This window comes from Pezoporus flaviventris, unplaced genomic scaffold (genome assembly GCF_033815535.1).
Source record: "Pezoporus flaviventris isolate CSIRO_AGI_PZ_B2104156 unplaced genomic scaffold, CSIRO_AGI_Pfla_v1 ptg000068l, whole genome shotgun sequence".
In the NCBI taxonomy this organism is placed as follows: domain Eukaryota; kingdom Metazoa; phylum Chordata; class Aves; order Psittaciformes; family Psittacidae; genus Pezoporus; species Pezoporus flaviventris.
This window is the reverse complement of record NW_026892616.1, coordinates 3389396-3677753: the sequence shown is the minus strand read 5'-3', so window position 1 is coordinate 3677753 and position 288358 is coordinate 3389396.

The following is a 288358-nucleotide window of genomic DNA, read 5'->3' as shown; positions in this document are numbered from 1 at the left end:
GAGAGCCTGAAGCTATGCAAAGACAGTAGCAGGGAAATATGCCTGATTTATCAGTTCCAAAGGTCAATATGACTATTTGTTTATTTTGAAATAGTTTGGAGTCACAAATGAATCTGAAAACAGATTGTTCTGTTAAATTAAGTACAGCAATGAGCCTTTTCATAGCTTGAAAATGAAGAGTGCTGAGAATAACAGTGTGCAGCAATTACATAAGACAGTACTTCAAAGCATGTTATAAACATTTCATCTACTTCTAGAACTGCTTCTACATTCTCTACCAACATTAAAAAAAAAACCACAACAAAAACAACTGTATCTGTAAAATTATATATTTTCAATTTGCTCATCTATTAAATGTTGCTGAAACAACAATACCTAATACAAAAGAAAAAATAAATTATTCAAAAAAAGTAAAATAAAACCCACTTCCTTAGTCAGCTACATTGAACATTTTATTATTTTATTTTATTTTATTTTATTTTATTTTATGGTCAAGAAACTCAGATTTTACTGGCCAGCTATGTAAGTGCATTGTAAAATTAAGGATCTGCTATTTAGGAAAGGTGAACTGTAAAATACTAAATGCACTAAAGCACACAGTAATATTCTTTGGGTAATTGATCCAGGGCCATTATTCTTATGTAATCAACTTCACAATTATAAGGCAACCAGATATAAGCTAAGAATAAATCTGGAGAAGCTATATAATGAGCAAACAATTTGCCTTTAAATTTTACTTGTGGTAATATTTTAAAATGTTTCAAAAGAAAAAAGAGGACCTGGAAAATTGAAAGCATAAGTACTATGTTAGAAAAAAACCAAAGGTATGCAGTTAACTTACAGGTAACTATTTAGTTTTCTCTAAGTAAAAAAAATTGATCGATGCTGGAGATTAGACCTGTGCTTTTGTACTAGTTGTAAATTTAAATTTTTAACTTAATATTTGTAATTATATTCCTTTCTAAATATATTCAAGGCTACATGCACAAGTGATATGAAACTGTATGACTACAGTTTAGTGGAGCAATACAAGCTTGGTACTCAGCATCTTGCACAAAATTCTGAATTGACTGTCATTGTCGGAATTAAATATGAGGTTTAGTTTTTAACCATCCTTTACTTGGATTTCATAAACAAACTTTTTAGGTTGTGTTTTTTTTTTTTTTTATATAGGTTTCTGTTTGCTTCTAACCATAATTCATTTTCCTGATTGCTTTCCATAGCTGTTGTTTTTTTAATTAAATACCTAGCTAAGTAATCATGATGATCTAGTTAAGATGTTCTAGTTAATCTCTATAGTAGTAGTTTTCTTTATAAAGATATTTTATGTAAGAAAACTTTAGTCATTTGTAGGGTCTTGTGGATCCTGATCTCTACTTCTTCCAATTTAATCTTCCTCACAGGCTATTTTTGCTTTTGGGCATCTCAAACTACTGAAGTAATTTACAGTTTCTGTTTTCTTGTCTTCAAAGACCAGCAATTGTATTCTCACAGCAAAATGCCCTTTCTGTTACAACAGTAGTTTCCTGGGCTTTTGCAACTCTAGCTTTGGTAAAAAAATTAACAAGGATTCAGTGTTTAGTTTTATTTTTATATCCATCAAGCTTCAAAATTTCTTAGATCTGAAACGAGCTTTAAATTACAGTAATAAGTTAAAAAATATTGCATTTAAAATGAACATTAATATAATTTAATGACTTTTTTGATGCAGTATAATACAAGAATGGTTGACAACTGTCCAAACATGCTTCTATTTCCACACAGAAAACCCACAGAATAAAGGAAGTGAATAGCATTCCATAGAAGAATTCTGGAGAATTTCAAGTCTGTATTATGGGTTAGTTCATAGAACAGAGCACTTCTTCTGCCAAAAAATCTAATGTTCCTGCAGTGTGATTGAGTGGGTGTCCAGGACTGGGACAAGCACAGCATTATGTAAACATTAATTAGCTCTTGGGTTGCCTTTTGGTCTGAACTGGCTTGTCCAACAAGACCCAATGTAATTCTAGAGATGTATCACTGCAAGCATAACTTTCAAATGGCAACGCTAGTGAAACTACACTTGATGTTGGATTCTTCATGTTACAAAATCTTTAAAACTGTCTTCCAATAATATCACAACAGTTATGTCCTTAGGGTCTTAACCTAATCCAAAATTCATTTGCCACATACCAGGAGATAAAGGCAATTCCATTTTTCAGGATTTTAGCCAAATAAACTGAGTCCTGAAACACTCGTAGACACAAAGTAAGTATGCTTGAACTGTTGTGTAATAAGTGTATTAGGGCCTGGAAGTCTCCCTTATAAATGTTATGTATTACAAATTTTGACAACTGTAATAAGTATATTAGGGCTTGGGAGTCCTCTTTGTAAATATTATGTATTACAAATTTAGGTAACCTGCTTTAAAGTGGTCTGTTTTAACCCCAAATGGCAACTAAGCACTGGCAAGTAAGTACTAGCAACTAAGGACAGAGCAAGATAGCAATATGGATCTAGACTCATTAATGCATTCTCCTATGAGAACTACTTTTATATCATTCTTTGACATAAGAAAAATGTTTACATTTTAAGGATAGAAACTCTGTAACAAAAATGCTGAAAAACACAGAGAATTAGAAAGGATAACTGTTTCTTGAAGCAAAATGTATTCACTTAAAATTATCAGAAGCATTCCCACATTATTCTTCCTTTTTTTTCTGACAGCAGAGGTATCTAGCCATACTTAAAGAAAAAAAAAAAAAAGAATTAAAGGCTTTCATTGTATCAGGTACTTCTCTGTGTCATACACATCATTCTGCATGTGTACAGATGGTTTCCCTGTAGTAAAAAAATAAAAAGTATATGAAAAGCAGCATAACTTCTGAAATACATCATTCATTACCCCATTATTTCCCATCCCATTATTTCCCATCCCACTAATCCATCATTATTTCCCCCCATTGATTATGAAAATTAAATATTGGTATAAAATTCTGTTTCCCTAAGTTGCACTTACATGAACTCTCCTACTGACATTATTTGGTCTTAAACTAGAAACAACATGGAATATGAACATATATGTGATCACATCTTTAGGCTAAAATTCTCAGTTTATTAGTTTCTACACACTATTTAAATCCTCTAGTTTTCTGATAAATAAAGAAATAGAATCATAGAGTTATAGAATGGTTTGGGTTGGAAGGGACCTGAAAGACCATCTAGTGCCTTCATTCATGTTTTTTATTTCATATTAAAGGTTTGGGGGGGGGTTCAGGACAGTGCACAAAATAATTAAAATCCATTAGATATTATTCCATTTTCCTTGCAGTAGTGCAGTGTAGAGTGTTACATAATATGAAGACTTTATACAAAGCATTAAAGGAAGCTGATATGGATAATAGTTTCAAAATGTCAATTAACAGTAGTAGCACAGTTATCGTAAACTTAGAAGAAATTACATCGCAATGTACATGTATGTAAAGCTGTGAACCTATGATTGCATTTCTATGGAAAACCTTGTACTTAACCTAGAAGGGACCTAAAGATATAAAAATTCAGAAGCAGTAATACTCAGATCAGAATGGCACAGTATCCTATGGTGTTTTCTTCACTGTGTAGACCAGATTGGCTTCACATTCAGCTAGTGTGATTCTGATGAGACTTCTAATCTGAAACCGCATGAAGTGGGGCAAGATTTACTAATCATCTTAGTTTTCAGAATGTTTTACAGACAATTTCTGTATTACTAAAATACATTGTCTCTTCCATAGACTTTCATATGAAAATCACTCTGGCTTCAGATATTAACAATTCAATGAGAGCATGATTTTCATCTGCATAAAATTATTCACAGTATTCATTTTTACTTCATCTTAAATAGCTGTTATTTAGAAAGGAAATTATCTGAAATTCCAAAAGTATGTCTTGAATTTAATATTCTAGACTTACAAAGATGAATTATGAAAAAAACGAAACATGAGAGAGCATTAATTTAACATATATATTATCAAATTACAGAGTTGTTTCCATAAATCTCTTCTGCTTGAGCCAAAAAATGGAAAAAAAAAAAAAAATTAGAACTTTTTGATATATGTTACTATCATTTTAATTATGTTAGTGTCAGCTTTCATAAGATGTTAATAAACGCTTGTATTTATATAGTACCTTTATAAGAATCCATTTATTCACAATGTTTAAGATTTAAATCCAATGTAAAAAACTCTCTGTTGTGTAGAACAGATAATATGCAGAGTAATAGAAGAAAATTACTGGCTGAAATTACTGCAGGGATTTTACATTTGTGTGCAATTACCTCATTATTTATGCCACAAATTTCAAAAAAATTCCAGATGCTCCCTAGCTGGACTTCAACTCATTGGGATATCAGGCTAGCACACTGAAAGAAATCAGATCAAAAGCATCCCAGATGTTGTAAGGTGTGAAATATTCCTTTAGCTGGGGTCAGCAACTCCAGCTGTATCCTCTCCCAAATTCTTGTGCTCTCCTAGCCTACTTGCATAAGGCCCAGAGTGAGACAAAGAGAAATTTGTCCAGCAATAGCCAAAACACTGGTTTGTTATCAACACTGGTGTAGCCACAAGGCCAAAACACAGCACCATACATTGCTCTGAAGAAAGTCAACCCCATCCCAGGCAGACCCAGTACAGTCAAGTTGAGCTAAAATGAGATGAAAATGCAAGCATGAATCACACAGAGCCAAGAGAGTTTGCTCTGTATACTGGTTTTGGCTGGAATAGACCCAATTTTCTTCACAGTAGCTGGTATGAGACTGTTTTGGATTTGTGCTGAAAACACTGCTGATAACACAGGGATGTTTTAGTTATTGCTGAGTGGTGCTCAGATAGAGTCAAGGCCTTTTCTGCTCCTCACCCCACCTACCAGCGAGTAGGTTGGGAGTATACAAGGAGCTGTGAGGGGACACATCATGGACAGCTGACCCCAACTGACCCAAGGGAAACCCAGACTATATGGTGTCATTCTCAGCCTGTAAATATGTGGGAAGAAGAAGGGAGGGGATGTTTGGAGTAATGACTTTTGTCTTCCCAAGTAACTGTTACATGTGGTGGAGCCCTCCTTGCCTGGAGGTGGCTGAACACCTGTCTGATGATGGCAAGTGGTGAATTAATTCTGTATTTTACTTTGCTTGTGTGTGTGGCTTTCACTTTACCTATTAAACTGTCTTTATCTCAACTCATGTTTTCTCCCATTTACTCTTCCTAGTCAATCCCCTATCCTGCTGAGGAGGGAGTGAGGTTTGGCTGTGTGGTGCTTCCTCACCAGCTGGGGTTAATCCACAACACTATGACAAGCGTTTTAGTTGCATGTATAGACTAAAGTAGTTTTGTAGAGTTTTCTTATTACTCTAGGGAGAGGCAACACCAAGGGAAGAGCCATCATAGCCTTGTCACGAAAGTGAGTGATTTGGGGTGGCTCAAAGAATGACTATCAAAGTTATTAGCAAGAGCAATTTTAATATGAATATATAAAAATGGGACTTAACAGAATTCAGTGTCAAAGTTCACTTTATTATTATGTGGATGAAACATATAAAGCACATCGAGGTAAAATTGAGCTGAAATGTTTGATGCAGAGATGGAAGGCACAAAGGGTAAGTAGAAACCCTTCCACTGAGTCACAAGGTTCATAATAGAACTCTGCTTTCTAAACTCCTGAAGGAGTCTAGGTGCAGCCAGGTCTAGTCTTAGTCTCAGACATGGTCAACGGTATATATTTAAAGGGTTACAAGTGTGCCAATTCACCACAGAGGGGATTTTTACATGGCTTTTATGTAGCAGCAGTCTATAGTTTTAACATGGATCTTAACTCTTAAAAAATGAGTCAACAAGATTTACTACACTTGTTATAACAATTTATACACAAACACACTTGCACACATAACAGACAGAAAGATGTATAAATAAAAACATATAAAGACCTATGTCCTGGGTTCAGCAGTAGCAGTCATGTTTCTCCTCCTTGGTAGCTGGTGCAGTGCAGTGTTTTGACTTTCAGCTCTGGAACAGAGCTGATAGCGATGTTTTGGTTTGGCCAAGGACTTTGTGAGCCTCATGCTCTGCCAGGGAGGAGGGGGAGCTGTGAGGAAGCAGGGACAGGGCGCCTGACCCGGGCTAGCCGGGGAGGTATTCCATACCACAGCACGTCATGCCTGGGGTGAGGGGTAACTGGGAGTTACCCGGAAGGACACGGGCTTCCGGGTGGAACTCGTTTTCTTGGCCGGTGGTATCGTATTCTCTTCCCTTGTTATTTTCCCTTATCATTGTTGTAGTTGATAGTAGCGGTGGTGATTTGTGTACATTGGTTGCTGGACTGTTCTTGTCTCAACCCGTGGGAGTTGCATTTTTTCGATCCTCCTCCCCGTTCCTCCGGGAGTGGGGGAGAACCCCGGTGGGGGGGGGGACACGGACCTCGATTGTTGTCAGCTCGGCACCACTCACTGGGAGTGAGTGAACAAGTTACCTGACTGGGTTTAAACCACGACAACCTATTAAAAATTCTGCTGTAGTTCAGTGAAATATTCATGTCAAATGTCTCTGAATTTCTGTATGATCATGGGTTGAGCCTCGAGAAGTGGGGGGACTTCAGCCCAGGTTCCATCTTTTGATGACAGTCCTCTTGATTATGGCAGACTTGAAAGTTTGTGATCTCTGAGATGTGTCCCACTCAGAGGGAGATGCTGGTCACCACCCTCTGTGGTCCAGGAGGGCTCAAAGGGCCCTGCTCAGGATCACTATTTATAGGGTTGGAAAATCATTTGCTTTAGACATTAGTAAATTTCCATCCTAGTCACAACCCAAGCCAGTAATTACTAGAAATTTTTCAAAACTCCAGTAACAATGGTACCATTCCACTTGGGCTATGATCAAGGGAAGGAATGTTCTGAGACTGAGTCATCATGGGATGACTGATTATCCCTGTTCTCACTTTCCACCTTAGCCAGGTGATGGGAGTCCCTAGTATGATCAGTGCCTCCCTCCTTAGCCATGCAAGCGTTCCTGGTATACTCATTACACAACTCATCAGACAAGTCCCAAGGCCTGACAGGAATTTCTTGATTTGTAAAGTAGTCCAGAGGATGAGGGGGAGGTGAGGTGCACCATCACAAGCCCACATATAACTAATGTTATGGCTTATCTTCTGAAGTTGAGTATCTTTCTTCTTTTATTATACAGGTAATCTAATAGAAGAATTCATCTCAGCTGACACAGTCAGCTAAGCTCCTTATGCTTTCTTTAAAGTCAGTGGGAAAAAAAAATAAAACACTGCCACAAAGAGAGAACCCTGTTTGTCTTAGATGCTATTTAAAGAAGAGATGATCACGTCCTGGAATAATTTGTTTAACTGCTATATAATATTTAACTATGAGAATTTAAACTTACACAATTACTTTGTATACATTTGAAATTAGAAGAAATTATTCCCACTCTAGGTAATTACTATAGACTTTATTTAAATTTCAGATAGTTATGAAGCCCCAGTGTTCCTGCTTGTTCAGAATAATAACTCAGTCTAAATAACTGATGAATTCACAGAAGAAAATCCCAGGTTGGTAGTATTATATTTGAAATATAATGACTTGACTTTACAGTAACTGAAGCCCCTGTTTAAGTGTGAAGGATCATCCATAAATTCTGAAAACACATGCATGCATTTTCACAAGATTTTTTTGTCATAGCCAACTTCCCTATAAAAAATTAATGTTGCTTTCCATATAAGGTATTTTTCAAACTTTTTATGAACGTATACATGGATAAAACCTTGACCATGTCAAACCAATGGGATTTGTGCCTCTGACTTCTGAAAATCTGTATAATCTGCATAAATGTGAGAAAATCAATCAATACAAAAGAGATCTACTGGGGGGGGGGAGGAGGGGAGAGAAATACTTATAAAGTATAAATCATATCTGATCATCTTGACTCTCTGTTTTAACAAGGCTTTTGACACCATCTCCCACGGCATGCTTGTGTCAGCGGTGGTACATTATGGACCGAGTGGGTGAGCACTCAGATAAGAAATGGTTGGATGATCCGGCTCAGAAGGTTGTGGTTAATGGATTATTCTTCATACCTGGAGTCACTCAGAGGAGTAGTGGGTCTGCACACACGGGTCTGTACTGATAGGCTGGAGGAATGATGTGATATTCAACTACTGAAAGTCAAAAAGGACAAATGCTTAGTCCTCTGGGAAATTAGACCACGGAATTTTTACAGGTTGGAGGACTGGGGGACAGGTGCGAGGTCAGAAGAAAACTGCTGTGGCCCTGGGGGCAGTAAGCTGAAAATGATCTGAAATGATCTGAAAGCAGGGATAGCCAACAGCATCTGAGACTGTCTTAACCAGATAACAGCCAGATCAAGGGAAGTGATGATCATCCTCTACTCAGCGCTCACTAAACTGCATCTATAATAAAGCACACAACTTTGGGCCTGCTGAGTACAGAAAGGTCATATATAAACTGGAGCAAATTCAGCAGAGGGCTATCAGGATGGTCAGGGCTGGTGCATTTGTCAAGAAGTTCACAGACAGTGGCTCATTCAGCCTGAAAAACAGACAGCTTCAAGAAGCAGCTCCCCAGTAACTACAGAGAGATGATAGAGGGGATTAATCCAGGTTTTTCACAGCCGTGTGTAGAGGAGACAGGAATAAGTTGAAACAAGAGACAGACTGGGTATAAGAAGAAGGTTTTTTTTTCCCTAAGAGGAAAGGCAGCAGATCATGTAGCTCACAGAGATTGTGCTGTCTCCAACTTTGGAGGTTTTCTAGACCTGACTGGTTAAAGCCCTGACTAAGTCAGTTTAATCTAAGAGCTGAACCTGCTTTGAGCAAGAGTTTAGCCTAGATCTCTTCTAACCCAAATTATCTTATTATCCTGCAAAATACTTTTATTTGCTCCTTTAGGCACAGCTCTTAATAGAGTTTCTCTGGAGATCTTTTTAACAGCAGCCAGAGGAAATATTTATGTATGCTTAATTACTAGAATTTTCTACTTCTCCTTAGAGAGAGACTATAAAATATTGAGAGACAGAAGCTGTTATATCTCTGTATTGTGTAAAAGTTGTTACAACGAACATCATTATTTCTCTTCAACTGAATTACTTGCTAAATAGGTTACCCTTGAGAATATCTGATTTTATTTTTTTTTTTTTACAATGTTTGATGGAGGTTTTTTTGTATATTTTTGCTTATAATAGTCCAAAACCAACCAAAGCTATCAATGAAGTTAAAACTTGCCCAGACTATGGTTTTATACCATTACTTTTCTGTAAATTTCAGTATTATGTTTTGAGAATTCAAATTTGAGAATTTTTGAATTGGAGAATTCAACTCCTTTCAATGTGAAATAGATTACTACTTAGTACCCATGTTTTAGGTAACTCACCTTATAAGTTACCAGCTTAGTATGAGTAGTTGTAATCTTGCTACATATATTGCAGTTGCCTAAAATTAGCCGAGATGATTGCAATTTCAATACTGTTCTGTTCTGGAAATTTTAGCAACTTTGCAACTTTGCAAAACACACAGCTCAGTGTCAAAATTAGGAAATACTTTAAGATGAATTTCAGAGAGTTTCTAGTTCTATTGAAAGATGGATCTGATCTTGGGAAAAAAAGGGAATTGAGGAGTTTGAGTAACCTTACAAAGTACTGTAGGTAGAAAAGTTTGAAAAAGATAATGTGAAAGATAACATTTACTCAAGAATCTCCTCTGTCACAAATAATCTAATTTCCCTCGTGAGAGTTATTTTGTGTGAGGCATTTGCAGCACTCCTGAAATTAAAACTAAGCGAGGACAATTATTTCTTATAATATGCAGCATCCAGTACAATGATGCGCTGTTTGAAAGTTCATTCTGTTTGTAGCACATGACAAATAATAATAATTATAAATTAGTAGCTTTATCATAAGATATTCTGCAAGCAGTTTTGTTGTTGTTTTAATAAAATACACGATATACCTTTATGAAGACTAGGAGCTTGCACAGGATTTCTTAGGAAAATTTTAACATATTTTACTAATATTGAACTGGTATCTAAGGAAAATTAGGAAACAAGTAAACAATAACACAAATTTGAAAAGTCTACCCATTTTCTAAACATAAGTGCATCTTTCATCTTTCACACTAAATTCGGAACTTCTTTTTTCTGACTAAAAGTCTTGCAAGCCATTAGTCTGCTTCGTACAATAATTATGTTAGATATATATCAGATGAAAACTAAAAAGCTGAAAATATGTTTTGTCTCCACTTTTGCTATTTATATTCACATTATTATAATTAAAGTATAAAAGCCAGACTTAGATTTTATTGCTTTTGCTAGTATGTGTTAAAATTTTAAAATGTGGTTTTGCCAATCCTAATATGCAACCTACATCACAGCAATGTAATAACTGCACTTCTTGAGCTTAACATCATTAATGAGGGTAATAAAAACATTTCATGCGTATCTTTTGATTTTAATGACACAAGCCTAACCAATCAGCATTGTGAAAACATCAGCATTAAATATCATGTAATTAGATAAACTATTTATATTTTCTTACAGCTTTGAACTGTTATCAGGCAGTTAAATTGTATTTTCATGTAAATTTATACAGCTTCAATAGTTTTAGTATGTTAACTTGTTTAAGGCTTGTGAAAAAAATTAGCGAAGACTGGGAAACTGGATATTGTGAAACCTGGCTGTTTTTTTTGTGAGGAGCTGAGGTAAAACAGCTTCCCGTTTATTTATATCAACTCTCATTTAGCTATAATACATACCAACCTTAAGAAAAACTGAGATAATTGCTAAGGTATCTTAAACAAAAGATATATTGTATTTTTGCTCAAAAAGTGTTACTGAAGGGTATTCCACCCACAACTCCTTATACATAAACCATTTGAAAAATATAAATAGTGCACAGGATTTTAGATTAGCTACAGAAAAAAAGATAGTTCAACATTCTTACATGGATTCCATAGATTACTATTAGGTTATTCTAATTCTGAGACTAATTTCCCTAAGACATGTACAAATAATGAAATAAGGATTCTTATTCATGCAACTGTCCAATATATTACTCTATTATTTAAAAGAGAATTAATTTTTAGAATAAATCTATGGTTGTACAAGAAAAAGAGCTTTGAAGCAGAAATATCTGACAGATGAATCCCACTAAAAATATTTAAGAAAGTTATTATGAAATCACTTAGAATCACAGTTGGCAGACTTAACAACTATGGAAAGCTGAATAAGTTTTAAACTCATAAGTCTGAGTAAGAAGCAATGAGAAGTGGATGGTATAACATGGAATAAAAAGAACTTAATTGAAAATCTTTTAAAATATTACTTTTATTACCTAAGTCCCTTGGCTTTGGCTCTTAAATGCGACATCAATTTGATTGTTTGTCATTCCAATGTATATGAAAAATTTCTAATATATTAATTCCTTGCTTGTGTTTAAGTTCCTTGTTCTTTGAGAATTTTTTTTTCCCCAAAGGTGAAAAGTCATGATTATATGCATATAGTCAGAGCTGCATATTATCATTATTACTTCTAGTGTATATATCAGACCTTTCACCCCTAGCTACAGGCTGAATATTTGAACACAACATTAGTGCATGTTGTAAATATAAAACAAAACAAACTTGTGGTTGAAGACTGTCCTTTTATGAAGGGTTTTGTGTGCATCTTGGTTAGCTTTTTATTTTGCTATCTAGCTTGCTTATACTTCCCTTCCTTATAATGCATCTGTTAGTGGAGTTATCCTTTCATATCTAGTGGGAAAGTTAGCAAAAGTAAAGCTAGTGTTTTAAAAAAACCAAATTCCTAAAGAAATAGAGGGGATTTTGTTTGCTTGTTTTCGATTTTTTTTTCCCTTTCCTCAAATAGTTGTCTGGTCAGACTCTTGAGACCTTCTTACAGCCATCACCATACCCTTCATATTAATGAGTTGACCTGACAATTGTAACAATATATACTACAAAATGCTCTTTTATTTACAGTGACTGTTGATAATTAACTGAACAATTGATTCTTTTGGCCAAATAGTTATTATTATGCACAGGGTTCTCATTGAATTATTTATGGTAGCTCATTTTGTTAATACAAAAAATATTAATGATCCTTTCATACACTGAAAAAAAAGACAAAACTATATAATAAGTGATGGACTCTCAAGTAATTTTTTCTGTCCTAATTACAGTTCTAAGGCTATATGTAATAAACTACAAAGGTCCTAAGAGGATTAGAACAAAGCTGAAATGTCAAAAAAAAATAATTAAAAACTTTCCCATATGAAAACCTGAAAATTTTTAGAAGGTGATTTAATCTGTTGGGGCATAATTCACAAAATCTTCTTTAATGTCAGAACTGGACAGATATAGTGTTCTATCTATGACTAGATCTCCTAAGGGTCTTTACAATTAAAAATGCACACAGGCAGACATAGGCATATGTAATCATCCTCTAGCTCTTGGTTAGTGACATCTTAGCATCTGACATAACCGATAGCAAGTATCAAACTTATTTACTTAAATTTATTGTACATCTGTATTTTCCATTGTCCAATAATAATATATGATATTGAAAATGTGATTGTTCCCACAAGATAAGCTACATAAAAATTTTAAACATTAAATATACAGTTTGATTACTACCACCTATCATTTTGACCGATAACATATGTTAAATCAGGTTTGAACTTGTAATAGTAATTGGTAACTGATTTTGATGATAGGAATATACAAAAGAAAACAACGACTTTGTATCCCCTATTAGCACTACCATCCACTTTATTTTTAGAAATAACATAATACTTTCTTGTTAAACACGAAAAAAATGAATTAAGTAAGAGAGTTTGGGACTTCATGTTCTTTTTTTCTTCTTTAAAAATTATTATTACCAAATCAGAATAGAAGTGTATTTTAAACACTTTGCACAGCCATCATATTTCCTTATCCTTGAAGCACCACTGGTATGATATCTGTAAGTAATTCTGAGGCAGGTGCAGTGTTAGTTTTTATAGCTAGTGATTATAAAAGTAAATGGATCTAACCTCGTAACTGATTTCATGGAATTGAAGACAGTGGTGGCTGCTGAATATAAATCCTGCTGACACAACTACCGAATTTTAAAGGATTGAGCTCAGAAAACTTAATATTCACAAAGAGAAGTCTCAGCATGTGACTGTTTCTTTACAAATGGTGAAACTCATCCAAGCAAGCTGCATTAGTTATGAAGAGTAGTTTTACAAATGACTGTGCCATGTTACTTCCAATATACTCCCTAGGGGAAACAACCAACATGACTTGTAGTTTAAATAGAATCAAGTAAAGACTGAGGCTAAGTGAGTCTGATTTAATCATACTTATCTCTCAAAAATAATAAAACTGTATTAAATGTTCCTTTCTTTACCCTTGCATTTGTACATTGATTCATCTGAATATTTCACAATGCAAAAAAGTCAAGCAAAGGACAGTACTACATCATCTTTGGCCTGTGTTTCAAAGAATGAAAGAACTGAAAGGCTGTAACTTACCATCAAGACCTGTACTTTTCTCCATTCATGTTCCCTACCAAAGTCAAAGGCCAAAGAGTGAAAATACATTTTTAATTTAATTTTAAAACTATACAGCCTAATAAAGTCAGTGAAGTGCATACAAATCACATTACCCAATGCTTCTAGAAGCTTTAACTCATTTTGCCTTACAGTTAAAGAAAAATGCATGCTTATCATAGGAGTAATAAACATAGGTAATTATGCATAATTATAGAGATTAAGTTCAATTTATATAATAATCATATTCAAAAGTCTTTTGAGGTTTTTGGTGGCACTAATAAAGACCAAGGTAACTCAAGGTAGCAAGGATTCTTATGATTATAGGCAAAAATGTGATTTTAGATCTGGGTGGTTTGAATGTTTTGATGTGCTTCAACAGTATTAAGTTTTAAAGCAAATATTTCTTTTTGATGTAGAACTTTTAATATTTCCCTATAGCATCACCTTAGGTCAGAAGAGTATTTTTTCATATCATACAGAAACACTCTGCTAGGCATATTGAAAGAGGGTTTGGTTTTAGTTTTGCATGTCTGCATCTCAGTAATTTGTACTTTTGTTAGTTCTGCTATGCTAAAAACAAAATTTAGAATCTTGTTCCACCTAAATTCCCTTATGTTGTTGCATATACCTTATTTCAATTAACTTAAAATATTTCACATCTTATTTTATTAATAAAAAAAGCTTAAATTACAAAAATACAAATCAATACAATGAATATTTTCATGTGATATTCTGCAGAAATTGGTCAAGAGTTATAAAAATCTATGGAGAATATAAATATCACTCAACTTTCAGTTATGTAATTTCACATACATCCAAAATTGTCTAATTTTATTTGTTAAGCAAGAACTTTATTATAGCAATATATGCAATGTTTTAAATGAATAGACTTGTGCTAGAATAAGTGAAATCCTATGCTAACATTTATTTTCAGAATCCCTAAAGACAGTATCTCACCTACAGAAGACTCGGGCTTCAAGGGTAGCTTGGAAGGTAGGCAGGGTCAAATTAAATTATATGACTGCAACTGATGTCGACAAATAAATATGCATTCAGGGCAGCTGGAGGCAGTAGTTCTGCAGTTTATTAAAATAAAGAACCAGATTTAACATGCATTAGCAAAAAATACAAAAATGAGATTAAAAAATAAATGGAAAAAGTATACATTATTATGCTTGACTGGAAGAAGTTTTGATGTTCATGTAATTATGACTCACTTGATGGATAGATTGTGCTCCTTAAGGCTGCTTGACAGGAAGAAGTTTTGATGTTCATGTAATTATGACTCACTTGATGGATAGATTGTGCTCCTTAAGGCTGCATACCTATAAACTGAAAGGAAACTTGAAGTTCTACTAAAGGAGAATTCACTCACCACTACCAACACCAACAAAAGAGTAGGGAACCCTTTATTCACTAAGACAAAATATTTATTTGCTAATCTGGTCAGAACTGTATCCCATGGCTACACATTTAGAATCCAAATGGCTTGGTCCATTGAACTTTCTGAAGTTTGCTCTTTCGCAAAGCAACTTTAATTGACAGTTCAGAGGTAGTTTTGATACTACCCTTGATTGAAAGTTTAAACTTTTGCAATCACAAGGCCTTACAACTTTTTCAGTAAAGAGAAAACTATTCTATTACTGTTGCAATACAGAAGATGTAGCACTAGCCATGAGCCTATTCTTCCCATTGCTTAGTCAAATTCTAGAGATCTCAAAATACAAGTTGTAGCGAAATTTACTTTGTTATCTAGCTGGTTAGGAAACTGAAGTGTTGGCATTTATCAGGTATTAGAAAGAAAAGAGGAAAAAAAGATTATGTCATTGTTTTCAACTACCTATATGCATAAATATTTCCATTTTAAGTTAAAAATGAAACATGAATTTTCATAGAAACTGCAAATTTCAGGGAAAAAGAAATTCTTCAGCATAAATCAAAATATGCTCAAGTTTAGATGATTAACTGTATTTAATTTTATATTTATGCATACATAAGTACATATCTATGTACAACTTTATAAAGTTTTTGTGTATATTTGCACATATGTAATTTGATACATGTCTTAAAGTATCTTATCTGTAATTGTATATGGATGTGTCAGGGATCTCTGTTTATATATATAATTTTTAATTACATAAGACCTGATATATTCTTGTGAGATATTTAGATTGGACCAAGAGGAAAAAAAAAACAAACTATGAAGCTTTTATTTATCTGTCTTCTCTGTATCAAATTTGTCTAAGAGTGTTAGCATTTCTTACAGTTATATGACAATGATACAGTTAGTATCATACAGGCTCATATGATACAGGTGAGATTAAAATGTTTTACACATTTAGCTACAGTTATAAGAAGGTATTTGATTTGGCATCTTTGTGTATTTATCTATATTTAGAAGTACAATGTGACACTGCCCTGTTGTTTTTGAAGCTAAACCCAAAAATAATTCCAGACATGAACACATTTGCCACTACAGAACATCAAGGCCATAATATATATGTTAGTATAAACAAAGGCATTATTGATACCAATATTTACAATGGCACATAATTAAAAAGAGTCCTAGAATCAGTATGTTCACATCTGAATTTACTTAATCTTGGTCACTAGAGAACTGAACTACAAAACTTTGAGACTGACTTCTTCTAGTACAAGTATGCATAATTTATCTTTTACTAATATGATCACTAATATAATGAAGAGTTAAAAAACAAACAAACAAAAAAAAACAACCAACCAACCAAAAATAAAATACAACAAACAAAAACAACACCACCCCCCACCCCCCACCCCAAACCAAAAACACTGCTTACTTATTTGCCAGTAACATTGGGGTTGATTGCTAGAAAAATATTTCCCTCTGCATTCATTCCCTTATGGATTTCTCTTGATGCCACACCTATTTCAGAAGACCATCACCAGGAGATTACAGCTTCTCCCTAACCACTGAAAAAGCATAATTCAGAAAGGGTCCCAGGTGGGATGTTAGTGATCATCCTGAGTACAATTCAGCCATTGTATGTTTCAGCAGATGGTTATGTCAGTGTGCAGTGAGTCATGAAATTTCCACTGTGAGTTTTTTGCTGCTCCTTCTTCAGAAACAGGTCAAACTATCAGATACAGCAGTCAAACGTTCTAGTTACTTACAGTAAGAAGAATAATGATTATGATTGCTTGAAACAAATTCCTCTCATTGAAATCATTTATTGCTTGACCTTGACCTTCAGGATTATTTTTCTATCTATTGTCATAACTGTGTTAATATTTTCAGGTGTTTACTTGTAAATGTGTAACATACAACATCTTGGAAGTTATTATAAAATTATTATAAAATTTACTTAACTATATTCTGAATGTTAGCCAAGTCTAATTACCATCAGATGTACCATTTTTCATTTTGGAAGTAGCTATGCAAATTACATAAGGAAATAGTCATAAAGGTAAGAAGAATATTCGATTAGACGAACATTGCTTTGCACTAGCAATAGAAAATAATGTCATGGTTTGAGGTTTTTCATTTAGCCAAGATGTGGTTAGAAGCAGTGGTTTTATACCATGTGAAAATGAACCTGTGTACCCAGTTTCGTTTTTCTTACTTAATTTAGAGATAATTGGGATACTTACTACCTTGCCTTTTTCCAGGTTTAATAATGTCATTGTTTGAAATTAAGGAACAAATTTAAGAATGAGAAAAAGCTTCTGCCACATTGCTATTGTAAAACTGAAACTAAAACCCCTACATAGCAGCTGAACACCATACATAATAGGTCTTGAAAGACAGAAACATGTAGAAGTCATTTATCAGGCAGAAAGATGCAAACTAAATTGAGTGTAAATTCACTGCTGATATTGAGGTATGATATTGAATTTGTATATTTCTTTTATCCACTAATTCATAGTGTACTGATACAAAGAAAAAATAGAAATTAAGTGAAGATAAATACCACAAATGAGGGAAAAGCAAGAAACAGTATTAAGAGTACATTAATTTATTTGTACTCAGTGATGTTATGCATTGAATAAATCTGTTAAGAGCCAATGTTTTGTTAAGTGAAAATTTTATTTTCTTCTTCATACAGGTAATAAACATTTTTTATACATATGACAGAAAGCTTTGCCACCATTATGATCCCCTCATGACAGAAAAAGACTGTGCCATAGTGACACAGTGATAAAGTGTGAAAAGGATTGTAAAAGTCTGACTGCATTCAGCAATTTTTTATGAAATATTAAGTAGTCATATGCAGAAAATTGCCTGGTCTGGTGCTACTGTTGCTAGTGTGTTGTCTTGCATATTTTTCAGTAAAAGCCAAGGGGCATTCTGTTTCTGCTCCTAAAATTTTTTATCACTTGGTATGCCATTGCTGCCTGTTTTCAGGTAAGAGCTCAAAAGAGTTGACTGGTAAATTAGACTCAATCATGCATGCCTTTAGGGTAGGGTGCCCTTGAAGCACTTTCTTGGGTCATCATGGCTCTTAAAGAACTCCAGTTAAAAAGTACAGGACCTTTTTTTTTTTTTTTTTTAGAGTGTGTGTTCTTCATCCATCCAAACCGTCATTTCTATCAGTCGAAATGTTAAAGAGTCTTGAGGGATGATGAGTATAAAAAATGCTTGCATTGCATCCTGAAATATAGCAATACAGCTATTTTAGATGAGTAACAGACTCAAGATCCCCAGGCTAGAGTTCTGTGTGGGTTTTCATGGGCTACTAAAAGCCAGGTGTTAATGATAGCAATGTACAATTTAGAACAAGCTGCGATAGTACTAAACAGGAACTAAAAAGCTGAGTGAAGATGTAGGAAAACTTTACCTTTCCAGCCTGTAATACGGAGACTACTGGTGAAATCAGGCTGTAAAGCAGTAAAAATGAGATTATAATGACTACAGATATTTTTTAGAATTTATTTACCTTTTCTGGTAAATGTATTATGACTCAGTGACTCAGTTGTACATTTGAGATATGTTGGTTATTTCAGCTTTTTCCCCAGTTGCAGAATAGCGGCTGTTTTAAATATATCTAGTATCTTTGCGGGTTCATTACAAGGTTATTGTAACTGAGTCAAATTAGTATATTTTAGTTCAACAATGTGAAATGTCTGTAATACCTTATTAGCTCTGTGCATCAGTGGCTGTTAACAGCTCACTCACTATTGTGAAAGACAAATGGATAAATTATGCTCTAGCTTGATGTACAATGACTTTTAATTGTGCTCGAAGAAAACTAGCCTGGTTGGGCTATTAGACACAAACAGCTATTTCTCTACAATTGTAAAAAGTAGCTATAAAATATTGTGAGTAGAAGAAGAGACAAACTGATGAATATTGCATTACTAAATCCAGCATGAATATTGTTTCCTGCAGTATCTCTTGTAGAAGATTAGTCTGTGAGATTTGAAAGATTCCCCGGAATATTAATCTTTCAAACTTGACGATGTTGGAGACAGTGCTTGGAAATTATCAGACTGCAAATTCTTATGCCTTGAAAGTGATCCAAATATAATCACTGTCTTTCAATAGAAAATGCACTGAAAAACAGGGTTAGATCTCTTTCATGTTTGATTACTAAAGTAATCTTTCTGATTAGCATGTCGTAGAGGTGCTATTCTGATATTCTGAGCAGAACTGTACATTAAACTGCAGTGGTTTATTCCCACAGAGGAAAGCATGTATTAAGAACTTTGGGGGATATTCCTTTCTTCTACATTTATTTCACAGTTATGCTCTCAGTTAACTTATAATAAACTTAAAAGCTACCTGATTATTGTTCATAAGACCTTAGCCATCTTCAGGCCAGGTAAGTTTAGACAGAAAGACAGATTAATCTTTTCTTTTTTGACAGATCTCCATTCTTTAGTCTCTGTGGGTCATGGGGCAAGCTCAAGAATTGTAATTCTGATGTTCATCAGTACAGATCGATAACCTTAGCTCTGTTTCAGACCACTCCAACTTGCTGTCTTGAAGAGAAATATCTTCTAGAAAGAGTAAATGTAATCAATGTGAATGAAAGCCAGCTGATATAAAGTGGTCTCAAGGCCAGGGTTCGGTCCAAGGCAATATTTATCAAGAAGTATAGAAGTAGCCTATATATTCCAGTAAAAAATGTTGATGCAGGGAGACTGTCATGACCTAAACAATTACATGGCCTACAGCTGTATAGAGATTGAAACTGTGAGCTCTAAGGATTCTGTAATATACAGGATATAGTGGCTTTATCCCCTAAATTTCTCTATTTTATTACAGATTACCACAAACAGAACACAAATCACCAATAGCAAATATAATACCACAAAAATCACCACTAACAAGTATACATAGGACTAATAAAGAGAATCTTTCTTTCAAGTTATTACAAATTACTATCAGCAATCAATAATACAGCATCAATCATTATTATAGTATCAAACAATATTATAGCAGCAACCAATAACAGCAACAACCAAATAAGTATATACTTTTACAAGCTACTACAAGGTTATTGTTAATGAAGCATATTTAACTATATAACAGCAGATACATTTCAGATAGGTTACTATTCTGGTTTCAACTGTAGCAGTTATTTTTCTTCCTAGTAGCTGTTACAGTGCTGTGTTTTGGCTTTAATCTGAGAGCAGTGCTGATAACACACTGATATTTTAGCTGTTCCTCAGCAGCATTTACCCTGATCAATGACTTTTCAGTCTCTCCTGATCTGCCAGCGAGTAGGGGCAAAAAGAAGCCAAGACAAAGCAGAGACTGGACACCTGACCCAAACTAGCCAAAGGGGTATTCCATACCACAGCACGTTATGTCCCCTATATAAACTAGAGTTACCTGGAATGGACTGCTTGGGTTGGAGTGGGTATCAGTCGGCGGGTGGTGAGCAGTTTTATTGTGCGTCACTTGTGTTTATTGGTTTATTGTGGATTTTTTTTTTGTTTTCAGTTTTATATCTCTCTTCTTGTTATTCCCCATATTAATATTATATTTTACTTCATTTTAATTATAAACTGTTTCTATCTAAACCCATAGGTTTTACATTCTTTTGATTCTTCTCCCCATTCTTCCTGGGGTGGGTGTAAGGAGGAGTGCGAGTGATTGGCTGTGAGTGCTTTGTTGCCAGCTGGGTTTAAACCACAACAATTACTTATATGAATGTACAATACCAGTGTCAAGCCTCTGCAAGGCTTCTTGTCACTCAAAAGAGTCAACACTTCCCAGTTTGGTGTCATCAGTAAACTTGATAGCATAGCATTCAACTCTTTCATCCAGATCATCAATAAATGTCTTGAACAGACTGGCCCTAGAATTGAACCTTGAGGAACACTACTGGTGACAGGTTTCTAGCCAGATGTAGCCCCATTCATTACAACCCTCCGAGCTCTGCTGTTTAGCCAGTTCTTCAGGAAGTGCACTGTGACCAGGTCTTCCCACAGTTAGACTTGTCCAGAAGGATGCTGTGTGGGATGGTATCAAAAGCCTTACTAAAATCTGGAAAAACTACATCCACTGCCTTCCATTCATCCATTAAGCAGGTGGTCTTGTCATAGAAGGATATCAGATTAGTTAAACAAGACTTTCCTTTTGTGAACCCATGTTATGGGAATGGACTACATCATAGGCCACATATGAGGTGCATTTCTTTCTGGAATGCTAACTAAGGAAAGCAGGATACTCCATGGAGCTTAAAATAATATAAGATTCATATACTTAAGCACCAAATCTCATAACAAAAAAGATTGGGTTGTATTTTTAGATTAAAAACCTTGAGGCAATGTCTACAAGGAGATGCATACATGTGAGCTAGATTTCTACGCCTCTTTTACATTTAAATCAGTTCTAGGTCTTGATTGGACTATACAGTAGTATTTATTTAGTGTAATTTCACATGCCAAAGTGTAATCAGAACATATGTTGAAGACTGATATATATATCTGGACTTAGAGTTCTGAGAGCCAATAGGCATTAGAGGCTCCATGGTGACTAATATGATGGTAAGCACAAACAGTTAGGAAACTGTATCTTGCCTTTTATGTCTTTTAGTCTCAGCTGAAGAGATCTCCAAGCTTTTCTGGTTACCCCTCTCTTTGAGATCCTTCTTCTGAACCTTCCTGTAACTCATCTGATAACTATTAGGTTAGGGTTATAGTTCAAAACAGCAATTAGAGCAAGATCATAGCCCAAACTTATCCCTAGCTAGATGTCTGTGTTATCATCTAATGTAAGATTAATGCCTTATCTACTTCAAAAATACTATTGTCCTTTCAAAACGTTTTCAAAAGGCACTTTGAATGAGATATTGTATTATGTCTATGGCAGCGGGGTTGGAGCTACTTGATCTTTAAGCTCCCTTCCAATCCAAACCATTCTATGATTCTATTCAGTTTAGTGACTTATTTATGGACCTCAAATAGTTGATAGACTGCTACGTTTGACAATTGGTTGGGGACACTGAATAGCCAGTTGACTACTTGTTATGGATCTGCAAAATACAGCTAGGAAGGCCGAGCTGAATTTACATTGACATAGAGGGAGTCTGATTCCTCTAAAAAGTTGAAATCTCTTGTAGTTAAAATTAATTATATTTATATTCAAAAATTATTTTGACATCACAAGACTGGGAAAAACAGAGTGTGACAATTCTTCAGTGACCTAACAATTAAATTCTCAAAAGCAGAAAGTTAATAGACTTTAAAATTACTTCTAATTAGAGTTTTCATAAACCCTAGGAAACATAATACAGATAGAGAAACTGAAAAACATAGAAACATCAAAGAAAAACATGCAAATTTCAAACAGAGTTTGTTTTTTTTTCACAGAAGTTGTATTATTCTTTATAAAACTGTTCTACAGAGACATGTCAATGAAAATAAGACTTTGTCCTAGAGCTAAATCAACAAGTTCCTTTAAAACTATACAAATCAAGTGGTTATTTTTGGATTAAAAAAAATCCCATTTACTTTACAAGTAAATTTATTTATGAAATACAATCAGAATTTTAAATACTTACTTATACTTTAGAAAGAAACAGAGTTGTTGTGCAGCTTTTCTGATAGTAGTTATTTATGTTTCAGCTGCAGCTCTCTCTATTTTGAAGTTGATTGACTACTACTAATTTGATGTGAGAGTATATTAATAAACAAAAATTATTTTTAAAATCTACTGTTATTAATAGACCATCATTATCTATAGGCAGGCATCTAGTAGTTTTGGACAAAGTAATAGAGAAAACTTTATGTGCTTTCCTTTTTTTATTTTTTTCCCCTTTTAATATTTAATGCAAGTCATCATGGATTAAAAGTCATATAATGCTGGCTAAATGACCAGCCAACACACTCAAAAAAAAGCATGAGGTTTTGCAGTGTCAGAGAATCAAATTTCCTCACTTTCTTTCTAGTGTTCTCTGCAATGAATTACAATTACTAGTTACATTAAAAACTTCATAGAATGTCCTAGGATGAAACACTCAGACAAGATTTTTAAATAGTGCATTATTCTACCAACCACGTGATACTAGGTAAATACGCACACCCAAACTATGTTTAATTTATTCATTAAATCTGTGTCAAAGATGCTGCAGATTTAAGACCAAACCAAAATCAACCCAAAACTATTGAATTCCACCAAATTCTATTTCGGTGCTTGCTTCTCCTGACTGAATTATCAGCACAGCAACACCAAATTAAGCCAAAATTACAAATATAATATGAAATGGATAGCTTTAAATACTAATAAAAAACTATTACATCTGAATATTCATGGGTATAATTACATCTGTGAACTATGAAGTATCATCAAGCTAACTGTACTATAAAAAAAAACATAATGATTCCCTCATGAGTTACACATTCAGCCATCTAGTTCCAGGTCCTTCCATCCTTCATCATTAAGCTATCAGTTATCTGCCACTGCATGTCTATGAACATCAGATTCTAAATTATTATTTAACTTCTATCAAAGGAAACAAATAACTGAAAATACATTTTTAACTCCTAGTATCCTCTACAGATATAAAGAGCAGACTGGAAAAGACATCATTAGGAATTGACAATTTCTCATTAAGATTAATAAAACCACAAAACTGTTTGTCTCCTTTTCCTTGTCTTGCTCATTTTTTGGTTTCAATTACAAAGTCCCAAATATTGATTAATCTGACTGAGAAAATGAGATTACAGTTACTATTCTTGCATCATGCAAATTAATGCACTTGAAAATCTTGATGAAATGAAGATTTAGCCACAACTAGGATTATAATGAGCCTAGACAAAGACAGTACTGAGTTTGACTTTCTTTCATACTGTTATTTCAATTTAAGTAAAATTAATAGAACTACATGCAAGGTACACTCAGATACATATAAAATAATTCTTTTTTTACATATTTTTTTCCATAAAAAAAGCAGCTCTGAAACTAGTCCAAACACAGATCATTAATACTATTAATGGAGTTAAAAACTCACAGGCATGAATTCCTGAAAACCTTAACAATCTTTTAAAGTAGATCTGGCTTTAAAGGTATTTTCTGGGGATGTATGCATAATATGTTTAATTTTGTCATATTACTTACACAAGAAGAGCAAAATGCTCAAGCCTATAATTGTGTTGTACTTTCATAATGGCACTACTAGTGATGCTATTCTGATTTATGCATGTTAAGAATCTAGTCTTTGAGTTTCAATTTTTCTTCTAGCTCATAATAGGCAAAAATAATCAATATTTACACTTAATATTGAAACTACTTCAGATGTTGCTTTTACAAATAAAAGATTTCAACCCAGTAATTTTGTATGTTATAATTTGTCATCAAATTTCGTCATCATTAAAGATCTAAAAAGTGAAAGGAGTAGATGGGATCTGTCAGGGTTCGACTGGATAAAACCCAGTGTTGGAAATATTTTTGATCGTGATTCCCAAAATCCAAAACAACTACCACTTGTAAACTAATATTAAAGATAGCTTTGACTACAAATGCCAGTATTATCTGACTTGAGAATTTTGTACATGTCTGCAAAATAGCCAGTATTTCTACAAAATCACAGAATCATAGAATGTTTTGAGTTGGAAGGGACCTTAAAGATCATTTATTTCCAATCCCTTTGCCATAAGGAGTTGGATACCTTCCACCAGGCCAGGTTGCTCAAAGTCTTATCCAGTCTTGCAGTAAAGAAATTCCTCCTTTTATCTATCTAAACCTTCCATCTTTCAGTTTAAAGCCACTACCCCTTGCCCTGTCACTACATAGCCTTGTAAAAAGTCCTCTCCAGATTTCTTGCCCTTGTTAGGGGGGAGGTTGCTCTAAGGTCTCCCTTGAGCCTTCTCCAGGCTGAACAACCGTCTCAGCCTGTCGTCACAGGAGAGGTGCTCCAGCCCCCGATCATCTTCGTGGCACTTCTCTGGACTCACTCAAACAGGTCCATGTCCTTCTTATGTTGGGGGCCCCAGAGCTGGATGCAGTACTCCAGGTAGGGTCCAATGAGGGCAGACCTGCTAGTCATGCAGCCCAAATGTACCATAACAGTTCATGGAATACATTGACTATTTTTAGAGAAGTCTGACCCTTGGGCATCAAAATTGGTACTTTGTATACTGTGAAACTGCTAGTTCAGCTGCAGTATAATGTTTCTCCTCACTGACTTCAAGATCTCTTCTATGTCACTGGATTGAGAAATTTGAAGCGTTATTTTCTCACTCCAGCTCTTGAGCTACATGGTCAACCAAAAAAACATGCTCATGACAGCATGAGAGGACCGTCTCAGAGGCATCTTCAGAATAAGATAGTGTCCTGGGTTCAGCAGTAGCAGTCATTTTTCTCCTTCTTGGTAGCTGGTGCAGTGAAGTGTTTTGACTTTTGGCTTGGGAACAGAGCTGATAACAATGATGTTTTGGTTTGGCCAAGAACTTTGTGAGCCTCATGCTCTACCTCCCTCTGCCAGGGAGGAGGTGAAGCCAGGACGAAGCAGAGACAGGACACCTGACCCAAGCTATCTAAAGAGGTATTCCATACCACAGCACGTCATGCCCAGGAGGTAATGGAGAGTTACCCGGAAGGGCTAGGACTGCAGGGTTGGGCTGGGCGGAGCAAGTTATCAGTCAGCTGGTGGTGAGGTGTTGTATTCTCTTCCCTTGTTATTTCCTTTATCATTATTATTATTGGTGGTAGCAGTAGTGATTTGTGTTATACCTTAATTACTAAACTGTTCTTATCTCAACCTGTGGGAGTTGCATTCTTTTGATTCTCCTCTCCGTCCCTCCGGAAGTAGGGGGAGGGAAAGAAGGGGGGGAAGTGAGTGAACGAGTTACCTGACTGGGTTTAAACCATGACAGATAGGAATGATGCAACTATATTAAAATAGGCAAGAGTCATCCTTAATAAACAATGTGCAAAATGGAACTGAAGAAAGTTTGATAAATATGTACAAAATATGCTTCATAGAACTTTGCAACTATGTAAATAAAGCTGTATATGTAATTGTGTGATTGTTTGTGATTGTGGAGTCTTCATCTGTAAAAATATTCAGAATACATCATATTACAGTCCTGAGCAACCTGGTCTAGTTGACCTTGCTTGAACTTCCAGGGTCAAGCATTCTGTAACAAAGCTATACAAAATATAAAAATTACTTACTGTTTTAGATAAAGTGGCCCTATACTTTTTAATATGTTTATGCTTATACACTTACTCTTTGATAATAGATTTCCCTGGACAAGCAAAAAAATTTTAGTTGCAACTTGAAGACTGTTTTTTGTTGTAAAGTTAAATCACTGCTAAAAACACAAAATCAGATTGAAAGACTGAAAGACTGAGGTAGAATAGGTTAACACCCGATTTTCATAACTATTTTAACCTTTTCTCATAGCACTATTCTTGAACTTAGCAGAAGGCTACATAACAAGACACTTCCTATTTTTTTTTTTTTTAATTTTTGAAATAAAACACACTAATACATCACCCATACAAAAAAATCTTGTACATCTTTCACTTTCCTTTAAAAGTATGGACGTAACAATATATAGTCTTTATCAATTAAGAAAATAAATGCCGACAAGATTCATGGATAGATAAAATGTAAACTTTCTGTCAGGACTAAATTTTGCCCTCTGTTTGACCAGGGCATATTCTATTGAACTGGTTCCAAAGAAACAGTGAGACATTTGTATCTTTATTACTCTTGCTATTATTACTTATTATTACTATTTTTAACACAATTGTTATTATTAGTTTCAGTGTTAAAGAACTAGAAATGCATAAAAATATGATTTGAATCTCAAGAATATATATATTATGTAGCCTAAATCGCTTTCAAAATATTACAGAATTTGCACTGTTTTTTCATAGAATAGAAGCAGATGTTTTCATAGGATATAGTGAATACTCCTCTGTAAGAAGTCTTGTTTCAATCTCTCTGTTTTTGTTCTACACTTTCTTCCTGTTTCCTGTCAACATTAGCAGTCTTGTTTTCAAACCGTATCTCCTCCTACCAAGATCTAGAGGCTCATGCAGAGCTTACATCTGAGAATTAAAATTCTGTAATGATTAATCCATTATGCTTTGCTGTAGTTTTGCTTTGATTCAAAATTTATCAGAAAACAGTGCTCTTGGTGTTAGTCTAAAGTGTTAAGTCATAAGAGACACATTTTCCTTCTGAATTGCATTTTATGAGTATGTATATGATAAATTCTTCCACATTTTTCATCTTCACAAGTGCCAAGCCTAGTATCCCTCTAGCAAACAGAATATATCAGTTTCTCAATTGTATCAAAATCTGGAATGTTCTCATGTCAAAATTTTATTACTAAAAAAACATAAGCTTCATGGTCATGTTATGCTTTCCAATAACTGAATTCCTGTTTAGCATTGCTACTTTTCTAAACAATGTTAAAGTATAAATTAAACTTCCCTTCATACTTTTATCCAATAGACTTTCAAAGGTGTCTGCTTAGAAATAATTCTAAATACTCATGGTGCCTTTAATTAAGAAAGTGTGACTTGTAATTTTAAAGTAAATTATTCAAAAATGTTAAGAGAAGTAGTCTTCTCAAATCTTCTGTAACAATATACATTGATTACAATCCTTCATCTTGCTTCAGGAATGCTCTCTGTGAATTAAAAATATAACACACCTGTGTTGAAGAAAGGTGAACATCTCCTCTCTTCCCTCCCCAACTCCAAGCTATCTTCACTTGAATTACTCTTTAAATTCCATTTATTTTAGCAAACTTTCTTTTTTTTCTTCTTCTTCTTCTTTTTGCTTATTACATTTCTTGAGGATACATGAGGTACATGTGGGATTTATTTCTAAACAGAACCTGAAAGTGAATTAACTGTGTTTAAAATACTTGTACTAGCTCAAATGCATATGTCTTGCATGGCTGATCTGCATGTATGTAGGAAAGTACGCTGTGTTGTACTTAAAGCATATGCATATATATGAAGGACTCAGCATTGCATGTAATATAAAGTGTCCAGTCCATGAGCCCGTGAAGTTTCCAGTACCATCTTGGACCTTAAAATTGCCCTGTTTTGTTTTGTTATTTTTTTTTCCCTCAACCCATTGTTTCTCAGCTTAATAAGCTCAGTTATCTAAAATTATGTCTTATCTAAAATTATCTCTTGTTATCAGCCCATAGGACTGAATGTTAGGGATGAACAATTCTGAAAAAGAAAAAGGTTAACTTATTGTTCATAATTAAATGGACCATTTGTATCAATACTTTTTACAAGTTAGTCTTCCACCTTTTGATTTTTGTCCTTTTTTAAGGCAAGGACATCATGGTGTTTTCCCTCAGTTTCATTTGTTCAGAATTACTTTATAGTGATCATTGCTTTATTCCCCACCAGCCATTCTTTGTAATGTTTTATACTGGTTTTTTTAGTTGTTTTTCTTTTTTTTTTTAAATCTGGTTTGAAGTAACTTATAATTTGTATTCTCTGATGAACAGAATTTGAAGTATTCCTACCAATATTAATTGCACATGAAATAGAATTTAATTTCTCTGATAGTTTGTATATGTAAGACTCAATTACTATGAACATCTATGGAAAAGAAAAACAGGAGAGGCAGAAAGCTAGCCAAGGCAAATGCATTTAGAAAAAAGAGTCATAAAAAGAATTATGTATTCACATTTTTTAACATTATTCTCTCACTGCAGCTTCCCAAGAAGCCAATACACTACTAGTCTTTCCACTGATTCCAAGTAACATTTTTCAAAGTCATTTCTACTTTGCTATGCAACCCAGTTCAGTCTATTGAGCCAATAAAAATAATGTGTTGGTATGAATAAGAGTAAAACCATTTTCCCATTTTGTGATTGTGACTAGAAATTCAGCAAAAAGACACAAGCACATCTGTCAGAAAAACCTCTTATTTATTTTTGGAACTATCATTATTTTGAATATTTCATTTGAAAGTGCCAGTGTAGAAAAGGAGTAGCAGATTCTTTGTCATTTAAATTTAATGAGGTTTAGAATTCTATGGAATTAAACTTTTTTGTTAGTTTTGTTATCTTGTTTCCTGGGTGTGAACTATGCAGCTGGGTAGGATTTTCTTTGGTTTTTTCTAGTAGATATTGTTCAATTAAGTATGGCAGCATGATACTAGGTATTACAATGACCTCTTATTTTATTAGTGTCATAATTGTTGTTACAGAAAAAAAAATGGATTAATGGTAGCCCAGTTCCATGTGTACTCTTGTAAACACAGTGTAGAAACCTAACAGTACAATATTTGGAGTGCCCCTCCAACAATATTAAAATTCTCTACAGACAGTAAAATTCCATAATCTTTCCCCATTATTATTGTAAATTCCTAATATTCTTAGGTTTTTGGCCATACCACTTCACTCATCTTTATTATTATATTGAATAACTGAACTTGAGGAACATTCTCAATGGCTACAGAATATTCTAAATGTTACATTATTTCATAATGTCAGATTATTTCATGTGAAACATGCTGAAACTGCTGTCAAACTGACTTTATCTTCTAGAAAATTAAGCTTCATTATCTCACACAATGCAGACTTCTTATAAAAGCAGCAAAGCAAATCTAGTTGGTAGTTGTCAGGAGATAATCACCCCCTTGGGAATTATAGATAGAATTTAGACTCTGCTAAATCTCATGGTTTCTAAAGCCGTAGGGATATGATTATATTATGATAAAAATACCACATTACTTTTTTTTTTTTTCAATGACAGACTACCTGAAGTCATCTGGTTGAAATACCTCAAAAGTACATGTCTTTATGCTGTTAAATCTGAAGTTTCAAAAAACCACATGAGAGAATATCCACTATTCATCTACAGAATTCTAAAACTTTGTAAACTGTTACGAGAAAGTATCAAAGTACGAGGTTTTTGTAAGAATATATTATGTTAAGATTATACAAAGAAATTAAACAAGACCAATACATTGCAATAATCATAAGAATGCAAACAGTACTGATAACAACAATAACATCTAAATAAAACTGTCGGAATCAGAAGCAACATTATTTATTTTGCTTGTTTCTTTGTTTTTAAAGCCCTAAACATACATTAACTAATTCCAAGATCAGTGTTAGTTTTGACTCTGAGCTGAGCAGAATACAGTAACAAGAAAACTGAAATGTGACATTCTGCTAGTATCTTTCTGACTGTGTCTCTGTAAACAATACTCCTCATTGTATTACATTGAAATTTAAACTTCAAAAATACCCAGCTATAGATTTGGTTTAACATTTGATGAATATACTGAAGAAAATCCTGAGATAATTTAGTGATTGCTCACTTTAGCAGAAGATGGAGTACTCAGGGAAGAAGAAAGAAACTTTTCTCCCTCTTTGTGGAAATGAAACCCTGGGTTTTTCATTTTATTTAATTGCAATAATATTTGAAATGTACGAATAATGTTTCTTTTGAGCATCTGTTAAACAACACATGAAAGGTCTTCAAAATGAAAGTTACCAGTAGAGGAATAGACAGGGTTTTTTAACAGCCTGTGGGGCAAAACAGTGAGCCTTCAGGGCCTGAAACCACATTCTCTTTTTTCCAAGAAACTTGAACCTTAAGACTACAAATTATTGTGGCCTTATTGCACAGTAGCTGTATGTCTTAACTGTAACAACTGAACACCAGTTAAAAATATCTAAACTAGCTTTTAACTCTGTTTTCTATCAGAAGTACATAGTAGTGTAGTGCTACAGCCAAAGCAATTTGTCTGCTGATAGAAATCTTTGAGGTAAATTAGGAGTAAAGACAGAATATTAAGCCAAAGACATTAAGCTAAACATTCTTAGTCTATTGTTAGTTTCATTGTAGTGATGAATTCTAGTTGTTATAGACAAACCTTTAGTACAAATAAAGTTAACTTGTATTTGTATGTAGTGGAGAGATTCCAACAGAAAGAAAATGAGTTTACCCTATAGCTTTGAGATCAGAACAGTCTTTCTGTTTTGAAAGTCCAGGTCAAATTTAGGTGAGGGTAAGCTAAACATTATAGACATCTAAACAAATTTGTTGAAAAATAAATGCATTATCATGAAAACTAGATTCCTAGGATCCCTTTATATGTTTACTAGAAAAACAGTGGGGAAGTAATGTTTCATTCACTTATTACTCATTCCTTATGCTTTACTTGAGATTTGGCACCTTTCTTTTCAGAGAGGTCAATCTGTGTCCTTCCCATCATGGGAGAATTACCTCACCTGAAGGGACCTGAGTGTGCTAATGGGCTGTAACGGCTGGGCCCTCCCTCTCCTCCGTCCTCCCTACCCATGGCCCAGGATTCTATTTTAGTTCCTCAGACTGTCAGGTATCTTCCCCACAGTTGCTGCAGCACAGCCAGCCTCCAGCTTCCCACAGGCCTCGATGTAACTCCGCCAAGCCAGGCCTGCCTGCTTCCCAGCCCAGCCTCTGCTCATATCCATAGGCCTGCCTGGCCAGCCCAGGGATGTGCCTGTGACAATGCTTCCCCTCCCCAGTCCTGACCCTGATCCCCATCTGTGGGCTGCTGTCTTCACCTCTCCTGGGCCTGGGCAGATCCCAGCAGATTTGCCTGTTACCCTGGGCTGGGAGATGTCTAAGCAGGGACAGTTACAGCAGGTTGCTCAGGACCATATCCCAAACATGGTTTGAATACCTCCAAGTATGGAGACTTCACAGCCACTTTGGGCAACCTGTTCCAGTGTTAGATCCTCATAGTAAAAAGTTTTTTACTATTACAGAAGAATTTTGTGTTTTGTTATTTTTTTTCATTGTGCTCCAATTGCCTTTAGTCCTGTCAGTGAGCAGCAGTGAAAAGAGTCTGGCTGGGTCTTTTTGTGAACATTGAGAAGGTCCCATAGAGACTTCCCTCTTCCAGTCTGAATAATCACATCTTTTTCAGCCTCTGCTGCTATATATGTTGCTCCCGTTATTTAATCATCACAATGATACTGAAGTCTGGTCTTAAGGAAAGTGTTTATGGGGTTGTAATGGGTTTCTGAATATTTTCTGAAGTTTTAAGTCCAAATTCTGCTATGAAGACTACAGGTTTCTGGATTATGTCTGTTTTGACAGGCAAGTTTAATTCAGCATTAAGATACAAAACTGCTTAAAAACCAAGAAATCCAAGTGGTATAGCATCCTTTTCTCTCTCTCTTTTTTTTTTTTCTTTTTTCCTAACAATATTATAAACAGGATCGAAACTTCTTAAGGAACCTACAAAGTGAACTGCTGTTAAAGTTTATAAATTGATGAGTTTCCCTATATCTGATTGTCGTGGTTTAAAACCCAGTCGGGTAACTCGTTCACTCACTCCCCCCCTTCTTTCCCTCCCCCTACTCCCGGAGGGATGGAGAGGAGAATCAAAAGAATGCAACTCCCACGGGTTGAGATAAAAATAGTTTAGTAACTAAGGTATAACACAAATCACTACTGCTACTACCAATGATAATAATGATAAAGGAAATAACAAGGGAAGAGAATACAACACCTCACCACCAGCCCCCCCAGCACAACCAAGCACCGACCGATACCTCCTCCAACCCTGCAGTCCCCCAGCCCTTCCGGCTAACTCCCAGTTACCTCCTGGGCATGACGTGCTGTGGTATGGAATACCTCTTTGGTCAGTTTGGGTCAGGTGTCCTGTCTCTGCTTCCTCCTGGCTTCCCCTCCTCCCTGGCAGAGCATGAGGCTCACAAAGTCGTTGGCCAAACAAAAACATCCTTGTTATCAGCTCTGTTCCCGAGCCAAAAGTCAAAACACTGCACTGCATCAGCTACCAAGGAGAAAAATGACTGCTACTGCTGAACCCAGGACACTGATAAAGTGCTAAATACTAGATCAGCAGTGTTTTCTGGTGAAAGATGAATCTTGAGTCTTCATAACAAGAGGTGGGGAGCAGGAGAATGAAGTAGCATCAGATGAAACAATGAGACTTTAAAAGTGCAGTCATGTGACTCAAGCAATAACATGATAAATGAAAAAATCTAATAAAGAACTAGAAACTCTACCAGACAGGCTATGTGAAGTTAGCCTCTTAAGAAGTTTTTTTATGCTAAATGAAATTTGGCAAGACATGCAATAAATGCTGATGTTTTCAACACTGAAGACATTTCAGTAATGGTTTTATTAAAAGAAAATCCAAAAGAAAAGAAATCTAGTCAAAAGTCTAGAAAGCTATTCAGCTAACGAAGTATAGAGGTCTAAATTGTTATTTCAGCTTGTCTACCTGCATCTTCTATAGAAATACTGAAGGCTTAATAACTTTCTTTAGGAACCCTAAAGCTTAAATGAAGTTGGGGAAAAAAATCACAGTAACAGTGCTACAGATATAGCGTGTACATGATTTAATGTAATATATACATTGTAGGACATTCTACCTGAAACATTAAGAAAATAATTTGGCTTTGACATTGCAAAATTTATCTAGATAAACTGATTGACAGGAATATGAAGTGTCTATGGAAGGCTCTGGAACAGTCAGGGTACCAGTCTATTCATGGGAGGTGGTAAGTGATTTGCATCACTTGTTGTGATTTATTTTCTGTCGATGTGGGAGTCGTGGACAACGCAGAGACGATCAATGTGATCAAGCGATTGCCATTTATTGAGCATCAGACATGATCTTTTATACAAAAATCTACACATTGGTTACACGCTGAGTGGTTAACATGCCTTGCCAACAAGCTTCTGATTGGGTTTTACACAAAGTTGCTTAATACAAGTTACAACAGTTATCTATGTTTAGCACTAACCTCAACATCTATACACTGCAGTTTTACATCCTGTTTTTTGTTCTCAACATCTGTTCTTAACATCCCTAACATTGCAATTTCATCGCTAACGCTGCAATTTCATTTCCTCCACTGCTATCTCTGGCTAACCTCCCCTCTGGCCTAGTATTTTTCCACTTACAAAGAAGCTCTTCTTATGCTGAGAAGCCCGACTCATGCTAACTAAATCCATACAACAATTCCCCCTTTTTGTTTTTGGTCCGGGCGCGTTAGTCAGTATCTTCATATAGCGCAGTGATCTCTTTATATTTGGTGCCAAGTCCCAATTCAATGTGTGACTGTTGAACAAACCAAGCCTTCAGAATGAACCTCATATGCAAAGCTTTCCCACATGCAAAAATTCCACAGCCAATAAGCAGTAACACCAACAACGTGATTAACAATTGTGCTAAGCTATACAGTAAAGGTCGCGGCCAGCTGCTAAATCCCAACTGAGCTAGCCAGTCGTCTAAACCTTGTTCGACTTTAATCGTAGTTACATATTCTTGTATTCGCTGCAACCACTTCTGAATAGATTGTGAATGATCAGTTATATTAAAACAACACATGCCTTCAAAATCATTACAGCCGTGCCCATGAGCTAATAATAAGAAATCAATAGCCGCGCAATTCTGCAATATAGCCTTACGACTACTATCTATATCATTCATAAGGTCTGTTAAAACTGAAGATGTAAGATTGGCTTGTTTCCCAACCCAACAAGCAAGCTTTTGCATATTAGCATTAGCAATAGTTGCTGCACACCGGGGACAAAAAATACTTGTTAAGAGATTTTCAACTCTACCCAAAAGCTTTACAGAGTCCTGACAGGTGCTCTCCAGCTTAGTAAGAAATCTAGAAGATCGCACCAAAGAGATACCGGTGGAGCTACAAGACTAAGGCGTCCCAGATAACATGGTCCACCAAGAGGATGTTTTGGGATACCTTGCCAGGCACGATCCCCACAAATCAAAAAAACTCCCTTAGGCAAAGCTAACGACATGCTTGGAAAAAGTTTATACTGGCCAAACTCCTCTAGACCTACAGCTCCCCCACATCAGGTTTGAGCCTCAGAAGCATCCTGTATCCATCCTGTATCCCATAAATACCTGATCCAGATACATTTGTCCACACATCAAGTGGATAACACAGTATGCCGATATGAGAACTTACACACCTTGTTTTAGTTGGGGTATCAATTATATTAGCGCTAAAGCCAAAGCACAAACCATCTTAGTTCTGTTTATGGATCCTTCCTGTGGATCCCACAGTAAAGTTTTATTCAAATGCTGAATCAAAATAATGGACATCCAAGCTAGTGTCTGGTTTGCAATATTACCAGGGATATAACCTCACACCAAATCTGTTTGTTGGCCTGGCAGGCTGTCTGATTTCTGTGACACCAGCTATCAGACGCACTAGCCTTGTCTCCTTCCTGCTGCAATATGGTTCGGTTAGCTAATGGAATGTTACTTATATATCCCACAAATCTTTCTGGCTCCAAAAAAGGTATTCCAATTAAACAGGTGCGAAACAGATCAGATCAGACACGGCTGTTAAAGACACACAAAAACTAGAAGTGCTGGTTCTGTTCGCCCATGTTACCCATATGTTGTCTTGAGGCAATGCCATGCTTAAGAGTGGGTCTTCCAGACCTGTTGCTACAGCACTCATCCAAGCAATTAAAGTGAGCAGCCTCGCCGATCTGGCTTGACCCATCGGCTGGGTACCCATAGTGGTCCGGAATCTGTGGAAACACAAACATAGCCCCTTCTAGTCATTATGACTTCAACTGGGCCCTTCCATTCCCCTGTCCGCAGATCTCTATAAACCACTCGAGCACCATTCACCTTAACACATCCTGCGGCTAAGGCATTGCTATGTACCACGATAGGTGGCTCTGTCCTATCCCCTGTCAACCGCAAAAAATTTAAGACATAGACAACTTTTGCAATTCATTCAGCTGGTGGGAGAGGTGCTCCCCCTTTTTGTTTTTGCAAAAGCTCCTTAAGAGTTTCATGAGCATGCTCCACGATAGCCTGACCAGTTGGAGAGTGAGGGATTCCTGTGACATGATGAATACCCCATTGATTACAAAAAGTCTGAAACTTACAGGAGACATATATAGGCCCATTATCCATTTTAATTTGAAGAGGGACCCCTAAGGCTGCAATGGCAGAGTGCATGTGTCGAATGATGTGACGAGCTGCTTCACCCATTTGGATGGTAGCCCAAAGTGCTAGTGAAAAGGTATCAATAGAGACATGGACATATTTGAGTCTACCAAATTCAGGGACATGTGTAACATCCATTTGCCATAACTGAAGGGCCATAAGGCCTCGAGGGTTTACCCTTAGGCCTATACCGAGACCACTATGTTGACAAGCTGGACAAGACTGGACTATGCCCTGCGCATCCGTTACAGAAATGCCAAATTGTTGAACAAGCATTTTTGCAGATTGATGGAAAAAATCATGGGGAAAACGTGCTTGCTCAAATAAATTAGGTGTGGGACCTGTCCATACAGGAGCAGTGACAAGTTTGTCTGCATGGTTATTCCCTATGCTAAGACCACCACAACTCTGGTGACTACGGATGTGTGTGATGAAATACGACTGGGTTCGCTGATTAATGACCTGTAACAATTGTAACAAGGTTTTTTGTAATATTGACTGCTCAAGACGTTGAACAACTCCCACAACATAAAGAGAATCTGATGCAACATTAAGAGGTTCTGTTTGCCACTTTAAAAAGACCCAAGCCACAGCCTTCAGTTCTAAAGTCTGAAGGGAATCGCCAGGTTCTCCTTCAATGAATTGTTTTTTCCAACCATTGTTAGTGTGCCAGGTTGCAACAGCAGTTTTAGACTTCTTGCCTGCATCGGTAAAAACAGTACACCCTTGTCCGGGTCCTCAGACCTTTTAGGACATTCTTCCCAGTGTTGTCCTGATAATAGTGGCAAGATATTTTCTTTCGGGAAGACACTGGTCACCTTTCCTGCAAAATCTGTCATAGCAATTTGATATTCTGTTGAAAAATGTTCAAGCCACTGCAAATAACTAGAAACAACAGGTAAAATTATCTCATAGGGGTCATGACCTGAGATATCAATTATTCTATTTCTCCCTTTCATGATCGAGCAAATAACTCTGGTCTGGTAATTACTGTCTTGTGAGGCTGGTATGACAAAAAGATCCACTCAAGGATTCTCAGTGACTCAGCTTGAAATTGAACTACTAAAGCTGAAGGGTGCTGTCTATCCCCTCCAGAATTTATGATCATCAAAGCGACTGGCTGGTCTGCTAAACACCTGGAGGCATAACCAGCAGCAATTTTTTGGGATATACAATCCAAGGCCTGACTTTGCTCACTGGTTAGCTGTTGCTTGGCTTCTGCCTTGTGTTCTTGGCCTAATAGAGGCATCAATGGTGCAAGATTATCATTTGTGATACCACAGACATGTCGAACCCACTGAATATCTCCCATGAGTTTCTGCACATCAGTGAGTGTGTTAATTTTTGAAGAGATTGTTACCTTTCGGGGTCAAATACAGCCACCTGAAATGACCCAACCCAAATAGCTCCATGGAGCAATTTGTTGGATCATTTCTGGGGGAATACATAACCCTTTGACAGATAAGGTGGTTTGCAGGTCATCCAATAAGTCACCAGGAATACTCTTTCCTGCTATTAAGATATCATCCATATAATGATAACGATCAACTCTCGATATCTTCGTCTGACTGGCTCCAATGTCCATGCAACATATACCTGACAAATGGTAGGGGAATTTTTCATCCCTTGGGGTAACACTGTCCAATGATAGCATTTTGCAGGAGCCTGCTTGTTCACGCTAGGTACTGTGAAAGCAAATTTTTCACAATCCTCTGGATGCAGACGGATGGTGAAAAAACAATCCTTCAAGTCAATAATTAACAATTCCCAATTCTCAGGGAGCATCGCAGGTGATGGTAGCCCTGGCTGCAATGCTCCCATTTCCTGCATGACAGCATTTATGGCTCGGAGATGCAAAAGTCTCCATTTCCCTGACTTCTTTGGGATAGTGAAAATTGGAGTGTTCCATGGGCGTGTAGACGGCACGATATGTCCTGCCTGAAGCTGTTCCTGTACTAATTCTTCTATTATTTGCGGCCTTTCTAGTTTAAGCGGCCACTGATCTACCCAAACTGGTTTTTCAGTCAACCAAGTTAGTTTCAGTATATGTGGTTGATCTTCAGTGACCGCCCCTAAAAAGGTGACGTAATCAATTTTGTATGGAGCTGACTCAAGACATCTCTCCCTATCAGTGCTACAGGAAGGTGCAAAACATAAGGTTTGACTGTGGCAAGGGTTCCATCTGCAAAAGCACAATTGACTACTTCTTGACTAATGAAAGTCTGTTGACAGCCTCCCACTCCCATGACTCCAGTAGGAGCCTGTACCAATGGCCAAGAGGGAGGCCAAAGATGCATTGGAACAACAGTGACATCCGCTCTGGTATCTAAAATCGCTGTGATCTTAATAGTCTGCCCATTTTTGTGTGATAAGATCACAACCTCAGTTGGTTTCCCTCTGGTAATATCCATAACAAATAAAACATTTGGTTGCCCTGTTGATCCAAAGCCTCCATGGCCTCTGTCCTGTGTCCCCCTCCTGGGTATCTTTGCTTCAAATGGAATTAGCTGAGCTATTTTTTCCCCTGCTGGTATTGAAATTGGTGGTGTTAATGTATAAACCATTATTTTAATATTACCTTGGAAATCCACATCAATTAATCCTGGGACTACAGAGATACCCTGATGGGAGACAGAGGATCGCCCAATCAATAAGGCACTAAATCCATACCTCAATGGTCCCCATAATTGTGACTCTATCAAATGCACTTGAGAGTCACTCAGTGTAACAGTTGCTGCGGTTGCCACATCCACTCCAGCACTGCCGATGGTTGCTGAGGCAATGCGGTCCAGGCACCCTTCATTTGTGTCGGAGCGCGAGGGCAAGCGCTCGCTCTGCCGTTTCCTGTCCCTTTACACTCCTGCATGTTGTGAGTTAGTTTATTACAGCGCACACACCATTTTGTACTACACTGATTAACTGGCTGATTCCTATTCTGTGCCCTACATTGAGAACGAAGATGCCCTGACTTCTCATAGTTATAGCATTTTCATTGTCTCTTTCCTTTCCCTTTTCCTTGTACAAGTGGATGAACCACAGCCACTACAGCCTCCGCCATATAGGCTGCCTTTTGTTTATGACCCATTTGCTCAACAGCTTCCAGCATCTGAGCTACTGAAGTACCTCTAGGCAATGTATTCAAAAGTTGTTTCACCTGATCCTTAGCCCCATCAAATGCAATCATATCCAGTAATTTTGCCTTCATATCATCACTTATATCTGGGCTGCCTTGCAATGCAGCAAATAACCAGTCAATAAATTGTGGATAAGATTCTTCAGGTCCCTGTTTTAGAGACCAAAAACCAGGAGTTGCCTTGTCATTTGGAAGAGAAAGCCAGGCTCTCAGACCCAATTCTTGGGAGTGGGTCAAGACCCGACCAGGAAGCTGTGCTTGATTTTGTGGATTGGTATATTGGCCTCGACCCAAGTAAGCATCTGCTGGTACCCCAAACAGTGGGTCTCCTTGTTGACGGGATTGATTCGCTTCTCCCATACAAGCCAGCTCCCATTTATTCAAAAACAAAAGTTGCAAGTTAGGGGGAAGCAATGTTTGAACTATCATTTTGACATCATACGGGGTTAAGATACATGGAGAGAAAATATGAGCAAGAATCGATTGAGTATACGGCACTTTTAACCCATAGGTTGTTACTGCATGACAGGCCTCCTTTACAATTTTTAAATCAAACGCTTCCCAGTCCTTTCTCCCCTGCACATTATCAAAAACAGGGAAAAGAGAAGGACCTTCAGAAAACTCCCCAGTTACCACCGCGTTCTCAATCACCCCTCACCACTTTCAGGCTGGATTAACACCCCCCGTGCTCCCATCACCCCCCTGTGAAGGTGGCGCAGTTGGTGCAGCAGTCTCTTGGATCTCAAGAGCGTTGAGTTTTTTCAAAAGCTGCTGCAACTGGGCGTCTCTCAGACCCACAGACACCTGTCGATGGAGTGAACAAATGGATTCATCCTCTGAGCCGTCATCGGAATAGGGAAGAGGAGGATACAGGTCTGGCTCTGCCTCAGGTGAGTCTGGATCTGATTCCAACTCAGACTCTGGGTTGTCCTCGTTTCCTGCACCAGCAACGTTCTGCATATCTTTGGCATTCTGCACGCTCGCATCGAGTTTTTGGGGTTTTCGGGCTCGTTCGTCCTTTTTAGAAAAGTCAGTCACAGTCCTTTTCGGGACACTCTGCAGTACTACAGGAGGTGCAAAGGCCATTGCAGAGGCACCCTCTGGGGCCGTAGCCATCAGCATGGACGCAACTGCAGTCCTTTCTGATTTTACATCTCTTAGAGTGTCTATGACTAACCTCCACAATGTGGAGTTCTTCTGAGCCTCTTTGGACCCTTTACTAATTTCGTCCCACAGCACTTGACCAATCCGGTCCCATTCTGGAGCCTCAAATGCATCTTGTACCGAGGGCAAAAAGCCACGATCACAGGACCATTTTAACAGCCTCTGGAGGGCGGCACTATCATATTGCAAGCCTCTCTTAAAGAGAATGTGTTGAAGGAGCTTCACCACCGCCTGTTCCTCTTTGGATAGCGAGTGCCCCATCTCCTCCCCGGCCACTCACCTGATCAGGGCGAGATTCCCAAAGTTCTGCAGATATCTGACTTCCAGCGCCGGGGCAGCGCTGCTCTTGGCCGGCTCACCATCCCCTCTTGTCCCGTCAGTCCTTCCACCTCAGCTCTGCAAGGTACCGATCTGAGGGTCCCTGTTCGGGCACCACTTGTCGACGCAGGAGTCATGGACAACACAGAGACGATCAATGTGATCAAGCGATTGCCATTTATTGAGCATCAGACATGACCTTTTATACAAAAATCCACACATTGATTACACGCTGAGTGGTTAACATGCCTTGCCAACAAGCTTCTGATTGGGTTTTACACAAAGTTGCTTAATACAAGTTACAACAGTTACCTATGTTTAGCACTAGCTTCAACATCTATACACTGCAGTTTTACATCCTGTTTTTTGTTCTCAACATCTGTTCTTAACATCCCTAACATTGCAATTTTGTCGCTAACGTTGCAATTTCATTTCCTCCACTGCTATCTCTGGCTAACCTCCCCACTGGCCTAGTATTTTTCCACTTACAGAGAAGCTCTACTTCTACTAACTGAAGCTCTACTTAGGCTAACTGAGAAGCCCCACTCATGCTAACTAAATCCATACAACAATTTTCTTCTATCTTCTACCACTTCTCTCACTAACTTTTTTTTTTTTAATCTTGATCTGCAGATTTTCTTGCTTTTATTCTTTCTTCTTCACCCATCCTACTCGGGGTGATGGGGGAAAGTTAATAAGCAGCTTTGTGGTGCCTAGCTGCACTTTGGGGTTAGCCCACAACAGCTGTGAACCTGGATGAGATTCATTTATTGCACAAAGACTTAGCAATCTTTAATTTCTTGAAAGTTGTGGAAGTGGCAAGAAATTCAACTTTATAGTCTGCAATCAGGCCTCTGTCACACTCTTTCTCTACCTGTGCTATTTTAGTCTGCTGTTTGGCCTCGTGTTGTAGCAAGATATGCTCTGCAGATTATAAAACCTTAAGGAGGCAGTGATTTAAGCAAAACACAGGAATTCTTTGAATTAAACTGATTATGAACTACAATAGCTCTTCAAGGAAAGCACACATTTTAGTGGCAAATTCTTCACCATAGCTTGCAAGTGCAGCACAATATTGCCATAACAATTAAAGTTATATTCCTTATTTCTAATATAAATGAGTCTATTTTTAGCTTTCAGTCACTGACCTTATTATACATCAGCCAATTACTCTTAAATGACAGGATACTTGTTACAGAAAGTCCTATTCCAAGTCAGCGTGGGTCAAGCAGAGCTTCAGGTTTAAAAATAACAGTACAATCAGTTATCATTTTAATTTCCTTACTTTTACTTGCTCTTCTCTGTTTCCAAATTTTTGAAGTATATTAGAATATTTGCCACAGTACTCATCAAAATTTATTATCAGTCTGAATGTGTGACTTAATATTTGGCCTCATTAATTGGTATTGATCACTGGTTTAACAATTGGTATCTCTAATATTATCAAACATTCCCATTTGTTATTTACCACACTTTCATTTTTGATTCCACTTTTTCGATTTTGTTTGTCAAAAATTGTATGATTTCTTGCATATCTTCTATACTCTGCTCTCATGAGACCTCATCTGGAGTATTGTGTACAGTTCTGGTGTCCTCAACATAAAAAGGACATGGAACTGTTGGAACAAGTCCAGAGAAGGGCCACGAGGATGATCAAGGGGCTAGGGCACCTCCCATATGAAGATAGGCTGAGAAAGCTGGGGCTTTTCAGCCTCGAGAAAAGAAGGCTGCATGGAGACCTCATAGCAGCCTTCCAGCATCTGAAAGGGGGCCTATAAGGATGCTGGTGGGGGATCCTTCATTAGGGACTGAAGTGATAGGACAAGGGGTAACGGGTTAAAACTTAAACAAAGGAAGTTTAGGTTGCATATAAGGAGGAAGTTCTTTACTGTAAGGGTGGTGAGGCAGTGGAATGGGTTGTCCAGGGAGGTTGTGAATGCTCCATCCCTGGCAGTGTTCAAGGCAAGGTTGGACAGAACCTTGGGTGACATAGTTTAGTGTGATGTGTCCCTGCCCAAGGCAGGGGGGTTGGAACTAGATGATCTTCAGGTCCTCTCCAACCCTAACTATTCTATCTTTCTATATTGCTGATACTAGCATAAGAGCAGAATCAGGTCAAGCATCAGTCCCTATTATGCACATGCTGTTATCTATGGATTATCCTAGTTTTGACACCAATGGTGAGTCAGTTTTCACTCCATTTAATATTTACCATACTCATACTATTCTAGTCTCTTTATTCAAGTGTTCCAAAACACTAAATCATATTCATGCCTCACAGCATCTACTTATAGTGCATCTTCACTATTATTTATAGGAAATTCTCATAATATCTCATTTAAAAAGCAAATAAATTTATTTTCCTTACATGTATCTGAGCTGTATTTTCTTTTTAAGTCATTCTGATTCCATATTTTAAATTGTTATTAAATTCCTCTCTAATGTTGCCCTATAGAATATTGATTTTGCTCTGGTTATGACCAGAGAGGAATCCCAACTGCTTACACTTAACTTGTTAATATCAAACTATTTTTAGCTTTCTCATAAGCATAATATTAGGCCTATAAGCAAGTTCAGGATGAAAGCAAAGGTACCTTTAGCTGTCATTGTCTTATTTTGAGGTACTTCAATGAAAACCTTGAGGTTTGATTTATATTTAAGAAACTAAAAAAGGTGTTACTCATCTGAGTCCTCCATAAATTTTTCTTGCTCTGTCATCTCTTACGGTAGTCATATCATGAGCAAAACATAATATGCATGCTTACAGGAAAAGTATTGTGCATAGTTTTAAAAGAATTAGAATAAGCATAGCACCTTTGATTTTTATCATTCTACTGAGATTTACATGGCATGCTTAAATTGTCATAGGACATGGGTCAGGCTGTAATGAGTAGTTTTTTTGCTCCATAGCCACCTTTAAGTCATGTATATGTACAATGGAATTTTCTTAGTAGTAACAACATGATTGAAAACAAGCTCAGGCTTAACTGTATATGCAGAATTCAATGCACTATATTTTAAAAGAGTAGTACAACCCTTCAGATAGAAGATCAGGATAATTGTAAAAGTTCTTATGTAGCTTTATATTCAGAATTAGTTTGGAAAGTAAACGCAGTAACTAAGTTTCATGTGCGTTAGATTTATACTCTTTATGTAATTTAACTATTATTTCAACACTCTGTGTATTGAGGAAGGTTGTCTATCTCCAGACAAACCTTAGTCCAATTTTGCAGTATTATTAATTTATAAAAGTCTGTCGCTGTTAACACCACATATAATTTCATTCAGTTGCTATAGAGATCTCTACAGGGACACAAAAAAATAGAGAGGCAAAATTAATCTGCCTTATAGTCTAGTTGCCTAGAGTGCACCCCCTATAGGGAGAGTGCAATAATTAAGTCTTGTTTACTGCTGGTTCCAATAAACCTTTGTTGTTACTGATTATATCATTGTTTGATTGATTTGTCAGGTGTGGAAAACAACAAAATTAATTGCCTTAATCTTTATGAGCAAATAACGTGCATTATGAGCTGCAACAGAGAATTCTTCTTGAATGGCTGGAGCTTTTCTATTTGTTCCTCATTTTATTTCCCATTGTATCAGTGAACTCATTTTGAGATAGGAGAAATTGCTTCTAACCACAAATTTGGATTTTTTATATGATCACTGCAATAGAGAGAACAAAAGGATTTGTTCTTAATGTAACACTTCCTTGTTACAAAATAACAGCAGGAAAGAAAATGCTTTTCATCACCAAGAAAGGCGTTTAAGAAAAAGGGTGGGATACATTTTACACTGTATTAAATTCCAACTGGTGGTAATAAATGAATCAAGGAAGATAACATGATTTTCACAATCTATTTTATTGCTTCATTAGAAGTATTTTACTTGCATATTTAATAGAAGAAAGGATATAGATTATGTACCTCAGGAAGCTTTTTTTTTTTATGCTCAACTATTATTTGTAATATGAACTTTATTACCATATAAATATTTGATTCAGACAATATGGGTGGATATATTATTAGTTTATTTATTTAAGGCATACATACTTTTCAGGGATTTGTACAAGGTGTGACGATTAAAAGTACCTGGAATGCACATTAAACAAAAAGACAATACTGTTTTCTGAGATGTAATTATAGTTGGGTTATTAGATAGCAACAATGGGTAATGTTATGTTTAACCAAGTAAAATCTGTTATGTTGTGTACAATATATTCTGTAGATAATACATTGAGTTTTTTACTCTTCGGTAAACACAATTATGCCTTTCCACTACATAATAGTCAGGAAAAGCAGTATATGTGTGGCTGTGGGTGAATCAGTTTATTAGATTTTGCTCACCTTGACATGCTTGATCACAAACACATTTGTATCCTATATTGTCTGCTGTTGCTGTTGCAGCACTTTAGGGTCAAAGATATGTTCTGGATTTTCACAAGAAGCTCTCAAAGGTGACAAAAATAAATTCCAGCATTTATAAACACAAAATTGTAACTGGTCACTTGGTCACAAAAAACACATCAACAAGTGGTGGTAAGTTAAAAGGAAAATTATATGATAAGGTACCTCCTGTTAGGATACTTCAAAAGCTAGAATTGTGAATTTAAACAGGAGTAGAGATTATGCTTTTGTTATACAGGATCTCAATTTAGAAAAAACAGTATGCTACACTAATACTCCCACAAAGAACTCTATTTCATAAGTTGCTTTCAGCATCAGTTCAAAATATGCAAGCTACTATGAAGAAAATTAACTCAATCCCAGCTAAACCCAGTACACTAGAAAACCAGAAAAAAAGTTGATTTTACCATAGAGTTATTTTATCAGTTGCTGTATCTCAACAGATACCCCCCACTTCCAGTAAAGTATAAAAGAAGCAGAAGGTAAGCCTTATTTTGTACTGTTTAATAGCTAGCTTAAGTAAAATGTGTTTGGCAATGGACATTTAGCTTGGCTAAAAAATGAGAAAAGATTTCTGGCCTATGGATTCCAAATATTGACTTCACTGGTTACTTCAGGCTCTCTTCAATTATATTCTTGTGCCCTTTTAATATGAAACTACAGCACAGCTCTAGTCAGATCAGTATGCATAATACAGATCTCAGTGAAACCAGACTGAAATACTAGATAAAACTAGAGGTAAGAGATTTTGGAATCCAGAAGAACAGAAAAATATTGCTCTTTTGACAGAATGACAAATTTAGTTTTCCAAGGATCAGTAACTGTTAACATCACTTTCTATCAGTAAAAGACTATGTTTATGCCAGTGGTAGAACTAATAGATGTGGTTTTTGTTAAAGACTAGAAAATAAATTAAAAAAATATGTTTAGGCCAATCCAAAAGATTCTATTTTGTATTTTCCAAAAGTGCCAGCTGAAAACAAAAGTGGATAACACAGCATGTTGGGTTTACTGTTCCCTTTTATATACCATGGGAGCACTAGTCCATTCAGGAGACCAAGTTTTAAGTAATCTGTTCCTTGAAGGGGTCTAAATCCATACTTGCTAGAGAATCTTCAGTACACAGGGTTCCAGGATATCTTGTGCTTGATGTTTCCTGTCAACTGTTCTACTGTTTATAAATACTATGTTATCCTTTGTAACATAATCTATGGGATATAAAAATCAATGCAAGATGACAGAAGCAGAATGGTTGAGGTTGGAAGGGACCACTGCAGGTCATCTAGTCCAATCTCTCTGCTTAGGTAGAGTCACCTAGAACATGCTACTCAGCATTATGTCCAAACAGCTCTTGAATATTTCCAGGGAAGGAGACTCTACAACTTCTCTGGCAAACCAATTCCAAAGATCAGTCACCCTCACAGTAAAGTTCTTCCTCATTTTCAGGTACAGCTCTCTGGATCTTATGCCCATTGCCTCTCATTTGATAAGTTCAGAGAAGGCCTTCTATGATGAGGCTACAGAACTGATGGACAGGAGTAGAGCAGTTGATGTCATCTACCTGGACTTGTGCAAAACATTCAACACTGTCCCACACAACATCCTTGTCTCTAAATTGCAGAGACATCAATTTGATGGATGGACCACTCGGTGGATAAAGAACTGGCTGGATGTCCGCGCACAAAGAGTTGTGGTCAGTGGCTGAGTGTCCAGCTGGAGACCAGTAACGAGTGGTGTCCCTCAGGGATCGGTGTTGGGACCTGTCTTGTTTAACATCTTCATCGCTGATATAGACAGTGGGATTGAGTGCACCCTCAGCAAGTTTGCCGATGACACCAAGCTGTGTGGTTTGCTTGATACCCTGGAGGGAAGAAATGTCATCCAGAGGGACCTTGACACACTTGTGAGGTGGGTTGATGCCAACCTCATGAAGTTTAACCATGCCAAGTGCAAGGTCCTACACATGGGTTGGGGCAATCCCAGGCACAGCTACAGGTTGGGCAGAGAAGAGATTCAAAGCAACCTTGAGGAGGAGGACTTGGGGGTGCTGTTTGATGAGAAAATGAACATGAGCCGGCAGTGTGCACTTGCAGCCCAGAAAGCCAACCATATCCTGAGCTGCATCAAAAGGAGCGTGACCAGAAGGTCGAAGGAAGTAATCCTGCCCCTCTGCTCTTGTGAGACCTCACTTGGAGTATTGTGTGCAGTTCTGGTGTCCTCAACATAAAAGGGACATGGAACTGTTGGAACAAGTGCAGAGAAGGGCCACGAGGATGATCAGGGGACTGGAGCACCTCCCATATGAAGATAGGTTGAGAAAGTTGGGGCTGTTCAGCCTGGAGAAGAGAAGGCTGTGTGGAGACCTCATAGCAGCCTTCCAGTATCTGAAGGTGGCCTATAGGGATGCTGGGGAAGGACTCTTCATTAGCGACTGTAGTGATAGGACAAGGAGTAACCTTCAACAGGGGAAGTTTAGATTGAATAGAAGGAGGAAATTCTTTCCTGTTAGGGTGGTGAGGCACTGGAATAGATTGCCCAGGGAGGTTGTGAATGCTCCATCCCTGACGGTGTTCAAGTCCAGGTTGGACAAAGCCTTGGGTGATATGATTTAGTGTGAGGTGTCCCTGCCCACGGCAGGGGGGTTGGAACGTGATGATCTTAAGATCCTTTCCAACCCTGACATATTCTATGATTCTATGATTCTATTTCTGTAACTGAACGAGGTCTTGTTCTGTCTCCTCAATTCTTTGACACTTAGGAGTTTTTTTCAAGGTGGGTGTGGATTTACTTACTGTCCTGGGTTCAAACCATGACACTTACAAATTTTAAAACCTTATACAATTAATTTTTTTTGTTGTTGTTGTTGTTTTGTTCTCTTTATCTTATTTTATGGAAAATTGATTATTTTTATGTCTATACAAAAAACATATTTGTCATAAGGAATGACACCATATTTACAGACTACATACGATACTGAATAGTAGTAATAATGATGATAACAGTAATGGCTAAAAGCAAAGTCTGTCAAAAGTGAATCTGACACAACTCAGTATATTTTCATTCATAACTGTAACTTACTGTATGGAATAAAATCACATTTCTCATTAGCAATAAAATGCAAGGATTTTTTGCTTAAAGGCTGTTTTGTTCTGTGTTATTTTCTGCTCTGCAAACACTTTTTTTTGCATAACACAAGTTCTATTCTTGAAATTTCCATTGCTTAAAAGAGAGCTTTAGCTTTGTGAGGAATGACCAGCATCCCTCCACTATTCTAACCAAGCTTCAGTATTTTGTTGTACTGCTACTCTACTGATTTGAAGTGCCCTCAAATTGGAGTTGTGTGCCAAGTTCACTGAAACACATTTTGGAAATATCTTCTGGGTTTTGAAAACTATGATTTCAAATATGCATCCCACAATATAGCTGAAAACATTGTCATTAGACTTTTATTATACTTTTTATGCGAGCCAACTCATAACACAGTGCTCTTCAGTGTTAATTTTGGGTTTTTTCCCCTCTAAATATACATCCCACAAAAGGCACTAGAATAAATTACACACAAACTTTCTACAGTTTGCTTAGACTGATTTTAAAACCATAAGAAAATACGAAAATGCTAATGAAATAAGCTGCTGGGCTCTGATAAGTGACTCAGAGCAACTTCAAACATTTCTATTAACGTAAATCTCTGTACTTCTCACTGTTAATGTGTGCTATCTATTCAGACATTGCAATATGGTGCCCTTTTGTCCCATGGCATGTAGTACTACCCTTTATATTTTCTTTTTCTGGTAGTAACAATAGAAACTAGGAGCTAAAAGTTGCATTAGCAAGCAATTATGTTATCTTCTGACGATGCAGAAGTGGTATATATATGTATATAGATATACTCATTGTGTCAATGAGTATTTGGTGGTTTAAAGCACCAAATGCTATTTGCATCAGATTATTTTATAATTACTAATTAGAGATTAGTGTCTAAAAAATGACCAACACAAACCTAGAGGGACAAAAACAACAGAGAGAAGTAGTAAATTAATGGTATAAACTGAAACAGCTGACTCTAAAAACAAATGATGAAAATTTAAACACTTTTCAGTCTATTCAACTGAAATGAAACAAACAAATAAATAAAAATTTACCCTATATCTCCTTTGTAAAAAATCATTGCATTATACTGAATACTGCAGTAACATCTGTTCTGCTGTATAATTCAAATCCACTGACAGATAAGAGAAATGAGCATTATGAATATGGAAGTCCTGCAGAATCCTTGTGGAGTATTGCTGGAAAGTCATCTTATTGAAGATCTCTTTCTGCAAAGCTCAGCTCTTACATTCATGGGGGTTCCTCTGTCTGGTTTTCTATGTTTGCTGTCACTTACCTGACAGTTACAGTGGCCAGCACATGATTATTGTGATGTTGAGCTTGGGTATATATACATAATATATAAACTCTTAATGAGCCACTGGATCCATGCTTTGTTAGGCTTGTACTTACAAAAATGTAAATTTAATACCTACTTATTTTAAAGGTTTCCTGGTTTATATGGAAATGTATTAATCAGCTTCCAAGCTAAACTACTTGCATTATACACTGAAGATTAGAATGGTAATTTGACTATTTAAAGACAGCAATTCTGTTACAGGAAATTACAATAGATTTGTTAGGAGAATAGGCAAAGTGATTACAGCAGCCAAAACCAGTAAACGCTGAACAGGAATATTTACAGGAGGGGTTTGTTTGGTCTTTGTTAAATGACTAGTGGTGAGTTTATTCTCTCCTTCGTACAGGAGCAGTTAACTCCAAATTCTTCAAATGGAGAATCAGAATCAGTCCTACTCTTCTAAAGGAAAATTGATTCTTATGTGGAAATAACATTTTGAATTGTGACTAGACTGGCTACAATTATTTTCAAACTGATCTGCTTTTGCTCGTTGTTTTCATACTTATAAGGAAAGCCATCTAGCTGTTCTTATACAGAGGGTAATTGTCAGACTTCTTTTATTTTTCTTTTTTTTTTTTTGACATATAACTACCCTCCTCTTTCCCAAATTTCTTTTTCTTGGATAATCTTAGATTTTCTCTCAAATGGTCAAATGGTTAAATGGAGATAAGTGTATGTATTAGTTAAATGTACTTAATCTCCATCTGGACTTGTTATTTTTGTGTTCAAACTCACTTCCCTTTTGCAGCTTCCTTTTAGGTCAACAGCAAGCTGGCAAAATCTTATTTTGATCTCAACAATCCATATTAAATCTTAATATTAGTTCTTAATTTTCTTTTAAGGCAATTTTTTTTAAATTTGTGCATGATGTGACTCAACCCCCTTGTTGATGTTATAAACTGTCATTAAATGACTCCATTATATTTGAAAAGTCATGGCAGTGAGGCAAAGTCCCCAGCAAGTGGGATAAGGGAAATACCACACCAATTTATAAAAAGGAGGACCCTGGGAACTACTGACCAGCATCACCTTGTGTCCGGAAAGATCATGGAACAGATTGTGCTGAAAGATATTGGTAGATCAGTCAATTTAAATCTCCATGTCTCTGATCACTTTTCCTGTCCGTCTCTTCACATACGCCATGTTTCTCCTCTGCTCAGAATTTCAAATGAACTCTCATCTTTCTTTGTATACTGGCATTAATATTTCTCTAGCCCTACTGGAACAGATAATTTGATATAATCCTAAGAGTATGTTTCTGTCTGGTGATTTCCCTTATGTTTCTTGGTGGTTTACCATTATCTGTGATTGCCTGCTACACCTAGAAAAGAAATCACAACTTCAGTAATATTGCCAGTGCGATTCACCTAACCAACATCAGATGTTCATATTCGTGAGAATAAGTTAGTGTTCCTAGTAAAATCTTCAAAGCATGATTCATCTCATTTTGAACTGACATGAACTTGTCCCTGAAAATGTCTATTTTCAGGGGCAGTACAGAAAGAGTACCAAAAAAATTTAAACTAGACTCCTGTAGTTGTCTGGATTGCAGATATCTGAAGTAAGATGAGCTGAAACTCACCTTTTGATGCTATATATTCTGTTGCTTAATTAGGTGGTTTGTCCTTTCAATATTGCACTTTTAATTTGGTGAGATGTTGTCCTAGAGTTATATTGCAAATGGAAAAATACAGAAGTTTGCAGTGTGCACTTTCATTGTAACTTTTCTGTAGCACATTGTTGAAGGTAACCAAGCTATTTGATCTTTCTTTCCAATAGTCATATGAATACAGCAGATATAAAATTACTTCAAATGCCACCAACATCTACAGCTTAACCTGCTCTGTTTTGATTCTGTCCAGTTAAGATCCAGGAAATGCCAAAGCCTAACATTTCTGACAGCTCTTTAACACAGTGTATATTCTTTATGATCAAACATGAATTCTGTGCAAATAGATAGGAAATTGTGCAGTACTAGCTGTTAGCTGCTTTGGCTATGCATTTGCAATTCAACTAGAAAATAAAAGAAATATATGACTTGTAGCTCAAGAAATGTTAACATTGTCAGACCTGATTTTATTTTACAGAACAACTCACTGCAATTCCCACTATAAACAGTGATAGGCAGACTTCTACCTAAAAGAAGTTTAACAGTATGGATTTCTTAAATTACTAACTTTGAGGTACTTAACTTTATTACTGTAGTTATACATTTAACAGAGATATGTTTTCAGGTGTAATGTCCCAAATGTATTCTATACCTTATCAACAGATGTGCCCATAAAATGTTGCCCTGGGTTCAGCTGTAGCAGTCATTTTTCTCCTTAGTAGCTGGTTCAGTGCTGAGCTTTCAACTTTAGTCTGAGAACAAACATGTAATCTCTGTTCTATCCATACTTAGAAGTTGGATTCTGAGAATAGGACAAGGCTGCTTTGCCTTAGGTCTTTTCTGTGAGTTTTGTATCTTTCTGTTATTTTGGAGAGCACTACCTTCTTCCTAGAAAAGGGTTTAAAAATATTCCATGGTGTTCTCTGGACTGGTATCCTAGGCTTGGTATATGAACCATGTCTACCAAGAAATATGTCCAATCACCTGTAATTCCAAAGTAGACTGCCTATGTATAATGCATGACTTAGTTCATCAGGCAACCTTTGAATACCTACAATGAAATCATTGGAAGATGGTTGTGTCTCGTTAATGGCAATAAGTCATTAAAGTGGGAGAGAAGGACACAATATAGAGAGACCAATCGGGTGAGTCAGCGGTTTTGGAACGCTGATAAAAGACTTGGATACAAACTGACCACTGCTTTTTTTTTTTTTTTTAGCAGTCAGTTCATTGCATTGCACTTCATATGCTAGTTGTTCATAGTTGTTGCTATAGTTTCAAGTTTTCTCCATAGGCAATTTGGCATTTAACTGTGAAATTTATTTCTAGATAGACATGGCATCTGAAAAGTAGGTAGTTTGCTCCCAACAGGTAAAAAGTTAGATCCTGTTTTGGATTTATTCCTTAGGTTTTTATTTGACTTCAACAAAAATCAAACAGGAAGTTCAAGGTCAAACAACTTAGTCCCAGAAATATTTTTCTCACTCTCACCATCTAAATTGAGCTGGAGTCTGTGAGATAAATCACTTTCACAGCTAACTGGGAGAAGTTTATTCTCTATCTAGTTTACCAAAACTAGAAAGCTTCTGAAACAAAAGAGTTTGTTATTACACTCCCAAATGAGATTTGCTTATTTTGCATCACTGTCACACTACTGGCATTTTGTGTGTGATACATGGTTGCTCCTAGAACTCCTCTTTGCTGTATTGAATCCTACCTACATACTTCTGCATCTTACTACTTAAAGTCTTTTCTTTCTCCACTGATTTTTCCTGCATGCATTATTGGTATGAAAATACAGCTAAAACAAAAAATAAAAAGTACACCTCCCACTTAACCTTGCTTTGCAGCCTGAGGTAGAAAATAAAACCAATTGATGCTACGTCACTAAGGATATGTCCCATGGGGTAGAATGTTGGCTTTAATCACTAAATAGTAAACAATGGAAAAATGTTATGCTTCTCCAAGAATTCAGAGGAGCTTCATCAAGATTTATTCTTCATAATAAGTTTAATTTTACTTGATATTTGACTAATTCATTCCTTCTAGTTAATTAGGAAGTGTGTAAAATACTTTGAAGATCAATATCACTACAGATCTTTGCAGCTCAAGCTATCATTTGATTTCAAATTATTCAATCAGTTGATTTATTTATCTTTTTCTTTACTCTGTTAAATGCACACACAACCCACTACCACTGAATGGCTCTCCATATATTTTTTTACTGTGTAATTAGCTGGAACACTGAAACATTATAATCCTGATTTTTAGAAGCCTGACTTGGTTAAAGGAATTGCTTTTGTTTAGAAGTTAAAAATATATCTCTGTTCCAGATTATGAGAAAGAGTGTGTTGTAGATTTTGCTTGGAAATTTTGCTATGTTTTGTGGGTATTTTGGCTTTGGGTTTTGGTTGTGTTTTTTTTTCGTGGTAATCTGATGTATTTTTAAAATATTCAGCAAAAACAAAGAAACTTCAACTATGAAATATATTCTGTTTAAATTATTAAAAAAAAACCTTAATCACTATGTAGCTTAGTCTCCTGGGAATAAAAATAATGCCAGTTCTGCTCATTACTGTTTGTCACAGACTAATATATTCATTACATTTCAAAAAGAGGTTGCAAAAAAATGCTATCTATATAGTGTTTTTCCATGGATTATGTGGATGCTGCCCTACAGGTTCTGTGTTTTGTACAAGAGTAGGAAGTAGAGTGAAGAAGGAAAGTATGAGATTTTTAGTAGGAACAAGAGAAGCTAAAGAGAAAAAAAAAGTTATTGTAGTGTAAAACAGAAGAAAGTGGAACCGTGATGTTTTTTATAATAATATTTCACATTTTATTCACACTAGCATGTGCCATGTCCTGTGCACAGACACAAACCACAGATCTCCTGGTATTTAGTTCATTATGCTTGTGCTATTAATTTTTGTTTAGCATAAATGTTGTTCAATGTAAGCTGACTTACAAGCTGATGAGAAGCAAAAAGACCCAACAACCATGAATATAGAAAATTCTCTTGTTTAATCCCCCATGACCGTATAGCCAAAGGACAGCAGGATTTTAATCTATTTGTTATTCTCATTATTTTTTTGCATTTTATACATGGGTTTATAATTAGAAGAAAACTGACAGGATAAGATGAGACCTATTGCATATATTTAGCACAATTTCATAATTCTGTGCACATCTGACAGAAGAAGGAACAGTGGCATCAATAGCAGCAACAAGATGAAAAAATACAAAATGAAAAAAAGGGTTTGATCCTTAAGGTCCCTTCCAGCCTGCTTTCTATGACCATCTTTCACCAGGGGCTGATGATTAGTCAATAGCCCAAAGATAAATTTGGTCCACTGATACTTTGCTAAATGGAAGTGTAGTACAGAAGAATTCAGTTCTGTACTGAATGTGCACAGTGTCCTGTGTCTATGAGCATCGAATTCCCCTGCCATGGTTTCTAATCTGTCCTGTGACTTTCAGTGTCTGGTGATTCTTATTCATGAAAGAATATAATAGAACAGTCTCTGTAACAAGGAACCAGCTTTTCTAGGCTCTTAGAAACAAACCTTCTGGTGTTGCAAACTCTAAACATACACTTTTATTATAAATAAAGAGTATGAGGTATTGTACTGCTCCAAAAGACATGGGATTTCTTTTTGTGTTACCTTGCTTGTTTTGGTTTGGGACTTTGTTTGTTTGTTTTTTTAAAAATACTGCATGTATATCCATACCAAAGAATCTCCCTAGATATATATTGTGGTGGAAGGACATTCATAAAAATCTAAAACTACTTGAGCAAGATAGGTTTCAAATAATTTTTACAATTTCTATTAATACTTCTGTTAATGGACCTGAAAAAATCCTCAAGGGATATATTAGCAAATTTTTCTGATGACATAATATTAAAGTAATTTAAAATACAAAGGACAGTAAAAGTATTATGGAGAAAGAATTACTTGACTTTGTAGTAACTTAAGTTATAGAAATGCCATCTAAGACAGTACTAAAAAGATTAAGATCATGTGGGAATGGATTAAGAATAAAAGTTTTTTCCTGTTTATTGAGGAGGACAAGGAGATATTTGAAAATTCTGAAAGGCAAGATTATACATTATCATAATGTATGCTCTTTTGCATGTGGGCATGAGGAAACTTTGCACATAGTTCAATACATCCAAGTACAGGCTCCTAGTAATTCCTAATACGAGCCAGTCATAACTGCTTTTTCTCAGCCCAAACTGAAGCATGGAATAATGTGTTTCTCCTCACTGCAAGGATTATTAGCTCAGGAAGTATGTCTTACCAAATATAGATATATTTTTTTTGTTATTGTTTAGAACTAGCTTGTATCTAGTAGGAGACAGTGATGCATGGTGGTTTATTTACATCTTCTTTCAGAAGGTTATATTTTGTTGGTCTTTTATGGATACCTATAAATCATCAATTTAATGTGGTAATAAACATATCTATGTAGTTTGTGGTGCAGCAGTCAGCATTTTCAATAGGTATAAGAAAATATAAATGACAGTACAGAAAGCATTAAAATACTGCATATAATTTTGATCAACTGCATTAAAGAAAGAGGAATTGTTCAAACTGGAACAAGGCTTAGATGATTATTATGCAAATGGAGAAACTATGCTGAAGCCGGTCAGCAGATTTTAGAGGTTCTTCACTTCTCACTATGACTTATAGCATACTAAAGTCATAGGAGTGCATGATTTCAGGTACTATTGTAATTTCAAGTAGTATCAGGTTTGTGTGCCTTATTTAAAACTGACTCTCACAGAGATATGCAATCATATCAACAGTGCTCAATATCCATAAAATGAAAATGGTGGGTGTTTAGAGGCCAAGTTAGAATATTCAAATAAGTAGAAATGGATCCATGTAGAAATGTTTTCCATGGGAAAATTTCAAAAGATGTTATAAATAAAAAGAAATGTGAAAAATGTTGGTTTTTTTTTAAACAAAAAGATGTCTTCCATGTTCAGTTAACATTTTTCTTCAGTTACAGAAGTTTCATCAAATAAAACTTCTGAGATTTGAAATGAATAATAATTTCTCTGCCATAAGCATCTACAACAAGCAAAAATGCAGCCTGTCTGTTGCAGACCAAGAACACTGGGGAACTGTTTTTTTCAGTGGAAGATAAAGCTGAAGCAGAGCATCAATTGATTCAAAAAGCAGAAAATTCATCTTCTCTTTTAGAAGGGAAGAGGTGCAGTAGCAAAGGATGCAAACACTGGTGTTTGTGCTTGCCTGTAGATACAGACAGCAGGAGAATTCTCTCTGCTGAAGTAATGAATAATTAAAACATGCTTAGAACCTAGGATAAAAAGTGGCAGGGTGCTATCAGAAGAGCTGTTGGAGGCAACAAAAATGGCATCCTGTTGGCTATTAATGTGGAGGCATGAGTAATGCTGTCTCTTAAAACAAGAAAACTGAGAGCACCTAAGTGGAAGACTTTATCTTCTGACAGTTATTACAAGAGAGTAATAAAGTAACATGATGTTAGTTAGCAAGTTGTTACCTTCCCATTGCCACAGTGATTCAGAATAACTGATGCTCCATTGAGATAGAATAGATGATCTATTGCTGTTTCATAACCTTTTTATTACAATCTTATAATTTGTGATTTTTTTCCCAGTGAGAATTAAAAAAATATAAAAGAGATTTTTTTTTCTACCTTTATATTGATTGTGATGCATGAGGCAGATATTTTTAACACATAAGGAGTTGTAGCTATTAAGCAGAATCAATAGGCAAACATCAGCTAAGTCAGATAGTTGACTTACTTCTCTGACGAATCAGCTGCCTATCCTGAAATACTTGTCTTCTATATGTTGTAACTCATAGTTCTATGAAGATTCCAAAGTTGAGCCAAATTTCAGTTCCTGTAGCTGTTTGTCCGCCCCATACTTCCCCAGCTTCTACAAGACTGATGCAAGGAATGGTCTCAAAAGCCTTCTTGAAGTTGAGATTGGCCTTCTGCTGTCTCTTTCTCTACATAGACCATCATTTAACAGTAGAAGGCATTCAGTTTGGTCAAGAAGGGTCAGCCTTGGTAAATATGACCATCATTCATTTGAGAGGACTCTGAGAGGACATGCTTCATGCCCTAAGGACTGAGGTGAGGTTGAATGGTTCTTGAGTTCCTCATTTAAAATTGATTCAGCATGATTAATTTTCTGAGCTGTTGGTGACAACTCCTGAATAGTGATTTTTCATAAATGAATGACAGCAGTAGTCCAATTCCATCAGCCAGTTCTTTCAACACCCTGAGGTGAATTAAATGATCAAATACTCATCAAAATTAAACTTCTTAGAGATGATGTACAAACCTTTTAAATTCCATATCTGCTGTCTATTAGTTTCTTTTTTTTCATTTTATTTCACAAAAAAATCTGTATTTCCTATTAGCAGGCAATGTCCAGACACTTCCTGGGAAGTAGGGCCTTAGTACATGTAGCAGTTGCTTCAGAAGACAAACACTTTAATAATGACTGTCCCGTCCCCCCCTCTCCTCTTTTCTCCTCTGTTTTAGCATGATGTCATATGATATTAGTAGACTTGGCAGTGTCAGGTTTATTGTTGGTATCAACCATATCAATTGTTCCAGTTATATTCTCTCCCAACATCTTGCCCACTCCCAGACTACTTGCCTTGGTGAGGACTGGGGAGGAGGTGAGCTGGGTATACACTGTACAGGCACTGCTCAGTAATAGCCAGAACACCGGTGTGTTGCCAACATCATTCTAGCTACCAATACAAAGCACAGAACCATATGGGCTGCTATGGGAAAATTTAATTCCAGTAGCCAGATCCAATATGGATGGAATTATAGAATCGTGGTATGGTTTGGGTTGGAGGGGACCTGAAAGAGTCTTCAATCCTTACCTGCTGCTTTTCATTAGATCCTTGGTCACAAGAATCCAACTCTTGTTAGAAACACAACCTTCAGATTTTTAGCTCTCTAGACACCCCAGGGTTGACGCAATTTCTTTAGTGATCTTAGAGCCAAAGGTAATCTGTTGAGATATGTCCGGCAGTTTAGACTGCCCAGTTAATGAACTTTCAAGTTCAGGTGAGAAATATGTCACGCCTCAAGTCTGAGCAAGGTCAACATTAGTTTAAGGAAAGCTTCATAGAGAATCTGCACAGGTTTTGGTGAAAAATATTTTTTGAGAAAAAAATATTCTAGTTTTAGCAGAATCCAGTATAGCTCCTGGACACTGTTTCCACCAGTTTTTTGCTTTTACCATCATAGGTGGATTTTTATAGTATTATTCCTTTTGTATATTATTTGAATGTGTACCTCAAAGTATAGAACTTGTAAATTCTGTCTGTGAAGTAGATAATGAGTGTTTCTTAGCTCATAAAATCTTCTTTAGTGTTTATTTTCCTTTCCTTTTTTTTTTTTTTTTTTTGCCTTATTGATTATCATTAACATATGAGAGGGAAAGTTTTCAGGTCATCACATTCCAGGCAACCTCAAATTTAAAAGTTTTCCATACTGTAGTCTGGAGAAAAAATAAACGGTATAGGTGTATCTTTTAGTGCTAATCCAGAGAAGTAACTTCTCTATTAAAGTAATTTTTCAAAAAGGTTAGCTCTCGGGATGTGGAAACAGCAATTATTATTATTACCCAGGACTATTTTTCAGCTAAATAAGTATGGTAGGGAAATGTTCAAAGAAAGGAAGCTATACGCATTAAAAAAGAATTTTTTAAGTGTCTATCTCTTTGAATACTTCCCTGTGGACAGCTCTTGAAAGATTGTAATTATGAGAGTGGATTTAATTTTGAAATGCACAAAGTGTCTGTCGTGGTTTAAACCCAGTCAGGTAACATGTTCACTCACTCCCAGTGAGGGCTGCCGAGCTGACAACAATCGAGGTCCGTGTCCGTCTCACCCCCCCCCCCCCCCCCCCCCCGCACTGGGGCTCTCCCCTTCCCCGCTCCCGGAGGAACGGGGAGGAGGATCGAGAGAGTGCAACTCCTACGGGTTGAGACAAGAACAGTCCAGCAACAAATCACCACCACTACTATCAACTACAACAATGATAAGGGAAAATAACAAGGGAAGAGAATACGATACCACCGGCCAAGAAAGCGAGTTCCACCCGGAAGCCCCTGTCCTTCCGGGTAACTCCCAGTTACCCCCCCACCACGGCCATGATGTGCTGTGGTATGAAATACCTCCCCGGCTAGCCCGGGTCAGGCGCCCCGTCTCTGCTTCCTCACAGCTTCCCCTCCTCCCTGGCAGAGCAGGAGCCTCACAGAGTCCTTGGTCAGGGTAAACATCACTTAGCAACAATCGAAAACATCGGCTTCACCAACACTGTTCTCAAGCTAGAAGTCAAAACACAGCACTGCACCAGTTAACACAAAGGAAAAACATGACTGCTACTGCTGAACCCAGGACATTATCCACCCCTTATTCCATACCATTCACGTCGTGCTCAGATCCCACATTTTCAATACACCATCGCTCTCCCACATATATACATCCATATACATACAGACCAAGAGGAGAAAATCATTTTCTTAGTGCATGGACCAATCCCTATAATGCTGCCGAGTCCATTCGGTCCATGATGTTCAAAGTTCATTCTCTGTTGGGATGATGGCTGGAGGGAAGTCAGGGCCAGTCGCTGGTGACCTGGAGACATCTAGTTGATGGGCTATAAAAGCATTACACAGCAGGCAACAGCATACAATTGAGTTCACTGGCTGTTTTCCCCTAAAATCAAATCCCCTTGAGGTATACATCGGACTTCCCCATCTTCCCGCATTACCCACCAAGTATATCCAGGTCCCTGAGCAAAAGCAATCCCACGAGTGGGTTTGCCTTTACCTGAAGCAGGAATAACCCAGACTGTCTTCCCCAGCAAATTCTTCATATGCACCACGGGAACTTTGTCCCCCTCTACAATATGTAAAAGTTCTGACTGGGCTGGGCCAGCCCTGTTGGCAGATCCTCTGGTGTTGACCAACCAGGTGGCCTTTGGTAAATGTGTATCCCAATGCTTGAAAGTTCCCCCACCCATCGCTCTCAGTGTAGTTTTTAACAGCCCATTGTACCGTTCGATTTTCCCAGAGGCTGGTGCATGGTAGGGGATGTGATATACCCACTCAATGCCATGCTCTTTGGCCCAAATATCTATAAGGTTATTCTGGAAATGAGTCCCATTGTCTGACTCAATTCTCTCTGGGGTGCCGTGTCGCCACAAAATCTGTTTCTCAAGGCCCAGGATGGTGTTCCGGGCAGTGGCATGGGGCACAGCGTATGTTTCCAGCCACCCGGTGGTTGCTTCCACCATGGTAAGCACACGGTGCTTGCCTTGGCGGGTTGGTGGCAGTGTGATATAGTCAATCTGCCAGGCCTCCCCATATTTATACTTCAACCATCGTCCTCCATACCAAAGAGGCTTTAACCGCTTGGCTTGTTTAATTGCAGCACATGTTTCACACTCATGAATAACCTGGGCAATAGTGTCCATTGTTAAGTCCACCCCTCGGTCACGGGCCCATCTATATGCTGCATCTCTGCCCTGATGGCCTGAAGTGTCATGGGCCCACCGGGCTGTCCTGGGTTCAGCAGTAGCAGTCATGTTTCTCCTCCTTGGTAGCTGGTGCAGTGCAGTGTTTTGACTTTCGGCTCGGGAACAGAGCTGATAGAGATGTTTTGGTTTGGCCAAGGACTTTGTGAGCCTCATGCTCTGCCAGGGAGGAGAGGAAGCTGGGAGGAAGCAGAGACAGGACACCTGACCCAAACTGACCAAAGAGCTATTCCATACCACAGCACGTCATGCCCAGGATGCAACTGGGAGTTACCCGGAAGGGCGGGGAGACTGCTGGGTTGGAGGAGGTATCGGTCGGAGCTTGGTCGGGCTTGGGGGGCGAGTTATCGATCAGCGGGTGGTGAGGTGTTGTATTCTGTTCCCTTGTTATTTCCTTTATCATTATTATCATTGGTGGTAGCAGTAGTGATTTGTGTTATACCTTAGTTACTAAACTGTTCTTATCTCAACCCGTGGGAGTTGCATTCTTTTGATTCTCCTCTCCGTCCCTCCGAGAGCAGGGGGAGGGCAAGAAAGGGGGGGAAGTGAGCAAACGAATTACCTGACTGGGTTTAAACCGTGACAGTTCTTTTTTGGCGCCCAACGTGGGGCACGAAGGGTTGAGATAACGACAGATTTGACTGGATTAATAGTCATTCGTCACAATGCTGATTTATTGGCTCTCAGAGTTGTTCTTCTTGATCTCACAGCTTCAGACCATTGTAACTTACGTAGAGCCGGTATTTGCTGTGATAGTGTTTATCAAGTGTGGGGCCTGGGCTAAGGTTCTTGTCTCACTGTGCTTTATGGCAATGGCTTGTAATACGGGTGGGCTCCAGCAGCAGGGCGGGACGGACGTGGCGGTGGACTTGTACCTGGCCGTCCGGCTGCTCTTCACCGTCCTGGCCCTCGCCCTACTCTCCATCTTCGTGAGGCTGCGGGGAGCCGAGGGGGAGCGGCCCCGGGAGCCGGCGGCTGCTGAAGCGGCTCAGGAGAGCGGCCCCGGGGACCAAGCGGCGGCGGGAGCGGGGCCGGAGGCCGCCAGGGGACGGCTGCCGGTGGAGGAGGTCGGGGCGGTCGAGGAGCAGAAGGAAGCGGCTGCCGAGCAGCGGGATAAGGCGGCGGAGGAGCCGAGCCCCGCGGAGGAGCCCAGCCCCGCGACGGCCGAGAGCATTCCCCGGCAGCCACCCGCCGAGCCCCAGGAGGATGCAGGAGACCACGCAGCATTTCCCAGCAAGGCAGAGGAGGAAGAGCTGGACTCAGGAAAAGAGAAGCCGGTGGTGGGAGAGCCGGCAAGCACAGCAGCTACACCAGCCCCAGTGACAAGTACAGCAGCATCGTTTGAGAGTTCTGAAGGCTCTGAATGGCCTTTGGGTATCCTTGGGACCTGCCTGCTGATTGTGATGGGGATTCAGCATGTTGGCACACATACAGAGTGTGTTCTACCCACCACCATTTTGTCTGATCTCAAAAGTTAAGCAGAGTCAGGTTTGGGTCTTGTCTGGGGTTAGACAACAATATAGGGGGACCAAGAGATTTTCCCCAAGGCTGGACAGTCATGAGTGGCAGGGTGTGTGGGACAGTATGGGCAAGTATCTAGTCCACTGGGCCCCTCCAGTGCTTTGGAAGCGTCGGAGATGGAAGGCAGCTGTATGGAGTCCCCAGCAACAAGCTGCAGAAACTGCTTAAGGGGACAGTGAATTATTTTGACCCTGGTGGGCCCATGGCACTTCAGGCCATCAGAGCAGAGATGCAACATAGAGATGGACTCATGATCGAGGGGTGGACATAGCAATGGACACTATTGCCCAGATTATTCACGAGTGTGAACACTGCACACAGTCTCTCCTGCTCTGGAAGGCTGTTACAAGAGATGGATCCTGACATGGACCAGATGGACGCAGCAGCTTTATAGGGACTGGTCCATGCACTAAGATAAGAGTGCACCGAGATAAGAGTGATGGTATATTGAAAATGTGGGATCTGAGCATGACGTGAATGGTATGGAATAAGGGGTGGATAATGTCCTGGGTTCAGCAGTAGCAGTCATGTTTCTCCTCCTTGGTAGCTGGTGCAGTGCAGTGTTTTGACTTTCGGCTCGGGAACAGAGCTGATAGAGATGTTTTGGTTTGGCCAAGGACTTTGTGAGCCTCATGCTCTGCCAGGGAGGAGGGGAAGCTGGGAGGAAGCAGAGACAGGACACCTGACCCAAACTGACCAAAGAGCTATTCCATACCACAGCACGTCATGCCCAGGATGTAACTGGGAGTTACCCGGAAGGGCGGGGAGACTGCTGGGTTGGAGGAGGTATCGGTCGGAGCTTGGTCAGGCTTGAGGGGCGAGTTATCGATCAGCGGGTGGTGAGGTGTTGTATTCTGTTCCCTTGTTATTTCCTTTATCATTATTATCATTGGTGGTAGCAGTAGTGATTTGTGTTATACCTTAGTTACTAAACTGTTCTTATCTCAACCCGTGGGAGTTGCATTCTTTTGATTCTCCTCTCCATCCCTCCGAGAGCAGGGGGAGGGCAAGAAAGGGGGGGAAGTGAGCGAACGAATTACCTGACTGGGTTTAAACCACGACACAGGCCAAAAATAATTCACCTTTATGTTGCCAATCTAAGTCCATCTGAGCCACTTCAGTCTTAGCCACTTTATCCACCTGTTGGTTGTTCTGGTGTTCCTCAGTGGCCCGACTCTTGGGTACATGGGCATCTACATGACGTACCTTCACCACCAGGTTCTGCACCCTGGCAGCAATATCTTTCCACAGTGCAGCAGCCCAGATGGGTTTACCTCTGCGTTGCCAGTTGCTCTGCTTCCATTGCTTCAACCACCCCCACAGGGCATTTGTCACCATCCATGAGTCAGTATAGAGATAAAGTACTGGCCACTTTTCTCGTTCAGCAATGTCCAGGGCCAGCTGGATGGCTTTCACCTCAGCAAATTGACTCGATTCACCCTCTCCTTCAGCAGTTTCTGCAACTTGTCGTCCAGGACTCCATACAGCTGCCTTCCATCTCCAATGCTTTCCCACAATATGGCAAGAGCCATCAGTAAACAAGGCATACTGCTTTTCACTTTCTGATAGTTTATTATATGGTGGGGCCTCTTCAGCGCGCATCACCTCCTCCTCTGGTGACATTCCGAAATCTTTGCCCTCTGGCCCGTCCATGATGACTTCTAGAATGCCTGGACGACTGGGATTTCCTGTTCGAGTTCGTTGTGTAATTAGTCCAGCCCATTTACTCCATGTAGCATCAGTTGCACGATGTGTAGAGGAGACCCTGCCTTTGAACATCCAGCCCAGCACGGGCAGCCGGGGTGCCAGGAGGAGCTGTGCTTCAGTGCCAATCACTTCCGAAGCAGCTCGAACCCCTTCATAGGCTGCCGGTATCTCTTTCTCAGTTGGGGTATAGCTGGCCTCAGATCCTTTATATCCCCGACTCCAAAAGCCGAGGGGTCGACCTCAAGTCTCCCCTGGAGCTTTCTGCCAGAGGCTCCAGGTAGGACCGTTCTCCCCAGCTGCAGTGTACAGCACATTTTTTACATCTGGTCCGGTCCGGACTGGTCCAAGGGCTACTGCATGAACTATCTCGCGTTTAATGTGCTCAAAGGCTTGTTGCTGCTCAGGGCCCCATTTAAAATCATTCTTCTTCCGGGTCACATGATAGAGAGGGCTTACAATCGAACTGTAATTTGGGATGTGCATTCTCCAGAACCCCACAGCACCCAAGAAAGCTTGCGTTTCTTTCTTATTAGTTGGTGGAGACATTGCTGTTATCTTGTTGATCACATCTGTGGGGATCTGTCTACGTCCATCTTGCCATTTTATTCCCAAAAATTGAATCTCCTGTGCAGGTCCCTTGACCTTACTCCGTTTTATGGCAAAACCGGCTTTCAGCAGGATTTGGATTATTTTCCTCCCTTTCTCAAAGACTTCTTCCGCTGTATCGCCCCACACAGTAATGTCATCAATGTATTGCAGGTGTTCTGGAGCTTGCCCCTGTTCCAGTGCAGTCTGGATCAGTCCATGGCAAATGGTAGGGCTGTGTTTCCACCCCTGGGGCAGTCGGTTCCAAGTGAACTGGACACCCCTCCAAGTAGAAGCAAACTGTGGCCTGCACTCTGCTGCCAAAGGAATTGAGAAAAATGCATTGGCAATATCAATCGTGGCATACCACTTGGCTGCCTTTGACTCTAGTTCATACTGAAGTTCTAGCATGTCCGGTACGGCAGCACTCAATGGTGGTGTGACTTCATTCAGGCCATGACAGTCTACTGTTAGTCTCCATTCTCCATTAGACTTTCGCACTGGCCATATGGGGCTATTGAAGGGTGAGCGGGTCCTGCTGATCACCCCCTGACTCTCCAGTCTACGGATCAGCTGATGGATAGGAATCAGGGAGTCTCGGTTGGTGTGATATTGCCGCCGGTGCACTGTTGTGGTCGCAATTGGCACTTGTTGTTCTTCAACTTTCAGTAACCCCACAGCAGAGGGATCTTCTGAAAGACCAGGCAAGGTGGACAGCTGCTCAATTTCCTCAGTCTCCAAAGCAGCAATACCAAAAGCCCACATCGTCCCTCAATTGTTCGAGGTCCTGGGACAGTTTTTTCACAGCTGAGATGATGGAAGGGGTGAGATTGTCTTCAAACTCTTGGAGTTTATGAACCAGTTCATCCACTGTTAGTGGTACTATGTCATTCCAGGTCACTGTTGCCAATGAATGGGCATATGATGACGGTGCATTCCGTGTAAGTTTTCGCCACATGGGTCGTGTACATTCAACTTCATCTGGATCTATAGGTGTATCCCCGTTATTCGGCTTGATGTGATAGATCATCTCTACGATGGCCGATTCCCTCAGAGACTGGATGCCTTTGTCTATAGTAGTCCACTTGGCCGAACGACTCGTAACATCGTCCTTGTACGGAAACCTTTCTTTCACAGCTGCCAAGAGCCTCCTCCAAAGGCTGAGAGACTTTTTCGCTCTTGCAATTGCTTTGTCAATTCCCCCTTCTCTAGCAAGTGATCCCAGCTGCTTGGCTTCTGTACCTTCTAGTTCGTGACCATCGGCCCCATTGTCCCAGCATCGGAGTAACCAGGTGATGACGTGCTCCCCTGGTTGACGGGTAAAATCTTTTCGCATATTCTGCAGCTCGGTTGAGGTCCGAGGTCGAGAAGTTACCTCTTCTTCTTCTTCTTCGTCATGGGATGATGACTCCTGATCAGATTCTGGACCGGGTGGTGAATTCATTGGTTCTTCATCTCGCTTCACCCTTTTTGCCTCCTTTTTGCTTGTTCTCTTGCGTACAGGGGCAACTGATATTGGTACGAATTGGTCCTCTGGTTTGGCTGCAGTAATTATCACTGTGGTTTGAGTAGCAACTGTACTTGTTGCTGGGGGTGGTGCAGCTGCTGTGCTTGGAGCTGGGGTAACCGCGCTGTCTGTTGCAGTTGAAGTTTGAGCAGCTGCTGTACTTGCCACTGGGGTAGCTGCGCAGTTCATTGCAGCCAAAGTTTGAGTAGCGACTGTCGCTTTGCCCTCAAATCCGCTGACATTCTTTTCCTTTTGAAGGTGCTGGATAGTGTTGAACAAGGCCCTGTAAGCATAGGCCAAGCCCCAGCACGTTGCCGTGATTTGTCCATCTCTGGTATGGCCAGAATGACCACACACCTCATTTAAGTGTTTTACTAATTCTTCTGGATTTTGCAGTTGTTCGGTAGTGAAATTCCAAAGTACTGGAGGGGCCCACTGACCTAGATACTTGCCCATACTATCCCACACACCCTGCCACTCATGGCTGTCCAGCCTCAGGGAAAATCTCTCGGTCCTCCTACATCGTCGTTTGACCCCAGACAAGACCCAAACCTGAATCTGCTTAACTCTTGAAATCAGTAGTGGGCAAAACACACTCTGTATGCGTGTTAGCATGGTGATTCCCATCACCATCAGCAAACAAGTCTCAACAGCATTAAAAGGCCATTCAAAAAATTCAAAACTCTCAAATGTAAATGGTCTGGGGGGACAACTAGGAGGGTAAAAGGATGTCTCCTTCACAGGTTGAGCACCTGAGAAGGAGAAAAAAGATGTGTAATTGCTAAGCACCTCCATCATATACCTCCCAAAGTATAAAGGTGGTGACCACACTGGGAACATAAGCCAGATCAGTTTCATGATCAATGATTCTATTGTATTACAAGTCATTACCATAAAGTACAATGGGACAAAAACCTTAGCCCAAGCCCCACACTTGAAAAACACTAATACAGCAAATACCGGATGGACGTAAGATATGATATACTGAAACTGTGAGATCAAGAGGAAAAACCTTGAGAGCCAATAAATCAGCATTGTGACGAGTGACTATCAATCCAGTCAGATCTGTTCTTATCTCAACCCCTCGTGCCCCACGTTGGGCGCCAAAAAGAACTGTCGTGGTTTAAACCCAGTCAGGTAACTTGTTCACTCACTCCCAGTGAGTGCTGCCGAGCTGACAACAATCAAGGTCCGTGTCCGTCTCACCCCCCCCCCCCCCCCCCCGCACCGGGGCTCTCCCCTTCCCCGCTCTTGGGGGAACGGGGAGGAGGATCGAGAGAGTGCAACTCCTACGGGTTGAGGCAAGAACAGTCCAGCAACAAATCACCACCGCTACTATCAGCTAAAACAATGATAAGGGAAAATAACAAGGGAAGAGAATACGATACCACTGGCCAAGAAAGTGAGTTCCACCCGGAAGCCCCTGTCCTTCCGGGTAACTCCCAGTTACCCCCCCACCACGGCCATGACGTGCTGTGGTATGAAATACCTCCCCAGCTAGCCCGGGTCAGGCGCCCCGTCTCTGCTTCCTCACAGCTTCCCCTCCTCCCTGGCAGAGCATGAGCCTCACAGAGTCCTTGGTCAGGGTAAACATCACTTAGCAACAACCGAAAACGTCGGCTTCACCAACACTGTTCTCAAGCTAGAAGTCAAAACACAGCACTGCACCAGTTAACACAAAGGAAAAACATGACTGCTACTGCTGAACCCAGGACAGTGTCTTAATATTATTATCACTTAGAATCATAGAATCGTTAGGGTTGGAAAGGACCTTAAGATCATATAGTTCCAACCCCCCTGCTGTGGGCAGGGACACCTTACGCTAAATCATATCACCCAAGGCCTCGTCCAGCCTGGCCTTAAACACTGCCAGGGATGGATCATTCACAACCTCCCTGGGCAACCTATTCCAGTGCCTCACCACCCTAACAGGAAAGAATTTCCTCCTTATCTCCAACCTAAACTTCCCTTGTTTAAGTTTGAACCCGTTACCCCTTGTCCTGTCACTACAGTCTCTAATGAAGAGTCCCTCTCCAGCATCCCTAGAGGCCCCCTTCAGATACTGGAAGGCTGCTATGAGGTCTCCCGGCAGCCTTCTCTTCTCCAGGCTGAACAGCCCCAACTTCCTCAGCCTGTCTTCATACGGGAAGTGCTCCAGTCCCCTGATCATCCTCGTGGCCCTTCTCTGCACTTGTTCCAACAGTTCCATGTCCTTTTTATGTTGAGGACACCAGAACTGCACACAATACTCCAGGTGAGGTCTCACATGAGCAGAGTAGAGGGGCAGGATCACCTCCTTTGTCCTGCTGGTCACGCTCCTTTTCATGCAGCCCAGGATATGGTTGACACCCCCAAGTCCTTCTCCACATGGCTGCTCTGAATCTTTTCTCTGCCCAACCTGTAACTGTGCCTGGGATTGCTCCGACCCAGGTGTAGGACCTTGCACTTGGCATGGTTGCCAACTTCATAAGGTTGGCATCAGCCCACCTCACAAGTGTGTCAAGGTCCCTCTGGATGGCATTCCTTCCCTCCAGTGTATCAACCGAACCACACAGCTTGGTGTCATCGGCAAACTTGCTGAGGGCGCACTCAATACCACCGTCCATGTCAGCCACAAAGATGTTAAGACCGGTCCCAACATCGATCCCTGAGGGACTCCACTCGTTACTGGTCTCTAGTAACTTGTTATTACTTCATGTTACCATCAATAATGCGCTTCAGTATTTCACTTTCATAATCAAAACATCATTATTTTTTACAGATGTGTTCTTGTAAAATAAGTATCTTGAAAGTTTATATGGTTGAGCTATGTCAGCGTATGGCAAAATGTGTCTTGTTCTTTGAGAACACGTGTCTGTTCATTGTCTAGCTCTTGATCAAATGGTCCTATCTTTGCAAACTGTCATTTGCAGTAGATTTACAACTTACATTTAAATATTTCTTTTAGATGTTTATTACAAAGGAAACAGAAATTCTTACAGACTGTTGGAAAATCTCATATGTACTCTCTGAACTTCATCTTACAATGAAAAGAATACCAGAAATTAAAGTCTGATAGGGGATTATTTCTGCCAAATCTGTATAAAAGCACAGGGAAATGTTGCTGTCTAGACTTGCTTTAAGATGCAGAAACCTGTAAGTGCTGGAATAGTCACCTGGACTTAATTAATTACAGAAAGAAATATATACAAGTCTTACTTCTATAACTAAAGTTTCGAACAACTTGCACTATAAAAATTATTTATACGTTTTTTACAAATAACTGTTTTTCCCATGGATAATAGAATCGTAGAATGGATAATGAAGAGCCTACCTTGTGTGTTTTACCTTTCGTGTTCTTATAATAACCCAGAAAAAAGAAAGACCTAATCAGGTCAATGTGAGGCTACTGAAGAAACAATTTTTCCTTCTGGATAGGGTCATTAGTGTGTTCTGTGTATTATTCTCACATATTATTAAATTAATAAATCTGCATTAAAAAGTCACAAAAATATTCATGTTAATGTGTTCTGAAAAAAAAACACTTTCCCCTTAAATGATAGAAAGCCGAAATAATTTTACAGAACCTCTGCCTTATGCTTTTCTTAGAAGTGCTGCTTTTATAAGTGTTGAGGTCATGAAAACTCAGCAGATTTTTCAGCTTCTTATTGTAAATATATGTTTTATATAAACTGTGGGGCATGGGGGGGATAGGAGGGAAGTCAAAAAATCTAACCTCTTAAAGAGTGTAGACAATTTAGAAGACATCTTGATTTAAAAACATAGAATCTCTGTTCCAAAGAGAAAATGAAAGCTTACGTACCCTTCCTCTCTCTCTAAGTGATACTAGCCTTTTTCAGTTTCTGGCCCTGACATTTAAAACAAATTGTAAATCTAAACTGTACATGTATCAAAATGAATCCTAGAAATATTGTAGATAATAGAAAGTAACATGACTATGTCTCATTTGCGAGTTTTTCACCAAGAAACAAAATATAAAAAGGAAGAATAGTTACAGGGGAAAAAAACACAGTGTCCTGGGTTCAGCAGTACCAGTCATGTTTCTCCTCCTTGGTAGCTGGTGCAGTGCAGTGTTTTGACTTTCAGCTCGGGAACAGAGCTGGTAGCTATGTTTTTGGTTTGGCCAAGGACTTTGTGAGCCTCATGCTCTGCCAGGGAGGAGGGGAAGCCAGGAGGAAGCAGAGACAGGACACCTGACCCAAACTGACCAAAGAGGTATTCCATACCACAGCACGTCATGCCCAGGATGTAATTGGGAGTTAGCCGGAAAGGCTGGGAGACTGCAGGGTTGGAGGAGGTATCGGTCGGAGCTTGGTCGGGCTTGGGGGGCAAGTTATCGGTCAGCTGGTGCTGAGGTGTTGCATTCTCTTCCCTTGTTATTTCCTTTATCTTTGTTATTATTGGTGGTAGCAGTAGTGATCTGTGTTATACCTTAGTTACTAAACTGTTCTTATTTCAACCGGTGGGAGTTGCATTCTTTTCGATTCTCCTCTCCGTCCCTCCGGGAGTAGGGGGAGGGCAAGAAAGGGGGGGAAGTGAGCGAACGAATTACCTGACTGGGTTTAAACCACGACACACAGTTTCTAGATATTATCATATATTTATATATATATATATAACACTTTCTTTAAACTGCAGTTCAGTTTTTGTGTAGTTAATAAATCTAAAAACCTATTAGGCAATCTCTGAAACATCAACTGTACTACATTTAAATTATCATTGATGAAACTTGTTATTATGAATAAATAATATGGGTATGTCATGATTTAAGCCCAGTCAGCTACGCAGTTCACTCACTCACTCCCCCTCCCATGCTTTCTGATTTTATTCAATATATTGAAATAAAATAAGTGATACTACTTGTATTCCACGAATTATGAAAGAAGTTTCTTTGTTCCTTGCTCAGCCAAAACCCAGTGACTTATCAGAGGCTTTGTGAATATTCATAAAGGTGTCTTAAAAATTAGCAGATAATCCATATCTGGATAAAGAATTCAGTGATTCAAAGTCGTCCAGAATAAAAGTATCTTAACATTTTTTTATTGTACTCAAATCATGAACTGAATCCAGACTTAGTACTAAGTGAAAAATCTGGTCAAGGAAATTTGACTAAGTCAATATGAAATATTTTTACATATTACTCAAGAAATTGTAGTCAACAGGGAATATAATTATAGAACCACAGGACCATAGAATCGTAGAATTACAGAGTGTTAGATTCATTGAATCATGGAATTATTCCAGTTGAAAGGAAATTTTAAAATTATCCAGTCTAACCCCCCTGGTATGGGCAGGGAAATACAGCAACAGATCAGGTTGCTCAAAGCCCTGTCCAACCTGACCTTGTCCAACTTCCAGTGATGGTGCTTTCACAACTTCTCTGGGGAGCCTGGCCCAGTGTCTCCCAAGTCAACCACTATCAAGATTCACAGGATTACAAGAGTATCAGAGATCTTCAAAGCTTTGAACTAGGTTGCTGTCCTGGGTTCAGCAGTAGCAGTCATTTTTCTGCTTCTTAGTAGCTGGTGCAGTGCTGTGGTTTTGACTTTTGGCCTGGGAGCAACGCTGATAACACCAATGTTTTTAGTTGCTGCTCAGTAATGTTTACTCTGACCAAGGACTTTCTGAGTCTCAGTCTCTGCCAGGGAGGAGGGGAACTGGGAGGAAGCAGAGACAGGACACCTGACCCAAACAAACCAAAGAGATATTCCATACCACAGCACATCATGCCCAGTATATAAACTGGGGGCAGTTACCCGGAAGGGCTAGATCACTGCTCGGTCAGGCTGGGTATCGGTCGGCAGGCGGTGAGCAGTTGTATTCTCTTCCCTTGTTATTTCCCTTATCATTATTATTATTGGTGGTAGCAGTAGTGATTTGTGTTATACCTTAGTTACTGTTCTGCTCTTATCTCAATCTGTGGGAGTTACATTCTTTTGATTTGCTTTCCCATCCTTCTGGGAGCAGGGGGGGAGTGAGCGAGCAAGCTGCGTGGCTGACTCGGCTTAAACCATGACAATTTCTCATGAGCTAAATCTATCAGAGCTTCCACCTGAGGAAAAAAGTAGATGGAATTCAGGAATTCAAAAGTTCTTAAAGACCTTTTTTCGTATTTCATCAGTTTTCTCTGTTTTAACCAAAGATAAAAAAATTGTCATTGGAAACCCATACTCTATGGATTCCTCCTTTCCCTTGTTTTATTTTTTGTATTTTGTTTGTTGTATTACACTTTGGTCACTGACTAAACTCTAATTGTTTTAATATCATTTGGAAGTGCAGAGAAGCGATAACTGAGTGCCAAGGTTTTGATCCTTAAGGGGTCTGCAGGGCCATCTCTGTGAGGAGAGGACAGGGCTGCTTCATGCCAGACACTGTCAGTTCCATCAGGCTCCAACCGACCCACAGGGCACAGCTGAGCCCCCCGGACAAGGGGGTGGCAGCTTCAGGAACTGCATTTAAGTAACAGAAAAATGACAGAGAAGCAGTGAGAATTAGAGGATAAAAAGTGTAAGAACAACCCTGTGAACACCAAGGTCAGTGAACCAAAGAGTTGGAGGAGATGCTCTAAGCACTGAAGCAGAGATTCCTCTGCAGCTGATAAAGATGACCACACTAAAGCAGATTTCCACATTTCAGACAGTGGAGGAACCCACAACAGAGCAGGTGGATGTTTCTTGAAGGTATCGAGCTCATGCTGGCGCAGGTTCTCCATGCTGGGTAGAGGAACTGAACATGAAGGATTAAAGTTGAACCTGGGAGAAAGGTAATAAGAAGGTGTTATATTATTTTGTCTGTTTGCCACTATGCAAATCTATTTTTCTGTTGAAAAAAAAAAAAAAGGAAACTAGCTTTCCCTAAAGCAAGTCCAGTTTACCTATGGTGGTAATTGGTAAGTGATCTCCCTATCTTCATTGCTACGTACAAGTTTTTTGTTTTGGTTTGGGTTGGGGTTTTTATCTTATTTACTCCTCCTGTCCTTTTGAGGGTGAGGAATGAGAGAGTGGCTGGGTGGGTGTTTGGTAGCTGGCCAAAGTCAGCCCACTGCACATGTTTAAACATTTTTCAGTTAGTACCCATTGCCTTTTACTTTTCCACTGACCACCACTGATAAAAACTTGCCACTGATGAAGTATTATTATACACCCAAGCCCTCTCTTCCTCAATCTGAACAGGCCCAGCTCATTCATATATGGAATGTTCCAGTCCCTTAGCCATGACAGGACTCTCCAGTGTGTACATATCTCTGTAAAAGGGAGCCCCCAGCCGGACCCATCACTCCAGATGGGGCCTCACCAGTGCTGAGTAGAGAGGAAGGATCACATCTGTCAACCTGTTGGGAATACCCTTTTTAATGCAAGGGCATATTGCTGGCTTAAAGTGGTTTAGCTCTTTCTGCAGACCACTTTTGCAGCCTGCTGCCTTGCAGGCTATACTGGTGCTCATGGTTATTACTCCCCAGGTGCAAGATTTTACGTTTCCCTCTATTGAATTTGCTGACATGCCAGTCAGACCATCTCCCCAGACTATCAAGATAGAGCCACACTCTGGTTTATCATCAGTTTCTTCCTCTCTTTTATCATCTACAAGCTTGCTAAGGGTGCACTCTTTTCCATTAGGTAGGTCAAAATTGTTCCATCCCATGTTAAATTGTAAAGGCAAGCTGAATCTGGAGTTGCTCTTTCCACCAATAGGTCCAGATAGGAGCAAGGCTTTATGCATTATTCTAAAGATGGAGACATAAATGGGACCGATTATGTTCCTCCTCTCCAGCAGACCTAATTGGAATTCACTAGTGAACATGAACTTATCCTCTCGCTTGTGATTCACGAGTTCATGCACATCCATGTGTCTCTTAAATACTTGACCAGACCTAGGCTCCGTTACCTAGTCTTCTGCTTCAGCCTTGGATCTTTCCAGATTCTGGTCTCCTCTTCACTGCCTAATCCAATTTGAGTTTGCTAATGAATTATATTTCTCCCTCTTCCTGTCCTCTACCTCTGTAATAGAGAGTAAGGTTACAGAAGAAATAGGCAAGACTAGATTTAGTAAGATACAGTAGGATGTGATAAATGGGATGAGGGCTGGCCAGACTGGTGTCCTGACCATCAGCTTGTTTATACATGACCAGCCTCTTATATCCCTTCTTCTTCACTTCCTACTTTTATTCCCCAATCTACTTTGATCCCTCATTTTCCCACCTTTCTGTACTTCCCATAAACTTTCCATAGTAGCTTTCCCACATGCTAATCGCCCCAGAAGGCATCCATTACATGTTTGACACAACCCCACAAGATCTCTCAAATATCTTATAAGAAGTCTGTTCCTGCTTATGAGATCCATGATGATGAACCAGTGTCTAACAGATGTTAATCTGTTATGTCCTCTTTTTACCAGTTACAAAGGAATTCCTTCAGTGGCTCATCAGTGAGTGTGGCCTGAGACCTGTGGTCCTTGTTATTGTCTCTATGACTTGTCCAGTTCATTAGACTTTGTGTATTTATGTATTTAACTTATTACTTTATTTACTACCTCTAATTATTTCTTATGTTAACCTTTAATTAGATTTCCTCCCAAACCAACTATGCTTTACATTCCAGGTATCTACCTATTATTTACATTCCACATACTTCTATGTACACAGTCAGCTCAAAACACCATCTTGAGTTATGTGCTGAAGTTGTCAATATATTAGATGGTCTAATAAAGACTGAAAGGCAGTCAGCATATCAGGCATCTTTGTGTAAATACTGAAAACACTTTTCAGATTAGTTTCACATCTCATACTCTCTAACACAATTTTATTGAGTGAAGACTTCTAGTTTTGGAGGTAGGTTTCCTTTGCTTATTATATTTCCCTAGAAAATAGATCCTTATAGATCAGCTTTGCAGAGGACCAAAAGATGTATCCATCAGACAGATCCCACCACCTCCCTGCCATCTGGAAGAAAGGATTTAAAATACCTCCTTGCATTTGTATCTTCCTCATTCTTTTATTGCCATGTTAAAAAATATCAATTTACTTCCATGCTTATCCTCCTGTGACATCTCAAGATGGAATAGAAAAAAGTAATGGAAAGTAATAGACACTGATACTGATAGGATGATCTCTTTTCATACGAAGTCATATCTGTATTGATCATCTGCTAACAGGAATTTGTCATCACCGACATACTATTGTTGCTGTTTTGTAGCTTGTATCAAATAAAGGTAAAAAAAAAAAAACACATAAAGAAAGAATATAGGGGAATTACAGAAAGATGCAGAAAAGTAGAATGAAACAAAAAAACAGCATAAGATTTAGCTGAATGGTAACAGACATGAGCTCAGGCTCAGCTGACACTTTAAGTGATACAACTGGTGACAGCAAATAGTAAAAATAGAAGTCTCTTGTTTGATGTCATGATCAGGGTTTTTGAACTGATGACAACCTTAACACTGTCAGAATAAAGCTTACAGTTCAGTAATAATCCAAGACAGCTGACAGATCTTGTCTAAGAAAATAAAAAAATCTTTCCTGTACTCATTACTTTTTTTTACTTCTATCCATATTGTTTTCCATTCATTACTGTTCTCTTTTTTTCTTTCATTTGCCAAGCTATGAATGACATCCATCTGCCTTTTAGGCAGCACATGAATAAGCTCACAATGTGTTCAAGTTTATAAAGTCTACATATTTCTGTCTCTATTATTTGTAGGATAAACATAAGTCTTAGGACAATAGCTTCTGAGTTGGGGTGGAAGATATTATTTATTTAGAAATATAAAATTGTGATATAATCTGAGTTAAATATATATCAAACATTCCTACTTTTAATTTATGATTGTGAAAAACAATGATGAAAGTAAAGTACACGTTCAAAAATGTGCTTTCCACATGTTTCTCTTCCAAATGTATAAATAAAAATAGGGAAAATGACAAAGGCTGTCAGACCAAAAAAAAACCACAACCAAACAAGAACACCCCCCCCCCCCAAAAAAAAAGTAACATAACTGCTTACAGAAATTATTTTTTTACTAGACTGGTATCAACTTTTTAGAGACAAATTATTTTATAAAGGTTTATTTCTTTATGATTTAAAAAAGATGATCATATGATGCCTATTAAAGCATGTAATTCTTCCAGCAGTGACTCCTACAATTCCCATTATTACTAACAGCACTTACACACATAAATCTCTTCTGATCTGAAGGGAGAAAAGGTCTCTACTTTTTGAACATGTGTATTGCTTAACCACTAGACTATAGTAAGTCTTCAGGATTCAGAACAGTTCATGAAGTAAATTCCTATTTGAGTGTTTCATGGTGGTGATTTTTTAATGTATCAAGCAAAACCCTTCTTTTCAGTCTGTAGTTTTAATTTCCATTTCTCTTCTGTACCATTACAATCATTACTAAACTGATTCAGTTACATGATCACATAGTTCTCAAGCTAAAACTTTGAATGTAGTTTTTTTTATAGTAAGGGTAGGTTGTACAGACTCTTGGCAATATTATTACCTTTCAATTTACAGAAATTCACTAAAGTAAAAAAATGCTAGGAACAAGACTAATATCTTTTCATCATTTACACCTCACAGAAAACCTTATTTAACACAGAAATGTACAGTATTTCTTCAAAGTTTTTCCCTTGGTGTCTGATTTTGCATATCAGGGGGTAAAAAAAGCAGAGAAAGATTTTGTGCTAAGAAAATTACATTGTTGGGCATGTTTTTTTGTGGTTTTTTTTTTATTTTACTAAACAATTTATGGGTCACATATTTCAGGTAGCATCTTTTTAGACTTGTCAGAAAGCTTGAAGAAAATATACTGTCAAGATTAAGTTGTTCTTTCTTACTAATTTCCTTTGGTATTGAGTTTGCATGGCAACGTTTTGGTAGCTGCTGAGCTACAAGGGTGGCTTCTGTGAGAAGCTCTCATAAGTTTCCCCCTTGTTCAATAAAGCCAATGCCAGCAGGCTCCAAGACAGACTTGCTGCTGGCCAAGGCCAAGGCCAAGGCCAAGGCCAAGCCCATCAGCAGTGGCGGTAAAGCCTCTGGGATAATGTAGTTAAGGGGGGGGGGGGGGGGGAATGCTGCATGACAGCAGCCAGAAGAGAGAAGTAAGGATAATATGAGAGCAAACAACTTTGCAAACACCAAGGTCAGAGAGGAAGTTGAGGGAGGAGGTGCTCCAGGTGTTAGAGCAGATTTCCCTGCAGACAATAGTGCAGACCATACTGAGGCAGGCTGTTCCCCTGCAGCCCATGCAGGTCCATGGTGGAGCAGATACCTACCTGCAGCTCATGGAGAAGATGAGTGCCCAAAGGAGTCTTTGACCTCCTTCCCTATGGGAAGCCCATGCTGAAGCAGGTTTGTGAAAACTGCAGCCCACAGGAAGGACTGAGGAAGGACTGTTTTCCATGTGACGGACTCCATGCTGGAGCAGAGGAAGAATGTGAGGAGGTAGAGTGGCAGAAACAACATGGGATGAAATAGCTGCAGCCCCCATTCCCTGCCCCCCTGTGTGATGTGAGGGGAGGAAGGAGAGAAATTGGGAGTGAAGTTGGGCCTGGGAAGAAGGAGGGGGGGAAGGTGTTTTAAGATTCAGTTTCATTTCTCATTAACCTACTCTGCTTCAACTGTTAATTAATTAAACCAATTCCCCCAAGTTAAGTCTGTTTTGCTCGTGGCAGTAATTGATGAATGACCTCTCCTTGTCCTTACCTCAACCTACCATCATTTTGTTCTATTTTCTCCTCCTTGTTCAGATGAGGGGAGGAAGTCATATAGCAGCTTGGTGGGCACCTGGCATCCAGACAACTTCAACCCACCACACCCTCTCTTCCAGAATTACTGCAACAGCTGCCAAAAGCATAATTTATATGTACAGTTATACAAAACCTTTGTAAAACATACCTTTCCTGTACGGATGCTTCCTGTTCAAATAAGAGCTTCCATTTCTTAATCGGTTTATGCTAGCATGTCTCTGATGAGATTAGAAAGCTCCTTACATATTGTTCTCCACGAAATCACTACATGAAAACCACATTAACAAGCAAAACCTCAGATTCATCTTTTTGGCTTGGTAGAAATTGACATAATCTAAATGCAGAACACCAATTTTGGAATATAGTATTTTGATTCCTTTCTACATCTATTTCTCTATTACAAAAGCACCCTATCTGGAATGGACACAATAAGGGTCTACAATCCTTTCTTCATGAGTGATGTCTTTTCTATCTCTTCCACCTGGGAGCAGAAAAGGCTTACAAAGATTGCAGCTGAGGAAATTCTGAATTAGGATTGTTCTCCCATGGAAAAAGGCCGTAGATTTGGATGCCTGAAAATAGAACTCCTATTCCTACGTTTGTTACTTCCAGGTGTTTCAAAGATTTCAATAACCCATTAGGGCTCAAGAAAATATATAAGCCATTCAAAGCTCAGGACCTTGAGGTGCAGATCTGAGACTGAGTTGATCCAACTGAAGACAAGACTATAACAGTTGACAGCGCTACCACATCTCTCTCCTCCAGAGGGCACACAATATCCATTTCACACTAAAGGGAGTAAGGGGACATTTTAGTGATGGAAAGTATAATGGTGCCATGACAGCTGCATCCAGAATTAACAACCATTTCTCAGAGGCAGATAACAAGACTAACAAAATACAACCAATGAAACCTTAAATCAGATACAAAGAAACAATTCTCTTCAATGACAATAAGACAGTATTTTGATATTTGGCAGAGCATTGTAGGATACCAGAGCAATGAGTACTGTACACCTGATTCTGAATGAGTGGCTACTGTGCAGCTGGTCATTTTTGTGCTAGTGTTACACACATTTTAAAGACAGCTCCACTATGCTGTCAGTTAATGTAACTTCATTAGGCTTTTTACACAACTGTAACAGCCAGTGTAGTTCTGTGCTCTCTGTTATTACCTTGGTCTGGTAACATCAAGGCTGTGCCAGTCTCGCACTCCTAGGAACATATGCTATAGTCTTGTGACTGTTCAGTTACATGTTTTTATATAGCTCATATATAGTTCAGTTATATAGTTCAGTATGAAATACAAAAGTATTTGTAAGCAGATAGACTGAGCGTACATACAATAATTTCTCAGCAACTTGTCAGTATCTAACTACAGAAATATTATTAGTATGGGTTACATTTCTTCTTTTTTTTTATACTACTTTTTGTCAAGGTCAAAAAATTTGTCACAAACTGCTGCTATTTAATGATGTAACTGATACTGACTTGCATAACATGAACTTAAATGAATTATAAGATTTAGACGAATTATTTGCAAACAACCATAATTAGTACGGGAGCATTTACCAGGTAAATCTTCTACTGTAAATTAATGTGACTTAATAGTTAAAATGTTCTACCTTTTGCATTATTTATCCCCTTAGGAAAGATTTGAGAGGAAAAATTAGAACATTGAAGACCATTTTTATGGAGATATTATGTCTGACACAAACACCATTTACATCACATAAGACAAAGCTTTGCTGAATTAGAATAGGGATGCTGGGGATGGACTATTCATTAGGGACTGTAGTGATAGGACAAGGGTTAACAGGTTAAAACTTAAACACGGGAAGTTTAGATTGGATATAAGGAAGAAATTCTTTACTGTTAGGGTGGTGAAGCACTGGAATGGGTTGCCCAGGGAAGTTGTGAATGCTCAAGGCCATTTCGGACAGAGCCTTAGGTGGCATGATTTAGTGGGAGGTGTCCCTGCCCATGGCAGGGGGGTTGGAACTAGATGACCTTAAGGTCCTTTCCAACCCGAACTCTTCTATGATTCTATGAATTAATTTATTGAAGGTGTTTTACAATGGCAGAACTTAAAATCGTTCACTCCAAACAATCTATAACTGTGTCTTCATGAGGTAGTCTCTACACATGTATATGTTAAATTCTAAGCCACATTGTTCTTCCAAAAATACCAACCAAAACCTTGCTTCCAAAAACCCCCAATGTTTTTAAAAGCCTTACCACAGTTTTTCCTGACAAGTCATTCTTTGGTTCTTTTTGTTATCTGAGCTGCATGGATAAAGCTTTTTGATTTATCATTTGTACCATGCTGTTGATTGACATGTGACAGTCATAATTTTGGTTACTGATGCCTTAATTGACTTCTTCAGAAGAAAGCTATGGATGCTAAATTTTCTAAATTATTCCTTTACATTATTTGACTTACTTTTGATTCTTTGCTGTGATTGGCTCTGTTCCACTTTCTTGCTCTAGATATCACTCTATTCTTTATAGTTGTACTAGTAACAATAGCCTAAACAGAACTTCACAAAATCAGAGAGATTCATCCTCATCTGAATGAAGGTTCTTCTTCCAGCCACCTAGCCATGATTTTCTATTATCCCAAACAAGTGATGTCTAAATCATGACACTGGCTGAAGTGTGCTTTTCAATTTTTTCCCATCTTGAATAAGCAAATATATCAGTAATCTGCTCATTAGCAGAAAAATGCTGGCGTTGCTGTGGAACACCAACATTTAATATCAAAGTATTTATCAAATTGTGTTATATTTGAAAAAGGAGAATGTATAATAGATTTGTTATTATGAATCAGTAGCTGGAAGACACACATTTTTACTACAAAAAAACACCATCATAATTATCACAGATATTGGCAGTTCTAGCAGAAAGGCTAATAACTGAAAGATTGTAGGATTCCAGCTATTTGAGACAAAGCTTGCAGAATTAAAAATTGCAGCCTGTTGGAACAATAGTGTGAAAGAGATTGTATATCTTCTCTGTCAGCTGAATTTACTTGAAACCACTGGTTTTAATGGGCAGGATTTTAACTGATTTCTATATTTCTAGTGCCTGACCAAAGATCTCTTCTTTAGTATTTAAAAGAACATAATTATATTATTTTTAATGCCAATTCTAATGTAAAAAAAAAAAAAACATATTCTATCAATAGGAATAAAAAGCAGGGAGTTGTTGTGCTATCTTTGTTCAATCAAAAATGTTGTTTTCATAATGTTGAATTAATACTAGTGAATTTGGGAATGTTTTCAAAATCTGATATGCTTTTATGTGCTTCCAAGGTTCGTGTCTGCATTATGATCCACGTGGAGAACTGCAGACTCTTTTTGAATGCATATTTATGATTATAGAGTACTTCGTTGGCAGCCCAGACACTGTAATATCTTTCTTGACATACAATATTCACTAACTCTGAAAGCATTTGAAATGTCTCTGTTAATGGATAAACACTGAGTCTGAAGATTGAAAATGTGCTTCCTTCAGAAAGTGATGTGCGCACAAATAAGCACAAGCTGTAGCTATGAAAACAATCCACTTCCAAAGCAATCAAGAGGAAAAAGCCTCAGACTATATGACCCTCCACTGAAAACAAAATATTAGTTTTATTCAGTATTTGTCAGTCTTTCCAGAGATGTACCAGTTTCAATCAACAAAGGATAACACCTATGAAAAAAAAAACAACAAAAAAAACCCTCTTGGGTTATTAGTAGCATAGAATAGAGTGTTAAAACCAGTACTGAAAATACCAAATTCCACTTTAAGACTGAGCAAGATACAGTTCTGATGCAGATGAAGGTCCCTTGTAGTTAATAATAAGACATATGGAGATTGTAGGCCAGTAAAACAATACACATGCCATTGCTTTTATAATGTTTTATAACAGTTATATTGTGATTATAATAACTTAAAAGTTATTGGTTATGAGGACCAGTTTCAAAAATTATATACAACTGTATGTGATGTACATGCTGGTTTCAGGTATTTAATAGCTGTTTCCATTTTTTTTTTATTTCAATTGGGAAATAGACACATCATAATTTCAGCTTATCCTTTCCATTTTAGTCCATTATGTGTTTACTCTAAACATTCTTTTCAGCAATGCTTCCCTTATTTCAGAATTTATGCCAATTGAAGTTTGCACTACATAATGACATTCACTGTGGTCACAAACAAATGCCTCTGTAAAGAGACAATAACACATCTAAAATATATCTAACAATAACATATCTAACATGTTGCTAACATAGCTAACACTGTAGATGCAATAATAGGAGAATTTCATTTTATAGACGCGCTCACCGTGTGCCAGATATCCAAGTCAGGAGTGGGCTCTCTTACCAAAAAAGATAAAGCAAGCTGTTTGACTTATATGTTTGCATGTATTGGTCAGTTATTATAACAATCTTAATATACCAAGTCTTGGGAAACGGGAGAGGTGCCTGAGGACTGGAGGAAAGCAAATGTCACTCCAGTCTTCAAAAAGGGCAAGAAGGAGGACCCGGGTAACTACAGACCGGTCAGCCTCACCTCCATCCCTGGGAAAGTGATGGAACACCTTATCCTTGGTACCATCTTAAGGCATATCAAGGATAAGAAGGTTATGAGGGGCAGTCAACATGGCTTCACCAGGGGGAAATCATGTTTGACCAATCTCTTAGCCTTTTATGAGGAAATAACACGGTGGATGGATGATGGCAGAGCGGTGGATGTGGTCTACCTTGACCTCAGCAAAGCATTTGACACAGTCTCCCACAGCATCCTCACGGCTAAAATGAGGAAGTGTGGTCTGGATGATCAGGTAGTGAGGTGGACTGCGAACTGGCTGAAGGAGAGAAGCCAGAGAGTTGTAGTCTATGGGGCTGAGTCTAGTTGGAGGCCTGTAACTAGTGGAGTGCCTCAAGGGTCAGTACTGGGACCGGTATTATTTAATATATTCATCAATGATTTGGATGAGGGAATTGAGTGTACTATCAGCAAGTTTGCTGATGACACTAAGCTGGGAGGAGTGGCTGATACGCCAGAAGGCTGTGCTGCCATCCAGCGAGACCTGGATAGGCTGGAGAGTTGGGCAGGGAGTAACTTGATGAAATATAACAAGGGAAAGTGTAGAGTCCTGCATCTGGGCAGGAACAACCCCAGGTTCCAGTATAGGTTGGGGAACGACCTGTTAGAGAGCAGTGTAGGGGAGAGGGACCTGGGGGTCCTAGTGGACGACAGGATGACCATGAGCCAACACTGTGCCCTTGTGGCTAAGAAGGCCAATGGCATCCTGGGGTGTATTAGAAGGGCGGTGGTTAGTAGGTCGAGAGAGGTCCTCCTTCCCCTCTACTCTGCCCTGGTGAGACCGCATCTGGAGTACTGTGTCCAGTTCTGGGCCCCTCAGTTCAAGAAGGACAGGGAGCTGCTGGAGAGAGTCCAGCGCAGGGCAACGAAGATGATTAAGGGAGTGGAACATCTCCCTTATGAGGAAAGACTGAGGGAGCTGGGTCTCTATAGTTTGGAGAAGAGGAGACTGAGGGGTGACCTTATCAGTGTCTATAAATATATAAAGGGGGAGTGTCACGAGGACGGAGCCAGGCTCTACTCAGTGACAAACAATGATAGCACAAGGGGTAATGGGTACAAACTGGAACACAAGAGGTTCCACTTAAACTTGAGAAGAAACTTCTTTTCAGTGAGGGTGACGGAACACTGGAACAGGCTGCCCAGGGAGGTTGTGGAGTCTCCTTCCCTGGAGACATTCAAAACCCGCCTGGACGCGTTCCTGTGTAACATTATCTAGGTGTTCCTGCTCCGGCAGGGGGATTGGACTAGATGATCTTTCGAGGTCCCTTCCAATCTCTAACATACTGTGATACTGTGATACCCTTTCCATCTAATGATCACAGTGAATGCTCAGCATATTACAAAGACCTGAAGAGAAGGAAAACAGTGAAATATTTATATTTATGTTATAGGAGTGTCCTGGGTTCAGCAGTAGCAGTCATTTTTTCTCCTTCTTGGTAGCTGGTGCAGTGCAGTGTTTTGACTTTCAGCTCGGGAACAGAGCTGATAAAAGGATGTTTTGGTTTGGCCAAGGACTTTGTGAGCCTCATGCTCTGCCAGGGAGGAGGGGAAGTCATTCGTCACAATGCTGATTTATTGGGTATCAGAGTTGTTTCTCTTGATCTCACAGCTTCAGAATGTTGTAACTTACGTAGAGCCGGTATTTGCTGTGTTAGTGTTTATCAAGTGTGGGGCCTGGGCTAAGGTTCTTGTCTCACTGTGCTTTATGGCAATGGCTTGTAATACGGGCGGGCTCCAGCAGCAGGGCGGGACGGACGTGGCGGTGGACTTGTACCTGGCCGTCCGGCTGCTCTTCACCGTCCTGGCCCTCGCCCTACTCTCCATCTTCGTGAGGCTGCGGGGAACTGAAGGGGAGCGGTCCCGGGAGCCGGCGGCTGCTGAAGCGGCCCGGGAGAGCGGCCCCGGGGACCAGGCGGCGGCGGGAGCGGGGCCGGAGGCCGCCAGGGGACGGCTGCCGGTGGAGGAGGTCGGGGCGGTCGAGGAGCAGAAGGAAGCGGCTGCCGAGCAGCGGGATAAGGCGGCGGAGGAGCCGAGCCCCGCGGAGGAGCCGAGCCCCGCGGAGGAGCCCAGCCCCGCGACGGCCGAGAGCATTCCCCGGAAGCCGCCCGCCGAGCCCCAGGAGGATGCAGGAGACCACGCAGCATTTCCCAGCAAGGCAGAGGAGGAAGAGCTGGACTCAGGAAAAGAGAAGCCGGTGGTGGGAGAGCCGGCAAGCACAGCAGCTACACCAGCCCCAGTGACAAGTACAGCAGCATCGTTTGAGAGTTCTGAAGGCTCTGAATGGCCTTTGGGTATCCTTGGGACCTGCCTGCTGATTGTGATGGGGATCAGCATGTTGGCACACATACAGAGTGTGTTCTACCCACCACCATTTTGTCTGATCTCAAAAGTTAAGCACAGTCAGGTTTGGGTCTTGTCTGGGGTTAGACAACAATATAGGGGGACCAAGAGATTTTCCCCAAGGCTGGACAGTCATGAGTGGCAGGGTGTGTGGGACAGTATGGGCAAGTATCTAGTCCACTGGGCCCCTCCAGTGCTTTGGAAGCATCGGAGATGGAAGGCAGCTGTATGGAGTCCTGGACGACAAGTTGCAGAAACTGCTGAAGGAGAGGGTGAATCGAGTCAATTTGCCGAGGTGAAAGCCATCCAGCTGGCCCTGGACATTGCTGAACGAGAAAAGTGGCCAGTACTTTATCTCTATACTGACTCATGGATGGTGGCAAATGCCCTGTGGGGGTGGTTGAAGCAATGGAAGCAGAACAACTGGCAACGCAGAGGTAAACCCATCTGGGCTGCTGCACTGTGGAAAGATATTGCTGCCCGGGTGCAGAACCTGGTGGTGAAGGTACGTCATGTAGATGCCCATGTACCCAAGAGTCGGGCCACTGAGGAACACCAGAACAACCAACAGGTGGATAAAGTGGCTAAGACTGAAGTGGCTCAGATGGACTTAGATTGGCAACATAAAGGTGAATTATTTCTGGCCCGGTGGGCCCATGACACTTCAGGCCATCAGGGCAGAGATGCAACATACAGATGGGCCCGTGACCGAGGGGTGGACTTAGCAATGGACACTATTGCCCAGGTTATTCACAAGTGTGAACACTGCACACAGTCTCTCCTGCTCTGGAAGACTGTTACAAGAGGTGGAGCCTGACATCATGGACCAGATGGACTCAGCAGCTTTATAGGGACTGGTCCATGCACTAAGATAAGAGTGATGGTATATTGAAAAATGTGGGAACTGAGCATGACGTGAATGGTATGGAATAAGGGGTGGATAATGTCCTGGGTTCAGCAGTAGCAGTCATTTTTTCTCCTTCTTGGTAGCTGGTGCAGTGCAGTGTTTTGACTTTCAGCTCGGGAACAGAGCTGATAAAAGGATGTTTTGGTTTGGCCAAGGACTTTGTGAGCCTCATGCTCTGCCAGGGAGGAGGGGAAGCCAGGAGGAAGCAGAGACAGGACACCTGACCCAAACTGACCAAAGAGCTATTCCATACCACAGCACGTCATGCCCAGGATGTAACTGGGAGTTAGCCGGAAGGGCTGGGAGACTGCAGGGTTGGAGGAGGTATCGGTCAGAGCTTGGTCGGGCTTGGGGGGCGAGTTATCGGTCAGCTGGTGCTGAGGTGTTGTATTCTCTTTCCTTGTTATTTCCTTTATCATTATTATCATTGGTGGTAGCAGTAGTGATTTGTGTTATACCTTAGTTACTAAACTGTTCTTATCTCAACCCGTGGGAGTTGCATTCTTTTGATTCTCCTCTCCGTCCCTCCGAGAGCAGGGGGAGGGCAAGAAAGGGGGGGAAGTGAGCGAACGAATTACCTGACTGGGTTTAAACCACGACAAGGAGAAATATACATGTTAGGAGTTATTCACCATTCTGCAAGATACTACTTGATAGTGAGGCAACACCATGAATGCCCTTTATTTTATTTGCTTTTCGCTTTCCTCTGTTAACACAGGGAAAAGACATTTCAAGGACTGAAGAAAAGATGAAACTCTAGAATATGTCGCAATATAATAACATCTTCCTTAAACCTCTCAGAATAGAGTATCTGCATATCTGCACTGGTTGATTCACTTCTTCCCCTTTCTAGATTGTTTCACCAGAACTCTTCTTTCTTACACTACTAATAAAAAAAGAATAAAGTAATTGTACCTGGGACCTTCCCTTCCCTTTAAAGTTCTTCCTTTTCTACAGAAATAAATTACACTCAGTTCTTTAAGTTAAACACACATTTAAAAATAAAATTCCATACTTTATTTACAAGCTAAAATTTATCCAAAAATCATGATTTTGTCTAACATGCTTTTCTCAAAGGATTTCAGGCCTGCTTATTCATTTAGAGCTCTAAAATGCATTCTTTTTAATGCAAAACTAATGAGATATACTGTTTACAGCACTGCTTGTATTCTATGTTGTCATGATAAGTAGGAATAACAACCATATGTTATCTTTTTCATTGGCAGCTGCATAACTAGTGTGGTATCAAGAGCATTTTATCTGTTTCTAGGTTTGAAAATTGAACAGGAATAGCTTTGGCAAGGAGCTTGCAGAGTACTGTGAAGACTTTATTTCCATAAGGTTTGCTGTTTCAATACTTTGGAACACAGTACATAATTCAGACTTCACAGGATTATTTTCTGTATAGATGGTTAATGTTTAATGTTGAGGTAAAGCAATTTTCTTGCTCTGACTCCTTCCAGTTCAGTCAAATCTCAGTATCTAGACAAAGCTCTCTGTCTGGCAAATTTATTTTTTTTTTTTTTTTTTGAGAGAGAGAGTTTTCAAATGTCTGTTTGACAGATCAAGACTAAAACATAGCATAAGGAGATTGGCTGAAAATTGATCTTTACAGGACTGAAAATGATAAAAATAGATGTAAGAGAGCTCTGAAAAAAAGTAAATGCTCCCATGCACTATTTTGTTCTGTTGGACATGGGGAGTAGAGCCTATTTCTCTGTGTATTCAGACTTCTAGAATAGAAAAAAATGCTATTTGTATGTGAAAGATAATAGTGTTCCACGCAAGATTTACTGTGATAAATTCATCTTCAAAATAAGAAATGTGAACAGAATCAGCTAGGTTGGGAAAGACCTATAAGATCATTTTAAACATTCTTGATATTCTATTTTTTTTTGATATTTTGTTTGTAATCAAGATTCATCAGCATCCTTGACACTGACATGGAATGGAACATAGGTTATTCCAAACTGCAATCAGAATTTTTCTTTTTTCAGGAGTAAAAGGGTTACTGTTGAAATGCATGCTAATGACAAATTATTTCTAACAGTCTTATAGATTTTCTCAGTGTTTATACGAATCAGAAAAGACATTTTCTCTAAAAACCTAAGAATGTATTACTCCACTGAGTCCAGATTGTTTACAATTGGACAATTCAGAAATACATTAAGGTGCTTTCTTTAGCTTTTATTACTGGTATGGACTCTGTAAAACCAGTTATTGGTAAACTTCACCTCTCTTTTTTTACTTATTTTATCTACCTGGAGAATCCATGCTGCAAACCAGACTTTCACATGGATTCATCCTACTGACTTTAAGCACATGTTTAAGACTGCCCTTCACTGTTTGCACTATTTTTAAAAACAAATGTGAATCAAGGCAGATGCAGATTACCTAAAACATACAGCCACCTGAAGAAATCTAGGGTGCTTATTCTCTAAAATGAGGTGTCATGAATAGATGCTCATAATTGTACTGGATGAGTCTGAGTCATATCTTACAGTAACAGCTGGACTTGACAAATTTCACTGACATCTGACATGCTGCATAGGAGTATAAAGTATTTATAACTTCAGGTACAACCTGAATATGCATCCTGAGGCATTCCTATCTATGTAGCTGAATGCCTTTAATATTGCAAAGAATTGGACAAACTGCGGATGGAAAGAGGAAGTCAAGGGCACATCAGAAAGTGAAAGTACTAAGGGTGGCAGACTGTAATCACATGAGAACAGAAATTACTTTCTAAGGAAGATGTCAGAGTACTAATGATACATAGCAAATTAAATTGGCGAGTTATTTGAAATGATGTGACTTATCACAACAGTAAACTACAGCAATGCAAGAGTATTTCTAAAATTAGGACTTCACAGAAAGTCTATCTAATAGTAACTTATGTCCTTACAACAATAGAAAACAAAGTGTTAGTGGGACTATTTGAAGAAAAAGAATTAAATTACTTTTCAGTAGGCTACAGCTCTTGACTCATCAGTGTCCATCATTTCACATATTCTAGAACTATCATAAACAAGGTGACACTGACAAGAACTTTTAAACAGTTAAGCACTAAAATGTATTTTATAGATTAGGAATAGTTCTCATCAAATAAAACATTGTATTTTCAATCTCAATCTTCTAATCTATCTTAAAGAATTCGTAATCTTAGGTGAATGACCTAATATTTTCTTTTTGTAGAGAAAATTTTAATGAGATAAGCAAATGATGTGTGTTGCACAGTACAACTGAAGCATTAAAAAAAAAAATAGTAATAATGATCACTTGTACTATATATATTGAAAATTAAGCTTGGCTAAGTTTTTAATAAAGTCATAATTTCCCATATCATTGATCACTAAAGCTTATTTTTTCCCAGTCAATATAAGGCAGTCAAGGGCAACTGTTTTAAATTCTGTTTTAAACTTGTCCTTGCTTGTAACTTACTGCATAAGAAGTTTCTCATAATTTTTTGTTGACTAATATAGAACAGTACTACATTTTGTATTATTAGAAAATATTTAGTAAGATTAATATAATTTTCACTCTAAAACCAGCTTGCGAAATACTAGCAATCACGCTGTCATATATTAGTAAGGATGAGTTTAAAGTACCAGTATGGTAAGATACAACCAAACATTTCATATCCTTGAAAATGCCCTATTAAAAAAAAGCATAGTTAGTCTATCTACCTGGGCTAATGACAAAAATTTCACTGCACTGCAAGAGTTTAATATTGTTAGGGGGACCATTGAAGCTTTCTCTAGAGATTTTGGTTACAAAATTGAAACATTTGTATCAATTGATGTTGTCTAAACCAGTAAGTCTTCACATTTTTTATACCCATGGCTTGCCACAAATACATGGCATCTACGTACAGCGCACAACCATATAAATACACACACTCGTTATCTCAGGTTTACAGCAAGTATAATTGTTGTCTCTCTTAATCATAATACATTTGATTTTTGACTGTTTATGAGAATTTAAAATGCTGCTATTTTTAAAGTCCAGGGATAAGTAGCTTAGTTTTTAGCTTCTTATTGAATAACATAGTAATAAGTTAAAGTCTTAATGCAAAAGTGGTGAATTGCAATTATGAGGACTTAAAATAGAGTTCATAACTTTTTTGAGTATCTTTTTAACACTTAAATGCCATTGTTCTGCATGACTTCAGATACATTTCAAAAAAGTCTGAAGTATTGAAATGCGTAACCATTGCGCGTTATTACCATAGTTTTTTTTTAATAATAAGTTTCCTGTATAATTTTCATAGTTCTGTTTCTGAAAAGTGAGAATCTATGAGTAATCCATGTATTTTTCTAAGGAGGTAAGCAAAGCTTTATCAATAAGAAACTGAAGTTTCTCATATGATGCAAATGAGGTTGGTTTTGTGAAGTTGATTTCTTTTCCACCGTTTTCCCTTCCATTTCTTTCTATTCTTTAATCTTCTATTAAAATTTCTGCTGTTACAGGGTGTCTTAAAAACTGAGGTAAATGAGATGAATTCTGTACTTTTTTTTTTTTCTCTGATTGCAATATGATGTTTTACTTCATCTTCCTCATATAACTATTGCGCATTAATTTTTATCTCTGACTTCAAAATTCAGAAGAATAACTACAGTTTTTGCATTTTAGTAGTTCTGTTTACTTCTTAAGGGAATAAAATTCCTGTTTGAACTTCTGTTTGTTTCTGCTTTTTCCAAAACACTGCATGATTGCTGGAGAACTTGATATATATTCTTACTAGATGTTTTTCTTCCATTTCATTTTTTAGGTTAAACCTTCAGTTTCTGTATCTTTCTCCTGATGCTACGATCTGTTTTCTGGTGTTTATTAATAAGAATTTTGAATAACAGCATAGTTTTGTCAGTAATTTTTAATAAAAGAAAATAAAAAGAAAAAAATGTTAGGTTAACATTTAGTAGGAAACAACCTTGAAAACTCTCTGTGCTTGTATCATTAATGCTGACTAATGCTAATAAGCCATTCTTTGTCACAGTAACCAACAGGTTCTAGAAACTTCAAGATCTGATATATTTTTGCCTATGCACATTAAGACACATATTGACCTAATGGTGACATCACAATTATAATCAGCCTTCTCTGTTAATTTACCAATTAAATCCCAAAATAGACATCTAAACTTGAGAAGGCAGATCCATTTTCATCTTTTGCTTAGTTTTGTTTTCCCAAAGGGCCGTGTGATTTCCCCCAGACTGCTCTCGCTTCAAAAAATTGCACTGAAAATAATTTTTATTCATATTCTTTGACCATCTCTGTTGTTGGAGCTTAAATACACAAATCAGCCTTAAGCACACTTCTTTCTGTAATTTTTTTTTTTTGATTTTACTCTTTCTCACTAGAACTGTGACTGAGGTACTGAACATCACCACCATCATGCTCTATCTCAATATATAAAGCAACTACTGAAAAGATACAAAAACATTACAACATGTGAAAAAAAACACACATGCATAAAAAAAAAAGCAATATTTATTTAGAAACCACTGTTCCCATGTTTGAAATACTAGTAAGGATTGTAGAAACTTTGCAGGAGATAAAATATACCAAACAAAACCCAGCTGTTTCCAGAGCTGAGTCTACTGGCATGAATGGTTAGAGTGAATGTGTCACATAACAGCAAGAATGAGCCACAAAACAAATTATTAATAGTTGCTTGAACAAAGAGAGAAAAAAATGTTCTCTCTCTAAGGCAGTGAAGCATATGACATCACTCTTCTTTTTACACATTCAATAATAAAAAAGGGGAGGAAGTTAAAATTTGCACTGAGAAAAAACCCTGCATAGTATTTATCCTTGAAACATGGTTCTACAGAGACATATTATATATATACACAAACATATATATAGTTTATACAAATATAAGTTACATAAAAAGCTACATATTGTTTCCATACTTTTCCATATATAAAAAAGTATAATAATTACACATAATTAAATATTCTAAATGAAAAAAATATAAATTAAATATAATTAAATATTCTAATTACAATAATTATATAGAAAGATATAATTTCCATATAGTTATATATAAATCTATCTATCCATCCAAATATAATTTACATAGATAAAAGAAAGTTAACCCCAGATGGTCACGTGTATCACTTAGGAGTTTGATTATGCTCTCTGCATAATCTCCACAGACTTTTTATCAGTAGAAGCTGAAGATCATAGAATCATAGAATAGTTAGGGTTTGATTCATAGAAAATTCCAGGAACAAGCTTGCCAACAAAGTTTTCAAGCTGACAAGCAGGTATTCTTTATTGCAGCACTGGGAGACACAAGGGATAGCTCCTCCTAACATGTCTCTGTATTGCTACACAAGCTGTCCTTATATAGTCACTGGGCATACATACATATTCATGAGGTTACATATGGGTTACGTCATTTTCCTGAAAGTTCCCCATGTGCGTACAAAATTGTGGTGGTGGTCTCTGAGGGTTGTTTACTTCTTCCAACAATCTTCATCACTTCTGGCAGCCTGTGAAGCACGCGCAGTAGATGCTTATACCAGCTTAATTGGTTTGTTAGCACTGCAGACATAATAATCCTCCTGTCCTCCTACTTATGAGTTAGGTTAACCATCGGCCATTCGCAGATACTCCTTATCCTTTTATCCTGCTCTTCTAGAATGTTTTTCTTAAAACTACATCAACTACAATGATTTATCTTGTACAAGAATTCTCAGTATGTTCTCTAGCTGTACTCTATGTTTTTTTTCTATGTGTAATGCACCTCAGTAATTTTCCATTGCTACTGTTACAAAGCCATCAAACTTTACATTACTTAAAAATGATTCTAAAGGTTTATATATTCCATTTTGTAATTTTGTGCCCCCCCCCCCCCCCCCCTTGTCTCAGGTTGGAAAGGACCTTAAGATCATCCAGTTACAACCCCCCTGCCATGGGCAGGAACACCTTGCATGAAACCATGTCACCCAATGCTTTGTCCAACTTGGCCTTGAACGCTGCCAGGGATGGAGCATTCACAGCTTCCCTGGGCAACCCATTCTAGTGCCTCACCACCCTAACAGGAAAGAATTTCCTCCTTATATCCAACCTAAACTTCCTCTGTTTAAGTTTTAACCCGTTACCCCTTATCCTGTCACTACAGTCCCTAATGAAGAGTCCCTCCCCAGCATCCCTATAGGCCCCGTTCAGGTGCTGGAAGGCTGCTATTAGGTCTCCACGCAGCCTTCTCTTCTCCAGGCTGAACAGCCCCAACTTCCTCAGCCTGTCTTCATACAGGAGGTGCTCCAGTCCCCTGATCATCCTCCTGGCCCTTCTCTGCACTTCTTCCGACAGTTCCATGTCCTTTTTATGTTGAGGACACCAGAACTGCACGCGATACTCCAGGTGAGGTCTCACAAGAGCAGAGTAGAGGGGCAGGATCGCCTCCTTTGACCTTCTGGTCTTGTTCCTTTTGATGCAGCCCAGGATACCATTGGCTGTCTGGGCTGCAAATGCACGCTGCCGGCTCATGTTCATTTTCTCATCAACCAGCACCCTCAAGTCCTTCTCTGCAGGGCTGCTCTGAATCTCTTCTTTGCCCAACCTGTAGCTGTGCCTGGGATTGCCCCAAACCAGGTGTAGGACCTTGCACTTGGCATGGTTGCCAACTTCATAAGGTTGGCATCAGCCCACCTCACAAGTCTGTCACACAGTATCACAGTATGCTAGAGATTGGAAGGGACCTCGAAAGATCATCTAGTCCAATTCCCATTCCAGAGCAGGAACACCTAGATAATGTTACACAGGAATGTGTCCAGGCGGGTGTCAAGGTCCCTCTGGATGGCATTTCTTTCCTCCAGTGCATCAACTGAATCACACAGCTTGGCATCATCGGCAAACATGCTGAGGGCATGCTCAATCCCACTGTCCATGTCACCAACAAAGATGTTGAACAAGACTAGTCCCAGCACCGGTCCCGCTCATTACTGGTCTCCAGCTGAACAATGAGCCATTTACCACAACTCTTTGCGTGCAGCCATCCCATCTTGTATGCAAGATGCCTAGTGTTTGTATGAAGGTATTTTTGCCCCAAACTACTAGACTGTTACTACGACAGCACTTTCTTATGTGAAGGGTGGTTTTTCCCCCCCCTAAGATAAATAGAATCATAGAATGGTTTGGGTTGGACTGAACCTTCAAAGGTCACATAGTACAACCTCCTCTGTAATAAGTATGCACATCTTCAACTAGATTAGGCAGCCCAGAGCCCTGTACAACCTGACCTTAATATTTCCAGGGATGGGACATCCACAGCTTCTCTGGGCAACCTGTTCTAGTGCCTCACCACTCTCATAGTTAAGAATTTTTCCCTAATATCTAATCTAAATCTACCCTCTCCCAGGTTAAAGTCATTTCTCCTTATCCTATCTTTACATGGCCTTGTGAAAAGTCCTTCTCCAGAGTTCTTGTAGGCCCCCTTAAGGTACTGAAAGGCCACAATAAAGTCTCCTGGGAGCCTTCTCTTCTCCGGACTGAATAAACCCAACTCGCTCAGCCTGTCTCATAGAGAAGGTGATCCAGCTCTCTAAATATCTTCATGGCCATCCTCTAGGCTTGATACAACAGCTCCATGTCTTTCTTGCATTGGAAGCCTCATTTTAAATCAGTCATTCATTTGTTCATTACATTTGGTAAGTTCCTGTAAAAGAGAAACGTAGACATGGAAGCAGATTAAAATACAGGGTGGTTTTTTGTTTTTTTTTTAATAGGAGTACATTATCACCTTCATTTACTGAAAACATTCCTATAAAATACCTGTTGAATAAGCAAACAAACAACCCTAGAAAGAAAAAATATAATTTATCAAAATCCTGCTGTAGTCTCACATCTTCTGAACTGTATCAGCTTCCTGTCCATGCATAAAACAAGATTTAAAGAAAAAAAAAAAAAAAGCAGAAACAATTGTTACCTGCAAGATGGTGTACACTTAAGTCAGGAGAGAAGAATGCAAATTGTATCTCGAAGAATGGATTTTGTTGTTCCTATTGGGATTTTGAAGTTAGTTATTGCTGGTGTTGCCATCAGTCACACAAACTGATGTACCTCATACTTGAGCTATTCCTCTAGTAGCACTCATCCCAGTTATTAGCTTAGTTTTCCTGCTGCTCTAAGCAACTACTTTGCATGTCTTCCTTTTTGCAAATTAAATTGACTCTTTGGATAGAAAATGTGAATAAATTATTTGTTGGCTTATATAGTGTAACTTATGAACTGTGAGACTGCTACCACATCTTCCCGGAGTACTAAATTTTTTAGATTTCTAGATGAGGTTCCCAGGACTGCCTATTCATGAATTTGTAAGTTGAGAGGGTATTGCCTTAGTGAACTTGAGAACCATCAGAACTGTTGCCCGTGTTTCTCTTTACATGGAGGAACAAAGTACAGTTTTGGGATGGGTGGGCACATTCTTCAATACAATTCTAGGCCCCTGATAAAGTGAGCTGCAACATGCTAAAATCAATGATATACGGTTTTCTATTTTTACATAACATTTTGACAGTTAAAACCGTAATTCAGGAAGGGAGAACATTGGAAACCCTCTTATATTCCATTCAGGCCAAGATGATGTGAGTTCATGTATATAGTACCCCAAATGTCAAAATGAAGAGCTTGTAGAGAAGCTGGAATATGTTCTGTGCTTATCTATGGTACCTGAGCTGGAGTTTAGATAGCAATTAGGGTCTTCTGTTTTGTGAAGCATTTGGCTGCATTTTGTCATAAGAAGGTCTCAGCTCTGGGGGAGATTCTTCCTCCTGGTTCTGGGCCAGCAAACTTCATTTTAGGTTTGCTTTTTGTTTTATTTTTTCTCCATGTGAAAAGGATGTATTGGGAAAACAATGTAGTGATAGTCAAACATAAAATGCTTTTATATCTCAGAAGCATTGCTAAAAATCTGTGGTTGCATGTATGATTTGTGATCACTAGACCTGCCTAACTGCTTTGATCATTTAGTATCGTTAATAGGAAAGCTTCTAGATACATAGGAAACATGGATTGAGTTTGCTTCTAAGTAGAGTTTAGATTGCCCTGTTGCTTCTTTCCCTGGAAACTATTCAGATAATTTGCCTTTATTGTAATGTTAATGTCAGCAAAGAGCTGAGGAAAGTAAATGGAAACACTCACTATCTCCAATGGCTTTCTGTAGTCTTAGAAGGACATGTTATTTAATGAGATTTAACTGTCCCCAACTGTTTTCTGTTACTTTAAAAAAAAGGGGTGTGGGTGGCAAGTAATATGGTTTTCCTAGGTGTGCTGAGTTGTTCTCAGAAATACTTAACTAAAATTCTGGTGAGGCAGTACACAATTTGAGAAGACTAAGTTCCCCTTGCATAACTAAGGCTCTGTTAGAGTTGCTTTTTTATCATCCAAATCACTGCTATTAAGCTTGAAATCAGTTAGATTCAATCTCCAGATCTTTTTCTGCTTATCTACCTAATCTCCATTGTATGTGTGCAGGAACTCATGCCTGATTCACACCTTTGATGTTGTCTGACAGATGGAGACTGCTGCCACTTCCCAGTTAGGCTGGCTGATAAAAAGAACGCCTCCAGTTTCCATTCACCACGTGACTCTCAGTAAGAGAAGGGAATGTGTGCAGTGAGGGCAAGTATAGATTCCCGTGCAATCTGACACCTATAAGCAAATAGATTAGCCAGTCATGTAAGGGGCATTTTAGAATATACTAGATTTACTTTTCAGACACTGCAAATAAGCAAAACTATGGTAAAATAAGATTTTATCAGGTCTAGGGGCTTGTGTTGTTTCTCAGACGTTTGTGGGTTTTGGTGTTATTAGGTCAGTGTCCTGGGTTCAGCACTAGCAGCCTTTTTTCTCCTTCTTAGTAGCTGGTGCAGTGCTGTCGTTTTGACTTTCAGCCAGGGAACAGCACTGATAACACTGATGTTTTTTGTTACTGCTCAGTAATGTTTAGTCTAACCAAGGACTTCATGAGTCTCATCCTCTGCCAGGGAGGAGGGGAGTCCAAGAGGAAGCAGAGACAGGACACCTGACCCAAACTAGCCAAAGAGGTATTCCATACCACAGCACATCATGCTCACTATATAAAGTGGGGGCAGTTACCCAGAAGGGCTAGATCTCTGCTCGGTCAGGCTGGGTATCAGTTGGCAGGTGGTGAGCGGTTGTATTCTCTTCCTTTGTTATTTCCCTTTTCCTTATTATTATTGGTGGCAGCAGCAGTGATTTGTGTTATACCTTAGTTACTGTACTGCTCTTATATCAACCCGTGGGAGTTACATTCTTTCAATTCTCCTCCCCATCCCTCCAGGAGCAGGGGGGAGAAAGGCGGGGGGGGGGGGAGTGAGCAAGCGTCTGCATTGTTCTGAGTTGCGACTGGGCTTAAACCACGACAGTCAGAAAATTTTTTATTTTTTTTTCCTCTGCTATACCCATCAGTCACTCTTTATAAGCTTTTAAGTGTTATGTGGAATTGATTTCCTCCATCCAGTCAGTCTTTATTATGTTTGCCACAGGCAGCTGACCTTTGCTTTGCATTCCCTTCTGCATGTCTTCAAACTGCCTCACTCTAGTTTATGAGTTAGGTTAAATGCCAGTGGCATATTTTTCTATTACAAGGTCAGCTTTTCTCATTTTTGCTTTAGTTTATCTGATTAGGTAGTTTGGGGGTCTACAAACCTCTCTGAATAGCAATTCCTACTATGGATTATATACAGTTAATTCAGAACCTTATAATATGCCTCAAAAATCTATTTTATACTGAGTTTCTTTACTCCACTTGTTTGAAATTTACCTATTCTTCTTGATACCTTTAAACTTTCAGCTTTCACCTTGGGAGATGACAAAATTTTAGAATTGTACAAATCATCCATGTTTTTGGTGAGAGCACCTACTTTAAAACCGTGCTTGAAATACCATTTCAGTTTCATGGGGAATTGCTAGCAATGATATTTTGAAGGTTGATGCTTTGGAGGGTTGGTGGTGGTGTGGGGGGGGGAAGGGGTGTGTTTGTTTGGGTTTTTTTCAATCGGCTCTGATTTTGTCTTAGCCATTTACTCTGAATTTCCTGGATTTATGAGGAATCATGATAGAAATATTCTAAAGTTTAATCAAGTTATGTTACATGAACACTGCCTTTTTTTCACAAGACAAATTGTATTAATTTCATGTGATATCTGTTTCTTATGAACTCTTGATTGTTTTACTTACACAAAAGTCAAGTGACCTAAATGAAGCCATAATTTTGCTAGTTCTGTTTTTAACCTGTCGTGGTTTAAACCCAGTCAGCCATAAATCATGCAGTTGCTCTCTCACTCCCCCAATTTTCTTCCCCCTGCTCCTAGAGGGATGGGGAGGAGAATCAAAAGAATGCAACTCCCACAGGTTGAGATAAGAACAGTCCAGTAACTAAGGTATAATACAAATCACTGCTGCTGCCACCAATAGTAATAATGATAAAAAAAATAACAAAGGAAGAGAATACAACCGCTCACCACCTGCCAACTGATAACTCACCCCACCCCTGCCCGAGCAAGCACCAACCGATACCTCGTCCAACCCTGGCAGTGAACTAGCCCTTCTGGGTAACTCTCAGTTACATCCTGGCATGACGTGCCGTGGTACGGAATACCTCTTTGGTCAGTTTGGGTCAGGTGTCATGTCTCTGCTTCCTCCCGGCCTCCCCTCCTCCCTGGCAGAGGATGAGGCTCAGGAAGTCCTTGGTCAGATTAAACATTTGAGCAGTAACTAAAAACATTGGTGTTATCAGCCCTGTTCCCAGGCTAAAAGCCAAAGCCACAGCACTGCACCAGCTCCTAAGAAGGAGGAAAATGACTGCTACTGCTGAACCCAGGACAGAACCAAATCAAAACAGCTCCCCTTATTTGATATAAGCTCCTATTCAGTATAAAAGAAAACTACAGAGTCTAGATAGAAAAATTACTTCTTAATTGGTAAATTCAAGGTAGCCTTTGTAACTCAGACTCTCAGAAAACATTTAAAAAACAAAACTGACAAAAACCAAAGACACCCTCACGAAAGATCTGAACCTGTCATTGCAGCTGTTTCATTCATAGCTGATGTAATGCTGTGAGAAACACAATTAGAGAGTTTAAATTACTTGAAAGAAAAAAAAATTAAAAAAAAAAAAAATCCTAAAGTAGGAACCACGCTCACTAACTGCAAATTAAGCCACTCTGATAAAACAAGAAATGAGGATTTATATGATCCTTGTACATAACCTTTTTTATTTCTTGCTACGTTTTATTCTGTCACTGATCAACTAACCATTGCTGTTAGCTGTTAGCACCCTGTTAGCTGTTCTGTGTCATCAGAGCACTGACGCACTGGTAGTTTCCAACTTGCTGAGACAGAAATCAGAAAGAAATTTAATTTTTTTTCCTCTTACCCAGATAATTAATTATCCTGAATTTTCCTGAATTATGCTGAATTTTCTCATTTAAAATACATGAGGAAAATGTAGCTAGAGTCTTTTTCCAGTTTCAGTGATGTACCTGCTAAAAGAAAATCAAAAGCAAGAAAAAATAATAAGTAGATGTAATTAATATTAAAATAATTGAAGTTTTACAAGTTGCTATAAAGTTAATTAAATATTTAGTTGAACATGCTTCAGGCTGGGGGTTAACTACTCACTTCTGTATTTTTTCCTGTTATGCTGAGTAACTAATAGTGAAAAATCTTCCCAAGGAAACATACAAAGTAATTATAAAATAAACAGAAAATTGAAAGTTTTATAGTAAAGCAGTAGCTATTTTCTGCTTCTGTAAATCACAAATATTGAGGAAAGTTCTTTTCCTTAAGACTGCATTTGTATCATTAAAAATGTTTTACAGATTAGTAGGTTAGTGTTGAATGGTTTGACTTTGAATACAATCTTTATCACAAAAACTGATATCAGGAGTTTCATCAAAATAAGATGTCTTACTCTTGAAATCATTGTCCTGGGGTTCAACATTTTTGTTGATGGATACATCTGTCTTGCTATGTTATGGTAAAGTCGCCCTTTCGTATGTAGTGAACTTCTAAGTGGATTTTGTTTTGGAAAGCAATTTAATCTTTGCCAATAATGTCGATTAGTACTTTGTCAGTGTTAGCTTTTAAGCTTCTGTTCTGGTCTGCTTAATTTTTTTAAATAACTTATTTGTTTAAGTGATGCTTTACCACCAGCAGTTCAGCTGGTTTTCTGCTGATAGTTAGGTTTTCTCATTTCTGTGTTATTTTTCACTTGCTGAGTCTTTTTATCACCAGAATATTCATCAGTCTAAAGATTTCAAGTATAACATTATGGCAGCAAAGAGGTATTTTTTTAATGAAACATATACAATGTTTATATTGTCAAACACTTATTAAAGGTGAAGGTTGGATATCAGGAATTAAGTTTATTAAGAACTCTGTTTAACATAATATCACTGAAGTATTCAAAGGTATATCAATATAATTCCCTGAAGCAGGGATTGTAGAATGTGTATCTGCTGTGAAACACAGTCCAGGAAACATCCTGGAAATTTTACAAGAAAGTTCTACTTCTCTCAGCAAGATAACAATTTTTCAGCCAAAGTGAAAACCAAATTCTGCTCAGATAGCAAAACATGCCCACAGGGAAAATAGTTAAAAGTTATTTGGCAATAAAATGCATTTATAAAAGGCTGTTACAATAGAAGGTACGCTCAACGTTTCAGAAATAGTTATCACAAATGAGCACACAGGTCTTCTACAAATACCAGCTTTTCAACCACTGACCCTTTCAAATGTAATGGCTTAAAATTGTAGTCACTAGAACAACTAACATTTCATGATTATGTACCATGAAAAAATGTCAGAAAATATTGATCATAGCTTTGAACCTGCTAAAAGACAAATTTGGAAACTTGGTCTTTCAGGCATGTGATTTGTCTGAAAATAAGTGCCCAATCCTGTTCTATTTACTTCTGAACAGCCCAAGACTAGTAATAAAAGAAGTCTGGAAATGATGAGAGATATTTTTTTCTGATTCATAGAAGTATATCATAACCTGTCTCTGATTAGCTGTGGTTGAACAGTTTGGAATTAGTAATTTTAGTTGAACAGAAGAGGCTAACACAGCAATTTCTCAGTGAACTGCAGTGGAAGGGTGATAAGTTTGTTTTACTCTGTTAAGCAGTCCCCCTGAAATTACTGTGTCAACAGTGAACCATTTTTCAAGATCTACGAGAGATGTCCAGTGTTATGCACAGGTCAGCATTCATCTCTCTGTTTTAAAAGCTTTGTCTCCTTAAAATCTCAGTACAAATAAAGACAGAAAAATATACCACGAATATGTAATTTAGCCCATGAGCTATGATGTTTCTAAAAGCAGTTACGGACTTTGTAGATAAAATCAGTTGATATGAAGCTAAGTCCTGTCCATAGTGCTTTTAAGCCATTGAGCTCTTTGTTATTCATGGCAAGTATGAAATCACACAAGCAGAGGTTGTGTTTTTTTTCTCCCATGCTCTTTTTAAAAAGCTTGCACCTTTCCTCTCATTTAATCTCTTCAATTATTTTAAAACAGTTTCAGGATTACTTCCAGCACTAATCCTTTGAGAAAATTATAATAAATTTTTAAAATATATTTATTTAAAAAAAATTTCATTACTGATGTTTTGTGTGTTTTATTCAGTAATAAGAATACTATATACCAGCAATAATAACACTATATAATATATGGTATACAACTGTGTACTATAAATTGTAATATAGGTTTGGTCAAACAGCAGCGCACATATACTTATCATACTCATATAGGCTGTATTCTACTGAAGATGTCATAAAATCATTTCCGAGTCAGAAAAAAAATCTAATTGACCTGTCTCGTAATTGTGTTTCTGTACAATATTGTAAAGTGATTTTGGATCACTGAAACAAGTTATAAAAATCTTTCAGATCAAATGCAGCTCACTTTAGTAAAATGGTGTGAAATACCTGTACTGTCTAAGATGAACAAAGCTTATTCTGTTGTCAGAGTGAGCCTGTCATGTTAACTTCTGTTTGGAAAGGTACATGTCTTTTTTCTCTCGATAGGAAAAATTTCCATATCTTTCCTACCAAAAAACTCTTTGTAGTTGTGACAATTATACATTTATTGAAAAATTGAATAAAAATACATCTAAGTGATCCATTTTGTATAGACTTAATATTATTCATGAGTGTATCACAGCCCAAAAACATCTGTAAAAAGAACTTTTCAAACTATCACCAAGTTTAATTGGGCTCTTAAGTATACAAGGCTGTTCTGATTTTCCTCTAAATTATTGGAGAACATAGATAATGATTCAAAAGCAGTACGCACCCTGCAGTTCACTAATTAAGATTTTTCTTTTCTGTGAAGATTTTAATTCTGTTTTTTGTAGAACCATCATATCACCTGGTCTGTTTTAACTTCAATTTTACTCTCTGCTGGGCCAGAGTGGTAATTTTAGCAAGTTTAATCTTAACCAAGATTAATGGTTTTCTTTTCTTTCTCCCCAGAGGACATTTGCCAAGAGCTTATACTAATACAGGTCAAATTTTGAGCTAAAATAACTTAATAATATCCTTTTAAGGAAGGATGGTAGTCTTTCTTTTGTTTTGCTAATGACATGACATAATAGTGCATTACTGAAAGGTAGGAAAATCTGTAGAGATTAGAAGTATTACTCATATTCACATTTCACTATAAAATCAGGTGTTCTATTTAAGCACAAATCTACATACCAGTCTGCTCTACTCCAATGCTTGGGGAAAAATCTCAGTCTGCCAAATAGGCTCCTAACACAGCTTAAATAAAATGTCAGGATAAAATTTGTACTTGTTCTCTTTACAGACATTTTTTTATGAGTGTGCTTAATACTCAGAGGAGATTTACAGATAAATAGTTAAAAGACAATTCTAGCTATTTTTCTCAGCCAGCAGTATGAAACTCAGAAAGTCCTCTTCAGTGTGAATAAAATGTATTTGAATATAAAATTTTACTTTGTAATTGGGATATCTGAGGCTTCTGTTTCTGGCAACCATCTTGCTGACAAAATACTGGAGGAATGATGCCCTGTGTCACATGCAATTGAAAAAAGAGCTGTTTTTAATATTGCACTTGGCATATCAGTAGATGTTGGGTTTGAATTTCCTTCTCTGCATACCTAACTGGGGAAAGGACACATTTTAATTGTGATAACTAAATGATATCTATGAATAATGGGAGGACCAGTTAAAAAAAGATCAATTTTTGTAAATAATGTCATTTTGACTCTTGTACATGGAAAAACAAAAATAAAATCTTGGTGTAATTATGGGTGTTCCAACTGTCTTTCTTATTTTATTGTAGAGGGCATGTTTACATAGTATATTTAAAAAAAAAAAAATGTCTGCAATCTCTGACCTTCCTAGCATAACACAGACCCCAAACAAATGAATGCTAATTCTCAGCAGTCTTTACTAACTTGGTCCTGGCACCGTATTATTGTTGTCAGGTAGATTTTAGATGATTTTTGAAGTTGAGGCAGAGCAAACACACATGCATCTGAAATACTCTATTATCATACTTCATCCAGGTAAGCTTTGATCCTCCTCTTCTGATTTAAAATGTATGCTGGTGTATAGTGTGAGAATGTCTCCTGTTAGAATAATTCTACTGAATTTCTTCTAGAGGTCTGTGTGTGTCAGGTAGCTTATAACTCTGGCTATCTAGGTCTTTGTGATGATAAGTGAAGTCTTAAGGCTAACATTAGCACTATAAATCAGTGTTTATTTCTCCTACTTCAGCTTTAGAAGATGGCAGATTTGGGTAGTTATGTTTTGCTTAGGCTGGTATTTCATAAAAGGTTCTTAGGATAGATGCCTCAGAAGACAACGTGGGTCCCACAAAGAGGAGTCAAAAAAACTTGTTAAAAGTTGCACAATATGCCCTTTGTTATAGATACCTATGACTAGTTAGGTTCAATATGCCTCAACATTATTGGACTTCTTATAATCATTGTCATAGAAATAAAGGTGTTCAGAACTGTCTATTGCTATGATATTTTGAGGGATTGTAGTACATTAAGTACCAGCTACTGGGAAGAAACATAACTGTCCCAGCTGAAACCAAGACAGCTATTTTGCTCTCCCTCTTTCCAGCCTTGCCTGATGGATTGTAGCTACCTGTCCACCTAGTTCTGCTAGAAAAAGACTAAATAAATAAAGCCACAGTGAGTACTATATTGACTTCGTTTTAAGCAATTAACTCTTATCTAAAGAATTAGGCTTAAGGCTTTGCAAGCTAAAGGACTTGAAGGAAGTCTAATAATATGTTGAATTCCTTCAGTCTGGTGATCAGTGCAGTCTGTCTGTGTAGGATGGACATAACCTGAGGGAGCTAACAGTCTCAAGTAAGAACACAGCCAGGAAAAGATGATTCTTTGTTAGGAGAAATATTTGCATCATTAAAGTGATTTGGACTGCTACAGGCCTGAAATTTTTTAGTTATCTGAAGACATCTTGAATCCCTGTAGCATCTCATCTTCCATAGCTCTCAAATAACCTTTAGGATGCCAAGTACTTTAATCATGGCAGTCAGGTGAAGTTCCCGATGACTGGAAAAAGGGAAATATAACCCTCATTTTCAAGAAGGGGAAAATGGATGACCCGGGGAACTACAGACCAGTCAGTCTCACCTCTGTGCCTGGCAAAATCTTGGAGCAGATTCTCCTGGAAGGCATGCTAAGGCAGATGAAAAACAACGAGGTTGTTGGTGACAGCCAGCATGGCTTCATGAAGTGGGAAATCCTGCCTAACCAATTTGGTGGATTTCTATGATGGGGCTACAAAACTGATGGACGGAGTAGAGTAGTTGATGTCACCTACCTGGACTTGTGTAAAGCCTTCGACACTGTCCCACATGACATCCTTGTCTCTAAATTGGAGAGACAGCAATTTGATGGATGGACCACTCGGTGGATAAAGAACTGGCTGGATGGCTGCACACAAAGAGTTGTGGTCAATGGCTCAATGTTCGGCTGGAGACCAGTAACGAGTGGTGCCCCTCAGGGATCGGTGTTGGGACCGGTCTTGTTTAACATCTTCGTCGCTGACATGGACAGTGGTATTGAGTGCACCCTCAGCAAGTTTGCCGATGACACCAAGCTGTGTGGTTCGGTTGATACACTGGAGGGAAGGAATGCCATCCAGAGGTACCTTGACAAGCTTGTGAGGTGGGTTGATGCCAGCCTCATGAAGTTTAACCATGCCAAGTGCAAGGTCCTGCACCTGGGTTGAAGCAATCCCAGGCACAGCTACAGGTTGGGCAGAGAAGAGATTCAAAGCAGCCCTGCAGAGAAGGACTTGGGGGTGTTGCCTGATGAGAAAATGAACATGAGGCGGCAGTGTGCGCTTGCAGCTCAGAAAGCCAATGGTATCCTGGGCTGCATCAAAAGGAGCGTGACCAGCAGGTCGAAGGAGGTGATCCTGCCCCTCTACTCTGCTCTTGTGAGACCTCACTTGGAGTATTGTGTGCAGCTCTGGTGTCCTCAACATAAAAAGGACATGGAACTGTTGGAAAAAGTCCAGAAAAGGGCCACGAGGATGATCAGGGGACTGGAGCACCTCCCATATGAAGACAGGCTGAGGAAGTTGGGGCTGTTCAGCCTGGAGAAGAGAAGGCTGAGTGGAGACCTCCTAGCAGCCTTCCAGTACCTGAATGGGGCCTATAGGGATGTTGGGGAGGGACTCTTCATTAGGGACTGTAGTGACAGGAGAAGGGGTAACGGGTTAAAACTTAAACAGGGGAAGTTTAGGTTGGATATAAGGAGGAAATTCTTTCCTGTTAGGGTGGTGAGGCACTGGAATAGGTTGCCCAGGGAGGTTGTGAATGCTCCATCCCTGGCAGTGTTCAAGACCAGTTTAGACGAGGCCTTGGGTGATATGATTTAGCGTAAGGTGTCCCTGCCCACGGCAGGGGGGTTGGAACTAGATGATCTTAAGGTCCTTTCCAACCCTAATTATTCTATGATTCTATGATTCTACTTTGCAAGAAAAAGAAATAAAAGTAAGGCATTGAGGTCTTTAACTGTTTCTCTAGTAATTGTATAATTTTTATTCTTTGTGGTGGTAAGCATATTTTTCCACGCTCAATATTGTCCATTAACAGAACATTAATATTGTATCAGAATGGCTGTTGCCAAAACCAAAGTAATTCCATGGCTTGAACAAGCATATACTTGTGAAGGGGTGGTTTTGTATCACTGGAGGTTTAGACTGTGCAGCAGATACATATATTTGTGACTAGTAAAAATAACTCATTTGACTGCTTATATAAAAAAAAAAATACAAAAATGCTTGTCACAGGCTCATCCTCAAAGTATTGCAAAGATACTTGTTTATACATTCATAAAGGCAAATAAACAGAAAACAGACACATGGACCATCAGTAGCATGATGTTTCCTGTTTGTTTTTTTTTCTTTTAATACTTTCAAATAAAGCTGCGAGTATTTATGCTGTTATGAGTAGTTAGATCTGACTCTGCAATGAGAGTATGTAGAAATATGTGTACCTTCTGCTGAAGGCTTAGAACATGGCCCTCTGGACCCCACTCATCCTAACTTCAGCTACCCGGAAGGGAGATGGCCATATCTGAGTTAATCATCCTAGGCTTCCTCTGTCACAAAGGAAGAAATTAAGCACTTCCTGAACATGCTTTGTCTAATAAGTTTTAGTCTTTAGAATGAAATTAATAATGTCCTATGAGAGCTAATTTGTCTTCATTTATTACAAATGGCATTAAGACAGGTAGCTCAAACTATCTGTAACACAGCTATTTACATTCGGTCAAAGTAATCTCACTCTAGATTTCCAGAATAATACTTGTTGACGCGGGAGTCACGGACAACGCAGAGACGATCAATGTGATCAAGCGGTTGCCAAATTTATTACAAAGCCTTAACTCCTTATATGCTATTTCTTACATGCACTTACAGTGATTTGGCATATTATGATTGGATGCATGTCTTGAAGACCCTTAGGAGCTGACATATAATTGGTTAAGCACAGGTGTGAGAACTTGACCTCGAAAGCTTGCCAACAGTCCACAGTTCTCATTAACTCAGTGAATTCCAGCTTCTTCTTATCTTGCTTGCTTAAGCTTCTTCGGGCCTCTCATGGCCTTGCTGTATCTTTCAGGATTATTCAGAGTTTATGTACCAATATTATGCATTCTCCCATGAGAACACTGTCTCCACATCTCCCCCTTTTTGTTTTATATATGTTTTGGGTGACCCTACTTGAGCAGGGGATTTGGGATAGATTATATCTCCAACATATGCCAACTACAGGCTGCTGGGCCTGCTCCTTTTTTATGCTGTATGGCTCTCTGATTAACAGGGGAGGCCATCCTTCACATCAAGGTCTGACATGGCGTGTGTCCCCACTGCTCCACGCCTGCCGGGTTGCAGCCAACAGTGGAGCTAAAGGTTCTTCTTGGTGGCAAACACAGAGGCCAACCTAGTCTTGCCCTTGACTGTGGTAGCAGGCATTTTGTCAGCCTCAGCCCTTGCACTTTGTTGTCAATGCAGAGTTTCACCTGCTTCATCCAGTAACAAGTCGCTACTACAGCAAGGCACGCACAAATTTACATTAGCAGAGTAGCTATTACAGGGTGCAGCAGCATGTTGAAGATGCTGACGGCAGCGAGGGACTAGCCAAAGAAATTTCTTACCAGTGGAATTCTCCCATCCTCTTAATTTGTTCCATTACCTGCTTTATAACGCTACCATTGTATTAAAATCTTTCTAGCTTTTGCCTTAGCATTTTCTAGCAGCTACTGCAAATTTCCATACTGTAACATCTCTTTTACAAGTGACAAATCTATACAATACAAGGTGTAGTTTCTTATTAGCAACTGGCTAGTAAATACAGGTGGTTTTATACACAAAATCACAGCCTCTAATAATAGCTACTTTACAAGCACACATATTCAGGATGTTACTTTTCAGTTGTCCCCAAGTGATGCTTTACAATCATTAGTTTTTCTCTTCCTCTATCTCATTCTGCTTGGGGTGTTCACAGTCAGCTCCTGTAGCTGAGGCATCAGGTTTTTCCATTCGTCTGTCCAGCTCATGGTGTTGGAAACGGGCAAAGCCTTTATGATAAAACAATTATATAAAATAGTAGAAATTATTAAGTTTGAGAAATTTATAAATCAATAGTGGGGTTTTGTATATTAGAAAACGTTGTAACTTTGCAATTTTGTATCTCAGCTGTTCTATAACCATTGTTGCAATGATAGTCTTAGTAGCGAAAACCTGTGCATATGGGTGGATTTAGAAAGGTATGAACTGGAGACTATGCCCAAGTAGGACCTATGCGTATGGCTGGATTAGAAAGGTATGTACTGGAGACTATACCCAAGTAGAACCTATGAATAAAGTAGCCAGAAGAGCGTACCAAAAGCTGATAAGAAAATGCTAGCGTCCACACAAGGGTTGGGATATATCCAAGTAAGGAAAAGGTGAAGAGGACAACCTGAGGAAGACTTCTTACTTCCTCTGAGGAAGACTCCTTACCTTATCGGAACGACCACCAGACGACCACCAGAGGGGGCTGCGCAAGCGTAGAAGAGGCTGATGTCGTAACATTCCTGATGTGGCAATCCTTAATGCATATGCATTAGCTAATGTGTAATCCTTGCTAAACATGTATAAATTGCAAACGTGATGTAACGAGGTTGGAACCAGATTTGGGTGCGTACCCCTGGTTTCCCAGAGCTGCAATAAAGCACCTCATATAACCATTCCGGTAGTTATGTGTTTGTTCCCACGCTAACAATGGCAAGGCTTGACAAAATTTGCAGGCAGTCGTCATGGACCTGTAGGCAGGAGGACACAAATATACCCCCTCCCCCAGGTTATCAGTTCTTGAGAAGCAGACAGGTTAAACTGCACATTGATAATAGTTGAGGAGCTTGCTGCATCATTGCCTCTTTTATTTTTTTTTTTTCTGCCACCCTGATGCTGCTTAGGTGACGGCTCATAAAGCTTGTGGTTGCACTACCCCTCTAGCTTTTTCAGTTAGCAGTTCTTATTTCAGCAGATCTATCTACTCCTCCAAGTCTTGGATTCACCCCCAGGTTACCTTAGACATACTAAGCAAGGCTCCTACCATGCACCCCACTATGTTGCGGGTGCTCTTTAGGCTTAGTCTGTGGCGTCTCTACAAACTGCCTCAATACCTCAATAGATTGACAGGTTGGGTTTTGGTTTTGTTTTGTTTTTTTTTTGTTTGTTTGTGTTTTTTTTTTGTTGTTGTTGTTTGTTTTGTTGGGGTTTTTTTGTTTTTCTTTTGTTTTTTTTTTCGTTTTTCCTTCACTCCTCAACTCTGGCGTCCATCCTGGCTGTTCCGCCGGTGGAGCATCGGGAGCTGAATCGGAGGTCAGCTTTTCTTTTTTTTTTGTTTTTGTTTTTTGCTTGGTTTTTTTTTTGTTGTTGTTGTTGTTTTTTTGTTTTTGTTTTGTTTTTGTTTTTTTCTTCCAAAAGTCTCTCACCCTGCTTTGCACAGCTACAAACGCCGGCCTGCTCAGCAGCAGCTACAGCTGCCTGCCTGCTTCAGCAGCAACCATAAATACCTGCCAGCAACCGCACTTTTGCATTAACCCTTTCTTGCCCGAAATGTTAAACTGCTACCGGTTAAAAACTTTTACATGAACCCAACAACAAAAAATACACAGAACACCATCTGCCCTCAATACACACACATGTATGGGATCCCACAAGCACACGCCACACAACTACAATATTTGAAGCACAAAATCCAGACAATCATTACTCCCACTACAGTCCCACGTACAGAACGTGGCACAAGGACCCTGTGGAGACTAACAAGAAACCAGCTCTGAGAAGCATCATTGCAGTGCGAGGTGTCAGGCTCATCCTTAGCGGGTGTCCCCGCAGAGGCTCTGCCTCCCCCACATCGTATGAGGCTTGGGCTTTTATACTGACCAAAATGCACACTCATTCTGACATAGGTGGCCAGCCTATGTTGGAAGAAGTGGCCAGCAATACCTATAAAGGTCTCCAAAGGTCAACAGAAACCTGGACATACTTATATTTACCAACTTCTAGTACATGAGTATCACAGAGAGACTGTATCAAATGAGTTGTATAAGGGATCCCAAGTCCAAGGTCCGCCACAGTATGCCCAATACCCCTGATAAGAGCATAAGAGAGACCTTCCCACCACCAGAAAATCACACAATACATCTGTATCCTGCACTGATCTCTCTTCCCTGGAGGTTTGGGGGGGGGGTGGGGGTGCGGGGGTTCTGTTGTGTTTTTTTTGTTTGTTTGTTTGTTTTTTTTACTTTAAAGTAAAAAAAAAGGTTGCTCGCTTCACTTTAAGAAAGGCTGAAAACACCCATAAAACGGATGTCCTGAGCTCAAATTTCAATTCATTCAATCACTGACAATGGGGGTGCCCTGGAGCGGTGCTGACTCTTTCCAGTGTTTCACCCATCGAGCTGGCACCCACCACAAACCGGAATCTGTAATTTACACACATATAACCTCAATCTGTTAGTTTTACTTCCACAGGACCTTTCCAAATGCCGGTTTCCAAATCCTTGTACTGGACCAGAATACCCGGAGTTTTAGTCATATAACCTGAACCTAATGCCTGACCATGTATTATAGCAGGGGAGTCATTAAAGTCTCCTGTCAATCACAAAAAAAATCATAACATATACAGCTTGAGTATAAGAGGATTTTAACCCATATGTCGTCACTGCTTGTCAGGCCTCCTTAACTATTTTGAGGTCAAAAGCTTCCCACTCTTTACCCCCCTGCTGTGTAGTAAACACAGGATATGCAGAGAGGCCGATTGCAGAAAATTCACCTGTAATAATCGCATCTTTGATTAACCCACGCCAACAGCGCACAGGATTTGTGCCCCCCGATACGTCTCCCACCCTCTCCCCCTGTTTGCCTTCCTTAAGGAAGGGGTTTTACGGAGGATAAGGTGGTGGCACCAATAGAGATGTGTCAATCCCAGTCTTGAGGGCTTCAAGCTTTTTCATCAGTTGTTGCAGCTGAGCGTCTCCAAGGCCAGTGGGTAGTTGCTGATGAGCTGAGCAGACCGACCCGGGAGACGAAGAGTCAGAGTCTGGAAGAGGAGGATATTAATCTGGCTTGGATTCAGGGGATTCGAAGTCTGATCCTGGGTCGAACTCCAGGTCTCCGTTGCTCCAGTTACCACAGGAGGAGCAAAAGTCATAGCCGCAACACTATGATGGGGGTTAGGGGAGACAGCCCCTTCTGGAGTTGTGGCAGCGAATACAGAAGCTACCGCAGCCCTTTCCAATTTCATCTCTTTCAAAGTCTCAAATACCAGTCTCCAAAGTGTAGAGTGTTTCTGTGCACCTTTGGTCCCTTTACTAACCTCGCGATCACGGGACCACTTTAACAGCCTCTGTAAGGCAGCACTATCATATTGCAGTCGTCTCTTAGAGAAAATATGTTGGAGGAGCTTCACCATCACCTGTTCCTCTTTGGATAGCAAGTGCCCCATCTCCTCCTTGGCTGCTCACCTGATCAGGGCAAGATTCCCGAAGCTTTGCAGACGTCTGACTTCTCAGCGCCAGGGCAGCACTGAATTTCGGCCGGTTCTCCACCCCCTCCTTTTCATCAGACCTTCAAACTCGTCTTCGTCGAGTTACCGATCGGAGGGTCCCTGTTCAGGCGCCACTTGTTGACGCGGGAGTCACAGACAACGCAGAGACGATCAATGTGATCAAGCGGTTGCCAAATTTATTACAAAGCCTTAACTCCTTATATACTATTTCTTACATGCACTGATTGGATGCATGTCTTGAAGACCCTTAGGAGCTGACATATAATTGGTTAAGCACAGGTGTGAGAACTTGACCTCAAAAGCTTGCCAACAGTCCACAGTTCTCATTAACTCAGTGAATTCCAGCTTCTTCTTATCTTGCTTGCTTAAGCTTCTTCGGGCCTCTCATGGCCTTGCTGTATCTTTCAGGATTATTCAGAGTTTATGTACTAATTATGCATTCTCCCATGAGAACACTGTCTCCACAAATACTTGCATTTGAAGCTTGGGATGCTGTACTACCAAGAAAAGATGGTTTCAAATTGTGTATTCAATCTCACCATTGACATATTTTGACTTTTTCAATAATTTTTTTGACAGTTTTAATTAGTGTGTATATAATTCCTGATCTTTAAAGTAAGCAGGCTCTAAATAATTAGTGAGATATAAATAATTCAGGTAGAAGAGACACTGGGGGCCATAATCTATCAATAATTACAAACATTAACATTAGGCATTCCAGCCATCTTTCTAATAAGAGTATTGAATATGCAGCCAGGTCAAAAGATGAAAGTAGAGATCTGACCTCCATTCAGCAACATAAATAATAAATCCATCTGTCTATCTACCCATCGTCAATCTATTCCACTCAGTCCTACAGCTTGTTCTTTAAGTTTTGTAGGAAGAAAGATGTCTGTAATTAGAACCATGGAACTTGAAAAAAATCTTCCTTAATTGAATTTGATCTTTCAGGAGAGGCATAAATTATTTTTTCCTTGTACTTCTGTTGATTTCCACTCTTAACTTTAGGCTGAGGGTTGAAAATATAGTTCACCACCATGATTATTTTGTTTGCTCTAGTGTTATATACAAATGCTTTGGTTTGGTTCTGCTGTCTCAATGTTAGAAATAACATTCAGCAAGAACAGTGCGTTTTGTGTAAGGAGCCGCACAGTCACTCACAAACAAGGTTCGTTTAAAAAAAAATAATTGAGCTTATTGGCATCTCTGAATAGGGTATGAGGAATAAAATCAGTTGAACAGGATAGCTGGTTGGTATTTGGATTGTGATGGGAGTCCCTGTTGCAAGGGCCCTTTCAACAGTATCTTCACAAATAGCACCTACTAACTGGTCTGCGCATAGCCTGTGTGAATGTTTGGGAGTGTCCAGGACTCCCACTTTCTGCACTAGTTAATCAAATGCTTTGTTTGACAGTGGCTAGAAGTTCAGTCAATCATCTTGTCTCTAGTCAGTCTGCTGTTTCAAATTAGTGCACTGTCTCATCTATGCAGAGACTAGCTGGGGAGTTTCTAGACAACATAGGAAACTGATGCCTAAGAGCACTGTGGGTGCATGCAGGACCATCCCCCATACATAGCTAAACAACAGTTATAACTAGATTGAACTGGGATGTCATCCGTTTATCTCAATGGCAGCTTAATTCCATGACAACAGAAGTATACAAATTACTTGGGCAGGTGAGTGTGTAAAAGGCAGAGGAGCTAAAACTAATATTCAGGGCTACTTTTTGGAAGGGGAGTATTTCAGTACTTTGCAAACCTCTTTCTGGTTTCTGTATTAGACAAAATAGATGAAAATCTTAAAGCTGGAAAATGCTATCCAAACACAGGCATTTATCACAATGCCAGTCCACTTCAGGAATTTATTTATATTTGTGTTTAAAAATGTGAAGAGCAATTTTGTGGGTATTTTTACATGTCTAAGGGTTGTATATACTTTGCAGCTAAGGTCCGGTTCAGATTACAGATTGCAGCAGTACTTCTATTATTATGGCCAAATTTGTCTAAATGTGAATAATTAAAAAAAAATAAAAACAAAAACCCAAAAACCAACAGGCAGCTTTATGTCATTTGTATTAATTATATTCTGTATTAAATTTGCTTTATGTGTAATTAAATACATTTGGGAAAAGAATAATTCTTATTGTTCCTACATGTTTTTTCATGGTAATTGTTTCTACTGCAGAGCTAATTAAATACAATTCTAAAGTTCACTCCTTTAAGCATAATTGCATTTTAGTGAGATGTATACATATTTCTCAGTATTACTGGTTAACATTTAGCTACTTTTTCTACTTCTTTCTCTTCCACTTACTGCTACAATTACACTTTGCACTTACGTAATGCTATTAACACAGAAACCTTGATAGAGGCAAAAAAAGTGTGCCTTATTTTATAGAGACTGGATAATCACAGGGTACTAGATCACAGGTTTCAAGAACTAGGTCTCTTGTTTCCCATGAACTGACCAGTGTAGTAAAAGATCAGATCCACCCTCACCCACCGTGTAGGACTGGATAGCGTGGAAAAAACATATATATATGTCTGGCAGCACAGCAGGTCACTAAACCATGATGAGTTTACTCTTGTGTGTTTGTTTCAGAATAAATCTGATCATAGTTGTGTTCAATTGTCTGTACCAATTTGGTATTACATCACATCTTTTATAAGAAATGAATTTAAATTTGCTCCAGCTCACTGGTCTAAGGGTTTGGTTTCTATTACTTTCTGAATAATAAATGGGTGCAAATATGTGAGTGAATGTCCTGGGTTCAGCAGTAGCAGTCAATTTTTCTCCTTCGTAGTAGCTGGTGCAGTGCTGTGGCTTTGACTTTCAGCCTGGGAACAGTGCTGATAATACCAATGTTTTTAGCTGTTGCTAAGTAATGTTTACTCCCACCAAGGACTTTGTGAGGCTCATGCTCTGCCAGGGAGGAGGGGAGGCCGGGAGGAAGCAGAGACAGGACACCTGACCCAAACTAGCCAAAGAGGTATTCCATACCACAGCACGTCATGCCCAGGATGCAATTGAGAGTTACCCGGAAGGGCTAGTTCACTGCGCGGTTGGACGAGGTATCAGTTGGTGCTCAGTCGGGTGGGGTTGGGCGAGTTATCGGTCAGCTGGTGTTGCGTTCTCTTCCGTTGTTATTTCCTTTATCATTATTATTATTATTGGTGGCAGCAGCAGGGATTTGTGTTATATCTTAGTTACTAAACTGTTCTTATCTCAACCTGTGGGAGTTGCATTCTTTTTGATTCTCCTCTCCATCCCCCCAGGAGTAGGGGGAGGGCAAGAAGGGGGGGAGTGAGTGAACAATCTGCATGGATGGGTTTAAACCAGCAACAGTGAAACAGCAGTCCAATGTAATAGGATTTTATGTCCATTTTACAGTCCCTTTGTGCAGATACAATTAGAAAACTATAGAAGAGTTTACTGAAGTTCCTTCATGTGGATGTTGGATTATTGGATTGATACAGTTTACCATATAGTATGCACAAATACTATTCCTTATGGAAAAAGTGTGCAAATGGGTTGAAGAGTGAGTGACAGCTCATGTATGCAGTTTGTGAGGTGAATTAGCAATATTAAAATTATGTATGGCTGATTACTGTGCATAGGTGCTTTATTATTAATGTGGAAGATGTGCTTGGAAATAGTCTTTGTCATCTACACATCACAAGTTGGCGCTATACATTCAACTGAAAAGATTCCCTAATTTCTGCAGTAGCATTTTGTTACTGGAGTTGGCTCCTGCACCTTCTTTTCAAAGACCTTATCTGAAAATGAGATGCTTGAGTGCTTTTGGTAACCAGACAGACTTACCTGTCAAATAGTAGTTTCTGAACAGAGATTTCTCGGTGCTTCTGAATAGAGATTTTGGTGTTTGAAAGGGTGTGGGAAGCATGAACTACCTCATTTAATATGAAGATCATAATAATTATTTAATTAATCTATTAAGATAATGGTGTAGATTCATGATTACTTTTATATGCACGGCTGGAAAGAATGGTGTTTTTGAAAAGCAGTGTGATGGCAAAAGGAATCAGTATTTCTTCACACGTGGAGGTACTTGACATAATATAACTGTGTAGTTCACCACTCGAAACAAACCTCATGTTTCTAATTTGTCCAAATAAAACTGAGGAAGGAAAAATCTCAGTTTTTTACAGCTGTGATGTTAATTCTTTATATCTCATACTGTCAGACTGTTTAAAATTTAATAATCAGAAATGTAGATGAGCAGTTGAAGACTATTAGTCCTGGACAGCAGTACTGAACATCCAGTAAAATACATTCTAAAGTTCCAAAGAGAGTATTTTCTGTCTGCTTATGAAAAAAGTAATTGTTATTTCCCAGTCTGTACTGAAACCAGTTCAGATCAGTAAAACACAATCAGAAAAATCTCTAACTGGATTCCTTTTTTGCCAGGCCATATGTCAAGTCAAAACCAAACTACTTAAGTCTATTATTTTGAAAATGTTATGCAGAGTGAAAGACTATCATATATAGAATGCAAAAACAAAGTTTAAAATTGCAAACATTATTTCAAGCTAGTGTTGTTAACGTTTTAAATTAGATTATTCTAAGAATTCATCATCTCTTTTAAGCATGTAAAACAGTAGAGGTATCAGTGGACTAACAGTTGCCAAGATCTGGAATAATGCCGTAGCCAGTTTTCTCTTTTGACAAGTACATTAAATGCACATAGAAGGTTTATAAAACTCATTCGGGGATACTCCTCATGACAATTTTAGTGTGTACTGAGGACATGGTGTGTTACCTTGGCAGAAGTAAGGTGTGTCACCCGGCTGTCTATTTGCACAAATTGTGCACACACTACATCATCTAAACTAGGGTTGACAGCTAGAGTTTGCTACTCAGGGACAGCATGCTAAATTAAGGTGTTTGTGTCTATACACAGCGTGAATGAGTTTAGCAATTAATTAATTAATTAAGTTATACAACAAGTTATGTATTACCTTTTATTTTACTATGAGCTGCAGTGTGTACACTTAACAAAAAGAGAGTTCCCAGCATTTGATGAACAGTATTTTGTACAAAGTTTCTTCCTCTTCAAAAGCTCCTCAACAAAAAGAGATACTGGTAATTTACTTTTATTTAAGCAAATCTCACTTGAAAGTAAACATGAGAATGATGAGAGAAGACAGATATGGCAAATTTCCTCTTTGTGCCTCCCTTTTTTAAATGCAGAGAAAATGTCATTGGTGCAACTTTTCATGCTGTGCCTTTCTAATTTGTACAGTTAGATACACTTAAGGTATATACATTGGTACATTCAGAGAGCTTGCTCTAAACAGTAAAAGATTCTGCACCTGTATTGGGCTGTACCACATCATGCAGACTAGTATGTGTTGGGACATCTACCATGAACATATCCTTTGCAAAGAAATCCAGGTGATAAGTGAAAAGATCTGGAGAAAAGGCAACTATGATGTGCATGGAGAACATTGCCATGCTTAGTGTTGTTACAGTGTTGCTGTGTAATCCCAGCTCACTCATATTTTACCAAAATTTATTTCAACATGTCTTGCAATCTTTCCTGTTTCAGTGCTCACCATGCCCTGATGAATCATAGAATGGTTAGGATTGGAAGGGACTTTAAAGATCACGTAGTTCCTACCTCCTGCCGTGGGCAGGGACACCTCCCACTAGAACAGGTTGCTCAAAGGCCCATTCAACCTGGTCTTCAACACTTCCAGGGATGGGGCACCCTCAGCTTCTCTGGACAATATGGTCCAGCATCTGACCAACCTCACAGTAAAGAATTTCTTCTGAATATCTAATCTAAATCTAACCTCTTTCAGTTTAAAGCCATTTCCTTTTCTCCTGCTCATACCTACTCTTCTAAGAAGTCCCTTTCCAGCTTTCTTGTAGACCCCCGTTATGTACTGGAAGGCTGCTATGAGGTCTCCCCAGACCCTTCTCTTCTCCAGGCTGAACAATTCTAACTTTCAGCCTCCCTTCACAGGAGAGGTGCTCCAGCCTTCTGATCATCTTTGTGGCCCTACTCTGGACTCGCTTGATCAGGTCCACATCCTTGTCATGTTGGGATCCCAGAACTTGGGCAGGACCTTGCACTTGGCCTTGTTGAACTCACTGAGTGGGCATTGGCCCACCTCTCAAGCCTTTCAAGGTCCCTCCGGGTGGCATCCCTTCCCTCCAGCATGTCAACTCCACCACGCAACTTGGTGTTATCAGCAAACCTGCTGAGGGTGCACTTGATCCCACAGTCCATGTTGCCAACAAAGATGTTAAACAGTGCCAGTTGTGACACCACCCCCTGAGGAGCACCACTTGAATGCAACTATGCAGGATAAAAACATGTAAAGTGATCTTAATATTTCTCATGTTATAACACCTGGCACAAAGAAAATATCACTGCTACTGAAAGCAATGCCATTTTTAAAGTCAAAAAACTTCAGCCAGCATAGAAGCAGAATAATAATAATCTCCATTACACATCACAGAAGCCTGAGAGTCTATCATGCCTGGCATCCCCCCTTGGGCAAATATTCTTTTTTACACTTCCACTAAGGTCCAGGATTAACAAAATACATGTCACATTCTTCACACTGGTTTAGCCCTAGGAAATACCATTCTTCAGTCTTAACCTTACTTTGACAGCAGAAGAGCGGGTCAACAGCATAGTACTTCACCAGTAATCACAATGAATAGCCAACTTTCTAAAGGCCGGAAAGTTCAACAGTTCACTTCCAAAGTAACATCCACCACAGCTCCAATAGAAGCTTTTCAGATTTCAGTTCCATACTAGCTTTTTGATTAAAAGTTGTAAACCCTTTCAGGTCAGAGTTTATGTAAAGACTTCTATGCATCAGAAACTCTTTTGTTGTAGTTTAGAGGATTATGATGACACCTGAACCCAGGTTTTGCTAGCAGCTTGCCAGATGCTGCTGAACCTTATATTGCTGTGCTGGTCTGGAAAGCCCCCCCTGCCCCTCCTCAAGAATCTATGCTGTCAATTTCCCTCTAAGAGTAATCTGTCATAACATGGCATGCTTATTGTGTTTCCCCAAATGCCCCAGAGGAGTTATTTTATTAATATATTTATATAATTATTCTTGCAATAACTTTGAATACAACATACAATTTTTCTACAGTGAATTTATCTGTGAAGGAGCCAAGGTTATGTGTTACATATTTAATTTCTTTACATATACAGCCTTTTTTCACCAGAATCACTCCAATATTACAAAAAAAGGTAATGTCTTACAAACAGCTGTATTCACTCCCGGCTTTAAGGTAAAATAATAACTTACATATTGTTTATTAGATACCTGACTAGGATTATGTTGACATGTGGAAGTTCATTGTGCTTGTGAGCACAAATAACTTTTTAATTTTTATTAAGTAGAAGAGTTATATTTACACAGTGTGTTAGCCCAAGGCCAAATTCTACCTTTTGTTCATTAACTTAGAATGTCAAGACTTCTCATTCAGACCTGAAAAACTTTTTCTACCTCTAGTGTCAGTGTAGTATTTTAAATTTTACTCTAGGCTTTTATGTAATATATGTGCAACTGTCATGTAATGACTAGTTTATTTAATGCAGTTTTTTTCTCAGTGACAATAATTTATTTTCAATTTGCTCACATTCCTACTGCCATTTACACACATTCTCATGGACTGTTATTCTCAGCTTCATTAGCACTTTGCTTCCATTTCACAACCTTTGAAATGGCTACTCAGGCAGAAAAAAAAAAGTTCTTCATGCAGTATGGGATCTAGTGGCTTATTAAATAGTTTTAATTTCTACTTGACTTACTCCTAATAATAAGTATAAAAATAGTATTAAGAAGAATTTCCTGTGTTTTTTTTTTTTTAAGGACAGATTGAATACACGTAAGTAGGAACATTCAGCTATATTTAACCTTCCTTATGAGTGGTTTGACTAGACGATCTGACCTCTTAATCAAGGATTTTAAGATTCTGATGAGTTGATGTCTGTTTCTTAAATATTAATGACAATTTATAGAACTGAAGGATTTCTTCCACTGATGTCTTAAAATGATAATTCTGATGCTCCAATGAAATTTCTATAAGGATATTGATATGGAAGCAAAATTGCCTTACTAACCCACACTAAATTTAAAATTTCTTTTTAGTAAACAAAATGATGTCATATATCAACTCCATTTGAAAAAAGTGGAAGCAAACCAGTGAATTGGTGTTCAGCTAGAAACAACTCTGTTTAGGGTTAGGTATCAATAGAAATCTTTTGTGATACAACACATGCACTTTGTCCAACCCTTGCTTTCTAACAGTAGTTGCCATAACTACTAAAATGTTTTTCCTATATGTTTCTTGCGTCAGAGTTGCTGAGGTGAGTAGCTCGAGAAAGGACGCCTTCAACACCGGAGCGGAGGGGGAGATCAGCATCCAGGAGCCTCAACTCAGAGCTGCGAGAGCCACCGAGGGAGCCTCAAGTCCTCGACAGGACCTTCCCAGGAGCCGGCAGCTCAGCTGACGAGAGCGAGCAGCTGACTCACAGGGGGCGGAGCCAGGAGCAGCGGCACCAGCCCTGACTGGGTAAAAACCTGACCCAGGGAGCGCGAGCGACCAGGAGCGCGTCAGGCAGTTTGCGCTGGCAGGCGAGGGGGATGGTGAGCACTCGTCCTATGACCAGGGCCCGGTCCGGGAGCTCTGCTCTGTCTGCCCCGGCTGTGGCCAGCGTAGGCACCCAGGCAGAGCCGATGAGAGGGGAGGCTGCAGTGCAGAGCTCGGGGTGTAGAGACTGTCTGCACTGGTCTGGTGAGGGGAGGGTGCACAAAGGGCAGGGCTGCACTCGGTGCTCCCTGGTGGAGGTCCTCCTGCAGCAGGTGGCTGAGCTGCGGGATGCTGTTAATAGGCTGCGAGGTGTTAGGGAAGCTGAGAGTAAGCAGGACTGCTTGCTTCTGGCCCAAACTGTGCAGGGGCCTCGAGCTTCACCTCTACCTCATGAAGGAAAGAAGGAGGCCATTAACCTGGGAAGCTGGGAATTAGTGACAAAAGAAAAAACGACTAAAAAAAAAAGAAGGAAAAGGACACCCAAAAGCAAGGGGCTTCCCCCTAAATCCCCTATCCCCACGAAGAACCACTTTGCTCTCCTGCAGAGCGCTAATGAGGAAACGCATTCGAGCCAGAAACAGCCAGCTGATGCCTTGGTAAAGAAGATCTCTACTGGTGCCGCTAGGAAAAAGCGGCGGGTCGTAGTAGTAGGGGACTCTACACTGAAAGGGACAGAAGCACTTGTCTGCCATCCAGACCCCGTCTCAAGGGAGGTGTGTTGCCTACCGGGGGCATGGATGAGGGCTGCCTGCTCTAGTAAGTCCCACGGACCATTAACCCACTCCTGGTGATACATGTGGGTGCTAGGGATATAGATAGTAGTAGCCTCAGGAGCATAAAGAAGGACAACAGAGCCCTGGGGGAGGTGGTTAGGGGCTCTGGAGCTCAGGTGCTCTTTTCATCAATTCTCCAGGGTACAGGGGAGGACCTAAAAAAAGCTAGGAGGATTAGCCAGGTTAATAAATGGTTAAAGGGTGGTGTCATGGTCAGGGGTTTGGGTGTCTTGAACATGGGACCCAAGCTTGTTGGTCAGGTCTAGTGGGGGCTGGTGGAGCTGGTCCAGTGATAAAGAAGGGAAAGAGCAGTATTGGTAGGAGGCTTGCCAGATTAGTCAAGGAGGCTTTAAAGTAGATGTGTTGGGGGAGGGGGACATCATTCCATTCTAACACACTCAGTCAGTTGCCAGAACCTATAATAAATGCTTGGAGCAATGTAGAGATATCCCAGCTGCTCCAGCCAATGAGCCGGCTTCAGCTGGAGCTCAGCTCAGATGCCTCTATACAAATGCCCATAGCACGGGCAACAAACAAGAGGAATTAGAGATGTGTGCACATCTACGGGCATATGATACAATAGGCGTCACAGAAACATGATGGGATGGCTCCTATGACTGGAGTGCTGCAATGGAAGGTTACAGGCTCTTTAGAAAAGACAGGCCTGGCAGGCAGGGAGGGCGAGTTGCCCTTTATGTTAGGGATAGGCTGGAGAGTATGGAACTCTGTCTGGGGACAGGTGAGCAGTCCACAGAGAGCTTGTGGATCAGGGTTAACGGGAAAACAGCGATGGGAGGCATTACTGTGGGGATCTGTTACAGACCACCTGATCAAGGAGAACCTGTAGATGAAGCACTCCATAGACAGATAGGAAAAGCCTCACGCTCACAGGCCCTTGTTCTCATGGGTGACTTCAACCACCCTGACATCTGTTGGAAGGATGGTACAACCCAGCACAAGCAATCCAGGAGGTTCCTCGATTGTGCAGAAGACAACTTCCTTCTGCAAGTAATAGAGGAGCTGACAAGGAGATGTGCCATGTTTGACCTTGTGCTCACCAACAGGGAAGGGCTCATTGAATTGTGACGCTCCAGGGCAGCCTTGGATGCAGTGATCATGAGATGCTCGAATTTGAGATCCTCAGGACAGTGAGAAGAGCGTGCAGCAAGCTCAGTGCCCTGGACTTCAAGAGAGCAGACTTTGGCCTCTTCAGGAACCTGCTTTGGAAGGTTCCATGGGATACAGCCCTAGAGGGCAGAGGGGCCCAAGACTGTTGGTTGATATTCAAATATCACCTGCTGCAAGCTCAGGAGTATGGCGTCCCAACCAGAAGGAAGTGCAGCAGGAGGGCAAAGAGACCTCCTTGGATGGATAAGGAGCTGCTGAGGAAAATTCAATTGAAAAAAGAGGCTTATACTAAGTGGAAGCAAGGACAGGTGGCATGGGAAGAGTACAGGAATGTTGTCCGAGAAGCTAGGGACCAGGTTAGGAAAGCTAAGGCCCAGTTAGAATTAAACTTAGCTAGAGGTATTAAAGATAACAGGAAGGGATTCTACAGGTACATAGCAAATAAAAAACAGACTAGGGAGAATGTAGGGCCCCTCGGGAAGCTCTCGGGAGAACTGGCTACACAGGATTTGGAGAAGGCTGAGGTTCTGAATGACTTCTTTGCTTCAGTCTTCACTGGCAAAGGCTCTGACAAACCACCCAAGTCTTAGAAGGCAGATGCAGGGGCTGTGAGAACGAAGACCTTGTGCCCACTGTAGGAGAGGAACTGGTTGGAGACCATTTAAAAATCTGAACATGCAGAAGTCCACAGGTGATGATGAGATCCATCCGCGGGTCCTGAAGGAGCTGGCAAATGAAGTTGCTAAGCCGCTGTCCATCATATTTGAGAAATCAAGGCAGTCAGGTGGAGTTCCCGATGACTGGAAAAAGGGAAATATAACCCCCATTTTCAAGAAGGGGAAAATGGATGACCCGGGGAACTACAGACCAGTCAGTGTCACCTCTGTGCCTGGCAAAATCTTGGAGCAGAGTCTCCTGGATGGCATGCTAAGGCACATGAAAATCAACAAGGTGCTTGGTGACAGCCAGCATGGCTTCACTAAGGGGAAATCCTGCCTGACCAATTTGGTGGCCTTCTCTGATGGGGCTACGGAACTGATGGACAGGGGTAGAGCAGCTGATGTCATCTACCTGGACTTGTGCAAAGCATTCGATGCTGTCCCGCATGGCATCCTTGTCTCTAAATTGGAGAGACATCAATTTGATGGATGGACCACTCGGTGGATAAAGAACTGGCTGGATGGCTGCACACAAAGAGTTGTGGTCAATGGCTCAATGTCCGGCTGGAGACCAGTAACGAGTGGTGTCCCTCAGGGATCGGTGTTGGGACCGGTCTTGCTTAACATCTTCGTCGCTGACATGGACAGTGGTATTGAGTGCGCCCTCAGCAAGTTTGCCAATGACACCAAGCTGTGTGGTTCGGTTGATACACTGGAGGGAAGGAATGCCATCCAGAGGGACCTTGACAAGCTTGTGAGGTAGGCTGATGCCAACCTCATGAAGTTTAACCATGCCAAGTGCAAGGTCCTGCACCTGGGTCGGAGCAATCCCAGGCAAAGCTACAGGTTGGGCAGAGAAGAGATTCAAAGCAGCCCTGCGAAGAAGGCCTTGGGGTGTTGGTTGATGAGAAAATGAACATGGGCAGGCAGTGTGTGCTTGCAGCTCAGAAAGCCAATGGTATCCTGGGCTGCATCAAAAGGAGCGTGACCAGCAGGTCAAAGGAGGTGATCCTGCCCCTCTACTCTGCTCTTGTGAGACCTCACCTGGAGTATCGTGTGCAGTTCTGGTGTCCTCAGCATAAAAAGGACATGGAACTTTTGGAACAAGTCCAGAGAAGGGCCACGAGGATGATGAAGGGACTGGAGCATCTCCCATGTGAAGACAGGCTGAGGAAGTTGGGGCTGTTCAGCCTAGAGAAGAGAAGGCTGTGTGGACACTTCATAGCAGCCTTCCAGTATCTGAAGGGGGCCTATAGGGGTGCTGGAGAGGGACTCTTCATTAGAGACTGTAGTGACAGGAGAAGGGGTAATGGGTTAAAACTTAAGCAGGGTAAGTTTACGTTGGATATAAGAAGGAAATTCTTTCCTGTTAGGGTGGTGAGGCACTAGAATAGGTTGCCCAGGGAGATTGTGAATGCTCCATCCCTGGCAGTGTTCAAGGCCAGGTTGGGCGAGGCCTTGGGTGATATGATTTAGCGTAAGGTGTCCCTGCCCACGGAAGGTGGTTGGAACTAGATGATCTTAAGGTCCTTTCCAACCGTAACGATTCTGTGATTCTATGATTCTGTGGTTCTATTTACACACGCAGAACTCAGAAATACTTGAAATATGTGAAAATGGATGAGGTGCTACAAATCCTATAAAGAGCTACATGATGTAATATTTTGCTCTACCACGTGGTGAAGGACGGACAAGGATTGGTGAGGGAATACCATCAATTACTTAGGCTACAGAGTGGTTTATGTAAGTGTTGGTGCCTCTTCCAGTCAATTCATTTTAATAGTCCATCAGATCTACTGTTTATCCTGAGGGCAACATTTTTCCCCAAAACTACTGGTCTGTCTGTTCCTGCGTCAGTCTGTATGTGGCTGATGGCTTTATGAGCTGACCACTTCAGCTCTTTCTACAATCGTTCCCATCAACACTGTAGACTTCTCATTGTGCAGTAATCTTTGAAATAACTGAACACAAGATATCACCAATAAGTTCTAAAATAAAAAAGTAGGCATCACTTAGTGTTCTGTCTTCAGCTGGGACTGGGAAACATAACTAACCTACATTTAAAACTCCAAAATAGTTATGAAGGATGTTGTTCTAATTTAGAGATGGAAATCCAACTACAATATAAAGTAAGATGACTTGGAAAAGTGGAGCTCCAGGTTTATTCTTCCCCAACATTTTGCCGTTAGTATAATTTTTGGTGCCTCTTATCCAGGATGTTAGATTGAGTAGACGCCCTGATGAGTATTTAGTTATACTGACTACATAAGGAAGGCAGGATTCTGCTTAGGACTCCAAATCTTATTAGGTACCTAGATGCGTAGGAATGACATGCCACAATATTTTGAGGGTTTTTTTATCTTTTAGTAGATATTGTCTTGGTTACCTTACCTCTTCAACATTCTTCTGGCTTTGTTCATCCAGAACAAAGAAAGTATAAGGCAAGATCCTGCAGGGAAGAAAACCTGTCCATTATATTATTAATAAGTACATATGTAAGAGAGGTGGAACCGACTGCCCCAGGGGTGGAAACACAGCCCTACCATTTGCCACGGACTGATCCAGACTGCACTGGAACAGGGGCAAGCTCCAGAACACGTGCAATACATTGATGACATTATTGTGTGGGGCGATACAGCGGAAGAAGTCTTTGAGAAAGGGAGGAAAATAATCCAAATCCTGCTGAAAGCCGGTTTTGCCATAAAATGGAGTAAGGTCAAGGGACCTGCACAGGAGATTCAATTTTTGGGAATAAAATGGCAAGATGGACGTCGACAGATCCCCACAGATGTGATCAACAAGATAACAGCAATGTCTCCACCAACTAATAAGAAAGAAATGCAAGCTTTCTTGGGTGCTGTGGGGTTCTGGAGAATGCACATCCCCAATTACAGTTCGATTGTAAGCCCTCTCTATCATGTGACCCGGAAGAAGAATGATTTTAAATGGGGCTCTGAGCAGCAACAAGCCTTTGAGCAAATTAAACGTGAGATAGTTCATGCAGTAGCCCTTGGACCAGTCCGGACCGGGCCAGATGTAATAAATGTACTGTACACTGCAGCTGGGGAGAACGGTCCTACCTGGAGCCTCTGGCAGAAAGCTCCAGGGGAGACTTGAGGTCGACCCCTCGGCTTTTGGAGTCGGGGATATAAAGGATCTGAGGCCAGCTATACCCCAACTGAGAAAGAGATACTGGCAGCCTATGAAGGGGTTCGAGCTGCTTCGGAAGTGATTGGCACTGAAGCACAGCTCCTCCTGGCACCCCGGCTGCCCGTGCTGGGCTGGATGTTCAAAGGCAGGGTCTCCTCTACACATCATGCAACTGATGCTACATGGAGTAAATGGGCTGCACTAATTACACAACGAACTCGAATAGGAAATCTCAGTCGTCCAGGCATTCTAGAAGTCATCATGGACTGGCCAGAGGGCAAAGATTTTAGAATGTCACCAAAGGAGGAGGTGGTGCGTGCTGAAGAGGCCCCACCATATAATAAACTGTCAGAAAGTGAAAAGCAGTATGCCTTGTTTACTGATGACTCTTGCCGTATTGTGGGAAAGCATTGGAGATGGAAGGCAGCTGTATGGAGTCCTGGACGACAAGTTGCAGAAACTGCTGAAGGAGAGGGTGAATCGAGTCAATTTGCCGAGGTGAAAGCCATCCAGCTGGCCCTGGACATTGCTGAACGAGAAAAGTGGCCAGTACTTTATCTCTGTACTGATTCATGGATGGTGGCAAATGCCCTGTGGGGGTGGTTGAAGCAATGGAAGCAGAGCAACTGGCAACGCAGAGGTAAACCCATCTGGGCTGCTGCACTGTGGAAAGATATTGCTGCCAGGGTGCAGAACCTGGTGGTGAAGGTACGTCATGTAGATGCCCATGTACCCAAGAGTCGGGCCACTGAGGAACACCAGAACAACCAACAGGTGGATAAAGTGGCTAAGATTGAAGTGGCTCAGATGGACTTAGATTGGCAACATAAAGGTGAATTATTTCTGGCCCGGTGGGCCCATGACACTTCAGGCCATCAGGGCAGAGATGCAACATATATATGGGCCCGTGATCGAGGGGTGGACTTAACAATGGACACTATTGCCCAGGTTATTCATGAGTGTGAAACATGTGCTGCAATTAAACAAGCCAAGCGGTTAAAGCCTCTTTGGTATGGAGGACGATGGTTGAAGTATAAATATGGGGAGGCCTGGCAGATTGACTATATCACACTGCCGCCAACCCGCCAAGGCAAGCGCCATGTGCTTACCATGGTGGAAGCAACCACCGGGTGGCTGGAAACATACGCTGTGCCCTATGCCACTGCCCGGAATACTATCCTGGGCCTTGAGAAACAGATTTTGTGGCGACACGGCACCCCAGAGAGAATTGAGTCAGACAATGGGACTCATTTCCAGAATAACCTTATAGATATTTGGGCCAAAGAGCATGGCATTGAGTGGGTATATCACATCCCCTACCATGCACCAGCCTCTGGGAAAATCGAACGGTACAATGGGCTGTTAAAAACTACACTGAGAGCGATGGGTGGGGGAACTTTCAAGCATTGGGATACACACTTACCAAAGGCCACCTGGTTGGTCAACACCAGAGGATCTGCCAACAGGGCTGGCCCAGCCCAGTCAGAACTTTCACATATTGTAGAGGGGGACAAAGTTCCCGTGGTACATATGAAGAATTTGCTGGGGAAGACAGTCTGGGTAATTCCTGCTTCAGGTAAAGGCAAACCCACTCGTGGGATTGCTTTTGCTCAGGGACCTGGATATACTTGATGGGTAATGCGGGAAGATGGGGAAGTCCGATGTATACCTCAAGGGGATTTGATTTTAGGGGAAAACAGCCAGTGAACTCAATTGTATACTGTTGCCTGCTGTGTAATGCTTTTATAGCCCATCAACTAGATGTCTCCAGGTCACCAGCGACTGGCCCTGACTTCCCTCCAGCCATCGTCCCAACAGAGAATGAACTTGGAACATCATGGACCGAATGGACTCGGCAGCATTATAGGGATTGGTCCATGCACTAAGAAAATGATTTTTTCCTCTTGGTCTGTATGTATATGGATGTATATATGTGGGAGAGCGATGGTGTATTGAAAATGTGGGATCTGAGCACAACATGAATGGTATGGAATAAGGGGTGGATAATGTCCTGGGTTCAGCAGTAGCAGTCATGTTTTTTCCTTTGTGTTAGCTGGTGCAGTGCTGTGTTTTGACTTCTAGCTTGAGAACAGTGTTGGTGAAGCCGATGTTTTCGATTGTTGCTAAGTGATGTTTACCCTGACCAAGGACTTTGTGAGGCTCCTGCTCTGCCAGGGAGGAGGGGAAGCTGTGAGGAAGCAGGGACGGGGCGCCTGACCTGGGCTAGCCGGGGAGGTATTCCATACCACAGCATGTCATGCCCGGGGTGAGGGGTAACTGGGAGTTACCCGGAAGGACACGGGCTTCCGGGTGGAACTTGTTTTCTTGGCCGGTGGTATCGTATTCTCTTCCCTTGTTATTTTCCCTTATCATTGTTGTAGTTGATAGTAGCGGTGGTGATTTGTTGCTGGACTGTTCTTGTCTCAACCCGTGGGAGTTGAGGGGAAGGGGAGAGCCCGGTGCGGGGAGGACGGACACGGACCTCGATTGTTGTCAGCTCGGCACCACTCACTGAGAGTGAGTGAACAAGTTACCTGACTGGGTTTAAACCACGACACCGGGTTAGCCAGTTTTCCTGATATCTTCTTGAGAGGGCCCACATTGTCCCTAATCTGTCTTTTATTCACAATGTACCTATAGAATCCCTTCCTTTTATCTTTCCCATCCCTAGCCAATTTTAATTCTAACTGGACTGAGTTAATTTTAACTGGATTAATTCTAAATCTTTAAGGTCCCTTCCAACACAAACCATTCTTCTATGATTCTATGATATATCCACTGCAGTTCCTTTTGTATTTCTTGACACGATCTACTATTTTTATGTAACCCCCTTGTCTTTATAATGATTTTTTTTTTTCTTTGTGTAATTAGCTTTGCAGTGAAGCAAGAACTGAAAGAAAAAGATGTGTTATTACCACAGATGTTTTTCTCTCTACTGGAGAGAAATAAAGTAGTATTAAAATTTATTGTAAGGGAATTATTCCATTCTAAATTATGCTATATCCAGTGTGGAGACAGTGTTCTCACAGGAGAATGGATAATTGGTACATAAACTCTGAAAATCCTGAAAGATACAGCAAGGCCATGAGAGGCCCGAGGAAGCCTAAACAAGCAAGATAAGAAGAAGCTGGATTTCACCGAATTAGTGAGAACTGTGGACTGTTGGCAAGCTTTCGAGGTCAAGTTCCCAAACCTGTGCTTAACCAATTATATGCTAGTTGCAAAGGGTCTTCAGGACATGTATCCGATCATAATATGCCAAATCGCTGTAAGTGCATGGAAGAAATAGTATTTAAGGGGTTAAGGCTTTGTAATAAATGGCTTTTGTGTGATCATACTGATCTCTGAGTCCATATATTTTCTGCGGCAATCCAGTCTAAATAGGTTGATTTTACGATAGCTGGAACAAAGACTCTGTGTGTAGTTCGATAGATTGTTTCACAGCAGGAGGCAAAAATTCTGCAAGAGGAACACCCAGAAAGGAAAACTCAGGAAGAAGTAGCAAGGAGTTAGATGATTGTTTGCAAATCATTTGCATTTTAGCTGCAGCTAAAGAATCTCTGTATCATACTTCTAATAAAGATGTGTTTTTAAAGAACTATACAAACTCCATACTGGTAGAAAAACTTACAAATCCTGTTGCCTTTGAATTTAAAGCAATTTATAATTGCTTTGGTTTCTTCATTTGCATGAAATGAACATTTAGCACAGTAATTTGAAAGAATTCCAATTTATTTGTCATGATGAAATTCTGAAATTCAACTGCATAATCTAAAACTTTTACTGTTTCACTCTTTTCATAAAAATGATGGTTAAAATGTTAAATGGAAAGTTGCCTCTCTCACAGTAACCACTGATTTCCAGGAAAAAGTGATTTTTTGCATTTTCAGTAATTTCAGAATTTTCATATGTTGAAAACTGTATTTCAGCAAACAAATTAAGTTTATGACATCCAAAACTAAACAAACCTAAAGAAGCTAAAACACTGGCTTCCTCATCTTTAACAGGACATTTTCTCGGGTATGTCTTTTTCTCCACATGTTGGTGAAGGCTTTGTAAGTGAAGGGAAACTTCTAAATAGAGTAAATAAATTAATTAGTAATTGGTCTCTGATTCAAAACATAAATAGGCATAAAATAGAAATATTATAAATAATAATAATAAAAAATTGTCTAAGCAATCCTAAACTGCAAGTACTGCCAAATCTGCTAGAAAGGACAGATGTTGCATGAAGCTGATTGTGCTCTTAAAACAGACCCCTATAAACAGACAGCTCAACACAAACTCTTATTTGTTGCTGTTCTAATTCCTGCTTTATAGCCACTGGTGATTTTAACTGTCCTCTGATACAGACACAGCTTCTTCATCTGACATTGTTTTAGATAAGAAAGTGAGCAGCATTCATTGCACTGGGGATGACAAATGGGAGATGAAGAAGAAATTGCAGAAATAAGAGTCTAAACTCTATACAAGTGAGAAAAAGGATATGGCTAGTACAAAGATCTCTTGGGAATAGGGGTAATTTTTATTACTTGTACCAGCAGAAAGGCTGTCTCTGTCTTTTTGCCTAAATTAGATTATTAGATTAAATTAGATTACATGATTAAAAGCTTGTTTCAGAGAGGAATAAGGACAGCTGAAGGAAACCTGATAAAGTAACTGGAGCCACCTGAGCACCCTGTCCTTGTTCAGGGAAAAGGACCAAAGCAGGAAAGGAAGGGAACAAGGTATTGTGCTGATCCATATGCTTGTCTTACTATGCCTTGTCTGATCACCAGTCTGTCTTCTTGCTAAACTCCACTTCTTACTACTTTCCTCAGTGAAAAGAAACACACAGAACAGATCAAGGCCCTTAGAATTGAGTGGGAAAATGAGTTCCATTTGGAAAAGTTTCTTCTGTAATTCAGGTCTTTGGATGGGAAATGGTGCCAAGAAGAACTTAGAAACATTTCTGGTTGGTGATTTCATTCTGACTGGCACAGAGGCATATTCTTCCTAGCATTGGATGGAGCTTTGAGCAGCCTGGGCTAGTAGAAGTTCTCCCTGCCTCTGGCAGGTTGGTTGGATCTAGATAATATTTAAGGCTCCCTTCCAACCCAAACAATTCTATGATTCCAGGGAAGTCTGTCATTTTCCAAAAATCTGTATTCATGATCTTGCAGGCAGAAACTTCTGAGAATTGGTCAGTCACATTATAATGGTTCATTTATTGCCCCTTTCTTCTCATCTATATGGGAACCAGTGATGTACACAAGGAAAGGCCTGAGCTGTCCACAACTTTTCTTCTAATCCAACTTAATACAAAAGACCTCAGCCATGTAATGAACATTTTATGTGTTCTTCATGTATCATCACAAACCTTTATTTAAGTAGCCTCTGATTTTAAAGAACTTCCATGAAACCCTAGGGATGTAAATACATCCTTATGCTTTATGGAAAGTGCTTATAGACTGAAACTTGACAAAGCAGGCAAAATATTAGGGCTACTCAGTGATCTAAATAATTGCTAAAAAAACCACATTCTAAGAGTTGCCAGGGAAAGGAAATTAACTTGTGCAGTTGTAGCTCACAGCTGATACGCCATAAACGTTGCTGAAGTTTGCAAAAACCCCACATTCGCATGTATAAAGAATATCAATATTAGTTCTGCATCAGGACTAGAGTAGTGTAAAAATGTCCTGAATTTTCTTTCTTTTTGGAGGTATAAAGGCCCAGAATAAGATTTTTGTTAAGATGTGCTAATTTGTCTCTCCGAAGGTAATTAAACTACTGTATGAAACTAAGGAAATTAATATTCTGCTAACATTGTGTTTCTGTAAGGAGAGGGCTAGCACTTCTAAACCATTCATAGTATCTCTGACTTGATCTTAAAAAAAAGGTTTTTTTTCGTATTTTTTTTGTTTTAAGTGCTCACTGCTGCAAACGTACATGCATGTCAAGCCAAAAAAGTACATTCTGCTTGTTCAGATAGGAAACAGACAGGGTCATCTTGGACTAGGGCCAGTGACTTCAGTCAATTATCCCTGCTGTTAATGCTAATGATAGAGTGGTAATTACCATGTAACATCCACTGAAATTATTCCATGAAAAGAATTTCATGCCAGCTTGATTACCACCTGGATTCTCCTGATTAAATTTTTTTAAGTGGAAAGCAAGGAAAAGAATTAAAAAAAAAGGCAATACAAAAAACAAAACCCACAAAATAGTCTGCATTTCATAAAGGACTCCTTGAGGGATCAGTCACTGAGTGACCGAAAAACAGGAACGAAGTTACAACTCACAGATGAATACATACCTCTGGTGGTTGTTGTTTTATTCTGTGTTTTGTTCAGAATGTAATAATAGTCTAGGACAGATGAAGGGTGAAGACTTGATATAACATGAATCCTTTATAGTCCGAGTCTTCTTTTTCAAGACCAGGTTGGATGAGGCCTTGGGTGATATGGTTTAGTGTGAGGTGTCCCTGCCCATGGTAGGGGGGTTGGAATTTGATGATCTTAAGGTCCTTTCCAAACCTAACTATTCTATGATTCTATGATTCATTTTTCACACTGAAGAACTGATTATACTCAGATAATATCACAGTTTTTAGAAGGTTGCTCCTTAGTCAAAATGTGAATTTTCTTACAGGTACGTAGAACACAGGACAAAAAACAAAAGCCAGCCATAATCAATCTTGCTTCAGGACTAAAAGTATAATTACCTTGCTAATGTAGCAGGCTACCTGAACAAACAAATCCTGGCAGAAAACCTGCACAGTAAGGCTTTTAAGCAAATAAGATAATTCCACAACCATGCTAGCTTGGACTGAACTAGTATTCTTATGTAAAGCTCAGTGACAGCTGGGAAGCCTACCTGTTCAAAAAGTGTTAATTCAAGTATTTCTACACAGAGCTCAATTGCATGATGAAGACCCAACCTCAGGGAACATTTTAAGCCATGGCTGAAGTTGATGAGCAAAGGAGTTGATGCCAGTGAGTCTGTATGTATAAGTAAATGCTTTTGATTTGTTTCCTCCTTCAGATCATCACATCTGTAGTTTAATCAAGGCTATAAAAGATAACTCAGAAGGAGTTAATGAGTGATCAGAGCCTTGTTCAGTAGCTCATGCAATTTTCAGTGGCTTTGGTGTTGCTGTTTGTACAAACATAGAGGGTAATTTTCCGTTACTCAAAATAATTTACTGTATATTTTTACATACTGTTTTGTATGAAATGAGCTGTCCATTGATGATATGGCAGTCTAGCTCAAACGTCGATGACTGTAGTGTGGATGTGAATATTTGATAATTATTCTACCCCCTTGTGCTTATCAACTTCTGTAAAGATTCCAAGGTCTCGAGAATATGGCATAGAATGAAAAAATCGTACATATGATAACAAAACAAGCAAACAAGTTGTCCTTCATTCCAGATCTAAATAAGATACAGAAAATCAGGGAGACTTAAAAACATCATGTGTGTTGCAAAGTAAACATTTGGTTGACATGCATTGTTAAACAAAAAACAGGCAGATGGAAGAGATAAAAGTGGAAATTGTAACTAAAGTTTATACAACTCAATTTTATGCACTCACATGGAATACTGTATTCATTTCTGTTTAACAGTATTTCAGAAGGATGTGGGACAATACATGGATTTCAAAGTAGATGACAAAAGCAATTGAAAATATCAAATTGTATCTGTGGCAAGCAAAACTCAAAAGGCTAGGATTTAAAGGAGTTCAAAAGGAAGATGGGTAAACAGAGGATGTGACAAGGCAGACAAAACAATAAATTGTACAAGGAAGACAATTTTTTAGGGCTACCACACTAACTGCTATGTGATATTATAATTTGAACAGAAAAGAAAAAAGATGCCATAGTAGAAGGTGTTGCTTGACTAAACAGTATAGAACATAAAAAGCACAAAAGGAGATTCTTATATATGTGTTATTGGCTGCACTGTCTGACAAGCACAGATACATAGACAAAGTACATATGGTAAGAATGTGATCCTATTTGTGATGCTATTTTACTATTCTTGGTTCTAGAAATTGAATACAAATTCTTGACTCTATCATTGGTCATTTTTATGTCCTTTCTCACTCAGATCTTTGGCATTGTATTCTGTGACCAATACAGTAAGAAAAGAAGGAGAGAGAAGAGGAGAGAAGAGAGAAGGTACAATCCATATTCTCTTGTTTTTTTATTCTATTCTTAGAATAATAATATGTTTCTTAGAGAAAAGCATGAGATGTGGATGATCAGTGGAAAGATTTTTGCTTCAGGTTGAAGCAGAAGATAGTGGGAGCAGTAATACATCAATGATTGCAGCAGCAAGTCTAGCAAATTCTGCCTTCGCATGCAGCTGGTGATTGAAACTGTTTCAACGGAGTCACTTGACAGTCCTTTTCTTAGTCTTTCAGTAGCTCATTTATCATAATCCTATAGAGACATAACCTGAAGTTCTCAAAAGCTTCAGGCTAAATTTTGTTTCTGGTAGTTTTGATGCTTGATCATTAATGCCTGGAACAAGGAGTCAAGGAGAACAGTGATGACCATCTGCCATTGGCTGAATATTGTAGGCATTCCCTCCTTGTAAAATAACAAAAAGAAAACAAACAAACAAAAAAACCACCTCACACCAAACCTCCTACCTTAAAAGCTGTCTTTTGCTATACAGAACTTATGTAAAACCATCCAAGCGTTGTCAGTCTGCTTCTTGAGCAGACTTTGAAGTAATATAAATTCATTTGTATAAACTATCTAGAGTTTTTAGCCCTCTCTGTAAGCTGCTGGCTGCTATGCATTTTGATTTGAGTATCCAGAATCAACATCTGCAGAGTTAGTGAATGCTGGTTCCTAAGTTTGCATTGGCTTCTTTTATAGTATTGGCTTTTTCAAACTTTTCTCCCAAAGGCTGGATTTGATGTCCGTTAGTAACGGCTATCTCTATCTTTTCACATGCTATTTGGTTGCTGCTTTTGTATTTGTTTCTTTTTCTCTTTTCTGTATCACATACTCTTTCCGTAGTTTTAAGCTTCTTTTTTGTAATCTCATAGTTGACCGATCAGTCTCTTCAGCTTTATCTTTCTTCTCTTTCCTTATGAAGTCCATGTCTGTCTCTTCACACAGATTTATTTTTTTTTCTCTCTTTGTTCTTCTGATATCATAGAATCATAGAATAGTTAGGGTTGGAAAGGACCTTAAGATCATCACGTTCCAAACCCCCTGCCATGGGCAGGGACACCTCACACTAAACCATATCACCAAAGGCTTCATCCAACCTGGCCTTGAACAGTGCCAGGGATGGAGCATTCACAAGCTCTCTAGGCAACCCATTCCAGTGCCTTCCTTCTTATATCCAACCTAAACTTCCCCTGTTGAAGTTTTAACCCGTTACCCCTTGTCCTATCACTACAGCCCCTAATGAAGAGTCCCTCCCCAGCATCCCTATAGGCTCTGTTCAGGTACTGGAAGGCTGCTATGAGGTCTCCACGCAGCCTTCTCTTCTCCAGGCTGAACAGCCCCAACTTTCTCAGCCTTTCTTCATATGGGAGGTGCTCCAGTCCCCTGATCATCCTCATGGGCCTTCTCTGGACTTGTTCTAACAGTTCCATGTCCTTTTTATGTTGAGGACACCAGAACTGCACACAATACTCCAGGTGAGGTCTCACAAGAGCAGAGTAGAGGGGCAGGATCACCTCCTTTGACCTGCTGGTCACACTCCTTTTGATGCAGCCCAGGATACCATTGGCTTTCTGGGCTGCAAGTGCACACTGCCTGCTCATGTTCATTTTCTCATCAACCAACACCCCCAAGTCCTTCTCTGCAGGGCTGCTCTGAGTCTCTTCTTTGCCCAACCTGTAGCTGTGCCTGGGATTGCTCTGACCCACATGTAGGACCTTGCACTTGGCATGGTTAAACTTCATGAGGTTGGCATCATCCCACCTCACAAGCTTGTCAAGGTCCCTCTGAATGGCATTCCTTCCCTGCAGTGTATCAACTGAACCACACAGCTTGGTGTCATTGGCAAACTTGCTGAGGGCGCACTCAATCCCACTGTCCATGTCACCAACAAAGATGTTAAACATCATCTAATCAATTCTTCCCATCATCTATCCTTTTCCTCTTCACTGCTCTTACTTTTTGGTATTACTACATAGCCTTTGGAATAAGATGTTCCTTTCAGTGTGGATTGTTTATAATTTCTGCATAGAAAACAGTTAACTGCATTAGAAACGTCTTGATGTTAAAGAGAAAAAACCCAGTAGCTCATTAAAGTATTTCTGGTCTATTTCAACTTTGCAAGGCCAGGAAGCAGAATTCTTATGGTAAAGACTATTCAGTTGTTGTGGTGAGAAAGGGGCTGAATAGCCATAATCACATCCAATCATCTTTATTTTAGGGGCAGTGATAGTTGAGCATTACTGTGGTAATGAAATCAAACCTGATGGCTGAGTTAAACCTCAGGATTGCCTATTCAAGAGTTCTGTATATACAGAGGAGCCTATCAACAGGACTAATTGGCACTCAAGCAAATCAGACATTCTTCCCCAGGACGTTTAGCAGAGCTTTCTGACTATGAAGGATAAAATCTATGTAGGCCACTTCCTTGATAGGTGAAGGTTCTGATCCTTTGCATTAGGTGTCTTCTTGAAACTTCTTCAGTCCTTGTAGCTCATCTGAGAGGAAAGGTATCTGGATTTAGAAACTGGAAATCTCTTCTGGTTCCTGTCATACATACCTCATTTATTCAATCTCTTACACCTTAATTACTTCCAGTGAGTTGTTCAGGGACATGGCAGTAGAGAAAACTGAACATGAGTCTAGATCTGGCATGAGATTTGTAAAGACCTGTGTGAGAATGAGTGGAATGCTTCTAAAAGAGGATTGAAATAAGTAAATAAATGAGGCAAGAACATTTGTCACAATGGGGAAAAAAAATCCTGATTTGCCTCTATGTACAGTTCATGTTATGAACCACAATATGTGTTAACCATAGGAATAGTATTTCAAACTGTCTTCATATGTTAGAAAGAGTACGTGGTACATCTGTATAGATGCCTCCATGCAAAACCAATCCCGAAAGTGAGATGGGGTTTGAAATGATTCAATTTTAAACTGTATAGGTGAAATTCGCAGAGAAAAAGTGAGCAGCATGTATACCTGCAGAAATGAAGCTGATTTTAATATTGGTTTAAATAACAAGCTCAGTCTATTATGTAAGCAGGAATTTTGGAACAGCTCTTTCAACTAGAACAAAAGTTGAAAATAGAAAAATCAGAAAATGCTACCAATTGTGCTGGGGAGGAAAAAATGGGAAGGAAATAAAGATGCCAGTATTACTCATCCTTGTTCCTGGAGAAACTCTTCTGAGGCAATTTCAGTCTGATTTGATCCTTTACAACTCCCAGTGATACTGCCTTTACTTATGGTTGCCTACAGGTAAGTGTAAAGAGCAGAACAAAAGCAGGGACAGAGAAGGACAACAGGAAGACCTAATAGGGTATGTGGGACAAGAAAGCCATCAAGAACAAGTATTATGTTTACCCTTGTATTCAAAATAGCTTTTGGTGGCCATCTTTTTCAGGGCTAATTGTGTCTTAGCTGTTGCTGAAAAATAATTTTTAAGTCTTCAGTAATATTGTTCAAGATCTTTTAATTGCTTTTGAGTTACAAAGAAATAATACCTAGGAAAAAACTGCTTTTCTTGTGGAACTTACAAATATAAAAATATTGACAATGTATTGCTTTCATTGAAAGTGCTGACATTAGTAATGGTTCATGGAGTTTATTGCTGCTTATTTAAGCTGGTAAGCACAAAACTAGACACCACTAAATAAGTTCTCTAGCAGAGAGCAAACTAAGCATATTACAAGGAGCTAATATTGAATTCTTTGATTTCAGCTGAGGCGGAGCTGTTTCCTCAAATGCTTTAGTTAACTAGCTTTTTCATCTTTACCCAGTTACTTTCAGATTTTATAAAACAGATTCTCTGGCTGTTGCAATGGACATTCCATAGCAGAATGTAGTTCTCCTAACTCCAGGTTTTGTCCTTTGTCTCCAGATCTACACTATTTTGTGTAGTCTTCAGCAATTAAAAATGCATGTACAAAATGTGAATTCAATTCCCGCTAAGATCTTCTCATGAAGAAAAATTAAAAAGTTTAGATTCTTTACAGAAATTTTCATGACAACCCCCCCCCCCAAAAAACAAAAACAAAAAGCAACCAGAAAACCTAGACAAAGCAAACCAAAATCACTGAGGAGTGTGATATAAAAGCAGGACCTGTAAATATCTCATTTAAAAAACATTTTCTCAATGACATTGTATTTCTGAAGAAAAGGAATCTGGTAAAAACCTTTTAGTACCAGGGAGCACAAGTGATTATGTTAGTGGTTTCAAACAAATTTTTATTTTCTTTAGCTTTTTCCTAGACACACTTTGATGTAGATGTCTAAACATAACAGATGAACAGAAAATGACAATATAATTTTCCTCCCAAAAAAATCTGCAGTGAGAACCTTCAAGTATGCTGAAAATGAAACAATTTCATGCAAACTACTCTCTTTTTGGAGGATTAAATAAAATCACCACAAGATGGCTCCCCAGCTTCTCCAAATGTCATTATTTTTCTCTCTTTTCTTTTTTTAATCAAGCTACTCTCCAGTGAAGGCATTGATTATCTTATAGAAGTCTGGAGTACAGTTGAACAGACTGTGGATTAGAGCCTTGTCTAATAAAATAATAGCTATTTTTACCTTAAAGCCCTGGAGATCTCTTTGAAAGGTAATTCTGTTACTTTAATTTCTGTACCCCATAAAAGGCTGTTATCTAGTTTGTGCCTCTGTTATTTTTTTTTTTTCTAAGAGACAAAGATTGGCTCAGAGAATTCAAACTGATTTGTAGTTTAAGCCTCCTGCTTTTAAAGGCTAAAGCAGCTTAGGCTCCTAACATTTCTAAGCTTCTAAAAGTACTAGGAATTTGAATGTTACATATATTTTCTTAAATATTATTTTTGTTGGCCATTAGTTTTTTCAAAAAATAGAACTAAAATAAAGGGCTGTGAGCTATGATAGAAAGCTTTTAGTAGGGGTTGTTCCCAAAACAATCTGAAATCAAAATAGAACAAACACTATTCTGAAGAAAAACGGAGGGTTCCGTTTGGGGATTTTTTATTTTTTTTTTTTCAGTTCCTAAAACAAATTAAATCAGATTCATTTAGTAAGAACAGTATGTATATTTTTTAGAATACCACTTCTTGACTAAATAAATTTTGTTTTGTTTTTCCTGGAATGATTTTATTGATACAGCCTTCGTAATACAAAACAAAGATATGCAGAAGAAATAACAGAAAAACCTTGGGGGGTAAGGAGTAGGAAATTTAGCATTGAAGAATTACTTGATAGCAGCAGAAATCTTTTCAGTTTGTGTACAACAGAAAGACAAATTTTTAGTTATGCAAAGTAAGAATCTATTTTTTATTCACAGTGTAAGTCTGGAGAGCCTTTTACTGAGGAAGCGTGGTAGTGATGGAGTTTACTGCAGTCTGAGTGCTACAAACATAAAAATTTTCATTTCTGTGAGGTCAGAAGTGCAAGTTATGGCCATTCCATCTTTTAAACCTGTTTGTGAATCCTTTCTTGAGGTCAAAGTCACTGATCAATCACACTAGCTATAATTTTTCACTCAGTCATAGGGTGACATTCACTGGTAAAATTTATCTTTGTACTTAATTCAGAGAAAGCAGAAGATGAAAATGAGTTCCTTGTTCAGCTGTGGAAAGATCACACTTTTATTTAAACAAAGCTGCTATTCCCAAGAAAAAAAAAAGATATAACTAAGGCAGAGCATGGAGGAAATTGGAATTAGGCATGAATGTATGAAATTGAAGAAAACAGGATACTTCCAAGAAGACCTGCCTTGGATATAACTATTTTATGGATCAGTTAAACACTGACTGAATCTATAGCTCTTCATGTCACTCCTTTTTTAATTTTTTTTTTCTAATTTTCATCTTTCTTTTCTTTTTTCCTGCCTCTTTTACAGAATGGCAATAGCAAAGCTCCCCTTATTAATGTAAGAAGCAACCCTTCACAACTGCAACCCTTGTTTACCCATTTTTTTAATCTCTCCACCTATACTACTAGGTCTCACAGAATCTTTCTTTCCATTGTCTATAAGACATCTCTGTGCAAATTAGCAAAGATACAGATATATGTACTAAGCACCTGTGAGACAAAAAATTCTACCTGCCTCCATCTGGAAGAGCGATAGAAAATGTTTCCAGTTACAGTTTATACTTTAGCACATAAAGTTGCAGCAAATTTGGTGACTGAATCAACCACTATGCCCAGAGAGTATGAACAAACAGGAATATAACAGTCCCAAGGCCTGGTAGGAATTGAAGCTTACATATAGGGAGCCATAATCTTAGGAATTCACATGGAATTCTCCTCTGAATTTTCCATGTGCTGTTGCTCCATTGTGTTCAGATGACATGCTACCCTTAAACTAGTGAATAAAATATTTGTGCAGTTTTTTGGACTTCCATGTTCTCGTGTTCTAAGTCAGAAAGTCCATGTGAAAAGCAGTCACAAATTATTTCACAAATTATTTATCTTTCTTTTTTTTTCTCAGTCCTGAATTAAAAATGCAAAAGTAAGTTGCAACCAGGGAACTCATTGACATACAGAGACATTGAAACCCAGGCTGTGCATTATTTCACCCTTAGTGTGGTCTGTTAGGAAGAAGTATTTCTTCAACTGTGTTGAGAGTGCCAGAATTTCTTTACAGTGTGACAGAGTAAAATTCTGACTCAAGAGCAAAGAATTTTAATGTATTCTGGCCTTTTATTTATTTATTCACTCACCTGCTTATTTTTGAAAGGGGATATTTTTAATTTGATGCTAATGAAGCCATATTAGCTTCCTGTATCATTGATATACTGATTTCTATTCATAAAACTAGGTGCAATAACAGCAATTAAATAACTACAAATGAGCTGATCAAAGGCTGCTTGTGCAAGATGATGGAGACGTCATTATGGGAAAATGCCGTCCAACAATTGTAATGACATTAAGCCCAAATGGAAAATTCTATCCCAAATGAGTTGGTGCCATTCCCTTTTTTTTGTAAACACTGTCCTTCTGGTACAGATTTTGGGTATCTATTGGATTAGATAGAAACAAATCTACTTACAAATACCTTAAAAACACACAATATCACAAGAAGCATTAGTAACTTCCTTGAATTATTCAGTAATCTCACTTGTATAATATATACTAGAATACCAATCTATGGAGTAGGTTTAGCATCTCAGAATTAAGGTATGGAGCTGCTGTTTTGTTACATATAGTAACAACCATTTCTGAAAAGGAATATTTCTTTAAATTCCTTAAGTAAAATACTCTCCCTGGGCAATCAAGAAAAATTCTTTCACTGATGCAAATTTACCTCTTATTAATGTTTATACCTTTTTCTTTTTCTTTACTGTGTTTCTGGGCAATATAAAAAATAATAAAAAAAAAAATTTACTTAACTCAAACAAATACTATTTCCACAACTAAAATGTTAGTAAATTACAGAAAAAAGAAAAATATACACCCTTGTCTAATCCATTCACAGGATACACAGATGGGCTTTCAATCACACACATGTAATTTGGATTTCATCTTTTCATCTTCCAATCAGTATGTGTTGAATTGTTACATACATAACATAGTTAGATACATACACTTGTATCTTACCTACCATTAGGCAGGCAGTTGACAAATAGAACAGATATTTGTGTAACATAAAATTTTGGAAATTATAACTTTTTCTAAGCTTAAATGGCAATGTGATTAGAAAAAAATATATTTTTTAATAAATTAGTGAAGTGCATTTTTTTTTTTTTTAGATAAATGAACACTTCAATCTTATTCCACTAAATCACACATAAAAGTGGACAGCAATGAAACATGTAAAGTCCTTTTGGGTGGTTTTTGTTCATCACTTGAGGGAGTTTAGATTGCTAGCCATTCATGCACAGCTCTCTGAAATCTGTGAAAAATATTCTACTGATACCAGTGAATTTGAGAGCAGAAAGGGAGTGATACAAACATAGTCTTTAAATAATCAAGCCTGGAGCCATATGTTTTGATTCAAGCATCTTTAACCTACTCAATGTATTGTATTACAAATCAACTTAGAAAATTAAATAAACATACTCTTCAAACAAAAAAACCTTTACTATTTGATCTGAAAAGATGTAAGGTAACCTCTTTCTCTTACATACATATTTACATATTTAACTGAAACCAGATTTTTACTTCTCTTGTGAAGGTGGGAAATTATAAACACTTCTGCCTAATTTGCAGGATATTGGGATTGCATGTGAAAATTGTTAGTGCACTGTGCTAGCAAACATAGGTTTCAATCACTAGCTCTGGTGTAACTAATTGAAGAAAGAAAATTAGAAGCTTCTTCGCAAGGTCAAGCTATATGTTTTTATGGTTTGGGTTTTTTTTTGGGGGGGTATGGCTGGACATTAATTTATTTATACATTTATTTTTCTATCTATTTATTTATTTATTTTGAATTCTAAATAGAAGCATGATATAGATTCATGTATTTTGGATGGTACTAGGTAAAAAATCATGGATAATGAACTCTCCAGAGCATCACAGTGAAAACATTTCTTCAAATAATTGATGAGCAAAAACTTTTCAGCCATTACAGATGGAATTTGGCTCTTTCTGTTCAAAGTGGAATTCTGTTAGATTTAGTCACTGAGTTGAACAAGAGTTCCTAGGACTCAGCTATCACTTTTTTCCTGTTTCCATAGAAACATATGTCAGCATGATGGACATTAAAAACTGCGCTTTAAAATAATCATTTTGAACATAAAAAGTAAACAGGGTTGTGTAAAGTAGCAATTATTTTAAAGTACCTTATCCCATTTTTCAGTTGGTACAACAGCAGCTTCCATGAAAATGAGAATATAACTAGTAACCAGGAGCGAGACAGCCAGACTTCTTCAGTTTACTGATTCAAGCTCATGGATGGAGACTTAACTCCACAGGTTTTCCTAAAGACAAAATCCCGATGTTTCTTAAAGTTTCCTATGTCTTGCTATTTTGTGCTAGAGAATAGTTGCTGCAATCAGATTTGATTTTCTTTTGAACTACCAGAAATTAACAGGAACACTGTCTCTTTTTGATGCATTCTGTATGTGACTAGCACAGAAAGTTAGTGCATATGAATCAGCCTTTCTATGCTGCGTTCAAATAGGTAATTTTAAAAAGGGGGTTGGGGGGGGAAACACACACCACTGACCCCTGCACTGTATTTTTCTGCATATTTGTAACTATTTGGATGCATATACCTCACAGACCTCATAGCAGCCTTCCAGTATCTGAAGGGGGGCTATCAGGATGCTGGGGAAGGACTATTGATTAGGGACTGTAGTGATAGGACAAGGGGTGAAGGGTTCAAACTTAAACAGGGGAAGTTTAGATTGGATATGAGGAAGAAATTCTTTCCTGTGATGGTGGTGAGGCACTGGAATGGGTTGCTCAGGGAAGTTGTGAATGCTCCATCCCTGACAGTGTTCAAGGCTGGGTTGGACAGAGCCTTGGGTGGCACGATTTAGTGGGAGATGTCCCTGCCCATGGCAGGGGGGTTGGAACTACATGGCCTTAAGGTCCTTTCCAACCCTAACTGTTCTATGAATATATGATTCTATGATTCTATGTTTCTATGATTCTATTCTATGATTCATATAATTAGTTAGAATTTGAGCATTCTCTCTGAACAATGTGAATAATTGCAACTGACGGCCAACAAGGCATTACACTATTATAATAGCTTAAGTAGAAGCTATATCTTTGAACTACAAGAATAGTTTAACTTCTAAATCTGAATCTAACGGAGTATATGCTCTTTCATGCTATGTACATATCTTTGCTCTGATTACAGTTTTTGAGCAACACAGAATGTATGTTACATGTATTTTACATACTGATGGAATACTATATAACATTCATTAATGTCCTCATGTGGCCAGTAAGTTGAGTACGTTATCATTAATGTCCTCATGTGGCCAGTAAGTTGAGTACGTTACCTTAGTCTACATTATTAATTGTTAATTTAATGAAATTCACCCAATATAATGTTGAAATTGCATCATTTTGTTTATCCATTACAGGCTTGGTAGGGTCAAGCTTTTTATCTTCACACTCATCTTGTTTAAGGAGCAGTGCTTTTGAAAACAGTCTTTACCATGTTTTTTGTTGTAGATTAATACATTACTCTGAGCTTTGTGACAGAAATGAAATTGAAATCAGATCATTTCCTTGCCTCATTCACATTTATATCAATCTTAGAATATCTTTCCAAAATAAAATATGGGAGGTTCATTGGATTCCAAATTTGCATATCTGAAAGCAGTAGATATCTGTATTTTTTTACATTTCTCTTTCTTTTTATATCATATTTTTATCTTTTGCCTTGGAAACATTATGTGGACATGCCATGCTCTGAAAAAGCTATAGGCTTAATATTTGGGTGCTTAGAAAGATGTTATTCTGTCTATTGGCAAATGGGATACCATAAATGGTCTTTTTATGCAATTAAAGGCTGAAGTATTTGACAACAAGAAAGCACATTTATCAAAATATAATACACTTCAAACATTTTTCCTCTCACAATGGCTCAAAAACCCACAGCAATTTTAAAAATACTTTAGTGCTGATTTTTTCTTTGATGGTTTGAAGCTTCACTGCTATTCCGTCATCAGACTGCTCATGAGGATCACCATTTAGGTATGGTAACAATAGTTCTGAAAAAAAAAAGATCACTCTTAGGCTGTAATTAATCTGGTAGATTTAAAAAGTAGTAATTCCTCAGTGGAATTCCTCAATTTAAGTGGAAACAAACTGGACACATTGTCTTCATGTCTAATGGAGTGACATGGTGAAACAATCACCTCAGATTAAAGTTAAGCTAAGTCTATGAAAATGAATCCTAGATTTTCAGTATAAAGACATTGCATTATATCCCAGTTAACAACTTGTAGATTCTTTAAGAAATTAAACAAATCATATCACATTTAACACTGAAAAATGTTTGTTTTTTATTCTTTCACACAGGAGTAGCTTGCATGTAAGAGGCATTCAGCTCTAGCTTACATAGAGAAAACTCAGTGAAGCAGAGACTATGGCTAGGTACTATGAATAACTATTCATCAGTAGCAGCAAAACATGACTGAACAAGCACAGATAAAACAGATTGTCTATCAGGCACAGGTACACAAAGAATCTGCAAACTTATTCACTAACCTGTTGGATTTATACAACCCTATCTAAGTAATTCTCAGAAAAATATGACAGTTCATGCTGTTTCCGATATAAGCTCAGAAATACAGCATTGCTTATTAGAGAAGGTCTTAAGCTACCAGCACCCTTGCTGAGAAAAATATTTATGGCTAACCTTTGCTAGGTCAGTGACAATAAGACTGGGAAAGTGTTTTTTAGAGAAAAAGCAGTCAGGTGGTTCAACATGAAATTAGATATGTTGCCAGACTCAGCAGGTAGCTGATAATACGATTGAAATTCAGGATATCTATAAAGAGAAAATAGTGCCTAGCATGCAGTCTGGGTCATGAGGAAAATGCTTTATCCTGTGCTGCTTTCAGTGTCCTGCATTTGTTTGAAATATCATACCACACACATTACTTTTTGCTCACTAAAGCATAGAGACTGTTTCATTGTCCAATGTTTCTAGTCACAGTTTTCAAGCATGCTTTGTTGGACTAAACTGTCGTGTTCCCTACATCAGTTTTGAATAGTGGTAGTATACACTATATTTCTATTAAAAGAAAAATCTGATGATTCTGTGCAACCTGGTGTCCCTGTCCATGGTAGTGGGGTTAGAACTAGATGATTAAGGTGCCTTCTGGCCCAAACCATTCTATGATTACATGATTCTGAAGGTGGAATCTGTAACTCAGCTGCACAAACTAAAGGAGAGCTTGTCTGGATTGAGGTTAGGATTGTGAAAGTTTTCTAACTATCCCTGTAAAGATGCAAGAAAATTTGCATGAAAGCTCTGAGAATGTGATTATCCCCAAAACACCAGGAGATGGAGAGAGGAAAGGTATACCAAATGAGAAATGTTTCTTTTTTATTTTTTGTTAAATGTCCACCACTGGATACAGATGGATACTGATATAAATGGAGATGTAAATGGAGCTTTAAATGGAGCTCTGGAATGACATTTTTATATTCTTAATGGTGATCATGAAGTATGTGTCCCAAAATATTAGCCTGTTAGCACTGATTGTGGCTGTGGGAAATTAAAATATTTAGACTGAGACCAATGCGGAAAGTATGATATGGTTTCTTTTTGAATAACTTGCTCAGATTTGTTGCTTGCAGCAAGGAAGTGTGGAGGCTGCAGCTATAGGGGCAACATTCTGTAAATTAAACATACCCATGGTTAACTCTCCGGCACTGAAATCAGTCAGTACAGAATGGTGAACATGCTCTCTGTTAAATTCTTTTACTCTCTGGAACAGTTAGTCCATATTAAATTGCTTGTTAGAAATGATCTTTGACTGGTACTTAACTACCCAACTGTACCTGAGAAAATGTTGCCTGGCCAAGGTTCAAACTAAGCCAGGAACTATTCTGAGACTTTACAATATATCAGGACTGAAGAGAACAGACTTCCTGACAGAGCACCTTGGAAATGAGTTCATTTGATCAAATACAGACATCTGTGATGCCAATCTTCCCATCTGATTTAGATGTTTAGACTGTCTTTATAATCAGTAGAGAGAAACAGGCACATCTAGGCAAATGATTCACTCCATCACAAAGCAGACACTTAACATTCTCAGATTAATTGTCCCTTGCAAGTGCCCATTTTCTCTCTTTCCTGTAACGAGAATCCAGGAAGACAAATATACATGTCTCTATTGTAAATATTTAAAGATAAGACAAATGAATTCCAGACTAAATGCATTAAGATGTGCTGACTGAATCTGTGTCTTTGTGCTTTTATAGGGCTGTCCATGATTCATATTCAGATGGTGTAAAGCTCAGACTAATAAAGGACAAGAACTGATTTCTGTGCATCTGAGGAAAAAGTTATTTCATAGATCCTTCTTGTTTTATTAACCAAAATAACTCTATGAACTTCTGATTCTGCACTGGAAAATCAGAATTTGACTATATGTCTACTTTAAAGAACCTGTTTGTTTCCATTTTAGGGGCTTGTTTTAAGCTATTGACTTTTATTTATTCATAAATAATTAAAGAATAGAAAATAGATGCAGTAAGAGTAATTTTCTATTCATGTGGAAAGAAGAAATGAATCAAATATTTTACAGTCCCTGTAACTTTATAATCAAAGTGCAAAGGCAAGAAGATGGTTTTCCTGCAGGGAGATAATGTCTCAAACAGTCCAAGGTTATACTTGTTTCAGGCATAAACCAGTCAAAAATATAAATGCTAAAGCCAAGGTCACCCATGAATCAAGATTTAAGTGAATAGTGGTTGCAGGAATGAACTGTGAATGAGCCAAACACTGCAATGAGTCCATTATACTCTAAATCATTTCAAACTAATCAATAAAAAAATAAATCTCTGTTAATGAAAGAAAAAAAATATCTTTGATAATAATCTTGTGATTAAAGCACTAAAATGAAGCCAGCATGTCACCAATTCCCAATTGCTCCAAAGGCTTCCAGTGTAATACTTGATTGGTGGCTTTCAAGTGGTTGAATTGTTGCTTTGTCTATCATGAATAATATTTATTTCTAATTTTATTTGTATCTGTCAATGGAAATGTTATTCTGATATTTTATTGGGAATGCATAGATAAACTTGTACTTTTTTAGTTTCAAAAATAAAAATATCTGAGAAAAATAAGATGTTCCAAATCATGTATTTAGTTCAACTTTCTACTGTACCTCTTATTTCCCTCAAAAGCAAAATTGGATGAGGATGAGGGGGAGTCCAGGTTGAAGCTGTGGCTAAGGTAGCTGAAGAGAACTTGGAGATTTAGATATTATTTTGAATATTTGGATCTTCCCAAATACACATGTACCTATTCAAACATAAGAAGTTATAGAAATATAATGTTCTTCAAATTAAGACCATAAAAATTCTCTTTCCTGAGCAGGATCCTTACCTAAAACATGGTAACATTGTAGGTTAAAGACTATTTTTATTTACAATGTCTCAATGGCTTCTAAAGGATATTTCAGTCAGATCTTTCACATTATGTTTCCATTTGTCTCATGATGCATGTATATAAGATACACATGTACAAATAAATGAAATATGTATATAAATGCACAAAATAGGAAACAGTCATTCACACTTTTCCCAGATTTTCACATTACAGCTCAGACTTGTTCTGCCTTCCTTCAGGGATATTTTTTGGTACTGATGCATTAGTTGTAAACATTGCAACATAAGAGAACTGTTTTATCTTATAGAATAAGAAGGATGACTCATCTACTGAAAGGTCCTGCAGAGTGCTGACTTCACACGTTAGTTTACTGAAGTGTGGCAGGATGAGCTCAGTTTTTAATGAATTCATGACATATAATCAGCTGACATGCAAATTTATCCAAGAACTCCTTTCAGTTCTCCTTCAGTTTTCAGTGACTTTGGACTGACTTGTGTGTTGAACAATTATCACTTCACTTACATTTGCCTGGATAAGGATTTTAGAATTTAATTTCAGAACCCAGTTTTAAAATATTTATTTGCATATTCCCCAAAATGTTTCATAAAGGAGGTACTATCTATGTTATTATGTCACCATTCTTTCAGTTGCCTATAAGTATTAAGTTTTGAATGAGGAAAAATATATGCCAAAGAACCATTACTTCCTTTCCTTTCACACTTCACTAATAGTTGTACAGAGCATTACACCAATTAGGGTGCTTCACATATATGAAGCATGGATTATTACCAATTCCCTCTATGTGAAATGAAAAAGATAAAGAGGAGGGAACAAAACATTCTCTCTCTTAACAGGCACACTAAATGGCCTTGGCTAAATCTCATGATCAATCAATAATTTTATTTATTGTGAATAAATATGTGTCTGTTTTTGCCATGTGTGCAGTGAGGAAAACTCTTAATTTTCATTTAGATATATAGATTTTAAAATTTATTTATCTATTTGGTTAAAAGGAGTCACATTGTGGGAATCAGATTAGTTGTACAGGAATACTTAATTTAAAATATTTCACTTTACCAGTATAAGGCTGGTACTTTATAAATTTATAAATATGTATTAATGTTTTCGAAATATGTAAATAATCCTCTTCCCACATAACCTGCTAGGCAAACAATTCCTATTCAGCCAATCAGAAATTCAAGAAGTAGAGAATGAGCAGAGCTGGATTGTTTTCTAGACATTTTAAAGCAAGTAGATAATCCCTTATTTCTGAAAAATTATGCATTATATTTATAATACCAAAAATAATGATGTGCTATCTCAGACCATAATTGTCCTTATCTCACTAGCACCACAAGAATTTTGCATATTGCAGAAGGCATACGAGCTTTAGGTAAGGATGTAGGAAGTATGCAAACATTTGGGAATTTCTAGGTTACATAAGATGTATTTTAGAGTTTTTATCTTAAAGTCGCAAAGTCTTAGCAAAAACATATCGTAAAAGTCTTCCTGAGCTTGCTTTATAGATAGCTTCTCAGAGAATTCAGCATTTTAACTTCCCCCTCATTGTCCACCAAGGGGTGGGGTATTTGTATTTTTTCTCTCTCAGTGAAGTTCTGTCCAATTTAGTAAAAGGAAAAGAACATATTGAAAAAGTACTATTTGAAGACTATGAAATCTTGCTTTAATAGCATGAAAATATTAACAGGGTCATTTAGCTCAGTACTTCATTCATGCTCACCATTCCATTACCTGAAATTAAGAATTTTTCTTTTTTCTTTTTTCAGTATGCTTCTCTTTACCATCATCTACTATAAACAGGTAGACTTCATTTTTTTTATTAATATTATTGCTTTTTTCAAAAGAATTTATGTTTGTGGAATATGTATTTGAATCATCATCCTGACAAACATAAAAATATTGGCCAATATCATACTTCTAATCATATACAAACCTTTGAGAGTTAATTTCAGATTTAACACTTTTTAGAAGTAGATTTAGACACAGATGTTTGCTTGCTTTTTAACTTTTTTGATTGCTGATTTGCTAGAAGGTTTCCAAACACAGTATTCACTCAAAAGCTTATTTTATCATATCTGAAGTGGGGAATGTTTATGTTCACTTAATCATAGGATCATAGAATAGAATCATAGAATCATAGAATGGTTTGGGTTGGAAAGGACCTCAAGACAATCTAGTTCCTACCCTCCAGCAAGGATGTCTCACACTAGACCATGTCACCCAAGGCTCTGTCCAACCTGGTGTTGTACGCTGCCAGGGGCAGAGCATTCACGACTTCTTTCAGCAACATCTTCCAGTGCCTCACCAGCCTCACAGTAACGAACCTCTTCCTTATGTCTAACCCAAACTTATCCTGCTTTAGTTTGAACCCATTATCCCTTGTCCTATTGCTACAGTCCCTGATGAAGAGCCCATAAATCCCTGAAAGTGGAAGTGAACCCATAGAGAATGATATGACACTGGAATACAGATTGGATTATTTAATAATGCTTTGTGTTTACAAAATATAAATGGAGGTGTGTGATGAAGCTACACCAATTTAAGCTAATAGAGGAAGTGTGAGTTGGGGCAACTAGCTATATCAAATGAAAATTCAGTTAGACAATAGAATTATAAAGGTAAGTGTTAATGTGGCAGATTCTTAATTCTTAAAAAGAGCCTTCATACATTAATTCTACATTTGTTATCATCAGTAAAAGCCCATCTTTTTCTTAAAAGAAAACATTATATTTTAGTGTGGCCTATACTGTAATAATAAATTCCTGATGCCCATTGTTGCTGTCCCTGTCAGACTTCCTTTAATTCTCTGGTTTTATCATGTATCATTTTATTTTTAATGATGAATTTTTATACATTCCACTTCTCTGAGAACAGAAATGACAAGATAACTACTGAGAGAAGATTATATGAGTATGTCTACTTGTTAAGTAAAAAAGGGACAGAAAATGAAGCAATCCAGACTGCAGCTGAGCCAGATTTTTGTCAGAGCAAGTCTTGACTAGAGCCTGGACTATTTTGGAAAGAGATAGTTAAAATAGTCCAATAGAAAGCCAGGGACTGCATAAGGAGTAATCCACAGTGTGAAAACTCATCCCCTTACATATTTTTATTTAGTAATATAAATAAAAAACTCAGGTGTGTGATGATACTTGTCAATAAAAGAATAAGAATTAATACAAACTAATGGCAATTTTATCCTTACTCCTATGAAAACTGAATTGACTACAGTATACTATAGAATGAAATTACCAGTGCATTATTACCATAGTAGAAAGAATGTAACCAACTCATTTTAACAGGATTACAACAAAGATTATTATCTTTAGACTCTACAAATTTTACCTAGTAAGCTCTACTTACGTCTCATATTTGATGCAGAATATGTATGACCCTGTTGTCCACAGTGAAATATAATGAATCCACTTAAGAAATAATATTAGTAAAAAAATAAAAAAATAAGAGAATATAGCATATCTATCTTGCATAGCACTATTAAATAGTGCATGCCATTGTAAAATTAGACAATATGAGATTACATCATGTTGAAACAGTGATGACAGCATCATATGCTAGACAGAGTTGTTTTCTGAAGAACAGTCACAAGGATGGTTACAACTGCTGCTGTTAAAAAAAAATATATTCTTGATGGGAAAATTGCCTGATACTTTATTGAAATGATGATATTTCAGTCTTATTCCTGACAAACAACAAAATAAGAACTTCAATTTGCAAAGCGGGCAGTGAGGTTTTTTATTGTGAAAAAGTTCTTTTACTTTCTGAATAATAAATATTAATTTTTAGAGACATGAAAGTTAAGATTCTATATTTGACTGAAATACAGATAACTTCTGAAGAATCATATGACAACTAGAATGTAATTTCTGTCTTATATTGTTTATAAGCATTTTAGTGAGAAGTATAAATTAAGTATAATTGCCCTACTTTCTTTTATCTTAATTGATGTATTTTCTGGGTATTATTTTTGACATTTTTCTTTGTTGCAATATTGTTATACTTTTTCAGGAAAATGACCCAGTTCTGTAACGATATGCTTGCAAAGCCTGAAGAGTGTAAAAAATAAAGCTTCATGTGGCATGTGGGTATTTTGATTTCACTACTTTTTTTAAGAGGGATATGGTTTACTTTTATTTTTCCTGCAGCTTAGGTTCATTTTGTCATGGACTTTCTTGAAAGTCTAGGAAAGCTTATTGAGATACTAGAATGGGGAAGAAGCATTTAAGTGGTGTGTCCACCGTATTCTCTGTTTTATTTTATTATGCTACTGCAATAATATTTTTGGTTTTAATTTTGAAAAGTTTTTTTTCTTTCTTGTTTTAAGGTCAAATATTGCTTGGTTTGGTCTACATAATCAAACTTTTGGACTTTGAGAGACGGGTAATAATTTTCTTTTTATCTATTAAAATACTTTAGAAGATATGGAGATCAAAGACTGCAAGGAAACTGAAATCTAATTTGTTTAGACATACTATGAATTACATATCAGAAAGTCCAGCTTATTAGGAAGTAGCTCTCTTTTCTATTCTCTTTTGTCTGAGTGGAATAATACAAAAGAATCAAAATTACTTCACCCTTCCACAGAGACTCCTGTTGTTTTGGGCAGAGATTTCATTAGAATGGGGCATAAAGTGATACATGGGTCAGTAGGTTCAGCCTGTAAGTGTAGATACCTAAGTCACAAATCTCAGATAATAAGATGATGTAATCTAGTGACAATGCTAATACACGTCAACCCTCTGAAATCACTCAGTGGGAGTTAGAAGTTTCCAGGATTTTGAACTATAGCTTTCTGAGAAGAATGTTCATGCAGCTGACATATTCCAAGTAACATCCATCCTGTTATCTAAGAAATAATATATAACCCATATCAGAATTCCTTTTTTTAAAAAAAAGAAAACAAGCAAACAAAAGGAAAAACACATAAGCGGTTACTAATGCTATTGGCGTCTGGAGGATGTTACTATTTTACCTGTTCTTATCTTTTACAGAATGCAGCAAAATCAAAGAGAAGATAGGAAGTAATTGGGTGGGTATTTCTTCTAAAGACAATGGAATAAAAGTTTCTTAACAGTGTCTGAAGGGTAAGACTCTAGGAATACTTTTCATCTTCTTAACTTGGGCACCTCCTTTGGTTGTGCCCTGACCGCACAGCAGCATGAGAGCAGATGCACACTCTCTCTTCATCTGATTCATAGATGCTATTGCATGAAGGGAAAAAGAGAGTGCTCACCTGCTCTCAGGAAGGGAGCATGCAGCATCCCATACCAAAAAGTCAGCTACTCTGAATGGTATTGACAAGTGTACTCTACTTGCCAGAGAACGCATCTGTCCTATGATTTTGATGCAACCATTTCCTATTAAACAATGCCTAACAAGAAAACTTGCATGAAAAAATGAAATAAATAAGATTGATTTAGCCCAATGAGTTAACTAAAATTAGCCAAAATCCTTAGTATTATTTCTCACCTGATGAAGACATATTTTTTGATAGAAATCCATTACTTATTAAAACAAACAGAAAGGATATAACTCAATGTCTTTATAACCAAGAAATGTAAAAAAAAAACCCCAAACTTTATATGGGAAAGTTAATTAATTACAGAAAAAAAGTAATAAGTAGAGAAGCTTCTGAAACTGTAAAACTGGATTTTTCCTAAGCAGTAATAGATAATAAGTGCAAAATCTTCCCAGAAGATGCCTAAACATATATATGGACATGTCTGTGTTTCATGAAGTTACTATTTTAAATTATAGTAAGAAATTAAAATAGGCTAATATTACTTAGAACATGAAAATAATAAAGCAGAAAAAACCAAATAATTTAAAATTTTGGACAAATCAGATAATGAGAAATAGCTTGCTATGATTTTTTTTTTTCATAAGACTTCAGTATAAAAACATAGTTTTTGGTGATAGTTTCAACAGAATTTTCCAATTCAAATATATCTTGAAATAATCTAATCTTCTTAATAATTTAAAAATGAAAAAATATTATTTCTCTGTTCTAAAAATGAAGTGAGGGTGGAATTCTTTTCCAGGTATTATGTACTTAGCATAGCTTTTCTCTGATTTTTTTTTTTTTTTTTAACCTAAATATAACTGTCTAAACTTGGGCTTCTAATGCTTCCTTGTGGTTTTAGCAAAGCATCTCTGCCCTTCTGAAACAGCAGCTGGAAGCCAGGTGAAATCTACTAAGAAATTTCAAATTCCACTAGACACCATATATCCTCAACTTGAGGTCCCAGATTGAATGTATATACATAAATCCCTACACACACAAACCCCATCCCCTCCAAATTCATCTAAATTAATGCGGTAGTTAGTGGAGATCTAGGAATTAATTTGTCTGACTATAATTGCTACTGGAATTTAATATGTCAGATACTACTGAAGACACCTGTGCAGACTTAATATGTATGACACAGAAGCACTAGTAATGTCCTGTAACAGAGGCAGAGATTACACAAGATGGTCTAGGACATCTCAATGCCAGTAGACATGCTTGTGTCAGCAAATGAATCATGCCATGAGTCAGTAAGATCAGTGGAAACTGGAGAGATAAGCAACTAACCAGGTGTGTCTGCATCAGGATAAACTGATCGCTATCATCATGACAAAAACTAGAGCTAACACCATCTGCAAAGCATCAGAGAGAACAAAGTAGGAGTTTTTTCCATCAGGATTAGCAGTTAGAGCACTGTAAATGCAGCTAGTCTTTTATGGTTTGGAAACTGAACCAAACCTCACATGACACGTATGAAAGAGAAATTTATTTGGGCTACAGTGAGTAAAAAAATAACACTGAATGACAATTATATTAGTTGTCATAATGGGAGTATTTAATATTAATAATACATGGAACATTAGCTGTTAAAGACATAGTTTACAGTGAGGTAAAGCAGGAACTCCAAGAAAAAAAATAGAAATAATGTAACTATCATGTTGGGTAGCTCAATACCTACTGCACATAGAATCATGGAATCATAGAATAGTTAGGGTTGGAAAGGACCATAACATAATCTAGTTCAAACCCCCTGCCATGGGCAGGGATGCCCCAAACTAGACCATGTTGCCCAAGGCTTTGTCTGGCCTGGCCTTGAACACATTTACCACTTTGGGCAACCTGTTCCAGTGCCTCACCACCCTCACAATAAAGACCTTCTTCCTTATATCTAACCCGAACTTCCCCTGTTTTAATTTAGACCCATTACCCCTTGTCCTCATGCTAAATGATTTTAGTACCACTAAAGAATACATAAATACATACTTATGCTGTTGTTGCCTCCTAACATTAAATATTGATTGTGCAGGCTATGTGCATGTGGTTTATTCCAAACCATAATGTACAGTGCAGAAGGTTACTATTCAAATCACCTGCAAATAATTTTTCACACAAGATTTTCTGAGTAATGGAATAATTCACTGAAAATTTTAGGTATGACATGTATTATGCTTAGTTTCTTGAACAGACAGAAGATGGACAGGATTAAGACTATATTCAGGACAAAGATATTAATTTAGTAATTGAGAAAGCTAAGAATAGTGAGAGACATGAGTTATTCCCTACTGAATCTGAAAATACTGTTGAAACTTTCCTCCAAAGTAACCCACAAGCTATTACTGTGTAGATCAAAAGATTAAATTAATTTATAAATACAGATGTCAGAATACACTGTGGAGAGACTGAAGAGTAAATAAGCAGGAAATCCATTGCAACAAAGAGATCAGCAAGGTGGGAAGTGCCTGTTGCATTGAGAAAGGAAGAAAAGATGAAGCATTGTACTCAGTGCCATAAATATTGTAAGAAGAAATGAAGAACTATAGACCAGGAGCCCACATAGTCAATGTCTAAACCCCACCAAATTTAGGAGGCAAATATAAAGTCCTCTAGAATAGAAGCCTTAGAGGCAGCAGTGATGAAGCAGTTTGAGTTTTCTGTAATGCCTGTGAGAAGTTAAATCAGGAAGAACTTATTTGCCTTCTCTTCTACAGTGAACTACAAGCATTTGCAATAAGTGATACAAGTAAATCTTAGCCCAAGCTCACACTCTGATTTCATTTTTCACCCTGAAGTGCCTTCTCATCTGTCACTTGCTTTGGATCAAGGAGCACTGACATTGTAATATTAGGCAGTTCCTCTGTGTGTTTGCAATAAGGAAATCATAAATTTTCCCCACCCTTTGCTTCCCTCCCTGTTCTGAGCACTCCACAAGACATGTAAATACGTGCATTTAAAGGCAATTTTGTGGAAAAAATACCTCAAGCAAACAAAACCCCTGATAACTTAGTCTCTTAAAGACTATATATCTTTAATAATAGAAAGTTTTGAAAATGCTGATGTCCTTGATAAAATAGATAGTGATTTCATAGAAGAGAAACTGCACTGAGAAACCAGTAATCCATTGTAGACTTAAATACCATGAAATAATCACAGATTAATCTCTAAGCAAATTTCAACAAGAAAAATAACACAAGGATACTTGAATGTGGTAATGAAGCTGGTGACAGGCAAAAGTTACTGAGTGAAATATGGAAAAAGATTTATTCAAAGATAAATGATGGAAATAGACCAACCCTAAACTGTGTTTAAAAATAGAGGCATCTTTCTGCCCCTTGCTGTATATCTTCTGCTACGTTTGTCCAAACTTTCATTTTACTAAATTCTCCCCATATTCCTATTTCTATTTCTTACCCCTCTCCTCCACCCCCACTTTTTTTTTCCATTTTCGGTTTTCCATTCATGAAAATGAATGGAAAAGTAGGCTCTTCTTTCCGCAAAAATAACTACATATGTTACTAAACAGAAGGGATGGAGTGGGATTATCTAAATAAAGCAAGGGAGAGGTAGATAGAAATGTTACAGTTCTTGTGAGGACAAGAACCTTGTTGACCTGCTTGCACAAGATAGATTAGGATGGGGGGGGGGGTATGCTTATGGAAATAGAAATAATCCAGTGAATCAACTTCTTTTAATACAGTTTTCCTTTCAACAGCTTGGCAGCTCCATTTTCTCTGATTTTTGGAATATTTTATTCTAATCTTTCATATAAATTTTAGAGTTTTTCTACATCAGTTGGAAAGAAAGAGAAGCTGAGACTGCATCTTTGTTGCTGGTAAACAGCTTGAACTATTGAGAAATAACCGTACGGTGATTATGCAAATCAAATAAACTCAACCAACCAGTGTGCAGAGAAATGCACAGCTAAGGAAAAATCTATACAGGTATGTATCAATAGCTGTTCAGTTGTTTTGTGCTCTGATTGGTTAGAGCAAGTCTATTTCTATGTGTTATTCTTGCATTGGTGAAAAGCTACGAGACGTACAGGACTGGTTCACAAAATGTTTAGAAAATTATCTTTATTATCTAAAGAATTTGGCTGCTTAAATACAAAAGAGATAAATTTAGCCATCAAATTCAACATTTTTATGGAATAGAGTAATGCTTTTTCATTTATTACTGCTTACAGCTGCAGTTCAGTTGTGGAGGTGTGCAATTAATAGCATAAAATATACTTGGAAACATTACCTCAGTTCAACAGGAAGATATTGTCCACAACTGTACTATAAGGTTCACAAATTTGTTTCTTTAATTTTTTGAATATTCTTTAATATTATATTTTCATTTAAGAACTTCTGTTGGACATGAGTTGTACTTCATTTAAACATTTTACATTGTTCATTTTATATGTTAACTGGTCTGGAGAAAGATTGAGATTATCCAAAGAACTCATATACCAAACACTTTTAAAACCCAGTAGCTTCATAGAATCATAGAATGGTTAGGGTTGGAAAGGACCTTAAGATCATCCAGTTCCAACCCCCCTGCCATGGGCAGGGACACCTTATGTTAAATCATATCACCCAAGGCCTCGTCCAACCTGGTCTTGAACACTGCCAGGGATGGAGCATTCACAACCTCCCTGGGCAACCTATTCCAGTGCCTCACCACCCTAACAGGAAAGCATTTCCTTCTTATATCCAACCTAAACTTTCCCTGTTAAGTTTTAACCCATTACCCCTTGTCCTGTCAAAAAGAATCTTTGCAATATTTCTCAAATACCAAGCGTTCCCAAATCTTGAAGCAACAAAGTGAAATTGAATTCTTCTTAGAAGCAGCAATAAACTTGTGGTATCTCTAGAGCAGCACCTATTTTCTCCTCTATTATGTAGGCTTAGGACTTTCAGTTTTGAATTCCTTCAGTCCTCAGTTAACAAAGTGATGTGCAATGAATTTGCCATCCATGAACTTTGTGCTGATTTCATAAAATCCAAAAAATGATTTTTAACCGTATAACAAGGATATACTTTGTCTAGCTCAGTTGCTCTGGGGCAAGAAGGGAGTTCCACGTGGATATTAATAACCTTAGAAGTACCTTTTGCATCTCATTATTTTTCACTGTTAGTCTCATTATTCTTTGAACTGTCAATTAAGTAATGTGGGATTAAGGATCCTTTTTTTTGTGGCTGTAGAGGGGTTGCATGAGGCTGTTGCTAAGGAAAGCCAAAATTATCAGCAAATAATATAACCTCCAAAAAATAAGACATAGTCTTAAAAAAGCATATTAGGATCCTGAAGAGTTCTGAGTCCATTGCTAGATTAATAAATTTACACAGAATTATGTTAATTAGGTTGAAAATATCTAAATTTCTTTTCATTTGTAAAGAAGTATTTCTCTAATACTTTAAATATGCCAGGAACAATGGATTGATATCATTGCCTGGGAAGTAACTATGTGAGGACTTTATCAACAATTAATTAGAAGATAAAGTTTTAATCAATGTTACTTCACATGAGGTCAAGAATAATAGTGTTTTTCAAAAACCTAAAATTCCTGTTGTCTTATTTTCTGATTAGTGTATATCTGACTGATTGAGACAACCGTGTTGCCACTGTGTGTTTTGACTTCTTGAACATTTAAGACTCTGTGTGTGCCATTATGGTTTACTAATGATCACTATTATAAAATAACATGCCTTAAGAATTTTGTAAATGCTCGAGGTGAGAAAAGTGAGGGAATACTGAGACCTGGGGATATTTTCTTCCTGGCACACCATAGCAGAGTCTGTGTGGACTCTTAGTACCAGGGCTGTTTTCCCACCCCAGCTGGGTCAAAGCAGGGCTGTTATGGCTCACTGCCCCAGATCCAGTCAGCTTCCAGGTTGAATGTGTTTTCCCACAGACACACACACAGTACAAGCAAGGCTGGACATACACACCTGTACAGACAGCAGTGCCTATCTTGGCACTCACAAGACAAGAACAGTGCAGCCTATTCCTTTTCACCCTTACTTCCTGATCAGGTTGGGAGTTTGATAGTTGAGTAGTATATACACCTCCCTGGAAAAAAAATATGTCACCAGTAGCTGATTTCAAGTCCTCAGTTGACCCAGTATTTGGCCCCCCTACCCTGATCTCCTTCAGCTGATGCAACCTGGACTTGTGAGTTCTTCAGACTTACGGTGTCCCCCTCCAGCAGCTGGCACTCAGACCTCTTACCATGCTTACACACTAATCTAACATGAACTTTCCTAACACTCACATGCACAGTGTTATGATCGAGAGTTCATACACAGAGCAGACAGTTAGAAATTAATAAGAATGAGGGATAAAGTGCAATGGTCAAGCATAGGGTTCAGTTGGGCAAGCTTATCAACTAGAACTTACTGAACCATGAGCAATACTTTTGTATGCCTTTTATCCTTTACTCTTTCATGGTTATTAATCTTAATTTACCTTGACCCCCCTCCCTCACTTTATTCTTCCCCCTAAAAATCCCATAATAAGTTTTACACAGTCCCAGAATGCTCTCTGCTGTGTTCCCAATTTCACTTCCTCCTCCATCACATTGGTAATTCTGTACTCATTTAGTTTGCATGACATTCTAGGGGGAAACTCTTTCACTGAATTGTCTTAATGGGTTCCTCTGTGATAATCTAAGGAGCAGTCAATTCAATAACTCTGTTTTCAAAGGTAAGGTTACTAGGATTCCTCCAGCTGTCATTTTCCCTCTGATTCTCCTGGTGGATTTTTTTTTTTTGGTGTGTTTAATTTACTTAGCCTTCAGTCAAATAATCTAACAATAAACAGTGAAAAGGAAACAAAGAAAAAAGGTATGTCAAATCATAAGTAATATGATTGTAAAGAAATAAAATAACAACATGAATGTCAAATTACACAAGGGAAAGAGAAGAAAACCTAAATTTCTGGAGACAAGAGAATGTGTTTCATAACAACTGTATGCTCTCCAAATCTTGCACGCCTTTAATTATCTGTTTAAAGCTGACACTGGTCAGCTTTCACAAGATTTGCTTTCTTGAAATCAGCAAATCAGAATAAACTGGTCTAATTTATTAACTTCTGTGGCTTGCCAGCAACAAAACAGAAGTTTCAGAACCCCATATATAGTATTCTCCCTATAGCACAGGATTCATTTTGGGGTCTGGTAGAAGAAAAATGCTTCTGAGAATAAACAGTATCAAGTGACTTTCAGGAAACTGAAGCTATTAGACAGACAACTCACAGTTGCACGATGTCTCCCACTAGTATGTTTGAGAAGAGCCTAGATATCATGATACTTGAGGGAAATAAATAAAGAAAGCCTCCTTTAGTCAAAGCAAGACAGAATTATCCTATTTTCATGCTGATATTCAAGAAGAGAGGAAATACCATACTAAAAATACAGCTGTTGTAAAAGTTTAAACAAAATCCATATTAGGCTGTCTGAAGAAATTGTGAGGAGACATGAATACCTAAAGTGTGAAAAACAGTTCATACTGGAAGGTTTTTTTACCTTGAGGGCCTAGAAGATGCAATTAGGGAACCAAGGTGATACTTTTATGACTGAAGCTGATTACATTCTGGAGTGGTCATCTAGGGGATATGACTGACTTGCTCTTAATAGAGATTTCAAGTCAAATTGGATAATATACTTAACAATATGCTCCATTTGGAACTTGTTTATCTGTATTTACAGAAACAGTGGTCTTTGCTTACAGTATAGTCTGCAGTCTGTTAGGTACACCAAGGTGCATTTTTTTTTTGCCAGAATTACTTTCCAAAATATAACAAATTAGCTTTTCTAATAAAATTTCTGATAATGATTAGAGCTATTTACCTGAAATAAACAGGAAATACTCTTTCTGTTTATTTAACTAAAGCTTTTGGGTGGGTGTGGGGGTGATTTGGTTTTGACTTTCTTGAGAATGACAAATGGCCACAGCTGCAGATAATTCAATGATGAGTCAGTGGTGCCTTGCTGCCTGATGGCTTTCTCACAGTGTTGAAGGATTGCAAAATACAGAACAGGGAAGCAGTCAGTTCCTTAGTAAAGTCAGGGAAGCTTCTGCAAGGCAGTGTTTCTCCCTAGCATGAGGCTGAGTTTCACATCTAGAATAGTAAATGTATGTTTGGTTTACATGCATTATGTAACACATGTCATCTTATCAATTTTGTCAATCTATGCAAGTCTGCAAGGTTTAGTGACATCCCAGCTTCGTTTTCTACTCGTTTAGCATTCTGAAGACTAATAAAATAGCTTCAATATATAATTAGCCTGACTAAGAGCTCTAGTAGTGTCTTTAGCTGTCAACGTCTGTGAAATCTGTGTCTTCAAAGAAGTGACAAAAGCCTGTTATTATCCAACCCAGATGAAATGTTGTCAGTAGTGATATGCACAGATACTGTAGCCAGTTGTTTTTTTTTTCTATATCAAAGTCTTTTTTTTTTTTTTTAAATAAAGCTGTTTCAAAATGACAATATTTAGGATTACACAACAGAGGTCACATTTGTAAAACAGGAATAGCCTGAATATCTACCTCCAAAGTGTTTGTCTTAAATATCGTCTTTTATTTTGTAAGTTTTAAGAGGAGAAATATTAAAAAAAAAAAAAGTCAAAGGGAAAGTTTAAACTATGTTTGACTAAATCTGCAGACATTTCTTGCCTCACTTGCAAGGAAGGACATATAGGTACTGTTTTATAGTAAGGATACTCTAGAAGCTGTTGGGGATTGTCGTGGTTTAAGCCCAGCCGGCAACATGAACCACACTGCCACTCGCTCACTCTCCCCTCCACCCTTTGTCCTCCCGACCCCACAGGGATGGGGAGAAGAACCGAAAGAGTGTAGCTCCCACAGGTTGAGATAAGAATAGTCCAGTAGCTAAGGTATAACACAAACCACTACTGCTACCACCAATAATAATAATGATAAGGGAAACAACAAGGAAAGAGACTATAACCGCTCACCACCCGCCGACCGATACCCAACCCGACTGAGCAGCAATCTACCCTTCCGGGTAACTGCCCCCAGTTTTACATCCTGGGCACGATGTGCTGTGGTATGGAATACCTCTTTGGCTAGTTTGGGTCAGGTGTCCGGTCTCTGCTTCCTCCTGGATTCCCCTCCTCCCTGGCAGAGCACAAGACTCAGGAAGACCTTAGAGTAAACATGACTTAGCAACAACTAAAAACATCAGTGTTATCAGCATTGTTCCCAGACTGAAAGTCAAAAACACAGTAGTGCAACAGCTACCACAAAGGAGAAACATGACTGCTACTGCTGAACCCAGGACAGTATCCACCCCTTATTCCATACCATTCACATCATACTTAGATCCCATATTTTTCAATATTACATCACTCTTGTCTTGTATATATATATGTGTGTATATACATATATATACATATATATACAAATACACACACAAAGAGAGAGATATCATTTTTTAGTGCATGGACCAACCCCTATAAAGCTGCTGAGTTCATCCGATCCAATGCTGTGTTGGATTGTTGCCTGCTGATGACACCGCAGGACACATCTGGTTTCATCATTCTTTGCTGGGATGATGGTCGGAGGGAAGTCAGGGTTTACCAACCAAGTGGCCTTTGGTAAGTGTGTATCCCAATGCTTGAAAGTCCCACCACCCATTGCTCTCAGTGTAGTGTTTAAGAGCCCATTGTACCGTTCGATCTTCCCAGAGGCTGGTGCACGGTAGGGGATGTGATATACCCTCTCAATGCCATGCTCTTTGGCCCAAATGTCTATAACGTTATTCTGGAAATGAGTCCCATTGTCTGACTCAATTCTCTCTGGGATACTGTGTCGCCACAAGATTTTGTTTCTCAAGGCCCAGGATAGTGTTCTGGGCAGTGGCGTGGGGCACAGCATATGTTTCCAGCCATCTGGTGATTGCTTCCACCATGGTAAGCACATGGCGCTTGCCTTGGCGGGTTGGTGGCAGGGTGATATAGTCAATCTGCCAGGCCTCCCCATATTTATACTTCAACCATCGTCCTCCATACCAAAGAGGCTTTAACCGCTTGGCTTGTTTAATTGCAGCACATGTTTCACACTCATGAATAACCTGGGCAATTGTGTCCATTGTTAAATACACCCCTCGATCACGGGCCCATCTATATGTTGCATCTCTGCCCCGATGGCCTGAAGTGTCATGGGCCCACTGGGCCAAAAATAATTCACCTTTATGTTGCCAATCTAAGTCCATCTGAACCACTTCAATCTTAGCAGATTGAATCTTTATCCACTTGTTGGCTGTTCTGGTGCTCCTCAGTGGCCTGACTCTTGGGTACATGGGCATCTACATGACGTGCCTTCACCACCAGGTTCTGCACCCGGGCAGCAATATCTTTCCACAGTGCAGCAGCCCAGATGGGCTCCCCTCTGCATTGCCCATTGCTCTGCTCCAACTGCTGCAGCAACCCCCACAGGGCATTTGCCACCATCCATGAGTCAGTATAAAGTACTGGCCGTTTTTCTTATTCAGCAACGTCCAATGCCAGCTGGATGGCTTTCATCTTGGCAGACTGACTCGATTCACCCTCTTCTTCAGCAGTTTCTGCAAATTGTTGTTGGAGGCTCCATGCAGCTGCCTTCCATCTCTGATGCTTCCAAAGCACTGGAAGGACCCACTGGACTAGGTACTTGTCCATACTGTTCCATACACCCTACCACTCGTGGCTGTCCATCCTCAGGGAAAATCTCTTGGTGGTCGTCCCATACTGTTGTCTATTCCTAGACAAGACTCGAGCTGGACCCTGCTTAGCTTCCATGATTGGACAAGATCAGGCTTTCTCAGGGTGGTCACGCCACAGGCAAAACATAGACAACATATGCAGCCACAAGCTGGTTCCCAGCAAGAGGAGCAGGGTGCTTTCAAGGGCATTGAAAGGATATTCAGGATCTTTAAATCTTCCAGAATCTGCTCCCACTGTAAATAGTCTGGTGGGGGAGCAGAGGGTGTTAGGGAATGTCTCCTTCACAGGCTGACTACCCGAGGAGGTTAAAAAAAAGATGTGTAGCTGCTAAACACTTCCATTATATACCTCCCAAAGTACAGAGGTTATGACCACACTGGGAACACATACCAGCCCAGATTCATGATCAATGAGTCTATTGTATTACAAGTCATTGCCACAAAGTGCATGAAGGCAGGATTTGGAGTTGTGGAGCCCAGTCAATGATGCTCAGCTTGGACATGCTGGGACCATGATGGAATGAGGGCCAAGATCCATGATTCTCACTCAAAGCTCAAGATGGACCGAGCTAATTGTCCAGGAGCATCAAGAGCAGGAGTGCTTAGCAAAGAAAGGTGAGCTGGCAGCCAAGGGTGGCAAAGGCAGAGGTAGAGGAAGTGCCTGCAGCTGCAAGAGTGCTGTCCCATGTTAGCTGAATAAGGTGAGCAGCCTGGGGTTTCATCAATAGTCTGCTGATCATGAAATGTGAGATGGCAAGTCAGGTCTGAGGTTGATGCGCGGATAAACTCCACAACTTGTTAAAAGTTGTAAAGTAGGTATGCTTTTATTCAGCGCTGAGACGCATAGGGATAATTCCTCAAAGTCATGCGTGTCTCAGTGTTGTTTCCCTCTACATTTATTCTCTAAAGTTATATATAATCATAAGGTTGCACAACACTCCTATACATATTCATGTCCTATCCCCGCTTCGTATTATAATGAGCCAGAAGGTCCTCTGTGCCTGCGCAGTGCCCCCTCTGGCCATGGGCAGGGGTCTCAAGATGAAGTAAATGACTCTTCCTCCTGTGGGTAGGGGTCTTCAAGATGAAGCAAATGAGTCTTCCTCTTCTTTCACTTTTCACCTTTTTTAGTCTTCACGTGTGGCCTTAGAGTTTGGTCAGTGTCCCAGCCGTAAATCCTCTGCTTCTCCCCTTTATCAGTAGATTCAGGCGTCTGCTTATCAACAGGACAAGAGGTCTCTGTTCTGCTTAGCAGGCATTTACAACAGACAATACTTTGTTTAAGCAAGCAAATTCCAGGACCAGATATCTGCTTTCCTTATCCACAGGACCGGAGGACTCTGTCCTGCTCAGCAAGCATTTACAAGAGATGGACAAGCAAATTCCTCTAACCCCCTTGTATAACCCCCCCTGTACAACCCCCTTGTACAACCCCCCTGTACTACCCCCCTGTACATTGGTCAACCCTCTGTATTAAGGTGAAGCCAGAAAGTCCAGTCTGCTTGTTGGTGCTCTCAGGCCACCTAAGAACTAATCAGAACAGTGTTAGCTCCTTCCGTCTTTCTCTTTTTTGGCCTTGCTCTTTAAAGTAACATTGATGAAAGCAAAGTTCTCTTGTGTCTACAGTGCTTGAACATTGCTTTATAGATTTTTATTTTTCCCTCCAAGAAAAGGATGCATTTTCTTGATGAGTTGCAGAAATATGACAGCATGATGAACAAAATATCACAGCGAAGTAAAAAATATGCATACTTGGAAGTTGTTGTTTTCTGTGAGGTTTTTACGTAGCTCTGGGAGGTTGCATTGTCAGAATGTAGCAAGTTGCAATCACAGCTGCTTTTCCATAGAGTAATAACATAAATTAACATATTCTGAAGGGCTGCAAATCAGCAGACAGACCATTTAATTTGATTATGAATTGGAAATGCTTCGACATTTGCCTTTAGTCTAGTTGTTGTGTCATTCAGTGTAACCACTTTGTTATTTTCCACTGACCCATAATAAATTTCTTTTTTTTTCTAGACAGCTTGAAAAAAATGGCTTTTAACTTTTCAGACTAAAGTAGATTCTCACAGGCTTACTGCTGTACATTGGCTTTGCTTGCTCTGTTGTAGTAAAACTTGTCAACGAAAAAGCAGCATGAAACTTCAGACTTCTTTTTATCTCTATTTTAAATCACATATAATTCAGTGATACAGTCAATATTTCTCTTGTGCTAGGCTTCTACTACCAAAAATAATTATATGTAATAATTACATGTATAAAGATTAATTGCTTAGGTGACTATCAAGGATTTTATTAAGTTTCAACCTTGACTGAATTCATAACCTTATGACGGTGACATCGCACCCAGCTTTAATTGCTGAGGTGAGTAGAGGACGCCTTCAACACCGGAGCAGGGGGGGGAGATCAGCGTCCAGGAGCCCCAAGTGAGAGACGAAGGCGCCTTAAGTCCTCGACAGGACCTGCCCAGGAGCCGGCAGCTCAGCTGATGCGAGCAGCTGACTCACAGGGGGCGGACGCAGGAAGAACAGCACCAGCTCTGAGCCCCAGGAAGTGCAATGACCAGGAGCGCGGCGAGGCAGGCAGGCAGGCAGGCACGCACGCACGCACGCACATACGTACCAATAGACTGCAAGATGTCAGGGTAGCTGAGAGAAAACAGGAATGCTTGCTCCAGGCCCAAACTGTGCAGGGGCCTCAGGGCCTCAAGCTTCCCCTCCAGCTCATGAAGTAAAGAAGGAGGCCATTAACCCAGGAAGCTGGGAATTAGTGACAAAAAAAAAAAAAAAGGGAGGAAAAGGACAATTAAAAGCAAGGGGCTTCATCCTAAATCTGTCGCCACCCAGAACCGCTTTGCTGTCCTGCAGGGGGCTAATGAGGAAATGCACTTGCACCAGAAACAACCAGCTGGTCCACTGGTAAAGATCTCTACTGGTGCTGCCAGGAAAAAGCAGCTGGTCATAGTAGTAGGGGACTCTACTTTGAAAGGGACAGAAACACTTGTCTGTTGGCCTGACCCAGTCTCAAGGGAGGTGTGTTGCCTACCAGGGGCATGCATCAGGAATGTGTCAGAAAGGCTGCCTGCTCTACAAAGTCCCACGGACTATTACCCACTTCTAGTGACACATGTGGGCACTAGGGATACAGATAGCAGTAGCCCAGGGAAGATAAAAGAGGGACTACAGAGCCCTGGGAGAGGTGGTTAGGGCCACTGGAGCTCAGTCTTTACATCAATTCTCCAGGATACAGGGGAACACCTAAGAAAAGCTAGGAGGATTAGCCAAGTTAATAAATTCAGTCAGCTGATCGGAGCTAGCCCAGCTAGAGCCGCAGCCGGCACGCTTCAGCAACCGCGAGGGTCAGCGGAGATTAGGAAAATCAGAGGGGACAGCGCAGAGGCATGGCGATTCCCGACATCTCCCGATCCCCGAAGCCCCAGCAGCCCTTGCGAGAGAGCGGCTGACGTGGCGTGGCGGGGGGCGTTCCCACGGTGACGGCGACCACCCCCCTGCCCCTTGCCTCGAAAGAGCTTCTGAGAGGGCAGCGGCGTCTGCCCACCAGGCGAAGGGAGGAACAAGGAGGTTGTGTTGCTGACTCTGTTGCTGGTGTCCCAGACTGCTGACCAATATGGTCACCTCCAGAAAGAGAGCTTGCAGTAAGAAGACTGTAGCAACTTAGAGAGAGACCCCGTCCCAAACCGTGGCTGTTCAGGTCTCTGGGTGCAGGGAGTGCCGCGCCTGCTGCTGCCGGGGGAGGGAGGACAGCATTCCACCTGTGTGAGGTGTGAGCAGGTAGAAGATCTGCTTAGCTTGGTGGCAAAACTTAAGGAGGAGGTTGAGACACTGAGGACCATCAGAGTGTGAAAGGGAGATCGACTGGTGGAGTAACTCCCTGGCATGCCAGTTGGAACTGGTGCGCGGATTGACTCCACAACTCGTTAAAAGTTGTAAAGTAGGTATGCTTTTTATTCAGCGCTGAGATGCATGGGGATAATTCCTCAAAGTCATGCATGTCTCAGTGTTGTTTCCCTCTACATTTATTCTCTAAAGTTATATGTATTCATAAGGTTGCACAACACGCCTATACATATTCATGTCCTATCCCTGCTTCATATTATAATGAGCCAGAAGGTCCTCTGCACCTGCACAGTGCCCCCTCTGGTCATGGGCAGGTGTCTCAAGATGAAGTAAATGACTCTTCCTCCTGTGGGTAGGGGTCTTCAAGATGAAGTAAATGAGTCTTCCTCTTCTTGCACTTTTCACCTTATAGTCTTCACATATGGCCTTAGGGTTTGGTCGGTATCCCAGCCATAAACCATCTGATTCTCCCCCTTATCAGTAGATTCAGGCGTCTGCTTTTCCTTATCAATAGCTGCTTATCAATAGGACCAAGTGTCTGCTTTTCCTTATCAATAGGGCCAGGTGCCTTTGTTCTGCTTAGCAGGCATTTACAACAGACAATACTTTCGTTTAAGCAAACAAATTCCTCTAACCCCCTTGTACAACCGCCTTGTACATTGGTCAACTCTCTGCATCAGAACGGTTCCAGGGAGATACCCCCCAAAAGGGGATGGACCCCCGGCCCTCTCAGACAGAGGGGGATGGCCCGAGACAGCCCCTGCCCTGTAGCTGTTGCGCAGAGGTGGAGGAGCAAAAAGACGACAAGGGTTGGAAGCGAGTTCCAGTTCGGCGTCCTGGGCAACCCTCCTCCCTTCCTGCCCTGCTTCCCCAGGTGTCCCTCCATAATAGGTTCGAGGCCCTGGATTTTGATGGAGAGGTAGGTGAGGATGTGGTGCAAGGCCTGCCTACAAGGCCACATAGGAAAAGGGGGTCGACTTTGCACCTCAAGACTGCCTCTGATAAGAAAGAAAGAAGGGTCATTGTAGTAGGAGATTCTCTTCTGAGAGGAGCAGAGGGCCCAATATGCAGAGTTAACCCTCATCATAGGGAAGTGTGTAGTCTGCCTGGAGCCCAGATCAGGGATATCACCAGGGCGCTCCCCAACCTGGTGCACCCGACAGACTACTACCCCCTGCTGGTCTTCCAGACAGGTGAGGGAGAAGCTGCTTCCCGCAGTCTGAGGGGGATGAAGAAAGACTACAGGGCCTTGGGGCGGATGGTGAAAGAGTCTGGGGCTCAAGTGATCTTCTCCTCACTCCTTCCATCTTCCATTGATGATGTGGGACGGAATGGGAAAATTCAGTCCATAAACGATTGGCTTCGAGACTGGTGCTGCAGGCGGGGCTTTGGATTCTTTGATAACAGCTGGTTTTATAGGGCACCAGTCTGGACAATGGCGTGTGGGAAAGGTTTATCTCACAGAGGCAAAAGGATGCTGGGGCACGAATTAGCAGGGCTCATTTGGAGAGCTTTAAACTAGATTCGAAGGGGGATGGGGTTGTAGCTGGGCTTGCCCCAGTGGGGCAGCACTCCAGAATTGATGAACACTGGGAGGCCTCCTATAATCCTAGGGTGAAATTGGTGTGCTCAGCTCACTCCCTGGAATGTCTGTACACCGATGCGTGCAGCATGGAAAATAAGCAGGAGGAGTTAGAAACCTGTGTTAAGTCAGGAGATTATGATCTGGTGGCAATTACAGAGACGTGGTGAGACAGCTCACATGACTGGAATATAGTCATGGAGGGCTATGTCCTTTTCAGGAAAGACAGGCCAGCCAGGAGGGGTGGTGGGGTTGCTCTTCATGTGCGGGAGCAACTACAATGCACCGAGTTCTGTCAAGGGACAGATGACGAGGGAGTTGAGAGTCTGTGGGTGAGAATTAAGGGGCAGGCTGGCAGGGGGGATACTGTTGTGGGTGTCTGTTACAGACCACCAGATCAGGGTGAGGAAGTTGGCAAGGCCTTCTACAGGCAGCTGAGAGCGGCCTCACAGTCACAGGCCGTGGTCGTTGTGGGGGATTTTAACTTCCCTGATGTTTGCTGGAAGGACCACTCAGCAGCCCAGCCACAGTCCAGGAGGTTCCTCCAGTGTATGGATGATAACTTCCTCCTGCAAATGGTGGATGAGCCAACCAGGAGAGGAGGGCTGCTGGATCTCATCCTCACTAACAAGGAGGGTCTGGTCGAAGCAGTAAAGGTTGAGGGCTGCCTTGGTTGCAGTGACCACGAGATGGTGGAATTCAGGATCTTGTGTGGTAGGACCAGTGGAATAGCAAGTAGAATTGCAACCCTGGACTTTAGCAGGGCAAACTTTGGCCTTTTCAAGCAATTGCTAGGGGAAATCCCATGGGCAAGGCTGTTTGAAGGTAAAGGGGCCCAAGATAGTTGGTTGGCATTCAAGGATTGCTTTTTCCGAGCTCAAGATCAGAGCATCCTGGCACGTAGGAAGTCAAGGAAGAGGGCCAGGAGACCTGCGTGGCTAAATAGGGAATTGCTGGGTACGCTCAAGTGGAAGAGGAGAGTTTACAGGTCATGGAAGGAGGGGCTGGCCACTTGGGAGGAATATAAGGCTGCTGCTAGAGGATGTAGGAAGGCAGCTAGGATGACTAAGGCCTCCTTAGAATTAAATCTGGCAAGAGGGGTCAAGGACAGCAGAAAGAGCTTTTTCAAATACGTGGCAGATAAAACTAACACCAGAGGCAATGTGGGCCCACTGATGAAGGGGATGGGTGCCCTGGTGACAGAAGATACAGAGATGGCAGAGTTACTGAATGCCTTCTTTGTCTCTGTCTACTCTGCTGCAGGCAGTCCTGAAGAGCCCTGTACCCCTGAGACCTTAGATGAAGTCAGGTCAACGGAGCGGTTTGCCTTAGTCGATGAGGAATGGGTTAGAGACCAGTTGAGCAATCTGGACATCCATGAATCCATGGGTCCAGATGGGATGCACCCGCGGGTGCTGAGGGAACTGGCGGAAGTCATTGCTAGACCACTCTCCATCATCTTTACCAAGTCTTGGGAAACAGGAGAGGTGCCTGAGGACTGGAGGAAAGCAAATGTCACTCCAGTCTTCCAAAAGGGCAAGAAGGAGGACCCGGGTAACTATAGACTGGTCAGCCTCACTTCCATCCCTGGGAAAGTGATGGAACACCTTATCCTTGGTGCCATCTTAAGGCATATCAAGGATAAGAGGGTTATGAGGGGCAGTCAACATGGCTTCACCAAGGGGAAATCATGCTTGACCAATCTCTTAGCCTTTTATGAGGAAATAACACGGTGGATGGATGATGGCAGAGCGGTGGATGTGGTCTCCCTTGACTTCAGCAAAGCATTTGACACAGTCTCCCACAGCATCCTCACAGCTAAATTGAGGAAGTGTGGTCTGGATGATCAGGTAGTGAGGTGGACTGCGAACTGGCTGAAGGAGAGAAGCCAGAGAGTTGTAGTCTATGGGGCGGAGTCTAGTTGGAGGCCTGTATCTAGTGGAGTGCCTCAAGGGTCAGTACTGGGACCAGTATTATTTAATATATTCATCAACGATTAAATGAGGGAATTGAGTGTACTATCAGCAAGGTTGTGCTGCCATCCAGCGAGACCTGGACAGGCTGGAGAGTTAGGCAGGGAATAATTTGATGAAATATAACAAGGGAAAGTGTAGAGTCCTGCGTCTGGGCAGGAACAACCCCAGGTTCCAGTATAGGTTGGGGAACGACCTGTTAGAGAGCAGTGTAGGAGAGAGGGACCTGAGTCCTAGTGGATGACTGGATGACCATGAGCCAACACTGTGCCCTTGTGGCCAAGAAGGCCAATGGCATCCTGGGGTGTATTAGAAGAGGGGTGGTTAGTAAGTCAAGAGAGGTCCTCCTTCCCCTCTACTCTGCCCTGGTGAGACCGCATCTGGAATATTCTGTCCAGTTCTGGGCCCCTCAGTTCAAGAAGGACAGGGACCTGCTGGAGAGAGTCCAGCACAGGGCAACTAAGATGATTAAGGGAGTGGAGCATCTCCCTTATGAGGAAAGACTGAGGGAGCTGGGTCTCTATAGTTTGGAGAAGAGGAGACTGAGGGGTGACCTTATTAGTGTATATAAATATATAAAGGGGGAGTGTCACGAGGATGGAGCCAGGCTCTACTCAGTGGCAAACAATGATAGGACGATGGGTAATGGGTACAAACTGGAACACAAGAGGTTCCACTTAAACTTGAGAAGAAACTTCTCAGTGAGGGTGACAGAACACTGGAACAGGCTGCCCAGGGAGGTTGTGGAGTCTCCTTCTCTGGAGACATTCAAAACCCACCTGGACACATTCCTGTGTAACATTATCTAGGTGTTCCTGCTCCGGCAGGGGAATTGGACTAGATGATCTTCTGAGTTCTCTTCCAATCTCTGGCATACTGTGATAAATGGTTAAAAGGGTGGTGTCATAGTCAGAGGTTTGGGTGTCTTGGACACGGGACCCAAGTTTGTAAGCCAGGTCTAGTGGGGGCTGGTGCAGCTGCTCTGATAAAGAAGGGGAAGAGCAGTTTTGGGAGGAGGCTTGCCAGACTGGTCAAGGAGGCTTTAAAGTAGATGTGTTGGGGGAGGGGGGCATCACTGCATCCCAACACACCCAGTCAGTTGCCAGAGCCTATAAGAAATGCTCGGAGCAATGTAGATATATTCCAGCCACTCCAGCCAATGAGCCAGCTTCATTTGGAGCTCACCTCAGATGCCTCTATACAGATGCCCATAGCATGGGGAACAAGCAAGAGGAATTAGAGATGTGTGCACATCTACGGGCATATGATACAATAGGCATCACAGAAACATGGTGAGATGGCTCCTGTGACTGGTGTATTAGAATGGAAGGTTACAGGCTCTTTAGAAAAGACAGGTCCGGTAGGCAGTGAGGCGGAGTTGCCCTTTATGTTAGGGATAGGCTGGAGAGTATAGAACTCTGTCTGGGGGCAGGTGAGCAGTTAACAGACAGTTTGTGGGTCAGGGTTAAAAGGAAAACAGCAATGGGAGACATTACTGTGGGGATCTGTTACAGACCGCCTGATCAAGAAGAACCTGCAGATGAAACGCTCTATAGACAGATAGGAACAGCCTCACGCTTACAGGCCCTTGTTCTCATGGTGGACTTCAACCACCCTGACATCTGTTGGACAACTGTACAGCCCAGCACAACCAATCCAGGAGGTTCCTCGATTGTGTAGAAGACAACTTCCTTCTGCAAACAATAGAGGAGCCAACAAGGAGAGGTGCCATGCTTGACCTTGTGCTCACCAACAGGGAAGGGCTGGTTGGAAACGTGGTTCTCCAGGGCAGCCTTGGAAGCAGTGATCATGAGATGGTTGAATTAGAGATCCTCAGGACAGTGAGAAGAGCGTGTAGCAAGCTCAGTGCCCTGGACTTCAAGAGAGCAGACTTTGGCCTCTTCAGGAACCTGCTTAGTAAAGTTCCATGGGATACAGCCCTAGAGGGCAGGGGGGCCCAAGACTCTTGGCTGACATTCAAGGATCACCTGCTACAAGCTCAGAAGTGTTGCATCCCAGCTAGAAGAAAGTGCAGCAGGAGGGCCAGGAGACCTCTTTGGATGGATAAGGAGCTGCTGAGGAAAATTCAATTGAAAAAGGAGGCTTATGCTAAGTGGAAGCAAGGCCAGATGGCCTGGGAAGAGTACGGGGATGTTGTCCAGGAAGCTGGGGACCAGACTAGGAAAGCTAAGGCCCAGTTAGAATTAAACTTGGCTACGGATGTTAAGGATAACAGGAAGGGATTCTACAGGTACGTATCAAATAAAAGGCAGACTAGGGACACCATAGGCCCCCTCAGGAAGCTCTTGGGAGAACTAGCTACACGGTATTTGGAGAAGGCTAAGATTCTGAATGGCTTCTTTGCCTCAGTGTTCACTGGTAAAGTCTCTGACCGCACCACCCAAGTCTTGGAAGGCAGACACAGGGATGGTGGGAATGATGACCTTAGGCTCACTGTAGGAGAGGACCTGGTTTGAGACCATCTTAAAAACCTGAATGTGCTCAAGTCCATGGGACCTCATGAAATCCATCTGCGGGTCCTGAAGGAGCTGGCAAATGAAGTTGCTAAGCCACTGGCCATCATATTTGAAAAATCATGGCAGTTATGTGAAGTTCCCGACGACTGGAAAAAGGGAAATATAACCCCCATTTTCAAGAAGGGGAAAATGGATGACCCAGGGAATTACAGACTAGTCAGTCTCGCCTGAAATATATAAAATGAAAATCCTTATAAGATTAAATAGGATCTGTGTGAAAAACTTACAAGGTGAAAATCATGTGAGTGTATAAAATGTGAATCTGAAAGTTTTCAGATTGGAAAAAAAATATAGAACTAGTATTTTGATGTTTGAAAACCAATTAAATATATATAGATTTGTATATATAATTGTTGTACAGAAATATACTGATGATAACTAGATATACCCCTGTTGATATAGGAATTAATGTACATACTTTGCATTAGTTCTGCATTGTTGTATTATTTCTCCTTACAGCATGAATAAACACAGCAGTAGCCCGTACAAAATATAGTAGATCTAAAGCTTCAAGTGCCTTAGATATCTGATCTTAACTTCCTTGCTTTTATTATTATTTTAATTTCAAATGGACATTTTAGGAGAAAGTCAGGTCTAAGCAGATGGTTGTCAGAAATGTGCTTACCATAATGCAATTGCAAGTTAGTGAATGAGCATTTGAAACTTGGAACCATATAAAATATTCCCCCATTAACATGCCAAAATAAATCAGAGTTGGAGAATATTTTATAAGTGTAATTGACTCTTCATTGTTTGTATTTTTGAAATATCAAGTGCAGAAAAAAACATGCTCAAAGGACTATGCAGAAACCTGTAACTAGAGTAGACTAAGATGAAATAGACACAGAAGCTTCAGATCATACGTGAACTTACCAATTAACTTCCTAAACAACCTGGAATAATTCATTCTGCTGAATCAAAAGCAGTAAGATTAATTAGATTAAAAATAACAGAAGAATATTAAACCAAACACCCAGCAAATTGAAGTTTGATTTTTAAGTGCTTTTTGCCAACACACTGCCGTCTTTTCTTGTGACATTTCCAGTGTTATTGAGTGATTCAGTTATCAAAAAAACAAATCTGAATGTGTGGATAATTAGCATGTTTTAAACTCAGCTGCAGTAGTCATGCATACTTGTAGGACTTAAAGGAGGAGAAACAAAACCAGAAATACAATAATGAGAAACTATGATTATTATGGAGTCTAAACCTGGTTAAATAAGGGATTCTACAGGTACATAGCAAATAAAAAGCAGACTAGGGAGAACGTAGCTGCCCTCAGGAAGCTCTCAGGAGAACTAGCTACACAGGTTTTGGAGAAGGCTGAGGTTCTGAATGACTTCTTTGCTTCGGTCTTCACTGCAAAGGCTCTGACCACACCACCAAGTCTCGGAAGGCAGACGCAGGGACTGTGAGAATGAAGATCTTGGGCCCACTGTAGGAGAGGATCTGGTTCGAGACCATCTTAAAAATCTGAATGTGCACAAGTATATGGGTCCTGATGAAATCCGTCCGCGGGTCCTGAAGGAACTGGTGAATGAAGTTGCTAAACCGCTGGCTGTCATATTTGAGAAATCATGGCAGTCAGGTGAAGTTCCCGATGACTGGAAAAAGGGAAATATAACCCTCATTTTCAAGAAGGGGAAAATGGATGACCCGGGGAATTACAGACCAGTCAGTCTCACCTCTGTGCCTGGCAAAATCTTGAAGCAGATTCTCCTGGAAGGCATGCTAAGGCACATGAAAAAACAACAAGGTGGTTGGTGACAGCCAGCATGGCTTCACTAAGGGGAAATCCTGCCTGACCCATTTGGTGGACTTCAATGATGGGGCTACAGAACAGGTGGACGGGGTAGAGCAGTTGATGTTATCTACCTGGACTTGTGTAAAGCCTTCGACACTGTTCCACACGACATCCTTGTCTCTAAATTGGAGAGCCATCAATTTGATGGATGGGGCACTCGGTGGATAAAGAACTGGCTGGAGGGCCGCATGCAAAGAGTTGTGGTCAGTGGCTGAGTGTCCAGCTGGAGACCAGTAACGAGTGGTGTCCCTCAGGGATCGGTGTTGGGACTGGTCTTGTTTGATATCTTTGTTGGTGACATGGACAGTGGGATTGAGTGCGCCCTCAGCAAGTTTGCTGATGACACCAAGCTGTGTGGTTCAGTTGATACACTGCAGGGAAGGAATGCCATCCAGAGGGACCTTGACAAGCTTGTGAGGTGGGCTGATACCAACCTCATGAATTTTAACCATGCCAAGTGCAAGGTCCTACACGCGGGTCAGAGCAATCCCAGGCACAGCTACAGGTTGGGCAGAAAAGAGGTTCAGAGCAGCCCTGCGGAGAAGGACTTGGGGGTGCTGGTTGATGAGAAAATGAAAATGAGCAGGCAGTGTGCGCTTGCAGCCCAGAAAGCCAACCGTATCCTGGGCTGCATCAAAAGGAGTGTGACCAGCAGGTCCAAGGAGGTGATCCTGCTCCTCCACTCTGCTCTTGTGAGACCTCACCTGGAGTATTGTGTGCAGTTCTGGTGTCCTCAATATAAAAAGGGCATGGAACTGTTGGAACAAGTCTGGAGAAGGGCCACAAGGATGATCAGGGGACTGGAGCTCTTATGAAGACAGGCTGAGGAAGTTGGGGATGTTCAGCCTGGAGAAGAAAAGGCTGCGTGGAGACCTCACAGCAGCCTTACAGTACCTGAATGGGGCCTATAGACATGCTGGGGAGGGACTCTTCATTAGGGACTGAAGTGATAGGACAAGGGGTAATGGGTTAAAACTTAAACAGGGGAAGTTTAGATTGGATATAAGGAGGAAATTCTTTCCTGTTAAGGTGGTGAGGCACTGGAATAGGTTGCCCAGGGAAGTTGTGAATGCTCCATCCTTAGCAGTGTTCAAGGCCAAGTTCGACAAAGCCTTGGGTGATATGGTTTAGTGTGAGGTGTCCCTGCCCACGGCAGGGGGGTTGGAACTAGATGATCTTAAGGTCCTTTCCAACCTGAACTATTCTATGATTCTACGAAATAAGGCTAACGAGTATATTCTAAAACTCTCATAGTAGGACCCCAACAGCACAGAAAATGCCTGCTTCTCTTCTTATTTTTTGAAAAGTACAAAGGGTAACTAAGTAAATGATGAACATGTAACAGATATTTGTGCATGTCATACATTAGACACAGATGGGTAGTTGACTTGTACTTTAAAAATCCCTGCTCTAAATTGTTCTTGTGTAGTTGATCTAGTTGCAAGCATTGCTCATATGTAGAAGAATTTTTCTACCCTTTGTACCATTTCTTTCCCAGACGTTCTTGCCAACCCTTCTGCAGAGATTTCTTTCTCTCTTCATCCTACTCTTTACTCTTCATAAAAAACAGATTTCTTTTTTTTAGTGCCATAAACACACCTTGTATAGTTTTGTGAGTACCATGGAAGATGACTTAGAGCTGTTTCTAGTTCTATTGCACAAGAAGGAAACCAGGAAAGAGGGACTGCGAGACCAGGGCTTTCTGCTTTGTTTTCCACAGTAGTGAAGGTGAGATGGGGAAGGAGAAATGGAGAATAAGCACAAACACAAGATCCTTTACTCCTCCCTCAGCAGAAAGATCAGTGGTCTGTGTAAATAGAAGGTAGAGAAGTAAGAGGGTTCAGTCTAAGTGGTCTCAATCTTCTCAAAGGTGAAATAGCTAGCTGCTTGCAATGGGCTACTTTGGTCCTGGTTTGAGTCAGACATACTTCTCATGTATCACAATTCCCTTCTCAATATTCCTTCCCTCCTCTTCTGCCTTATTCTTATTTATTTCCAGAGCAAGCAAGTCAGTGTTATCTACTTATTTATAAAAGTAGGCACTACCTAGAAAATAGCTGGCACAGAAGCCTCAGCTAGACTATTTACCACTATTCTTGTTACCCCGTGGTTGCTCTCTCTGGTGACAGGTTCCTTGAATGACATTTCAGTTGCTAGCTTTAGGATACCATCGCGGCCTTTTCAGCCTAAATTTTGATCAGTAGCATGGGCAGAAGAAAGGTTCTGGGTTTTGGTTTTGTTGCCCTCTGTATGAAGAAATAATGTACTCAAGGGCTTCTTGTGTTTGAAAGACTTGAAAAGAAGGAAAGACTGCTGCTGATTTCAGACACAGCAAAACTGTCTGTAAAGAATAATATTTTAAAGGAAGAGAAAGAAAAACCATGTACATGGCAGAGTTATTAAACCTAGAATTAGGTCTCCTGAAGGGAGGCACAGTGCTGGTGATGGGCTGTGTAGCAGTTTAGAACAAATGTGTGGATTCAGCCTCGTAGAACTATAAGAAAATTTTCTGAGCAGTCCTGCTGTCAACATAATAGTGTTTTGCATTTAATGAGTCATATTCACATATTATCAGACCTTGCATACTATCACTTTCCTGGAGGTGAGTACAAAGTACTCCTCCTTTTGAAATTAAACTGGAAATATGTATGTCGTTGCCATTAATTATCTGTTGGTTCAGCTTGTTTTTTTTTATCCTCCTAGTGTTGTCAGCTACGAAATTTATGAATGCCATTTCAATATTATCATACTTAAAACCACATCTGAGCATAATCCTGTTGTCCTACATGCTTTACTATGAAAACAAATGGTGCCTTACTCATAGGTCTTTGTAGACTAAAGGACAGATTTCATTGGTAAATGAGACTAGTAATAAGTAAAATCAAAATCAATAGTGATGAAAAAATTTGGAACAGGAAACCATAAAGATTGTGGATGTTTAATTTCTTCTCCCACTGTGTGGAATTTATTTCTGTTGATGGTTACCTAGGAAATGACTGTAGGATGGAATTTGTTTAATGGTATTGTCAGATTGATTGTCAGTTTTGAGCATGGTTGTAAGTAGTGGATGTACTCTTGATACTAGAAAAAAGGGAAGATAATTTGTTTTTCTCATTATCAATATCAAGGAATCTGTAGTAGAATGAACCTTTAGTCATTTTATTTCCTAAATCTTTCTTGGAAATAATTTATGTACTCATAGGTTAATTTATCCTGAGTGAATATTAAAATAATTTCCATTGCTAAAATAATACCCCAGTATGAAAGAATACTTTGTGGCTCATGTGAGACTGTTGAACATCTGCACTCTGTAATTTCTTCCTCTTGCAAATACTTGTCTAAAGGCTTTATGTATGTGCTCACAGTTAGAAGTTCTATGACAGTGTTTGCAGTCTATTCTGCCTATTAATTACCTCCTAAGTTACCTGTCCCAGATTCTTCCACACAAAGTCTTTTATAAAATCTAATTTTTTTTTAACTTATTGCCCTCTAGAGTCTTTATTTTGTAGTCTGTAAGTCTCAAGGTTTAGAATCTTTGTTACTTTTCCTAAAGATATCTTTCCAGGCTTGTTGGCCATTTATATGAATTCCCATAACAATTTTTAAACATCTTTTGAATATTAAAGGTCAGATTCTCACCAGTTTTTCACTATTTGGTAATCATTTATACCTGTATAACCTGAGTATAAGATACCAACATAAACTGGAATAATTTTATAACCACTTAACATTGGATAATTGGCAGTAAATAGTGCGAGGTAGTGAAAATTTAGGTGATAGACATGCAATTATGTTTAAAAAAAAAACAATAAAAACTCTTTCAAATTACAACCATGACATAAATAAAACAAAAGAAAACCACAAAAAACAAAAAAAAATCAATGAGCTTTAAACTACCCTTCATTGTCTTTTAAAGTACTAAGTAAAAAGAGAAACCTACATCATCCCTTCAGTGCCAAAACACCTGAGCTGCATTACACAATGGAGATGATGGTGATTTTCAAAACCAAAGATACAATATTGCCAGCTCTTTTTAGCTCATGTCAAAATAGGGGTTGGCTAGATTGAAGGTCCCACTAGATTTCAAACATTGCTGCTTATTACAAAGAAAGAAGAGAGATTTCATGGTTGCTTTGGACCTACAAGCCTAAGAAAAATAACCACAAAATAGTGATTTACACCATAAAATTAAAATAGATCACTGCAGAAAAAAAGAAAAAAAGAAAAAGAAAAAAGTTTTTCTTGGGGCAGAGGGTTGGGGTTTTTTGATTGGTTGGTTGGTTTGTGTCCCCACATTTGGATTGGGATTTTTTTTTCCTATTTTTGTGTGACAAAAAAGCAACTGCTTTTATTAGTTTTCCAATGTTCCCCTTTAGCATGTACAATAACTAGGTAAATGTTTTCACTAAGAACATTATAGAAACATGAAGAACTGAAATTATGAGAGTGAAAATAAAAATAATTATTACATAAAAAAATACCCCAGTGATAGTCAGACTGCACCACTAATTTCTGTTGTTTGTTCAGTGAGAAATTCTGAATCTGAAATATTCTGGTTTGAAATACTGTTGAAAGTGCCAGAGCATATTTTGCATGTACAATGGAGCACTCCAGAATCTCAAGCATCTGACTCAGAATTTAGCTCCAGCTTGATGCATAGTTTACTACCTAGAGACTGTGGAGAATTTTGGCATTTGTTTACTGCAGTTTGGACAGAGCATCTCTAATTTCCACTAGTAAGCAAGAGTCTGTCTGTAAGTGACCTTTCAAATTAATGAAATGGCAGGAAATAGACAAATAAATGACTACGATCAGAATGAAACCGCTATCTCTTATGAGATGGAGGAATATAATTTTAGGGAAAAATTTACATTCCACAAATGAGATGTTTGACGCTGATTAGCATTTACAGGGAACCATATATGTGAGCAATTTTTCCAGGAAGTAAAGAGAAAGTTATGGCAAAGAGCCAGCAAGCTGAAAAGATAGAACAGCATGGAGGCAAGATTACTAAAATACCAGCTATGAAGAAACCCAAAGAGAGGAAGCATTAAGACTATAAAGAGAATAGCAGGACTAGAAGGCAGGTAGCAGGGAGCTGACATAACGGGAGGAAGAAGTTGTCCATACCATGGAGTTCCACATCAGGAAGAATCACATAAGGATGTTGATTGTGATAAGTAGAACTTCTGTGGTACTTAGCTGCAAAAATCAGAAACAATAATCAGTGGCACGCAAGATTTTGGTAGCTAAAGCTATAAGACAGAGGTGTGTTAGAAGAAACACACATGCAAAAAAAAAAAGAGAAATATGAAAAAGGTCAGGCCATGTCCCCACTGATGTTCTGACACCATCTATGTCCTAGTGTTCATTGATAAAATTACCCTTTTTATTCCGTAAGCAGGCGAATGAATCTGTATAGGATGACATTTCTGATATGTGAATACATGACATATGCAAGGATAGGACAGGATACAGTAGTGGAATTCAAGACAATATTTATTTTTGCAGAATAAAATACCTAAAGTCTTTACCAAAAACTACTCTGAGAAAACTGGGGCTGTTCAGTGTAAAGAAGAGAAGGCTACATGCAGACCTCATAGCAGCCTTCCCATATCTGAAGGGGACCTACAAGGATGCTGGAGAGTGACACTTCATTAGGGACTGTAGTGATAGCACAAGGGGTAATGGTTTCAAACCTAAACAGGGGAAGTTTAGATTAGATATAAGGAAGAAGTTCTTTACTGTGAGCGTGGTGAAGCACTGGAGCAGGTTGCCCAAAGAAGAGGTAGGTGCTCCATCCCGGAAGTGCGAAGCAGCCCTGTTCATGGCAGGGGGGTGGAACTAGATTGTCTTCAGGTCCTTTCTAACCCCAACCATTCTATGATTCTTTGAAATGCTTAAAGTGATTTACCCATCTCTGAAAGAAAACCCAGGCTCCTCCTCAGGAAAAGAAAAAAAAATAACAAATAAAAACCAGCAACCAACCAAGCAAAAAACCAACCCAGAGATAAAGTCAGAATATAAAATTAAATGAAACAGCTAAGAAATGTAGGATGCTGAAGACTGCCTAAAGCAGCAGGGTGCCCAGAGCCGCGTTTGACTACATAGTTTCAAAATCATTGCAATCTGATATTTACAAACAATTCAAGAGCAGTACCTTTGCAGCACTTGTTACTTCCAATTTCTGTGACAGCAGGCTGATCCTTTGCTAGTTTATAAGAAGCGACATTTTTTTCAATAGGGTTGTTGGACTGGGTTTAAGAACCTCAGTTTTTATTCAGTGTACACAATTTCTGACTACAAAATGTACACAATGTTATTTTTAGGTGTTTCAGAATCCTTAGGACTACAGATCTCAGCATTCTGCTAATCCCAGTGACATAGACTTTATTCCCAAATGATGTGATTACAGAAAGTGAAAGAAGTGGGGACTTACGCTATCCCTTTTTTCCATACAACACAAAAAAAAATAGGGGAACATTTAGTTGTCAGAAAATGAATCTTTAGCACTTGAAATATACATCTCAAGGGTTATTTATATTTGTCTAATGACAGAGCTAAATTGTAGAAGTCTACATATGAGTCACTCACTTCAGTACAGAGAAATAGGCTATTCTAGGGCACAATTCACGTCAACATAAAGCAGCTGGTTAAAGCAGATCAGTGGTATTACACTTATTTTACATAATTACTTTTTTATTTTCACAGGGCCTAAGGTGAAGAGTTCAGATGTTTGAAGTAAATCCCACTCAGCCTGTCTCATATAGGACATTCCTACCAGATGCCTGGTAATATAGTAGGGAAGAACAAGTGCCTCTCTCCTCCTCAAACAAAGGACAAATACTAGTAAGCCTCATTTTTCACATGTAGCCTCTTGACAGAAGATATTTGCAAGACACAGCTGCTCACTCTAAACCAAAGCATCTTTTTCTCATCAGGGAGAATTATGAGATCAGGTGAAAATGAAAACAGATGCCACAACTGTCAGCTTTCTCCAGATTCTTCCTTTCCACCTGACCCATCTATCACATCTATTGATTAATTATTTTATCAGATTCAATGCTGACATCAAATGCACATTTTGTGTACTTGCCATGTGCTGTTTCTAGATTATTCCTAGCAGACATGTCCATATGATCCAGAAACCAGGCACCATTTTGTAATCTGACTGATGCTCAAGACAGAATGGTGCGTGCTTGTCTGTGAGCAAAGCTGCAACATCAGCTGGGGGGTCTGCACAATCTACTGCAGTGGTGGCCAATGCCTCCACCCAAATGGAGCTGCTGAAGGGAAGAGGCTATAGGACAGACCTGAGACTGCAGGAAGTGCCCAGACCCTTCTCCTGGGGCAGGGCTAGTTGATTCTGGAAAATCGACAGATGGCTACAGGATTTGTTCCACAGGCAGAAGTTTGGCTACTTAGACCTGAGGACTGGCTTTGAGAAGAACCTGCTCTGATGGGGGCTGATGTTGTTCCATCTGTCAGAGAAGAAGAAGAGCATCCTTGGTCATCAGCTTGCCAAACTGGTGAAGAGGGCTTTAAACTAAAGTTGCCAGGAGAGAGGATCCATTCCAATCCTACCAGTCTGATACCAGTCTGATGGCAATGCCAGAAAGAGATGACAAGAGCCTGGAGAGGCATCACAGATCAGCAGGAGAGCACCTGAATAGTAGCACAAAGGAATTTCCACCACTCCAGCCAGTACGCGTCATCATTGTTGGCCCAACTTAAGTACCTGTATGTTAATGCAGGTGGCATAGGAAATAAACAAGCAGAGTTAGAGATGTGCACAAGCCTCCAGGGCTTTGGTGTTATTGGCATCATGAAGATGTGGTGGGATGTCTCCTATGACTGGAGCTCTTCAGGAGCAGCAGGAAGGGAAGTTGAGGAGGGTGTCACCCTCTGTGTCAATGACCAGATGAAGTGCACAGAGCCCCACCTGGAAATGGAAGAGAAGCCAAATGAGAACTTATGGGTCAGTATTTAAGGGAGGGCAGGGACAGGTAACATTGTAGTGGAAGTCTGCTACAGGCCACCCAACGAGGAAGACCAAGTAGATGAGGTACACCTAAAGGAGGTTATCATTGTGTAAGTCCAGTCAGTAACTCAGAACCACGCAGTAGCCAGCTCACTCCCCATGCCCCTCCCCCCCCCGCCCCCCCGCACTTCCTCCCCACAGCTCCTGGAGGGATGAGGAAGAGAACTGAAAGATTGTAACTCCCATGGGTTGAGATAAGAACAGTCCGGTAACTAAGGTATAACGCAAAACCACTACTGCTACCACCAATAATAATAATGATAAAGGAAATAAAAAGGGAAGAGAATACAACCGCTCACTACCCGCCAACTGATACCCAGACCAACCAGAGCAGTGATCAAACCCTTCCGGGTAAGTGCGCCCAGTTTTCAATCCTGGGCATGGTGTGCTATGGTGTGGAATGCCTCTTTGGCTAGCTTGGGTCAGGTGTCCTGTCTCTGCTTCCTCCCGGCCTCCCCTCCTCCCTGGCAGAGAGTGAGACTCAGAAAGTCCTTGGTCAGAGTAAACATTACTGAGCAACAGCTAAAAACATTGCTGTTATCAGTGCTGTTTGCAGGCCAAAAGTCAAAAACACAGCAGTGTACCAGCTACTAAGGAGAAAAATGACTGCTACTGCTGAACCCAGGACAGGGGTCTACAAGAAAGTTGGAGAGGAACTTTTTACAAGGGCGTGTAGTGATAGGACAAGGAATAATGACTTTGAACTGAAAGATGGTAGATTTAGATAGGATATTAGGGTTACGTTCTTTATTGTGGGGATGATGAAGTGTTGAAGTTCAGGTTGGATGGGGGTTAGAGCACCCTGGTGTTTTGGAAGGTGTCTCTTCCTGTGGCAGAGGGGTTGGAACTAGATGACCTTTGATGTACCTTCTAACCCAAGTCATTTTATTATATTTGATTCTGTGCTAATTCACTCTGTACTAACCTGTTAATATTTGTACAATTTAGTTTCTTTTCCACCTGGTGTGTCCAGTCATAGTCAGTTATGGTTTCCACCACCATTAGATCATAACTGGTATAGATAAGCAGGTAGTTCACATACAACTTTATATACCAGTTTTATGTCCTGTGGTTTTGCTTTATACTTCCTCTAGTTTGCTGAGAGTCATACCTTCAGTAAAATAAAACATGTCTGAAAATTTGATGTGCAATCTATTTTTTTTTTTTATTTTTTTCTTTTCAGTGCTGTAGGACTATTTAAAGTCAAGTCAATCTTCAAGAAGAATTATGGCACTATGAATATTTTTCTTGGCTCTCAGACAGTGTGTAAATTTGCTGTAGTTTTCACAAATAGATTATAGGAGAAAGAGCAGCCAGTGAAGGGGTTACCTCTCTCTTACACCTTTGTGAGTGCAAAGATCATTACCAGTTCTGCTGGAGTTCTTCAGAAGTCTAAAGAGACCAATAAAGATACCAGAGCATTTTGGTAAAGGAATGCCTCTTATTTTATGCCTTGTCACTACAGGGGAACAGTTTATTTTATTTTGTTGTACTGCTGCTTGTTTTTTCTAGGATGCCACAAAGACATTATTCTTTTGATGTAAAAGCTTCATTACACAATTTTTTTTTTTTTTTTTCTTTGAGTATGTCTTCTTTTTTCTTCCTGGAATCTTTTGTTACTGCCTGACAAATGTATTTTGTTTTGCTCCTTGGAACATATTGTGTTACAGTTTTGTATTGGAACAGATTGCAATATCTGCCTTCAAGTTTTGTCACACATTATGAACTAGAATAACTCTTGCAGGTTGTGTATCTGCTTTGTCTGATCCTTACCAGCTCTGAAGAAAACAGTGCTGCTGATTACATTTACACCTCAATGGACAATATTGTTCCAGTTCCCGTCGTATACTACTATACTACTCTACTAGAAGATCCGCTTACAGACTCTGCTGGTGACAAACAGAATCAATGCATTAACCTACTAATTACTTGCAAAATTTTCAAATAATCTTCTAGAGGCTGAAAATATTGCATAATTTAAGGGTATTACTTCCCTTGTGTTGAATTAGTATGTGTTACAAAGATGATCTCTTCTGTTTTCTGGGTATGACAACAAGACGACAGAGTGTGTGTGTAGATATATATATATATATATCTGTTCCCTTGTCTTAAATGTTTAGAAAAATTGTGCTAATATCTTGTAAGAGAGAGCTAGGGAGATAGTAAAAATGGTTTTGGTCATACATTTTGTTTTACATAGCTTCTTTCCCTGCTATTTTGGGAGATATTTTTGCATTTCATGTAATAACAACAGCGATGAATCCAGATGACATGGTACTTAAAATTTATCTTTACATTATCATAGAGGTGATTGCTTCTAGTGTGACAAATCATGTTACACCTTATATGTGGATTTCATTCTGCAGCAAATTACTATCTTATGGAACTTTGGTGCTGCATGACTTTAATTTATAAATATGGTCTAAATAATAGGATGCTTTTCAGGCCATTCTGTTGTTGTAGCTTTGTTCTGAATTTTTGTTTAGTGCTGTTTCATATTCATTATTCTACATACTACTTGCTGCATCATTTATTTTAAAAAGTGCTTTCATACTGAACTACAAGATTTGTTTGCAATTCATAGCTCTCTTCTCTTTACCTGTATGTTTGTCTGTTGGTCTATGACTTAGTATAGTAGGACAAACCACTAATAAACCTTTATCAATTTGATGTTGTTATGAGAATTTGAATTTTTATACTGCTGCAATCATACTCTTGGTGGAGCCTTTGTTTTATTTATCAGATTTTGCTATGTATATGCACATTTTTTATAATCTCTATTTTAAACACATATAAGGCATTGTCAGCAGCAGAAAAATGATCTAAGAAACCTTATTGTTTTTCAAAGAGCAGAAATGTGTTGTACACAATATCATAAATATAAAACCATTTGTTTCCACAGCCAAAAATGCATTCTTACACTTATGTCAGTGTTGTATTATGACTATCACTCCCACTTTTAATAAGTGAGAAGTTGCTTCAAAATTAAAAATTTGAATTTTAAAATGTGTCTGAAAGCGCAGAAATTTCTAAGTACACAAAAATAAATTTGCTTTTTACTGTCCACTTATCTACTGAAAGTTATATCAGATGAAAATACTAAAAATACTTGAGGGAAACTAGATACCTAAACCTGTGAGGTATGAAATATTAACTATATGCCTAAAATGTTACCTAATGTTGTTAATATGTGTACTGAAGAGGATAGATCTTCATTTTTTATTCTCACAGGTTTTCTGTTTTGTTACGTGCTGGAAGGATCTGGTTTCTTCTCATTAGGAAAGGAGATTCCTAGCTAGGGTGTAAGTAGTCAGTGAATCAAAAAGCTACTACATATTTGGAAAGATGCTGTAACTACAGTTATTCAGTAATATGAGGTAGAGGAATGTTAAGAATTTTCTACAGAAATTGTTGGGATTTTTTTTTTTTTCATGAAATAATCATGTTCCTGCTGAGATACTAGGAGTACGACGGGATATCCAACAGATTTCAGTGCTCATATATGAATTGGTAAACATGACATTGAATGATCTTCATTGTTTTCATTTGAAATGTTTGATGGAGCATAGAAGTGAGTACCCTAACCACATGGTTAACCAATTGTGGTCCATTTCTTTCTCACTGTCACTGTAGCCTAGTGACTTTATTATGTTATGCAAATGGAACAGCTTCAACAGAAGGGAATGAGATTGCCTAACAGCCACCACCAATGCAAAATGCTCTGTCTGTCTTGGTGCTCTCAGCACTCACTTGGGGAAGAAAAGAAATAACTTCATATCTCCTTTGGCAGTGAAAGCAGACTTGGGTCAAGGATGCTTCTTTGCACAGCAAAAAGCAAGTGTTTTAGACAACCCCAAGATATAAATAATTGATCTTAGAATGAGACACTTCACATTTTAAAAGAAAGCAAATGTCAGAAAAGAGCCACCTTTATTCAGCTTGCTATCAAATTTTCAACTGAAATCTTTGAATATATTTTTTTTTTAATTAGAAGGAATAAACGAATGATAAATTTTACTAGGATTTAAAAGCTGTTTACATGAGATTATGTAGGATCTCTTTGGGACTGGTTTTGACTTTCATAAACTGCCTAAGAACAATGGAAATTGATACAAATTCATTGAAGTGTGAGTGCACTGAAGTGTGAGGAAAGAAGAACCTACATCAATATTAATTTTGGAGGGTTTTTTTACTGCAGAAAGTAGTTAAATCTAAACAGGTTAAATAGGAGCTTTATGTGCTGACTTTTAAAAATGATGCGCCATTTTATCACAGAAATATATACATTAAAATAATACTATTTGTAAAAAAGTAATGTCAGTGGAAACTTTGTACAGGATCCTGACTCAAAGATAAAAGTGTGCGTAGAAAATGGGGAGGAAGAGAAGTAGTCCAAAAAAGCATCTGCATAATTTCAGTCAACGATTGTGATTTTATGAGATGAAAAGTCATCTACTATCAAGTATGTGAACAACAACAAAGCCAAATACAAGAAGAAAAATTAAAGGAGGAACTGAATTTTACATTTTAGGTTGGAGATGTAATAGTGTTCATGCTGTTTCTGCTCATGTGCCAGCTAGTGAAGAATTTCAGTTTTCAGAGTAAGCATAATTCTTTACACTCACCCTGCATTTAGAAGATTGTTAAATATTCTTTTCTTTTTTTGAATATTAAATATTTCAATATTGAAGAGGTGAAATAATTATTTTTGCAGCCAAAAGCATACAATGGATTAGGACATTGGAGGTGACCAGGATATAATACTGGGTCACCAGTTTAAAAAACAAAAGGAAAGTAAAAGCTCTGGAGAAATATCATAAGGAATCCACTAACTAACTTAACTTAGAAATGTGAATGTAAATGCAGCTCTGACCCAGCTGTGAGTATTCTTATGTAGATTTTTTAAGGAATAGTGTCAGGTGGGAAAAATAATATTGATTAAAATAGATATACCATTTGTTATGAAAATATCCCTTAGTTACAAAAAAAATAAAATTAATTTTAAAATTTACAGAATCTTATTTTTTCCCTGCAATTGCTTAAATTATTTTCTGTGTTAATACAACACAGAAACTATATCTTGATGCTGTTATCTTTGTCAGTCTAATTTGTTATGCTTGTATTTTACTGGAAGAATATATGACAAGGCAGTAAGCCTATCACTACACACCCTTTCAAAAAGTCTCTCTCCAGCTTTCTAGTAGGTCCCTTTTGGTGTGCCAGAAGGCTGCTCTATGGTCTCCCCTGAGCCTTCACTTCTCCAGGCTGACCAATTTCAACTCTCAGCTTGTCTTTGTAGGAGAGGTGCTCCAGCCCTCTGATTGTCTTCATGGCCCTCCTCTAGACTTGCTCCAACAGGTCTGCATCCTTCTTTATTTTGGGGGCCCCAGAGCTGAAAAAAGTACTCCAGGTGAGGTCCCACAGAAGCAGAGTAGAGGGGCAGGATCACCTCCTTTGACCTTCTGGTCACACTTGTCTGATGCAGCCCAGGATACTGTTGGCTTTCTGGGCTGCAAGTGCACCTTGACAGGTCATGCTAAGCTTCTTGTCAACCAGCACCCTAAGTCCTTCTCCTCAGGGCTTTTCTCAATCCATTCTCCACCCAGCCTGTATCTGTACTTGTGGTTACCCTGACCTATGTGCAGGACCTCGCACTTGGTCTTATTAGCAGGTGAAAAGTGTAATATATATTTTGTAAATTAGAAATCTAAAAATCAGGTAACTAAGAGTGATCTAATTATTGTAGGCTCCATTTACAGTTAAGGAAGATGCTTCTAAGGAACAATTCAGCCTATTTTGAAGTGGAAGTCTTTGAAGAAAAGAAATCATGATGTCAAATCCCTTTTGTTTTTTATTGACTCTACATGGAGCCACATGTTCAGAGACAGTTTTACATGACTGTCCTCTGTATTTGCTTTTGATAATGGACTTGGTACCTCAAATCTGAAACACAGAAAGAAAGAAGCAAGTAGTCTCTTCAGTCACCTACTGAAATATACTTTAAAATGCAGACATACTTTTCATGTATATAAGCCAAGAAATTTAGGCTGTTTGATAAACAATTCATTGGCTCATGTTCCAAGTCTGCAAATGGTAAATTGGTGAGACTTAGCACAGTAGGCAGTGATGAGAGCAAAAATGTCAAGCTAGATGCATTCATTCAGAGCTCATCTAACAGCAATAATTTTATAATAAGTTCTGTGATACCCTGTTGTCATTTTCACTTGCACCACAGTGTGGTTGCAAAAGAAACTTATAGCAACTTCTCAATCACTCTATGAGAAGTACATGAAAAATAGTCCTTCCAGATGTGCACTGTTTTAGATTTAACAGATTAAAAAGAGAAAGAACAAAAACGAAGATACAGAGTTACATGCCTTTTATTATCTGTGGTTTTCTACAGTGGAGAAGTTGCTGTGAAAAGTAGTCATATTTTGTCTTCCCATTTGATGCAAGGGAATAGATGTGTTAGGGTAAATTTTATCCTTATTTTATTGTAAACTAAACTGCATTCTGGGTGAGACTTTGTCTCTCCAGTGACTGTAAGAGAGTTACTAACTCAAGTGTGAATTTCTGTTCTTGACCCATCTATATTCATCTGAATCACAGAATGTTTGATGTTCTAAGGGATCTCTGGAGATTATCCGGTACAAATCCCCTGCTCAAACAGGGCCACCTACAGCCAGTTGCTCAGGATTTTGTCTAGTTTTTTAATATCTCCAAAAACAGAGACTCCACAATCTCTCTGGGTACCCTGTGCCAGTACTTGCTTATCTTCACAGTATAAAAATGTTTACTGATGTTGAGATTAACAATAATATGTTTCATTTTGTGACCATTATTTTGTGCTCCATCCTCTTTAAACACTCCCTTAATGAGATATCCCTTGAGCCTCATCTTCTCCAGGCTGAACAATTCCAGCTCTCACAAACTTTCCTTATACAGTGGTGGTCCAGTCTCTTCATCATCATTGAGGCCCTGTGCTGGACTTTCTTCAGAGAAAGACTCATGCAAATCTGATAAACAGAAAGGAAAAAATTCAGATATGCCAAGAGAGCCTGTTGATTAAAGGTCATCTTTTCTTGAACATTCTACCACCAAAGAGGGTCTGTATTCCAGATACAAATAACTTCAAAGGTTGTTGTAGCCTTTGTGGATCTAAGCACTCTCATTTTCTTTTTCTCCTTCTCTTTGTCCTTTCAACAGCTTTTATCTTTTTTTATTCACCCTTTTTTTTTTTTTTAACAGGTGCAGTTTCAAATTTATCTTTCACAGTTGGTTCATTGACTTACCTTTCAATTTGGACTTACCTTTCAATTTTACCTTGCATAAACAAATGACATTATAGTGTATTCCTAGACTTTCTGAATAATTTTCTCTTTAGGCTCATTTCTGGCTTTACATTTTTGAAAGATGCAAATCTTTAGCCCACAAAGCATTACTGTGTTGATACAGAGTATAAAACATCCTAATTATATCTTTCAATTTTTTTATCTGAAAAAAAAAATGTTTATGTGAAAAGCCATATTTTCTATGGCTAAGTTCTTACATATGTATTTATGGTGATGAGAGTGGGAAATAACAGTAATTCCATCACTTATGGTAGAAGTGAGGAGCACTGAGCTGTTACAAAATTTCTTTATTCATTGTCTTTGTGCTTTCATGGTATAAGAGCAGAGTTGGTGTATTTGGTCTGGCTGGAATTGAGTTAATTTTCTTCATAGCAGTATATATGTTGCTGTGGTTTGGATTTGTGACTAAACCAGTGGTGATAACACAGCAGTGTTTTGGCTGTTGCTGAGCAGTATTTGCACAGCATTGAGATTTTCTTCCCACCACTCTGCAGCAAGTTGCCTGAGGATGTACAGAAAACTGGGAGGAGACACAGCTGGGATGGCTTACCCAGATTGGGCAAAGAGATAATCTATATCATGGGACAACATGCTCAGCAGTAAAAGCTCAGGGAAAGGAGGAAGAAGAAAGAACATTTGGGGTTATGGCTTTTGTCTTTCCAGGTAAGGTTACACATGCTTTCAGGGCTAAAATGGCTACACATCTGCCTAACAATGGGAAGTAGTGTATGCCTTATTTTGCCTTGCTTGTTCAGACATCTTTGTTTCACTTATTAAACCCGTTTATTTTGACTCACCAGTTTTTGGCTTTTGCTCTTCCAATTCTTCATACTTAATGAGGAAGCAACAATGTTTAACTGCTGGCCATGGTCAATCAACTACAGTTGAGAAGGCTGTTGCCCCACACATATCTCCATTACCCTTCTAGAGGCCTCCTATCTATAAATGTCTCAAAAGGCATTTTCTGAAAGTATGTCTGAAGGAAACAACAAGGTGAGGATAGGTGTATCAAAGCCAAATTCAAGACTTAAGAAACCCAAACCTTGAATTCTGGAACATTCAGTGCCCTGATGCAAACCAAGCTGCAAGCCTTTTCACTCTAAAGTGAGTAAAACTAAAAAAAAAAAAAAAAAGGTGTACTTAATGTTCCAGATACATATTAAACTTTCTGGAGTTCAAATACCATTCTACATACATGGTAAAAAAATGTTATCCCTAGTAAAATCTGTAGCAAAAATCTTACATAGAATTACAACAACAACAACAAAAAAATCTAGTACAAAATATAAATTTTAACATCTTTCTTTTTATGTAGTAAAATTTTATAAGGCCAGTACAACAACAACAACAAACACCAACAAAAAAGAAAACTCCAAAATATCCAGAGCTGTTAAAAGAAAAACATAATAAAAGAAAACAAACAGAAATATGCAAACTTTCATTTGTTATATCATTCTATATATTTGAGCAGTAAACCTTGTGCAAACATTTCAAGAACTTTTGGTTGTCTTGCAAGTAAGACAATAGACTTTTCTCATTAGTATTTTCAGCACTATTGCTTCAGTGCCTTAGGAATACTTAAATGTCAAACTTTTGTTTGATGTTATTTTTAATTACTTTTTGCAAACCAAACAAATTTTCACAAAATTATTGAGAGAGGTATTAATCAAAGATTTTATTTTTACTGAAAGACTTTCTTCATCTTTTGTGTCAAAATTCTTATTCTAAAAGGAAATATTCTCAGTATCAAGTATTTACATCTCATGAATCAGGCCTCAACAAATACAGGATTTGGAGTTGTGATATGCTTTGGAGGTGTCATGGAAACTTTTGCTTTGTCACAACTTTGATAATAAGTGCCATGGATTTTTCTAAGCCTAAGGCCTGCAGCAATTAATTAGGAAATTATCCTGTTCCTCTGAAGCCTTGATACAATTGGAGTGGTAGATTTAAGCTGGAGGTGAAACTCTAGCCTATCATGATAAATTAACCATAGTGGTTTTTTAAAACATTGAAGCTAGGGACCACAGAAGGAAATTTCTGTATCAGTGTCTCTATGTCTCATGTTAAAAAATAATTCTTTGTTCCAAATTTTTAAATAGTTTCTGCCTTAATAAGAAGTCTTCTTCGGCATGCATCACTGATAATGCTCTTAGGAGGACTGTTCTGGGTACTAAATGATATCCTACCAAAAATAGTGTTCAATTTACTATGTGCTGTGGGATTTAGCTGGCCTAGATTTAGGTATCTGTATGTGACCTGGATACCAACACAACCACTTTTGTCACTGGAGGACTAGTCAATATGTTCACTGGAGTCCGGAGTTCATTGTACCCCTAAAATAGACACCCCCATGTGATGTCTAAACTCTGTATTTCTAGAATCCATCAATTCTATTGACTAGACCTCCACTGGGCATAGTAGGTGCTTATAGATTTAGGTTACATGTAGACATTTCCACTGTAAACATCTGATATTAGGGATACTTGAATCCCACCTGAATTAGGGTTGATGGAAACTCATTATTTTTAGTTCTTCATTTGTGAGCATAGCATGTTTTGAATATGTTATTTTGAATGCAAGAAAGGGAGCAGGGGGAAGCCAGGTGGAACTGAACTGCTGGTAGTTTGGCCACTGGAAAGGAGTATTTCTAGCTCCATGGCACAGACATCTACCCCTGCTACAAGAACAAAATATTATATATAGAATCATAGAATAGAATCATAGAATAGTTAGGGTTGGAAAGGACCTTAAGATCATCCAGTTCTAACTCCCCTGCCATGGGCAGGGACACGTCACACTAAACCATATCACCCAAGGCTTCATCCAACTTGGCCTTGAACACTGCCAGGGATGGAGCATTCACAACCTCCCTGGGCAACCTATTCCAGTGCAGGAAATTTCCCTAACAGGAAAGAATTTCCTCCTTATATCCAACCTAAACTTACCCTGTTTAAGTTTTAACCCGTTACCCCTTCTCCTGTCACTACAGTCCCTAATGAAGAGTCCCTCCCCAGCATGTCTATAGGCCCCGTTCAGGTACTGGAAGGCTGCTATCAGGTCTCCACGCAGCCTTCTCTTCTCCAGGCTGAACAGCCCCAACTTTCTCAGCCTATCTTCATACAGCAGGTGTTCCAGTTCCCTGATCATCGTTATGGCCCTTCTCCGGACTTGCAACTTGCAACAGTTCCATGTCCTTTTTATGTTGAGGACAGCAGAACTGCACACGATACTCCAAGTGAGGTCTCACAAGAGCAGAGTAGAGGGGCAGGATCACGTTCCTTTTGGTCATGCTCCTTTTGATGCAGCCCAGGATACGGTTGGCTTTCTGAGCTGCAAATGCACACTGCCAGCTCATTTTCATTTTCTCATCGACCAGCACCCCAAGTCCTTCTCTGCAGGGCTGCTCTGAATCTCTTCTCTGCCCAGCCTGTAGCTGTGCCTGGGATTGCTGCGACCCAGGTGTAGGACCTTGCACTTGCCATCGTTAAACTTCATGAGGCTGGCATCAGCCCACCTCACAAGTGTGTCAAGGTCCCTCTGAATGGAATTCCTTCCCTCCAGTGTATCAACCGAACCCCACAGCTTGGTGTCATTGGCAAACTTGCTGGGGGCGCACTCAATCCCACTGTCCATGTCACCAACAAAGATGTTAAACAAGACCAGTCCCAACACCGATCGCTGAGGGACACCACTTGTTACTGGTCTCCAGCTGGACACTAAGCCATTGACCACAACTGTTTGTGTGCGGCCATCCAGCCAGTTCTTTATCCACCGAGTGGTCCATCTATCAAATTGATGTTGCTCCAATTTAGAGACAAGGATGTCATGTGGGACAGTGTCGAAGGCTTTACACAAGTCCAGGTAGGTGACATCAACTACTCTACTCCATCCATCAGTTCCGTAGCCCCATCATAGAAATCCACCAAATTGGTTAGGCAGGATTTCCCACTTCATGAAGCCATGCTGGCTGTCACCAACAACCTCATTGTTTTTCATCTGCCTTAGCATGCCTTCCAGGAGAATCTGCTCCAAGATTTTGCCAGGCACAGAGGTGAGACTGACTGGTCTGTAGTTCCCCGGGTCATCCATTTTCCCCTTCTTGAAAATGGGGGTTATATTTCCCTTTTTCCAGTCATTGGGAACTTCACCAAACTGTCATGATTTCTCAAATATGATGGACAGTGGCTTAGCAACTTCATTTGCCAGCTGCCTCAGGACCCGCGGATGGATTTTCAGGACCCGCAGATGGACTTAAACTGTACATGTTAAAACTAGAAATATTTGCTAGTTTCTGTGCCTCAGTACACATCCTGCTTCCTGAAGAGTTCTTTAAGCAAGTTCTATAGTTATTTGCTAGGTAGCTACGATTAAACTAGGACTCTTGGTTCTATGTCTGCACAGAATACATTAGGCTATTTTGCCCATTAGCCTGTCCTGTCCCTTTTACCTTCAATATGTCTGTTACCTTATCTATGCACTCTATCACTTGTATTTTTTCCAGTTCTGATCTTACCCTTCTGTTCTTCATTTGGACACAAAGTTGCACAGCCCTTGGCTGGGGTTCACTCTGGTCTGCTTGGTCTTCCATGACTGCATACACCAGATCCAGTTAATCAGCCAGGTGAAGCTACATGACAATACGGAGAGAGCAGGTGAGTTGCTGAAAACAAGGGATATGTATCAATATGGTGGAGAAACTTGAAACTTGTTTCTCATTACATTGTTTAACTCTTTTGATACTCAGTGAGAGTTAACATGTTTTCTTTAGTATGAAGATATATATTTCTATATCTTCTACCAATTCTAAGAACTGTTTATCTGAACTGGAAAATTGCTCAGCATGCATGTTTCCAGAAGTCACATTTTGCATTTGCAGATAAACATTAAACAGTCCTTCCTACCTGAGAATTTTCTCCATTGCAGGGGTGAGGAAAGAGTGTCTCATCACAGTCTTACAATGTTTATTCTGTTGAGTAAAAGTTCAACAACAGAAGTCGTGATTCTCTAAGATTCTTAATTTTTGTAAGTAAAAAGTAAAATTCTCACACCTGATCTCAACAACAGATTTGACAGTGAAATCCAAGTGTATCAGTTTCCTAAACAATGGACACACAAAAAAAAACAAACAACACAGATTTAATTTTATTGGTTTTAAACTGAACATATTGAAGATAGGGCATTAAAAAGATGGGTTTTTTTCTGTATGATATGAGAAGCCTTCAATTTATGAATCTTATGTCAGCAAATATGAGAGGAAAAATAAATTTGCCCTGTAATATTTTTAAAGAAAGTATAACTATTTTAGCTGTGACTCTTTAAAAAAATTGTATGAACCAGAACTGAAAACTGCTTGTGGGCAAACATTTTTTGCCAAATTATGAATAGCTGGAAATTGGGTTGCACTATAGAAGGTTAAGATCAGAGTAATTTTCCATCATTAGTACTTGCAGTGGAAATCTGGATGTAGAAGAAATGCAATAGTTAACAAATTCTGCCATGAAGCCTTGCTCTTCACAGGTGGCACTGGTATCATGAGTGTGCCACTGGAGGGGACAGCTCTCTGGCTATATCTGCATTTCCCATTAGAGAACTGGAATATGAGGATAGATCTTAGATATTTCAGGATCAAGGATGTGTTCCTGCACATGCATCTATCAGCTGTTACCATATAATCCTGATGATACCAAGGTTGAGAATAAAACTTTGACTATATCATTTATATAGAAAGAATGCTGACAATGTCAAAATAAAATAGGAAGTTCTGGCTTTATTACTGATATGAACATAACCTTTTTATGAAGGACAGTGAGACCAAGCATTGGAGAAAAGCTTTGGCTGTGTCAAATAGTTGCTATGGAACACTGGCTCTACCAGAGATGAGGCTGGAGCTCTGGCTACGTCAGAAATAATGATGGCACTCTAAGTATATCAGTGTTTGCCTCTAACATTTGGCTATATTAAGGATAGCCAGGAATGGACACCTGGCTTTTTTAAAAGTGGGCGTAGAGTCCTGGCTATGTCAGTATTTTTTTAGAGTTAATATTTTAACATATAGAAGGATGAAATTTCCAATATAGCTGTGATTTAACTTGAATGACAGATGAAAGCATAGATTTTTAAAATGCTGCTTATAATTGATTGATCTCTGATCCTATCACAGATTGGCAACCACCTTTGCCTAGAATCAACACTGATATGTCTCTTCACATGTCAGAAACATGAATAAAACTATATCTATACAAGAACTCTTGATAGAAGCCACTCCTCCATTATTCTATTTCTCTAATATATTCATAGAAATAAGAGATAAATAGGAGGAAGTGTTTTCTTTTGTGTGTGGTTAAAATGCCATGCTAATCACAGCAGATGTTATTCCTTATAAAGATTTATCCTTTTCATTTGTCTAAATCATACACATGTACCAAGTTATGTTAAGTAACACAAAAAAATCTGATTACATTAGTGGTCATTTAGTGTTTTTTCTGTAAGAGGTGATAATGGCTATATATTGTAAAATGGAATGGACTCAGAGATGGGCATTTGAAAATCTTTTCTCTGCTGGATTACTTGTTCCCAGAGAGCAGCAGGATGCTCTTAAAGTGCATTAATTTTGTCCTGGTACTGAACTAAAAATGCATTTATTGAAAAAGTCTTAATAGAGTTCCAAGTTTTGTTATGAAAATCTCTCTATGTCTCTATAAGTAATGGAAGTCTGCATATGTGAAAAAAAAAAACAACCCAGTTTTGTTAAAATTATCCAAAGTTCTGATCTGGTCAAGATTATAAAATAGTCCTAGGCATTTTGCATATAAAATAACATCTGTGCCTAACTACTGTTGGGGAAGACAGATTATGAAAGCTTATGCTATAGAAAATCTGTAATAGAATTCTTTGTAAGTCAGTAGTGGTTTCTAAATGAGAAAGAAAGATATCATACTTTTTTAAAAAAAAAGTTAAATATGTTCTTATATGAAACGTGAATGAGTCTTTTCTAGGTGAAAAAAAAACAAAACAGAGTAGGTGAGTTCTGTTACTTTTTATTGTAGTTCTTGTCATAGATTATGACCAAACAACTCTAAATACTCAAATTGTATGTAATCTGAGTATTTAAAAATATTTTTGAGTATATAAAAAAAAATATTTTTGAGTTTTCCAAAAGTTTGTGATATTTTTTCAGTTGCAAATAATTCTCGCCATAGTTACAGCAGAAAGTATAGTTGTGTCCTTATCAGTTAAAACTAGTCAGTGATTTTGCCTGATAATCTGTGTAAGAGGTAATTATGGGCCCCAACCCTTAAGACCTTATTCTACTTTACCTGTATGCAGCCCTCCTCACTAACTGCATCAGTCAGTGATGGACTGGCCAGAGCTCAAATGCAGATGATGTTTGGAAGCAAATAATCTGTCCAGATGTAGCTGAAGAAAAGGTACTTTTCCCTGATGAGGGGAGGAAGATCACATAAAATTTTCTTGTTATTGGGAAATACCTGTTTCTCATTTCAATTGTTATTAGAGAAATAGACATTGTGTATGTAAGTAACTGAATTTTGAAAAGTGGTGGTCAGATCTATGTCAGATGACATTGTACTGCATTACATACACTCAACCAGGCAACGTTTTAAATTGTAAAGAAAGCTGGATCTGATGTACTTGACGTGCCCTTTTAAGAGTCACGCTTTGTACTTTATTAATTAATACTCTGAAGTTGTTTATATTTAGCCATCAGCTCCATCTGGGCCAGCAGCAAAACACCTTATGAAGGCACAGATAATAAGCTTTTATACTTTCATACAAATGAATAGGGTTTTGTTATCAGTCTGTTTGCAAGTCTGTTCAGACTTTCAGATGGAGATAGAGTGTGATACAGAAGAGTAAATATGGAAACAAGTGAAAGTTTTCCTTCCTTTTATAATGAAACAATGGGGTGAAGTTGGAGGCAAAGAGGAATTCTCCAACTCATTGATACCTAACAGTCACTGCAGAAATTCTTTCTCAGCAGTTCTGCATTTCTGCATGGATAAAGCTTCAGCATTCTGCAGCACATAGGTTAAAGGACCATTAATTACAGCCTTCTCCTGCATTAGATGCAAACACTCCATCTGCTCTTACTCCTGAGGACTGCACTCTGATTCTATATCAGCTATGGAAGCTATGGACAGACTCTTTACATACTTCTGAAAAAAAAAAAAATATAAATCTTTCCAAAGACTTTTGTGTGATCCTTAAAAATCTGACTATACTTTGCCTTTAACATGGAATCATGACTAAGCTGCATGTTTTGGGCTAGTTTCAGGATACATAGATTTCATTTCCTGAGTTCAATACCCAAAGAAACTGAGTACAAAACCTTTATTTTCTGAATGATAGGATGGCTAAAATATATAAATGAAAACTGTTTATGCTGAGCCATGATGATCTCTGTGCTCTTTGCCTTACCACACTTATCTAAAATAAAATTGCATATTATGTTCTACTGTATATTATATATATTATGAAGATACTCAAGTGTTTTCAATGACAATTCCCATTTATCGACCAACCTGTGTTTATATGGCTGCAATGAAAATTTGGAAGGGAATAGAAAAAAAAGTTAAAGTTACAGTTCTGATATGAGTTGATAGGAGTTTATTTTGTAAGCATTAGAAATTAAAGAGTACACACACATGCACAAAAGAAAATTACAGCTTGCCTGTTGAGGAGACAGTTCAGCTGGCAAGAAAAATAAAAACCAATTGTCAGATGGATTTTTTCTTTTAGCAATTAAAATAAATTATTTGCTGTTGTGACCTCCCTAAAAAAAAAAACTTTTTTCAAAGGAAGACAAAAGAATTCCTAGCAGGAGATAATCAGCATAAATATTAATTTAGTAGTCAAAGACTAAAATAAGACAGATTGATTTATTCATTATATATAGGCAGGTTAAGCCTCTGAGCTCATGTTGTCATTTAAAACCAGCTCTGTCCTTATGTCCCTGTAAAGAGTAATGTTTTGAAAGACATTTTGTATCTAAGGTGATTTTTTTTTTCCTATCTCTTCCTCTGTGTGTATATATGTATATACATGTATGAATACACACACTTTTTTTTTTTCATTTTTTCAAATATCATATACAGTTGGAAGAAGTAAACACTGATCTGACATTGTACACATCAGTACAGTTTGAATACCACAATGGAAGAGAAATTTCTGATGGCAATTATAGGCAGTTCAAATCTATTTTTTTTCATAATTAATTAAGAAAAAAAGGAGGAAATGTTATAAAACTTTACCAAAAAAAAATCCTTATTAGAAATTAAACACTGTTGGAGGATTTTATTTAAGAATCTGTACAGCCTACCTTCTGACATCTCTGTTCTCTGACCACTCCACAATATTGGACAAGGCTTTGTTTTCTACAGCCATTCACCCAGATGCAGAAGTCTGCATCTTCCTTTTTCTGATTATTTCTTTGTCTGAGTCATATGAGACTTCATAGTTCTGTTTCAAGTCCTGGAACCTTGCACCACAAATTTCCACCCTGAAGCCTTATCCTTTGGTGTTGCTTATCTGCTTTCTTTAGGAGTCATATTCACCTGGAAAAGAAGTTAAAAAATAATGTCTTAACCTTCATTTGTGTTTGGTCAGATCTGAAGAAAAGAGACACAAAAAGGGAACATTTCCCTCTACAAAAAAGGAAAATTTCATAAATCCAAAGTTGAAAATATGTAAATACCCTGATAATTTATTACCAAACTGCAGGATTGCTTAAATTTCCTGATACCTCTTTTTGCTGGTTCCTTCCCCTCAGCCCCCCTTTAATCTTTCTCTAACTTTTTTCATGTACCTACTCCCTGTACTTTTTCATAGTAGCTTGACAACCAAATACTTGCAGAAGCAACTGGGTAATTGTATAATGTCATAAAAACTTTTCATAATTCCTGAATAAAACATACTTTTTTTACTTTATCCAGGACAATCTGCTCAGGCGCAAAGAGAAAACAAGCTGGAAAATGATACAGGACTAAGGGGAGTGTTCAATAGGATTGCATTTTCTGGTGGCACTGAGAACTTATTCTGGCTCAACATGGTTGCTGAATGAGGGAGTGAACGTTGCTCAAGTCAATGATATACACTGTAGCCAGATTAATTTGTCTAATTTTTATCTGTTCAGAGTAACATCCACTTTGTGTAGTGCATGAATTTACACTCTGAGACCAGGGTGGTGCCTGATCCCCAGTTCATCAGTGATCAGTTATTGGTGATGGAAAAAAAATCCCACACAAATAATGTTGAAATATTATCTCTTCTTAATAAATTCCACTATTTTTCTAATACCATACCAGCATACTACAGTAATCAGAATCTTTTTCTAGTTCATTCTTTACAGCCTGTGACAGGGTGTTACTTACCACCTTGAGAAAAAGCTACTTTAAATATGTCAGCACTCCTTATACTGAGTTCTAAATTGCTTTTTCTTCCTTTCTAGGCCCTAGGTATGGTGTTCATTGTTCTGCATGGCCTCTTGAAAGATAATCAGAATTAATAACTTCTGACTATTGTCTTAACTAAGGCTAATCAGAAGCTTTCTGGGTTTAACCCCCAGCCAGAAACCAAGAACCACACAGCCACTCACTCATCCTGCCTCATTGGGATGGGGGGGAGAATCAAAAGAGTGAAAGTGAAAAAGCTTGTAGTTGAGATAAAGACATTTTAATGGTATGGAAAAAGAAGAAAATTGTAATGATGATGATGGTAATAATAAAATAATTAAAATATACAAAACTAGTGATGCACAGTGCAATTGCTCACCAGTTGCCAACGCACGTACAGCAAGTTCCTGAGCAGCAACCCAAACTAGCTTTCTCCCTAGTTTATATACTGAGCAAGATATTATATAATATGGCCCCTTTGGCCAGACTGGGTCAGCTGTCTGGACTGTTCTGCTCCCAGCCTTCTTGCTGGCAGGGCATGAGAAGCTGAAAGTTTCTTGACTCAGTATAAACACTACTCAGCAATGACTAAAAACATCAGTTTATATAAACATTATTCTCATTCTAAAGCCAAGCCACAGCACTATACCAGCTACCAGGAAGAAAATTATCTCAGCCAAAACCAGAACAGAAGCAGATAGTGTCATTTCATGCTTTATTGTTTAAATTCTTCAAAGAAGAAACATGAAAGCCTTTCAACTGGTTTGGTGAACATAGAATCTCATTTCTCATTTAGAAAAAGATATCAAAATATAAAACTGACAGAGACTGTCTGTAGTCAGGGATGGGGACAGCTTTTGGCTTGGGCAGTAGGAAGCTGGGGTTTGCTGCTTTGTATAACGTTACCTAAAAAAATATCTGTCACTTCAGAACTGACAGCTATAAGAGGAAGTATACCATGTAGCTTTGATCAAATTCAATACCACTGAAAAATCCCAGCTTCTACTTTGAAAGATCTTTAGAGATTGTTTCACATTGAGGAGGTGAGAACATTTTATGGGACAGATACTTGAAATGTAGTTCTGGAGCTTTGCCTGAGGCATTGCATTATACAGAATGTCAGAAATTGCAAAGTAAAAATGAGTTCACTAGATGACGCAGGTACCTCACATTATACTTCTATTTACAGCCTATTATTAGTTATACTACTATTATTATTCCTATATGCCTTTGAATTCTGTTTATTCTATTAGCAGGTGAGTTTGATATGCTAATTATCCTTGGATTAAATTTTGTTGTTTTTTTTTTTAAAAAAAAGAAAAAAGAAAGTTTTAGAAATTGTTCCCCCAAAATAATAGGAGAAAAATAACACCTAATATTGAAAAAGATATACAGTCTTAAATGTGTATTAAATAAAATAATATGTGAAGTAAATAGCAATATTTAACAGTGAAAAAGAGAGTTGAAGAATTCATCCATTTCAGATGATGAAAACCAAAAGCAAGAGTTCTAAAGGGTACAGGTTGGGTTGGTTTTTTTTTCCATTTTGCCGCTTTAAACAGAAGTCTTAAATAGTCTGATACACTATAATTAGCATTTTCCTTTCAAGCTAAATACCAGGTGTGAAATCTTCTGCTACATGTAATTATGGCTGTCTTTGAAACTTAGTATATAGAAGGAACACTTGTTAAAGTGCTTTTGAGAAACCCACTTTTTATCCATGCAGGCTATATATGATTTTCGTGTCCATAGATTTGCTCTTACTCCTTTTTAAAGACCTGTGCCACTGCACTAGAATACAAGTAACAATTCAGTAATTGGCTCAATTAGAAATTAGACTTCATTAGAGTAGGAATTTGAAAATTGTTTGTATTCACTTTAAATTTTTAGTAATATCCAACGTATTTTGAGACAAAATATAATTTCATGTCTATGTCTTTTCAAAGCTTTATTTCATAGAATCATAGGATCATAAAATCATAGAAACATAGAATATAAGTAGGATAGAACAAGCTGTTAACAAAAGAAAACATATGATTTTCTGTCTCAACCTTCAGTGAAGATAAATTGAATCATAGTCATAGAATGGTTTGTGTTGGAGGGGACCTTAAAGATCATCTAGTTCCAACCCCTTCCACAAGGCCAAGTTGCTCAATGCCCCATGCTACTTGGCCTTGAGCACTTCTCTATGTTCAGGGATGGGGCATCCACAACTTCTCTGGGCTACCTGTTCCAGTGTCTTACTGCCCTCACAACAGAGAATTTCTCCCTCACATCTCATCTGAATTGTACCATCTTTAATTTTAAAAATGTTAATCTCTTTTCTTATCACTGCACTCCCTGATAAAGAACTCCTCCTTGTATCACAGTATGCTAGAGATTGGAAGGGACCTCAAAAGATCATCTAGTCCAATCCCCCTGCCGGAGCAGGAACACCTAGATAAGGTTACACAGGAATGTGTCCAGGTGGGTTTTGAATGTCTCCAGGGAAGGAGACTCCACAACCTCCCTGGACAGCCTGTTCCAGTGTTCTGTCACCCTCACCGAGAAGTTTCTTCTCAAGTTTAAGTGGAACCTCTTGTGTTCCAGTTTGTACCCATTACCCCTTGTCCTATCCTTGTTTGCCACTGAGTAGAGCCTGGCTCCATCCTCTTGACACTCCCCCTTTATATATTTATATACACTAATAAGGTCACCCCTCAGTCTCCTCCAAACTATAGAGACCCAGCTCCCTCAGTCTTTCCTCATAAGGGAGATGCTCCACTCCCTTAATCATCTTAGTTGCCCTGTGCTGGACTCTCTCCAGCAGGTCCCTGTCCTTCTTGAACTGAGGGGCCCAGAACTGGACACAATATTCCAGATGCGGTCTTTCTTGTTGGCCACCTTTTAATGTTAAAAGGCCACAATAAGGTGTTCCCACAACCTTGACTTCTCCAGTCTATACAACCGCAACTCTTTAACTTGTTCTAGACTTTTGCTCTTGTCTCAAGGAGCTGGGATTTCTGAAGGCTGGGTTGACTGGTAAAAATACGGCAGTGAGTACCTTTGCCTTCCATACTATTTCTCATCAGTTGTCCTGTCCCATTCAGTAGCAGTTCCACGTTTTCCCCAGTCTTCCTTTTGCTGCTGATTTACTTGCAGAGCCCTTCCTTCTTGCCTTTCTGATCTGCCAGATTCAATTCCAGGTCAGCCTTGGTTTTTCTACCTATATCCCCACAAGATTGGACATCTCTTGGTCTACACTCTTGGAAAACCAGAGAAGAAAATTAGAAAAAAATGGGAGAAAGACACCACTGTTCAGAGCCCTAGGGCCATGTTAGAGTAATGTAGTTATGGATAAACTCTTAACAGCACCTAGTGCTAACAGTCTATTGCCTCTGCTGTGCCTGAATCATGCTTGTTTCAGGGGAATAGAAGATCTACAGAACACCCTATTGCCTGATGAAGAGTTTGATCAAGACTGGAAATTTTGCTTCACCAAAGGAAAATGATAAAACTACTGTCACACATTGTTGATTAATACTTTAAATGTTATACTGTTAAAACCAAAAGACAGTTATTGTTTTCTGCTTGTGATTGTTTATTATAAAGCACAGTCATGGTTACAAAGAAAGAAACAGTCTAAAGAAACAAATTCTTAGAATGGCACTATGCCAGAGACACTCCTTTCCAGTTTCTCTTTCTTATACAACTTTCTGCCCCAGATCTTCATCAGGTGTGTGTCATTTAATTTTCTGATACATAATTAAGACAGACATTCAGAACAGATTGGGTTCCCCAAAGAAATTAAGTGTTTTGGTGCCTCAAACTTATATAAACTGTCAGGGGAATCTAACTTAACTGGAATGAACTAGAGGTGCAAATGGTAATTTTTCTGCCACTCTTCTGTAACAACGGAGGATGTCAGTGCTTGTTATATCCCACTCTGTTCGACTTTACATTTTCTACTGAGTATCTGAAATTCTTTCAAGTATCTAGGGTTTGGGGGAGAGGGTGCTGATTTTTTCCCTCTTTTTTATTCCTAATTAGGCATACATTTTAGTTTTTCATGTATCAGAACACAGAATATCCTCTCTCATCAACAAACTCAAAGGGGATTCTTCTTTGCTGCATGCTTCTCACCTGTGTATTCATTCTCTGAAAATAAACTTATTCTAAAGCAACCTCCTCTCCAATGTTTTCTGTATGCATGCACAGTATAATTCCTTTTGTGCTATTGTCCTTTTGGAAAAAATATTTAATTTGGAAGCTGTCTCCAAAAATGAATTGCATTACTTTTTGCATTACATATTAAAGATCTTCATCTTTTTGTCACTGTTTTTTTTTATTATTATTATTCATGGCAAATACTAGGCCTATGATCTTCTCTGGAGGACATCTCAGTGACTCTCAATGATATTTTGAGGAGTTTTATGAATCTGCACTCCGGTTGATTCTGTCATAAAATTACTGAGTTATAAAAGCACTTCTGTGAGGATGTTGAATCCACCACACTTGTCTGAAGGTTCTCATATCCCAGACAGACTTAACCAATTAATGATTTTCAGCTAGAAATATCTTGGGACAATTGAATGACTAAAGAAAAAAAAAAAAAAAAAAGAGGTCTGGAAACCAGAAAAATCTCAAAACAGAATAGAAATAAAAACTCATAGATTTCAAAAACACAGGAAGATGAGGTGGAAACCTCAGAAATCCATACAAACAAAACTGAGACCTGAAGGAAGAAGAGAGAAGTTTATTTCAACAGGAAGACTGAGGGAATCTACCAAAGCAATCAGACATTTCTCTGAGTCTAAGTAATGCTCTGGAACAGTGCAGAAGAGATATGCATGTAGAGACTGCTAAATATCTACATATCTGTAGAGACATGTAAATCTGTACATGTTTGTATGTTTGCGTGCTGCTGAGGGCTATTGTGTTTAATTGTAGCTCTTCATCTGTTTTCTTGTTAGCTTCCCTTTAGGAGGTGAATGCCTAGGAGCATTCGCATCTTTACTCCTATGGTAAAACACTACAAATTGCCTGGAATTTTGGTATTATTCCTGTGACTGAACATCTAGCTGGTGTATCTACACTCAGAGGATTTGTCTTGATTTCTTAAGCTCCTGCAAACTTAAGAGTGCTGCTATTCTATGATTCTGTGCCCAGTGAGTATGGCCTCCAAGGCAATAACTTTAGTATGATCATGAGCAAAGAGCTTTGTCAAGGCTAATCAATAGCAAGTGCCTTTTTGCAATTCAGAGCTGCTCAGAAGAGTCATCTAAGGTCCTCTGCAATATTTCAATAATCTTCGCTTTGCTGGCATCATAGTTTATGCTGTGGTTGAATCAAAGGTAGGAAATATAATTGGTAGAGTCTTTGGTAACCCCTTCTGAAAGTCAATACAAAATGGCAGCAGCTAGAAAAAGCTCTGAGCTAAATTAATTATTACCAACTCCCAAGAGCAGGATAGAGAAATAGTAAAGTTTAATTCCAACACCTGTTAAGACTTTTTTTTTTTTTTTATCTTGCACTTGTGGCAAGCAAGTTTTAAGAGTAATATAAGGAAATTGGGATAATGATTAATACTGCTAAACCTTCTTATTGTCTTTTTCAGTTTTCATTCAGAACTGTGTCATGTTTTAGACACATAACGCCTAGGGAAGAATGTCAACCTCACGTAGTTATCTACATCTGAGTGTCTCAAAGGCTATATAATATTGTTTACTCATCCAATAAAAAAAACCATCTGTACTAGCTCAGGCACAAGGTCAGTTGAGCCAGTATCCTGATTCCATCATGGCTAATTGCAGAACATGAGTAGAGGAAATGGGCAAAGATAAGATGGCTGCTGTGAACATTAGGTGTTAGGTGCTATTTCCTTTGATGCCATAAGAAGCTTCATGTCTCACTTTTGTAAATGGTATTTCAGATGATAGGCTCCACAGCACATTTGTATGACTGATGTTAAATGTTTTTGTGGATATGGGCTTTCAATTTCTTTCATTACCATTTAAATCCTTTGACATAACTTTTGCTGAGGTTACATGTATATACATAAATATATGTCCATTCACAGTACTATAGTGGTTTAAGCCCAGCCTCCCAATTCAGCCATGCAGCCCTCGCTCAGTCTGCTCCCTTCCTCCCCCACTCCGGGAGGGATGGGGAGGAGAATTGAAAGAATATAACTCCCACGGGTTGAGATAAGAACAGTCCAGTAACTAAGGTATAACACAAACCACTACTGCTACCACCAATAATAATAATGATAAGGGAAATAACAAGAGAAGAGAATACAACTGCTCACCACCCGCCGACCCATACCCAGAACGACTGAACAGTGATCTAGCCCTTCCAGGTAACTGCCCCAAGTTTATATAGTGGGCATGATGTGCTGTGTTATGGAATACCTCTTTGGCTAGTTTGGGTCAGGTGTCCTGTCTCTTCTTCCTCCTGGCTTCCCCTCCTCCCTGGCAGAGCATGAGACTCAGAAAGTCCTTAGTCAGAGTAAACATTACTGAGCAGCAACTAAAAGCATTGGTGTTATCAACACTCTTCCCAGGCTGAAAGTAAAAAACACATCACTGTACCAGCTACTAAGAAGGAGCACAATGACTGCTACTGCTGAACCCAGGAGAAGTACTTGATATGAAAGGGGAAAAGTGGAACTTTTTATTAATCTAGGTTAAATATTTTTAAGTTTAAGGTTTTAAAAATGTTCGAGAAGGTAGGCTGACATATAGCATATATTTTCAAACATCTTGTTTGCATATACGTATTCACTCACATATATCTGTGTAATAGATGGTTCTCTTTTCATTATTTCCCAGTAAAGAAACAATTCAGAAAACTTGATCATATAATGCGTATGTTTACCCATAAAGTATGGAATTAACCTATTTTTAGCAAAGCAAAAAGGAGGCTTAGATTTTAATTATATATGGGCATGAATAAGTATTTTGTGGAATAAAAGAAAAAAAAAAAAAACAAACCATAAAGGGATTTTTTGCTTCCTGAGAAGTAATTCTTATTTAGGATAAAAGTTATGTGGCAGGGGAAAAGTGATGATCAAAATTAAAATCCTGATAATGTTAAATTATAAAGAAAATGCTTATTGTATTAGTAAATAATGTAGATAATTAGAATAAATTAGACAAATTTTCCACTGATAATGTATAATTATAGGTCAAAAGGTAGATTAATAAAGTGTTTCTTGTAATAAAACTCTAATGCTAAGAATCCTTTCATGTAAGTTCATTATTATAGCCATTTTAATGTATATAGGCATTTTAATATATAGAGACATTTTAATATATGCTATTCTCTTTAATTGAAAGTTTGTATATACACATAACACACAGTGGTGTTTCTAAGTTAACATCTAACATTTTTTACTCCCAAATCACAAGAAGGCTATGATGAATAACATTGTTACTTCAGAAGCATACAGGATACAAGACAAAGTGATGGACAAAGTTTTTGTGGAGAGAAGTTAATAAAACATTACATTTTATGGCTTGTTCTAGGTAGACATTTTAGAAACATTACTATGTAACATTTTTAAGTGGCATAATTCAATAAGTATTGACAGAATGTTTTATTTTGACATGGTGGCAGAAACAGCATTCTCTAAAGGCAACAAATACTTCCATAATATCTCTTTTATTTTTTATTATACATATATATGTATAGACTTTTTTATATGTAATACAGACTCATGCAGTCTCTTGTTCAATATAATGGAAGGAACTTGGATCGGATTCAAAATATTAACTCAGGATGTGTTTAAGATTCTTTCACTATTCACATCAGATTTTAAATGAAAATGCTTTTCATGCAGGTGTAAATGCTCTTTATGTAGTAGCTTTAATTATTGTATTTTCCTTCACATGGAAAAATTGTGGAATTCATTATATTCACCTAACAGTGATATAAAGCAATTGTATTGACTAGACTGTTCAAGATTAAAAGTATATGTAAACCCTCAAAACATAACACTATATCAGAAAAGCATAATCCCAGCTCCATGAAATTGATAGGGATCTTGCTGTATTTTTTTTTATATGTGTAAATGGAAATGCCACTAAATAATGGTTCAACGAGTAGTGTTTAATAACTATAATCTGTGCTGTATTAATTGATACTTATTTACCCAACACCTAAACATTTATCCTGAATGACTGAATGCTAGGTACTGGCTATACATTAACTATGTTTATAAATATTCAGCATCAAGCATACCTACTTGTATATGTTGGATGATATATGTTACTTAACAATTTACCAAAACACAGCAGTCTATAATCACTGATGAGCACAAAAACGTTCATTAACAATACATAATGGGTGTCAGCATCTTGTCATCAACCAGACTCTGGCAAATGTTTGTTTTTTTTTCACTTTGTAAATACTAAAATAAGTGAGGTTAAATTATTGTATTACAAAGTATTTTAATTTGCCAAAAATGTTTACAACTAATAAAGAGAGTCATACCACATAACTCTGCACTGTACTTATTTTTTTCCATAAAGATATAATATCAATAAATTATTTTACAGCTAATGTGCTAAAACACTGAGCTAAGCATTAAAACTATGTTTACTATAAAATAACTATAAAACTAATTCATAAGAAAACTAAAGTTTTTAGTGCAAATTTGCTATATGTTTACATCATCACTTACAGGAGAAATCAAGCTCCAAAATAATGTTACCTCCAGAAATTGTATGTTTGTTTATTTTTAAAATCTAGTGTGAAATAAGAAGAAACTCGAAGGAAGAACATCGTGTTTTATAATTTCTCATGTAATATGTGTTGATAGAAATATTTGCATCATGTCCTTTAATGTTCTTAAGAAAGAAAAGTAATAAGTAATGATGTTATAAAAATACAGAAATTATAAAAGAAAAAGTCTTAGTCCTGCAGTTTATCTTACAATTTTGGCAATTGAATTCTTTGATAGCAAGTTTATGTCTTTGAATATTCTATGCATAGAAACCTTTTTTAAAAGTGAACAAATTCTTCATGTCTTTGGATTTAACTAAAAGGAATTTTGCTTTTTTTTTTTTTTTTCAAATTGATATACATATTATATAAGCACAAGAATTTTCACTATAATTGTTATACTTGAGGCAGACATCAATATTTCAAAATAGTTTTATTTTTCTATAAACTCTGGAAAATTTAGCTATTTTTCATAAGTATAACTGAGTTGTATGAAATTCTTTTAACCCAATAAAAGGTGAAGGAAGTTACTTTTATAATTCACTTTTAATCTGCAAGAAACAGTCCCTACTTTTTGTGTCAGTAAAACTGTCATCTGATTTCTCAGATTCTTGCTACAATCTTTTCTCTATCAAAAGTAAAGTAAAATCTTTCAACATAGTCATCCTTATGGTATTCAGTGAATCTTTTCAGTTGAAACTAAGGAAGTTGAAAAGATAACCAGTATAAAAAAGCATTATATTTTTAAACTCCTTGTTGTAAAATGTAATGATACTGGAGTTAAGTTGCCTCATTCTGGGCCTGAAAACACAGGTTTAAATTATTTTCATTGCCCAAATGAAGTTCGTGTCATACTATCCTCACTCACACAAGAAGATACCCACAAAAAGATACCACAATCTCATGTTATAGGGTACATGACAGAAAGTGGTAGAAGAAATACTGTCAAGTCACCCTCCGTACAGACCTTACAGAGACAAATAGGATGGAATTAATCTGATTTGGTGTAGATATTTGTGATACAGATACCTACAAATGAGATAATTATGCTAAGCTGTATTTATAAGCAATAGAGAGAGATGACTTCTCCAGGTCATTTCTCTTTGCATTTCAAGGAACTGTGTGATAAAATAAAGCCTTTTTGTCTCTATTGACTGCATAAAGAGCTTAGAGTACCAGCTTCTTTTCAGATAAATGTATTGGAGATACCTATATCTCATTAGGTGAACCCCATGAAAATAGTTAAATATCCTTTTGTCAAGATATAGAAAAAGAAGTGAACATGGTACTTATCTAGCAGTTCATCATTATCGGATGTGAATAATTTAGACTTCATTTCCTACCTCACTGAATATAAAATAGATTTGTGGTTTACAAATCCGTAAATATAGTTTTTGTCACATGCATGGATCTACACAATCATGTAGTCAAAATAGCTAATAATAACCATAGAATGGTTTGGGTTGGTAGGGACCTTAAAGGTCATCTAGCTCCTACCCCCTGTGGGCAGTGACACCTTCTACTACACCAGGTTGCTCAAGGCCCCACCCTCCTGGCCTTCAACACTTCAAGGGATGGGTCATCCACAACATCACTGGGCAACCTGTTCCAATTTCTCACTACCCTTGCAGTAAAGAATTTCTTTCTAATAACTAATCTAAATCTACCCTCTCTCAATTTAAAGCCATTCTCCCTTGTTCTGTCACTGCATGCTTTTATCATCATCTTCAAATCAAATGCTTTTTAAAACTGTATTTAAAAAGAATTTTTAAATCATTCTGTTTAACCAATTTGAAATAAACTTCATCTTTCTGAATAATGAAGACAGGTGTCTCTGTAAAAACAGATCTACTGTTTTCCTTCTCCATCTACAGCTAGTGTTAGCAGAACGAACAGTTATTATAAAGTAGGTTGCCAGATGACATTCATCCATATGCAAAAGAAATATTATCTTCTATCAGTGCTAAAAGGACCCATGCAGTAAACAACAAATCATGCCTTTTTAAAATAGCAAACACTAATTCCACTAATTCTGCTAATTTGTTAGCAGATTTATTGCATAAGTTTTTCCTTTAATTTTGTATTTCAAAATATTTTTTAAATATATCTTATTATTTTTATATAGTTATTTTAGAAGGATAAATTATATCTAAATAGATTTCTTTCAGAAAAGAAGATATATAAGCCAACAGAAGAGTTAAGGTTAATAAAGACAGCATTTAGTAAATTGAAATCTTCCTGTAGAAAAATTGTGACAGTGGTGGCCTTTTGTCATGAGAAATCAGAGAACCTTGACGCTGCGTCTAGATGTAATAATTTTCATCTGCTTGGTCTCTCAGGAGAAAAGAGAGCTGAAGGTTATATTGAAAAGCCTATTAAAATAATTTTCACCAAATTAAATTAACGAAGACATTCTGAAGTTTTGGGTTTTTTTTTTTGTATATTTTGTTTATTAATGTTTAACATTATTATTTCTTTGGTTTTTTTTAAGTTACTAGATATAATATGGTTTTGGGTCACTAGTGGAAGGGAGAGGAAAATGTCAACAGTCTCCCCAGATTTATCAACTAATAATCCAGTGTTATAACAAATATCATGGTCATATACTACTGACTTTTCAAGACACACAGTGTTCCCATTTCCAGTTCTCTGAAGCGTTTGTGGCTATCTGACCAGCACTGCACAGTTTTTTTTCTCCAGTCATTCTGAGGAGAAGTCTTTCAGAGATTGCCTAATGAACCCTGTTGAGGCTAGTGTTAAATGAAAACTAATAAAGCATAGAAAAGCCAAATGATTTCTCTTTCTACATTACTGCCCAAAGCTTACAATGAAAGAAGACATTTCATTAAAGATGAAAAAAAAAATGGCAATAATATGATGCCAGGTATTTTATGCCCTTTCTTTCAAACTGGATTTTGAAATTCAAAGAGCACTTGCAGAAGTTATTTTTATTCATTCACGTTTTTCATTCTGAGACATTAAAAACTTGTTTCCTATAGCAGACCAGTAAGCCAAAGGTATATTTTAAAGGATCCAATAAATCCCATAGACTAAAAATGATTATTGACTTTAAAGAGATACACATAATTAAGTCCTTTATTGGATTTTGAAAGAAAATATCAAGAACAAAGCTCATCTAGAATCTTATTCTTGCTTATTTGGGCAACAGGTCATTCAAAATTTAGTTTTCCTTGCTATAAAAAAGTAAGCATAAGCTTTGGGAAAAAAGAAAGCAAGCCAGAGTTTATGAAAATACAGATGTTAGTCCCATAGAAGAGACAAGAACATCTATTTTAAATTGGTAATCTGGTGATACTGACTTCATTTGAATAGATTTCTGGATACAGACATGCTAAACCTTTATTTTAAAATAAGGTGAGATGTGATCTTACACTATTATCTCTCATTTCCACTAGTCTTATATTATCTTATCCGAGCATGGCTGTAGATAACACAATTGAAGCAATGTAATAGCTCACCAGAAGGAAAGGTCACCTTTTCTTTTTCCCTCCTCCCATTTCTTTTCCTTCTTACTTATGCTGTATTTTGCGCTTGACCAACTTCATGGTGAGCTGATTTAGTTCATTAATCTGACAGAAAATTAACCAAATAAAATTTTTTGTTTGGTTTTCTTAAAAAAAAAATAAATCTTTGCAGGTTTGATGAATTGAGACATCTATCTGTGCATAAAGTGCACAGGCAGGAGCAGAAGACAAATTAGAGGTAGTGCCCTTATTATTGACTGCATGTTGTTAAATTATCACAGCTGCAGAGTCTAAGTACACCCAATGACCTTTATTCAGCCCATTTTGCCTTCATGTTGAATACATGAATGGCTTATCTGGAGAGTTAGGGCTTTTCAATGTAATCAAGTTAATCTTATGCTGATGTGTTTATGCTTTGTTTACATACTGAGAACATGTTCATATATTTATTTCTGAAGCCATTATTAATAGAAAACAAGCTCAATGAAACTTTCAAAAATTAGCTAATTCTGTGGGATTTTTTTATCTTTGTGAAGACAAACCAGCTGTATCTCTTTTTTGAAGGGTATATTTTACTGTGCACTTGCCAGTGTTTGTGTGTGCAGGAGTGTGAGGAATTTACAGTAACAAATATGGCAGTTTATCTAAGTCCTTTTTTACACTGACAAAAGTGGAAAAAATGCCTAAGGGTTAAAAGGAAAACTGTGAATTAGGCCTTTGTCAAGAGGAGTTAGCTACAGACTTCTTAAGGAAAGCAGGATTTGACAGAAGTGTAAAATGATGAAAATTCTAAGTTTATTGTCCCAAAGCTTTCTGACAGCACTTGCAAGCACAGATTCAGAATTCAGCTCTCTAATTTCTGTTTATGGGTAACAGTTTCTACTGATGGTCCTAGTCAAGTTTATTAGATTTAACTGTGAACAATTACTGATCGGTGAACCAGTGTTTGCAAATTGGTCCTTGATAGAGTGAGTGTATTTCTATTCATCGAACATTAGAGATCCTTGCAGGACTCTTGGTTTTATTTTCTTGTTTTGGAGCAAGACTTTCAAGACTAGAAAGAAATCCTTGCAGAATTACTGCTCATTTTGAAGCTTACAAATCTCACATGCTGTGGTCTGAAAGTGGAAGAGTTCCTTCACTGCAAAAGGCAAACTAGACAACAGTAGAATTTATAGGGAAAACAGTCCTTTATCTTTCTTGTAAAGAGAAATTGCCCATTCCTCACTGATACTTGGCACAGGTGTTGAGTAAAGTGTATCAGAATTATGGATAATGATGATGTGTATAATTATCATAACAGGAAGGAGTGGATTATATATTTACTCAGTTATTAACCCTGTAAAGAAAGAACGTAGCAGACATGTAGTGTTATAAAAGCACTATTTCTATTTTCAGTTTTCCCCTAGCCATTCGTTCTGTATCCAAATAGGTCCTGACATTCAGTGCTATACCATAATGGCTTTAAGACACTCTTTATCAGTGTCAGTCAAGCATCCGCATTTCAGAATGCTCTGTCTTTATATTAATCATTACCAAGTGGAATCCTTTGCAAAAAAAGCCAAGCAATGTAATCTAGTCTAAAAATACTTCAACAGAACAAAAATGATTATACAGTTAAGCAGCCAAAAATCAGGAAACAACAACATTAAGTCAGGAGTTGTAAGTTTGTCTCTTTGGTTTTGTACATATGCATTGCAAAACACTTTTCAATGTTATTTTCATATCCTGCTAATTTAATAAGACTGTTGTCTCATACCCTGTACAGTTTGGCCCTACAGACTAAAAAAAGCTGTAGGGCCAAAGACTAAAGAAATCCTAAAAAAAGGATTTCTAATTTTATGTTTTAGTAGCTTGTTAGAATAAGACAGATGTTGTTTCTAATGTAAGCAAAATTATACAATTCTCTAGGATTTAAATTTATCTGTTTTAGACAACCCACTTTTATTCATCCAAATGCATATATATGCGCTTGTATATATATATACACACAATTTTGTGTATGTGTGTTTATACATATGAGTGTGTCTTTCAGTTACTAAGCAACAATGAAATAATCCCATTATTACCAGAACAAAGACTCGGTCTTAGAAAAAGCAAAAATAAAAGTAATTTTAGTGAAATACTTTTTCTGATTCTGCAGATATCTTCAGAGAACTGGGAGATTCCACAAGAGCAGACTAAATTAGAGGATTACCTTCAAGTTTATGGACTAGCTGACAGTTTTTTTGGTTGTCTTCTGGACTGTAACAACATTGGTATTTACTGGAAAGGCTTGTTCTAGCATGTCAAAGTTTCCTTAAACTAAGGACTTTCCTGGTTCCACTTTGACACATACATGCTCTGTATAATAGGACAAAGAAGTGCCCCACGAATCATAGGAATCATGCTGTTAAAGTAATAATACCACCTTACAGTGACACTATATTTCTTATATAAATCTATATAAATAATTATTGTTTATAGGATAACATCCTAGTATCAGTATAGTCACTGCAAAGCCTCTCATTAATTTCAGCAGGGCTGTGGTAAACTTTATGTTAAATATTCCCACATGAAATGACCCAAACCATGATTTGTGTTGTGAAAGTGCTAGCAGTTTATATCCTTAAATATAAATTGCTAAGATGTCATATAGGATTTTTATCCTTCCATATGAAGCACTTAAAAATTTAGTACGTCTTCAGCAAAAATAAATATTGATTTCTATATATGAAAAAAACACTTGAATATGATGAAACATCACAGTGCTATATTTATTTTTAAGAAAATAATAAGAAGGATGAAGAAACACTAGTTCATATACTAAAGCTTTCCTAGAGCTGATAAATCAGAAGTGCAGTATTTACTATTTATTTATTTATTTATTCTTATGTCACTGTAGCTATGGTGCTGTCTTCTCTATGATTTCCTCACAAATTTCTTGCTTGCTTTTGTGCAGCCCTGTGGGACCTTATGCTAAGCAGTGAGACACTTCAAACTAGAACTTTCTCATAAATTATGACTAAATGATAGTTATAATACACTTTTCTGAAGGGTGGTGAAACACTGATCTCTATGATGGTGTTTAATAGAAAAAGGAAATATATCGAGAAAAACCACAGTTTAATTATTTGTAGTCATTTTGGCTGGAATAGAGTTATTTTCTTCATAATAGCCAGTGTGTGGATATGCTCTGGATTTATGCTGGATACAGTGTTGATAATACAGAAATGTTCTAATTACTGCTGAGCAGTGCTTACACATAGTCAAGGACTTTTCTGCTTCTCAAGCCACCTCATCAGTGAGTAGTCTGGGGATGCACAAGAACTTGGAAGCGGATACAGCCAGGACAGCTGACCCGAAATGACCAAAGGGATATCCCATACCATATGGCATCATGCTCAGCATATAAAGCTGGGAGAAGAAAAAGGAAGGGAAGGGATGTTTGGAGGGATGGGGTTTGTCTTTCCAAGTAACTGTTAGACATAATGGATCCCTGCTTTCCTAGGGATGTCTGAACAACTACCTGCCAATGGGAAACAGTGAATAAATTCATTGGGTTTTTTTGTTTGAGAATACAGCTTTTGTTTTACCTGTTAAACTGAGTTTATCTTAACCCATGAGTTTTCTCAATTTTACTCTACCAGTTTTCTCCCACATCTGACTGTGAGGGGAGTAAGCAAGTGGCTGTGTGGGACTTGGCTGCCAGATGGGTTAAACCACTGCACCATTCAAACTCAAGCACATGCTTTCAGCTTCATTGCTTTTTGTCATGGTTTTGTGTCCCTTCTTTCATTTCTATTTGTTTATGCAGATTGTCAGGTATTTGAGTCAGAGGCCCTGGCTTTTGGTCTGATCTGGCTGCTTGTCTTCAGGGCTGTCTGTTGGTGTAACAGAAAGCTGCTCATGTGAGTCTGAGGCCAGATGTGGACCTATATCTGTGTTTTGATAAAATCCTTAGGAGGGTATTGGTTTCTGTGCAGAGAAAACAGACTAATGAAGAATGACAATATAGATTTTTTTAAAAAGGGACTATAAAACATTAAGATAATGAACCATGTCTACAGTACAGCTTCCTGTATGTTTCTTTTTGAACTGTACAGGATGCCTAATCTTTGAAAAGTAATGAATTAAAAATGCATTTCAGAATTGTTAAAGTATGAATATGATGCATAGGTTGTTTTATTACTAAGAGAAAAAAATCATAATCATGTTCTTGTAATATTTTTTTAATAAATTATTTATTTGTTTTACATTTTTCAAAACATGTGCCAATATCTTTGGATACTTTTATAATTTAAAAATGCTCCCTAATTAGAGATACAGAGCAGGCGCCGAGGCCATTCAGAGTTAAATTGCTCTAGAGCTAGTTATCAACTTGTTACTTTGAGCTAGCTGTCTGGAGAACTAAAAAGACAGTTGTAAGCAAGAAACAGTAATGGTTAGGTCTGAAACACAGAATGGGCATGATAGGATTATAAAGGATATAAGGGTTGATTGAGTATGAGTGTTGGTTAACTTCTGTAAGAAAAGCTTGAAATTTTTTTTTTCTTAATTTTTAGTCTCCACAAAGATTAAACAAAATTTACAATAGCATAGAAAATGTACTAACCATGTTTATGGATTACTTAATACAATGAAATCAAGCTTTCTTAAAGATCTTAGAAGTCTTTATACAGGATTCTTATCCAGTTACTGAACAGGAATACAAACAAAAACAGTTGTAGTCTACAGATTCTATCCTAATAAATACCAGCACTCACTAAGGAATAGCAAAGATAGTCCGATGTAGCAAATTCCTTCGAATAAAAAACTTAGTTAAAAAATCAGACTCAGATTAAGACCTGCAAGTCAAGATGACTATACTGTGTCAAAAAATACCTCAACCAGCCAATAACAACAAAAAACAAACAACAAAGGAAATGTTTTCAGTGCTTGATAATAACAGCAACCACCAGACTTGTCCTCTGCCTGTAGCTGAAGTACAAACTTGAAATATGGTTTCAAGGATTAATAATTAATAGTGACTTCTGCTCTAAAACTGATTGCTCATTGATAGGTTTGGAGAATGATGAAGTTCCACAAGATATTAAAAGTCACTCAGATTACACAGAATCTTCAAAATACAGAGCACTGTAAAAAAAATTATCTTGGTAGAGCTGGAAATGTTACAACTACACTCTGCATTATTACCTTCTTATAGCTCTAGGTTTTAAAACCATCTTTGCAGTGGTGTATACAAAAAAAAAATCATAGGAAAAGAAAAGGTAACTGAAAATATACAAAGGTGCTGACTTATTTTTCTTTTCCAGCTTTCATCAGATATTGCTAAATATTCTAGGAACCTGACCAACTAAAAAAATGTAGAACTTCACTTTGTGTTGAAATGTTTTTCAATGCTTTTTTCTTCAAGGATTTTTTACCTATTCCCATTAAAAACACCACATTCTCAGTCAGGCCTATTTATAGAACAACTTACAGAACAATTATAAGATGTTGCTTAATCATTTTAAAGTGCTAAATTCCTTACTTTCATTCCAAATGTGGGAGGAAAATACTGAATGTCACCTATTATTGTAAACTGATTTCTTTTAATGGATTTATTTTTACACTTAACAGGGATTTTTTTTTTTTGTAGCTTTTTAGCCTTAATAAATGAAAATCACTCTATCTTATATTACTTACTATTTAAATTCCAAACAGGGACTACTTTCAATTTTATTACATACAGAGAAATCATCCTTACTTATTAAGAATCTCTATTGGAGTTATTTGCAATATATCTGCACCTATGCATGTTTTTAAAAGGTAAAATGTAATGAGTTAGTTCACAATACATAGAATATACAAAGAAAAAAAACCAACCCCTATTAATACCAAATCTCAAGATTACAAAAATCCAGCTGGCTATATCATTATCTTGTATACAAAGAAAATATTATAGACATTTATTACTATGATTCTGAGAACTGTTTCATTTTCATGTCTGCAATGGAAAGACAGTATGAGAAGAACAACCATTTATTTCCTGATCCAACATTACTGCTGTAAAGGTCCAAATTAAGAAATTTTTTATTTACAGTACATATCCTTCTATACTTATCACAAGTATTGTCAATGTTATTTATATGGGTTATATGGTTACATTCAGTTTAGTTATTACTGAAGATTTTTAGTATAAATTAGCATGTCAATCTATCTAGATTCTTAGCATTTCTTTTCTTACTTATTTTTTTTGTAAATACTGATGGAAAATTTCCCCTCGTTATAGATGAAACTATTGACACTCCATTACTGTTGACTGAGCAATAGCATGTCATCATTATTACCTTTTAAAATTTAATATCTGTGAAGCAGTAATTCATCTAGCTGCAGGCCATTTGTAACAAACTTCATGAGATTAACAGTGCAAGCACTCACAACAACTTCTTCTATTATTCAACTTTGTTTTAAAAGCCAAGTGGACCAGTTCCCCTCAAGTTTGTTGTATAGCCAATGGGTAGAGAAGAAAGGAGGCCTTGGAAGGATTAAATTAGAAATCCTGTCTATTTACACACATTATAAAATGACTGCTGCTTACTAAGTAATCAGGGTTTCTACTCAGAGGGGAACCAAAGGCTTGCAAACTTGCTTCAGAGTGCTAATGGAGTCTCAAATTTCACAACTTTGGGTTCTGTATAACAAGGTTACAAGTAGCATTCTCACTTGTATAGGAACTAAACATGAAAAGTTTTAGCAAAATAAGTAACTCATGCTCTTGGAAAAAAAATGGATAGCAATTGACCAGAAATTATTGATTCATGGTAAGGATAAGAAACAGAAGTCCCCTTTAAGAACTGACAATTATTTCTGCCAAAAAAAGGATTCTGTTCACCATTAAAACTAACATTGCAGATGAAAGTGTCTCCATTATCTTTTGTATAGCACAAACTGCAAATTTCTGTCTTCGTATTGGCTGAAACTTTTGCTGTTGCAGCAGACAAACTGTGACTCTCTTTCCACCTTTTATGCAGCTTCTCATAAAGTGTAAAAAACGTGCTGTGATGAATAATATGAGTCAATGGTAGATGCATCCTATGGAGCTGTCTATTCCTGGGTTTAAGGATACTTGAATCTACAGATATGTTTTATCAGATGAGTATTTCATCTTATGTGACTAGTGCTGTTCAGAGAATCTGCTGGCGTGAGCTCAGTGATCCACTCTTTTGCTGTGGGTTTACTTTTGACAGTTAATCACGTAATATTTTTCCATGGTGAGGGCAGAGTGAGATCAATAAACATAACTTACCAGACTCAGGAATAGGAATAGAGAGCCCATGGTGTATGAAGGAGAAAAAAGCCTGGAGTCTATATAAAGACATAGCTAATGTTTGCCACTTCAATAAAACTAGCATTAATTGAAAGTCTGTATGTCAGAACTTCAGGAGTCTGTTCTTCAAAAATTGACTAAGTACAGGCCCAGATTTACATGTATGAGTGAGCAGGTATATAAAAGGGTACTCTATGCCCTTTTTATTAAGGAAGTAGTAGGTAGCTATTGGACTTCTGGTCTTAATAGACTTTTATAGGAAAATATAGAACTCAGGCAAGACATATGCATGCCTAACAGTAAAAGAGTAAGTATTATAAGAATCTGGACAGAAGTATGACTCTAATCATATTTCCAATCTAAACAGACAACCACAGAACAGCTGAAGTTGGAAGGCATCTCTGGAAATCATCTATTCTAATGCCCAAGCTCAGGAGCAAGGACAGCTGGAGCAGGTTGCTCAGGACCATGCCCAGTCAAGTTTTAAACGTCTCCAATAGCAGATACAACTACTCTGGAAATCTGCTCCAATATTTGACCACTCTTACAGTAAAAAAGTATGGTTTTCCTGTGTTCAGATGGAATTTCACAGGTTTTTGTGTCCTGTCAGTGGGCATCACTGAGGAAAGTCTGAGTCTCTGTTCATCATTCCCACCATCGGAGATCCCCCTGAGCCTTTTTTTTTTTTTTCCCAGGCTGAACAGTCCCAACTCTCTCAGCTTTTCCTCACATGACAGGTGCTCCATTCCCTTAAAAAATGTGCTGGCTTGTTACTCAATTTGCTCAAGTAGCTCCGTATGCCTCTTGTTCCCATGAGATCAGAGCAGACTTACGTAGGAAGGCATTGGACTTGGGAGAGTGTAGGCATAATGGAAGGGAGAATGTGAATAGAAGGATTTGGGCAGAAGTATATCTCTAATTATACTTCCAATCTAATAATGAAGTGGAAAAAAACAAAATAATAAAAATGAAAAAACTATAGTTTCTGAGGCTCTTGAGCAGGAGCCCAGAGGAAGTGTAAAGGTTATAAAAGACCAACATAGTTTGGTGAATAGAAGAGGAGAGAGAAGAATGAACAAAAGAAACATCAAGAATATGTAAAATCAGCAAGTGGGGTGTGAGCAAAAATTGTGTTAGTACTGTAGGCATTGAAAGGTTATAGGTGCTTTGAAAATAAATATGTAATATAAGAATTCTGATCATCATGGAATACAGACAGATGTTTTCAGGAGAGAGGGACTGGGAAAAACAAATGCCTTTAAGACTCTCTGTTAGCTAGTCATTCCTTCATTCCATGTTTCCAATATTCTGATACTAAAATTCCTTGAGATTACTACTGTGGGCATGAGGGTCCAAATTTATTAATTAATTGTTTGTTTTAGAACAACTTCAGACTATGCAGAGATTTATCATTGTGCCTCAGGTTACTGAGACTCACTTATTGAAGAAGGAACCAGATGTTCTATACAGATAAATTGCATCTTCCATCAGTGAAAAATTACAGCTTTTCCAAGTAGCATAGTATTCCGAGTAGAATTAATCTCAGCTAACTGCAGGTATCTGGAAGCTATGTCTGTAACTAGAAAGCCAAGTTTATAGCTATGGTAGGAGAAGTAACACTGCTAAGCACGTTCAACTGATTTATCTTAGATATCTGTTTCAGGATGAGATGAACTGTCCTGAGGTTATGCATGACCTTTTCTGTTGACTATGACAAAAGGTAGCCAGTTTAGGAAAGTTAGATGTCCAACTTTAAGACATCTTTGAACAGATAGGTTAAATTTGTTCAGCTACAGAGGACAGGCAGGTGGAAGAAGAAACTGTATACACTGAAGAAGAGAGATCAGAAAATATGTTTATTTAAAATTTTATAGTCAGAGGACATGCTGTGTTAAAATTCCGTTTATTTCATTAATTCAAGGAAACCTGAAAGAACCTGAAAAAAAAAAAACAGGAAGAAAAAGACTTCATATCAACTACTAGTTTTGTTTCTATATTGGTTAAATTACCAGGACAGCTCTGAAAAATGAAAGCAATGCTGATTATTTCAGACAGCAGTAGCCCTTGGCAGGCTTCAAAGGGACAATCATGTTTCCAAAATTCAGACAAGCTCCAGGAGGAGAGCAATTTAAGCAAGGGGTTTAAATTGTTGAAAATCATATATATTTAGATTTGAAATCTGATTGTGGTGTGTCATTCTCTTGCTTTCACTGTCCCTGAATATTTCACGAATACAGAAGAAAGATCTGTAAAACAAGAATTGTGTCTTCTGGTGTGGATAATTTTCAAAATGCTAACATTCTTTGCACAGCGTATAAATACATCAAGGTACAGCAGTAAAGAAAAACAAGTCTTTTCTATTCTTCTGCTGTTACTTTCATACTACTTAACATCTGGATTTTGAGTAAGCAGAGTCTTTCTCTTTATTAAAACAAATATCTGCCCAATCACTATCTTTTCGAATTTGTTTGCTTTCAAAGAAAACAAAATAAATAATGTGATTAATGTAGTGTAGTTGTGAAGTATATCAGCTGAAACTCATACTTTAAAGGAATTCAATGTCCTACCAAGGTCTTCTAAAACAGTGTGAGGCATAATTATTTTAGTTCACTGGAATTTCAAATTTTCTTTTAACAGTGAATTAAGGGTATATTAAATATGTGTTTGTTAGTTTAGAGTTGACCTCAGTTTTTATTTTGCATGTATATAAATAGTTATAAGTAGGGGAATCATGGTAAAGGCTGCTAAAAATCTTGTTATTAGATATTATTATTGTGAATTATCTGTATGTGTTTCATCTACTTATACTAAGAAAACTACCACTTCAATATACCTCACCCTTGAAAAGGAAATAAAAATCAAGCAAACAAGGTATCTTATTACTGAATAGGAAAAAACAGCTATATCTATCCATGCAGTATTGGAACAAGGTGTCCAAAGTAAGTCAGAGGAACAAGGTGTCCAAAGTAAGTCAGAGGAACAAGGTGTCCAAAGTAAGTCAGAGGACCCTAGTATAAAGACAAAGTGAAATGTCTTAGTTATTATACAGAACAGGCTTAGCTGTTAACATTGTTAAGATTACAAGGGATTACAGCCAATCTTTTGAAATTAAGTCTATATGATTTAATCCATTCTATAATATGGAAGGGAAAAGACCTTTTCATCTGGGTAATAAAGGCTTTACAGAACTATTTGCTGGTACTTCAGAATGAACATAAACTACTATCAAAGTTGCAGAAAGAAAAAAAAGTAAAAAATCTTTTCAAAGTCAACAATATTATAAGGCACATTCTTATTGTGTATAAATAAGCAGAGTGTAACAGTTCATCACATAGGAAAACCTGCCAAAATTAATTGTGCTGCATGAGCAGAAAAGGTCAGAGACAATCTGTTCACATTTGTCAGCAGTTTTCAGGCTGGGAATATTTTACTCCAAGTAAAACATAAGTAGATAGAGAAACATGTATACATTTCTTTATACACCTAAAACTGTAAAAGTGGTACAGTTGATTCCACAGCAAATAAAACTGACAACATAGCTCTTCTTTATATAATGGTTTCAGTTCAAAGCAGAAGGAACAAACTTATTTGATGTAAATTGGCATTTCTATACTGAAGTAAAGTAAACACTTCTAACTTATTCCAAAGAACTGGCCTGAAATATTCAAACATTCTTTACTGTTCTGGAGGTTATCATACATTGATACAATAATTTCAGGTCTTTTCTAACCTCTGAAATTCCTTTTCAGATTATGCTTCCTGAAAATCTTTCCTTTGATTTCACATTATTTTCACATATAACAGTGTTGTGGCTTAATCCTGGCAGGAAGCTCAGCACCATACAGTCACACCCTCGCAGAAGGATGGGGAAGAAATCTGGAAGTGTAACTGAGAAAATTCATGAATTGAGCTTGAGACAGTTTAACAGGTAAAACAAAAGTTGCAAGTGCAAGCAAAGCTAAATAAAGAATTCATTTGCTACTCCCCATTGGCAGGCAGATGTTCAGCCATTTCAAGGAAAGCAGGGCTTCATCACATGCAAGGGTGGCTTGGGAAGGCAAATACCTGTAAACTAAATTTTCCTGCCTTCCTGCTCCTTTTTCCCAAGCTTTTATTGCTGAGCACGATGTCACTGGTATGGAATACCCTTTTGGTCAGTTGGGGTCAGCTGTCCCTGGCGTGTCCCTTCCCAACTTCTTGTGAACCCCCAGCCTACTCTGTGGTGTAGCAGAATGAGAAAGAGAAAAGATTTTGATGTTGTGTAAAGTACAGTTCAGCAGTAACTAAAACGTGTATATTAACATGGTTTTGGTCACAAATCCAAAATATAGCGCAGTACAAATTACTATGAAGGAAGTTAACTTCATGCCAGTCAAAACAACTATACACAGGCAAAATATTCCTGCCTGATTCTTCTCTATATTGATACTGCCAACTGATCTCTTCTGCCTTCTGTGCTATACACTTCAGAGCGTGCTTAACTCCCTGCATTAATTTTTAGCTTTTTCGTATGAGTATAGAATTAAAAAAAAAAATAAATAAAAGCTGTTAAAGCTGTTATGACTCTTTTTGTTCCTGTTCAGAAATTGTTATACTAGATACATATAGTCTAATAGATAAAATAGGTCCAAGGCAAAGACAAAATACCTTCACATCATTTTGACCCAAATCAACTAGTTTGCATAAATATCTAAGCAGTGTTAATTATAGTGTTTCCAGCAACTGTTCTGAGTAGTCACTTTAAATGTGACCACCCTCCTTTGTTAGGGAAGAAAACTTAGGCATGTGGACAGGAAACAAGCTCATGCCAGTTTTTCTTAGGGTCAGTGATTAATCCTTTGCCTGTACTTTTCTAAAGGAATAGATGCAAATTCCCTTCTCCTGAGCGAATTTGCTCCTGAGGAAAATTCAATTGAAAAAAGAGGCTTATACTAAGTGGAAGCAAGGACAGGTGGCATGGGAAGAGTACAGGGATGTTGTCCAAGAAGCTAGGGACCAGGTTAGGAAAGGTAAGGCCCAGTTAGAATTAAACTTAGCTAGAAGTACTAAACAGGAAGGGATTCTACAGGTACATAGCAAATAAAAAACAGACTAGGGAGAACATAGGCCCCCTCAGGAAGCTCTCGGGAGAACTGGCTACACAGGATTTGGAGAAGGCTGAGGTTCTGAATGACTTCTTTGCTTCGGTCTTCACTGGCAAAGGCTCTGACCAAACCACCCAAGTCTTGGAAGGCAGATGCAGGGACGGTGGGAACAATGACCTTGCACCCACTGTAGGAGAGGAACTGGTTCGAGACCATCTTAAAAATCTGAACGTGCACAAGTCCGTGGGTCCTGATGAGATCCATCTGCGGGTCCTGAAGGAGCTGGCAAATGAAGTTGCGAAGCCACTGTCCATCATATTTGAAAAATCATGGCAGTCAGGTGAAGTTCCCAACGACTGGAAAAAGGGAAATATAACCCTCATTTTCAAGAAGGGGAAAATGGATGACCTGGGGAACTACAGACCAGTCAGTCTCACCTCTGTGCCTGGCAAAATCTTGGAGCAGACTCTCCTGGAAGGCATGCTAAGGCAGATGAAAATCAACAAGGTGCTTGGTGACAGCCAGCATGGCTTCACTAAGGGGAAATCCAGCCTGACCAATTTGGTGGCTTTCTCTGATGGGGCTACAGAACTGATAGACAGGGGTAGAGCAGTTAATGTCATCTACCTGGACTTGTGTATAGCGTCCAACACTGTCCCACATGACATCCTTGTCTCTAAATTGGAGCGACATCAATTTGATGGATGGACCACTCGGTGGATATAGAACTTGCTGGATGGCCGCACACAAACAGTTGTGGTCAATGGCTCAGTGTCCAGCTGGAGACCAGTAACAAGTGGTGTCCCTCAGGGATCGGTGTTGGGACCGGTCTTGTTTAACATCTTTGTTGGTGATATGGACCGTGGGATTGAGTGCGCCCCCAGCAAGTTTGCCGATGACACCAAGCTGTGTGGTTCGGTTGATACACTGGAGGGAAGGGAGGGAAGGAATGCCATCCAGAGGGACCTTGACACACTTGTGAGGTGGGCTGATGCCAGCCTCATGAGGTTTAACCATGCCAAGTGCAAGGTCCTACACCTGGGTCGGAGCAATCCCAGGCACAGCTACAGGTTGGGCAGAGAAGAGATTCAGAGCAGGCCTGCAGAGAAGGACTTGGGGGTGCTGGTCGATGAGAAAATGAACATGAGCCGGCAGTGTGCGCTTGCAGCCCAGAAAGCCAATGGTATCCTGGGCTGCATCAAAAGGAGCATGACCAGCAGGTCAAAGGAGGTGATCCTGCCCCTCTACTCTGCTCTTGTGAGACCTCACCTGGAGTATTGTGTGCAGTTCTGGTGTCCTCAACATGAAAAGGACATGGAACTGTTGGAACAAGTCCAGAGGAGGGACACGAGGATGATGAAGGGACTGGAGCACCTCCCGTATGAAGACAGGCTGAGGAAGTTGGGACTGTTCAGCCTGGAGAAGAGAAGGCTGCAGGGAGACCTGATAGCAGTCTTCCAGTATCTGAAGGGGGCCTATAGGGATGCTGGGGAGGGACTCTTCATTAGAGACTGTAGTGACAGGACAAGGGGTAACGGGTTAAAACTTAAACAGGGGAAGTTTAGGTTGGATATAAGAAGGAAATTCTTTCCTGTTAGGGTGGTGAGGCACTGGAATAGGTTTCCCAGGGAGGTTGTGAATGCTCCATCCCTGGCAGTGTTGAAGGCCAGGCTGGATGAGGCCTTGGGTGATATGATTTAGTGTAAGGTGTCTCTGCCCACGGCAGGGGGGTTGGAACTAGATGATCTTAAGGTCCTTTCCAACCCTAACGATTCTATGATTCTATGTAGCTCTACTTCTGTGATTTCTGTCAAAAAAATGACACAAATGGTATGCCTTCTTTACTGTCTTTTAACAAAGTGCCTTTACCTTTCCTTAATTTGCATGAACCAGACAAAACATATCTAAGAAAGGGGAAAGTAGCCATAGCCTTATGCCAAAATACAAACTTGCAGCGTGTTGCAGGTCTGGCTGAGCTTACTTGTATGGAACCCAGACCGTGTGCTCATATTAGACCCAAACCCTGCAAAGGCTGTTACCAAATCAACTCAGAAGCAAAATATAGAATATACCTCTAAGTTTAAACATCTATAAACCTTCACATGTGAAAATATCATGCCAGTTCATGACATTTTGCAGTTTTGTAAGCCTCTGTGCACAGAGTCCCATGTAATTCTGCACATGTGTAGCTTTGATTTAGAGGCCTGTAAGCCACATTCTATGTAAAGCAACAAATTTATGGTCATTCTGACAACTGGACCTATTATTCACTGAGAATTTGGGCCTTCTGAAACTATCTGCCAGAGGTCTACTACTGTTAGGATGGATGATTTCTTAAGTGAGCTCTATATTTCAGAATATGGATCTGTGTTAGGGTAATCACATTCTTTATTTCTTTCATTAATTGCCTGTGTAAAATGAAGACTGAATCAGGTAAACTTTTTCAGAATAGCATCATATGATATGACTATGAATTACATCTCAACCTCAATGCTCAATCCCACTGGATTAAATTCCACTGGATAAAAAAGATTTTCTTATTAAATTACCTACCTAAAATAAAAGCTATCAATATATCTTTATTATGACAAGTATATGTTCCTCTACTTGCAATTAAGATTAAAAAGATTGTATGCAAAGTAGATACATTCTAGATGGGTTCATTGATACAGCCATGAAATATTTGCCATGTATGGGCACCAAACATTTTATTGAGAAAATTCTGTTATTATTGTTTTCAGATTGCACTTTGAAAGATGCTGGAAAACTGGATATTTTTGTCAGAGCCTGGAATTTCATAAACAGAAGCTTTACCACATTTTTATCATGATTTGCATCTCTACTCAGAAGTCAGTAAATAAATAATCTATTCCAAATTGTGTTTTCCTAAGTAGTCGGTTATGTGTTTTGAGATGACAATGGGATATTAGGGATTACACATCAAAGACATGCATTAAATTCTTTATAAAGCATGTACCCAATATGTTAGAACTATTTGTAAATACTATTTTGTATATTTAATCTTAAATATATTTTATGTACGTGAGGGTTGCAGAAAGGTACACTTGAGACACAAATATATACCATATTAAAAGAAAAAAACAAAGCATTTTCTTAAACAAAAATGTAACAATGTCACTCATAATCTGAAAGTTAGTTACCCATACCCACACAAACCAGCAATTGTGTCGCACCAGACCACAATTAAACTCTAGCCTTATTTGTGTCTCTTAAAACACACTGCTCAAGGACTAGATGCCATTTAAGGTAAGGAACTTGTGAAAGAACAAAAAGAAGGAATTTGAGATTCCTTGACCTCCAGCTGCCAGTCTAGAATTACAATGCTTTGTTACGTATCATGTACATAAGCATATATATTTCCAGGTGCATGTGGATACCTCATTCACTGAATACGTACAAGCTATTTCATGTATTTTTTGATATCAATATTCACTGTAAGAATATATGAATGAGGTAGGTTTCTAAATTCTCAAAGGAGATTGATGCCTGGGTTTAGTTGCCTAAATAAATGCACAAAGTGTCACTTGACATGTCCTGAGATATTCTCCCTGGCTTGTGTTTTTCACTTTGGGAGCGCAAATAGTCTCCCAAAAGTCCTGAATCATATCTTCCTGCTGAGTATGACTCTATTGTCTAGGATGTTTCAAATTACTCTAGATGCCTACATCTAAACAAAAAAACACAGTGAATAAAACTTTTTGCAGTCTAGAAAGCTATTAATCTCACTAAATGTAGTATAAAAATAATAAATTGATTGGAATGGTAGTTTATCCATCTACCCCAAAGGTAGACAGCTCTCATAGTCATGTAAATTTAGGTGTCTGAACATTTCATCCTAAATGGACTTCCCTCAATGCAGGGATTGTAACGGTTTGTCTACAGACTAAAAAAAAATTGTGTCTTTATTATTTCAGGTCAACACCATTATTAGGTCCTTTAAGATTTAACAGCTTTAGCTGATTTGTATTATATTGCAGTACCATTGTTACCTATATATATATAAATACATATATGCACATATATATTAATTAATTTGAGATATCAGTGGTATCTCAATTTAAGTAAATATTCAAATAATGTAGAGCTTGCTTAAAATTTAATATTTCTTGATCACCCTCTATCACACAAAACATATGTGTTTCTAACTGAACCTAAACCTGTATTCCATTATATTTATATGCAACGGAGTTAGGTAATCCTGTAATTGTTAATGAAGTGCACAAGTTAAACAGAACACGGGAAACAGTGTCTCAGCTGCTAGTTAAAAAGCAAAATAACTCTCCATTAACTATTCATAAAAATTGCCTTTTATTACAACAACAAAAAAAGAAAATTGGCTGAGGTGGTAAATGCATGACACTGGCCTTTTATACAGAATAAACTACTTTTGAGTGAGTAATAGAACTGAGGTGTTATAAACATTAGAGCAGTTATACATATGTATTCTTTCACATGTCCTATGACTTGTATTCATCATAATATCTACTGAGCCAGACTTGTATTTTTTAAGGAAGCATTAAAGCTCTTACAGTAAAATATTTTAGTCCTCTACAAATCCTGTAGGACAATGTTACATGTGATTGAGCCTTATAGGATTACCTCACAGTCATCTAGAAATCCCTTTAATCCATCAGAAAATCCTTAGGATTGTTTTGTAAAGGCACGAAGGAACATAGCTCTGACCAAGCCTGCTTTTCTCACAAACCAGATCCCTCAGGATATAAGAATCACATCCACAATTTCATGCAACGTTGGTGGCGCTTTCCATTTCTGTCTAATAAATTCTTTTGGGTTTTACTGAACCATTACCTAGATTTATGAGTGAATACCTTTCCTGAACATACTTAATAAATTCAGCTACCATCAGTCTTTAATAGAGAAAATTATATACAGAATGAGTTTGGGACAACATGTCAACAATATTCATGCATATTATATGCAATTATGCACATACTAAGAAAGAGGTGGTTGGTTAAGAGGAAGATTCATTCTCATTGTTTGGTTACATTTTTAAATTTACAACTGAAAAAGTTTGGAAAAGTTTGAGAACATATATACATACGTACATATGTACATATATTTACATCTCTGGGCAGTGTCCAAGAGTGCAGCAAAGTGGTTTTGGAAAATCTATGTGGTGTTTCAACTGTTGAAGGATTTGAAGGACAAGAAGAGTTTGAATAGTTACAGTGCAGCAAAAGGAAAAGCAGGAAAAATGAGAGTTTGCTGCTAAACAGAACAACCTGGTGACAAAGACCATAGAAAAGACTGAAGTGCTCAGTGTCTTCTTCAAATCACCCTTTTTTGATAGAACTGCCTTCAGCTTTCCTAGTCTGGTCCCTAGCTTCCTGGACAACATCCCCGTACTCTTCCCAGGCCACCTGGCCTTGCTTCCACCTTTTATAAGCCTCTGTTTTCATTTGAATTTTCCTCAGCAGCTCCTTATCCATCCAAGGTCTCCTGGCCCTCCTGCTACACTTCCTTCTAGTTGGGATGCAACACTCCTGAGCTTGTAGCAAGTGATCCTTGAATGTCAACCAAGAGTGTTGGGCCCCCCTGCCCTCTAGGGCTGTATCCCATGGAACTTTACTAAGTAGGTTCCTGAAGAGGCCAAACTCTGCTCTCTTGAAGTCCAGGGCAGTGAGCTTGCTGCACGCTCTTGTCACTGTCCTGAGGATCTCAAATTCGACCATCTCATGATCACTGCAATCATCACTGCCCTGGAGCATCACATTTCCAACGAGCCCTTCCCTGTTGGTGAGCACGAGGTCAAGCATGGCACCTCTCCTTGTTGGCTCCTCTATTGTTTGCAGAAGGAAGTTGTCTTCCGCACAATCAAGGAACCTCCTGGACTGCTTGTGCCGGGCCGTACCGTCCTTCCAACAGATGTCAGGGTGGTTGAAGTCACCCATGAGAACAAGGGCCTGTGAGTGTGAGGCTTTTTCTATGTCTGTAGAGAGCTTCATCCGCAGGTTCTCTTGATCAGGCGATCTGTAACAGATCCCCACAGTAATGTCTCCCATAGCTATATTTCCTTTAACCCTGACCCACTAACTCTCTGTTAACTGCTCACCTGCCCCCAGGTTCCATACTCTCCAGCCTATTCCTAACATAAAGGGAAACTCCCCCTCGCCGCCTGCCACACCTGTCTTTTCTAAAGAGCCTGTAACCTTCTATTCCAGCACTCCAGTCATAGGAGCCATCCCACCATGTTTCTGAGATGCCTATTATGTTATACTCCCGTAGACGTGCACACATTTCTAATTCCTTGTTTGTTCCCCATGCTATGGGCATTTGTATAGAGGCATCTGAGCCGAGTTCCAAATGAAGCCGGCTCATTGGCTGGAGCGGCTGGGATATCTCTGCATTGCTCTGAGCCTTTATTATAGGTGCTGGCAACTGACTGGTTGTGTTGGGATGGAATGATGCCCACCTCCCTCAGCACATCTAGCTTAAAGCCTCCTTGACCAGTCTGGCAAGCCTCCTACCAAAACTGCTCTTTCCCTTCTTTATCAGACCAGCTCCACCAGCCCCCACTAGACCTGGCCTACAAACTTGGGTCCCTTGTTCAAGGCACCCAAACCCCTGACTATGACACCACCCTTTTAACCAGTTATTAACCTGGCTAATCCTCCTAGCTTATTTTAGGTCCTCCCCTGTATCCTGGAGAATTGACGTAAAGACTATCTGAGCTGCAGAGCCCCTAACCACCTCCCCCAGGGCCCTGTAGTCCTTCTTTATGTTCCCCAGGCTACTACTATCTATATCCCTAGCACCCACATGTATCACCAGAAGGGGGTAATAGTCCGTGGGACTTACTAGAGCAGGCAGCCTCTCTGCCACATCCCTGATCTGTGTGCCTGTAGGCAACACACCTCCCTTGAGACGGGGTCTGGCCAGCAGATGGGTGCTTCTGTCCCTTTCAGTGTAGAGTCCCCTACTACTACAACCCACCACTTTTTCCTAGCAGCACCAGTAGAGATCTTCTTTAGCAGTGCATCAGGCGTCATCTGATTTCTGACTCGAATGCGTTTCCTCATTAGCCCCCTGCAGGACAGCAAAGCGGTTCTGTGTGGGGACAATGGACTTAGGGGGAAGCCCCTTGCTTTTGGTTGTCGTTTTCTTTTTTGTGTGGGTTTTTTTTTTTTTTTTGTCACTAATTCCTGCTTCCTGGGTTAACTGCCTCCTTCTTTCTTTCATGAGCTAGATGTGAAGCTTGAGGCCCCTGCACAGTTTGGGCCGGGAGCAAGCATTCCTGCTTCCTCTCAGCTTCCCTGACATCTCGCAGTCTATTAACAGCATCCTGCAGCTCAGCCACCTGCTGCAGGAGGACCTCCACCAGGGAGCACCGAGTGCAGCCCTGCCCATTGTGCACCATTCCCTCACCAGACCAGTGCAGGCAGTCTCTACACCCCGAGCTCTGCATTGCAGCCACCCCTCTCATCGCTCTGTCTGGGTGCCTACGCTGGCCACCGCCGGGGCAGCCAGAGCAGAGCTCCCGGATCGGGCCCTGGTCATACGACGAGTGCTCACCATCCCGCTCTCCTGCCCGCGCAAACTGCCTCAACCTGCTCAGTCCGCCGTGCTCCTGGTCGATCACGTTCCCTGGGGCAGGTTTTTAACCTGGCAGGGCTGGCGCCGCTGCTTCAGGCTCCGCCCCCTGTTGAAGGCGTCCTCTCTCGAGCTACTCACCTCAGCAATTGACCGGCAGTGGTTGGTGATGCCTGGCTTAAATCTGCCGCCGTTCCTCCTGCCTCTGCTCCCTGTGAGTCAGCTGCTCGCTCTCGTCAGCTGAGCTGCCGGCTCCCGGGCAAGTCCTGTCAAGGACTTGAGGCTCCCTCGGTGGCTCTTGTCGCTCTGAGTTGAGGCTCCTGGGCACTGATCTTCCCCCTGCTCCGGTGTTGAAGGCGTCCTCTCTTGAGCTGCTCACCTCAGCAATTGACCCACGTTCGTTACATGTTCTGTCATTACCTGAAAAAGAGATTGTTGATTAATGGTCTGGAACTGTGCAAAGGTATATAACAAGTAGACAGCATGGATACCTACAGGCTATTTCTTGATGCGATGTTCTATTCCTATTTAATTTACTAGTTTATACAAAGACATAAATATCACCTTCCATCTCAGTGTGCTTCTTACGTATAGCTCCTGGAATTCCCTATGCCATTTAATGTGCTTAGTGGGCAACAGTGATAAGCAGGTTATGGAAGAAAATACCATTCTTGCTGAGCTGAGTGATGGACTGCAAGACTTTCCTGCATAGAGGCAATCCTGGAAAACTGTTCAGGAACCAGATATAACTGCAACAACCAGGTCTGCAGAATCAGAACAAACTGGCTACAGCACAACCATTTATGGAGATATTTACTCATCTCTCCCTCTAGCCCATTTTTAACCTGTCATGTACCACAATATCATAGGTGAAGTGTCACAAAGGGTTCCAGTACAGAGTATCATCTCAATTTCCTGAATGTTACCACAGGAGAACCACAGAGCAAATGTCATCCACACATTATGGTAGCAGATAAACAAAATTTAAAATGAAATTCACTCAAAAATAGTTTTAAAATTAAAATAATTGACTTCTTATCATGAAGAAATTGATCCTGGACCTCAGCAGGAAGAGATAGCATGCAATTCACTTGTAAGTCTGCTGGGTTTTGTTACTATATCCTGGGAAGTTTGGTATTATAATGGAATTCACAGAGTGAATGTCACTAATACTCAAAATTACATTTGAGTTGCTGACTCTGTAAGTAACTAAGAAGCTGAATACGTAATTCTTGTCTCAGATGCTTATGTTCTGTAAATGTGTTTCGAGTTCATTGCAAATATAATTACTTTAGAATTCATTTTGTTTAATTTACAGTTAACAAACTTATTAGGTGCTTGTTATTTAAAAATGAGACTCTAAAAAGAAACTCATTATATAATCAATTAGAAGCTTATTGACTTAAGTCCAAAGCTCATTGTACTCTGTGTAATTTAGAGAAAGTTCAGTACAAAAGCATGTTATATGAGTGAAATTCTGACCTTTTTAAGTCACTGGCAAAAATTCTTTTGGGCTTTGTAGGGTAGCATCCATATATGTTCAAAATACTGTGTGAAGCATTCAACACTGTCCTACAGACTATCCTTGTCTCTAATCTGGATAGACAAAAATATGATGGATGGACCACCCAGTGGATAAAGAATTGGCTGGTAGCTGCACACAGAGAGTTGCAGTCAAAGGCTCAGTGTCCAGCTGGATACTGGTAATGAGTGCTGTCCAGAGGAGGGCCACGAGCATAATAAGGGTGCTGGAGCATTCCCCGTTTGAAGACAGGCTGAGAAAGTTGGGACTTTTCAGCCTGGAGAAAAGAAGGCTGCATGAAGCTCTCATAGCAGCCTTCCAATATCTGAAGGGGACCTACAAGGACGCTGGAGAGCGACATTCATCAGGGACTGTAGTGACAGGAAGGCATAACAGGTTCAAACTTAAAAAGGGGAAGTTTAGATTAGATATAAGGAAGGTGCTGTTTGCTATGAGGGTGGTGAGGCACTGGAACAGGTTTCTCAAAGAAGTGGTAAATATTCAATCTACGGCAGAGTTCAAGGCCAGGCTGAGCAAAGCCTTGGGTGACATGGTCTAGGGTGAGGTGCCACTGCCCCTCATGTCAAGGGCATTGGAACTAGATGATCTTAAGGTCCTTTCCAACCAAACTCTTCTATGAATATAGGATTCTATATTGCTGATTTCTGTTAACACTTATCACTTTGATTTATTTAATTCATATCACTAATCCCACAGTACTTTTCTGTCATGCCATGACACTTTCCAACATACCAGTACCAGGCCTAGGTTTTTAAATTGCAGGCTTATCCTGACTGCACAGAAATCATATCTTTTTATTCAGGTGCCTGGGCATGTTTCAAGGTATATCTTCTATCCAGACAGCTGTCTGTGTGAATAGGAGCCCATAATCTTTCAGCTTGCCCCTCTGCTGAAACCTTGTGTTTTAGGTAAATACACCATCTCCTCAGAACTTAAAGTGTGAATCTTCTGGTTGGTTTTGTAACATTTTTGTTAAATTTTATATTTCTTTCCAAAGTGACTAATTTCAACACCTGAGACATATAAACTTATTTTACTGGTTTACATGTCAAATGCTACTATTTAAGGTATATGGTCTAGTGCCCATAAGCTCTTACCAGGAGAACATGGGCTTTCTTGGTTATATCATACTCTCAACTCCATGAAAATATTTTGCTTACCTAAAGGATTCTAATGGCATGAAGGTTCCAAATTTGGGAAAATAAATATGATAGAGGAGATATGTTCTCATGAATGAAAACAACACTAAGTTCAATTACCTTAAAATATGGATATGGATGTCAGTAAATCATGCATAGTTGAATTTCTTGGTTTATATTGAAAACAGATTTGGATTTAGATTAAAAAACGTTCCTTCGAGTTTTGCTAAGAGCTTCTGCTGAAACCATTTAAAGTTAATAGAAAGAATCCAAAATTACTTGTTTTGAATCAGGTCATAAATTGCATAGCCTATAAATATCTGACCATTATATCCTACTGTCAACTTTTCAATGTGTAAAGAAGTAATATTTTACTGTTCTTAGTAATGATAAATCCAATCAATAGTATGTTATACACCATACATGCAAGCTTTTGCTGAAGAGATGCAAAGAAGTAACAAGTATTCATGATAGTTGACACTATCTCTGAAAGCCATATTGATTACTGAAAGAGTGAAATGCAGATTTATTAAAATTTAAAATTAAACTAAAAAAAATCCCCACTTGAAGTGAAATATAATTCTTCATGCAGACACTTAATATAAGCAGAAACTACTTTTTCTTCATGGAAAATTAAGGGGTTTTTTTCTTCCTATTAGCATTTCAATTGAAAACATTTCCACTCATTTCCTTCTTAATGGAAGTATATAAATAGCAATAGCCTCTAAGTACTGCCTTTTTTTTTTTTTTTTTTCAGGCAAAAGAAGTTATTTTGTATTAAGGACTTTAATAAAGTCTCTAAATAGGAGTAAAAGTAAGAAAGTAAACCACTCAAATTACTTGTATCAATTCAGCAAATATACATTGATTATTATACTTATTATATTGGTTCTTATTTACACACAGAATGGTCCTTAGCACTTTTTATGATTGTCGCTTTAAGTAGAAAACTCATGCATACAGTATAACAGATTCGAGCACCCTTTTTTTAGCCTCAGTGCCCTATTTTCTGAAATGGTGTGGCTCTACCAAAGAAAAAATAAATATTTCTTGAAGGATTTTTTGAGTATTTAAAGTATATGTTTTCAAAAGAAACTTCAGTACTGCAAGAAAAGTAAATTACCTGGTATCAGGAAGATCCAAGTGGAGTGTAAGTGACATATGTAGATAACTGATCACAATACTTCTCGTGATAATTTCTGTAAGCATTTGTTGAATGTGAACAGTATGTAGACACCTGGAATGTAAAGGCATCTGATTTGCTAGAATATCTGATTAATGACTAGTCATGATAAAAAACAAATATAAGGTAGGGAAAGAAAAAAAAAAAAAAAAAGAAAACAAATAAATCCAACCAAAACCAAAATGCAGAGAATACTTGACTGTAGAAATTCTCATGAACAGGAACCATGAGAGACAGTAAAAAGGTCTGTAAGTCTCAGGCTACTGACTATTAGGCTATTAAAGGAACTCCTCAAACACAGACTTGTAGAGGTTCCCCCAGAACTTTGCAAATGGTAAGAAGGAGGGAGAACACTGTCATGTCTCTTATGGAAAACAGCAAATATGAGTACACATTCAGCTAATCTGAAGTTCTTGTGCCTGCTGTGTTTCTGCTATTTGTAGCTGAACTAGAATAAATTTCTGTTTAAACATTAGACACTGGCTGTTGGATTTGTCAGTGGCATAGTATCACATGGTACCATCACATATTTTATTCTACATAATCCAAGCAGAAGAACCAGTCCAGCTGGTGAATCTTTGCAGGTGAGCAAATGCAGCAGTTCAGTCAGGACATCAATCTTTATTGTGGAACGAATGGCTTTTTGCCATCCTGCTTCATTTCTGCATAATAATAAATATAGTTAGCTTTTATTTTTTTTATAGCTCGCTTTTTTTTTCTTTTTTCTTTCTGGAATTATCTGGTCTAAATTTGTCTTCTGTATGTTTTTTAAAACCTGTTTTTGTAGCTGCATCTCTTCAATCATAATTCATAAATTTGCATTAATTTTTTCTTTAGTGATCTTTCTCTGTTATGGGGAAGAGGAAAAAGGAGAGGGAAGAGCTGATGTCTCTTTGATATTTTAGTGAAAAATAAATCTAACAAAAATAAAGGATTAATTTTGTAATAAATACCTCCTTCTTAAATTATAGAATCATAGAACAATTTTTTTCATAAAAATTATTTAAAGATTCCAATTAATTTACATTCAGCCTTCACCAAAACACACAAAAATACCCAGCTCCTTGCAGGGACCCTAAGACCCTGCTTAATAGCGATCAGCCTTTCTCCAAGAGCAGGGAATGGAAAAGCAGAAGAAAGATGTTACTTCAGTTCCTGCCTTCTCTCTGCTCCCCTTTTGGCATTGCTCCTCACTGTCCTTGAGATACTTATGCACTAAATCCAAGTTGCTATATACATAAGAGGAGGCTAAGAGCTATAATTAGTGTTTCAACTACTGAATAAAATCAAAGGTTTCCTAGATAGCATGCTACAAGGTGTCAGAGAAGGAGCAGAAATTGTCTTTTTCCCTGCCTGGAGCAAAACACCCACCTATGCCTGCATATCGTTTTAGAGAAAGGTAGTTGAAACGCCAATCTAGGGAGCAAGTTAATAAGTAACAGGAATGATAAGAGTTCAGTGTACTTTTTACTTTTAGCATATATTTTCTTTAGTAGATACAGTTTGAAAAACTCATTGTGCTTTATCTTTTTTTGCATTTCCATACTAGTCCTGTTACAAATGCGTCAGAACATTAAAACACCTTATATTAATGGGATGCTTTTTGAGGTATCATAATTGCAATATCATTACTGCTGTTGGCTGTGCAAAATACAATCACTTATATAAATAGTTCAGACCTAATGCTGGTTGATACAAATTAGTATAGATGCAAAGATTGGCAAGAATTTAGCTGCCAAACAGAGCAGATGATTGTGTTCTCCATTCTGCCTTTTTGTCAGTGCAAATATATTCAGGTTTTCTCAGTCCAGCTGGGCATTACACTAAATGTAATTTAGTGGAATACTGAGATTCCTACCTCTCCCTTGAATGTTTGGAATTGGCCAATGCATTGAAAAAAAGTAGGTGGATGCTGACAGAAAGAAAAAGGAATCTCATGAGATGGTCATAGGCACAAACTATTAATTTTTGCCATTCCTAATGAAAGGAAACAAAAATATTTATTTTGTGTAATTTAAAATGAGAGGAGGAATGAGGGAGGGAAATAGAGGCAGGAGGGAACAAAGGGAAGGAGAAGGGAAAGATCAAGCAAGGAACGAGCCTTTTATTTTTTCTTCTAGGACTCTGCTTTATGGCATTTAAGTACATATGGGGTTATATTTTGGCATGTTGAAGTCTTTATTATGCAAAAAGGGGAGCATGATTCCTTTCTTACCTTTCAGTCTAACACTATTTGCAAAGAATTTTCTAGATATTGTAGAAGGGTTGAGAAGTCAGTGCTGAATAAGCAAGAATCTTCATTCCCTAGATCCAAATTTGAGAGGTCAAGAATTTTCATATGTATATACAGCAAAGGTCATTAATGAAAGATTTTGATTTCTCCAAAACAGAAGCACTAAGAAAGGAAAGACTAATGAAAAAAACTGCACCAGTACCACCACTGTGGGGAATGGAGGTGATAAAATTTGGATGAAAAAGAGTTTGGAAATGAGCTCTGAGGCCTTGGTGCATGACAAGCCCTGGGGCGATGAGTTGGAATGTTGAAGGACAGGAAATGTAAACAATCAAGCCTTGGGAGGATGGGCCAGGATGCAGCTGTGGTGGGAATCTCAGTTGGAGGCTGGAGGATGTGGGGGTTGTGAGAGGGTCTGCAGCATTGTGATTGGACTATTTACCTGGAGAGTTTTACAAGGGCCAATGAGATTAAACGTTGTATATATGTGCAGGTTGGGAAAGTACCAAACAAGGGGATAAAAAGGGCTTGGTGGTAATAAACGGGGATCTGAGTCTCTGCATTAACTTGAGTCTGTGTTTTGAAATGCCACACACCACCAACAAAAAATATACAGACAAAAGCCAACAAAACAAAAAAACAAACAAAATATGGGGGGAAAGAAAAAAGAACTAATATTAATGAAAACAGTAATCAGGCAGGCAGAACTCACATCTTTCTTTGCTACTGTTCTTTTCCATTATTTTTTCATTTACTAGGTATTTTACATAGCTTTCCTAGCAATTGTTTCCCCAGATGCATTCAAAATCACCTCTGTGATATGTCTGTTTTGTTTTTTTTTTTCCCACTGAAGAGATTAACATCTTTGGTCTCTAAAGAAAAATTGCCCTTCACTTCCAAACCGCTGAACTCCTTGTGGTAATGTGCTTTACTTGTCTTTCTTTTGAGGTCAAGTTATCTGCATTAAACTGTACTTGATGCAGCTCCGATGTGAGAATGTGTAACAAGGGCAAGGAATGGAACAGGATTTCAGCTGGGGAGATGCATGTGCTTCAGCTGCTACACAGCAACACTGCTTCTTCTTTTTCCTACCACTGCTCTTGAACTTAATTCATGCAGGTAAGGAGCTGGAAAGAGGCTGTGGTATTTGCAGAACACTTGCTATTCCTTTGAGCATGGGGTGGAAGATGTGTGGTTCTAGGCATCTTGACTTCCCTGGTAAATCCATGTAGTTCCACTTATATTGTTCTCTTATTAACTGAAGTCTTTTACCTATGCATGTAACATGAGTGCTAGACACATTATGCAACATGCTTTTTTGTTGAGTACCTAAACCAGATCTGGATGAGCTAGGGGAAGTGTCAGGATCAGCCTAAAGAAAAGGGAATGGAATTCTGCATGGGTAGATCTAGTCTGCTTCTCATCTGTGACCTGTAGTTGTATTTGAGTCTATTAAGGTTGAAGGACCATGGGTCACCGGACATGAGTCATCTTGCAGGTACATCAAACACCACATATTTTTCTAATGCCAACATGTGAAATCTCTAATACTCACATCATACATCACTGGTTTCCACTCACAAGTCTATCCATGGATCCAAAGAACAGAAAACTACAAAGATGTAGCAATTTGTGGGGAGGTAAAAGGTGTCAAGAAAATCAATACACTTGTTCTGTGGTGGTGAATAAAACCAATGATATTCATTTAATATAAAAATCCTCCAATTACCCTACTCCAGAATAACTTATGCTTGGCAGATGGAATTTTTATGTTTCAATTATATCCCTTATCCTACTGTTTACGGTATAAAGCATACCTTCTGCACTAGGCACAGAGTGGACAGCGCAATATAAATTAGAGTGATAGTACAGAAACTTTTCATCATTGATGTATATTGATAGCCTATTATATTAATTTTCCAATGGTTCATGTATTTTTCTACATCCTATCTCTATTATATTGGTGAATTTTTATTTTTTTTTCCTGGCTCCTGGTTTTTGGTTGTTTTTTTTTCTGTATTCCCCCCCCCCCATAATCCTCATTTAAGTCCAAGTTATTTTCTCTCAGCTTTCTCAATTTTTATTATTTTATTTTTTAAATTGTCTTTCTTCCACTCTGTTAATCAGGTATACACCAGGAAGTTATAGATATGAAGCTGGAAATAGGTATCTGGTATATTTGTTCTTCTCTGACATGATTCCACGTAGGATGGTGGTATTCTATGACAGGAGGAGAGTTTTAAAATAAAAGTGGGAAGTACCAAAGAAGGAACATAAGGACTCAAAGAGAGGTGGAGAGAGGACTACATTTGTACATGGAGTGCTTATAAAATGAATGTATCAGTTGTTCTATTTTATAACTATTGGCCCACTAGCAAATTCCAGGACCTTGGAAAATCTGCATGTTTGATTCACTGTTTGCTGTCACACAGTTATTTGGTACATCTGCAATAGCGTACCATTTTGATTTTACGGACTGGGAGTTTTACGGTCTTCCAATGTTCACCCATGATGAGAGAGAGAAAAATTATTATAGCATTTTTAGAATTAAGACTTAAATTTATTTAGCTTTAATGCTTCTTTATATTTAATCTCACTTTCTGAAAAGCTGTTAAAATTTGCTTAAATTTGGTCAAGCGGTAGCACTCATGTCATTCACTATGTCATAAAATTCAGCATTCATTATGTCATAAAAAAGTAATTGTTCTCTGTACATTTTTATGGGTAGGAAATACCTCCTAAGCACAGATTATTGTCTGACTCTATGCCATGGGACAGGACTGACCTGTGATATAATCCACCTTCATGATTCCTTGAGACCATATCCTGATTCCATGAGAGATGACTTCCAATGACACCATTTCTAATCACTGCATACCTTTCCAAAGGAGACCAAAGTGCATAAGCAGTAAGGGAATGGTTAGTGCACTTTGATATAGGATGGAAAGCAGGGGAGCTCCATAAATCACGCTTCCTCTGAGGGAAGGATATGCCCAGAGTGCTCCTCTTGGAACTCAGCTCTTGTGGCACCCTGTGCAAAGATCCCATCCACAGTGTAAATTCAAACACCGTGGAAAAGGGTGACGGAATTTGTTGTCATTAGTTTTCTTTTTTTTAGAACATTTTATACTCTTAAAACCACTCTATACATTATGCATTTCATGACAGATTTAGGAGAAAATGAACTGTTCTGTAAGGAAATATTTTAAGGAATTGTACCTCTTGGCTGACTGTTTTTTTTCCACTGAGTTACACTAAGGATCTTTACGGGTTTTGGTCTCTTCATATACCTGTGAGTAGGTCTTCATTTGTTTACAAGATGGGCGTCTAGACCTGAGTCAGAACAATTCATTTAGTTAAATGAATAGGTGTCAAATGCCATTCAGACACCTTAGGGCACCTGAATCACACATAAGGAAACAGAATGAAGTTCTTCTGTTTGTAAGACAGAAGAGAATAAAAAAAAAGAGACGGATTCTCATTTGAATTGACATCCATAGTGTCTCTTCACTACCAGCTGAATTAAATTGAAGGGAAGTGAACCAAATATAATATTGAAGATGAAAATACCACTGGAAAAATGAGTTTTCATGGAAAGTCAGAGTGAAGGCTAAAGCACTTATTGGGGAGATAGTCTACAAATTAATTCAAATGTAGTCAAATTGAAAAGAGCAGCATACACATTTTGAAATGTTATAGTACTATCAAAGTACACTTTCTTATTCCTTCTGGACTGCCCAAGGTATCTCTACTATTGCCTTCAGAATATGATGATAGATGGAATAAAAGAAGGAATAAAAGAGTAATTTCCAATGATATTTACAGTTTACTGCCTAATACAATCCTCTACAACAGCTGATTTATTTATAATAAATCTGGTTAGAATTAAAATAAAAACAACAAAACCAACAACAAATCACAAAATTCCTTAATGTGGGAGTGCTAAAAATTATACATTTATAATGGTATAAACATTTGGATAAGCTCAAACATTTTGTTCAACCAAACCAGAAAAATTAAAATACATCATTTAATATTGCTTCTTCCTTTTATAGATTTTGTTTTACCTATGGGATAGTAAATAGATTAACAGTATGCAAAAATTAAGAGTGTATGAAAGAAATTTTAAATTACACAATGCAGAATGAAAAGTGATTTTTTTCTATGATTTTAGGATCTACGTTAAATTATTGGAGATGATGGATGACATTGAGGTGATAGCTTCTGTGAAGTTATAGGTTGCCTGTCAAAACAAAAGAACTGTTGAGAATATAACGTGTCAGAAAAGAAGACCATCTAAACTAGTAGTTTTCTTCTTCCAGTACATGTTGATTTTTTTGAAAAGAATGAAAACAGCAAGTAGTCCACAAGTAATATTTCTCCTGATACTGCATCCCAGCCTCCAGCAGACTGAGAATTTGGGACTACCCCAGTTTAATAATCCATGTTTCAACTTTCTTTGCTTGAATATGAAACTGGCCCTGCAGTAATGACTAATACACTAAAGATTCAAGAAGCATGAAGAAATAAAAAATCCTTTGAATGTGTATTGTGGGAATTAGACATAACTTTTATTGAAGAAAAGCTTGAAAAAATTATATCTATCTTTACAGTTTTATTTGTATCCTTTGACTGCCAGAGTATTACTGTCAAGTAGGTTATTTTGAGTCTTTTAAAGATCTTGGAGACCTGAAATCAAGACCAGGCAATGATTATCTAGTATACACTTCATTATGTTAAGCAGTAATATGATTGCCATCCCTGGTGCAGTTATGAAAAATCTCAGCTGACTGGATTAACAAATTGCTATTAAGTATGAATTCAGTGATCTCACTTCTGATTTCTTTCTACTTACTTTTCTTGTTTTGTTTGGCGTCTTTATGCTGCCTGGCTTACAAAATAACAGAAGTGGTGAGGCCTCATTAACTGTAGTAAAACAGGGTCCTGTGTCACAATGACTATTACAGTCTTACTACTGTGTTATGGATAGTAATTATTTCTCTGTTAAAAAATGCTCACAGAAGTACAAGATTTTACAGTATCACCTAAAAATAGATAGAAAAAAAAAATATGAGTAGTAAAAACTTCTTTCCTGGCCTCTACCCAACAGATATGACTGTTGCAACAGACAAGATTCTTTTACAGTAAAATGAGAAAGGAGGCAATAGTCATGGCAGACTCCACTACTGATTTGCTGAGGTGAGTAGCTCCAGAGAGGACACCTTCAGCATTGGAGTGTGGAGAAAACACAGCATCCTGAATGACAGGAGCCACCAAGGAAGCCTCCTTGTCAGGATTTACCCAGGAGCTGCAGCTCTGCTGACACAGCAGCTGACTTATAGTGAGCTGTGGGGGCTGGAATGTATCAAAGTTGCCAGAGACCATGGGAAGGAGAAACTACAGCTGGCAATTAAGAATGACCATGAGAAGAAGGAACTACAGCAAGCAATTAAGAGCGACCTGTCCCTGACTGGTACTTGGAAGATGTTGGAACTGGCAAGGAACAAGGACGTCGGAACTAGAAAGAGGATATCGATAAGAAAATCGGATAGACCTTTCACCTGATGTAACCACAAGGCAAACACAGATGTGCTTTGTTTATTACTTGGAAGCATATCAATATCATGTAATCTTTTCAATAAATGATCCAGCTTGCGCTCTGCCTCTGGGTCCGTGCCTCCATCCTCACAGTGAGCAGTGCCGGGAGGGACAGTGTCACTTCTGAGTGGATAGAAGATTGCCCTTGGGAGTGTGAGCACCTGAAGCACATCATGTCAGGGTGAGCAGGCAGTGTCCAGCAGCCTGGCAGGCTGCAGAGGTGAGCTCAACCAGTGATCATAGAGACAGTGCTCTAGGAGGCATCCTCTCAGCAGGAAGCACAGAAAGCTAAGTCGTCTCTGCTGGCCAGAAGGATATGGTGACCCAGATAGAGGTCCCTCATAAACATGTAACTGTCCAGGCATCTAGCTGTAGTGAGTTCCACAGCCTGTTGGTGCTGTTAGATGGAGACTGTGTGAGACATCAGCAGGTTGATAATTTGCTCTGTATCTTGGCAGAGCTGTTGGAAGAGGTGGAATGGCTTGGGAGCATAAGGGAATCTGAGGAGGAGATTGACTGGTGGACCAGCACTCTACTATCCCTGAGAGAAGCAAGCCAGCCAGAAACAAGACCCAAAACAAAAGAACTTTAGAATACCCTATCTTTTTGCCATCAGGCAGATGAAAAGGATCTAGGAGACAAGGGAGGTTGGAAACAGGTCACTCTTCAGTGTAGATGGCGTATTATCTTGCTAGCTCATGTCACCTTCCTAAGTACCCCTTTTACAACAGATTGGAGGCCCTGGTACTTCAAGATCAGGAAAGTGATGAAGCTGATGATAAGGGATCATCCAGGTCAGAAGAGTTGCCACAGAAGAGTCAGAGAACACCTTTTTTTATGACCAGCTGTACTATAAAGAAAAAAAGAAGAGTGGTTGTGATTGGTGACTCTACCCTAGGGGGAGCAGAGGGCCCCATACGTTGGCCTGGCCAGACTCACAGGGGAGTCTGCTGCCTCCCTGGGGCCTGGGTAAGGGACCTCACCAGAAATCTCACTCATCCTTTATTAGTCTTCCAGGTGGGCAATGAGTAAATCTCTTCAAGAAGCCTGAGGAGACTCAAGAAGGACTTCAGGGCTTTAGGGATAACTAGTTCAGGGTTTGGAAGCACAAGTAGTGTTCTTGTCACTCCTGTCAGTCACAATCAATGACAATGGTTACATCAGAAAAATCTCAGTAATTAATTCCTGGCTCCATGACTGGTGTCACTGTCAGAGTTTTGGGGTTTTTGACCATGGCTCAGTCTATACAGCACCAGGCCTGCTGGCGGCAGATGGGGTGTGCCTGTCCCAAAGGGTAACAGGATTCTAGCCCAGGAGCTATCAGGGCTCATACAGAAGGTTTGAACTAGGTTTGAAGTGTGAAGGGGATAGCACCAGGCTGACTAGAAATGAGCCACAGGGTAGCATGCTGCTGTTGGAGTCCAGATCCATAGGGCAACTTAAATGCATTTATGCCAACGCCCTCAGTATGGGCAACAAACAGGAGGAGCTGGAAGCCATTGTGCAGCAGAGAAATCATGACATAATCACCATCACAGAAACATGGTGGAATGATTTGTGTGACTGAAGTGCTGCAATGGATGGCTACAGGCTCTTTAGAAGGGATAGGCAAGGAAAAAGAGGTGGTGAGGTTGCACTGCATGTCAATGAATGCATAAACTGCCTTAACTCAATGTTCATACTCAAGTGCATTAAACATTATACAGAAAACAGCTGATACTTCTAGAAAAGACTGTAATTGTTCTACAGTACAGTCCATGTAGATTCTTGCAATTCAGGGAGGGGTTTCAGACTGGGTGCAGCTGATCTACAACCCTGAATCCTGTCAGTTCAAAATACGGCTTGCCAAGAGGCAATTTTTAATAAAGCAGGAATTACATGTTTTAATTATATGTTAGTGTTAGAAATGTCCTTTGTACCAGGAGCTCTGCATGGGCACTGATTCAGTGAGACATGAAAATGTTAAATATCCATTTTAAGGGCAAACCTCAAAGCAGATCCACCCCAGTACTGCAAAAAAAAAAATATTCAGAGCAGATGTCCCTTTGTTTGGATAAAGGGGCAAGATTAGTGTATATAAATTATTATTTTCATGTAAATGAAAGTGGTAAGTGCAAACATCGTGTAGGATGTTTGCATTGTTGAATATCATTCCTAGTAAGCTGGTAAAGATGAAGAATGCTGTGGTTTAATGAGCAACAATAACAAAGCATATTTGGGTTAATTGGGTCTCAAGGATATTGTGAAGAACTTCAAAAGAACTTTGGTAAATAGGCAGCATAATTCTGGATGAAATAATTTTCATTGAAGTCACAGTGGTGAATGTTGGAGGGAATAATATGACCTGCATGTATATGTCTGAATCCTAAACAAACAGCAACACAAATGAGAAAAAAATGAGTCACCAACAGTGATACATCAATAAAAATTTCTGCAGTGGGGGTCATAAGCAAAAAAAAAAAAAAAAAATTTACCTGAAGCAGAATGTATACAAGGTGGTGGTGAAATGGAATATATCAATTATTGTAATGTTATAAAACAGAAGTATGTTACCAGCTAAAATACTGTGCTTCTTAAAAATTAATATTCAGTTTCTTCCTGTTCTTCCTAAACCACGTTTATCAATACTGTCAGCTCTGATTCAGATACCTACCCAGTGATCAACGGGGCTCTGAAAAGAGGAAAATGTGTTTCATAGGGAAGCTGAGAGTAATATAAATGATTGCCAAATGATGCATATGCAGATTACAGAAAACATGAGTGCTTCCTACACATTTTAGAAGCATGGTTCCAGGGTTAATCTGCCCAAGAGCCATCATGCAGGAAGTCATGAGTTCTGTATCTCAAGCATCAGGATTTCAGCTAAAACCTAACTATTTGATGGCTTTTAAGGGATTCAGACTCTTCCATAGAACTCTGCTCAAAGTGAATATGCCCCTTTCTTTTCACAAAGAGGCTATGATCTCGTTATTAAAGTGGATGTGGTGCTTAGGGATGTGTTTTAGTGGTGGACTGGGCAGTGTTACATTAACAGTTGGACTGGATGATCTTTAAGGACTTTTCCAATGTAAACAATTCTATGATTCTATTACTCTATGAAGTAAGTTATTCAATTTGACCCACCAAGAGTTTCTTTTAAGCGCTGAATATTTGAAGAGAAAAAAAGAAGATTTATAAATCTTTGGAAGCTTTCTCCTGTTTTCTGAATAACTTGCATGGGGTTGATATTTTTATGAGTATTGTGGTACAGGTTCTTCTCTCCATTTCTGTCTCAAAGCAAACGAGACAGTCAGGACTTCTAGCGTCTGCCCTAAGGAGGTAAGAGCCTGAAAGCAGTAGGAATTCTGAGTTATTTACTGCAAAGACAGATATCCTTGCAGGAAAGCATTAGGATAAGCCTGCAACTCTGGCTCTGACCAGAGACTCAATTATCCCAGGGCAGATGTGAAGAGGATCCAATAGTCACAGCTTTGGAATAGTTAGTTACACCAAGACTTCCAGGCACTTTACATTCATTGGAAAGTTTGATCCCACCAGGTTCCTTAGATTTGTGTGGGGTAGCCCTCAAACCTAAATCTCAACATTCGCGTTCCCGAGCTCCGTACTGCAGCATGACTGTTCCAGACTCAGGGAGCTAAGAAAACCCCTCAACATATTTATATCAGATATAAATTTGTCAGTTTTATAGTTTCTCAACAACCAGTTGTTCTCCAAGGACAGTATAAGAACTTTATCAATACACAGATAGATAAAAAGATATATACAAAAGATATACATGTATATAAAAATATATAATATGTATTAAAGACAGCCTAAACTTTATCACAGCATGATAGAATATATCTAAAAGCATTTCCAAATATATGTCCACAGTAGCTATGAGTAGTTGATGCCTGACTGGAAAGTAACTCCTGTTTTTAAGGTAAACGTGTTGCTTTACTGTATAGTACTCATGGGGCTACTCTGTCAAAGTTAGTCTCCAGTCATAAAAGATAAATGAATCATAGGCACAAAATAATTTGTCAAATGTGCAGCTAACATTTCTCTTTTAAAGTTATAAGAACTGAAGATCAGTTCTATAAGTAGAGCCAAAGCCATTTGTTTTCTTTGTGATTTAAGCTATTCAGTAAATTAAATTCTCTAGCAGATTAAATTTATCAATTAATTTCTTTTTCCTATTTTAATATTTTTAGCAAAGCTGTTCTGATGCAAGCAAAGTCTTTTTTAAAAATGTTTCACTGCTATCTTAAAAATTACGTTATTTTCATAATTATAAGTGCTCCAAAGAGAAGAAATACTTTGCTGGGCATAGTAATTGTTACTTTGAATCGAACCACAGCTAGTGATGTGGTAGTTTAACAGTTAGGAGGAAAAATGAAGGCCAGAATAGACTATGAAAAGGAATTTTTTGGGGGGAAAGATGTAAAGGATGAGGCAATATATTTAGATACCTCATTAGTGTAACTTCACACACCTATTGAGCCTCATATGATGAAAAAATATAGTCTGTAGTGATGTAAAAGAAAATAATAAAATGTTATATCCAATATATGTGTATATATATATAAATCTAAAATAAACACCACCTCCCCGTACAATTTAACAGTCCTGGTATAAAAGATTGTAAACCTATTTAGAAGTTTCACATGCAGCACTCAGAAGAAAAGATGAAAAACAATTCCCTATCAGCAAGTGTGTATTTATATATATATGAATATGGAAAAATTAAGAACTACATTAATGCGTGTAAATGGGGAATCTTTTTGGTTTTGGAAATAGAAGGACATTTATAGTTCTTTTGTCCTATAAATAATGGGGCTAGAAGTAACAATATTTGAAAATGGGGGAGAGTGTGGCATCACAGCACCTCACCCATAACGTGACTTGGAGCATACACTACTCCAGATGGTGCTAACATAAAGGGAGTTAAAATCCTGTTGTGCCATGCATAATTTGTTCTTGCATGATATGTTAACTTCTGAATTCTTTCATATCCCATTCCATGTGTATAGGAATGCTGTGGCTCAAAATTTTATTTTCTAAATGTTGTGAAAGAAACTGGGAGAAGCAGTCTGGTTCTTCTTTAGTATGTTATTTAGCAAAATGTGCTTAAAAATGTAATTTTTTTGTTCTCTAGGGAAAGGTCAAAACCTTCACATGTTATTGAAAAGTGTAAAATGAGTCAAAGATCTTCATAATGATATAGAATTCAGAAATTTCATGGTCTACCAGATCTGAGAAAAGCTGAGTAAAACCCACCTGCTAGAAACAAAATCTCTGAAATAGCAGTACTTTGTAAAACTAGAAGTCAGTGGATATCATTGCAGTTTTAAATACCAGAGTTAGGTTCTGATGCTGAAAAAAGGCATGCATATGCCACCCTTTATGCAGGTAAATGAAGTTTTATTCTATTGTTCAAGTGTGATTTTATGATTTAGGCCTTATTATGAAAAAAAGTTAATTTTTTTGTTGCCCATTTACAGAAAATAAATAATCATTTGCATTTTCAAGGGTTGAAATCGGATTACATCAGAGTTACAATCTGGAGAAAGAGCAAAACAAGACTTCAAAAGCTATAAAAAAGTTTTAAATCTCCAAGCATCTGTGCTGTCTGTGTCACAGCTTCCCTTGGATTCAGGCCAACAGAACAACACTGTTTTGTTGAGCTTCCTGTATTATACTGAGAAGTCAGGAAGACCAGGCCCTTGGGCTTTTTGAGCCCCAAAAGCTAACTACAAATACCTGTCCAGAAATTATTTATGATGGTATAGACACTTCCATATGATATGGTTTCAGTTCACTGATCAGCTTGCATTTTGAAAGTTATATTCAATGGAAATCTGAAGCAAGTAATAAAAAATTAATAATAGGCTCACAGCTAGCAACTTATACAACCAGTTTCTGTTTCAAAGATGGCTCTGAACTGGCTCAAATATTTTGTTCTGTATGTTTATGGTCCATTCTGGTTTTGTCACATAATAGGAAACAGATGCTGGCTCTTTCACAGTAATGCCTGTTAAGTGTATTAGGAAGAACGTCATTTTTTGCCTTTGTGAGATAAGGAAACAGAGGAAAAGAAAAGAGAGTGAGAAGACAGTTTGAAATCAGTATTGATGCAAACTCTTAAGCTTGCTGTAAAACTCTAAATGTGGTTACATTGACTCTGTTCTCTTTCCATCAGCAATTAATTTGATATGAGTATTGAGGCATCACCTAAGCAAGGAGTCAGTGTGAGACTGCTGAGAGGGATTAGTTAATTTAAAAAAAAAAAATCAGATAAGTCAGAAAATCTTGTTTTCTTGCTGAACATAAGTCTTAGAAGAAGGTTTCATATATGTGGTAATATTCTTTGTTATTTAGTACATCAAAATTGGCTTTTGCTAATATTGACAGACAGTCCAGATGGTAAACTTGTTTTCTCTGAGACTTTGAAAAAGAAAATTAAAAAAAACCAAACAAAACAATAGGGTCAGCAAAGTCATCCCATGAATAAAAACAATTTTGAGATATTTGCAGATTATTTTCTCCGATACTTGCTCAAATGCCTATTGCAAATTAAAAAAAAAAAAAAAAATTAAGTTTAACATTTGCATTTTAAATGTGCTGGGAAGTGGTAGTTAACATGTCACAGAGGTCACCCCTTTATGCAGAAGAGGCATATGGCTTATTTCTGCTTAAAATCAATTACTTTATCTTGTTTAACAAGTGCATCAAGTACAAGTACTGATGTAGTAACATTATGTTTATAACCGCACCTGTCCCTTGGAGCACTGAAATTGATGGTTTTACACAGTTTTTCCTCATTAGGAACTATTTATTTAATCCTTATATTGCAAGATCGCTGAACATATGACAAGAAACAGGTTCTCTAGCACTTTTCTATGGCATCATGTTATTTTCTTTCAATAGAATCATAGAATCATAGAATCGTTAGGGTTAGATAGGACCTTAAGATCATCTAGTTCCAACCTCCCTGCTGTGGGCAGGGACACCTTATACTAAATCATATCACCCAAGGCCTCGTCCAACCTGGTCTTGAACACTGCCAGGGTTGGAGCATTCACAACCTCCCTGGGCAACCTATTCCAATGCCTCACCACCCTAACATGAAGGAATTTCCTTCTTATATTCAACCTAAACTTCCCCTGTTTAAGTTTTAACCTGTTACCCCTTGTCCTGTCACTACAGTCTCCAATGAAGAGTCCCTCTCCAGCATCCCTATAGGCCCCAATAAATTTCAAATGAATGACTATCTCATTTTACTTTATGGTACATCAGTAGAGCTATTGGGAGGTTTGGTAGCAAGCCATAACCCATGTTTTTATTATGAGCATTTAATAGCATTTCATGTCACTGCATACAAGTAGTGGGCCTCACTATCACAATACTAATAGCAATAAAAATCTTAAAATGCATCTGTATGTCTATTTCATGCACTGAACTCTTTAACTGTAGCACTTATTTTCTGAATTAATACACTTTTCAGCATGTAAGATTTTACCTGTCACCATTCATCATGATCATTTTAATAGTATCTCCTGTTGACCTGATCATCTGGATGGCCTACTGCAAAACCTTTACTATTTTGCAGCCCATTAATTTTATACATTTTAATTGTGTATAGTTTTGACAGCTTTAATTTTCCTGATATCCTAGAGAGATATTATCAAAAGATGACAAATTATTTAAATTAATGCTGCAGTTGGTGCACTAGGTAGGACTGCAGAAAGGGAAAGTGGAAGAGATGAGAAAAAAGAAAAGTTTAAGAAGTTATCATCTGAATCTAAATGCAAGCCTAAGGTTAAATGGTGGCATCAAGCACAGCCTTCAGAAAGAGACAGCCAGTAATCAGTATTAGCCTCCACGACACTATGTTGCAAACATATCTTTTCACATATGGTTCCTCTGTGGCATTTTCTTTCTTGATATGTTGTGGCTAAGATAATTCAGTATAAGGTTAGTGGCTAAGGTAATCCAGTATAAGGTTAGCTCAACCAAGCCAGAAAAAAATAAACAAAATTTGGTTCCTGTATTTTTCATCTATTCCTGGTTGCTATTTCATTAACAACATCCATGAGGTTCACCAGAGCTTTGCACTTTAAAATGCCGTAGTCCAAGTCATCACCCCTTCTGGCGGCAATTGAAACCTAAAATAAAACAATGCACTAACTAACATCTTTGTAACAGCTTTCAAGCTAAAAGGAATAATTCACTTTCCTGAGTAAAGGAAGTGAGCACTGTTAAAATCGGGTTAAATGTATATATTTTGGACATTAATCTTTTAAAAGCCAGTCTGGCTCACATCCAGCTGCTTCCATACTATTTTGTACAGGTGGCATACTTAGTTCTTTCACATCACAGACTTAAATCAAAGCCAAAACAATGCCTACTGAAGACTTCTGGTTTTGCCTTGTCATGTTGTTTTACTTCCTTTGTCATTGGAAAGCTTTGTCCTAATCCTTCTTGAGAGCCTATAACCTCCCTGTTCCGTTTTTTTGACATTGCAGCTATTTTTCTGCCAGTGCAGTTTAATGTCCATAGCCACTGGAGCTTCAAAGTCACCAGTTGACAAGCTGGTGTTCGAGATATATATGTGAACTGTAAAGAGGAAGAAAAGCTTTTAGTTCAAAGGAAACAGAAAATAAATGTACTGTTAATCAAGAAGGGTTTAAAAGCAATCTCTATGTATTCAGAATAATAGAATCATCCTGTTGTAGAGGTAGCCATCTCAACCCAAAGTGCTTTGATTTGTTTTTATTAAATAAATGCACTTTGACTACTTGATTAATAACTACAAAGTTATTTTAAAAACATTAAACTGGTTTCATGTCCTCTCTTTTGAAATTAAAGACAATTTTTAATGGACTATTTAGAAATGTGTGCTAAATATAGAGTTGAGGAATTGCACTTGTACTAATGTGTACCGACATTTTAAGGCATAAAGAGGTATTAAAATCATGGAATCAATACACTGAAAAGGAAGTGCACAAACATTCTCTTAAAATGGTGATGTTTGCTTGGTTGTGTAAAATGAAAAGAACATCTTTCACTGAACAAGCTGGCAGTACCATGTGACATTGTATTCAAGACTAGAAGTTCACTGGACACTGGAGGATTATATCCTCCCATTTCACATTCATTGCTTGTATTCCCACTGCACAACTCTTCCAATCAGATTGCTGGGCTTAGCCACATAGCAGCAGTTCTTTATTGGGATATTATATAAAGTCAAGTCACATTCTCTTTCTACAAGCAGATTTTCTTTTGGGGGACATAAAAGCCCTTAAAATAGAATATACAATCATTTGGTCTTCTTGATAGTATTGTAGAATTAAAGGTGTTTGATTCATTCTTTCTCACATAAAAAGGAAGAAAAATGTTAAGTGACTACAAAATAGTCAGTTATTTGATTAAAGGTATTTGGTTAATAGATCCTTTGGAGGACTGTTCAAACCACAAATTCTCCTCAGTCTTACTCCTCCTTACTAGACCTGCCAAATTATGGCCTCCATTTTTTTTTTTTTACTTTATTTTTTTATTTATTGTTGTTGTTTTGTTTTTAAAGTAGGATTGAGAAGGTTTAAAGTCCTGGGTGTCCTACAGCAGGTAAGCATCCCAGTTCAGGGAGTAAGCAAGAAAAATGGGACCATTATTCCTTTCTCTAGAAGACCTGCAGTTTTCATGTAAATTTGCTAGGTCATTTTCAATCAAAATCATTATATTAATTTCTGCTGTACTCATGAACATTTTGTGACAGGAAAACTTATATTTTCCCTTGAGAAAATGTTTCACTAAAAGAAAAAGCAAACCTCATAACTTTACGAATAACTTCCCAGATGGCTGCATTTATGGGAAAGGGAAAAGGAGATTGCCAATCTGAAATGAAGCTACCATAATTCATAAACAAAACTAGACGGAATAACGTCATAAGGCCACTATTAGATTTTCCAGTGCATATTGCATATAGATTTAGCAAGGATACCAGAGTTCCAGCTGATATGGATTCTTTGATATTTTATATTTCCACTAAGAACACCAGTGTGTTGTTGCTATCTCTACTGCCATTAAGACTGATATATTTCACTTATTTTAATCCGCTTTTTCATATTTACATAAAAGTCAGTAGGATGTGCTCTCAGTTAAATCTTTTGTGGATGATTTTTTTCTTTGTTTCTTCATTTTAAGTGTACTAAAATTATAGAAACTTGAGGGAATTTCCAGAAAATTAAGAGAACTAGAAAAACTGTCATTTGCAGTCATATTCTACTCTTATTACACTAATTTTTCTTGTTGTGGAACATAATTTGTCTATTTACCATTGCTGGATGACAGAAATAAGTTAATAGTGTAAAAATATGTCAGTGTCACAACAAAAATATTTTTTCAACTATATGTTTAGTTATGGTTTAATTAATAATACCAAGGGACTTTATTCATGCTTTCATACAAATTGGTCTTTACATGAGTAACCCTTTTAAATACTAATGAATGCATAAAAGTGTCCTGGTTTCAGCTGGGATACAGTAAATTTTCTTCCTAGTAGGTGGTATAGTGCTGTTTTTCGGCTTCAGTCTGGAAATAATGCTGATAACACATTGGTGATTTAGTTGTTACTAAGTAGCACTTGTAGTTCAAGGACTTTTCAATCTCTCATGCCCTGCCAGTGGAGGAGGGGTACAAGAAGCCGGGAGGGAGCAGAGACATCATTACTATTAGTAGCAATATTAGTAGTATTATAATGTACTTTAGTTATTAAACTCTTCTTATCTTAATCTGCAGGTTTTATAATTCTGTGATTCTCCTCCCCATCCTGTCTGGGGAGGAAGGGGGCAGTGAGCGAGTGGCTGTGTGGTACTTAGCAGGTGCCTGGGTTTAAACCACAACAAAAAGCAAAATATGAATAGTCATCTTAGCAATTCCAATATAATGGCAACATTTCAGTTAGATGAATACATAGACCAACTCTACAGTATATATCTATTTGAAATGTATCAGTAGCTAGAGATACGTATGGAACTGCTAACACAGATTTCTTTCCCTTGGAAAATTCCAGCAGTTCCAGAATGATAGCTTTCTATACTACAGCAGCCTCTCTCTATTTCATGGATACAGATTTTCTCAAATACAGTTATTCCTCTGTTTCACTTGGAATAGATAGACCCTGAGGTTATGCTCATTTGTGGACTTCATGGATGTCTTCACTTCAGTATTCTTCCACTTTCCCCTTTGATGTTCTTTCTCATCACCTGCCATTTTCCCTTTTATTCCTATTGGGCATCCTTGACTTTTATTCCCTTTAATACATCCCATAGGAATCTGAACACCAAAAGTTCTTTAGCCATAATCTTTTTAGCCAATAATTTTTGTCTCTGGTCCCTTTCTTTTCTGCTTTGTCTCCCTCAGTATCTTCTCTATACTCCATTGCCATGGCTGTCAAGCCCTGAAATATAATCAAAACGTACCTGCAAAGAATACCTCTGTTCCTTTCATCTCACTCATATATGAGGTGAGTCTCTTCACTGAGAATTTCATATTCACTGACATACATTCAAGAGGCTTATTCAGAACTCCAGTACTGTTCAAAACTCCACTTGTCTTAACTTTCCAAGTTCTTCTCTTGTACCACACCACTGCTGTGTCAAGGATAAGTTTCATAAGTCTTTCTACGTATGTCCTGTAAAATTTACTGTGCTTCTTCCAGTATTGCATTTCATTTGCCACAGTTCATTTAGATTCTATGAATTCTAGAAGTTACTTCTTTCAGAACCTCTGAAATATTTTTTTTTTTTAGGTGTAACACCTAAAAGTAATCAGTTGAAAATTATTAGTTTGTAACAGGAAAAGTAAAAAAAAAAGTAGCATAGTTAAACAAAGGGCTGCACTATGCTAGACCAATAATTAACTTGCATACTCATCAGCTCCTCTTAGCATTGGTGTCCTGTATGTGATCTTGGGAATGGAGCACTGCACTGGAAATCAGAAAAGATCAGTTTTGGTTGTGGAAGGATATACTATGTAAGCTGCAATTTTCATTTAAAGTAGGCATGTATTGTTGAATGTAATCACATTTCTTAATTTAATAAACCTTCAGCATTTACAGGTAACCCTGATGTACATGACTACTTGTGAAGGTGTTAGAGGACTATTTATCTTACATGTCATTTATTGCACACCAAGGACCACAAATAGTTTTCATGTGAGAATCAAGCTCAAATATGTATTAAGATTGATCAAAACCTACTAGGCAAAGAAAGCAAGAGCACTTTCAGCACCAGCAGACTTTTAAAAAATAGTGGAAATGAAAAGTAAAGGTTATAGATAATCATAGAAGTTGGGAAAGTACTCACATTAGAATTAAAGACAAATTCGATGTGAAATGTAAATTTCCTCTTGACTGAAAACAGGATGACCAGTCTATCCCTGAGATGAGGAGTAGGAGATTTGAGTATTTAATTTCTACTGATAAGGGATAATATAGATAACATAAATTTCTGTCTTCCAGTTACTTGCAACAGGTCATTGACAACTTGGACTTATACCTCTGATGCAATTGTAACTTTTGTTTGCTCAGACTGTGTCTAAATCAATGACATAACTGGATCAATATAAAAAAACAGGAGCAAAAAAGCATCAGGATATATTCACCTTCATTCACTTCATTCACCTTCAATTCACTGTGACCTTCATTGAGTAGACTATGCAGTTCCAGAAAACAGTGCTTTTCTTTTTCAATGAGAAGAATATCAAATGTAACTCTGGGTCAGTATTTGTAAACAGTTGCTGACAGACAACACATATATTTGTTTTCATATAAAGCAAACAAAACTATTTTTGTTGGTAACAAGAAAAGAAATTATAACATTTGCAAAATAAGAGTGGAAGTATAATTCACATGACACTATCTCTGCAGAACAAGAACTCACTAGAGAGAAGATTTAGAGTGTGGTAAAAATTCTAAGATCCTCAGACTTTGCTAAAATATCTAGGCTTAATATTCTTGCTGGGAAGCCGATATATGTGCTGTGGAAAAATCATGCATAACAGTTTGCAAGTGATAATTGCATTGTGCATTAAAGCTCTTTGTATCACATTTCCCCACTGTTATATATTCAGGCTAAGCAGAGGTGGCACAAATGTGGTTTTATCCTTTTATCCAACTGAAGACTTTGTACCATCATCCAACACTGGCCATTGTTTTAGTTGTCCAGAATACTTAAATGTCACACTGGACACTTAAAGACAGGGAAAAAATGAAAAAAACCCTGTTAACACCAATATCGGGTAGGCATCAGCAGCTCCCTGCTTACAGAAATAGAGATAAGAGATTAAAAGATTTGTTCTTAATCAGTGAGAAAACAGACTGTCCTATCCTAGTTTCTATAAATTAAACACATATTTCTTATTTTAAATCAAAATATTTTGCTTGAATTGTCTATTTGTGTGCTGTTCAGAATGCCAAGTTACATGGTACAATATGGGTACATATTATTAGAGTACTAGCTTCCCTACTTTAAGATGGTTTTAAAATCGCACAGTTTGAAATGTTATTATATTCAAGGTGGTTTTATATTTTAATAGCAGATGTCTTTATATCAAAACCATGAAGATAGCTGTTAATAACAATAAATGGTTTATTGCTGTTCTTTGACAGGTGGATTTAAAAATCGTATTTAAAAATACTAGAATTCTGTTTAAATCTTGTAATTACAAAAAAAATGTTTAGGTTTAGCCTAAAAAAAAACCCAACTCAAAACCACAATCTCATTAATCTGTAATGTCATGTGTCATCTGTTAAACTACATCAGGCTGCATCATCTGTAATCAGCTACATTAGATGTCCTTTTTCTCTCTCATTACCTGCCTGCATAAAATATTCAACACAAGAATAGCTGAAATTAGTCATTATGTTTTAAAAGGTAATGCAATAATAGTGACTATGCATTTAAAGACACAGCTTTTCTAATGAAACCTTGTTACTAATTAATAGCTGTTCTAAATTTATCCCGTAAAATTATTTCTGTTGTTGCAGTACTGGAGCTAGGGTGGGGACGGGGAAGCATTTTTTGTCATTTTAATTGAAATGGTATTAAAATATTAATGCTTAGAAAAAGTAGACTACAGGGAAGGTTGTATTGTAAGAATCTCCATCTCTTTCTCCCAAAGACAGATTATTTTCTTCCTTGTGGTTTACTTTTTAATTTTACTGCAGCAACTATGTTTTCCAGTTTTATGTTAGTAACTGTTTGTAGTAATGTTGGTAATGAGTCTGGATTAAATTCTGCATGAAATCAGAATATCTCAGCCAATTTACAATTGAAGAGTATGATTAAATCCAGCTACCTTTGGCTGTCTAAAGCAAGACATCTTAGTTAAGCTTTGCTCTGTATGCCGAGCTAGGTTGCCTCTATGAACTCTGAAGTATGATTCAACACTACATCGGTTACTTATTTCTCTGCTCCAATTAGAAAGGGAGCAGAGATGACTTACTTACAATAGGTGCCTACCTAACTTTTAGACAGATATCTTAGATAATTTTTTTCTCTAAGCATGATACAAGACAAAACAAATAGTCATAGACAAAAACCTGTCAGACCACAGTGAGACAGTGAGACAATGTTAAGTCATAAAGATCAGCAGTGATCTCAAAACCTCATCTGCTTAATTGTCACTTATTGCTAAGCATCACAGCAAGAGAGGCTTCAATGAGAACAATGAGTGTTTTCTGTATGCTTTTCTGACATATCAGTCATGAAGAGGAGTGGCAAGGGAGTATTCATAAAGAATCACTTATGCACTTGTTAAATTTTTAATGCAGGAGTGGACCTATGATCTGAATCAAGAGACAGCCTCTCAACAGAGATCTAAGGAAGAAAACAAAAATTGTGAAAGGCCTTGAAATAGAAAACATCTACATTTGTTTCAGTATAGAAGATACTAGTGAAGGAATGCAGAAGAGTACTATAGTCAGAGCCAAGATGAGAAAATTTTATTTGTAACAGCATTCTTAATGGATAAAAGTAAATCAAGATGCACTTGTCAAGATAAAGAAAACAAGGACTGAAAAAATCAAAGAAGATACTGGACTAGACTTTAGGCACACAGATTCTTCCCAGAGATGTGGGACGATAAGAAATCTGCAAGACTAAAATGTAACCCTGGTATGATGGCCTAGAAAACTTGTATTAACTAGAAAATTACAGATTTCAGTGACATTCAGGATTGAATTTAATTTACCTGAATGTAAAATTTCTAAACACTTGCACATGGATGGGTTTCCTTTTTTGGCAACAGACAGTAACAAGCGCTTTTACAACATAATTCATCTCACCTTAAAAAAGGGAAATAACTGAGGCAGCTGAAAGAGAAGACTAAGAAATTTTGAGATGACAGCTAAGTAATTGTATGGAATGTCAAGACACAGGCTCAATTTAAAAGTCAACATCTCTGCTAGAAACACAAGCCAGGGTAAACAAAACAGAGACACCTCTTAGAGTATTTCCTTCAATATTATGAGGCAAATCAAGCCTTCTTTTACATCCCAGTTTTGTTGCACCAGTCTAATGGCAAGCTATATGGGACATGTAGCAATTGGCTCTACCATCATCTCCATCTATCGTTACTGCACTATGTGCCTGCATACAGGAAGATTCTAAAGAGCTTTTACTTCAAACACCAAGGCAAAATGACTAATTTCTACTTCCCTTACATAGGCCATACAAAGACTGTAGATGACCTTTCCTGGTCTTTGCAAAGCACAAGATAAAACCCAGGCCATTGTGTTTAACTGATTTTCTTGCATGCTGAGGGAAAAGTCTGAGTCTGAGCTACCAGCAGTTTGAAGACTGTGTTCTCCTTAAATTAATTTGCTACCTTTGAAGTGAAGCAAATTTTGGTAATAGAGGATAGTTCATATTTAAAAATATCTAATAGATTGCTAGGAATGTTTATTGGAAGGCTAAACTCCCATCTTTTTAATATATAAGAAATATATTTTGAGTATATGAAGTCAAATACACAGATGATGTAAATCAACACAATTACAGAAAAATAAACATTGGTACTTTGTTTTAAAACAGATGCAGATTTACCATTTAGCTAAATTAACCTCTAAATTTAGGTGTGTTTTTTTGTTTTTTGTTTTTGAACTACATGCCTTATTTTTTACTTAGCATAGTTGTGCTTCATAATATAAAAGATTTTATGCATATATTACAAGTAAATCTAAACAGTTTTTGAAACAAAGCTTAATGGCTAACTATGCAATAAACTGATTTTCAAAAGAAACAAGAAATATAATATGATTGGGTGACAGTCAACACTGAATGTCAATTTATTGTCTCAATAGTAGAGAAGTACAATGGAAGTCTAATCCAAAAGGTAAGAAAGGTAAGAAGCTTAACCTTATTGAAGGGCTGCTGTGGTAAATATAAGGGGAACTGAGTTTCCTTAGCAGTAGCTCCAGCTAGGTTCAGGGTACCAGAAAGGAATGTCGCATCCCTTTACACTTTAAAATATTATTTTCTCTCTAGATTTTTTCATAAGTAAGAAAATAATATATCATTCAATTTTAATCTAGATTTACATCCTAATTAAGCATTTAACTATGAATAGTCTGAGACTTGTGCAAATACAGACTTATTGTCAGAAAATCAGTTCATCACATTGAATTTAATTTTTCCTCGGTTCCCTCTAATCACTAAAGTAAAAACTAGCAATGTTAAAATCAATATAAATTAGTTTCTTTTTCTTTCTCTTTTGGAAAATGCATGAATTAGTAAACACATTTAAAAATCTAATGTTCTCCTAAAATCATTTCAACTAATATTTAAATTTGTATCTGCCTAATTGTAACCCAGTATTTTCCAATTTATAACATTTGACCTGAAAACTGAATATGTCACAACTTCATCGTGACTGGGAGTGAGCAAATGACAAGAAAGAATGTGGATAAAAAGCTTATAGGACATAACAGAACAAGGACAATGAAGAAGAACAGAGCAGTGAGTGGAGTGTGACAGAACAAAGAGAAAGAGAGCACTGCTGTTGTCTGCAATGAGCAATATATAGATCATTGTTTTCAGAAGAGGGTGAAAAAGAGGGCAAAAGAAAGCCCTAGGTTGAGAAGAGACAAAAGAGAAAGAAAGGAATAAATAAGTAAAAAATGTGGGAGGGACAGAAGGAAGAATATATTTTAAAGGCCAAATTTTCCCTTCATAATAAATAAATTAACAAAGGCTGCTGAATTTATCAGTAAAATTTAAAACTCACTTAGTGATAGTAAACTGTGTATACCTGCAACTGGTCACTGAGGCTGTGATACAAATTAGCTCATATCCAGACTGTGATATTTCCTTACCTTCCAACATAGAGTGACAACATCAAATTGCCTGTTAGGAATGTTTTCTTACGTATGCTCACTCCTCAGTGGTGCCTGAAAACAGTCAGGAGTGTTTGTATGAGCTAAAATGATTCTACAGAACTTCATAATAAGTTAGCAATAGAGATGATGACATGCCTATGCCCATTAATGTTCCTTGGTATTATTTAATTTACTGGCACAAATTCAGCTACAAAATCTATGAGCTTTTCTTCATGATGAATCTGCTATGAGGTAGATAAGGATCTTGTCCATGTTACAGTGACCATTTACACACCCGGGATATTCCTATACAGGTCAAGTAGGTAGATCCAGTAATATTACTAATAGCAGTAATGTTATGAATGGGTTTCTAAAATGATTTGTTTTTAAACTACAATTTATATTCTACCCTCAATTTCAAAGTTCACACACAATATTTTTCTGAATGAGAAATGAAAAGTATAATTTTTTTTTTCATGCGTTCAATTAAATTTAGCTTAGGGGCAGAAATACTCCCACTATCAAAAACAAAACCAAAAAAAGCCTTGAACCCTATGGTGAGGAAATATAAAGTATTTCATATTCTATCATAATAGTGAAAAACACTTCTCCTAAACATAGCAAAGTAGAGAAATAGTGGAAAATTTTAATAAAATATATGCCAAAATGAAATCACACTTTCTACCCGTGTTAGATTAAATGAGATTCATTTCATCTATTGCTTATCAGAATATACAATGACATAAGTGAAATTAGCTACTGATCCATTAAGTCCCTGCATTACACAACTCTACAGGAAGTTCTAAAGCAGCAGTTTCCAGAGTGTGGGCACACACTTCACTGATTTCCCTGGAGCTTTGTGCTAGTGTGCCTTAAAAATTGTTTCCCTATACAATATATATACTATAGATATATAATTATATATATATCACTGTGTATTACAGGATCAAGACCTATCTCAATATTACCTGTCTTCAGGGTCTAAAGATACTAGCCACTTTTCAATATTTTTTAAATTATTTCTCTAGTTGTTTCCATCAGCAGCATGAAACTTCAGCCAAACTGCATTGTAGATTATTTAGGGGTACAAATGAGGAAAAAAATTAGATGTAGAAACTGAACCAATGTAGAAACTGAACCAATTTTCTTTTTCATGGACGATGTAATAACTGAATTATTTTAATAGGTAGTAATTAATCAAATTAATTAGCAATATATTTCTAATTTAAAACTGGAACAGGTGATAACCAGTGAAATTATGCAAAATTAAAGCTAGCAGAAGATGTATTTTAAGAATCCAGTCTGTGAAAGCAGAAGAAACATTCCAAATGACAGAAACCAAGCAAATAAGACTAAGTCCCTAATTTTATCATTTCAATTTCAGACACCTTTTCATGTTAGATATTTTCCAGTTGCTCACATTCTGGAATTTACTCATGAGTATAGAAACTGGATGCATATTTTGAGTCTGATTTTTATACTTCTGGGCCACTGCACATTAGGATTTTTCATGCCTTTCTACAGCCATCATAAGATATATGAGATATGATTAAGGGAAGTCAAGTTGAAGGCTTGGGTTAAAATTCTCCAAAGGGTTAAAAAATGTGTTCTTATCAGCCAGGCTTAGACATATAGCTCTGACAGTACCTCATACTGCTAGAAGCTGTCACTACCTATTCAGCCACTTCTGTGCCATTGTAAACGTTAACTTTCTATTATTATTGTCATTGTCTAAATTGGCAGATGAAAAAAGCCACTGAAAAAAATTAAAAAAAAAAAAAAAAGAAAGTTAATAATTAGACCATAAGACTTCAATCAAAACAGAAAAGTAGAAAACAAGGCAACTGGTACCTGAAAAAAAGCAGAAAATATTGCATGGCAATATTGTGGAATGGATTTTATACATGTAACAGCCTTCCCTACACACAAAAAGGAGAAGTTTTTAATTTTAAATTGATCATTGATAAACTTAATGCAGCAAGAAAAATTAAAAGGCACCCTATCAAAAAATTATCAGATACAAAAACTGAACAAGAGCAGTCTTTTCCTATTACTTAAGGATATTGAAGATCCTTTATTCCTTATAAAGGATATAACTATCTTTCATATTGTCGTGGGTTAAGCTGCTTGCTCACTCAATCCTTTAACTCTCCCCTTGCTCCTGGAAGGATGGGGAGGAGAACTGAAAGAATGTAACTCCCACGGGTTGAGATAAGAACAGTCCAGTAACTAAGGTATAACACAAACCATTACTGCTACCATCAATAATAATAATAATGATAAGGGAAATAACATGGGAAGAGAATACAACCGCTCACCACCTGCCAACCAATACCCAGCCTGACCCAAGCAGCGACCTAACCCTTCCTGGTAACTCCCACGAGTTTATATGCTGGGCATGACCTGCTGTGGTATGTATGGACAGGGGTCAGGTGTCCTGTCTCTGCTTCTTCCCAGCTTCCCCTTCCCCCTGGCAGAGAGTGAGACTCAGAAAGTCCTTGGTCAGAGTAAACATTACTGAGCAACAACTAAAAACATCAGTGTTATCAGCATTTTTCCCAGGCTGCAAATCAAAAACAGCACTGCACCAGCCACTTAGAAGGAGAAAAATGACTGCTACTGCTAGAACCCAGGATACATATTAAGATTCAATAAAATAATAAAAAAAAAAATTAAATTACTTCAAAAAGGACGTGACTTCACTATCCACAATTAGGCCAGCTCATGCATTTTCCATTTCTTTCTGTGAACATCAGTTGAAGATCTGCACATAGCTGGTAAATCTCAAAGTAGCCTGCCTTTCCTAGTAATGATGCCTTAGACAAGGCCTGTGTGGACAAGAAGAAAGGTTTAAAATGCTTAATATGATTTACCAAGTTTTCTTTTCTCTTAATAAGCTACCATGCCTTGAGACTTTCAAAGCCCACATGATTTTCAATTATCCTTGTGAACATATAGGTTATACTTAACCAAACAATACTGAAAGACATATCTAAGCAACTAACAAAGCTTCAATTTGCAGTATCAGGCTTTAAATACTGGAAGTTATCTACCCAGAATATAAAACAAACAGAAAACTCCTCCCATTGCTATAATACTTGTCAGGTATATTTGAATAATAATAAATATCTGAAGAAGTTACACTGTTCTTAGATTTTGTTTTTGATCAAAAGCAGAGGCAATATTGCATATATTTTCTTTTAGTTTGGATTTTAAACTGGATTGTACAACATGATCTGTCTGTCCTTAGGATCAATGTTTTTAGTTATACTTATAATCTCATAGTACTTATTGAAAAAAAAGGAGAAGGGAGAAAAATAAAGATCAAGAAAAAAAGAAAATTACTCAGTAGTTCCAGTTTTATATATAGAGAAAACCAATCTTATTTCCTCCTCCATGCCCTTTTCTGTCTCTCACTGAGGCAGAAATCTGTTTTATACTGTTTCTTTAAATTAACATATACTTCTATATTTGAGTATACGTTTCATTTTTTTTCTTAGTTGATAGTTCAATTTATAGTCAAATATCCGTCATCACAGCAGTTCAGTGTGAATTCCCACATCAACAATGCATTTTAAGGGCACACACAGTTTACAGTTCTCTGAATACCTCCTGAGGACTTTTAGATCTTATCTAAAGGGAAGTAGGATTTGGTCTGACATTTGGTCGGCAGATGATGTATGCAGCAACAGCCTGCAATATGTGTTTAAGAAGTACAAAGATTCTCAGAATAAACACTGTAACTTTTATTTTTAAACTCTCATATTTTCTGACTGGAAACAAGTCTATCAGAGAACTCAAGACAGCACTACAGACTTTAACTGAAAGGTTAAGTCATTGTGGGAATATTTTCAGGAGTCAGTGGGGATGGCTAAATACTGAAAAATCTCAGTGGACCAATTGTTGATTTCTTCCACTCATTCAGTCCCTCTTTCTCCACACCGAAGTTAACATATGCTCCACACCCATAGGCAGTATTTTTCATAGGTGACTGCAAACCCCTGTTCCCTCAGGGGTAAAAGGATTTTCATTTGTGGTCATAAGAACATCAGTGGTGTTTTCAGGATTTTTCTAACACACAGCTTTTGAGAAGAGATCTTGAGGTATCAGAGTTCAACAAGGATTTTGCTGTTTTACTTGGAAGCTTTGCTGTACAGTTGTGTAGAAAGGAACCTGCATTTTGGGGAGAAGACAGACGATATCTACTAGTTAATTGGGGGTTGAACAGAGCACAAAACCTCATCATTTTAGCATAAGAAAAACTGAAGAGGAAGGATGGCAGATGTCTTAGACAGGGAAAGTTTCAGGAGCAGGTGATAAAGAAGACAGCAATTTCACCTAGGAGTTTGTGTCATATGCCTTGGTGTTTACTAAGAAGATTTCCTGCAAAATCTAGAAAAAGAATGCACCAAAGCCTATGATGTTTTGAATGCACTTAGGTGTCTATTTTTACAAATGTACTGAACTATTATTTACTTCAGAGAACTAATTTTAACCAGTTCAGCAGGTCCTTTGCCTGTTAAATTATCCAGTCATCATCTTACTAAAAGATGAAACAAATGTTTTCCAATACGTCGAATTAAAGTGCTACTTTAAATATAAACAAGTTGAGAGTCATGTTACATAAGGTTCTCCTCAGTTTACAGCAAAACTGGAAAAAAAGTAAAATGAGGAGCAGTGATGCATAAGCTCAATATATTCCTACAAACAAGGGGTATGTTAGCTTTGCCTTGTTAAATATTTCTTAAACAGTTTTTAATTGACAACATATGTTGAACATCACACAGCAATGTGTGCAAAGCACTTTATATCTGCCATAGCCTCCTGAAGCTAATATCTCTTTAACGTGCTAGCTTTCTTTGTATTGCTGCAGGCTTTGTTTCTGTTTACTGTCTTTCAAAAGGAAGGTGAAAAAAAAACAAACATGTTAGCTGTCAAATTCCATTTCTTTCAATGTAAATTGTACACTTTGACTGAGCTTCCAGAAATGTGACTCCAAGTCTCACAAGAATTTAATTATTCTTTTGATTTTGCTTTACTGAAAAAAAAAGAAAAGAAAAAAAAAAAGTTGAACAATTTTATCTGATCTTTTTTCTGTAGTACTTTATGAAATTTAGATTACTACTTTTTTTTTTTGTGGCTAATTTCTGTAGTACACTACACAAAGGTAGCTTTAGACTTTGAATTATATTAATCTGTTCTACAACCTTATTCAAGTTACTTATCCATATCACCAATTCCTTATCTGGAAAAAAAAAAGTCAACAGTATTATTATTTGATATATGTAAGTTTTGAGTTGTAGGCATGAAAACTGATGTAAAATGTAAAGTTTAGTATAGGATTTTTTTTTTAATTTCTAATTTATATATGACCTTTGTTTATAGAAATCATCACAGTATGTGGCACAAAAAGTTGTATCTTTTAAGAACAAAAAAGAAATATGCTTACAAAAAACAACATGTGAGTAAAAACTCATGCAGAAAATACACTAAGAAGATGAGGCTCAAAAGATATCAGTATGTATGAAGGGAGTGTGCAAACAGAAGGTAGCCAGGCTTTTTTCAGTGGTGCCCAGTGACAGGAAAAGAGGTTCTGTCTGAACATTGGGTATCATGTTTTCAACCCCAGCTGGCAACTAAGTACCACTTGCTCACTCCTCTGCCCCTGCCCCAGAGGGATGGGAAGGAAAATTGGAAAAAAGGTTAAAAGTCATGAGTTAAGAACAATTTAAAAATTGAAATAAATATAATAAAATATACTGCTACTACTAGTCAATGAAGAGAGAAAGGAAGGAATAAAACAACAACAACAAAAAAAATCCAACCAAGTGATACAGAATTCAGTTGCTCACCACCTGCTGACCAACCATGCCTGAGCAGCAATCATCCTCTTCTTGCCAGCTTCCCCCAGTTTCTATGCTGAGCATAAGGTTCTATAGTATGGAATATCTCTTTGCCTAGCTTGGATCAGCTGTTCTGGCTGTCCTTGTGCCCCTCTTCACTGGTAGAGCTTGGGAAGCTGAGATATGCTTGACTGAGAGTAAGCACTACTCAGCAACAACTAAACCATTGGTGTGTTATCAGCATCATTCTCAGGCTAAATCCAAAACACACACTGTATCATATATTAGGAAGAAAATAAACTGTATCCCAGCTGAACCCAAGACATTGGGAAAGACTTTTTTTACTATGAAGGTGACTGAGTACGAGCACAGATTACCCAGAGATGCTGTGGGGTCTCACTCAGAGAAATTAAAAAGCTGTCTCAGCATGATCCTGGACAACTGGCTGTATGTGGCCCTGCTTGAGCAGTGGGGTTGGAATTGGTGACCTCCAGAGGTCCCTCTCAGCATCAACCATTCTGTGATGCTGTGACTATGATACTGTAATGATGCATTGTAACAAAATGTATTTCTGATGTGCTGTAATGTCATCACATGTTGAGTAAAGGTACACAAGAAAACTACCATAGTTTTCCATGATTTATTAAGTGGAACAGTTGTATGCTTTCTCTCCCCACTCCCCCCCAAAAAAAAACAAAAACCAAAAAACAACAGGTAGGATTTTTCTACTGAAGCTGCAGTCTTTACCCAGGCATTTGGCTTTTCATACTTCCACTAGTTTGCATTCTTTTCTTAAGTTTTTGTTGAAGGAGCAGAAAGTATATTAAGGAAATGTAAGATCTGGCATGAAATTGGAGAGATTGCTGCTACTACTAATGTAATGCATTGCTTCAATTTACTGTTTCGGTCTATCTACAGTTTGTCAGTGTCCTGGGTTAAGCAGCAGCAGTCATTGTTCTCTTTCTTAGAAGCTGGTGCACTGCTATGTTTTTGACTTTCAGCCTGGGAACAGCACTGATAACACCAATGTTTTTAGTAGTTGCTCAGTATGTTTACTCTGACCAGGGACTTTGTGAGTCTCATGCTCTGCCAAGGGGGAGGGGAAGCCGGGAGGAAGCAGAGACAGGACACCTGACCCAAACTAGCCAAAGGGGTATTCCATACCACAGCACGTCATGCCCAGGATGTAGAACTGGGGGCACTTACCCAGAAGAGCTAGATCACTGCTCAGTTGGGCCGGGTATCGGTCAGCGGTATCGGTTGGCAGGTAGTGAGCGGTTGTATTTTCTTCCCTTGTTATTTCCCTTACCACTATTATTAGTAGTAGCAGTAGTGATTTGTGTTATACCTTAGTTACTGCACTGTTCTTACCTCAATCCGTGGGAGTTACATTCTTTCAATTCTCCTCCCCATCCCTCCAGGAGCCGGGGGGAAGAAAGGGGGAGTGAGAGTGAGACTGCATGGTTCTGAGTTACGGCTGGGCTTAAACCAAGGCAGTCAGCAATTTGTTTCCTTTGAAGTAAAAGAGAAGTTTATTGATTACCATAGAAGCAGGACTGGCTGTGTGAGAGCATTGTCATTGTGCCTGTCTTAGTTTCCCTTTCATTCTACATCTGAAGGAAAGAATGTGTTAAAAATCTTATATTGTGATGGGAGGTTGCAGATATTTATGGTAGTATCCGCAGCACTATTGGGAATTCAATGGGGCCCTCCTACCTGAGGAATTACACTTCGCTGAAGAGAATGGAATTTTCAACTTGCAGACATTTGCTTTAAGCAGTGAATCCCTCCTGGAGGGAGTAACAGAAAACCAATATGAATAGAAGTTGTATTAAAGAAAAGAGCAGGTAGAAGACTAAGAGTGTAGTTCACATATAAATTCTTTGGAAGTGAAGCTAATTTAATAGGTCTTCAGTCCCTTCAAAATGCACATACCTTGACCCCCCATTGCTCGTTCTCACTCACCACCTCCCTTTTGTGCTGCTGAAAACATTTATAAGGCCATAATGTAGAATAGATGCCTGAAATGAACTGTATTAATAAAAGAGTTTCAAAGGTTTGTTATTCAAGTCAATTATCAATTTTACAACACAGCCTTACAAATATTTGCACTGCGCATTGAAGAAACAGTGAATCCTAGCATTGGGGCAGGAATCAGCAAGTAGTGTTAGAAAAGTGATCTTTTAAACCAGCTTTGCCACTAAAGAGTGTGTGGAACTGCACTCTGGAAACCCATGGAGAAAGAAAGGGTTTTTCAGGTATCCTATGCTGCTTCACATAAAAAAAAGCTTTCCTCAGTACAGCCTGGGTGTTCTGACTTCAGGACTTTGGCTTATGATTAGATGTCTAATAAATGTTTGATTGTTTTATTATCATTACTAGATCATACTAAATTGTCTTTAAGAGTGTTCAGTTCCAAAGTGGAACAGTTTATGTCCCACCCCTCTGGTGGGACATAGAACAATTTGGCATGTTGTGATTCAGTCTCTTCATAAAGGAATAGACCCATTAATTCTGGCCCACATAACTGTATAGAGCACTTGATCCAGGGAAAGACTTGGGGAACCTGCATAAAGGTCTGACTCTCGCATAAAATCAAAGGGAAAAAAAAAACATTTTAACTATGTCCAATGCAGAAGGAAAATAAGTGTTCTCAAATTTCAAGAGAACTGGAATTTTGGTATAAAGCCTCAGTCACCAGTTTATCTTTGCCCACTGTTCCCTGTTTTATGCTGCAAACATATTTGGTATCAATAGACCAGAGAGTCAGATATGAATAATTCAGTGTGCCATGAGTTATCCTAGTAGTGCTATAAATTGATTTTAATTCAATTCCAAAAAAGAGAGAAGTGCAGTTTTTGTCATTTTAATTAATTATATTTCTAAGCTAATTATTAATAATAGCTGATAATGACTTCAATGTGAAGTTTTCAGATTTGCTTGAATGCAATTTACGTTGCACATAAATGACTAAATAACATTAGTATGAACAGATATTTTAAAAATACGCAAACAGTAAACTTTCCCCCAAAATTACACATAAAATGTTAGAATGCCATAATATATGAATTAAATAAAAAACCAAACATAATTTAGTTGTTTGGTTGTTTATATGTTGTTCCTATATCACCATATATCAAGATATTTTCATATCAACTTAGAGAAAACTCAAGAAATTGCTACCTTTACTTATTGCCATTGAAATGAAACAAAGATTTCCTTTATTTCCATCAAATAAGAGACTCTGAAATAACAGAATAAAAAGATGGCAAAGATGTAGTAATGCAAACAGAAAATCACCACTACCATGACCTTGTCTTTTTCTGTCATCTTAACTTTTTTGAATGAAGTCTTACAACATCATGAAGACTTATTAGACATTATCACCAATAATTTTCTCAGAAACATTACAGCAATGACAGTCATCTTAACTCACATTGGTTCTCAATGCATCTTAGCTCTCTTGTAAAATGAACTCTTTAGGGCTTCATAGGAAGCTTAAATTGCTATAGTTTGACTGCTATTACTTAGAGAACTTTAGAAATTGTGTGTGTTGCTATAAATCTTCTGTTCTGATTTACAGCAAAGTGAGGGAAGACATTCTGAAAAATATATCTGTAATTTCAATTGAATCCAAGACTCATACAGAATAAACATCCATCTTTTTTCTCACTCTGTTGATTAAAAAAAAATAAAGAGAAAAAAGAAAAAAAAAGAAAGGAGCCTTCAGTAAACAGAAAATACAGAGAACTGAAAACGGTAAGAATAAGACAAATTGTCTTGATTACCCAAACACTTAGTAACTATTCAGTTCATATCTGGCTTATTTGTAAACTTTTCAAATTACATAATACTATAAAACACAGAACCAAGTCCCAGTGACATGCTATAAGACAACTGTGTTACAGCACAGTGAAAGTCCACATTTCCGAACTCTGTTTATCTGGAGAGGTATCAGTATATGCCAAATTATCTTATTTAAGTAAGTTAATGGAAGTCCAGTATTCAATCTATAGAAATTCTTCAATGTAGTGATCTTCCTTAATATCTCTTCTAATGGTAGGTGTAAACGGAAAGGAAACAAATGCACCCAAATATTGCACCATATTTGCCCAAGGTTCTCCTAACATATCAAGCGCATGCAATGAATTTTCAGTCACTTCTGTTTTTCACAGCTATCCTAAAACTGAAAACTGATATTTTTGTACAGATAGGTGCAGACATTTTCCTATGGCTAGGGTAAGGGTTGTTTTTGGTTTTTTTTTTGTCTTAAGTAAACTATTTTCTCCTTGTCTTTTCACTCCTCTTTGGTTACCAGGCAAACAAAGTTGCCCTGGATTAGTGTTTTGGATATTTTTATATTATCTTGCTGTGTGCTGTGAGAACTGTTTTTGCTAGATTATTTTTTGAATTTGAGAAATGACACTTCTCTGAAATGCAGCCAAGCACCCAAGAGAAAGATTCTGTCTTCAAGTGCTGCTTTTGAGACACTGTAATCCTGTGCTACATGAAAAAATACAGTGTAAGTTTGTACCTAGATTTTCCTCAGAAAATGCAGATAGTTGTTTTGGTAAATACTCTTGGAGCCCTGAGACATTTCATAGAATTGTAGAATCATAGAATGGTTAGGGTTGGAAAGGACCTTTAGATAATCTAGTTCCAACCTCCCTGCCATGGGCAGGGATGCCTCACACTAGGCCGTATTGCCTGGGGGATGAACAGCCCCGATTTTCTCAGCCTGTTTTCATACAGGAGGTACTCCAGCCCCCTGATCATCCTCATGGCCCTCCTCTAGACTTGCTCCAACAGCTCCATGTCCTTCTTATGTTGAGAACGCCAGAACTGTACACAATACTCCAAGTGGGGTCTCACAAGAGCATATCAACACCTGGCATTACAGAAAAAAGAAAGTGGGTCAGAAACTACATTTCTGATAGGCAAGTTGTTCCATATAAAGGGAAACAATGCACAACTAGAAGTTTCCTTCCATTAAAATCTTATACTTTTTTATAATATATAAATTTAAAATTTGAAGATTGAAAAAATCCTTACAAAAACATAGCTTTCTGCTTGGTTGGTGATTTTTTTCAGCTTAACTGTTTTTTAAGTCATTTATGACACCATTAATTTTTGAGACAGTTGCATTTAGGTGAGGGTGGAGTGCTCATTTAAATCACTATTTGAAAAGAAAAAAATGGCTAGGATACTGAATTGGAGACCTTTGAGCATAATCAGAAACGATTTGCTGTCATTTTGGAAAGCTCCTCCTTAAATGACTATACCTTAGGGCAGTTATCTTTCAGTGCTTATGGACAAGAAGACAAAACTGATATATCTGTTCAAATTACGAAGAAAATAGCCAAAATAGGTGATGTCAAAAGACATGCAAATCTTGAAATGTTGTTGGGAAAAAAGCTACTGTGTCTTTCCTAATGGTTACCTTCAAGTTCAGGTATATTCTCTTTATTTTCAATTTCCCAGGAAAAGGTGCCAAATAATTCTGAAAGTATAGATTGCAGTCTGTACTTGTTCGATTCTTCTTTTTATCACAAAGCTCTTCTGGGTTTAATTTCAAATGTTTGTGTACTTGATTCTAGTGCATGCATCTTTAACATCTTGAGAATAGTGACTAAAACTGTGGTTTCATATGATGGCCAAATAGTAGGAAAGTCTTCCTGTCCCACCCACCTTTTCCTCTTGCTGTCAAAACCCTTGTTCTACCTCTGGTGTTCATCAGTAAAATAATGTTGCTGATTTTCATTTAGTCCCATAGGACTAAACAAGGACCAGGGCTGAAACACCAGAGGAACTGTAGAGGACAATGAAGCTAAGAGCAGAAGGGGGAATTGGATGCTTTTTTTCAATGTAATTAGATCAGCTCAACTGTTTTGACCAACATCAAATTAAACTTACAGATAACTTGCTGGACAACTGAAGTAAATAATTGATTGTGGAGGTTTTCAGTTACCATAAGATCTGTTTACTCTCAGTCCCTAGCAAAACCTTATTTAAATGTTCAGGATGACTGTTTGTCTTTCCTTCTCTCTGTGCTTTAAATTTCTGTTAAAAGCTTCTCTATTTGTAAGCATAAAAAAAAAAAATCTTTCTCACTGTATGTAAGATGAGAGAAGATGATGATGATGTGATTTTGGACTCTACTTACCATGTGTCATAAGAAAACGAATTCATACAAAGCAAACTGAAAAATATCCATTCATCACTGTTATATGATAAACTGGACTTTCTATTTATAGGTGATTTCATGTTTAAATCTTAAATGATTTTATGGAATAAAGGAACTTTTACATTCAGTACCTTTGTAGAGCAGATGAGGATTAAAGAAGTTTTCCTCGAGACTGATGAAGGCAGACCTGAAGAGAAAAGGGTAACTATTTCCACTGAAGTGCTCTCCAAATAATAATTTTCTATTTTAGACAGAAGCAGGTGGTGTGTTTTACTGTACAGCCTGAAGAAATAAAACAAGAAGGTCAGATTTGAAAAGTTTGCGATAATACTGAATATATCAACAACTACAAAAGCGATACTGGGATTAACAAGTGAGGGCTAGAATAATTATACTGATAAAGAAGAGAAAAATCAATATAACTATCTTACTTTTTTCTGTAAATTTCTGCTTCTTAATATATACGGTATGTTTCCTGTTTGCTTGCTTTACTTCTAGTATTCACATCATTTAGGAGGGGAAAAGAACACTCTAAAGCAGGAAATATGTATCTATTCCTAACTCATACTCACGTTATCCATTTGACAGTCACTGCCACACATCAAACTTTTACTTTCCAAGAGAGAAGACAGGCTCTCTGGCATCATGTTTTATCTAAAAATTTTAAAACTACACTTAAAGTATTACTGAGCAGAATAATTTACATTGTTTTTAAAGAATGCTGGAATCTCAGGTACTGTACGATGGGTTATATTGCTACTCATCAATTTCTTGGGGAAAAAACATGACCTAATAAACCTTACTAGTTTTACATACAGACAGTATCACATCTGTGGAATTATCTGATGGTATTAGAAAAATGTATGGCATAAATAGTCTTATGAGATAATTTTAAGTTCAAAGAAAAATAGCTAGTTGGATAAAGTTTGTTACAAACTTTATTACATTTATGTAAGCTAATATAAATCAAGAAACAGTACTTTCATCACTGGTGAAGTTATGAAGTAGGGAAAATATTGTTATGTGCTACACATTTATACCTCTGTGTCAATATTCTTAGGAGATTAAAAATATTGCTGGTGTAAAAATTAACAGGCTGATCTGTGAGTGTAAAAAAATTAACAGTCTGAACTGTGTGACCCCTGAAAATTACCAGTCTGCAAACTTCAGAATTGGTTTCCCACTTACTTTGTTTCATTCCTTAAAAATGTCTCCTTTTTATTTTTTTGTACAATGCACTTCTTTGATAACATCAGCTGTAAATTCATTGGCCTGATTTTAGTATACATTTCATTTTGGTCTGGAGAAACATATATATCAAATACTTAGAAGATGTATGTTAAAGTTTACACTTTTAAGTTTCTACTTTTTTCTATTTTGCACTGTAAAGTTGTTCACTTTCCTCCTCTTTCCTAAAAGCACAGGATAATCTGTGTAAATCTAGACAGATTAAATATTACTGCTGTCAGTGGTCTGTGATCAAGAACTAGTAAAATATTTAGATACCTAAAGCAGAGCTTTAAGTGTATTGCAGGTCCCATTTAAAAAAATCTTTCATAGCCATCACATGATGTGCCCTACTTTTTTATTTCATCTTTTCATGTCCTTTGAACTGAATTTCCACTTATGTAATAGTACTCCAGTCTGTTTCAGCTTTGACTTTAAGTGACGTATAAATAAATATAGTGTGAGTTGCCTCATAGAGGGAGTATGTCAATACTATCAGCAGCCCCAGTTCTCATTCCCTGGTCTGCCAACACTATAGGAACTTTCGCATCTTGACTTCTGTAGTGACAAAATTCCCTGGAATGAAAATCCATGTGTAGCTGTGGGCATAACTTGCTTCAGACCATCTCCAGTAAGGCAAGGCCTGAAAGGAACCTGAAAGTTTCATCCATTTCTACACATTCTTTTAAACATTCCTCCAGCCCATCAAATCACACTCCCAGTCTCACACAACTGAAAAAAAAATTCAGGTGAGTTAGGTTACCCAGTAAAGACATGAGCAGTTTGTTCTAAAAAGGGGTATCCCTAGGCAATGTGAATACAAGTTTTTTTGTACTGCTTTGCCTTGGGACAAAAGTTGATAAGCTTTGGCCAGTATGAAATGACACACAATGATGATAGGACATGAGTGAGAGCATAATATTGGCCTGGGACTATTTCCAATAGGCAGCCTTGTCCTGTAGGAGAAAAGAGCTTAGACTGGTGGAAAAATTACGGTGTGCCACTTAAACTCAAAGAATTATCACTAAGCTATTATATTTAGTAGCACAGACGTAGCATGACTAAATATCTAGTTCAGATTAAAACATACATCACATCATATCCTTCTTAACACAGTAACTAGCCAAAGATACCAGACTCCAAGTGGAGCTTCCTCTGTCATGCTCATCAAATATGTGACAGCATGTATTAAAAAATAAGAAAAAGTAAATCAGAACTTTCTTCAAAATATTGTAAGGTGGATGTGTGTATTTCAATAATTTTGAATTTATGTCTAGCGGTACAAGGAGTTTTGTTTTTAGTTCTAGGCACAGATGAAGTTTTATGCCATGTATATCTGTCATGCCTGCCACGATATACAAAAGTATTAAACAAATTCAGAATACTAGACTTTCTACCAAGCCTACTAACTCCACTAAGTTCATTAATTTTGACAAAGTTATGTAATTTTAAAATGTTTGACCTGTTAGCATTAAATGACAATGAATAGCTAGCTAAGATGTACCATTTTAGGCCAAATAGAAGTTAGCTTACTCACATACACAGATTCTACAATTTCACTCAACAAAATAAACAACAATCATGGGTTCAGAGCAAGGAAGATTTACATTTTTATTATCCTTTTCTCTCACAGTAAAATATTACTTCATTTAAGGCTGCACAGAAGTTTTGGTTGCACATAAAGTTGACTATTAGTTGGCTCACACAGAGCTTCTTTTTTGGAGTGGTATGAAATTTAAACTCTGATCCTGCAAGAATTTACACATGGGCTTAATCACAGGTACATCTCCATGGCCCAATGTTATTTGAATGAAACATGGTGCTCTATTGAGGCTACACTTTAGCAGAGCTACTTAGTTCAAACCAAAGCGCTTTCTAATCTTGTGCTATTTCTGGTATTCAAACTTGCTCACTCTGAAGTATTGAAGTATGACCATGTATCCCTCATTTGCCCCATGTAGATATAACCTTTACATACAGTGAATGGAAGGAGGGTTCTGGAAGAAGCAGAGTAAGGCAAATCTTCAGAACTTTTTTAGGATGTGCAAGTTTAATACAAGAGCAGTGCTTTAGATAATAAACATGTTGGACCATTTGGATTTTTGTTACATAAATAAACATTTAAGTTTGCAAAAAAGTAGAAGCTAGGTCATCTTTTGTGCTTGTGATATGCTTTTGAGTATTCGAACAACAGAATCTTGAAAGTATAGCTATGGCTTCTGGATTTTAACTTGAGTTGCAATAGTGTGATTTTGTGGCATATATGTAAAGTGAATCAGTGGTCTTTAGGGGGAAAAATGGAACATGAACATGCAAGAATAGTACATGATTATATTTAATTTTCAAGTACAACTGATCTGAATTAAGATCCTTCATGTTATTTCTGAATATCAAATTTTGCAAATTCCACTCTTTTCATTTACCTTCTTCTTTTCATAAGTAATGGTTATGCTTGGTAGGACTGAAAATGTTAACATAGATAGATCCAAGACAGGTTGTTTATTTGCTTTATTTTGACATACACTGTGTGTACAGTCAAGGTTTTGGCTACAGGAGGCAGCTTCAGAGGTGGTCTTCATAAAGAGATTCTGGGGCTGCCCAATTCCAGATGGCTCCAACTGCCTCATTGCAGGGCACAGCTGAGCCCTTCAGCCAAGATAGTGATTCCTCAGGGGAAGCAAAAGGGCAAAAATGCTGCAAGGCAGTGAGGAGTGAGGAAGAAGGAATATGAGAAACAGCCCTGTGAACACTGAGGTCAGTAAAGAAGTGGGAAGAGTTACTCCCAGTGGTGGAGCAGAGATTCCCTTGAAGCCTATAAAGAGATCTGTAGTGTAGCAAATATCTACACTGCAGCCTGTAAAGGAACCTACACCAGAGGAGGTAGCATTTTCCTGAAGGCATTGCCACTTGTGGAAAGCCCATGCTAGAGCAGTTTTTCCATGTTAGAGAGAGAAGTCAGGAATGAAGAAGTAAAGTTGAACTTAGAAGAAAGAGGGCATGTGGGGGGAAAGGCGTTTCAATTCCGTCTTTTTTTCTCACTATCCAAATCTATTTTAATTGGCAACAAAATAAATTCATGTTCCCCAAGTCAAATCTGGTTTGCTCATGACAGTAATTGATGAGTGACGTATTTGTCTTTATCTTCACCCACAAGCTTTCTCATCTTATTTTCTCCCCCATCCTGTGAAGGAGGGAAACTGAGTAAGTGGTTTGGTGGGTGTCTTGCAGCTAGCCAAGGCCAACCCACCACATAAGAATACCATGATCAATAATATAAATCTTAAGGCAACATAGAACAGAGATCTTGACTTTGCACCAGAGTAGGCATAACAGATTTTTTAAAAAGGTGAGAAAGAAAACTTGGAGGTTCTGAGAAACAGACTCCGTTTACTAAAGGAAGTCTACGAGCCAAGGAGATTTAGAATCACTAAAACTGACAACTCCTCATAGGTGACTTTTAGTTACAAAGACATGCTGGATATTAAGATAATTACCCTAAGGACAGAGCAGCAATCGGAAGAAATTTTGTTTCAGTGTGAAGCACTGATTTGAGCTGTGGTGTTCTGTGTGCATTTCCAAGATGGATGCTGCTGTTTTCTGATTTTTTTTTTTTTTAATGAATGTAAGGATATGGAAACTGACATTCTGCAAGATAAGCATTTTGAGTGACCCAACTCTAAAACTCAAAGAAATAGGAAAATATATATTTAAACACTTTAAATTAAACAATTAAACTTGAAAAAGTAAAAACTGTACTACCCAAAAGATGAAGAGTCAGAATCAGCATTCAGACTTGTGTTACCATTTTTAAGTAAGGCTTTTTAGTTTATTCAAATTCAAGGTTATGTGTACATCAGACCCTGACAGCACTTTCCAAATCCTTTTTCCTGACTGTGTTTTTACATGACTATGTAGTGACACGGTTTTGTTTTCTGGTTTCTCCTCCCTACAATGTCAAGATTTTCCCAGAAAGGAAGCCTGAAGTTACAAGCCAGTTTGGAGCTCTGACATACCCCAACAGATAGGTTATACAGCTGAAGAGAGCAAAAAATTGACACTTGTCAGTTAAAAGCAATCATAAATAAGTTAAAAATATTAGCTTCTTTTGAACTCTGTAATAATTAGTTTTACGTAAAACCTACATTGTTATTTGTTAAATAAGCCCTAAAATATGACCAGTGTAATTCATTAGATTTCATAGTAATGTTTAGGCTATTATGGTGATTTCATGGTGTGGAAAGTAATTCTTGACATGAAACTCAGTAAATGAAGGATGGTAAATAGAGTGGATTTGCCTGGAGACTGCTCAACACTTTTCACTCACAATTGGCAGAATGAAAGTGAAGCAATGAAAAAGCAAACAACTGGCACCAAAAGAATGTAAACATACTGAAAATTACAAGGAAGGTCACTCAGGACCAAATTTTTAAGCAATATTGCTGCAGACAATGAGAGCATTGGTAATGGTGGTTATTAAATGTTTGTATTACAGTGGTTCCAACAACTTCTCAAAGAGATAGAAAGCCATAACGCATTAGGCACTCCACATGCTTGTAGAGCTCAGCTCTTCATCTCTGAAGAGTGTACACTGCATATAAAGAATGCTGTCAAAAAGTGGAGGAAAAAGGCAACATATAATTAAACCTGAGTTGGCGATGTTCTATGTCTCACTGATTTGATGACTCATCAAAATCATACACCCAAATCTCCACCCTCCATTCCACATACAGATAAAAATAAAAAGGTTTTGAAGTGAAAATGAAGAAAATAGAAGAATTAGGATAATACTATCCTGAATGGATACAAGAGCAGGGACACTGCTGAGGGACCACAGCCTGTGGGCAGTCCATGCTGGGGCAAAGGAAAACCAGTTGAAAAGGAAGGAAGAGTGACAGAAACAGTCCTAAACTCCTTCACCACCTGTCACCTCACCAAAGGATTTGGGACATACTGTATGTAACCCATGGCAAAAAAAAACAAGGGAGGTTGAGACTAGGAAGAGGGGAAGAGAGGGTTTTTTCTTATGTTGAGCTTGAAGAAGGGGAAGAAAAAATGTTTACTTAACTGTGTGTTTAACTTCATGTTTTACCCTTTCTTATTTTCCAAATCCATGGTTAAAAGTTTGTATTAATTAATAATAAACTAAATTATATAAAATTTCCCTGAGCTGAAACTCTTCGCAATGTGCAAGTATAAACACACCTAAGCACATGTGCAGGCTGAGCAAAGAATGAATTGAGAGGAGCCCTGAGGACAAGGACTTGGGAGTGTTGTTTAATGAGAAGCTCAACATGAGCCAGCAGTATGTGCTTTCAGCCATATCCTGGATATATCCCAGTATAATGGGATTGGTATAAGCCAACTGTATCCTGGGTTGCATAAAAAGATGAGTGGCCAGCAGGTTGAGAGAGGTAATTCTCCTCCTTTACTCCACTCCCATGAGACCCAATCTGGAGCACTGCATTTAGCTCTGTGACTCTCAACACAAGAGGGATGTGGACCTGCTCAAGTGAGTCTGTAGAAAGGACACAAAGATCATCAGAGCTCTGGAGCAACTATCCTGTAAAGACAGGCTGAGACAGTTGTAGTTGTTCAGCCTGGAGAAGAAAAGGCTCTGAGAAGACCATAGAGCAGCTTCCAGTACTTAAAGAAGGCCTACAAAAAATCTGGAAAGGGACTCTTTACAAAGGCACGTAATGATATGACAAGGGAGAATGGTTTTAAACTGAAAGAGTGTTGATTTAGATTAGATATTAGGAAGAAATTCTTTACTGTGAGGGTGGTGAGACACAGGACCTGGTTGCCTAGTGAAGCTGTGGCTCCCCCGTCCCTGGAAGTGTTTAGGGCCAGGCTGGGCAGGGCTTGAAGCAACCTGGTCTAAAGGAAGTTGTCCTTGGCTGTGACAGGGGACTTGGAACTAGATGATCTTTATGGGTCCTTCCAACCAAACCATTCTATGGGTCTATGATTTTCTCTAAAACAGGTACCTTATCTGATCAAGACTGATGAAGATTATTCTGAACAGCTTTATCATTTTGGGGCTGATTTATTTTGTTCTATGTGTCAAAATCATGTTTTGAACCTTCGTACCTAATGTCTGACACAAGCAATCCACCATAAAGTTAAATAACTGTTAAATTATGTCATATCATATTTGACCAGTCAGAATATTCTGAAGTATAAAACCTATTAGTGATGCCTTATTAGATTAGTTTCAAGTTGACTAGTTCTACACACACTAATAGCCAAATTTTGTTATCCTCTGTGGCTGGTAAGAAGAGTATAAAGAATTTTTTTTAAAGTAATTTATAGCTACTGAATGAATGTCACTCCTCCAAAAAAAAAATCTCTTTCATTAAAAATTGAACTCTTCATAAAAAGACACATTTATGTATCTATATTTAGATATCTGTATCTATGTATATATATGTATCAATATCTATATCTATATCTACTTGTATTTATGTGTACAGGAGACAGACAGACACACATATAATCACCAGCCTATGCCTGATGTTTAACATAGGAAAAGGAAACACTTAGGTATGAGGGGGGAAAATAATATTTTGCTGCCTTCCAAAGACACATAATACACCTCAACAGCTATGTTCCAGTTACAGGATTCATACTAGCTTTGCATTAAAGCACTTTATCTGACAATAAAATTAGCTATAAATTTAGGGCATCATTCAGCAAGGCAGGCTAATCCTATAGATTTAAATATGCACTGTAATATCTTTCTGAATTGGGCTAATTAATCCCTGGGTTGCTTGAGAAAAAGGGGCTATGATTTAAAATAGAAATTGGTAATTTTCTCAAGAAATATCTGTTCTGCTCTGAAGAATGGTGGACAAAATTCTGCACTGTCTGACATATATAGCCAGGATTTTATCAGGTGTTTTGAGCCTCTGAAATGTCAGTTGCTAGGTATATAGGTGGAAGAAACCAGAGAGATAATACGTCGGCTTTTGTCTTTAGACCAACAGTAACACTTTCACTATTAAATCATGGAAAGCTCACTTTACACATCTCCTGGACATTAAAAATATAGTTTGATGAGAACTACTTAGTTTTCTTTTTCATTAAAAAGAAAAAAAAAAAAACAAAATTCTTATTCTCTGTAGTCTGAGATAAAATGGTTCATTTTGTAAATGAAGCTTCAAAAAGAAATCATGTGGTGTTACTCCATTATAAGCAGGATTAAAGCCTACAAAAGTGAACTAGTCCACTAAGTGTACCACTGATCTCCTAACTGCTAGCTGGGAAATATGTCCATTGTTATCCTCTCATCCTTAGTTCTGAGTGTACAAAAGTATTTAGCATAAGTAATATGTATTAAAATGTCAATAAACTCTCTGTGGTATTTGAGACCTAGTTAGCATTTTTATTGAGCTCTTGTGTAAGCATTTTCAGAAATGGACTTTTATTAATTACCAATTTAAATCCATACTTTTATATCACAGGTCACTATTAAATGGGTCATTTCAACATTAATAGCTCTTACCAAGCGCAATACTTCAATTTCAGCATATTTCACTGTTAGTAATTAAAGTGTGCATGTACCCCAATCTATTTATCATGGTAACTAGACAGCTTGCGACATTTACAAGATACTGCTCTTGATAAAAGACAATACTCTTCTCCATTGCTACTTTCAATAGCACTTTCATTTCCCATAATATAATTAAGAGGAACTGGTTATTTACCTGTCAGAGAAAAAAATAATTTTAGATCTCAGATACAACCTAGGGAGATATAATTTCTAAATTCTTAACTTGCTTTCTTTGGTGGTTTTATGTTGACATTATTGATATTGTTAAATCACTGGGAGGCTGCATTACATGTCTAGTATAGTTAAAGGCTTATGAGCTTTTCTGCTACAAATCTCAACATTAACACATTATAATTAAGCCTATGCAAGTTTCGCTCAGCCTAGTAAAATACAAATTTTTCTAGACAGCAGTTTTTAACCAAAACAACGAAAGTACAGTATCAACACACTAAAGCACTAATCAGCAATTGTATATGCAAAAGTCAAAGCACCTGAAGATGCTAAAAAGAATGGGAAAACTAATAGTTCTGAATTTCAGGTGAAAAAAAAAACACGCCATAAACTGATGTTGATTTTAATACTTTTTTTTTGGTGGCAAAACATTACTGTTCCATTCATTTCTGAAGAATGAAAACTTTATATTTAATTTCTGAGAGAAAAACTGAAACATATTTCAGGAGTCAAGCTTACAGAAATATAATTTTCAAGAAATAAAAAAAAAAAATAAAATAAAAGAGGCATTTGATGTGAAAATTGACTTCTATTATAAGAGAAAAAATAAAGATGATAATGTTTCCAAGATGAAAGTCACTTTATGTATATACATATACATATGGTATTTATTATCTTCTTCTTGGTATTCACAGTACTTTTTTATTACATGAAAAAAAGATCCCAGGAAATGATTTTTTAACCCCCTAGACAAAATAATTAAACTCAATAAAAGCACACCTTTGGTTAGGAAACACTACTTTCAGATCATGACTAAGTGCACAACTTTCTAAGCCCAATGTGCACAGAGAGTTTAAACACCGGAAAGGCTGCTATGAGATGATAGTCTGTAATGATGACCATTGTCTTGTTTTCACAGGCAGGGAAGGGGTTCTATTGTCTGTTTTCTTCTGAAACCCTTTGGTTCTCCCAAAGACAGAAATACCAGAGATAACAGTTTTTGCCCCTTAGATGACAAAACCCAAGGTTGGTATTTTTATTTTAAAAGGTACTTAGTTTTGAATTTTCAGCAAGCAAATTCATCAAAATTATGGAATTTATAGATGTAGTGAATGAAATGTAATGGAGAAGAATTAAGAGTATATTTGCAGAGGGAAGGAATATTTCTTTGGGCTTTTTTTACACTGTCATTGGAAATAAGATCTTCTTTTGCATTAATAACTAGTCACTTAACATGAAAACAAAGAATAGAGATAAATGGTTAGTTTTAACAGTAGCATGGGATGGTATCACAAAAGCTGCACCAGTATTTGTGCTGTTGAGTTTATCTATGAAAACCTGGAACAGAAGTATGAGTAGTGGCATGACAAATATTGTTGATGGTTGATGATACTTAATTATTAAGAACAGTCAGAAATAAAACAGACTGAAATAGTTGAAAAAGAATTTCAGTCAAAAAAAAAAAGGCTTGAAAAAAATTGGTGTTGAAAATTGTAAAGTAACGAATATGGAGAACTAGAATTCTAACTGTACATGTAATTTTGATGGGCTTAATTGCTTTTTTAATCTGGAGCTGAATTTAGGAATAGTCAGGCCAGTATTCATCTGAGATCAAAACCACAAATTAGACATTAAGAGTTGTTAGGAATAGAGAAAATAAGAGATAATATTGCTGTGTCACTTATACTTTTGCCGTATTCCTATGTCTGAAATACTGCATATAATTCTGGTCACTTGCTGTCAAGGATATAATTGATATGAAGAAGGCTGCTGAGAGATATAAAGTGGCTTCTGTAGAAAGAAAAATTAAATAGAACAAGAGTCATCAGCTTCAGAGAACAGGTGGCGGGTTATGATAAAAGTATATAAAATAATGAATGGCATGGAATACATAAATAAGAAACTATTATTCACCATTTCTCATAACACTGAAAGGGCAGCAAATGAGATTATAAGGCAGCTGGTTTGAAACAGATCGATGGAAGTAGTTTTTCACAGAACATATAACTAAATTCTGGCACTCATTACTACAGGATATTTGGATGCCAAAAGTACAAATGAGATCAAAAGTAGATTAGACATATTCATAGGAGAAATGTCCAGCAAGGTTTATTAAACACTGTGACATGAAAGTGAAGTCTTTGCTGTGGAAGGTTTTAAACAGGAGCTTGCCAAAAGCTGGCAGTACACTGGTGGAAGTATTATTTGGAACTTCTATAAGCATCTAGCCAAGGACAGGGAGATACTACTGGATTAATTAGACCTCTGTCTTAGCCCAGTATGATCCATTTTATGCTTTATATTGTACTAAGAAGCATCCATTTGTTTACTGTATTTTTTTTTTTTTTTTACGAGTAATTTGCTCTAAAATCCTGGTTTTTGGTTCACATGAGGTAGGAAGGAAGCTGTTAAATCTTTTCAAGCCTTTTCCAGCTATACGAGAAAGAGCTGAATAATTGTGTTAGACCTATGGATGGATGAGCCAGTTCTGAAAAAATCAAAAGTGACCTAAACTTTCACTCAGAATTTTTAGTGAACTGAATAGCTTTTTGAGGCTCAACATTTTCAGTTAATGAATTTCTATAACTGCACACCCTAGTTCAAGGCAGGCATAAAAATAGAACATCAGAAAGACTGTTCATATTTTTTTCTTTGATAAAACTAAAAAATACTAGAAACCTCATAAATCACCATAATATACAACATTTCCCAATTTTATTTACAGATCAGTGAGCTTGGATTGCTTTTGCTGCGTGTTGGAGTGGGAGAGGAATAGCAAAGAAAGCAGGAGGAACTGTATTGTTGAACTGAACCGAATCTATAAATTCTGAATGTCAATTTTGGTTAACCTTTCTTATATAAAGCAGTTCTTAACAAAAATTCCACAGCTGTGAGAACAAGGTAGTAGTTACTGAGAATTAGGTTGCGCCATCTTTCCTCCTTGATCAGGTCTCACAGAAGTTTCCTATAGCAGCCTTCTCTGACAAGGGAATTCCACCGATTAAGAATTTATTAAGGGTTAATAGACAGAGAACTGATTCTTAGAATCCAGAGATGTCTACGTTACTCATTCCCATGCTTATGAATCTATCACTGTATGAATCTATCATCTGTTTCATAATGTATAGAAACCTTTATAGTTACATATTAAATAAAATGTATATATTTTAGTATATAAAGGATAATAAATTTGTATAGTTTTTTTATGCAATATTGATTGTTTTCATTAAAACATGTGCCATATATCTTTATTCTTATTTTTAATCTCCCTATACTTGTTTTTCACACGGCTTTCTCTGGCCTGTCTCCTTTTTTTTTTTTTTTTTTTCCTTTGGTTAATTTTGTATATACTTGTTTAGATTTTATCTATCCTTTGCTCAATTCTGTATTCATCTCTCCGTGGATATAATTAATGCACTATTTGGGTTAGTTTTAACTGGGTCATAGTGAAATAGGTCCTAAATTAAACAGAAAAAAAAAAAGAATCACATGCAAAGTAGCGATGCCTTGGCAAAACTGGATACTTTTAACACATTTTTCTCATCCATGGCTAGTTTTATTATGTCAACTGTTAGCTAAGAAATTAGACCATCTTTAATTTTATATGTCTATTCCTGATATTGTATCAGGTTGTCTTTATTGTCATAGTACATAATACAAGATATTTTCATTAGGCTCAAATGCTGGTCAGAGTTTTCAGCCTTTCCCAGGAAGTGATGTTATTATCATTTTATTTTTCTGACATCCAACTTGAGTTAAGTTGAACTTGAGTTAAATTTTATTACAGAAGTTCAGTACTTCATTACAAAGTACTTGTTTGTATAAGGTCTAATTCATAGCAGTTATTAAAGTTACACACTCCCATGTCTGGGTTCTGAGGCATCTCCTCTTATGATAGAAACAGGAATTGCCCTTTATGGCGAAGACCTGGAAAATTGTTCAAATTATTCTTTATGTATATAACATCCCTCTTTTGCTTAGAAAGTTTGTATTCCTATTTTCTGTTTTGTTAAAAGAAAAGCTGAGTTTCAGTGCTACTGAAATTACAAGTGAATGACTGCAACATGAAGATTAGTAATTTAGAAAAGAGCCTTGTTTAACAAAATGTTTTCTCTTCATTTAGCCAGAAAGACTGCTTAGCCTGATGTCACTTAAAGTAGGCTATAATGCATTTAATGCATTGTATTCCACTGAACTACAGATGAATTTCTTTTGCTAAAACTCTGCTTTCTTTTTAAACTATTTCTATCCTACCTTAATGGTTTTCAGCTTTTTTCTTTTTTTCTTTTTTTTTTTTTTTTAATTAGTTCTGCTGCGTACTGCAAACACACTTATTTTTTTTGTTCAAATCCAAGCACAGCATTAAACTGCTCTACCATAGCAATACAAATCAGTCTTTCATGGTCACTAAGTCTAAGAAACTGAATTTCAGGGAAAAAGAATTCTGTTTCTACAGAGCAAATTGTGACCTTTATCTCAAAGAAGCACCCACTTCAGGCAGATATGATTCATTTTTTTTTTTTAATGCAACAGACTAGGAAAAGTAACAGTAGTTCTACAAAATCCATCCTTCTCAAAATATGAAGAAATAAATGTTAGAAAATAAGAACAAAAACCAACTAAATAAAATTGTGAAGGCAAGAACATACACACTTTCGCCATCTAGTCATTTTGAGCCAGACAGTTGCCTTATTAAAACACAGGCTAGTATAAACAAATGCAAAGAGATGATGTCCCAGCGTACCTTCCTAAAACCAGTATGAGTGTATCCCAAAGCTCGTAAGTGCAATCAGGAAACATGAAATTGGTTTTTTAATGGAACAGAGAATTCTTCCTCATCTCCATTCCACTTTCTATGCTAACAAGGAATGAAGCAAATCTACAGGCAATTTTTCTACCCTTTATTTTGCATAGGGTTGGTTCTAATTAAGTACTGAATCAACTAACAGAAGGAAGGGAACATTTTACACAAGGTCTGTGAATCAGTGAAGTTCTATCTGGACTTACAGAGGCTTTGTGTTTTTCAGAAAAAG